At 38.3% G+C, this 288,358-nt stretch overlaps 8 protein-coding genes across 22 annotated transcripts in view; 5 read left to right on the plus strand and 3 right to left on the minus strand.

Moving 5' to 3' along the window:
• The window catches only part of LOC137297876 (speckle-type POZ protein-like), a 21,644-nt gene extending 13,259 nt beyond the window's left edge, over nt 1-8,385 (plus strand). The window contains exons 7-10 of the mRNA XM_067829849.1: nt 1-8; nt 1,613-1,735; nt 5,023-5,165; nt 8,154-8,385. The exon at nt 1-8 is cut by the window's left edge and continues 48 nt beyond it. Coding sequence (XP_067685950.1) covers nt 1-8; nt 1,613-1,735; nt 5,023-5,165; nt 8,154-8,298 — 419 coding nt within the window. The 3' untranslated portion in view covers nt 8,299-8,385. The remainder of the gene's footprint in view (nt 9-1,612; nt 1,736-5,022; nt 5,166-8,153) is intronic.
• Nucleotides 8,386-16,856: 8,471 nt separating this feature from the next.
• LOC137298398 (uridine phosphorylase 1-like) lies at nt 16,857-40,417 on the minus strand. 4 transcript variants are annotated; one of them, XR_010957744.1, is made up of 10 exons: nt 40,249-40,417; nt 27,315-27,420; nt 26,025-26,142; nt 24,892-25,053; nt 24,116-24,230; nt 22,470-22,540; nt 21,941-22,079; nt 21,125-21,271; nt 17,550-20,562; nt 16,857-17,447 (listed from the first exon to the last, which is right to left on the minus strand). XR_010957744.1 is itself a non-coding variant. In XM_067830657.1 (9 exons), the coding sequence occupies exons 2-9, from the start codon at nt 27,389-27,391 to the stop codon at nt 20,423-20,425; spliced, it is 969 nt and encodes a 322-aa protein (XP_067686758.1). In that variant the 5' UTR covers nt 27,392-27,420; nt 40,249-40,397; the 3' UTR covers nt 16,857-20,422. The 4 variants fall into 4 exon arrangements, 2 of the variants coding, with proteins under 2 accessions (XP_067686758.1, XP_067686757.1); XR_010957743.1 differs by lacking the exon at nt 40,249-40,417 and adding an exon at nt 35,577-35,955; XM_067830657.1 differs by having other exon boundaries at nt 16,857-20,562; nt 40,249-40,397.
• Nucleotides 40,418-50,079: 9,662 nt separating this feature from the next.
• On the minus strand, nt 50,080-65,712 carry LOC137298163 (nestin-like). Of its 2 annotated transcripts, XM_067830299.1 has the most exons (8): nt 65,381-65,690; nt 62,242-62,304; nt 59,513-59,641; nt 58,964-59,125; nt 58,486-58,616; nt 57,049-57,114; nt 52,237-52,279; nt 50,080-51,871 (listed from the first exon to the last, which is right to left on the minus strand). In XM_067830299.1, the coding sequence occupies exons 1-8, from the start codon at nt 65,474-65,476 to the stop codon at nt 50,456-50,458; spliced, it is 2,106 nt and encodes a 701-aa protein (XP_067686400.1). In that variant the 5' UTR covers nt 65,477-65,690; the 3' UTR covers nt 50,080-50,455. The 2 variants fall into 2 exon arrangements, with proteins under 2 accessions (XP_067686400.1, XP_067686401.1); XM_067830300.1 differs by lacking the exon at nt 57,049-57,114 and having other exon boundaries at nt 65,381-65,712.
• A 2,721-nt stretch (nt 65,713-68,433) lies between these two features.
• LOC137297943 (PTB domain-containing engulfment adapter protein 1-like) lies at nt 68,434-147,261 on the plus strand. 10 transcript variants are annotated; one of them, XM_067829942.1, is made up of 13 exons: nt 68,434-68,514; nt 126,157-126,311; nt 129,424-129,488; nt 130,167-130,238; nt 130,959-131,057; nt 134,975-135,112; nt 135,299-135,415; nt 135,788-135,892; nt 138,090-138,170; nt 141,231-141,378; nt 141,692-141,781; nt 142,357-142,499; nt 142,813-147,261. In XM_067829942.1, exons 2-13 carry the CDS (start codon nt 126,302-126,304, stop codon nt 142,891-142,893), a joined length of 1,149 nt encoding a protein of 382 aa, XP_067686043.1. In that variant the 5' UTR covers nt 68,434-68,514; nt 126,157-126,301; the 3' UTR covers nt 142,894-147,261. The 10 variants fall into 10 exon arrangements, with proteins under 10 accessions (XP_067686043.1, XP_067686045.1, XP_067686044.1 ...); XM_067829943.1 differs by lacking the exon at nt 68,434-68,514 and adding an exon at nt 78,221-78,333; XM_067829937.1 differs by lacking the exon at nt 68,434-68,514 and adding an exon at nt 87,486-87,552.
• Nucleotides 147,262-149,670: 2,409 nt separating this feature from the next.
• On the minus strand, nt 149,671-179,372 carry LOC137298431 (FAST kinase domain-containing protein 4-like). 2 transcript variants are annotated; one of them, XM_067830696.1, is made up of 7 exons: nt 179,176-179,372; nt 176,270-177,568; nt 175,170-175,297; nt 154,474-154,588; nt 152,899-152,974; nt 152,032-152,146; nt 149,671-151,252 (listed from the first exon to the last, which is right to left on the minus strand). In XM_067830696.1, exons 2-7 carry the CDS (start codon nt 177,564-177,566, stop codon nt 151,121-151,123), a joined length of 1,863 nt encoding a protein of 620 aa, XP_067686797.1. In that variant the 5' UTR covers nt 177,567-177,568; nt 179,176-179,372; the 3' UTR covers nt 149,671-151,120. The 2 variants fall into 2 exon arrangements, with proteins under 2 accessions (XP_067686797.1, XP_067686798.1); XM_067830697.1 differs by lacking the exon at nt 179,176-179,372 and adding an exon at nt 179,004-179,123 and having other exon boundaries at nt 149,673-151,252.
• An 11,245-nt stretch (nt 179,373-190,617) lies between these two features.
• Nucleotides 190,618-233,989, plus strand: LOC137298660 (myb-like protein X). Its single transcript, XM_067830943.1, has 6 exons — nt 190,618-190,631; nt 206,977-207,155; nt 224,750-224,945; nt 225,065-225,273; nt 229,545-229,672; nt 230,680-233,989. Exons 1-6 carry the CDS (start codon nt 190,628-190,630, stop codon nt 233,987-233,989), a joined length of 4,026 nt encoding a protein of 1,341 aa, XP_067687044.1. The 5' UTR covers nt 190,618-190,627.
• Nucleotides 233,990-256,724: 22,735 nt separating this feature from the next.
• Nucleotides 256,725-257,273, plus strand: LOC137298661 (S-antigen protein-like). Its single transcript, XM_067830944.1, has one exon. It carries the CDS (start codon nt 256,725-256,727, stop codon nt 257,271-257,273), a length of 549 nt encoding a protein of 182 aa, XP_067687045.1.
• Nucleotides 257,274-281,966: 24,693 nt separating this feature from the next.
• On the plus strand, nt 281,967-287,175 carry LOC137297697 (streptococcal hemagglutinin-like). The gene is made up of 4 exons (XM_067829621.1): nt 281,967-282,084; nt 283,332-283,529; nt 283,767-285,761; nt 286,314-287,175. Exons 1-4 carry the CDS (start codon nt 281,967-281,969, stop codon nt 286,487-286,489), a joined length of 2,487 nt encoding a protein of 828 aa, XP_067685722.1. The 3' UTR covers nt 286,490-287,175.
• The last annotated feature ends 1,183 nt before the right edge of the window (nt 287,176-288,358 follow it).

Consider the following 288,358-nt stretch of genomic DNA (forward strand, 5'->3'; position numbering starts at 1 on the left):
GAAAACAGGTAGTTATAAACATTATTTTTCTCCTTGTTGTTTGTTTTCATAGTTTTGGGTACATTTGACTTTCCAAGATGACCTGAGGTATGTTTCTGTGTTTGTTGATGTGTCATCTCATTGTTCAGCAATTAAAGTTTGAATTTTGGTCTTGCAAATATCCGAAATGCTGACCATCAGAACCCAGGTACTAACCATGCAGCATTTTTGCATATGGTTAGCTTCTGCATCCTTTGCATCCTTGTGCTGAAGTCTAGTCTAGGTTTTGACATTGCAGTCAGTGCTAACAGATATTGCTACTACTAATTTCAGGACACAGATGTGTAAGGCTCTGCAGTTCTCTGTGGATCTGGGTCTCTTGATCACTTCAGAATCAAGTGACTGTGTCAAATCCCAGTTCACCTAAGTTGTTTCAAGGTTTCTGAACTCCGAACAAGTTCATGTAGATTTAACCAAAGTGGTAAACATCTGAGAACTGCATCATTTCTCTCTATCGTCCAGTTTGCTGTGTCTGCCATTTACACAGAGTACATCTTGTTCACCTGTGTCCGTATTACTATGTATGAGGTCAAACTGACCTGATTCAAATATAAATTGTAAGGTTTCCTGATGAGTCAGGAAATTCTCCTTGGGGTTGAAATCCTCAAGGTACTTGTCTTTGAAATGACTTGTACACAATCTAGTATTCCAGACAATGGATGCTTGATAACTGTGGTGATAAAACAAGGAAGCAGTTACTGTGGGTCCCAACTGTGTCCCTTTCTATTTATCATAATTAGAAAGTGCGCATCTAGCTTTGGGTGTATGGGGAAAATACGTTAGAGGAATATTTCCTTGTATAAGTTGGTTCAGTATAGACAATATTTCATATGTCTGGTGAAATATGTGGTACTTTCATATCACTCAAAGACAGATTCAACATATTTCACAAGGCTCAGGAAATATTATATTTATTACATGTTTTCAGTTTTTGTTGAATTTAGACACCACTATCTCAAGAAAACTTGATTAATGCATTGAGATTCTCCCACCTGTAAGGTGATCTGCTATTCACTTCTTTATTGTGGCACACAGGTACAAGATGTAGTTTGATCTTTGAAATTGAGACAGATATTTGTATCAGTTGCTATCTTGGTATTGTCAGTGTATGTATAAAATCTGTAATTATATGAATATCTGTTAAACAAACTGCAAAACCAGGTGCTAGTACATGACCACTTGAGAGCCACAAACAAATGTGATACACTGAGAGAAACAGAACAGCATGAATGAGAAAAAATATCAACTGATTACAGTGTCAGTAAGCAGCAATACAGGCAGTGACTGTGGCAGTTGAGACAAAATGTTTCCACACTCTCCGTATTTACACTTGCATTGAGGGTGGTTGGGTAGCTGAAAGTGGTATCCTAGTGGTTAAAGTGTTTTCTCATCCTGCTGAAGACCCAGGAACGATTCCCCACATGGGTACAAAGTGTGAAGCCCTTTTCTTATGTCCCATGACACAGTATTTCTTGAATTACCATATTAAAAACCATACTTACTCATTTGCAATGAAACCCAAGAGCTCCTGTAACTGATGTAGTTGTCTCATACAAGGCCATTGTGTTTTCAGAACCGGGTAGACATAACTGATGTGGACCATGAAGTGATGAGAGAGATGCTGAGATTTATATACACAGGCAAAGCCCCGAATCTCGACAAAATGGCAGATGATCTTCTAGCAGCAGCTGACAAGGTCAGTGTAGTTAAAGAAAAAGGGTAGCATCAACTGTGAAAAAACAAACAAACCAGGCTTAAACATGATTGTTGCCTAAAAGTTTGGGCAGGCACCCAGTATCATCTAAATATAAAGCTTAGCAATCTATATGGGTTACAGGAAAAACAATTGACTTGCTGCGCTCCTGATGAATCTCAGCATTGTTACTCTACAACAGGGATAGGTCACTTGCTTGCTTTCTTTTCCTTCCATTTGTACTAATTAACATGTGCCTCGTCATGCTCCAACGCACACAGTGACTTGGCTCGTTCCCAGTGCAACTTCAGTTGTGTTTCACAGAACTTCAGCCAGTTTATTGTATCAGTCAGAATTTTACAATGAATGAATGAATTATAGTAAGAATGAAGAGCAAGAATTATTTGAATGAATGAAAGAAATAAAGAAAAAGAATGAAAGAAAGAAGTACATATGTGAATGAATGAAAGAATAAATGATACACAGCAGCCTTCCCTCCCAAAACATGTTAAAGAACGCAAAAGTATCGCGAGAACATGTGTTAACATCAGCTGTCTTTTCAAAAAATCTACTTTGAGACATTTTTGTTTACATTAATAATAAATTCAAATATGTTATTGCATGTGGGGAATGGAATGGACATTAACAAAATGTTAACTGACAATGTCACACTGCCCTCAAAATTAAAGTGTAAAACTGTCAAAAAGCATTCTAAAACACCTTTCCAGTTTTGTCAAATAATAAGATCAACAAGAAAGAAAGAAGTTACGGAACTATAACCCTCAAGCATCAATGGCAAATCAGATCAGATCGGCAATATGTCATTTTTCACACACCTCAAATACACCCTAACATTTTGTTTTAGGTTATGAAACTATCACTATTACTTGCAAACACATTTCACCTGATAGTATATTCCCCTCATAAGAATTAAAGGTGTATGTGAAAGATGTTTGTGAAGTAATAACTAGAAACACTGAAACAACGACGTTTAGTATTTCAATGGCAGATCAGAACAGATCGTCGATATGTCATATTTTTCACACACCTCAAATACACCCTAACATTCTTTTTTAGATTATGAAACTATCACTATTACTTGCAAACACATTTCACTCGATAGTATATTCCCTTCATATGAATTAAAGGTGTATGTGCAAGATGTTTTTGAGGAAGTAACTAGGAATACTCAAACAAAGGCGTATAGCATTTTAATGGTGGATTAGAACAGTTCGGCGATATGTCATATTTTTCACACACCTCAAATACACCAAACTTTCTTTCTTAGGTTATGAAGCGATCACTATTACTTGCAAACACATTTCACCTCTCCTGGATTCCACGGTTTCGGAACAAAATCGCTGAATTTACCTTTCCATGCAGAAAAATGTTTGGTCCGCTCAAGACGCATTTTCATGCAGAATCTGTGCAGAATTTGCTTATTTTAAAAACTGAATGAAAGCCAAAATGAAAAGTAGAGTTAATGTAGGATCGGTTACACATAAAACGAACTGACATATTTACTGTGACAACATTTTCAAAATAATCATGATTACAGATACTTTATTAGTAAAGCATGTTTTAGACATCTTCCAATTACTATTAGATAAATTTGACACTGCAATTACGTTCTCAATTATTGTTGTCTGCATAAAACTGGAAGTTGTTCGTTTGCATCAAGTTACTATTGAGAGGAGAGAAATAACTTTCAGCGATTGTTTAATTCTCAAACACAGCAGAAGGTGTAGGTGCTTTGTCAACAAACTTACTCATGATGTGATGTGTGCTGTTGACGTAACTTTATATCTGTGTTTTAGAATTAAACTATGAAGGTCTATGTAATGTTTTTGTTGTTTTTTCTATATATTTTAGCCACAGACTTTTTTGCAGAATATTGAAAAATAGGGTGCAGAATTTGCTTAATTTTGTTGTGGAATTCTTAATTATTTGCTGCAAAATCCAGGAGGGACTGTAGTATATTCCCCTCATATGAATTAAAGGTGTTTGTGAAAGATGTTTTTGAAGAAATAACTAGAAACACTCCGAAATGGCATATAGCATTTCAATGGCAGATCAGAACAGATCGATGATATGTCATTTTTCACATAAAACTGTCACTATTACTTGCAAATACTTTTAAACTTAAGGTATGTTTTCCTTCTAAAAATTAAACGAATGTGTGAAAGAAATTTTTATCGGCACAATTTAATCTATTTTCGCGGTGAATCAGGAATAGAAGCCAGTGAGCTATAACATACCAACTTGAAACTTTACTGCAAATCTATTGTCCTTATATGGACACTAATACCAATTATTTGACTTAAACTGAAGTGACAAAATAGTTAACTTATCTTCTACATGTAGGATTTCACTTGTGCACTCAACGAACTTAATCAGCTGTTGAAAATAAACCGCTCAATCTTAAATACTATGCTGCCACCATTTTGGTTACACTGGTTACGTAACAACCCGAGACATACATTCAGCAAGCTTTTCAGGGAGTTTCTTCTCCCCACCTATATAGACTCCCTTATCTCAGATAATGAATGGTTGCCAAGCTGTCTTTTTTCTGTCCTGATTGTTATTGCTCAGGGTATGAAATTCACTAAAAGTCAAACCAGGTCTGGTTAGATGTAAAACTTTTGAGCCCTGATCCAAACCTATCTGCCCACAAAGTATTTTCTTATACACAAGTCTAAATTTTAACCCCTCTGTCTGATAGGTGAATTTTTAGAAACTGGCAGTCTGTGTTGATAGTAACCTCCCCCTAGGGCTGTCGGGCAGGCAGGTATTTCAAAACCTGCATTAATTTTGATTCTTGGTTTGTCATTATTTCAGTTCTTGTGAGTTTCTGCAAAATGTTGGACATTGAGAAATATCTCCATGTTCTGCTAACTTCCCACAAGACACTTTCACATTGTAAATTTGTGATAAAACTAAATCGTAGATATTGCTGGAAAGTATTTGTAGTAGTACCATGATAATTGACATGATAACTGAATATTTGGAAAGTAACCACCTTAACTTCAAATCACCATTAAAGGATTTTGTTGAAATGGGGGGTCTGGGGGAGCCCCGTCATCGAGGGTGCATTACACAGTTGCCTTTACTAGGCACATCAGAAACCTATGTTCATGAGAATCCCAGTTACCTAAATTATGTTACAAGGAATGTCAGCAAATACCTCTGGAAATACAAATGTTGTTGTTTACATTAATGATTTAAGGATGTTACTCTGATATATTTCAGCGTGATAGTCTTGTATGTTTTTTTGTTTGTTTATTTTTCAGTATGCTCTAGAGAGGTTAAAAGTGATGTGTGAAGAGGCCCTGTGTTCAAACTTAACAATAGAAAATGTCTGTGAGATTCTGGTGTTAGCTGATCTGCATAGTGCAGACCAGCTGAAGACACATGCAATAGATTTTGTAAATAGGTAAGTCCACTTTCATTATCGGCTATATGTTTGTGAAAATGTTTTCTCCTTAATTGTATTTTGAACCATCATGGACTGTTCATAGGAGAGAGACATCTTCACAAAACAAAGCCAACCAATATCTCATTTTGCTTGATGATCGCTAATTTAAGATGTGTGGCTTATATACATCTGAACGTCTTCTTATTCATTTGATGTGTGAAAAATATTTGAATTATGGAAGTGAAGCACGTGTAGCTTGTTTCCAAGTTCAGTTATCAAATACCGTTAAGTAACATGTCTCATGCATCACAGTGTGAATAACATCTGAATCCCTTTCAAATGTGTAGTATATATTAATTGAATATTGGAATATTTTAACTATGAAAGAAAATGTGATATTGTAGCTTTTTCTAAACAGGTTTGATCATCAACCTTTAAAGCGGAAGTTGCATTATTTTTAATGGGAAGTTGTGTATTGCTGATGAATTATCTCCTTTCGTTAATGCCACCTCTTCATTTTTTTTAACTCATTGAACACTGTAAGCCAAAAAATCAGCCAAGATATCACCAGTCCCTGGACACCACAGGCCGAAAAATTGTCCTGGGAGTAGTTGCATCAAAATGATACATAATTTTAGGAACCTAACTAATCTATAATTCATTTATCAAATATATCACTCTTCATAATGCCTGTCAACACCTATTACATTTCAAATGGCCGTATATTATCGACAGGATTAAAATTATTAACTATTTTGGGCAATGTTATTGGAAAAAATTATTCTTGCTCATATGCTCAGCATGGGTCCACATCAGAGTTCTCAGCAAATTAACAATGTTTAGAGGATATAATTAAACAAATCAAATAAACTTAAGAATAAAATCAACTACAGTACTCATAAAGTTGTCAAACATTATAACTTACTATTTCCATCTTATTGTGTAATGTAATGCAAGTGACATATTGGCTTTTGTCGCTTCGAACTTCATGCTCGGACATGACGTTAGTGCTAAAATACATGCATAAAACTTTCTTGTTGTGGGTCATAACCTAGCACAATACATCCTCTGAGTTCCATAATATACGTATAGCTGGTGTTTTTTTATGTAACACGTTCAGAATAGCATGATTTTACCCCAAACTTCGTCTGAATCTACAGGTTTTTGTGTACAATACAAGGACAGTATCCATTGGCAGACTTGTCACATGTCTGATTTTAACCAATCACAATCCATACTGGAGACTGAGGCTTAAAAGCATCATTAGAAACCAATCTTTATCTAATAAAGTCACTTCATACAACTATGCAAATACTCTTGGAAAGGGTGCAGTGATATTGTGGATGTCATACAAAGCTTCGAAAATGGAGGTATTTCTCGCTGTTGTATTACGTTACCAAGTGGAATGCCACTGATATTGAGAAATACATGATCATACATATTATTTCAGAAATCTTTTTATTTCTGATTGTGTAAAACTAAAAGTAAATATATGAAAGAAGGGAAGGGGATATCATGACATGTTACAAATGGAAAAAACATGGTTCCAGTTTTTGTTTCCTTCATGGTTTATCTGGACATATAAATGTGTAAGTCTCTATTTTCTTTAAAAATTAACTTATTTAAGTTTTAGTCGTATTACGTGAGTAACATGATAAGAAATAACTTTCATATTTATAAACAGCAAGATTAGACCTTTCATATGTTGTATGATATGTAGTAGCAATAACGATTTATTAGCTGATGTGTTTCTTGATAAACAGGCTTCATCTATGACTTCAGAGTCCCTGGAAACTTGGTGTCGTGGCAGTACAGCTGTGCCCCATTTATCTGAACACTTGTGTTTTTATTGAAATTGTCCGGATAAGCGAATTTTTGGATATCTGAACCATGGGCCATATGTACAAAGAAACGTACAAAGAAACGAACATAGTAGGCATCAGACATAATCTCTATTGATTATACATAAACAAATATCAGTGCATACATAAAATGCCTCATACCCATGTCTTCTTGTGGGTCCTCATTTGATTGGATAATATCCACATGACAAAAGCAGTTAGCAATTGTCTTTTCACTCACAGCTGTCCAGGCTTGCTTGATCATCCAGATTAATTAATTATAGTGACCCACAAATTGACACACCTCTAAATTAACTCAGTGTCACCTTGCTACTCAGAGATAGTTAATGTTCTCACGCTTCAAAGACTGCCGACTTCTTTCATGTTAAACATACAGGTGCTCAGCCATCCGGATATGTGAGACAAAAAATGCACATAATTTAGTGTTTTGTTAGTGAAAATGACCGCACGGTTACGGAAACTGGATTTCCGGATAGGTGAGTAATTTTACAACGTTGTGAATTCGTTTTAAGGAATTTTTGTTCGGATGGCGAGTTTTCCGGATATCTGAGGTTCAGATACATGGGACACGACTGTATATGCCTCTAGTTGACAGGTGTTGAAAGAGTTAATGGCACAGTTTTGCAACTCTTTTGTTCACCAGATTATCATTCTGTGTTGTACACAACATTACATATTTTGAATATGACATAATTGAGTATTGAGAGACAAATGAGGGATATTTACCACACTTTTAGCAATGTCACAGCATGGGACACCAGAAATGAGCTTCACACCATTGTATCCATGTGGGGAATCAAACCCAGGTCTTCAGCATGACAAGCAACCACATCTGCTTTTCCACACCCCTAAAAACGTCAGTGAAGAGCAACCAGTGGCTATATAACCTAGGGCAGTTTTCCTACAATATGTTCTTTTTTATCGTTCCTGCTGTTGCATTTTCAATAGCGGTTGTTGGGTAGCCTAGGAGTTACGACGTTTGCTCGTCATGCACCCACATGGGTACAATATGTGAAGCCCATTTCCGATGACTGTTGCCCTGTCATTTTGCTTAAAATCAACTAAAAGTAGCATAGAACCATACTCACTCACTCACTCCACATTTTGCCCATGATTCTTACTTGAATATGTTATTTGTCTTCAGCCATGCAACTGATGTGATGGAAACTCAAGGATGGAAAGCCATGATCTCAACCCACCCACACTTAATTGCTGAAGCTTTCCGTGCTCTGGCAAGTCAGCAGAGCCCACCTCTGGGGCCACCTCGCAAACGAGTCAAACAGTCATAGGGTTTGGATGGCAGACATGTTCTCACGTCCATTATCACTCAGTCTCACTTTCATTTCAGATTGTTCATGTTATCCACAATTTCATTCATTTCTCATCCCCTCTTTGTCTGACAGTATCATTTTGGATGTGACAGAAGTTTTGAGATCATGCTATCAGATAACATCTGACAGTATCATTTTTGATGTGAAAAGTTTTAGGACAGTGCTGAACAGATAACATCTGACAGTATCATTTTGGATGTGAAAAGTTTTAGGACAGTGCTGAACAGATAACATCTGACAGTATCATTTTTTATGTGTGAAAAGTAAGAGACCATGCTGAACAGAGAACATCTGACAATTTGGATGTGAGAAAACTTTTTAGACAATTCTGAACAGATATAACAATGGTTAACGACCATGAACAATTTTTGCTGTTGCAAACTGTGCCTGGTGGGTATTTTATTGTAATTTGAATACAGTTTTGAAGAGTTCAGATAGGTACAAGAGAGAAATATGTTTTGATAAGCTGGAAACCTTTGCAGTCGCATGGCATGTAAATATACCCTTTTTGCAATCATTCATATTCTTCACAGCAAGTGAATGTTTTACAGTGGTAGATGCTGACGTTCAAACTTTGTCCATGTAATTTGTACTGTCCATTGGTTCATATTTGTGCCAATATTATGCCTGCATCTCTCAGCTGATGCAGTTTGTCAATCAAAAAGGCCTGTTGAGAAATAATGACACTTGTGGATGAATCAGTTTGCCATTTTCATAAATCTCATGAAATTTCAGGAAAAGACATACTCAGATGTAAAGACCGATGACACTATCCCTTACATTATATTTATGCACCGACAAGTGACTCTTGAACTGATTTGAAATGGACATTCATTCTTGAGACAGTCACATAGGACTTACCTCCCTTATGTAATGTCGCAGAACTTGTAATCTGTGGACTAGAGTAATTGTCAGTTTTGTCCATCCAGTGGAATCTGTTTGTAATCTTCTTGTAACCAAATCTTGTGTAAGGTTCCTTTGTGATCATCAGTAATAGCTCAAAGTAAGATATTTTTCTTGGCAGTAATTAAGATCCATACACATTATATAGATCTTGTTTAGCAGTTACTGTTAAGTTTAGCAAAACATTGTAGCACTTTGTCAGTCAAATAAGCCTTTTGACAATACATGTATTGGTAACAATTAGAATGAGAAACAGCTTATTAAGAAAATATATGAGGAAGTGTTATAATTAGATTTTGTTCATCTTTCCTCTGAAGGTAAATAGTTCCTTTTTGAAGTCCATAGACTACCTTTCAGGGAATGTTCTATGAATAATTTCAAGAGATTTTCTTGTAAGAAATGGATATGTGTTCCATATAGCAAGAATCCGAAATCATTGATGTGAAGTTTCTGCCTTTGTGCTCTGGTGTTAGGATTTGTGAAAGTGTTGAGAAATGCAGGCAGTTATCTCTTGGAAAATCCAAAGATTATCTCCCTTGTTTTTGTAAGAACAATTTCTGCCTCCCATCCCATTTGGGTAAGCCTTATGAAGGCTCTTGCCCTATATATCGCCCTGTTGAAAATATGTGTAATATTGTCTATTTATTTTCATTGTACATTGTAAGTGTTGGGTAATTTTCACACTCTGTAGAGGGTATCTTGTGCTGTTATCATATTAGGATGGATTTCAGCAATGAAATCAATGTAGAAATTTAAATACATATGACATTGCTTTGTGAATTCGCAAGACATGTTCCGTGGTTTGTACAGATTGGTAACTCTTTGATAGAGTTTAGAAGGGTGAGTTGGTAATGTGAAAGTGGATGGGGGTCTTCTTATGACATTTTATTGTATATGACATCACACATATTGCTGAAATAATCATCAATGAAAAGTCACATTATGTACAGAGAATTGTCAGTATCACTCCTTGTGGAGTCTTATTTCAGTATATTACTGAGGTTATTTTCTGTTTTGTAATTCAGCTGAGGGCAATGGTGTAACTGAGAGGCTCAAGTATTAGTCTTTCATACAGGGAGACCAGGTTTAATTCTCAGAATTGCTATAGTGTGAAGCCAAATTCTATAGGCCCTTGCAATGAAGTCACATAAAAGGAGACTCCTTACTTACATGTACAAAAGTCTCTGTGAAGCATTTGGTAATTATATTCATGTATCTTCATTATTATTTATTGCACACAACAACTGACCAGGACTGATTATTTATTAGGGACTAAATTTTTAATGAACCATCAGTGATTGTTCCCCCAACCAGGACTATATGTTTACTGGACTAAAGTGGAATAGACACTTGCCAGTTTTCTCTTTTCATTGATGTACATTATTACAGCAGTTTGTGAATCTTAGAGTGTCACGCAGCTAGTCTTCATGTGGACCATGCATATTTGTCAAGTGCAGTTGAGTACAGCCTAATTGGCCATGTTCCTGTTCTCAATGATCTTTGCCTGTTGGCAAGAAAAAAAGTGCTACTATACTGGTAACTCTTGGCAATACTCCACATCGCCAGTTTTTGTCAGACACTTGTATGCTAAGGTTAATTTTGAAGTTCATGAATTTAATGCTGATTACCTGTTCAGGAATGGATTGTATGTTCTGTGTGTTTGCAGTAATTGCAGGAAAGTAATGTGAAATGTTGTCAAGTCGTATTATTGTTGGATTTTAAATAAATTCACCATTATGAAATGCTTTGTGTACTTGCAGATGTTACCATGATGGAACTACCTTTTACACTCATGTGACTAATTATTGACACAACACACAATGAAAACCTTCAGTGTATAAGAAAACATAATTAAGCTTTACTGGTTGAGAAGAACTCTCATCACTTTTGCCTGATTTTGGCTCTCCACTTGTCTCAAGGTACAGAAAACAAATTTAACAATTAACAGATCACAAATGTTATGATTGTTCTCAGATAATGTTAACTTGCATGGCTGTTCTTACGCAAGTCCTCAAATCAGTCTGAAAATTTATTTTGTTCTGAAGAGGTAAGAAAAGGAGGGAGTTATATATATTTATCATTTTGTGATAGGGGGTTCAAAGTGCACACTGTTACATGCAGATGTTGTCATGAATACAGGCCTTGTAATCTTCAGGATAACGAATGCAAACATTCATTTGTACTCAGTTCAGCCTTGTAAGTGTAGAAGTGATGTATGTCAATGTAAAATATTTGCATATCTTGACTCGCAAACCTAGCATGATTTCACTTAGCTGTTTATAATAGGTAATTTTAGTTAAAATCCAGCTGTAGAAAGCTTGACTGTGATCATGTTAATTGCAATAGCCTTCATGGGATAATCTGGTTTCATTGTTTTTGAAATCAGTGGCTATGTTGAATGTTACCTCAGATTGAAAGTAATTCTCTTTACCTCAGACTTGTTAAGTGTAGTGTCAAGAGAATGTATAGATTACTTAGCAGTGCGAAAGAAACACATGTCACTTTGACAAACATGTATTTAGTTCTTTGAATGTGTATCTGTATAAGAGAACATGCATGATATTTTTGTAATTTGGGGTTATTTGGGGCATTGTGGTGATCATCCTCTGAATACTTTAAAATAGTTCTGTTAAAGGAGCTCCTCAGGATGCGGAACAATTGAACATATTCTGTTTCTGACCGAACTGTTATGAATATCCAGTGCTGTTGATATGATTTGTCAGGAAAGATGTTTGCTTAAGAACACTTTACCAAGGAAATGTAATACTGTATATAATAAGTGTTACATTTGACTACTTTCTGAATGGCATTGTGTATTCGTAGCTTGCTGCTGTGGGAGACGTACTGACATGCCAAATAACACTTGAGAGATTGTTACACAAAGTCTTTTATCTAAACCACCACGTCTCCGAACTGAAAGAACTAAATGGGTGGAAGGAAATCACCCCAGAACCTGATATGCAGGAACACTGAAGATCTTCGGCTTGATTTGATGTATAATTTTCATTGGACCTTTCTCATGAAAACGATTGGATGGTTCGAAAAAGAAAAGTATTGGGAAATCGATACTACACATAAATGGAAGACTGTTTGTGGATGGAGTTGGCCAGTTAGTTCAAGTGTTTGATTGTCAAGGTTAGGGCCTGGGTTCAATACCCCATATGAATATAATGTGTGAATTTCTTGTCACCCATGAACTCAGAAAGCCAAGTAGTGTTAGCATTTGATGGGGACCACTGACAATCTATGTGACGGAAACTGCAATTTGTTTCAATGATGATTAAAGTGATTGTAGTTCCTCATGTTGTGGATGAAACACACCTTCTCCGCAGTTGTGGTTCTGTAGTGTTCCATACAGTGTTAAAACGGCACATATCCCACTAGCCAAAAATGCACAAATTACAGTGATGACAAGTGTCATTATTCTTTGGGAACTCCTTTAGTAGTCTTGATAAGTGTATTTTTGTGTCAAAAGCAGTAAGCATGATCTGATGATTTTTGTCTTCATGAATTGTATGCTATAAGCAAACATATTCAGCCAATTTTACATATATTGGAAAAACTGATTCTCATTTGGTTACCATCATGTTGTTATTGATATGTTATGTATCAAGATTTTGTTTGCATTTTGTTCAGTTCATTATCATCTTTATTGGATGCATGTTCATGAAATTTCAAATTTGGAAAAGATTTTCCGCACTTCTGTCAACTGATTAATGAATTATATTTGATGACAAAATCTTGTGTAAATTACACCTTTTGGATGATTGCTGAACTAGGTAATGGCTGGTTATTTTCTTGTTTGCATTTTGATTCAAGAAAATTACTTTTGGCAGTGTTGTAATCTTGGACAGATTTATTTTGTGTAATTATGTTTTTTCTGGACGAAGAGTTGTTGATCATAGATGTTTATAAGTACCAAAGAAATTACATTGCATGATAAAGCATGTTGTGTATAAAAGTACAATCATCCTTCAACCGTCTCATGTTCTGTGATTTCAACTCGAATCCTGCTGTTGATGGTACGCTATGGTACACAGTTTTTGCTCATTGTTATTTCACCATCATCTACAGCCCAGATCTGTGAATGTTGAAAGTATAAAAGTAAGCCTTAATGTATACAACTTGAATCATTTCTTGCAAGAGTTTATTATTTACTTTACTACATACCTCAGCCCAACCCCTCACAAGGCACATACCCAGTAGTACTGTTGAGAAGCATCCATTATGCAGCTTTGAATATTCAAAGGGAACCAGACAATGCCCTGATTTCGTTTCATTTAAGTTGTTGCAATATGTTCAGGATACCAAAAAGGAATATTCTCTGGATGGAAAAAGATTCAGTTTTGATGGATATGGTAATTTTTAGCTGCACAAAAATGTTTTTGATGAAGATCCTTCCTTAAGGAAAAATAAATTTCTAATTTTTTACAGAACATTTTTTGATTGTTCCTACGTCCAAATTAAAACAGGGTACCTGACCAGTCTTTGAGTTCAAGGTGGGAAACAGATGTCCCAGTAAACTACCTGCAGCAATTTACAGTGCACATGTGCATCTCTTAGAGAGAACATGTTTTGTCCTGATTATGATCGTTAGTTTTCAAACACCATACCTGTGTTCATTCAATCAGAATATTAGACTTCATCATTTGGGACTTGAGTCATACATGGGGCTGGCACACTATGGCATAACCAAAATAATTTTCTAAAAGCATTAATAGCAGCTGACATTATTCCGATTTCATCTTGTCAAACTTGTACACAAGAAAATTGTTTAAAATGTTCGTCTGAAACCAGTCTGGATTGCAGAACTATATAAGCTGTAATTCATAGGTATATGCTGAAGGTAGGAAATAAGGGATCACTTTGTAGGATAAAGTGTCCATGTTCAGGAAAAATTGCATGATCAGTAGAATATGACTTTGTGATCTGGTGCTCACATGTGCTGTTGGGTAGAAGTGGTAATAGTCTCATACCAAATTTTTCCAGGCAGAGTATGGTTCCTTATTAGCACAAGGATACTCTGATTGTGATTCTGATTCATAATCATATCCTTTATCTTGGGCTTGTGACACCATAAGGAGGCTGTTTCAATGACAAGCCCAATTTTGACTTCCCTCCAAGTTGATGCTCTGTGAAATACTCTTCAAAGGAGCTCATTTTACTTTTTCTTTTATTTTCATCCATCCCATGTTTACTGCAAACAAATAAAAATCAAAAGCTGAACTAGGATTTTAACATGATATATAGAAAAGGACCACAGTGAATAAATTATAAGATTTCTATTGTCCAAACCTGCCTCTAAAGACTAACAGCCATATACAGCACTGTATCACCTTTTTCTGTAAAATGTCCTAATGGTCATTCCAGAATAGCTCAATTTTACTAGCAAAATAAAATGCCTTATTTCCTTTTAAAAAACAGGTTCGAAAAACTCTTGCCATTTAATCAGTATGGGACACAGGTGGATACCAAGCTTTATGTCTGTCTATATATATTTGTTAAGGACGAGTGGATCAAGCTATTTATTTCAACATCTGCGCCTCAGCATTGATCATGTGTATGGAATCCCATTGAATATATGTGCGTAAAGATGGGAGTGTATGTTTGAGCTGAAGCCAATGCACTGCTATTAGAACAGTGCACAATAGATCATTAGTTTCAATGTCTGTGAATATTCTTCTAGCCTAGCCGGGTGCTGGCGAAATGTGTGTGTAATATATTTTTCACAACTATGATGCTTGTGTATTTAATGTGCTATTCATTTAATATTGTATATGATTCTGGTAATTATAGTAAATGGTACGTTTTGGACATCCCTAAGTCTTGTACTTGTCTTCGTTTATAAGTCATTAGACATGAATCTTATTGCTTTGTTCTGCAGTACAAGGTCCACCATCCAAAAAAAGAGAATGTAATTTGCATTTTTGACCATAGAATTTAGAAATTTTCAATAAGTCATACATAAGTATTGCATTAATTAATAACTTATGACTGTGCATGTAGTAAAATATTCACTTAAATCTGTAGGAAAAGACAATTCTTGTGAAAAAAATGTCTCACTGAAGACAGGTATTACTTAAGATATTGAGATATTGCTAGTGTTAAATCTTGGAAAAATAACATGCACTCTCACACAAAAAAACCAAAACCAACAGCAAAATAAGCTATATCTACAATTTTCTTCATCCATGGTCAAAGGTTTGTGATGTTGCTAATTTATTGTGTTCACAATGTGTTGCTACATGGTGAAAGATCTTCATGCAACTCGGAATACAAGGCTGGAATGAAGCTGTTCCAAGTACATGTGTGACCACCATTATACAGAAAGCCAGGGTTATTTGGACTCGAGGTTGTTATACATATGGGGTCTCTGTAAGGGTCAGATCAATCTGGAGCAAGGTTATATATGGCCTTAACTGTTTGCACAGAATTTTGTGCACTAAAATTATTGTGCCATTAATAGATCACAAATCCAGGGCAGTAGTCATGATGATTGCTGTATTTATTGTGGGTTCTATGCCTTAACATGTCTTACAAAAATAAGAGCGTCAAGTCACATATATTTTTCTTACAGCCCTGTTCAGCCTGTTGATGGTGCATGTATGCAAAATGTGATGTGTTGAAAACTACAAGTATATAAGACTATACCTGTACAATCTAGCATGTTGATGTTTGAAACACATTGTTGGATACACCATATATTTCCAGCCAGTGTTGTACATGGAAGAATGACGTTACAAGTCCCAATGTACCTTATACACCAGTGGTGTTTATTGCTTGTTGGCTACAGATTTATTTCACATCAAGTATTGCAGACAGATGTTATGATTCACAGTGTAAAATATATCCAGTATGTCCCCACCCCCTTTCTGTATAGTAATGACAACCTGCACTGTATAGTTTTTACCTTGTTCATCAAGTTAGTATGGGTATTCAGTGACCTCTCTCATAAAACTGACCAGCACTTGATTGGTCCATTCATTTGTTAATATACAGCAAGTCTCTGAGCATTTGTCACATTTCTGGATTAAAGTTTGAAATACATTATGGTGTTATGATGTGTTTTTCTTCAAAGTTTGAAGACTTAGTTCCTGTGGTTTGCATTGTAAACATTGATTTCAGAACAGAGATGGTCAGAAGGGTTAAAGTGGTTAGAGTGTTTGCTTGTCATGCTGAAGACCCAGGTTTCAATGTTAGAACTGATCTTCAGTAACCCATAATTGTCGTAAACTGTCAACTAACAGGATTGGGTGACAGGCTCACTGACTAGGTTCACACACGTCATTGTACCTCAAATGCGTAGATTAATGTTCATGGTGTTGATCGCTTGATTGTCTGGTTCAAACTTGATTATTTACAGACCACTGCCATATAGCTGTGATGTTGCTGAGTGTAGTGTGAAACTGAACTCACTCACTGCTGTGCAAAGTTGTCCTTCTTGTGAATGTCAGGATTTTCAGGACAGCAGTTAAAAAAAAACATTCATCCATATTAAATTCTTGATCTGTTGATCATTCACATAGCATCCAGGACTGAAACCTCATGTCAAACTGACATACCTCTACATGTAATATGACATCACTGTCCAAAGCAACATAAATCCTGAAGAATTTTTAATTATTATCCACTTTATTTGAATGTTACCATTAATAGTATTATAAGCATAACATAGTGCAAGATTTCCATTGTGGAACAGGCAACACAAATCTCAGGCAGATCTAATAGAAAACAACAGTTTTATTACTTTATTGCTGAATATAACAGTAACAAGGAACAATACATTATGCAAGATCACAGAGAAGCAGTATGTGGATGGCTTATCACTCATTGTAACACCTGGTAGTTTCATCCGCATCAAGGTCAAGACATCTGTGATTGTGGTCCATTAATGCATATATGTAGGTGTTTATGACTGCATATCCTGTCCTGTGTAAGGTTTTGATTGCTTATTGTTAACAGTCACTCAGCCTAACAGCACCTTGGAAACAACCCTGGCTAGCTAGATATCTGACAAATGGTCTAAATTAACAGTTAGCCAGGCCAGTGTTCTAGTCAAAACTTTTGAAAACATGTTCTGGTAATATTGTTTTGATTGTCTGGTCTGGTTAAATCCATTTTGAGCTGGTAACATTTTGAAGCTACCAGCCCTTATGTCTGGCTGGGTATGGGCTAATTTCATAAACTGTCAACTGGTAGATTTTGTGTCAGAGTGATTCTTTCACCCCGGGTACAATGACTATCCCCCCAATATGATTGAGAAACGCAGCATATACAAGCCTGTGAATTACAGCTGAGTTTGTCATGAAACATAGCCAAGCCTTTCAACGTACACTGCAGTTTCTAAATGCTTGCCAGCTATTGTGATCATCCATTTAACATTTGAACATTTTAACAAGCATTAAAGATCAACGACATGTTCTACATATTAATGTACTCAGTGGCAACGTGATTGACCTTAGTTTTGTGCAGCACTCAGCAATATTTCAGCTATATGGCAACGGACTGTAAATAATCAAGTTTGGACCAGACAATCCAGTGATCAATAGCATGAGCATCAATCAATGCAATTAAGATACAATGATATGTCAACCAAGGCAGCGAGTCTGACCACTCAATGCCATTAGTTGCCTCTTACGATAAGCATGGGTTAAAGAGGATCAATTCTAACTTGGATCATACTGAAACTGCAACTTAACTGACAACAAAACTCTCTCATCTGATTTTGTGAAATTTATGTTGATGATGAAAAATATAGACATGTGTCCATATGTGATTATGATTCAGAGCTGAGCAAAGCATAACATTTGTAAAACCAAGATACAGAATGGTATTTCTGATCCAAATGTTATACACAATCCTGGACAAGGAAGGGTAAATGACCTTATTGGCCCTCTAAAAATGGAAAAACTGTTTTCATATCTCTCAATGTCAGGATGTTAAGATCTGATTGGTTATTGTGATCTACAAACCTATGAAGCCCCCAAAACTATATAAATGGTGGAATCCGATTGTCAATTCGAAGTAAAAAGAAGGGAGGTAACTCATAAAAGCCCTCAGTGGCACTACTATCACAGTTGTGGAAACTTGACCCATAAAGTCAGTTCACAACCTTATCTCTGTAAGATGAATCCAGCCCGGACACAGCACTATACCTACAGCACAACAAACTAGAATCACCATCTTGTGTCCAGGTTCTGGAGCAAATGACTAGAGTTTGTGTTTTTCAACTAAACATTTAAAAATGCAAGAATGGCAAACATTCCCTGAATAGTTGACGAATCACATACATACATACGTTTGTACATACATACATATGGACTTGAAGGCAAAAAGATACATTAGAATCTGTCCTTTACAAAGAAATAGTGCTGCGACGATTCAGTTTGATTCATCAAGAATCGAATCTGACATCTTTGTTTTGATTTTCAATAACCATTATCACTATTTAAATTTGGTGTTTGAATAACTATTTAAATTATTTCCACACAGCCGTGATTGGTTGATTCCGGGTTAATTGTCCAATGAGAAATCACCTAACTGACGATGGAATTTCACTCTAAAAAATATGACTCTGAGAGTGAATGAAATCTGATGTTTTTTGACTTGTATTAAGAATTGAATGGAAAATGGTCAAATTGAGGGTCCAATAATATAAACCTAAAGTGTGCTTCTCACTAAATATTAGGTCATCTCTTGTTTTCCCAGAATAACCACATTTGAGGTTTTTGTTTTGGTGGGACAGGTTTTACTTTTCGTTTGTAAGACCACTTCCCAGGGTTTACTTTTCCGAACTTTATATGATCATCAACATTCAAATGATACAACAGTGTTTGAAATCAACTGAAAAATACTGTTTGAGATTAAAGTCACAATACAAAGGTTTTCCAAAGCGGGATTGGAACGGAAATTCTCTCATTCGACGAAGGGGGAGGGGTTAAATTATCTACATATAGTTACTGTTAAGACTAACAGCTAGTCTCTGAAATGAACGTTCATAGTGAAAAAAAATAATAAAATGAAATGTAGCCCTAAGACTTCCTTCATTTTATGGAAATCTAGACTTGCCACATTTTCTAAACTTGTGTGGGCTTTCTTGGATATATATACTTCAGGGTCTGTACGACAGACTAAGTTACTGTCATTAAATTGATTTTACGCATGCTTCAGTTATAGTTATGTAGCTTCATTATATAATCATCTACATTGCAAATTATCCATCACTGACAGTATATATGAGAAAACACTTCTCCTTCATTTTGGTAGACAATGTAAAACCATGAGGGTCGAGAAATCCCTTTCCCCTGCGGTTTAACATTGTCTACCAAAACCTCGGAGGCGTGTTTTCTCCTGTACTTGAAAATCAAATCGAATCGAGGTCTGAGTCAAATGTAGCAGCTCAACTAAGAAAGTGTAATCCCAAATACATCATTTGTTACATATATTTAACAGTACATCCAGTATACAGCTCTGCTTATGCACTGGGCAATGTAAGATATAATGAATGCACTAGAAGTTAGGCAAGAAATCTGGAAATACTGGAATTGTCTAATAATAGCTGCTTTTGCAGAAATATTAAAAGCTTTCATAACAAATAACGATGTCTCACCAACTGATGACATGTTAATGGACTGCATTCATGATTTACCTGAGGTTTTAAAGAAAGTTACTTTAGGCTATATAAAAAACAGGCACATTTTCTTCAAAAGTGTCGAAGGCAGGACTTTTTCATAAATTTGTTATAGAAAAAGTGAAGGAGAAACACATTTTTATTTTTTTCTCTTAGAAATACAGCTTTAGCACATGTTAATGAGTTGCAGATTCAGTTACACTCATTCTTACAGACGCTCATTCTTATAGTGGACAAATTGATGATTGGGATGCGACCAAGTCATAATACTTTTTTAAATGGCAATAAAAAATTGTTACGTGCCCGAGAAACATTTCACATTCTTTATTTAGCCATATGTTGTATGTCAACCATTTTTATGCAAGACAAGCAAGAATTCCTCCTGGCCCTGTTCCACAAAGCGAATGTAGCCCTGTCACTGTTCTATGCATGAAGATGACTTCGGGCTAGGAATGCTTTTTGGATTGGGGCCCTTATCTGAAAAGTATGTATTCCTCTTCCATAAGAAGTGTGTCATCTAACACCATCTTGGTGTAGAACAGTAACTCATCACTCGATACCCAGTTTCTTCTTGATGAATCTGGCTACAACCAGTTGGGGCCGGTTGTGCCATTCTTCCATAATACTGTGGGGTGTAGTAATTTGGTCTCCATGAAGACGGTCTAACAGCGTCACACATATCACAGCACCTGGAATGTCACATCATACAGGTGAGCCAGTGAACCACAGGCAAACTGTATCAAAAATAGGGTAGCACAACAATGAGAAAATTACCAGTCTTTCTATATGTGACCAAAGCAAGCAAATATCACAACTGTCAAAGGGTTGAGCTTTCAGATTTCCAAGTTGATACTTATTAATTAATACAATATATTTAATTCAACATTTTAATAGCAACTCATGACATCAAATCGTTCTTCACCTCCATTACCCCTTCCAGCTTCATATCCTCACTCAGTAAATTGCACTTGTCAAACTGTCAGTTCATGTGTACAACAAATTTCATCCAGAAATGTTAAATAGTTCTTGACAATAAGCACTTCCTCCATATTCAAGTCCAAACTATCCATATGAAAACATACAAAAAGGAAGACTAAAATCCTAAATAAAAAAATCCCCAATAAACTGATAGGTAAGACATGAACTATCAAGAAATATTCGACAGTTTTGGAGTTCTGCTGTGGAAATGGAAATTGATAGACATGCTAGTCACTATCTCCCCATGTTTCAACGTGATAATACATAGTTCACCTCGGATGTTCGCCCTGTGGCAGTAGGCAGCAAAGCAGAGTGACTCCATCTCTATATTGCGGATACCCTTGTCATGGATGCGTCGGAGGAACGCCATCTTGTCTGCCTGCGTGTAGTCACAGAAAGCTCCGTCAAGGCGAGCTTGACCTGTGAAGGAAGGCGCTAGAGTTGCTCAAGATGAGAACATTTACATTGTGGATATCTCAGCATGCTGAACCAATGATATCTGCATACAATTTTAGTGTCTAGAACTTTGGTGAGTAAGTTGGTTTTACACCACTTTTAGCAATATTCCAGCATGGGGAGTCACCAGAAATGGGTTTCACACATTGTACCCTAGTGGGGAATTGAACCTGTGTCTTTGGCATGAAGAGCATATGCTGTAGACACTTGGCTACACATCTTGGGATTAGGTAGCATCAAGGTGTCATAAAGGGTATTGAACACAGTTATAGTTCATGATTAACTCATGTGAATTCGCAGGTTTGTATATACATATTTCAATCTGAGATTTGAACAACTGGGTGGGAACGCCACTGAGAGCCAATTACTTGGAAGTGGACTTTCAAAACGTTGACAGACACATGACTGAAACTGTGAAAATATCAACCACTTGTCAGGTCCATACGTGACTGTGTGCAGACTGTGACCATCCAACAACCATGGAAATAAAGTGGTAACTCATCACCTTTGACTCTGTATAACTCGTGATGTCCATCACTGGATTGTCTGGCCCAGATCCAATTCTGTACTTTGCTGATTGATACATTTAACAACACCCAAACAATCTGAACACATATCATCAGGCAGCCTTACCTTCGTAGAAGTCATGGGTACACATGGTTTTTCCCATGATGGTCTGGAAATGGTCGTCTGGTGAGGCCATTGCCAGAAGTTCTTGACACAATTCCTTATCCAGAAAGGAAGGAAGTTGCACCATCATGCCCATGATTGCCTGCAAGGTCAAGGCCAGATTTTGTCGATGTTGATGCTTTTCCATTCTTGTCGTCTATGACTTAGTTAAACATCATTGCATAGCAATCGGAGGCTACATGTCATATCACAAGCTCTGGTAAGCAGCCTAGAGTTACCTCCCCTGATACTACGGCAGTAAAGCTACAGTGGTCAAGAAGCTTTGTCATCTGTCTCCCCACTTACTGCATGACTCTATGTACATACTTTGAGCTACCTGATGTTAGCTCTCTAACAATTAGAGTAATTAGACCCAGTAAGTGCAAAAGCCTCCAATAAGCACAGGGTGTGGAACTTTCTTGAAAAAAATAAGCACCCTGGCACTTATTAGAGGAAATATGGTACATCACACCTTTCCACTTGAGATACTCACCACCTCCATGTATGGCCTAAGGATACCATCTACCGCCTCACTGGTGATCACAACAGACCCAGGGTCTAGTCCTGTGAACAAAACACAACTGCTTTAGAAAAAACAGTAACGATGCATCAAACTATCGATGAATAGCAACAGTGGAGTCTCTGAGAGCAATTAATCAATGATAGAACCGAAAAACTATCAGTGCATCAATAGTATATGTGATTATTGATAGTTTCGTAACTGCTTTCCGTTGATAAACGTGCAGCACAAAATACAGGGTGTTTGGGTGCAGATTTGTAGCTTCACTGAGTTTATGTTTTACCTGTTTACTTAATCTCAGTTCCAAATTTCTTGTCAGTTTGTAAAAGAGAGTGAAACTACTTCAACTTGTTTTTATTTAAATTAGACTTTACATTTAATGAGACGAGAGAAAAACAATTGCAATAGTGGCTCGCAATAGGCTACCGCTATCACAAAAGTTGTTTCCCCTCAATAGTCACCTAGGTATAAGTGCATTGATGTTTTTAGTGCCCTAGTCAACAATATTCATTTATACCACATCCAACTGTGAAATACAAAGACACACAAACCATAGACTGAAAACATGAGCACAGTCTCATGCATGCACTGTGTCACACCAACAGTCAAACACACAGGTCCTGACAACATGATACTAATTAAATCAAATTAAATCAAACCTGAGGACATGGGGTCAAAGAACCAAGCTAGGAATCTGACCAGAGAAGATTCCAGTCAGAAGTGGTCCTCTGCAACCACTATACCATTCCAATAGTAGGGAATATTGGATTTACAAGACTAATGCGAAAATGTAAATGTTGAAGCCAAGGAGGAACTGGATGATGAAGAGAAATTAAAGGATAATGTGACAATTTATTCCATTCCTTTGGAAAACCCTGTTGTAAATCTGTATGGATATATATATATATATATATACATATGGCATTACTTTTTCTCATATGCATTAGCATGGGCTAGCGGTATGCTAGTAAAATGAAATATCCCCTACTTTTTTTAATGGTATATGTTGTAAGAAGCCAATAAAAGTATCTGGTATTCAGCCTCACTGATGTGGTTACTGTCTTAAAATCCCAGTTGCTTTGATCAGTGATTACAATGTAAATAGCTAGATTGTGTGATCAACACTCAACAATCCACTCTGCTGTCACATAGCAAGAGTATTTAAGTCCATCTTTATCTAAGTTAGTCAGTTCGGGTGTATGTACAATTAAACGAGCGATCAAGCCCGTAATTGTCTGATTTGAACTGAGTTGGTGTGAGTGAGTATGGTTTTATGCTGCTTTTAACAATATTCCAGCAATATCACGGCGGGGGACACAAGAAATGGGCTTCACACATTGTGTCCAAGTGGGAAATTGAACCTGCGTCTTTGGTGTGATGTGCAAACGCTTTAATCACTGGGCTACTCCACTGAGTAGGAAAGTCAATAACAAAGATTGCAACATTACCGATAACAACTTCTAGTTTTTAGAAAGGAGTGATTTTACATCATTATTAAGCTAGACATCATTACACATATTACTGTAAGACAGTAATGGCTACTACAGCAGTGTGAGCTTCAGATACCTGGGTAGACCCTACAATCCTCTAAGTGGAAAACTTAAGGGTATTATACTGACCAAGTCCTCCACTGGTGCCGATCCGGAACAGCGTAACTCCGGAACACTCTGCATGTTGCAGCAGCTTCAGAATCTCATGCAGGATGATGGACAGCGATGGAATGCCCATACCATGCTGCCATGGCAACAAAAGGGTAAATATTTCACAAATGTATGACATATCCCACAGTTGCTGTGGGTAGATATAAACTTAAATTCTGACTTAGTTTAAATTCTACAAAACTTAAAAATACTGATTTTTGAGTAAAAGGCATCAGTGTTTTCAACATGTATTGCCTATCATACGAACCTATTCAGTTTTTTTTATCTTTTGTCATTGACACGTACAGTAAGTCTTGTAAATACACAATGCCATTTAGAAAGTGGTCAAATGTAATACATGCTATATTTGGAATTACACTTACTTTTCAGATGGGTACACAAACTACATGGTCTAGACTTACACTTTTGTTGAAGCTGTGGTGGCTAGATTACATGCCTGACTCTGAGAGTTAGGCGATTACATGCCTGACTCTGAGAGTTAGACGATTACATGCCTGACTCTGAGAGTTAAGCGATTACATGCCTTACTCTGAGAGTGTGGGTTCAAAGCCTACACAAGGCTTAACCCAACAAAAGAACCAGAGTGTGTATTTAACTGAGAGAATGTTATCCCAGACATAACGTGTGTTACATTTGACCGCTTCCTAAATGGCATTGTGTATTCATAGTTGTATCTTGTCTTACACAACACCCCTGACATGTTGTATACAACACAGGCTGGCATATATACTCACACTAACAGACAACACAGGTCCTGTCTTGTAGATGACATATCTGTCGGATCCGTTGGCGATGTTGTACAGTGTCATCCCTGCAGGTTCTTTGATATGAAGCTGCTCTTTCATAAACTCTGCAAACTTCAACATTCTGGTTGGGGAGCCTCCAAAGCACACAAACTAAAAAAAACCACCCAAAACAAGAGATCAAAGTGAATAGTCAATCGAAATGAATAAAAAACTTTTTACGAGATCAATGGAACACAGATCCTTACCATTTCTCTGTAACTATTACTGGATATTTACAATCCACAAACACAGCTATGAGACATGTATATCTCCACAAACCAAGCAAATCTGAACTAGTGCAGTATGCTTAAAATCTTTGAATGACATTTACAAGTGATACGTACATAAATTCTGAAATTATAGATGCTGACATCTGTGTTATGAGGAACAGAGTACATTCGTACTCCTTCATCATGTGAGATGCCAACTTCTTTATTAGGAGGAACCTAATACTTTGAAGCATACCATATTTTCTCTAATAAACAACTCAGCACTTACTTTCTCCACAGAGTTCAAGACCTGGCGCTTTTACACTTACTGGGTCTGATTGATTTGATTTAAACATATTTTATTCATTAAGAAAAGGATTGGGCACAAGTTATCCAACTTAGAAAAGCCCTCTCCCGATAATTACAAATTTACCTTACAACATACGCAAAAGACAGACTGAGGATAAGACATGTACAAGAGATGGTAACTGAGAAAGCGTTTTGTTTGAGAGATATAGATATGTACACATTTGAAAACATTCTGATTTTCAGTAATTGAGAGACCTACATTGCCATGTAAGATGAGATTACTATCAATCATTGTTACTGGGTCTAATTACCACAAGTGTTAGTGAGCTGCTTTATCCCAGGTACTTATTAGAGACCTGGCAATAACTGGACACCTGGTGCTTTATAGAGGAATATGGTGCTCTTGATGAAGGAGTATCTACATACTTCAAAACAATATGATGAAGGAGTAAGACTATACTCCGAAACATTGCCTTCCTCATAATATATATGGCTTGACATAACTTGACATGAATAAAGTTTCCCCCTTATCATATGTTCAGTTTGTAAAACCTGTGAACTGACCTTGACATCATTGAACATCTCCTTCAGGTCATGTGTTTTGTTGCCGAGGGCGATGTGGTAGAGATAGTCTTCCTCCATGGTGGCAATATGAGGATTCTGGATCTTTATTGGCCCTTCCCTGACGAAACAAGCACATAATGAAGGAAACACAAGTGAATTGTTTTTACAGCAATACTGGCCTAGCTTGAGTGCGTGAGTGAGTATGATTTTACACCGATTTTAGCAGTATTCCAACAATATCATGACGGGGCACCAGAACTGCCCATGTGGGAAATGAAACCCAGGCCTTTAGCGTGATGAGCAAATGCTTTACCCACTAGACTACCCCTCCGCAGCTCATCAACCAACATGACTGACATGAATACACACAGAAGAGTTAACAAAATTAGGCAGATGACTGATAAATGACTGATGACTTACCCACAGTCTGGCTGGGTAATTCAATACCATAATGGTTAAGTGGTAAAATGCTTTAACTACCAACTGCCCTATGACACTTGTACAGATGTGAGATTGTGCTGTCTGTCTGATTTCGAAAATGAAGCTAAAACAAACTGATGTTCTAAAAAAGATTGACAAAACTGTGTTTTGGCAGTGCTGTACACATGCGCTATGTTTATTGTTCAGAGTCTAAGTTGTGAATTAATTAATCAAATCATAACTTCATCGAAAAATGTGTTCTATTTTCATACTGATATGAATGGAATTTCGTTTCCACAGTGCCGATAGTAGTTTTAACCAAGGGAGGTTACTCTGCTATGTTAACATGTTCTCACTTGAACTTGACTCTGTCGCAGACTCAGATTTGAAATGTCATTCCTGCTCAATATAAAGATTTTTCGTTTGTTTTTTGAAAGGTAGGTAGGGAGCAAATTACTATGCGCGACAGTTTGCGCTCTGTTGTTGTTATTATGTTGTTTTTATGAGGGGCGATTTGATCATTAATAGTGCAAATCACGCATCCTAGAATAGACAATGCATTGGTACGATGTATGATGGCCAATTCTGGTGTCCCCCGCCATGATATTGAGGGAAATATTGCTCTCTTATTCACATACGCTGCACCCATAAAGTGGCAGCTTAGAACATCTTCACTAGCCCATGCTTATCGCAACAGGTGACAAATCAGGTGGTCAGCCATGTTTGCTGCATGTCATAATATCCATTTTTCTCTATATGCATAGATTCATGCTCATAAAGACGATCATTGGATTGTTTGATCCAGACTTGATTATTTACAAACCACGATTATATGGCAATAATACTTCAAAGTTAAACAACAAAACTCACTGTGGGTGGTAGTCCTCTTCTCTTGCAGAGTCAAGGTTGTTAAAACTACGAGTTGGACTGCTACCAGATATATCCATCCTTGCCAGCTGCAGTTGTACCTAGATATCTATAACACATGACATGAATATGATGAATGTAATAATATCAATGGGTAATAACTATCAAAACCACCACAGCATATTCATGACTGTTCATCCATACAAGACCTTCATCGCATGGCTTCAAAACATCAGCATTGATCAGAATGAAGTAGTGTTGGAAATTGGTTAAAACCTCATGATTGGTGACTGGTTCATCACAATCAGTCATCAAAAATAATTGGTTAGTGTTATTTATCAAATTTTCCTGTTTGGAAATACACAAAAAATACAGAAAAATATGTATCAGGGTGATGTTTTTGCCAACTGCACAAAATGCATTGGCAAATTTCACATCCTTGAAGGATGACTGGTAGGTTAAGAATAAATATCCTGGAGTCTTTAACATGAATTCAAACATGACTTAGAACCAGCTCATAGTGCTTATGAAATGTAAATTTAATGGCTTTGACCACTGGCCTAGCCCAACAGTGACAAATATTGAGAATGCACACAAATGATAAAAAATTGGTTATGAGAAAACATTATCAACTGCCTGGTCATTTTGTCACTGCAACCATTCTTTGATAATTTCAATTAATCGGACCATCAATAGCATGCATCAACAGAACTGCAATCAACTCCATAAAAGGTTTTTCTTATTACAAGTTTGTTTTTCTTGAGATACACATGGTGAGAACTTCAAAAATATCAACTAGCAGACAGGTTGGTATGCAATGGTGGTCAACTCCATAAAAACTGAACATTTTCCTTATTAAAACTTTGTTTTTCTTGAAATACACATGGTCAGAACTTTAAAATATCAACTAGCAGACATTTTGGTATGCAATGGTGGCATGTAAAATTACTAGGTTTGGGAATAAAAACAAGATTGTTACTACCCTTGACTAAATGACAAGATGCAGTGTTGAACAATGCCACAGTTAGACAAATTAATTATTGTGTCCTAAGTTTTATTTCGGAAAAATGTGAAAAACATGAAAAACACTTTTAGTTTTTCATACACTGAAGCTCCATCATCATGAATTTCAACTGAGAAAAATAGTCTGCTCATCATTATCATATTGCAAAAAGAGTAATGAAAGTACATTTTAATGTTGGTATCGAGGTAAATTACTCAACACCCACACTCAGTGGCCATGACCTAATTTGGGCTCATACATTTTTAAGCAGCATGACTTTATTTCAAAACAAATACGAAATCTGAAATAAACTTTCACTTCAGTTTTAGGTTAGTACTTGAATGTATAGATCATTGTGATTGTGCAAACCAGTCTTGAACTAAACCAGGTTTTTATGTTGCAGTCCATCAAATGTGTATTTGTGCTATGATTTATTACAAGGTGGTTGATCATTTACAACTGTCGAAACCATATTGTGGATAAATGTCACTTCAAAACCAGCAGCAGTTTGACGTGCCTTGTAATGACCCTCACTCTAAGTATCAGTAAACCTTGTAGCTAAACTGGCATATTATTGCTGGGTCATCATCACTGATCACTGATTGTTTCCTGAACAACAATTTACCTACTGATACTCAGTTTGTGCTGAAGATCTGTTCATCCAATTCCTGGAAGCATATTTCAGGGATCTGGATTTGCTGGCACCATACAGCACTTACTAAGTCACTATTCACATTTCACACCCATATTTATTTCTTTAGGTAATACATCTACGTATATTCAGTAATTCAGGCTACCTATGAAGGTTCAGGTTAGAACTGAACCCGTGAAGGTCACGGGATAAAACAGGCCTTCAGCAACCCATGCTTGCCATAAATGGCGACTATGCTTGTCGCAAGAGGTGACTAATGGAATCAGGTGGTCAGGCTCGCTGACTTGGTTGACTCATGTCATCGGTTCCCAATTGCGCAGATCGATGCTCATGTTGGTGATGACTGGATTGTCTGGTCCAGACTCGATTATTTACAGACCGCCGCCATATAGCTGGAATATAGCTGAGCTCACCATAAAACTAAACTCACTCACTCACTCACTCAGGTTAGAGTTGAACTTCAGTAACCCATGATTGTCATAACAGGTGACCCATGGCATCAGATGGTCAGGCTCACTGACTTGATTGATACATGGTTCCCAAATGGGCAGATCGAGGCTCATGCTATTGATCACTGGATTGTCTGGTCCATACTTGATTGTTTACAGACTGCTGTCATATAGCTGGAATATTGCTGAATGTGAGTGTGGCATAAACAAAACTCATTCACTCTTGCTCCACAATGACATATGTCAACCAAATCAGTGAGTCTGACCACCCGATCAGGTCAGTCACCTTTTACAACAAGCATGGTTAGTGAAGATCAATTCTAACCCAGATCTTCCAGGGTCAGAAGCTCTTGACATTTACCTGAACCAAGAAGAGACTCAATAGTCTTACATGGACTAACAGCTGTATGTAAACAAATATGGTTCTGGTGACATCTGAGTTCAAGTCATTGACCATGAGATCATGTTGTGGCTATAACTTTATCAACTTATCAACTAGGTCACCAGATGATGCAATCTCACAAACAATACTTTTACGCATAACAGTGAAGAGGTGAACTAGAAACAGCCCATGCTGATCTTAAAAGGTTATTATCAAATCAAGAGCTCAGGCATGTTGACTTGGTCAATGCATGTCATCATATCCAAATTGTGTAGATCAATGCTTTTGCTAATCATTAGATTGTCTGGTCAAGATATGATTCCCTTCAGACTATTGTCATTTGGTTGTAGTAGTGCTAAACGTAGCGTTAAACAACAAACAATGCATACTGAAAAACCTTGTCAACCATCAATAGACCAACAATGTTGTTACATATTTGGAATAAGTAAACAACATAATTACCATATTTCATGTAACAAATACTGTAACCATTTGGCTTCAAAGTAACTATGCTGTTTGTAGGGTTCAAAATAATCGAAGCTATTATCGATTTGAACATTTTAAAAAATCAAGTCATTGCTTAACTTAAAAGTCCTAATTGGGGACACCATTATCTTAGATATATTCGATCTGTTTCAGGTACCTATAAAATACTAGTCTTGTGATAGTGAGGGAGTTTGGTTTTATACCCCTTTTTTAACAGTCCTGCAATACCACAGTGGGAGACACCAGAAATGGGCTTCACACATTGTACCCGTGTGGGGAATTGAACTCGATTCTTTGACCTGACTAGCAAACATTTTAACCACTAGGCTACAGCCCATCTTGTAAGAACAGCTGTATTTAAGTAGTGTATTTTTATTGAGCATAACGCACACTTTTTCACAAATGCTGTGTAAGTAAGGTGCACATGATATATATACAATAATGAAATTTGATATTTATAATCAAAAAGCATGACCATCAGAAATCCCATGTCAACAAATCCAAAATAACATATACAATTTAATCATCCAATGTCATTTTCTGGTTATAAAAAGTATTCATTGTATATCTGGACTTACATTTAGAAGTATTCTACAGACACAATATTCACTGAGCGCTACCTGTGGTGATCTGTTGACCTGGTAACTTACATTGATAACCTAATTCAATGACTTCTCATTGAAAAACAAGAATATCAGATCAGGATTAGACACAGTAGGATGTTTGCCATACTATGCTGCAATAGAGAGATGGTTTTCTAGTAGGGCATACAGTATTTATTAATATGTTCTGATCTTCCCTTTAGGAGTTTGCCAACATGAAGAATAGTTTGGATCTATTGTTGAACCAATTAATGTCACTGTAATATGGCTGGAAACTTATGGCTTGTAATTTAATTGTTTTGCACTCATCACAATTACAGGGATATGATGGTGGTTTGTGAATATGCGGGTCTGGTCCAGAAAATCAAGTGATGGACATCATAAGCATCAATCTATGCAAACTTGGACTTTTGACATTCCACCTACCGAGCCAGCAAGTTTGACCACTCAATCCCATTATGCCTGGATTGCTATTCTTATTTTTATTATTATGCAAGCATACTTTTCCTGCAACCTGATTGGTCTAGAGGCAGCCATGTGACCATCGACAGAAAAGCACACTGACTCCAACTCAGGTTTGACTAAAACTCATATTGACTTGAGTTACTATGACAAATGCAGTGATGTCAAGCTACGACTTCATCATTCTGTTGTTTGCATATCACAGTATTGCTGACATAACGTTGTTTATGAAACTGATATTACTTTTCTTGACTAAATGGACATGATTTGTTTTTTTCATCCATCAGTCTGTGTAGTCATCACAGTCACTGCTCTAAACCAGTTCCTCATTATTTTGTTTCAAGCTAGAGTACAGAGCACCAGATAAGCTGCATATATATATATAACACTATAGAAAAGCTGAAATATGCCAGTGTAGGACAAAAACACAAAATATTTACATTATGTCAAAATAACAACGTGCATTTACCCAAAGTATATTAACCCAACAGCAAACAGAATTGTCACCAAGTTTCATTCTAAAAGTTCATTTCATAATAGATAATGCCATATAAAACGTTGGAAATCAAGACATTTGACATCTTATCAATTAGTATAAATACCCACTTGAAATTGGAAATACCCACTTAGTATCAAAAGTATGTGTATGACACTCACATGGCCTAAACCTTACCTGGAGCTCTGAGACTATGTTCTTTGAGCAGACAAATATTTATATGCACCAAATGCAACAGATATTAATGCATTCTGCAGTTTTGGGTTGTATCAGTGCTGGTTCTAAAAGCTTATACCAAGCTGTGCTGGGTCCAGTGCTCAAGATAACATTTAGCTCATGTGAGTATGGTACTCACTGTGTTTTCTTGGAGTGGGTATTATGAATTTTGGGTGGGTATTACATTTTCCATATTTCATTTTTCTGTCACTGCTTTCTCATGTGTGGGTATTCCAGTGATTTTACTCACTTAAGTACATATCACTGATTAAGTTTACTAAGCAGGTATGCACTGTGCCTTATGTCATACCTAGTCACTTCAAACCTAAATATAATCATGATTTCATGAGAAAAATCACTCATCTTATACTGACTGTACAACACTAGTCCTATACTAACAGTACAACACTATTCTCATACTAACAGTACAACACTAGTCCTATACTCACAGTACAACACTAGTCCTATACTAACAGTACAACACTAGTCCTATACTGACAGTACAACACTAGTCCTATACTCACAGTACAACACTAGTCCTACACTCACAGTACAACACTAGTCCTATACTGACAGTACAACACTAGTCCTACACTAACAGTACAACACTAGTCCTATACTCACAGTACAACACTAGTCCTACACTAACAGTACAATACTAGCCCTACACTAACAGTACAATACTAGTCCTACACTAACAGTACAATACTAGTCCTACACTAACAGTACAACACTAGTCCTATACTCACAGTACAACACTAGTCCTACACTAACAGTACAACACTAGTCCTATACTGACAGTACAACACTAGTCCTATACTGACAGTACAACACTAGTCCTACACTAACAGTACAACACTAGTCCTACACTAACAGTACAGCACTAGTCCTACACTAACAGTACAATACTAGTTCTACACTAACAGTACAACACTAGTCCTATACTGACAGTACAACACTAGTCCTACACTAACAGTACAACACTAGTCCTACACTAACAGTACAACACTAGTCCTATACTCACAGTACAACACTAGTCCTATACTCACAGTACAACACTAGTCCTATACTGACAGTACAACACTAGTCCTATACTAACAGTACAACACTAGTCCTACACTAACAGTACAACGCTAGTCCTATACTGACAGTACAACACTAGTCCTATACTAACAGTACAACACTAGTCCTACACTAACAGTACAACACTAGTCCTACACTAACAGTACAACACTAGTCCTACACTAACAGTACAACTTGATAGCAACTGATGTCTTTTTCATTACGCAAGCAATTTTTAAAACTTATTTTGTATGCAAATGTTTTAGATGTTTTGTGTATCTAACATTTTAAATGCATAATTGGATATTTTCTAAGAATATTTGACCTGGATACCTAGCTTATCTGGGTCACTGTGGGTCAGTGGCTGGCTGGAAACTTTGTATCATCTGTCTACTCTGTCTAAGAGATGAAATATTATCAGTTAAAATAACACGAGCATAAATCATTACCAATTTATGACATATTCACAATATTAGTGCAGTTGATTCAGGTCCAGGAATTTAATAGCCATTCTGAATGTGCATTTGGTGCAAATCAAGCAGACATTATTCAATATCATTGAGAAATGATACGTCAATTATCCCCTGACCTAAATGGGCTAAACTGAATCACAGGTAGATGTAACAAATTCTCAGACATACATGTAGTTGTGTAAGAGTAACACAACGCATATGGCTCAATATGAAAAGGGAAGAGAATTCTAACTATTAATCTTGTTTCCATGGAAATCTACTTTCCTGTCTGTCTCTCTGACATTTTATTAACTATATACTGTGACACTCCTATACCTGCTGCATGTACAACTAAACTCACTCACTCACTCACTCACTCACTCACTCACTCACTCACTCCAGCATTCAAGTTCTTAGTAAACTTTCAAAACACTTATGACAGACATGTAAGCTGTATTTAAATTTGATACACCATATGTACTCATGTTATTTCAGGTTAGTAACTGACTTGCCTGGCATGTGTTTATGACAGGTGACAACGATGTCGCAAAATGTTCACTAACTGATAATGACTCATAAACACGTACAAGTGACACAGTTTGTTTATCATTTAGGAAATGTTATTGGTGTATGTTCTTGCTCTAGAAACAATAACATAAATTAAGCATGTTAACTTGAGCCAAAGGTAACTTGAGAAAATTAACAGGCACAGTAACGTATCATTTTTATGCGCTGCATATTTATTAGGTTGGTTGGTTGTTGTTTAATGCTGCACTCAGCAACATTCCAGATATATGGCAGTCATCTGTCGGTAATCGAGTCTGGACCAGACAATCCTGTGATCAACAGCATGAGCATCGATCAACACTACTGGAATACAATGATGTGTGTGTCAAGTCAGCGAGCCTGTTCACCCAGTAATATCACTATTATCATTGTGACAATATTGTCATAAACAAAATTTAAATTATGACGAAAAAAGATTAAACATAAATTTGTGAGGAAGAGTAGAACTTAATTTTGGAGAATTGTATGAAAATAATATGGTCAGTTTAAGAGCTAAACAAACCAATAGTGATTTGAAATCTGAAGCTTTAAACCAGATATTAGATTCCTCTTTATTATTTTGGAACCAAGTGATTCAGCATAAATCCAATTTGAAAAAATACATGTTTTAGATTTGCTTGCAAAAGAACACACAGGATGGACTGATGATGTATTGTTTGAAAGTACTTCAACATAAACTATTCAACTCATTTGGGAGATTCATTGATTGATCAACACCCATTAAAACGCAAGGTTTAAAGAAAGATTTCACATCGCTATAGCAATATTCTAGCAATATCAAGGTCGGGGGACATCACAAATTGGTTCACCTAATCTATCCTTGTGGTGAATCAAACCTTACAGCATGATAAACAACACTTTAATCACTTAAAGTGGGTGTGTATTCACGTGTGAGTGATTTTAGAAAATATAGACAGACATGGGTATGAGTGCATTTATGTATAAGTATTTATATGCAAAAATATGAATGAACCAAAGGCTCATATCTTCATAATATTTGTGTAAATGTTGTAAATATGACAAGACTGAGAGACATCTATCTATCCCTCTATATATTAATGTCATCTGCACCCTATCATATGACATCCATGAATAATCTGTGCATTGACAACCTGACTGCAACATATTATGTGCATACTATTCCTTAAATCTTCACACCACCACAAACTGAGCAATACATAATGACTTTCTCTACTGACTAACAATGAATAAAACAATAAAACCACCACAAACTGAGCAATACATAATGACTTTCTCTACCGATTAACAATGAATAAAACAATAAAACCACCACAAACTGAGCAATACATAATGACTTTCTCTACCGACTAACAATGAATAAAACAATAAAAACTAAGTTGCAAGCGAGGTACGCCTTACAAGCAACCTAAAAATAGAATTTCAATTTTTTTCAATTTTTGAAAGGCTACACTTACCTTCAAAATGATCTTGAACAAACAAACAAAGTACTGCAATACTTCCACGCTGGGACGCTGTGGTCAGCAGACTGAAACGTGCGCCACTGAGTGCGTAATTAGTGCAACTGCGTACCCGGGAATCCGTTTGAGAAGACCGTTTACTACAATACGCACGTACGTTTTTCAGAAACCGACAGGTGCGTGTTCGACAGAGCTAGAACAGTACTGTGTAACCATGTCAACGCATTATCTTCGTGTGACAGTGAGACATCTGATGAATGCTGCAGAAATAACCCACGACTAATATCAGTATGAATGTTACTGCTATTTATCTAATATTCCTCGCCGCTGTCCGTTTCCTCATTCAAGGGCGAATTGACTGCAAGGTCACAGCCTTCAACTTTGACACTTAACTCAGGAACTGAGTGGACAACAATGTGCATGTTTCGACACAAATCAATACTATCTACCGTAACTCCGCGAATCGACGAGATCTTTTTAAAGACAGACCTCTTTCTGTCATATAAGGTGAACATTATTTCATTTGTATGAACGGGGAACGTGATATTTACAAAATAATTAAATGACAACTGGTAGCCCAGACCACTTCGATCGTACCTCGTACGTATACCCTGATGACAAGTGAAAGTAGTCACGGCTCCAAAGACCAAAGCTATGAGTACATTGTTCCTACACACGTAGAATTTGTGATTATACGTTCTCAGTATTTAGAAGTGCAGTTATTATGGTATATAATTTGCATGCCGGGGTAAATTCCCAAACTCCAGGAGTACGGCTCGAGCACTTAAAATTTCTGCATAAAGAATAGTCTGAGTTCCAGTAGTAAGTAATTAGCAAATAAAACTAACTCCCGATTGAAGTGAGTGAGTATGTTTTTACGCCGGCATATTCCAGCAATATACGGCGGGGAACACCATAAATGGACATCACGTACTACATCCATGTGGGAAATCGAACCCGGATCTTCAGCGTGACGAGCGGGCGCTTTAACCACTGAGCTACCCCACCGTCCCTCCTTCACACTGAAAACAAAAACGGCACACACACTCACTCAGAAAGTACTTAAATCCAGCAAACCCATGCATATTACGGCTATTTTCAGCCTGGCTTAAATGTTCATTTTTTATCTTGCTTTTTCGCATTTTTTGACAAAATATAATACGAACATGAAAGAGTATCGAGCGAGCCTTATTCAGGTAGCATTACTGTATTTACGGTACGAAAATACACTCGGATGATAATCATTTCATCTGAGAATGTCATACTAATTTTCTGCCGCTGAGCCAGTTATATAACATGCTGAATTTCTCTGCTGCAGCTGTGATAGTTATATAGTTAATGTGCATTCACTGTCAACACATTTTTTAATCAGCGATCAACCAGACACACGCTTTATTTTTATATCACGTACAAATTATAATTAGGAGCAGGATATTTTCATAAATTATTGTGTACCATTCGTGTGATGTGTGATCACGCACCTGAATGTATTATGGACCAGTGGCCTTTTTACAGATTAAACATGTCTGTCTGTATGTATGTCTGTCAAAATATGCTGTTTGAATTAATATTCGGCAACCGCGTTGCGTTTTCTGACTCGTTTGATACATGGCATCACATACAATGTATATGAAAAAATCGATTCTCATGATGCCTATCACTTGCATGTCCTGTCCGGAGGACGGTGGGGTAGCCTAGTGGTTAAAGTGTTCGCTCGTTACGCCAAAGACCCGCGTTCTGTTCCCTACTTGGGTGCAATGTGTGAAGCCCAGTTCTGGTGTTCCCCGCCGTGCTGAAATATTTCTACAGGTGACTTAAAAATCAACTCGCGCAAATCACTGATTCGTTCGGGCAAGTGAGTGTGTAGCGTTTTACATATCACGTCACTCTTTAATACAATTTTAATATGCAAGATTTTCATTATGAGGAAAATGTAACTAGTCACGCTTTTGTTGTAAACTGTAAGCTACAGGCCATTACACGACAAATTGCACAGATGACGTTTGACATCCCCAAGTGAATCAGTAATCAAACTATTGGTCGGTCTAAGCACCTACAATAACCAACGCTTTATATCATTACATATATTTGCATATTTTCCACTTGATAATCAAAACTACCATGGCAACAATATGTAACATGACGTTAATTCATGCAGTCTAAGCATCGATCTCGTGGATAGCGTGATATCACGTGACTTCAGACTAGTGCATGTTGAACCGTCATGTAGTCTTTGGTAGCCATTTTTTATTATGGATAGAATACATATGGTCACAGAATGACTTAATCGTGCATTGCGTGGAAATGTGAGGAACTAGTGATATATGGCTTATGGCTGGCTATTCAGGTATATATTACGCATTAATGACATGAGCTATAGTTTTTCTTTCTAACGGGGTGAAACTTCTAACAATATATCTCCCCAAAACATAGAGACACCGGGACAGAGTTTGTAGATCTGATCATTGGCGCTGGGCGACAATGGGGTGATGCTCAATGGTGGCACGGACAGTGTAACTTGAGTCAGGGCCCCGTATCTATCGTCGATGTCACGATGAGTCAAGATAGGACCTCTAGCATGTTTTCAGACAGCAAAGACCCAACCAAGTCTGTCTCAGTCCCGAAACAACTCTATTTGTTTGTTTACCGCCATATTCCAGCTATACGGCGGTGGTCTCTATAATCGACTCATGGTCGGACATTTCAGCGATGAACGTCATGAACACTGATCTACGCAAACGGGATACGATGACCTATGGGTCCACCAAGTTAGCAAGCCTGACCACCCAGTTGCGATAGTCGTCTCTTGGGACAAGCGGCATGGATTCCCGAAGACCACGTCCAGTCCCGATCTTCACAAGTTGATCAACATTAATTTCGCATCCGCTGAACTCTTTTTGTAATGCTAATGTCCTCAAAGAAGCAGGTGTAGATTTTCTCAGCTTCAGGAATCTCCCCCATCAATGGGACTCCTTTTCAGTTTAAAATGGAGTATTCTATCAAAATTATGTATATATTCCGAGACTAAGCTTTACTCTAGTATACGAAGTCCGTAGATGACGGTCGAGCTGTCACAAGAGTTTCTGGTCCTGGCTTCATTCTTCACCACCTTTTGGAATATTACCGAGCCAGAAATAGTGTTTGTCCGCACCCAGTCTTCAGTCGTGCGGGATGCGACAGTACATGAACACACGAATGAGTGAGTTAAGAGTTTAAGCCACATGGGCAATTTCAGCCATAAAGGTATGATAAATACATATAATTAATATTATTAGGAGAGCAGTATTTCTAGTTTACCTCATATACGTTCAAACTAGATCCAAGAAAACTGATGGCAAGAGATCACTAGCAACGGAAGTCAGATCACCATACAACGGACCGTGCAAGGGTCCTTAACTGAATTTATACCATCCCTTCAACTGCTAGGGATTGTAAGTAATCTTGGTCATGTATCTACATACTACAAACATCAAAACGATGATGGATAAGAATATTCCGATATGGAAGTGAGCTTACATACCGTATCGAGGGGAGTACACGTAACCTATATCAACTCTGTTTATCTGTGGATGGTGATGTTCAATACGCGCTACGGACACACCGCTTGGCAAGGCAAGGTGGTGACTGTCTTCTCTGGAACAGTCTAAGGGGGACACGAGCAGTTTGTTCTGGGGAAACAAAATGGCGATCAACCTTGTGCTAAGGGAAATTAAATGCGAGACGGTTTAGTTCTAGCGGGGGCGTAGCTACAATTATAAAAACAAGTATTGTCACTTAAATGGCATAATCCCCCGCTGCATATTATCAAATCTAACTTTAAGAGTGATGAAACTGACGGTCGTAATTTGAGATGAAGTCAAATGTCAACGAAAAACTTGACCAGTCAGTCGATCTTCATATCTTCCTTTGTAGGTGTTAAAACTCGCAAATATTGTCAAGATTCGCTTTGACCTTGACATGAATGTCTTCGTGTAGTCAATATGCAAAAGTAGTAATAAAGAAACTGCTAATTGAGAAACATTCAATGAACTGTTCTTGATATATCTCGCTGACAATGTTTACATGCAGTTTAACATGCTGAAATCTTCAAAGAGTCGCCATGACCTTGAAAATTATGTGAAGGTCGTCAAAATCAACGGGGCCCTGCACTTTCCCCAAACAAAGTATGGTGTTGAATATGAAAAAAAATTCCAGTGGACGGTTCTTCAGATATCCTACTGACAAACACCTGAACACTCTGAAATCGTCACAGGGTAGACATGACCTTGAAAATGAAACGAAGGTTACCAAAATCAACTGGGGTCTGCACCTTCCATATAGATAAAGCTTGGTGTTGAATGTGAAGAAAATCCCCAAAATGGTTCTTGAGATATCACGCTGACAAGGGTATTACGTTAAAGACCCCTTTAATTGTCACCGAAACAGACTTGAACCTTTCTTACACTGTCATGAACCTTGGCACCAAATATGAAGAATCTAGTTCTTAAGCTATTCCAATTCGTACGGACGGAGCCCAATACTACACCCCACGCTTTGCGCAACAAGGGGATAAAAAGCCCGGGCTTACATGTAGTTTTGTTTTTGTGAAAGTTGGGCAAGCCATCAATAATATCTAAATATAAAACTTGCAACCTATCGGGCTTGAAAGGAGAAATGACTTGCTACTCGCCTGTCTTGCTGTCCTGTAACCCTCGTAAATGACGCGAAATGACGTTCAAACTGACGAGCTGATTTCTATCAATACCATTCCTAAATTTTTAAACCAACGTCTGCGTTGGCAAACAGTCCACTCGGAGCTCACCAAAAGACTACTAGGCTGCTGATTTTGCTTGGGTCCTACATGAGAAAAGGATCAAGTCTCCAGTCCGATCGTGTTACGTTTGCGGACATCTGTTCCAAAATCAGCATGCTCTTGACTGCATGCTTAAGAATATTGACTATACATGTAGGAGGCACACATATCTGCCTCCAGCCGTCATATACATCATCACTACGACTCTCTTAAGCCTATGTTGAAGAATGGGAGTTACATTGCAGCGCTAAGATCGCTTTGTGCAAGTTAGCCCTGGCATGTCGTCATTGTGCGCTATTGGAACAGTAACCTCCATATACAATCCTGTTTAGAACTGGTCTTCAGTAAACCAGCCATATTGTAAAAAGTGTCTTATCTTAACAAGCAAAACCCAAACGTTTCAGAGGCAGAGAGATGAGTGATGGCCACGATTAGGCCATGTTAACTGTCATCAGATGGTCTGTTTCATCCAAGCCATACACCCCACGATGTCACCAAACGGAGGATAAATATAGTAAACTGGATTTAGCATTATATTGATCTCACACTTATCCTCCACTTTCCATCATCTTGACTGCAGATAACAGTTAAGTGAGATTTTCTGGACTAGCACAAACAGCCACACACATCCTTCTCTATAACTTGACCATGAACATGACTTGAAACCCATTTCTCATCGCAAACTGTAGCTTCTTCACTCTATACACTGAGAAGATTCTTGACATGAGGTAATGCTAATTCTGAACAGCAGTGTGACCTGTATTTGTGACCTTACCCACTAAATATAACATGTACCGTCTCCCTCCGAGTTAGCATACTGCCTCTTGGTGAGACATACAGGCAAACCAGTGTGTCTTCACATACAGGCAAACCGGTGTATCTTCACTCCATTCATCCAGGAGCTCCTTCACACAGGGTAATGTTTATTCAGAACATCAGTGTGACTTGTACAAGACTGCTGTGATATTGCTGGAATAATGCTAAAACTGACTGACTGAACTGTACTTGTTATTACCCTGCCACTGATAGGCATCAAAGGTATGAATCAAGAGCTAGCTCAGAGTTACCATACCGTCTCTGTGTGGGATATACTTGTCAACTTGAGCAGCTTCTCTCTATTCATCAAGGAGCTTCCTCACTTTGGGTACTGTTAATTCAGAACAGTAATGTGACCAGTACTTGTTACCCTGCCAACTGGTCCACTCCAAGTTACCATACCGTCTCCGAGTGCGAACAACAGGTAAACTGCTGCTCCTTCCCTCCATTCACCCAGCTTCTTTTTCACATGAGGTGATGTTAATTCAGAACAGCAGTGTGACCTGTGCTTTATCTCATGGCCTGGATTGAAAAACATCTCCACAAATAAACAAACACAGAATAATATTTAGATGTCTTTATGACAGTAATTGTGTTCAAAGTGTACAGAAATTATGTATTAAAACTGTTGCATCAGTCCCATCTCTAGTAAAACATACCCAGTTTCACGCCAAGAACAAAACACAATCACAGACAATCAGGTGGCACCTGACTAAGAGAGTATTCAGTGTAAGTTCAACCAGCATCGACTCTCTTCTGGAATAATGCCCTATGATAGTATCAATATCATGCTTACTCAAACCTCAGTTTTCCATTCACGGTTTACAGATAAAATATTTTGTAAAAGCAACATGAAACATTAAAACCATTAAAAATCATTAATCTGTCAAATGACACAAAATCAGTTGTAATATAAGTAATGTGAATCCCTTTTAAATTCGTAAAGTACAAAAGACAGAAATATTATGTGGTTTCAGGAGGAACAATTCTAAGATCTTGAGTACGAGATGAGTATCAACACACTATGAACTTACTGCAGAGATGCCAACCCAAAACTGATGCAATTAGGAATCTGACCTTAAGATTGAAAAATTTAGTAATTTTCTCAACAAATTAGGGATCCCTATAAACTGTTGCACCCTAGGAATGCAACTTTTCAGTACCATTACACACAGATCCTTATACAACTAAAACTGGTTTGTAGTACTCAGCAGCAGCAGTTTTTCTGAATGTTAAGTGAATAAGATAAACAGTGCATGGAATTTATCAAACAGCCTACTCAACTTCCAGATTACTTCCTAAGTGTAATAAATTTGAGAACTTCTGTAAGTAAAGTTTTGTATTTATTTAATCATCATTAATTATAGTCAAAGATGATCCTGGCCCCCAGTAAGACAGACTATCTACATATTTGCTATACTTTTAAAAAATTCAGCTTTGCTGGGAATCATTCATTTTCTGGGATGATTCCAGTAAATTCGGGATTGTTGGCATCTCTGCTATTCCCTGAAGCAAAAAGGTCTTTCTAAAACACTGATTCAGCAGCGCTAAAACAATCATTATAATATTGCAACAGCTGATGATCTGCCATAATGATGAGTCTGGAACCACAATATCTGCCACAAATCAAACACAAAAACAATCATGTCAGGAACACACATACAAAATTTATTAAACCTAAAATAAAATTGTTAACCATGAAGTTATTTTATATTTGCACATACTTTGAAGTTGTGTAATTTCATTTAGGAGATAAACATCATGTGTTGACCAATTTCCGGGTGTTATTGAGTATTTGAAGCACGGGAATGCATTTGGAACCGACGGCGTGAGCCGGAGGTTTCAAATGAAATATTCCCGTGCTACAAATACTCAATAACACCCGGAAATTGGTCAACACATGATGTTTATCGACATTGTAAACACAAAAGTAAACCAAATGGTTTTAGTGTCTGCACTCGTTTACATCGAATACCGATACAGCAGTGAAGTGTCATCAGCTGGCCGTTTCAGCTGGTTCCCATGGTAGCATCTGGAGCTGCTCATTTGTGACGTCATTCTAACTTTACGTCACAATATGATTTGAATGACGTCACCACTGTTGATGACACAACAAAACAATTGTTTACATGTCAATACGCGGTGAATAGTCTTTCAGTTTCCGGGAATCTAATACCATTTGATCATGTTTTTCAACCAATCAGATTACAGAACACAGTAACTTTTGGTTTACAATACCATTTATTACACTGGCAGTGATGTAGAACCTATGACGTACATAAGCTCCTGACAACAGTAAAATCTGAGGCAGATTCCTCCACTGTTAAAACTGATAGTGACCAAAGGGATTTAATATCTATAAACATGAACCTAGATGTATTTCATTATGTATAATATACAAACAGCAGCATAGAAGGATGCAACTGCCTTGTAACTATCATAGGAATATTTTTTTAGTTCCATCTATTTTAACTGTTAGGTCACTACATGAGTTACTGCAAACAATGTAACTCCCTAATGGGTCCAATGTGTCTCTTTAAAGATTTGCCCATGGGGCTATTGGTGAATGACATAAGTCGTCCATGATGTGTCAGTTCAGCACTGTCAGAATTTTGATTGGTCAGTATCCCTATTCAGTAACTAGTACCCTGAAAACAACACTGATGAATCTCCAGACCTGCAAAACATTTCCACTGTGTCAGATAAAGTACCCATTACACAGTTCCTGTGACATCAGGAAAATATGACACCTGTTTCTGCTAAAAAAAACCCAGGAAATATATTCTCCTGTAAATTACCCAGGTATTACTGCGGTGTTCAAATTAACCATAATATCCAAATTAACCAACATCAATCTAAATCAGTCGAGAGTATTGTCCGAATACAAATAAATGTTTTACACTAAAATGAATGTGGTTTCCTGTCTTTAAACAGACAAGCTCCCAGGATGAGTGGAATGAGATAAGCAATGCCTCAGTCAGCAGTGTCTTGTGCTGGCAAGCAGGTTATCAGGTAGACCTATGGCTCAGAATCTCTTCATCACATCCCAAATTCATCTAGCTCACCTTAAGACATTCTAATCTATCCACCACACTGCCGACAATCATTTTGACCTATAATAGCTTAGGATGAGGAAATCATTGTACTTAAATGTTTAGTAGATTGGTAGGTGTGAAAACATACAATGATTTGCTTACACATGAATATCTTATGCCTGTTCTGATACACAAAAATCTTGGATAAGACGACAGAAGTTACAGTCGGTAAAATGTACTGTCAACAGTGTCTCTATAAGGTCTGGTAACCATGGTAATAATACAATATGTTTCATTTTATGTTCAGTCTAGTCAGACGATGCAGATGACATTATGGCAGTGTCTCTAGGTTATCTTCAAAATATACACAGAAAACCTTGCTATTCATTTACACCATGGCATTTTCACAAGGATTACAAATTCATTTTTGTGGCAGTGAGTGATAAGTTTAGTTTTATGCCACTTTTAGCAATAATCTAGATGTATCATGGCAAGGTTACCCGAAGCGAGTTTCACTCTGGGTACCCATGTGGGAAACTGAACCGTCACTTGGCGCTTCTAGCGAATGCTTTGACCATATGCTTCCACACTGCCCTTTACTGCTGCATGAACAGGCTTGAACAGGGATCTTAACAAAATGTGAAATTTCCATGTATCTGACTCAACAATTTGTCAAAATGGTTCAAATAGCTTCGCACTCAAATAAGTGTACCTTGGATGCAAATAACTCCACTGAATACAGTAGGCAAAATAAATGTCCTGACTATAAACTGCAATTGTCAATATAGTATGCTAGATTTATAATGTTACAAAAAATTATGTGGATGAACTGATTACTTCATATAAATAAGTAATCATCTACTTCATCACATTGCTTACAATAGAGGACTGTATCACAAAACATGCTTTCACAGTCCTTGCTTTAGAATTAATACTGAAAACTTAAGTGACACACTATTTTCATGATGTTTAATTTAGAAAATGAGTCTAAAAAACATTTCAGTCATGATGACTCCCCGTTTCAAAGTTTTTGCAAACCACGAATACAACATCTTCATGAATTTTATGTAACCTGGCAAAATACATGCCTGCTTATCTGTCAAACATTATTATCACAGGCAAACACTCTTTATCCGGTTTCTCTTTTTCAACCACCTCATGACACACAAGCTCCTATCTGTAAGTTCAAGGCTTTTCACAGAATTTTGCCATACTTTAAAAAAACCCAAAATGTAAATTTGGGAACAACATGTTGACATTCCCATGAAACAGATAATTCCTGTTTTCTCCCCCCCATGTCTGCCGAGTCAATGCACTACCTCAGTATTGTAATACCAATCTGGGGAAACTAAGAACAAAAAACAATAATCATTACCTGCCTAATATTACAACAAAAACTTCAGGTGAATGTACAGCCCACTGTCTATCCAACATGACGTGGAATGTCAAGATCACTTAGTTTGCACCCTTGAGTCAGATCCAGGCAACTGTGAACATTCATCAGTAGTCATTGCACACCTGCAAATGACATCTTAGCATCTTAGTAGAGGTTTAGTCTACGCATCTATAAACTTTCTAGGAGTTTTGTAAATGTCAGAAGTCACATGTCACATCAAAAGCTCATAATGCTTGCATCACACTTTAATTATTTCTATTCAGTGTAACTGGAAAAACACATTCTACAAAAAAACCAAGTATTCCAATTTTGTTAGGTAAACAGCTTGAAATGGCTGCATTAATATCACATAAATGACAGTATAACCCTTTTCTTTAAACTCTTATATCATTACAAATTTAATCAAAAACTTCAGGTGATGTACATAAATTCATTTGAAAGCAATGAAATTCAAAATGTGCCCATGATTAACTGTCCAGTTATACATGAACTTTTCTGTTAAGTGTTGCCACAATGATTTTTGCACCCTTTACTGTCACTGTTTACTGGAAAACTCTTCCACCCACCATGCTCCATATAAAACCTTGTATTTGTTCACACTGCCAACCCGCCCCCCCACCCCCGCCAAAACCCAAAACAATAGCTTAGCAGTTTCTGAAAGAGAAATTAGTCTCTTCAGGTGTAACTGGCTTTTATTGTTGTGGTATCTTAAAGACTGAAGTTTACTTCACCCAAAGATATCACAATGTAAAGTGCCATGCACTTAGTGGAGGTTTTCAAGCAAAAGAAAGCGCACTTACATTGAACACATTAGAGCGTGCTTGTGTAGGTATGTTGATACTTGAATTAATGCAACATACAGATTTCAACAATTTGAATCAAAATTAACATGGTGTAGGACTCTGGAATATATCAAAGCAAAAGACCATTTCTTTTTGTAGATTGTTTAGAACATGAGGCAAACACTTCACAACATTTGAACTATTCAAATATTAAAACATATCACCAATAAAGAGAGTTGTGACGATCAAAAGTCACATGTGCCTGCAAAGGTATTCAATTATTTAAATTAAGTGAGGTCCTGAGAAAAGTGAAATATTCTGCTGTGAACCAGTCAAACAGGTAAAGCTAATGAAGTTGTACGGAACAAATCAATGCTAATGAGTTGGGTTTAATGTCACCTTGAAGTGGCACAAAAGCCTGAAGTGGATCAGGTCTCACATGCTAAACACTTTGGTGAACCCTGCTAACATGGGTAAGATGCTGGGAAACCTTGAAACATTGAAATATAAGGGCATTAAGTTTAATGAGGGCAACAGGAAGATGGCTCACATTTGTCAGATAAAACGCAATTCATGTCACGTATCACTGTAATAAATCAGTGTGTAGAAATAACACTTCATTTTCTTAAACTGTCGTTTAATACCCTGTACCTAGGTCACAAAACCATAGTGGATGACACAAAAATCTGTTTTAAATACTGGTGCTTTTAAACATTTCTATCAAACAGTGGCGGAAATATTAGCAAATGATTAACATTTCTGTGTGAATCTGATAAACACATGTTTTTATTTTAATGTGAAAAAGCAAAACTGAAGAATATCTTGACTGTCTAATAGGACCAGTCATCCAGTGTTGGAAACAAGGGACAATACTCTGTGTTTTTTGTTTGGCCATAAATTTGATAAACCCAATAAAAAATAATTGGACTAATCATAAGTACTGTTTTCCCCTCTTTTTCATAAGCAATCTGCAAGTACAACAAGGAAATACTGTAACCATAGCAGTGTCTGGTATAATATTTCTGTAAGTGGTCTTTGGCTAGTCGCAGAAAGTACAATTGAAACAAAATGAGGTCAGCAATTATGGCCATGGAATGCAAAATAACATTTTAGGTGTTATTCCTAGAATTTCACTGAGAACATTGCAGATTAACTGGGTCCCATCATACACAAAATAACTGAAGACATGGACCTAATGATGCAGGACTGCCTGTGTAAAGTCTTTAATGATTTAGATTAATTCAATGACTGAATTGTGATTTGTATGAATAGAGCATCATAAGTATTAGTGAGATGAGTGTGTGAGTTTATAGTTTTATGCCGCACTAAGCAATATTCCAGCTATATGGCAGCGGTCTGTAAATAATCAAGTCTGGACCAGACAATCCAGTGATCAACAGCATGAGCATCGATCTACCCAATTCAGCAAGTCTAACCATCCGATCCCGTTAGTCGCCTCTTACAACAAGCATTGGTTACTGAAGACTGCTTTTAACTCAGATCTTCACGGGTCAGATAAGTGAGATAATCCAAAACAACCTGAATGTGTGTCCCACTGCTGGGAAATTGTGTGCTCATTATGACAAACATGGTTAAAGATGAAATCAGATCTAGTGACTGCAATCATAAGTGCAAGTGAAAGATTCAGATCTGAATAACAAAACACATAGTGAAGTCAACATTGTGGAAAAAGTAAGAAAAGTTCCAAATTTCTTAACAAGATACTCCAATGTTCTAAATTACTTCATGTAAAAATGAAGATCCAGGGTTGTTTCCCCACACTAGGGTTCCCACCCATCATCATGATATTGCTGGAATATTGCTTAAATTGGCACAAAACAAGCCTCATTCATTCACCAAAGGAAAAGAGAATTTTGATGCTTTAAGTAACAGTAATTGCAAACAAATTGGGGTAAGGGGAATTCGAAAACACCAAAACTTATCACTTTCTGAACAGTACTTCCTGATATACAGTAATATGCTATTGTTGAGCTAATATGAACTGTTCTGTCTGGTGAAAAAATTGTTTGTGTTTGGACAATATGAAGGTTATGAAGGGTACTGCCTGTGTTTGTTGAACAGCTAATTTGTCTATGACTGACTTTACTCCTTCCAAAAACTGGGTGTCACAGATCCAAATGAGTAAACAATCTGTAAAGATCAAGGTATTTTCCACCGCAATACCACAGACTTTCCACTGCAATACCACAGACTTTCCACTGCAATACCACAGACTTTCCACCGCAATACCACAGACTTTCCACCACAATATCATAGACTACAAATATAATTGTTTATATTAAACTCTCAACATCATCCAACCAACTCAAAGATCTGCAGTAAAAATGTGTCTCATCCATGTCCTGGTTTGTTTGTTTGTCATTGTTCAACCTCCCACTCAGCAATATTCCAGCTGTATGATGTCAGATTGACTGACATGAAAACTGATCTACACAACTGTGATAAGATGACATGCATGTCAGTCCAGCCAAACAAGCCATGTTTTACAGAGGTTGATTACAGGTGGAATCCTCACCTGTTTCCAGGAGTAATAAATATGCCTACTTAGCTTATCTTGGCGCTTTGATGACACTATTACAGCTGCGATAAATCAGTACCCGTAGCTTGGCATTAGATATTTCGTTAAGAAAACTGGAATTTCCCTGCCACATCACTGGCAAATACCAACACATCAACATGGCCTGCTCAGATGTGTGGCCAGTCAAAGTTGACACATTGAAACACAACAAACAGAATATCAATAAATAACATATATGACATAGAGAAACATTCATGTGATCCTGTGCGATCATTTGCCTTGATAAGTTATGCGCCAGGATATGTATCAGCGTCAGAAATATGGTCCAATGTCCAAATTCCTGACCAAGGTTAATGAACAGATCTATCTAGGGACTGACAAAGTACACCGCTCAAGAAAGGAGGCACCTGGGATGTTTTCCAAGACAAATTATTCAGTTATAATCATAATCACATTCTGGATTCAAAATGCACATTCAGCATAACAAAAAATAACAAAATTAATAATGAATTGCATTATTATGATGTAGCAGAACATAAATCTTGAATAACAAAATTCATTACAAATCCCCGATCACATTTGACAATCTCTAACTGCTGGATTATATACTGCTCTGAAATTGTTAAAGAACAACTGATTCTTTCATATGACTACTATTACTTTGTCAAACCATAAGGTAATTAAAATTCATATGTAAAAATCTGGTGTTCTTTCCAAGTCTTTCAGAAGTACATATATTCAGGAATACCCCAGGCACTTCCACCTCCAGAAGGTACTATGTTCAGTCTGTTCAACTCTTGGGTTTGCCGTGAAAACAATTCTTTTCACCGTACAAAACTGTTGCACATTGCCACATCCTAAACTATCCTGAATCATGGAATACCTTCATGATTGAAATAAATACATTACTACACAGTTGGTTTATCACTTCAAGCTAAAAACTCAAAGAAACATTTAACATCAGCTCCAGAGCACTGAAATTCTCATCATGCCTGAGCATGCTCAAACAAATCAATGCATCATTATCATGAGTATTCTTCTCATTAACTTCTCATTAACTTCAATCAATTTTCAGGTATTCTTAAAAGTAAATTTCAATTTGGTAGGATTTCAGGTGCAAACAAATCTAAAGACAACTTATTTTTTTTCCTGTTTTGAATTTTCTTGGCATAATTGTTTAAAAAAGCACTTAGAAATCACCTTAACTATCACAATATGACATGATATGATGCACTGCTGACTGATTTGTTGAAAGAACCCTGTGTCCTGTCACCTACACATCTAATCCAAATCTATGTCTGTGCTGAGCATGTCTCTCTGTGCTTGAACACATCACTTCTACTGGCGACACAGCAGTAAAAACATTCCCAAAATTTCTACACAATCTCTTCAAGAGTTGTCATGAAATGGGCATACTCTAAGACTATTGATAAAACTACTCTAAAATTTTTTGAAGTGTGTAAAGAAACATAGCACTGTTCACACATGTCTGAAGCACTCTGAGTCGTCCCATTTGCTATACCTCCACTTTAGATGCCTCGGATTCAGTTTGCTCCAGAATCTGAGCTTCACTGGACACACTAGCTTTCTTGACATACCCTTCGAGGTAGCTCAGCCTTGGGGGGAGGCTCATCCGGTTCCACGACTGCCTGCGGAAGGTAGGAGGGTTGTCATCTTTCACAGTCTGGTTGGAGAAGTTCAGGCTGAGGAACTCTATCTGATCATCATCAATCATTGGACCAGCACTTGCAATACTTTCTGTGTCTGAGCTATCTTCATGGTATGAAGACATATCACTTGAAGAAGGTACTCTTAGAGCACGTTCACTACCAGGGGTTCCTAATTCTTTGGAATTTGGTACAACCCTAACCTGAGTTCCTTCAGATTGATGCCTGGAAGAGACTGATTTGGTCACCGGTTCTGCAGCAGGTTCAGAGACGTTGTCGGCAGGTGTATCTTGAGCGTTAGGGGGGTAATACTGAGGCGGTGTGCTACTTAAGGAGTTAGGCCGGGAGGAATAAACCCTCTGAAGGGGGTCCATAGAAGGGTCAATACGTAAAATGAGTCCTTGCAGCTTTGGTGATTTCCTAGATGTGGAAGGAGAACCACTTAATGGACTGTTGCCTCCTTCTGGTGTGCCATGGTCAGAGTGGTAGTTTTTACTGAGTGGGTGGTATGTCACCCCCTCAACTCGGGATCTTATCCCTGTGATAGCAATTGGTTGAGATCGACGTCTTTCAACCTGACCATCAGCATCATCACTTGGGGCCTCGTGTACCTCTTGAGATTCTTCTCCAAGGGCAGTAGATGATTGTGCGTCTTGGAATACCTCTTCGTTCTTCTCCTGTTTTACATGAGCTCTCTGAATTACAATCCTCCCTCTTGGAGAATGTGTGTTTGGGAGATTCATATACTCTTCATCAAGACTAGGTGTGTCAAAATTTTCATCGTAGTCTGCTGAACACATGCTGTCAGTTGAGGGACTCATCACCTGACTAGAGTCAATGGCTTGACGGTAACTCTCTGTTCTCGCCTTGTCAGCAGTGGGACGTATCACTGACGGAAAGAGAAAGTCTTTAGAAGAATCCTCCATCTGCAGCTCAACTTTTGATTGGCTAAAAGTGTTCATGCTCTGTGTCGCATCACTTGAGCTGACGGTTACTGTGGTGAGAGAGACATTGGAGCAACTGCTGGTGTGGGGGGTTACACTGCCGTCGATGTGAGGGGAACTGTTGTCCCATGATGGTGGCGGGGATGGGTCTTCAGCTCCCACACCTGCACTGCGCACGCCCAGCTGCTGTTGTTTTCGCCGTTCAAGCCGCTGGCGGTGGATTTCGTCACTGATTGCCTCCAGACTATGAAGAGCCTGGGAGTACAGGGCCTTAGCTGATGCAACATCCTCCTCCAGACGACTCACGTTTATCTTCTGTTCCTGAATCATAAAGGTCAACACATGGTCAAATTTATCAACAGACAGATCTCCACACGGGATTTTCATTTGGTGTTATCAAGTTAATCTTGAGTTGGTCGAGTACTAATAGATACACAATTCACAAAAGCTTAACAACAAAAAATCATGTTACACAACCATATGAATCAATACAATTTTCTCCCTTCAAATAGTCCATGTTAATCATTGTTATCTTGACAAATGGTATATTTCCATGGCAGTGCATTTATAAACATCTACTGGTAAAGACATTTAAATGTTACTGACACATTAAAACTGTTACCTTTTAAGAAATCTCCAAATTTGGTTTATTACATGGACTGTTACTAAAAGAGATGTCTACTTACTTCCATGATTTGATTAAACTTGATTTTCATCTCAAAATATGGTCTGAAACAGATAAGAGAGTGAGTTTAGTTTTACGCCGCTTTTTAGCAATATTCCAGTAATAAAACGGAGAGGGACTCCAGAAAATGGGCTTCCCACATTGTACCCCTGTGTGAAACAGATATGAATGACAAAATAATGATCTGCAGTATACATAAAAAAGTGTAGGGGAGGTGGGGTTGCCTAGTGGTTACAGCATTCACTTGTTACGCCAAAGATCTGGGTTCTATTCCCCACATGGTTGCATATGTGAAGCCCATTTCTGGTGTCTTCCATCATGACACTACATAAATGTTACTACAAGTGGTGTAAAAAGAAACTCACTCACTCAGTCATACAGACTATACAGGACATACAAACTGCCACTGACCCATCAACACCTCATTTTAAAATTAACCTACATTTTCTCACGTTTACTCATCTATTCCATTTGCCTTAAAATCATACATGGCAGGTAGATATCTCTGGTGTGCATTAACTCACTCCCAGGCAAACCCTCTAACAAAGCAGGAGAGTTGAAGACTAAGAATAACAAACACTGCAACCTGTGATAACATATATAACAGAGACAGCATCACAAGACACAAGGTATATCTGTCCACAAAAAAGGAACATGAGGGATGGAGTTTTCTTGACTGTACTTACACACAGACACATGACTTTCCCAAGAGCTAAAAGAAAAGTACCCTCACCAAAAGATACTGTCAAAAAATTGATTAACTCTTTCTTCTTATGTACATAAGAACATATACAAGAAATATGAATATAACATATTTGTTACCAAGGTTACAAGTAACAACATAGGTATGAGGATAATATACACCAGACTCCTCAACTAAAGAGTGACAAAGGGAAACCAGAATATCAGTGGGCAATACAGAGAAAGTACATCCAGGTTGGTGGAATAAATAAAAGACAACCAGTATTTCAAATTACTTGACTCCACAAAAGATGACACTATGACTATTTGGACTGTTGTGAAACTGAAAAGATCCCCTACACAGACTATAAATGTTCTCTGAACTTAGAAGAATTCACAGAACAATGAAAGTAATGAATGGGAGGGGTAACAAGGTTTAGTGTTATTTCACTTATATGGCAACATCTATGCATGTGTAGCTGCTTGCACCAGTATATCTTTAATCCATTTTTGCTGTTCCATGGATGGCTGTTACAATTCAAAACTCTTACCTTTCTCAAGATGCATAATACCCTGAGCCGGCCAATCCCTGTTTCATCCAAAATGCTAAGTATCCGACAGGATAATAAAAACTACCATTTTTAGTTTTAATGTCTTTTGGTGAAATCACTTTTGTTCTTCAGGCAGACACCCTATCAACTACACATCCCTGAACAATGCAAAGGAGATTTTCTCTATTGAAATTTTGTTTAACATGAGTATGATTTCTATTTATGTGATACAAAGTAACTACATATTTTGCATACAATCACAAAATGACCAACATTGACTGCTTGGATTAATACATAAAGACAAAACCTAAACCACAGCTCACCTTTAACCCACCAAGCAATGCAATCAGAACAATGCCATTTCTAGGTGCAAAACAGAGGAATGGAAATATGGGTCTGGCAGATTGAAGACACACATGCTGTAGGGATGATGCAGGGATGTGTTCAGGAATACAGGAATGATCCTGATTGTATTGTGTAGAGTCTGTGTGAACAGGCATGAATCTCTGTGTAAGGCTACACCTACATTGGCAAACTATTTACATTTATTCTGTTAAACACCATCTTTCAGCAATATTCCAGCTATAAGACATCATGTTAATAAAGGTCTGGACCAGAAAATACAGTGACAGATCACAAACATCTGTCTACACAGCTTGGGATATGATGATGGTTTCAGCGAAGTCAGAGAGCCTGACCAGTTGACGACACCAAGAATTGATGGCTGAAGATCAGTTCTTTAATAAATCTTCCAGATTCAACTTTTGTCAATGAATATCAATGAATGCCAACGCATGTCAATGAATTACACAACTGTCACAGCAGTAGCAACAGCGGCAGACTTTTCAGAAGCACATGCAGCACCTACTTCTGCCAAGTAAAGGAGGCAACTGCATGCACGAAATACTGGAAACATAATTTTGACACAAGGATGACAAAAATTTTAAGAAATCCATTTGCAACCAGAATTAGTTTTCTAATAACACTTAAAAGCTTTCAAAGACATTTGCTGCATTAATTTTGTGAAACACACCCTAGACATGACACATTAAAGTCAGCATGAAATATGTTTTGCTCCACACTAATACAAAGATGTGAATTATAGATAATGTGCAATTGATGTTTCCACACAAATGTCTTTGTAGGCCAAAGACAGGGGTAGAAACCCAATCTACATTCTCAATGTGTATAATGAGAGAGCTGGTGCAGGAAACTGCTGAGAGAGCTGGGGATGAATGTATTCTCCTATGTTCTACACCCCTTTCACACATTGCCTGGAGCCACTCAACATCAACATTAGACTGCTGTCAGACAGATTCAATTTTCTTTATAATTACAATTACTTCACATCTTTTTCCAAAAACAACCAACCTATGGTAACTTATTTTTCTAAGTAATGCAGTGAATGAGTTGATGTTGTCCTAATCAAAGCAGAATGTAAACAAATCAAGTTCAGAACAATTTGCAACATAACTTTAGTTTCTTCCCAAACAAGAACATTATGTACCAAAGTCTTTTGACTCTCCAAGACTAAACCTGTCTGCCTGACTCTAATGCCTAATATTTCACTTTAGTATCTTTGGTTACTGCAGCTGGGTTTGAAATACAACTGGAAGAAAATTTCATAAAACTCTGATTTTGGGGTACATACTCCTTTGTACAATCTTCTCCAAGGTGAAAGTAAGGGTACACACATGCCCTAAAAGGGATTAGGTCTGAAAAGTCAATCCCGTTGACTAAAAAGTTAGGGTAAATGAATTACTTCATTGTTTAAGAAACTCTGAGAGCAAAGGTTTATGCAAAATGTCCACTGTGATCGCAGGATTATCATATGGCTTATATTATAATAATTGAGTCAACATTTTTCCCAAAGTCACAGGACTGTATATTGAGTCCAAGACAATGGCAGAGCTCGGTTATGACATGTCATAGCTACAAATACTGCACAGATTTCCCAGGAAAGGACAAGTTTTCACTGGGCTTTTGACATATTTCATAATAGGTTTCACATTACTGGTGTTAATGTACTTATATCCTATTCTGCAACAGGAAAAAGGAACAATAATAAATGTGACAGCATAATGGTGAAGATCACCAATTATGAACTTGGCAGTTGTTTGTTTCCTGTTCTAATGTAAGTGCCCACTCAAATCTCCCTATTCCTACTTGCCACAAGCTAGTCTCAACATGTTTGATCGTCCTTCTGAAGAACCCACTTTTCCATACAACCTTAAAGGAACAGTGGATGGTGTAGTGGTAAAACCATTCATTTGTCACACTAAAGGCCAGGGTTCAATTCTCCACGTAGGTACAATCAGGGGAGCAGGTACCGTTACAAAAAAAGTCCAGGCTTACACATGACTGTTCCTAAACATACTGGCCATATCCTGCATACTATCTGAATGAAGGCTTTGCAACCCATCAGGATTACAGAAAATATTAACTTGCTATGCGCCTGACCACATGTGAAACCAGTTTCAGTTGTTCCTCACAATTATATTTTTGGACTGTTTTGTAATTGAAATTTAACCCAACTCGCTCACATCATCCCAAAAGGCATGAAGTGTCAGCATTATTACATTGCCTATACAATATAATGCACACATACAGTTGCTTCCACATCTAGCAGACACTTTACTTCATGCACCAAGCAACAAACTTACATACTTTTACAATATGCAGTACCAAACAAGTTTATTTATAACATTCTCACAATGAAAGTAAATTTATACTGCTCTGTGCAATCTAACCTACATACAAGTAACAGGTGGATTGACTGTGAAGAAAAACAGGTCAAAGGACAGTATATCTTTATCTCTTAAGTAAGTCATGATAAGTCTTTGTTTCAGGACACTGAGACCAATTCAGGGTATATTTTTTAACATACGTCTGCAAACAAGTGTTCATCTGGCATTTAGTAGTCTTGAATTTTATTCTGTTTCACTTGGATATTTCACTACAATTTCAGATGTCAAATGAGGATCGTTTTTATATACTTCTAATACTTCTAATTGTAGCATTCAGCATGAGAGGCAATTTGCAAGTCGGCAATGTTGGAATCTAAAGCCCAAAGTCCATATCACACCTATAGGCTACACAGAAAGATTTATACTGGATTCCAACGACCTTCACCCTGGCAGACAAGGGTATATACCCATCTGCTATTTCGTCTGTTTGGTGTTCCTGAATTTTCCAGCCAAATGATAGTGGTCTTTAAATAACTGACTCTCGACCAGATGATCAGTGTACATGTCTAATACAATATGTCTAGCTTTCATTGTAATGCCATGAACCAAATATATTCTCTGTACATGTGATCTCATTAAACAAGACGTTTGTTTTCTACTCCTAAAGGATTTGATTTTACCAAATAAAGAGACCTCAAGAAACGTGTTAGAAATACACTGCAGGCAAAAACATAAAAGACAGCTTGTTTTCACTCATAAACATAAACTGACTAGCTTTCCAGCAAAGCATTCCTGTTGAAATCCTTAGTATTCATGTGATAGTGTGTGAAAAGGGTATAGATATGTACCGACAACAAGCAAGAGAAACTACTTTCATGGATGGTATGTACTCACAACAGTGATAGCCAGTGCTGATTGGCTACGCTACTAAGTTGGAGGAAATGCCGGCGTGTAGCGAAACTATACAAGTAAAATAGTTGGAAAAAATTAAAGTACAATCTTGCACATACAAATAACAATCCATTACCAAAAAAGGGTTTTTGACCACAGACAATTACAGAAAACCATCTACCATCTCAAAAACATGTCCAGTCCATAAATAATTTCTTTCAAAGACAAAAACCTGCTCATAAATTTAACATGACCATGCAAAACACAATTAAGACAAAGCAACATTAATTACAGAAAATGGTGAACAAGAAAATAATTCAATAAGCAGTCTTATCAGAGTTATCTCCCTTCCAACTTCAAGATATGTGACAGAAGTCAAACCACTGTGTAACAATAAACAAGCACCATGCATATACCATCAGGTATCATCAGTGATAACAAAATATTTTGAACCGAAACCAGATGACTGGATTCAATGTTCCATCACCAGTAGCCATGTCAACATGTCATAAAACATATTCGGAACAAAATTTGGTTGTTGTGGAGAGCTGTGTATGTATTACAAAGGTACGATCATTGAATGATCTACACAATTTTCTGTTAGTGTCACTAACAATTTGAATCAATGATTATTAGCATAATATGTGCCATTACTTAATTGTAACTTATTTCACAAAACTATCATAGTGCTACAACTCTTGTACCTCCGACACTGTAACTAGACTTACGACAGTCTTAGCGCTATGATAGCTTTGTGAAACGGGAACATTGGCATGATGCACCAAGTGACCCTAGCACTGTCTTGATTGTAAGTTCAATATCCAACGATATTCCCCAGTCTGAACACTTAAATCAAATTGTGGCACTGGGCCTTGTTTCACAAAATGATCATAGTTCTATGACTGTTGTAAACTTGCACAGCCGTTTAACAAACAGATTTCATTTCCCCCAAAGCTGACATCCATCCCTTATCATTCTGTGCCATTTCTCCCTTCTGGGCCTACTTGCACAAAATGATCTTAGTGCTACAACTATCTGAAGCCTATGCTGGCGAATGGGAGTTCACAATCACTGTAGCACTAAGATCACTTTGTGCAATTGGGCCCTGTTCAGAAAAATAACTTGGATCCACCCAACACTGCTGTTCCAACAGTACTGTTCCACTGTAAGTCCAAATTGAAATAAGCCATGGTATAGCATCTGCTCACTCACATTACATCAAAGGAGAAGACAAATTCTGGTAAGCAAGCTAATCCTGATGAGCATGAAAGAGATGGTACTTCCCTGTCACCTGTGGAACATACATAGAGATGTGGAAGGATCCAAGGTACTTTTCATGTCAGAACAGAGAACAAATACTTGGGATAATGCGGGAAGGCGGATGTCAGAAAGCATGCCATCTAAACAACATATAGTGGCTAGAAGATGCAGATATCTCACTTTGATTTGGTAATTGCACGCTTCAGTTCCTTCTGCAGTAGCTGGACCCTTTCCTCAGAGTTCTTGAAGTTGATGGTCGTCCTTTCATGTTCACGCTCACTCTCATTACGCTCTTTCTCTGCCTCATTCACCTGACAATATACAAGATACTCAACCTCAGATTTTAGCAGAAATCATTCCCTGTTAGTAAGTGCTTTTGTCTGCTACACATGGATAAAAATATAGAACATGAAGGGAAGTATCTCGTTTTGCTACCCACCTGCTCAAAGAGCTTACATGGCTGTACAATGTTATAGGTGAGCCAAAAAACACAGTAGGCAAAGATATTATAAATGGTAACATTTGTTTCTTTAAGAAGGGCTTTCATAGAGCCCATGGGCTTTCATCCTTGCTATGGGCTTTCATAGAGTCACAAAAGCTTGCAAAATTCAAAGAAATGCAGTATTTCATCATTTCAGTTCTCTGTCAGCAAGATCACCTTCATTGTAGCATGGTTGAGCATCTCCTGCCAGGCGGGATCCGATGGCTGTTCCCGTCTCATGTAGCCCTGTTCAGCTAGCTGTACCATCTCCTTAGCTGCTTCGTGCATACTGCAAGCTCTCTCATACCTCAGCGCTGCCTTCTGGGTCTCAAGGTGGTCCTAGAGGCCATTATGAACATTGTTATCATCACTCTTGTGACATATGCCACACTTTCTCAGTAAAGTCCAGAATCTGGTTCATCCAGGTTTGAGTTCCCTCTACGATTTCAACTCATAGCCTCAAAGTGAAGCATCTTTAGTGAAACATGGTTCGATTTGGTTACAGAACAAAAGTGACCGAAATTCATGGTCACTATGAACAGAATTCCAATTTTTTTCATGGCATCATCATCTAGAGAAAAAAACACACACACACACACACACACACACACACACACACACACACAGAGAGAGAGAGAGAGAGAGAGAAAGAGAGAGAGAGAGAGAGAGAGAGAGAGAGAGCACAGCACAACTAAGCATAAAAAATATAAATATTTTCATCCTTACATCTTTGGCTTTAATCCGAGCATCATAGTAAGGTCGAGCTTTTTCCACACATGCTCCAAGTTTTTTGGCCAAAGCATTAAGTTTTTGTGTCGAATCAGATAAAGCTTGACGGAAGGAAGCTCTGGCATCCTGAAATATCAATAACAGAAACATGGGAGCAAATCATGAGAGAAAACAAAACTTGATATCTTTAAAAATTCAAAATGTAACTGTCAAAGGTTCGAATGATCACAGAATTTGTATCATAATGAAACATCTTACATGCTTACAGGGACGGCTCAACTACCTTATGATGACAACCACTACAGGTTACACATTTCAGTGGACTCTTGACAAAATTTTGATCGAGTTCAACACTGAAACCAATTAGACAATAATTTTTTTCACATTTATAGTCATTAACTTTTTATTTTCAAAATGCATACTGTTTGCATTGTATCCTATGTAGCACGTTCTTACTAAGGGTGTCTGTTAAATGGATGTTTAATGGATACAATAAAGTATACGGTTGGTTGTTTTTTTAATACGGCACTCAGCATTATTCTAGCTATATGGCAGCAGTCGATAAATAATCGAGTCTGGACCAGTCAATCCAGTGATCAACAGCATTTGCATTGATTTACACAAATGATAAAAAATGACGTGTGTCAACCAAGTCATCCTCGATATCTCCAGGGTATACGTTCTGATTAGTCTCCACTATACCCCGGACGCATGTACGGCTCTGCCAGATAAATTTATTACTTCCCTTGACTGTCTTTTGATCCAGTCAGGTGTCTACGCTGGGAAGTTGAGCGAACCAATCACAACTCACTTTCGTTTTTTTAATTATCTAACCGATTATACTTGGCAACAGAAACCATGCAGAGGTTCTCTGGAAGAGGTAGAAGGCGTTCTTGCATATGTTGTTTTAAAGTTTCAGACCTGTCAATTTGTTTGTATGATTTCCCTAAATAGTAAAATCTGGGACGCACTGCAAGCAAACCTTCGCAAGTGCGACCGCTACCTTTGTTGACACTGGCAAACGGTTAAAACAGCAGCCTAGCTGATTGGCTACTGTGAGAAGGCGGAGCCAGCAAAGGGAGGTAATAAATTTATCTGGTAGAGCCGCAGATGCGTCCAGGGTATAGTGGAGACTTATCGGAACGTATACCCTGGAGATATCGAGGATGCAACCAAGTCAGTGAGCCTCCCAATTGGTGCTTTGCTGGCCACTTTCTCTAAAGTTAATACTACTAATAAAAGTCACATGACATCCCACCAGGTACCATTTTTCTGCTCGGAGAACATTCAATTTAGTTTCAAATTTCGGAAGTACTTTAAATATTTCATGTATTCAAACTTTTAGTCAATGCACATGCAATAACTGAAATATGTGCATTAAAGCCTCGTCTTCCTCATTGATCCTCTCATCAGATCATCTTCACCAGGCCATCTCATCTGTTAGCATGAATTCTAAGATGCTTTGGTGAAAGATCAAAGGCCACAACAGTACTTAATCAGAAAGAAGTGTGCACTTTTTGCATTATGTCACAATATATTGGCGTCAGTGCGCCAATCTAGTCTGTCCCCTCGTAACTGAACACTGTCACAATACGTCACAATGTAACTGATGTCACAATGCATCTCAGGTGTCATTGCCTTGTACAGCCAACTACAGTAAACTACTCCGTTGCATTATTTCTGGAGCTGCAGGTGCTTCACCATCTGACATCACTAGTGGAAATATTACGTTTATGTTTTTCAATGGACGTCTCAATTCACATCAAAATTTTACAGTGACATGGTAATGTTCACAATGTTTATATTCCCACAATGCAATCACGGAATGTTGCTTGACTAGTAATTTGCATCTGGATGTACCGATCTGAATTGAAATTGGTCGTAGAAATGCAACATTCATATTGCCCCACATGGTTTACGAACTTTACGTTAAGCACAGATGTAATCAGGATGATTTAAAGAAGATATTCAAAAAGAAACGTAAGCTGGCATCAAACTGTTTATCACGTTTTTCTGGTAACATTTATCTTAATGTACATCAATAGAAAAGCACGTCAGTAAGCCTTGTGCAAGGATTCTCAATTTAGGTTACTGACACCAATATTTGTTTTCTGCCTTAGATTAATCGTAATTATCCTTAGAAAGTATTAAATTTGGCATCCCAGAAAAAAAAAGTACAGTTTGCCCTACCATCGTGTATAGTGTGATAAAGCACACTCTTGCCCTGACCTATTATTACGTTAAAGTGTCCTCATGCTTTAACTAGAATAGTTCAGGGCAAAAGTGTGCTTTGTCACGCGATACATGGTGGTAGAGCAAACTGTATTTTTAATTCATTTGCAATTCCATGTATATTAACCAATAAACATGAATTGGAAATTTTTCATTTTCATAATTATGGGACACTCCAATTTCTAGAGACATCAGTTGCAGGAATTAGTTCAAAATTCACCTCTAGTGAGGTCCATATAAATCCCAGAATTTATTTCTTATACCCACTGTGTTCTTTTCTTTCTATAACTTCACACAGAAACACTGACAAAACCTATCTGCAAAACCACTGGTTACTATGGAAACAGGAAATGATAATGAACACTTTCTATTCAACAGGAAGTGGAGAAATAGGATACTTTACTGATTAAAGGAAAAAGCATTCTTTCAAGAGTGTCGAGGAAGGAGGAAGGATAAGAAAACGAATGCTACAGTTCAAGAAGTAGAATACTCACGTCTAACTCTAGTTCCAGCTTGTTGATCTCTTCAGTTGCCTTGTTCAGCTTCTCAAGCTCTATCTGAAAGTGTGACAGGAACGTGTCCAAATTTACAAAGTTCCCATTGGCCTTCTTATTCATGCAAATAACAATAAATACCATGAACAAAATGGTTTCACATCACACTATAACTTTGATTTGATTATTCTAAAAGTTGGACAAACTCTTACTAGTTCTGAGCACCATTTTTCGCGTATTTAACTGCTTTGTTGAACATGAATAATACAGACATACAGTACTTATTGGAATTTCAGGGTAATAATATAAAAACATGAATATTGCTCCATCTTCATGATCTAACAAAGGATACTCAAATAAAGATGTCACATTTCATATAAAGCATGAGCATTTAAAGCAGTATGTTCAGTCCTTGCCTGGAATGCAAACACAGCCATGGAAAAGTACATGTTACATTTATCAACGATGACTAATGACAGCTTACCTGTTCAATGCACCATTGATTATGCATTGTCAGGTGTAGTTTGCTCATTCTCACCAATGTTACCAAAAGCTTACCATCGATGACTAAGCTTGTGATTGCCATTTCTCTGTAGGTCATTCAGCTGTGAACTTTAATGTTAACACAGTCTGTGACAGAAATGAGTTCACTACCACCAGCCTGAATGTAGGTCTATGCATCATTTTCATTACAGCACTGTGAATTATGTGGACTTTTGCAAGTAACATTTGTAGAGCTGACTAGACTGAACACATTCTTTCAACTCCAGATGAGCGACCAAAACTGCAGCGTAAACCCCTTTATTACCCATCCCTTGTAGATACTGCAGTGTAATATTTTTACGGCAATATTACACTAGTGTAATACCACTAGACATATGACGTCATAATGGTTCACAGGTATGATGTCACAATCCTAATGCCACTGTCAAAATGGTAGTAGACATTGCCTGACTCGCTGAAAGATGAGAATCATCAGTGTAGACAATTTTGTCGCAGTTTCTATCAATTTATGTTGACGAGTAACAAACAGAATACTAAACTCGCTTCCGTGAAATAGCATTTTTCTTGAACTTGTGAAAGATTTATCGTCAAACCCGCTTGATGCCAAATCATTTACTCGTTTGATGAAACTGGTATTACACAGAAGGTTATTTAGTATCTTCTGTGCAGCTTACAATGCAGAATTCCATACAAGCAAAATAAATCCAAAGGACTCAATTAATTTTGATTTAAAAACTTATGATATGTGTGACCAATTTCAAAACCTGAATGTGTAACAACAATTTGTCTTTATCCTAAAGTATCAATTTGAACTAGAGTGCCTATCCTATTCTACCGATATTTCATTGAATGGAGCCATCACACATACCTGGACTCTACTGCAGTTAATAATTCATTACAAGCTACATAGACTGCAATCGGCCAAATCTGGACTCTGTGTATTCTGTTTTCCCCCATAAACCAGACTACTCTCTGAGCCTGGCAAAATAGTTCTTACATCATCACTGAAGCTTGCTTTATAATCTGCACTCTCTCAGATAAGGTTCACAGACTAAAATAACAGTCCTGACTATCAAATTGCTATTACAATTTTGTTTTATAATACATACATAGCTGCCTAAAATAACAGTCCTGAAAATCCACTTGCTATGAGAACAAAGCTTTGTAACCAGTACTTAGATGAGTGAAAAAAACAATCAGAATGAATCAGATCAACTATCAGATGAAGAAACCTCTCTGTACTTCTGTTCACATGACTTCATTAATTAACTGATTAATCAATTCTATACACCATTAATTAACAAATTCAATAAACACACACTAATTAATCATTTGACTCATTTTAAAGTTTTGAAAATGAAGGACATTAGACATTTTGCTGGTTTCTATACTTCTATCAGTATCATGTCAATTTGGAAGACATAACTGAAAACACTGTGTTATGAGGAAGTTTACAGAAGCAGGAGCAAACCATGTTAACGGACCTTTTCCTGTCAAATCATACATATATTGGTTATAAATACCTTCTACAAATAAAACAGAAAAGATAACTCTTCCAGTTGCTGATTGAAAGGGAGGCAACTCATTGTGACAGTGTCCATGGTATCAGGCAAAGCTATCGAATTTGGACTAACGAGTACGTCACAGTCCAGTCCGTAATAGACAGGTCCCAATGTAACTTGATTATTACTGTATGTCAGTATTTTTGTACATTCCTTTATGGTCTTCCCTCTGTTGCCATTTACTCTCTCCCCATCTCTTGTCTTTCTCTTCCTATTTCCATGCTCCCCTTCCACTCCTCGTACTTATCGTCTATTTGCCCTAATGCATCAATTTATTGTGTAAAGCAAATGTACATTTCCCAGATGTTACTTTCACGTCCACGGATACTTTCCAGGGGAAGAAGCTTGTAGATGAATACAAAATGGCACATGGCAAACCAAAATGTAACATGCAAGATACCAAACTAGTGAAAAAAGATGTCATGTCTGTATAAACTAATGCCAGTGTAAGATCTGAAAATGAGTAGTCATCATGGTGAGGGTAAAATTTTTACTTGTTTATTTTGTGATGATACACATTTTATGTTCTTTAAAGATTAACCATTAGTATAGTTAAACCGAACACCCAACTCGATTCTAAATTCTTGAGACATCAACAGGTTTTGTCAAATAATATTACATGAATATTCATATCACTTCTAGTGAAGAACGGGTCCAAATACTACAGATACCTTGCTTAATGCTGCTATCATATCTTGGCTCTACAAACCAGTGGCTGATAACAAGAGCAACAATCCATACTGACACATCAAGTCACAGCATGGCCACCCTAACTATTGAGTCACCTCTATAATAAAGCACAGGTTAGTCATGAAGGTGGGACACGTAGAATTAGAACAAGGTGAATAAGATACCTAAAATGGAAGGTGCCATACTATCATACTAACTCACCAGGAACTAACTATTCGTAAATGATTGCTTATTTTGGTGATATACAAACAAAACTACACATGACTACTTATGAAATCACATCTATATTCATAGCCCATTATTCCCAGAGTAAATGACCTAGCCCACAATATTTCAGGGGTATATATAGTAACCGGAGTTAAATATTCAAAAATAACAGCCACCTGAATCCGTGGATCCAGCTTTTCATCATGGAACTCTTCGCTGTCAGTTGACAGTTGTCTTCGTATCTGATGCAGAGCCTCTTTTTGATCCGCCATTTTGAATCAAAGACTGAGGAAGATGTCAGAAATTTCTTTGGCTCAATAATGTCCTGTTCTTCACAACGTTATCCATTTTAACAACTCTCCTTTCTACGTAGCTGAAAATACAAGAGACGACAAATCACGACGGGGTTCCATGGTAGTCACAGCCCCGATAATGATTACCAAGCTGCCAAACAGTTCTTGTTGCTACCGGAAGTGGTTAAACGTCACCGGGGTTAACGCGGAAGAAACAGATATACCGGTGTAATACTTGATATGGACCCTGTGAAATATACAAACCGTATCCCTAATGTGAGAACATTTCTGCCTTCGAGTCTGTCTTATGTTTATTTTCACCATTTTCGATGGAAACTCCTATATTAGACCTTCTATATACGACGTTTATGGATTTTCTTCTAAACAGATAGTCCAGCGTTGTATGATCACCCTGTCTGTTATTTATTTAAAGTCACTGATGGCCTCAGAGAAGTATGCGCATTTTCCTGCAAATTAATTGCACTAGCATAAACAGTGTGCGAAATAGCCACTGGCCCGCTTGCCCGTGGCTAGGAAAAAGCCAGGCAGTCTAGTAAATCTCCACAGTCACTGTTGTTAAGGTACACTTTTAAATCATGCAAGATAATGGCCTGATATAAAATTATCATCATAATAGCAGCATAATGGTGAAACACGTGTCTGCATTGAAATGTCGGACTATTGAATTATTCTGTGGATTAGTAACTTTCAGACATAGCTGTCCCGACTGGCTTGCAAAATTTAGAAACTATTTCGCTCACTGAGCACAATATATTCTAATAGACCAAATGTACAAAATTCGACCTAAATATCAAAAAGAAATCATATTTCGTATGGAACAAGTATAATACCTGATAAAAAATAGCAATAAACATGAAATGAATGAAATATGAAGAACAATAATGGAAATGAACTCCCCTACGAACATTTTTAGGCCAGATATTTTACGAGCGCTTCCAATACAGCCGATTTTCCACGCAGGATTAAAATGAATCCAAAAGATACAAACAAATGCAGCATACATACAAATATATACATACCACAGAGCAAGTGATCATACCTTCTTGTGTCCAACACAGGCGAGAACTGCCATGTATATGTTTGACTGTATGGCCTGTTAATGAGCACTTGTTACGCCACACCTTGATAGCGAACATTGCCGATAGTTGACAGACAATTAACTGTCCTCGTTAGTAACCACAGTTATCTCCATTTGATAACGAACCGTGATTATATACACATGTAACATGGATACGGTGTAATGGGCTTATACACATTACAGTGTGGGGCTGATAAGTGGTTGAGGTGTTAGCCTCAGCGTTGAGATTACAAGAGACATCGCAAAGGAGTAAGGTTGCATAACTATATGCTACTGTAGGGCAGCATCGTTTGTAAATCATGCTGTCCCCAAGTGACTTGGTTAGCCTCGGAGTTGGTTGTCTTAGGCCCTAGCCATAGGCAAACTGTAGCGCAAACACGGTTGCGCATCAGAGATTACTGACCAATCTTGCTAGATTCCCGCGATGCTATATGTGGAAGACTATACCTTTTCTTTGTTGCGAGGATTCGGGATGTGCAACACAGAGAAAAGAAATATAGTCTTCCATATAGCGATGCAAGCCTCGTTGAAGACTGGTCAATATTCTCTGTTGCGCAACCCTATTTGCGCTACAGTTTGCCTGTGCTTCAGCTGAGTGTGGCGTGCTGGAAGCAGTACTCTGAAAAGACTGCATGTATGCGTTGTGTATTTGTACTTCTAGGAAGTCTCGCTCGCTTGTTGCTACCGTGCACGTGCTGGTTTTGTTCACAGATATCTCGCATTTCATTAACTCGATAACACTTCCGTGTATGTCAGGGAGTAATGAATGTTTCCTACAGTCGGTACTGAATGAATATATCCATATACAGACAATCCCTTGAGTGAGTGAGTGAGTGAGTCGAGCCTTAAAAAAATTTTTGGAGCTGTTGAAATCTAGACTTGTTGCAATTTATAGACTTGCGTGGGCTTTCGGGATATATTTGCTTCAGGGCCTGTATGACAGTTAGTCAAACACAACAGCACTTGAATGGTTCTTTGAAAACCAAATGATGTGAGGTGAGAAGAGGTTTAAAGTCGCGTTCAAGAATTGTTTCCTTCATCCTTCACGTATACCCGTGCTATGCCTGTTTTATGTAGACGGCCCACTTGGGCAGTTTGTTCCAGTTTTAACATAAATACACTACTCGTACATACTAGACTGCAGCCGAACCAACCAGTCCTGATTATACCCCGTGAATGCCTAACGGTAGGCAGGGTAATATCAAGTACCATCTCTCAATGGTATGACACAGCAAGGGATCGAACCCATGGTCTTGTATTCTACATCCATCCCATCTACTACAGTACATAGTCAATAAACTGAGGATCACAATTATGATCGAGTCTCCGATTCAGTGAGTAAGTATTCCTTCACAAAACTTTTAGCAATATTCCTGCAATATCACGGCTTGGGACACAAACTAGTGGACTTCACAACGTAGAGAATCGAGTCCTGTTCCTCAGCGTGACGAACGAACGCTTTAACCACTACTCTACCTCGCCGATTCAAAAGCACGGCCACCGGATCCTTTTGGGGCAAGGGAAACAATTTTGCACAGTTATTTGCGTACCTTTGGCAACCGGGCAGGTGTCCGTTAACAAAACTAGTGAAGACACTCAACGCTGCTGATGAACATAAGAATGTTTTGGCTTGATTGTTTGAGTTAATGAATTTATTTAAATCATCATGTTAAAATGTCAATAAAATGGAGACTGCCCAATACACTTACGTCATTTCCAGAACGCCCTGTCCCCCCTCCCCAACCTATGTCCATCAAAGCACACATTGATTCACTTCTGTCTGGGCACCTGTTACTGGACACGAAAATCACGGGAACCAAAATAATCAAACACCGGTAAAAGTGTCTCGAGCTGTCATTCTCCGTGAACAGCAAAGGAGGCGGTGTTTTGATTGTCGCAGGCGACACGAAGATAACGGGTAAGATTTCACAGTTAAGTTCCGCTGACGGTGAACTTATCTATGTTTATATACTCGGAGAAGCAGATTTATCCACTGTCACTTCTCCTTAGTCGCTTTGTTTATAAATAAACGTGAAATTGCACGAGAATGCACGTGTTATTTCACGACTTTGTTTGAAGACAAAAATAGCTTGCGTTGCTGTGTTTTTTAAGAGTACTGGTTTTGATATTCGGAATAATGTGCTCGAAAATGTAAAAATCTTTTAAGTGAACAAAGTAAAATAGACTTATATTACTGTTATTTAAAAAACAATCGACTTTCGTATTCTTTAAACTCTGCGTTCCAATATGATTATGTTGTAAGTGATGTATGCTTATGTAAAATCTATGTTATGTTTGTTAGTATATATCAGTGCAATATATTGTGCAATTGAAACATAAAGCAATTTGAAATTATACACAATCGTTCTTATCAGTTTCATGAAAGAGATGATATAATAAAACTGATTATTATGTACGTAACGCAAACTTCACTGACGGTAATACCAGTATTTTTTGTGTACTTTCTTTAAAATCTAGTTTCAAAATACTCAGTAAAAGATGATAATTTTGTATTCCATGTGGTTAGAACGAGGCATTGTTTTGTTATGCAATGTTTGTCATGGGTGTATTGTCAGCATTCCATCTTGAAATATTCTTCCCAGTATTTGGCTGCAAATTATCTTTTGTCACATATTTGATATAGTGCTCATGTTAATCAGTGTTTGATATACAATAAGATTTGATAGGTTCAGAAAATTGAAGTTGTTAGGGTCATCTAGTCTAGCCTTACTTCAAGGCTTTACTGAGTGATAAGCCCATGAATGACAGTGCTCTTTGCAGCAATCTGTTTGTAATATATATATATTAGAAATCATCATTTAAACTATTATTCATTACCTTATAGACTTGCTCAAGCCTATCTGTAAGCCAGATTAGTATAGGTCTTACTTAGGGGAAATGTTACAAAAATATATATTTTTACCTGAGATACCAAGGTACTGAGTTCACTAGGGATGCAAGAGACATCGGGTACAAGGTCCTACTGGTATGTGAAACCTATGTCTAACACATATATTTATGTACGGCATGTGTGTCAACTTGTGAATCAACATTCTGGTACAGCGATGTGTCAAAATTGGACAGGCCTACTGTTATCCCAGACAAGGGGTACAATTAGATGCTGAACCCTCTTGATCCCAAGTCTCATCTTCTTCACTGTGTTTATTTACCTAGCATATTGAGATGAGAAATGCTGTCCCTCTGTCCACAAAGTTTCCATGGCGTCTTTTCAGAGCAAGTTGGAAAAAATGAGAATGAGATTATTTTTTCTTAAATGTTGGTGATCATAGAAACCTGTTATTATCCTTTGTTAGTTGTAGATACTGCGTGCATGTGGAAATTCAGAAGTTTATATAAACCAAACTCAGAGGTTTATCTAAACTAACTCAGAGGCTTAAATCTGCAGCAAATGCATATGAGAATTCTAAAATAGAATTAATGCAAATATAAGAGGTAGTTTCTTTAATGGCTTTGAAGAAATAACTTGTAATTTCATTAATAACAAGGGAAGATGTAATGCTTATATTAGTACACTGGAAGCAATGTTAAAATGGACCTTCATTTGATTTTCATCTTCCCTGAAAACCAATTTGAACAAAATAATGAATGTTCCTAGTTAAGATACAGGAAGAATTTGGTCTGTAATCCTGGATAAATCCATGTATTATGAATAGACATAGCCCGATTAATTTATCATTTTAGGATATACTCTAAAGAAAATGAAATATCTGTCTGTCTGTCTTGGTTCAAAATTCAAATAACAATAGTCATTTCAGTGTCAGTGAATATATACGGGGTGGTGGGGTAGCCTCATGGTTAAGGTGTTTGCTCATCACGCTTAGGACCCAGTTTTGATTCCACATAAGTGCAATGAGTGAAGCCCATTTTTGGTGTTCCCTGACATTGTTATTGCTGGAATATTGTTAAAAGTGGAAGGGATATAGATTTATTACAGTTCTTGGTTCTGTTGTGCCTGAGCAATCTTCATGTAATGATTATATAATTGTTACACTGCATCATGCTTGGATCAAAGCATCAAAACTTGTGAGAAAACACCTGTTATAAGTGAGATGCATTTTGAAATATGAGTTAGAATATAGAATAGAAAGGCCACTGTCAAACATTGTGGTACACAAATCAAAGTATATGTGAGTGGACTATATCATGGATAGCAAATTCCGTAAATCCAACTATTGTATCATTTTGTTCATTAATTTAGCAAGAAATAATTTTGATGACTCTTTTAATCATAGTGTAAAATTCACCACTGTAATGAATGCATCTGGCATGTAATCTTTTTGGTTTAGCTTATGATTTGTTTGTCCTCTATTTCTTGTAGTACCGAAAATATTTCTTTAAAAACTGAAAAATAACTATGAATATGTTAGGTTATTCAGTTTCATGGCTCTTTAAATGGACAGCTGTAGATTGTCATGTAACCCAGTAATACCAATATTTAGATTAAAGGGCATCCAGTTCACAATGCGCCAAAAAGTGTTCAAATGTGTTAGTTCATGGTGGGAATTTGAAAAAAGATTTCCTAAAACTAATTAAAAAAATTAAAAGCTTAATGAGAAACATTATCTTTTCACAAGTAACTTCCAGAAAAATGAGAAATAATGGATCTGAAATTGTGAACTTGCACCTCAAATCGTATGACACAAATATTAACACAGCGAGAGTCTGTTTTCACAAGCTGGCTCTGCCATGAGCTTGTTGTAACAGCAAAGACTTGTGAGCAAGTGCTGTGTTGATAGGAGGCTGGTACCAAATGACGAAGGACATGGACAGGATCTCGTTCCTAATTAATTGCATCCTAAGTTTGTCTCAAAGGTTAGCTAGAGTTTATGACTTAGGTCATTTAGTACTTGAAGTACTGCATTTGAACAAAAGATGATTATGTCCCGAATGTTTTGTTTGTTAAAATTTTTTAATTGATTTTGTAATATTGTTTCAGCGAGAAAGATGCATCAAAGAAATTGTTATAAAATTCAAGACATTCGACCTTGGATTTTTAGTTATTTAGTGTTGAGTTGTTTCCCTTTTATGTATCAGAATCATGTAAATTTAACTTAGCTGGGGATTATGACATTGATACACAGACTGTTTAGAGGTTAAGAGTGAGTGAGTGAGGTTAGTTTTATGCTGCACTCAGGAACATTCCAGCTATATTGCGGCGGTCTGTAAATAATTGAACCTGGACTAGACAATACAGTGATCAACAACATGAGCATCGATCTGTGCAATTGCGAACCGATGACATGTGTCAAGCAAGTCAGCAAGTCTGACCACCCGATCCCATTAGTGGCTTCTTACGACAAGCATAGTCGCCTTTTATGGCAAGCATGGATTGCTGAAGTCCTATTCTACCCCGGGACCTTCATTTATCTTAGAGGCTAAGATTGTAAACGTGTATGGTAAAGTAGTTTGTTTGTTGATTAATGAAAAAAAAACCAAGCAGTATTTCTAACAATATTCCATAATATTCAAGTCTGGGTGATAGAGTAAGGTGATTTGACTGACGACTGATGAATCGATATACGTAGTTGAAAAACAGTGGCCTGCATTAACCAAGTCAGTGAGCCTCAGACCTCCTGATCTTCCTAATTCCCTCTTACGTCAAGCATGGTTTGCTGAAGACAAGTTCTAACTCTAATCTCCACAGTGTGGAAGATAAAATGTGTTATTGTACCTCAACAAACTATTACAGGGATGTTGGGATGGGATTAAAGCATTTGCTTGTCGCGCTACAGACCCAGGTTTGATTCCCCACATGAGTACCATGTGTGAAGCCCATCTCTGGCATCCCCACCATGATATTGCTGGAATATTGCAAAAAGCGCCATAAACCCATACTCACTCTCTATGACTTCAGTCTTCAGCAAGTGCCCTGAACACAGTCATTGCTGATACATTGGCCCTATAGGGGAGGGTAAGGCAGCTAAAGGGTTAAAGTAACAGACTGTCATTAAAAAAACCTTGTTCTTAATATTCTCTACAAGAGATGCATAGTGTGAAGCTCTGTTATTGCAGGAATATTGCTTTTAGTGGAATGTAAATAGTACTCAGTTACAAGATCACGTGTTAACATGCGTATGATGTGGTGCTGAAATGGTTGTAGGCCGTGGTTTTAGTATAGAAATTATTAACAGATGTGAAATTTATAAACACTAAAGAAGTGTCACGTGTCACATATGACAACTTCAAAGTCATTGTGAAATATACAGTCGGACATTGGGGCTGTCAGTGAATCTGCTGGATTTGTCACAGGGTCAGACACTATTCGTGAACACTGAGGTAGTGGGATTATGGTTGGGATTTGGTGCTGAAATGGCTGTAGGATGATTGTAGTACAGCTATGATTTGGTGCTGATGTAGTTAGTGCATGGATTAGGTGGTGATGTGATTATGGTTGTAGCATTGTTGGAATTTGGTGATGATATGGTTACATCTCACTGACTTGATAGAGAAATGGTCACATCTCTGTGAATTGATAGAAATAGAGTAGCATGGCTATTGGGTGTTACAATTCTGTATCATACAGTTTTAACACCAGTGTATAACATGGTTGTAATGTGATTGTAACATGCCTCTACATGGCTGTGCCGGGCAGTAAATGGTTGTGTAATGGCTTTGAAATTTGTTGAAACATTCTCAAATACTATGTATAATCACAAATCCTACACAAACATGACCACTTGAGACAAGTTCTATTCAGGGACACTGCCCTTTCGATTCTTTCAACCCCTTGTCTGCAAACAAAAAGTTACCCTAAGGCTCTGTTAATTCCCAGAAGGATCAGACATCAGGTTTAATTAAAGGTCAACATACATTATAACAGTACATACTACACTAGTAAGGGAGATAATACAGTGTCAGATTTCACCCTTTGTTCAGATATATCTTTGTTACAAGAAACTCTAGGTGTTGGTTTACATGATAATTGTGTTGTTGTTTTGTTTAAAGGATAAACAGAAGTTTAGTCAGTGTGGCCTTGATGTGATTTTTCTTAAGAATGACTGACTGACTGATTTTGTTCACATAAGAAATGTTATGTTTGATTAAAAAAGATCCAGACAATGAGAAGTGAAGTATACAACTTTATAGATGACAACTTCTATGTTTATTGCATAGACTGATTTTTTCAATGTAGATTTTTTCTCCGTTATCAAGCAAAAACAATTTCATATACTTGTATACATCATTTTTGACTCACAACTGGTAAAATACTGATCAAACAATAAAAGAAAGGAAAAGCGAAACTTAGATATTTTAGATACATAATTATGTATTGTTACGTTGTGGTTTGTCTTAAGAATATAAAATGTAATGATTCTGTTTGTTTGTTCGAGTTCAAAGTGTTTAGACAGCATCTAAACAAAAACCAGAGAGAAAGAAAATGGCAAAACATGAAACATGGTTCTTTGAGAAACAACATCACATTTCATTATGATTTGTCTTCAGAATACAAACAATACAAACAATATTTTTACTGTGTGTAATAATGACTGCCAGATGTATTTGAATATTATGTAATAGACATCACACACAACCAGTTTCATACTGTGAACCAGTTTCATGATAAATCTGAACCAGTTTTATACTCTGAACCAGTTTCATATATCTCAAGATATTATATCCAGAGAAGCAAAACATTATATTGTAGTCATATTGATATAATACCTTAAGGAAGTAAACTGCGTCTTCTCCCTACCATTGTTTTCCTTTGTCACAGAGGAAGTGATGTCACGCAGAGTTCCACAAAGTTTCACCCAAATCATGTGACTGGTATATATATAAACTTATATCATCCGGTAGTCTTTTACTGTATATAGTAGTTTGATGGATGCTTTTGTCTATACAGAAGGACATGGATACAGATACATTGTTAGGCTCAGGGTGAGTTAAATTTAATTTGTAGTCTGCGTGCTTTTGATTATAAGTAATTCCAAGGAATTCGATTTTAGGAGTTTATGTGGACTGTCCCTTATTTTCAGTAGTTAAACAATATCAAAGTACATATAATAATCTTACTGTTTTTATGCTAGCGGTATGGCATATTTTTACATATGTAAGTGATCGTCAGTTTGTCAACATTGTACCAAAAAAGCGGGATTTCTTTTGTACTTTTAAACTTTTGTTTCAAATGTAATGAGTAGAGATATTTGAAGTCCAAAACCTTCTGTTATTGACATCATTTTGTGTTTGAAATTAATGTTTAGTTTCATGGAGACCAGATGTTTGATGGACAATGGCTATGTCTAATATTGAACTGTTGGAACAGCCAGTAATTATTGTCTGCTGTCTAATGTTGGTTACAGACTGTCAGTCACATACAAGAATAATTAGTATGGTTAGGCAGACGGACATTTGACAAAATGCTGTTGAAAAACAACCCCCTCATTAAATCAGTTGAATAAATGTATATATGCACAACAGACCAACAGACTTTGAATAATGTCGATTACCAACATCAATATCAGAGTGTATGGTTCTGAACCATTTGACATTTGGAGGATGATCGTTTTCCAGTAAACGGCCTAATTAGCTACAACGCACTTGTGCTGCTCCTGGAATTCCTCCATAATGGTTGCAGTGTCTGTTCAGACAGTGTTTTCTATTGTGGAGGCTTCTATATCCTTGTGTTGATTACATAATCTCATTGTTACATTTGGAAATCTGAAACCTGAACATTAAAGATGACATGATAGCATCAGCAGTATGTGGGTTGGGGAAATACAGATGTTATCGGCCTGTCAAATCATTGTCAGATCATTGTCAGATGGTGCAGGGATGCAGGAAGGGAAGGAAATTACACACTTCCTGTGTGGAGAGCTTGCTGCGGTTCAATACTGCCTGTGTATTGTCACTGGGAATTTCATTGACATATTATTCTGCGAATATCGATCATTCTTGGTTGACCGTGAAGATCTGGGTAAGAACTGATCTTCAATAACCTACCGGTTCTAATGTTTGTCATGAGAGACAATGTAACAGGTTCGGAGATCCAGGTCACAGGCTATGTTGACACATTGTATCCCATTTGTGTAGGTTGATGCTCATTCTGTCAATCACAGAATTGCTTGGTCGATATTCGATTAGTTACAAACTACTGGAATACTGCAGTGTTAAACAACAAACCAACCAGGCAACACTCTAGGGAAGCTATATAAAAGTTTCTTACAACAATGACTCTTCATGTAATTAGAGTAATTAATGTTTCTTGATGTATTTGATCATATCTTGGCTGGATTCAGGGACTAGTGATGTGTAAATGTACGTTGATGCGAAAAATGTATCTGGTGTATTTGTGAATTTTGTCCTGACATAGGAAGGGCTGATCTACCTATGAGATTGGTTCTGATCTATTATTACTTGAATGAAATTGACAAGGAAGATTTCATATGCATTGTAAAATGTTTTTGGGAAGTGTGTGTTTTAGTCAGTGTTTCCGTTTTCCTGTATATGCTGGACTGACAGGTACAAAGTTAGAACGTCTCGTAATTTCAAAGTCTGTCCATCATCGTGTCTGGCAAGATTTAAAATAAATTTTCTATTTACCACTCTTAATTTTATTTACCCTTGCAAAAGATTACATTTTTACAATGGCATCGAGGTGTTGTCATATAAAAATAGCAGTTTGGAAAACCCCAGGCTCAAAATAGTGGCAGTGATGCATTGCGATACCCTCTGCATTTCTGATTGGTTGTTAGAGTTCAAGGCTTCGTGCACAGTGTGATCACTTGAACAGTAAAATTTACAAATGATCGATATTTGAAATGCAAGCTGGTCACAATGTCCTACTGAAAAATAAGCCAGCGGAAACATTGGTGTAATGGTATTCTTAGTTTTGGATCCGAAATGTGGGAAGCCCATATCTGGTATGCCCCACCTTGATATTGCTGGAATATTGCTAAAAGCCATGTTAAACTAAAGTCACTCACTCTTAGTATGGGGAAGGTTTTGAGAGGTACAGTTTTAAAGAAGTGAAATTATTGTCGCCACAAGCTCTCACAAGCTCTTACATTCTTACATTTTGTCTGTCATTCCGCGAAGGTACATAGCCCAATTAAGTCACATGAAACAATGTCGTTTCTTAAAATCATTTTCATTTAGAATAATCAGTAATTCTTAAAAGATTTTGTTTACATTCAGAATAATCATTTGTAGTCCATGTTTGACATGTTTGCCTTTGACTAGGTATAGATTTTGACAAATATGTGGATAAATAACTTGTCAGTAATGATGACTGAGATGGGATATTTGAGAATCATAGTTAAATCCATATTAACGTGATTAACAATACATACAAGTAAAAATGATTAAAACACTTTGTACATTGAACTGAGTCATACTTACATAGGACATTTGGTATGGTGTGTGTCAGCACAGGGACATCGAGTTCTTCTTCAAAGTCCCACTATGTTTTAAGACTTTAAACTAATACACAACCAAGTAGAAATTTAATTCTGACTATTGACAAGTGTTGTATTATGTTGGACAAGAATATTTGGGTGAGGTTGTCAGCAAAATTTGACACACCCAACACTAACACAGCTTTTGGATTGCACCTGATAAATAAGTCTGTTAATTATGATGTTTGGTGTTATCCGATTTATTGTTGCTTTAATCGTGTGGAGGATACACCCTGAGTGACACACAGTCAACAATGGTTGTTCTGCAGAGTCGGTCATGGGTCAAATGTTTTAGGCGATCAAGCGTAAAAAGGCAACACCCAGTTTGTTTACAAACAGGATCAGGTTGTCAGGTTCGTTGACTTCATTGATGCAAAGGCAGTGGGGTAGCCTGGTGGTTAAAGAGTTAGCTCATCACGCTGAAGTCCTGGGTATGATTCCCGACACGGGCACAATGTGCAGAGCCCATTTCTAGTGTCCCCAGTTGTGATGTGACAGGAATATTGTTAAAAGTGTCCGAAAACCCAACTCAATCTTTGATTTAAGTCATAGTATCTCAGTTGTGAAGATTAATGCTCCTGATGTCAATCACAGGATTTTCTGTTCAGACAGTATGATTTCGTTTCCCAGAAGGGAAGGAACATATCTATTCGGTGTTGATTTTCATGTGTTCATTTGAAAATTTCTGCATTGAGTTTAAAAAAATCCTGAGTTACTTTTAAAAAGCTGAAAGGTGTAACATGGTTTACTTCATTTATGACAGTATTTTTCAAACATGTAGAAAATAGTCTTTTCTTGGTAATGGGTCAAACCCTGGAGGAATATGAATACAAACCAATTACATGTTTCTGGGTACTTTTGTATGTAATATAGGGCCCTCCAGACAACAGAATAATAAGAACCTGAACACATTATATGGTTGTATGGATACTGTCAGTTTTGTGCATGTTACATTCTGTGCCTCTTCGCCACATATGACAACTATTGTATTGGGGCTGATGGAAAGCAGTGTAAATATATCTTTATATATATGGCCATGACAGGCAGGCCTGACAGCCTGCAGTTGTAAATGGCACCATTGCATCGAGGTCAAGAGCAGGCGTGAGACAGGGTTGCTGTCTTTCCTGTAATTTTTACAGGTCGTGGAACAAAAAGGTTTTTCGTGCCATCATTTGGGGATGATTATAGCCTGGGACTGGGACTGACCTTAGCATTTGTATGTCGGCTTGAGAGTATAGACATATCTGCCAACACTAGGATGGTCACAAACAAGGAGTAGTGGTTTCCTCATGCTTTCAACATCGTTTGCTCAACTTGTCCTGGTGAGTTTAACCCAAGTACATATTGGAGTTGTGTCTAAATATATTCAGGGCTTTATTGATGAGGAGTTGTGGACATTTTGTGAAAGTGAGTTCCATGAATCATAAATATATTTATTGTGTTGAAAATGTTTGATGTGACGACTGGGCTCAAGTGGTATGTGGAGTTTGTTTCTTATGGGAGTAGTTTCTCAAGAAATAATTACTTTTTGTGCAGACTTTATTTTTATTGTGTTAAATTGATTGTCAGTGCATCCAGATGCAACATTCATTGAACACTACTACTCATGTGCTAATCATTGAATGCTTTATACAGACAGTTTCACTGAGGTCATTTCGATTTAGAGTTTTGTCAGCATATTTGTGTTTTTCAGTGTTGAATATCAACTTGTTAAAAATAAAATATTTAGTTTGTAACATTACAGCCAGTGTTTCGTGGATGGAAAGGTACAGCCAACCAGCTTTTGTGGCAGAAACGTAAAAAGATGTCATTAGATTGTGACATCAAGGTAAATGATGATATAATTGTCTGCAAAGTGCTGTGATGCTAAACCCAGGAGATATCACCTCGTCTAACCTGACAGATATCTCCTAAGGAAGCATATGATAAAATGATGTAGGGTATATTACAGTTATAGCAAACTCAAAAGAACAACAAATTTCAGAACATTTGAACTTTAGTTCATATTTTGACTAAAACATACAGAAAGTGGTTAGGACCAAATTAACAGTTTCTTATGCCTGTCAGTTTGTTTTAAGTTTAAGTGAGTGAGTTTGGTTTTATGCTGCTCTCAGCAATATTCCAGGAGAATCAAGATGGAGACCACCAGAGATGGGTTTCACATTTTACACCCATGTGAGAAATTGAACCCAGGTCTTTGGTGTGATGAGCGAATGCTGTAACCACTGGGCTACCCCACAACCTTGTCATCAAATCAATCATGTTACTAAGCTTACTGTATGCAGAGTTACTGGTTAGGAACTGGTTCATGTCCTTGATTTTGTAATTGAAACATTTTTCAAGTAGAAGTAAAGTTTGAGGTTGGATTTGTTGAATATATGCTGACATCTTTTATAGAAGCTGTTGGAGATTGAAGAACAACGCAAGCTGTGATGAACATAATGACGTTGTGAAAAGATGAAATAACTGCATAATTGAGTACCGTTTCACTCCTATAGTGAAAGAATATATGAAAATATATATTTTATGTATGAATCAAGAACAAAGCACTAAATCACACTACAGTATAGCTCCTACTTTTTGTCCTGTCTTTACAATCAATGTAGAGTATGTTTGTTAACATTACTGTGCAGTATATTCACTAAGGAATAATTACAGGTGATGAATGGGTAAAGAACTGCCAGGTCTCTTTTTTACTGCAACAAAATATCGGGCAATTCATGGTTCTGTCTGCTCGTTTCAAGCAAATCCCTGCAATAAATGTTATATGATGACTATAGGGAATTAAATAATGACATAGTTAATCTGTATTCTAGAGAGTTAGTCCCAGAACTGTGTGTGCCGATTTGTAACAGAACTTTTCAGAATGTTTTAAAGAAAATTCTTTTCTTCTTGTTGTATAGTTTTTGCTGGAGAACAGATTATAGGCAATGATGGTCATAATTCTATTGAAGTAAAACATTTCATATGCTACTTTAGATATTGAGATGAAATCTTCCAGAATAATAATTCGTGTGGGATGGAGATGGGTAAGGTGAGGTGACAATAATAATTTCTATGTGGGATGATGATGTTTAATGTGAGATGAGAATATTAATTTTTTCGTGGGATTGAAATGTTTGAGGTGAGGTGAGGTGAGAATAATAATTATTTCTGTGGGATGAAGATGTTTGAGGTGAGATGAGAATAATAATTTCTACATGGGATGAATATGTTTGATTTGAGGTGAGGTGAGAATAATAATTTCTGTGGGATGAAGATGTTTGAGGTGAGATGAGAATAATAAATTCTACGTGGGATGGAAATGTTTGATGTGAGGTGAGGTGAGGTGAGGTGAGGTGAGGTGAGGTGAGGTGAGGTGAGGTGAGGTGAAAATAATTTCTTTGGAATGAAGATTAGAATAATTTCTACAGGGGATGGAAATGTTTGAGGTGAGGTCAGGTAAGAATAATAATTTCTGTGGGATGATGTTTGATGTGAGAATAATAATTTCTGTGGGGTGAAGATGTTTTAGGTGAGATGAGAATGATAATTTCTTGAGTTGGGTTCTGGTGGGTTGAGCTGGATTTGGATGGAGTGAAGGCTGAAGTTGAATAGAATGTGTTTGGGTGAGATAAGAAACAAGTTTTTACGCTGCATTCAAGATAACTGCACATATGTGGAAACATTACTATTTTCCAGCATCCTTTGAGTTTGAAAGAATGCAGGATCGGTTCTACCTTCATCTTCCTAGACAGACATGCTACCACTTCCTCCTGAAGGTGGTCTTCATATGCAATATTCCTAGCAATATTTATGATGGTTCCTATCAAGATTTCCAGATTAAAAGGTTTCATGTTAATAAAGTCGAGACAAATGAGGTTCTGATTAATACACCCCAAATGAGAGAGGCTACACTGCAGACGTGATTTAGTGATTGTGATACTCATACATTATAGCAGACATGTGATAGAGGCAAGAAGTATGATATGAAGTCTTTTGGTGTTTGTGTCTAGTTGCATGGATACTGTGATCAATTGTGTCCTAGGCCTCAAGTTCTCATTACTGCAGTTGCAGACGATGGATTGGTTCAGCTGCTGAAGAAAATGTTGGTTTCTAAATCAATTAATCATGCCCTTTTGAAAGGGAAAAGGTGTTTTTTCAGAGTTGTCTATTTTCTCTTGCAATGGATAACTTTGTTTGACGCGAGCCAACATGTATGTGGGTCAGTAGCATCTGCTTAGAAAACTAATGAAGAAGGGTCTGCCCCTGATTGGTTTCAGTGCATTTTGGACAGTAGTGAATGAATTGGGTATTGCATCGCTTTCTAAAAATATTCTAGTAATATTGTGGCTGGGGACACTTCCCATGCAGGGAATTCAACTGGGCCCTTGGCGAATGCTTTAACCATAAGGTTTCCCCATCGTCCCTTTGTACAGAGTAAGTAGATTTATCTCTGCTTTGAACAATTATATTCCTGCACTGGAGTATAAAGCTGCTTCGGAATTATGGTGAAACGAGTGAGCATTGGTATGGTGCTCACCACTCTGACAAAGTTAGAAAGTAGAATCTGAACGTGTAACCAAAGGTTTCTGGCTTTCCTAAAGGAGCCAACTCTGCATATTGAAATTCATCACCTAAGGCGACTTGGCTACATGTGTATGTTTTGTAATTGCATAATCCATACGCTAATATCACAGTTTAGGTGCAATTGTGATTGCGCTTGAGTTGTGTCCCTTAGCCTTGACAGCATCCGGTGTTCCTTAGTCTGAGTCCCAGCTTTGCCCTTGTTATGGTGGAAAGTTGGTCAACACCATTCATGCCAATGACCTGTGCCACTTTAGGCGTTCTGGGTCAGGCTGACTAGCAATCATATAACTGACATACTGCACTGAGAGGTGGCGACCTATGTTTGCTCACTTGAGAATAGATTTACTGTGTGGTTAGGAGACAAAATGGTGTTTTTTGTTGCTTTCAAGATTATTATGTATATTGGGCATTGTGTGTTTGCATGAGTGAGCTTTTTTAATATATGCATATTTCTATGTGTGTATTCATGTGTGTGTGTGTGTTTGTCTTCCCTGGAGTTGTTCATGTTCATAGTAACATCCTACTCAAATCACAGTTCGACATGGATCCAACAATATCCACTTACAATGGAAGCTGTCAAAACCAGCATCTGTCTAATCCAGTTTGTGGTTTTGGCTTGCCTGGAGTTGTTCATGTTCATAGTGACATCCTACTCAAATCACAGTTTGATATGGATCCAACAATATCCACTTACAATGGAAACTGTCAAATCCAGCATCTGTCTAATCCAGTTTGTGGTTTTGGCTTGCCTGGAGTTGTTCATGTTCATAGTGACATCCTACTCAAATCACAGTTTGATATGGATCCAACAATATCCACTTACAATGGAAGCTGTCAAAACCAGCATCTGTCTAATCCAGTTTGTGGTTTTGGCTTGCCTGGAGTTGTTCATGTTCATAGTGACATCCTACTAAAATCACAGTTTGATATGGATCCCACAATATCCACTTACAATGGAAGCTGTCAAAACCAGCATCTGTCTAGTCCAGCAAGTTAAAACGTCTTGATCATGGCTTGTACATTTATCATCAACTCTACAATCCAGCACAATGCATAAAACAGATTTCTTCAGTCCCAATGAGTGCCAGTTTTGAGAGCTTCCACTGTAGTAAGTAGATGCTTTATCCAAATTATACCTCTGTGGTGTTTCATTTAATTTTTTGAGGTTGTGAAACAATTTTTATAAGCCTTGTTTATGTTGAAATTGATTGGTGTTCCTTGGCATTACTTGGCTATAGGAGTTCTGATGTGTGCTAGATTGTTATCATGGAAGTTTTATTCAAAAGGGTCAGTGTCAAGTACTGATGCACTTTGTCTCAATATGATACATATTTCAACTGCAAGTTTGTATTTGTATTTTCTATATGTTGTCCTCCTTAGCTTGTCCAGCTGTTTGACTGCTGCCAGTAATAAACATCTCTTGACGAGATAATCAAGTGATTGACATCATGTGAGCATACAGTTGAGATACAATGACATGATAGTCTGTCTGACCATCGGATCATGACAAGCATATTTTGCTGAAGACTAATTCTAAGGTGTATCATCAAGGATGAATTTAGTTCCAGACATAAAGGTATCTTATAAAATATTAAATATCTACAAGAACAATAACAGTGGTGTGGAAGCTAAGTGATTTAAAACCCTGAGCCATGTATTCTGCCTAGTAATTTAGGCCAAGCTGGTGACATCTCCCATGTGTGACATACCTTGAGTAGGGAAGAATGTGACATTTGTCTCTAAGGGTCACCTTCCCCCTGTAATGTTCTGATTTGTCACAACTGACATGGTAATATTTGTATTACCATCTTGCCTGTCTTTTCCTTTGATTTGAATACCTGTGTTACCACCCTACACTGTCTTGTCCATTGTTTTGAATACCTGTGTTATGATCCTGCATTGTCCTGTCCATTGTTTTGAATACCTATGTTACTTTCCTGCACTGTCTTGTCCATTTTTTAGGATACCTGTTATCATCCTGTACCCTCTTGCTCATTGTTTTGAATACCTGCATTTCCATCCTGCCCTGTCCATTGTTTTGAAAACCTGTATTACCATCCTGCATTGTCCTGTCCATTGTTTTGAATACCTGTGTTACCATCCTGCACTGTCTTGTCCGTTGTTTTGAATACCTGCGTTACCATCCTGCTTTGTCTTGTCCATTGTTTTGAATACCTGTGTTACCATCCTGCATTGTCCTGTCCATTGTTTTGAATACCTATGTTACTTTCCTGCACTGTCTTGTCCATTTTTTAGGATACCTGTTATCATCCTGTACCCTCTTGCTCATTGTTTTGAATACCTGCATTTCCATCCTGCCCTGTCCATTGTTTTGAAAACCTGTATTACCATCCTGCATTGTCCTGTCCATTGTTTTGAATACCTGTGTTACCATCCTGCACTGTCTTGTCCGTTGTTTTGAATACCTGCGTTACCATCCTGCTTTGTCTTGTCCATTGTTTTGAATACCTGTGTTACCATCCTGCATTGTCCTGTCCATTGTTTTGAATACCTATGTTACTTTCCTGCACTGTCTTGTCCATTTTTTAGGATACCTGTTATCATCCTGTACCCTCTTGCTCATTGTTTTGAATACCTGCATTTCCATCCTGCCCTGTCCATTGTTTTGAAAACCTGTATTACCATCCTGCATTGTCCTGTCCATTGTTTTGAATACCTGTGTTACCATCCTGCACTGTCTTGTCCGTTGTTTTGAATACCTGCGTTACCATCCTGCTTTGTCTTGTCCATTGTTTTGAATACCTGTGTTACCATCCTGCTTTGTCTTGTCCATTGTTTTGAATACCTGTGTTATCATCCTGCATTGTCCTGTCCATTGTTTTGAATACCTGTGTTACCATCCTGCATTGTCCTGTCCATTGTTTTGAATACCTGTGTTACCATCCTGCATTGTCCTGTCCATTGTTTTGAATACCTGTGTTACCATCCTGCTTTGTCTTGTCCATTGTTTTGAATACCTGTGTTATCATCCTGCATTGGCCTGTCCATTGTTTTGAATACCTGTGTTACCATCCTGCATTGTCCTGTCCATTGTTTTGAATACCTGTGTTACCATCCTGCATTGTCCTGTCCATTGTTTTGAATACCTGTGTTACCATCCTGCATTGTCTTGTCCATTGTTTTGAATACCTGTGTTATCATCCTGCATTGTCCTGTCCATTGTTCAGAATGCCCATGTGCTGCTGGGTGCATTTCTGCTGATTGTTGTGTTGCTCAAAACTACATGAAATAATACCCACTTATTTTCTATTCCGAGTAGGTGGTGTAATCATTAGTGGCTGTTATGTTTGAGAAGAATATATAAATAAATTTTAAGTGTCAGGGATCAAATTTACTTGGACTGCTGTCAAACCGTTTCCTCTTACGATTTTCCTGTGTAGCATGCAGCTATAAGTCTTACTGTCTTGTAGCATGCAACTTTTATCGCCAGAAGTCTTGACTTGTATTGATTCAGAGTTGCATGCAACATGTTGCTTGAGGGTCGATGGGATTAGAACTTTCCTGGCTCCATGTGACAAAGTGCACGTATCATATCAACACTGGACTAACTTTTGGTTGTTTATGTCAGAGATTCAGCATACTTGTGAGCAGACAGATTTTGTGAGTTACTTGCATGTTTCAGGTGCTGTTACAAACTGCCTTTATAGATTTCATCCTATCCACTCAGAAGTTGCAGAACACCTGACACTAGATTTTCAAAGCTCCCTTGGCACTAAGATAGTCAGTCGTAAGTGCTATACATTAACATCAACATATGACTTTCTTAGCTCTAACAGAGCTTTCGAAAATCTATGTCCTGATTCTTTCATTCCACAATGTTACTCTATCATATGATGGTAGATAAACGATAGTCATATATAGATATCAGTGGTTTATAAATTTTTTGTGATAATATGACAGAACTAAAATTATATCTGGATAATATCGAAGATGTGTATGGATGGGTCGTTTGTTCAGAGGATGAAATTCAAATTAAGTTTTTAAAGTGTTTTATATGCTGGAAATATAAAATGACACTATTGTCAAGATTTTAACACAACTGATCTGAAATTCAAAGGAGCTTAACATGTTTTATATGGTGAAAATATACAATGATATTTTCTATATTTTGACACATTTGAGATAAAAACTTAAGAAATCGACCCAAAGAGTTTTTTTTTCTGGTGGCTTTTGATGAATATTATATATAGTGGCTTTTGATGAATATTATATACCAGTCTGTAAACTGTCATTATTCTGTGGAAGTGCGAAACTGTATTACTTGAACAAGAGCAACATGGAGTATGTGGTATGTCACTGCAATGTGTTTACTGTTTGGCCAGCAAGCTGTTATTCATGAATATGCTGTTTATAGATTTATCCGTGCATAAGCAAGTGGTGTATTGTTGTCGCTTGTGTGTAATGGTTTTTCGGGACATAAATGCCAAGGTTAAGAGGCCATTGCTGACATGAGGAAGTGACAGATTTTAAACATAAGATCTGACAAGGGAGTGAAACTTTAGCTTCTGATATTTGTGGCCAATGCTAAGCATTTAGGTGAGTGTTTAGAAGAGATGCAAACTTAAAAAACTGGGATGGAGATCTTGTGTTTTCATTGTTTGGTGTCATCCAAGATTTGTGACCTTTCAACTGTAAATAGCTTAGTTTTAGACTATTACTACGGAGACAGGTATATAATTCAATTTAAAGTTCTGAACACAAATTACGCTTTTGATATTTTTGTTGCAGTTATATTCTGATCTTATTTATGATTAATGCTGCAGGGTGGTAACTTTTAAATAGAAAGGAAACAATTATGACAAGTCACAATAGAAATTTTGGATAGGTCCATTATAATTAGGCAAACGATAGGGAATATGTTCACTACTATAATCAAGTCATTGTTGAGGTGAGTTTGTAAGTGAGTAAATATATTTACAGCACATCTTTAATTTATTGGTATTAACATCAAGTTTCATTTGGGGAGAATTAGTATAATGCCCTGAAATAATGGAATGGGGTGTTTAACGACCTGTGTTTGTTTGTGTCAAAGAAAGGTAGGGTCAGGAGAATGGTGACCCTGGTTGATTTGACTGGCGCTTGAGAGGGAGGGGGAGTGTCCCCCAGGTTAATTTGTTAGCCTGAGAAATGGGGGACAGCAGAGCCAGAGGTGAAGGAGACATTCAGCATTGCTGACATACTGACATGATGCAGTGGAAAAGCCATCAACTTTGACAGACTGCGTGATATTTCGTGCTACCTGCCTGTCAGGGATATATTTGGGGTTAGGCGTTTGTTCAAAAGCTGGACAAAGCCGTAATGGTCATTTGTTTCATGGTGTCAGGATTGTTGGCAAACTCTGCCTTTTGCTTTCGTCGTGGAGAGTTATGTGTCCTGTTTTAACTTGGTGCTTCAAAGACAAGCTGACATTGGTTGAGGATTATCTTCATCTTGGAATTATGCTTTTGTGATGAAAGAAGTCAAATTTGTAGATTCTTTTCTGTTTGTTCGTATGGAGATCTTGTGATTCCCTAAGAACTACCTGTATCATTCTGTTATTTTCAGAAGTGACTGGCATACTGAACAGCAAATATTAAAGTTGTTTTTTTCAATTTGAGGAGTTCAACTGATGTTTTAAAATTTGGTGTTTAACCAGCCTGTATTTAGAGGGAGGCAAAACACTGAGGATTTGTTAAGGAAGCTTGTGCATGAATTTCTTGCATATGACGAAAAGATTAATTTTTTTCAATAACTTTAATGTGCTCTGTGTGCATGTCATTGGCTTAAAGGCCTGTTGTGGAAACAATCCTTGAACTAATTCTAGCGTCAGTGTGACAGTAACACTATTGGCTGGCTTTCCAACTTTGAGCAATATAGTTGACAAAGTCAAGGAGTTTACGTCAAGATTTACGTAACGACAGTCAACTCAGACGTGAGCTTGAGAGAAGAAACATGCCTGGAAAGTCATACAAGTAAGTTTTGTTGAAATTAAAATGTTATTTTTGTATGATTTGATAACAACAGTGACAGGATCAAAGATACTTTGCTCTTTTGCATTGGATGTGAACATCTATTAGTCAAGTTTAAAATTTTGAACAACCTTGATTTAAATGTATGTGTGGGGATGTTTTACCACAAAATTACTGAATAAAACGTTTCTTGAATTTGGTCTATGAATTCTACTGACACTATGACATTACACAGCAAAACAAACATGAAAAGCAAAATTGTATTTTTCTTTGTGCACACTTATGTGTTGGGCTCAAATATATATCCCTAGCAATAGGTTAAACCTCACAGGACAGATGATAGGAGCTCAACAACTGTGTCACCATGTTCTGCAACATTTTAAAGAACAAAGCAATGAGAAAATTCACCTACCAACCAGGATGTTTCATGAAAAAAAGACACATGAAAATAAGAGCTTGAGAGCTAAAGTTATCTGTTGGTAGACCTCTTGAGGATCAGTATTTGTCAAATGAAAATCCTTTTATCATGTTAATGTTTCTTTAGAAAAGTCCAGGTTTGCTGGTGAAGTCTTGTGGATAGCATGTTTCCTTTTCCGAGGTTCCATTCTGACATTGATTAATTGAACGAAAACCTGTCTCAGGTTTGCATTGAAGGATGATATCAAACTCATAGTAGTTTTTTGAGGTGAACCAGACTGTTGTTAGACTGGTTAAAGGGCTTGTAGGGTGGAGTAATGGTTAAAGCATCCGCTTGTCATGCTGAAGACCCCAGGTTTGATTCCCTGCATTCTTTCAATGTGTTAAGACTATATATATTTTACCCTTTTTGTGGTGGGTCTTGATATTGCTAGAATTTTGCTTAAAGTACTTACTCCAAAAGGTTAAGGGTCATCATTCATGTTTATTTACTTAGTAAGAGTTCTAAGTATGACTGGTACCAGCAAACCCTGTGCCCTGTAAGAGGAAGGATCCTGTCATATGACCACTCAGCATATAGAGTCTGAGCGTGACCAGAGGATAATTATGTCAGTGAGTTGAATAGCTCAGCTGGTGGTAATATGGAGTAGATAGACTTGCACAGATCTCTAAGGGTGTTTACAAAATTATATCTGAATTTCCAGAGGTACTAAGTGTAAAAGACAAAGTGTCCATATGAAAGACTGGTGTCTCTATGCTATCATAAAGATAGAGTTGTTATACCAAAGACATAATTTCCTTTATCTTTGATTCCGTAGACTTGCTGCAAGTCTCTCGTGTCCAAGGATAGTTATTTTGTTTGTATTTATTTATTGTGTGTGTATGTGTGTTGTGCGTGTGCGCGCGTGCACATCCATGCGTGCATTAGTACTGCTCTCATAATTATGATAGGTATATGATTGTATCCTGTATGTATTGAATCTGGACCAGACAATCAAGTGATTGATATCGTAAACTGGCATCCTCACTGAAGCCAATGGAGTCTGATTAGCCAATCGTAGTTTATGACTGATATGTTCATAACGGTGATGAATATGCTCTGGAGTCCAAATCCCAGTGTCATATATTATTTTGTCGATGAAAAGATCAGCCATTTTATTAATTTTGATAAGAAATAATTGTTTCCTTTTCCCATTAAAACTGTCAAACTTTAAAAATCAAGGTGATTTCAAGGATTTCCTTGCTATAAAATCTTTTTGAGGATTAGGAATGTAGACAATTTGTTGAAATATGCTTGTTCATATTTGAGAAAACATTATCTGAGAAATGTAAAAAAGAAGAACATACTGCTTATTGTGGATGTGTGTGCTTTTCAATCATTTCTGTAGTTGCGTCCTCGGACCAAGATGTCTGTACTGCTCATGTTAAAGGTCCAGCTAGCATTCCTGCGTGACATTGTTGCTTCCAGAAGGTTGTTGCTGACAGTTTAAAACAAATGTGCAGGCACTGCCTTGTAGAACGTCAGAACAAACAAAATACTACATCATGTTGCTCACGATATATGGGGCCCACCTTTCTTTGCATAAATTCTTTAATACAGGTTCATAAGTCACACGTGTGTGACAGTGACGTAAGTCACGTGACCCCTGGTGTGAGGCCGGCGGGGATAGTCGTGAAGGGAAGTTGCATTGTCATGCAAATGTAGGCATTATGGCTTGGTGGGAAAAACAACTGAATATTATATGTCTTGAACTACAGATGAATTTTTAACGTAGAAAATTTTTTTTTTTTTTTTTTTTTCATGCTATCACTGTCTGTGAAGGTTGCAAATAAATCTGAACAGATCACCTAAATAAGTTAAATTTGCATTCATAGGCCAGACCAACTTTATTGCTTGTTTTACAGATCTGCCTGCTGTATTTTTTCAAGAATTAGAAAAAAAATAATAGGGAAGTTTCTTCGCTCAAAATTCAAATCGTAATGTTTTCAGTGGCCAAAAATGTAACTGACAAGTAAGTCTTTTTTTAGATTGTTTTTTGCCTCATATACACTTCATACGTTGTCAGAAGTGAAATACTTTGTGTACTTAGATGGAATAGTACTTTGCTTGGTGATCTTATTTTGGTTTTTTTCCCTCCTGCCATTGTGCTTTCTGAGGACAGAAATCCATAAAACAAGAAATAGAATTGGACTGGCCCTAAAAAAATTGTAAAAGATGTACATGGATAAAAAATGAATTTCTTGCTTTGCATTTGAGCACCCTTAAAAAAGCCCGAAAAGACATTGGCAGGGAAACATAAATACTAACGTATAAACTCACATTTGTATGATTTTGTCTATTTTTCAGTTTTAAGAGGTGGACAGGTTAAAAGGATATTGTGAGCATTTTTGTGTTATGTTCAATAGAATTCCACAAAAAATAATAAGACATTCAAGTCATCTGGTTTCACCTTTTGGGATACTGAAGACAGAATAAAAGGGTAACAATATCTGCACTTAAAAGAATTTTCTGAAAACTCATTTTGAATCCTCTCAAGGTACTCCTCTCTCTCCCTTTCATGTTGAAAGTGGCGGGCTTCCTTAAACTGTCACATAATGGATTTTGAGCTGGTGATACAAGTGTTCTTGAATACCGTCTGCTTTCAAATGTGGCTTAATATGCAATTGATCATGTGTTTTAGTGAAGCTTTGTTATCATAACAGTTGTTGCTGTTTCGTTGTGTTCAGATACTGTTGATGATTATTGTAAATGAAGTGAAGTGGGGTTTAATGTTGTGTTTATAATTGTTGAACACAGATAGCAATGTGCATGGATGTGTGCATGCTTATTAGTGTGACAGGGCTTATACCAGTTCGAAAAGGCTGAATTACCCGCTTGGATACCGTGATAACTCCACTTTATTCACACTTTTTTTACTGTGACTGTTGTCCTTGTTTTTTTTGGTTTTTTTCATGCTGGTAAAAGGTGACTGATGAGATCAGGTGGTCAGACTCACTGACTTGGTTTACACTTGCATTGTATACTAATTGCTTAGATCGATGCTCATGCTGTTGATGACTGGATTGTCGGCAGACTCAATTATTTACTGACTGCTGCCATACAGCTGGAATATTGCTGAGTGTGGAAAGTACTCACTCACTCCTTCATGTGGACTGTGAGCGAAACAAGGTAACAACAAGTACACAGCCGCAGTGAACCCTGACTTTCCGAGTTCGAGTCCGAGGACAGACATTCTTGTGCATTGGATAGCATTAATGTAACCGACCTGACACAGTAGCTGAAGAATGGAATAGGAAAAATCACAAAGATGGGAAACTAATATTCTTACTGATCTAGACTTAATCATGCATACGTCAGACATACCTTTGATATATTTAGGTCACCATGCCTGTCTACCTTATCCATAGATTAATCTTAGGAAGAGCCTGGGTCCTGAAGACCAGTTTTTACCTGAATCTTCATAGATGCAATATAGTCACGTGTGAGTTTAGATATTTTTGTTGTGTACCAGTCTGTTGGGTGATGTTCGTTAATGTTCCAGCTAAGTGAGTTATGCTCTAGTTACATTTTTATTTTGGCTTAGGATAAATGTATCAACATGGAAGGTTCATGAACCACTTCGATTCCAATAAACAACCTGCAGTTGTTATGAAACAGTGAAGACACGTGGATTGAAAAGAAAGTACATATAACAAGTGTACTTCAGAATTTTGCTAACTCGTTGGGCTAGCTGTGCCTGAAAGTTACTAGCCCATAAAATAGTTCACCCGCCTGAAATTTGAATCTAGAAACAAAGCATAATATTATATTTACAAAATCAGCTCTTTATTAGCCAGTCAGGGTGGTGTCTGTGGAGATTTTTAGGCCCAACTGGATTTTCACTACCCATGGACTAGCAGACCTTTGGCTGTTTCGCACGCTACAATTACAACCCACAATAATTTTGTGTGTTTCATGTTTCATGGACTAAAGGAGGGATGTGTTTTTCCTACTTTGACCTGATGTGAATGGTTGCTCATTCTGTTAACCACTGTTTTTGTCTAGTCAGAAGACTGCATCTTACTCAACCATCACAATGGGCACATTAATTCTGTAATGATAAATATATATAATTATGTCAAGAGTACCCAAGATGTACTTCTCTGTAAGACATGATAAGTATTACCCAAGGTTTATGACGTAATAAAGCTACTTGTTGCCATCAATCAGTGCTTTGTGGATATAATCAGGTGACATCACAGTAACTGAACACGAACTAAGTAGGTCAGTAGCCATGCAGTGCTATTACATTGAATCATTCTTGGAATTTACATGTTAGTGTAAGAAAAGTGTTTATATGATAATAGATGGGGGTTTCAAGCAGTTAAGGCAATCACTTGTCATAGTAATGACCACTGACCTATTTCACAAAGCTCTTGTGAGCCAAGATCTCATAACATTTGTTGTAGCATTCTTGCCTCCTATACTAAAACACTGACTTTCAAGTGTTAAGGTGCTATGACAAATTTGTGAAACATGGCCCTTAGGGTACTATTAGCACATGAGTAGAGTGTTTGAAGCCTGTTTCTGGTTTTGCCTGATAAGCAGCCTTATCCATGAAATCAAGTGGAATAGAAAACATAGGGTACCATGGAGATTTATTCTTGACTTGGCTAAAAGGAAATCATTCAATGGAACATGCATAAAATTTCCAATGAACAAAACATAACATAATGCAGAGTGTGCGTGAGTTTAATATCGTGTCACATTGGCTGTTTTTCATTTTTGTTTATTTGTTTAGATTGTAGCACCACACTCAGTACATTCTTAGGTATATCCCAGTGGCCTGTAATAGACATGGGCTTGACGGTCTAGTGATTAACATCATGAGCATCAATCAATGCAACTGGGATATGACTCCAATAATGTGTCAAGCATGTCAGTGATCCAAACTCTGTGAGAACATGGATTGTTGGAGACCAATTATTTTCCCAGATTGTCACGAATTTGACAGGTTTTTCAGATATATAGTCATGTGTTTAGTTTAATGTCGCTTTTAGCGATATTCCAGTGATATCATGGTGGGGGACACCAGAAATTGGCTTCATTCATTGTAACCATGTGGGGAATCGAACCAGGGAATTGGCAAACACTTTAAGTACAAGGCTGACCAAACACCCCTCTGTCTATAGAGATATTCTATAAGCATTGTATAAGAACAGGAATGCGTGTAATTCGTGACCATCATGTCACGTGCCAGTCACAGGTGATCTAGGTATTACCCATCAGGCTGCGTCAATCAACGGACCATGTCTCCATGTCGAGGATGTAGCTCACGGCAGCGCTGACATGTTCCTGGATAGCAGTTGGATTATTTATGTTGTATCTGTAGATTGTGCTGTTGTTCTCTCATCATGAAATAACTTTTTGACCTACTTTGTTAAACCTGATGATTGATACTTGTCAGATAAGTTTAAAAAAAAAATGTTTGAAAAGAAAGTACGATTAACTGAAGCAGAGGAATTGTAAAGCTTTGTACAAATGTAGCATGATTACACAGGAAGAGGAAATTTATTGATGTTAACAATACACATTTCAAGTGTCCCCCTCGATGATATTGCTGCAAAGTTGCTAAAAGAAGTGTTAAACCATACTTCCTTGCTTCCTCCCTAGTGGCCTTGTGGTTTAAGTATACAATGTGTAAATCTTCTCTTCTACTCACTCACTCACTCACTCACTCACTCACTCACTCACCCACCCACTCACTAATATGAGGAACACACAGTTTTTGGATTATATTCTTAACTGCTGCAGGCGTAAAAATATATTCTGAAGCATTTGTTCTTCATATTACATCATGAGATGACAATGAGGGAGGACAGCATGTTGTGAGTTATATAAGTCTGTCTCACAGTCCCTGTACCACATTATTTTGCCTAATGCTACTCCGTCTCTACAATGCTGAAGCTCTAAATGAAGCGAGTCTAAGTTCCCTCAGGTGCAATTTCCCATCTGACTGGGGCTCCTTTTTGATTTGAAAGGGTCTGTTTGTTACTATGAAAGTTACACATATTCAGAATTAAACAGTAGTCAAGGGAGGGATGCATGCACATTTTGATTAACAGACTGGTTCATCACAGTGGAATTTATACTACGATGTACACTGTCAGCTCCACCCATGCATAATCCTGTGGCTTGCAGGTCTTACTGAAAGTCAGTCCGTAATCAATAACACTGGGAAGTCAGATTAGTTCATCCGATTAGAAGTTAAATTGAATATCCTCTGATCTGTACGATCAACCCCACCTATAATGGGATTTATCATGACAGTTAACCCACTGTATACTTTCTGGCAAAGAAATGTGTATTTTGTATTGTAAGATCATGTGAATTTCAATATGGAAAATTCGAGTTGTGTATATTCCAACATAATCAATGTTAGAATTTTATAATTTAATTGTACCTACATGCATTTATTTGATATTGATACAACTTGTGGATAGTTTTATAAATAATACTAGAGATACATGCTGATGTCAGTAAATTGATATTTTCAAGGAGAGGCTATTGTAGGAGAGTCACTATCAGACAATCATAATCATTGTGCTGGATTATTAGAAATTAGACAGGGAATGTATCCTGCTCACAAGGCAAAGGAAACCATTTCACAAGGCTTTTGTAGCGTCATGACTGTTGTAAGTCTGTGTTGAAGTTCTGATCACTTTAATGCAATAATTGCTTGTGAAATGGCTGCCCTGGGGCCCGTTTCACAAAACACTCGTAAGCCTAAGATCTCAGAAGTTTTCTCGTAGCCATTGTACCTCATATATTGAAACACAGGAGCTATGGATGCTACGAAAAGTTATGAGATCTTTTGTGATTCCATTGGTAATCTGTCATAGCATAACTGATAATCTATACCAGTATGAAAGAACCGGACCTTAACTTCTTTTGTGTAGAATAGACAGTTTGATTAGATATGCCCACAGCACATAAAGGGTCACAATATTGCTCTTAATTATCTGACTGTAAGAAGAGGCTCAAAGCTTGCTGCTGTAGCCTCAAGCTTGTGATGAGTTGTCTGTGTGCAGCTGTGAGCTGATCAGAGATCCCATGTCACTGGTAGAGATTGTGAGTATTCTCGTTTCTTTGTCTACAAGGTTTAAGTAGCTTCACTGTGATATTTATCTTTGATTATGAGTTCAAGAATTCTTGTTGTTCTTTCTGATGAATATCTCGACAGATTTATTTGTGGAATTTGATGATTACATCACTGGAATTCCATCCAACCATTTTCTGTGTAACATGGAGCCCTTGTATTTGACTGGCATTCAGAAATAGTTCTCATGAAAGAGTAAGAAGGTTTTCAGAAATGTCTCCTTCGTCGTGTTAAAGTCAGTAAGCTTGTATTTACACCACTTCTAGCAATATTCCAGCAGTGTCACAGCACGAACACCACAAATGGACTTCACACATTACGAGTGAGTGCTCTAACCACTAGGCTACCCCTCCATGCATGGTCATATTGAAATCAGTCTCCCACTTAGTACCTTCATAGTTGCCCACCATTGCAGAATGGCAATCTGTGGGAATTAACTTAGTGAGAATTTCATTTTCTAGGGTTAGGGTTGGATTTGATGCTTTCTGAAAATATGATCCAACCCCTGGTTTGATGATTTGTGTTTTAGAAGGGTGTCTAATAGAGTAACTACGGTATGTGTTATGTATATTTGAAATACCTATTATGTTTACCAAATACATAGATTTGCATTAAAGCTGAAATGAATCCCTAGTGTTATTAAAACTCTGAGAAATGATATGTTATACATTACCCTTCATTTGGCATCAGTTAGCACTATATCATAAATGTTTGACATTTTCGGGACACATAATCAACAAACTTGTCGTCTGTATTTTTTTATGATCAATTTTGACTTGACTGTTTTCAAAGCAGGAATTTGCTAAGTTAAAAAGCCATTTTGTACAACAAATTAATGCAGTGTGTGTTTGGATGTAATTAAGAATACGTTTACACATTTATTTTTAGAAAACAGGATCCAAGGATGTCTTGTCACTTCCGGTAGCCAGTTGTCCATGTCCAATGAATGGCAATGGGTTGTTTTGATTCCATGCCTCTAGCAGGAATCTTAGAATGGTCTGGGTTTGATTCCCAGAGTTGCCCTCATAGAGTTTTCAGGGGCTCCTGTCACAAAGCAACCTTTCTTAAGGTCAACCTTAACTCCCATTCTTTAACATTGTATTAAGGTTACCTTAGTGATTTGTAATCATCTTAGTGCTTTGTGAAAGGAGGCACCAGTCTGTACCATTTACATGGGTTTCATTGAGTGAGTGAGTGAGTTTAGTCTTATGCTGCTTTTAGCAATATTCACAGCGGCGGACACCCGAAATAGGCTACACACATTATACTCATGTGGTGAGTCAAATCCGGGTCTTTGGTGTGATGAGTGAACACTTTAACCACGAGGCCACCCAACCTCCCACACATCCTAAGGTTTGTCCACAGTGTGTCAACTTTCCTGTCACATTTAGCAGACATGGATGACTTAGCCAGAATGCTGTTCAAAGCTCATTCACTCATTCATGATATTGGAGGTCAGTCCTGCTCTTTCATTTGACTTATTCTCATAATGTCAATCACTGGATTATCTGGTACAGACTTGTAGATATACAGGTTGCATGAATATCCTCAGTACAGCATGAAACGAAAACCAAAATTGCAAAGTTTACTCAAAAGCTGAGATTCTTGAGAGGCATGTAGAAGTTGGTGAATGTGTGTGGATGGCAACTTCTTTATTGTATAACATGACATTTCTGGGCTACTTCTTGCCCCTTCTTCAGGTGAAAAACCTACTCAAAAACTACAGATGTGTTATGTTTTGGTGTTTGTTTCATACCAGGTTGTTGTGGGAATGATTGTCCAAAGAGGGAGGAGGGGGGTGGTTGTGTGTAAGAATAGGGCTTGGGGTTGGGGTGGACTGGCGTAGTGGTTAAAGTGTTCACTCATCACGCCAATGACCCGAGTTTGATTCTCCACATAGGTATAGTATGTGAACCCTCATTACTGGTGTCCCCCTCAGTGATATTGCTAGAATTTGCTAAAAGCAGAACTCACATTTCTCATTAAGTGAAAACACAGTCATGATAAATCACTCAACATTTACCTGTTTCCCTTTATGAAGGGAGCATTATGTAAAATTAAGACATTTCAAACTTAGCTGTCATCACCACTATGATAAAATGTTGGGTTGTCGTGATCCTTCAAGACAGTCACTGTGCAACTTGTCTACATATCTGTATCTTAGATTCACAAGTGAATAACCATGACAACAGGCCTTTGCCCCAGGGGTAATGCGTTCAGGTTGTACAAGTACAGTCTCATCAATTACTGATGGCGAGACAGGACATTGCTGTGCTTGAATGTATTTGCCGGAAAACTGATAAAAGTTTGCTTGGCTTTGAAAGCATTTCAAATAAGTGTAGTTTACTCTTTGTTTGGTTCCTTGTCTTGCAAAGTCAAAGACTCAATACTTAAAATTGAGAAATTGCCTTTACTAAATTTTGAAAGATTAACAAATAAGGTCAAGAGAGGTTTTATTATTTTTGAGATGTTGAAATGTATTATTGAGAGGATTATATTTTATATGACAGTATGTCAGTTTGAGATTAGTCACAAACTGTTCTGCCCTGTTTAGATTGTTAGTTTAAATATTGGCAAATTTTGAAAAGAATTGCTTTAAATAGAAACAAACTGTGTTTTGTTGCAGTGCAACTTATAGCATAATTTAACATATGTATGTGTTATGGAGCTATGTCTGAGTTACATATGGGAGTGTGTTTAATAAATAAAAGACGTTTATATCCATTAACCCTTTGACTCATGTTCAACACATCTTTATGCCCTTCAAAGAACTGGGTGTATTTGTCATGTGTTGGACTAAAATAGTTCAGCCCCAAAATACTATATATATAAAAACTTCTAGATACAGGTATTGACAAACTAGTGATTGACCTCATGAACAGTGTCCATTGCTGTTGGCGTAACAATGGCACACAGTCAGCTAAGTCATAAACCAGACCATCCAAAACATGTACGGTAATCATCAGCTTGACAAATATTGGTCACTACTGCCCGTAATAAACATTGTGTTTTGTCTCACTGTAGGGAAGAGCACTGAGTTCACAGCTTGATGAACACATAACTTGATTTCAAATAGTAAATATTACTAATAGTAGTTTAATAGCATTGTTAACATATGACAATTTAGTGATTGTTTAGTAAACTATCTTCAGTAACGTTAGACTAATGATTTTAAGTAATGTACAGTATTAATTAAATTCTTTCCGATTATTTTGAACAAAATCAGCCCAACAATATTACTATTCCTTGTTAGTATTTTGTATACAAATATAAAATATTTAAAACCAACAAATCGTGTCATCAATAAGATGAATTTGTTATAATAAAATAGGTCATCATGTAAACTTTCAAAGTCAGCTGTAATTTAAGAGTTTATCAGTAAGTAGATTCAGGGAATATGGTAATAGGCCACACAATAGCGTATTGAATAATACAACCATCCAAGGTTCATGACCCTTTGTTGTGCTGCAGACAGTGGAAGTGTTAATTAGTCATAGATACATCAACACTGACCTGCTCCTCCGCCACTTGACGAAAAGTCTGGGTACATAGTTTATACTTCCTATGGTGACTGACTGCTCGCTGATTTCTGCTCCCGGCGATCTCGTTCAGATCATTTGGAATACTTTGGATAGTTAGTATATATGATTTCAAGATGGCGAAGATATTCAGGTAATTAATGGTTTTATTTGTGTGGATTGTTCAATTTTAGTTGTAGTAAAGCGGAAAATATTGCTTACCTTCGGTTTCCTTAAACAGGTTGATATATGCAGATGATGCATTGAAAACTTTGTTGTGGAAGTCTGAGATTTGATGTGAGGAAGAAATTGTTACTGTTCGTGTTGTGAGTTAATATTTTGTTTGTTTAACTATTCATTGTTCAACTATCAGGATGAATTTGTATTGGTACATAAGTTGTGACTGCCTGACTGGACATATTTTCCAAATTTTGAATGTTGTTTTATTTTGGAAATGAAATATTAATTCAATTTGATATTTTAGTTATTCAATTTGTTTTTCATATCTATCATTCTAACAATGTAAAAGGAACTTTATTCAAGCAAATGTATGACCTGCTTAGAGGAAGAGGGCTTTTAAAAAAGGGAAGTAACTCTGGCTACTCTTTAAAATTCTGATCTTTTACATAAAGTCTTATTGTGTGAAAGATTTGTTCATACAGACATGATGATTTATATTTATGTTCTGAATAAATGTTTTGATAATGTTATATATACAGTAAGAACATGACAAGAAGATATATTGGGCAAGGGAAAAATTTGTGAAAAGTTTTAATCGTATCTGAGTCATATTTCAGATCTACAGCACAGACAATTAACTTAATGATTTATAAATGCACTGTATATTTTATGTTTGTTGATTTCTTTTTGTCTGTCTATGTATGCTCTTGACATACTTAGAGTGTAGACTGTGACATACATTCAGAACTGACTGTGAAAGAGACAACCAAAGACTGAACTGTTTTGTATAGGTAAATAGCCTATATAGCATGACCTTTACATCTAGCATACAGACTTACATACATCGCTGTATGTATTATGAGGCTAGCTGTACATTTTGTTAGATAAGAGTCCCTTAAGACATATCATTGTGGTCAGGCCTAACATTGAACTGTGGCTTTTATAGTTCCTTGATAGGTGTTTGCAGATACTTGATGAATGAGTTCACCTTTCAACATGTTTATCTTTCTCGTGTAATGAAAAGTTATGTTTGTTTTGTCAAGAAAATGAAACCATCTCCTAAAGAATTTGTGTTCAGGTTTTCCTTACATTCAAAGGGTTGAGTTGATATGGCTTATAAGATATTCATAATGTCTGGTAAATTTTGTAAATATGATATAACACTGTTCAGCTGTTACTTTGCAAATTCCTGCTTTGAAAACAGTTGAAAATGATCATAACAACATACAGACGACAAGTTTGTTGATTATTCATTTCTGAAATGTCAAACATTTATGATATAGTGCTAACTGATACCGATTGAAGGGTAATGCATAACGTATCATATCTCAGAGTTTTCATAACTCTAGGGATTCATTTCAGCTTTAATGCAAATCTATATATTTGGTAAACATGATAGGTATTTCAAATATACATAACACATACCGTAGTTCCTCTATTAGACACCCTTCTTAAAAACAAATCATCAAACCAGGGGTTGGATCATATTTTCAGAAAGCATCAAACCCAACCCTAACCCTAGAAAATGAAATTGTCACTAAGTTAATTCCCACAGATTGCCATTCTGCAATGGAGGGCGACTATGAAGGAGATACTATGTAGGAGACTGATTTTATGTAAATTCTGTGAATCGTCTAAATCCTAGTCGATTTTAAAACCACAGAAACATTTCAACTGAAATTTGATTTTCCTGTTGCATCTCTGAGTTCAGGATATTTCTTTTTAATTACTCCAACTTCAACTCAGTATTGCCACACATTTTGGTTTTGTTGTCTTTCCAAATATTTACCAGTTCATTTTTATCACACACGTATTCGCCACACAGATTGGTTGATATTTAATGTAGTTTCTTTTTTCACCTTGTTTTGTGGATCTGTAGTCTGTCAGACAGCTTTTGAAAAATAAGGAAGTCGTTTCACTATATTATACTATTTTTCCTATGAACGTTATTTCTCTGTAAACTGTATTAATTTCAGAGTCTAATTGTTAGTCTGTAGACATTGGTGCCTACTTAATAGGTTCTTTGGTCTGTGAAATCACAGAAATTTGTTTAGGCTTGTAAGGATGGAGTTCAAGTTAGTGATGCATAGTCCAACATGGACAATAGAACGCAACAAAGTAGAGTGCTTCAAGGGGTCATTCATCGCTCCAAGCAGAGTGTGTGATTAATATTGTCCTGACATATGAAAGCCTGCTGAATGTGCTTTGTGACATGACCTATATGTTAAATAACATGATGATGTCATAGAGCACTGTTGACTGATTGTTTTTGTCTGTCTTCCCCAGAAAATTTTACAAGTGGAATCAAGTGTATCAGCTCTTGCTCTCAAAATGAAAATTGTTCTGAGCTGGATTTAAATTAAATCATATTAAATTTTAAGTGCAAAATATAAAATAAATTAAATCAGATTTACAGCTTCAAATGAGATAACTTCATTTCTGTGACTGTATGTGAGTTTGTGATTGTTTGCATGATTTCATATCCTGATCTAGTGGAAGGCGATATGACTTTGAACTTAGGCAGCTCAGTTACCTCCCTTACGTGCATGCAAATTCCTACACTTCCACACAACATCCCCAGGTATCACAATGTTTCTATAGGTTTGTTCAGGATGATCATTAAGTAGTCGTGCATGTAGTAACAGAATGTTGCTTTTACACCCTCTACTACCCATGAAGATTTGTGTTGGAACTGGCAACCCATGCTAAGTCACCGGATTGGGTAATCAGGTTTGTTAGCTTGATTGACTCATGTCATCATATCCTAATCATGTAGATTGATGTTCCAAAGATAGCTGGAATATTGCTGAGTGTGGCATTATTAAACAGCAAACCAACAACCAACCAACCAACATTCCCTAAAAGTAGACTTGGAGTGAACCATTTTCCTCCCCTGATGGTCTGTTACTTGTCGTGTTGTGTGTGAATGAGCTGAACCCTTTGTTTTTCTATATAGGTATACATGGAAAATAGGAAACTGGATTTAAAGTGCAATCACAAGAGGTATCGCAACAAACTCAATCTTGATATATTGCAATACAGTTTATTTGCCAGTATGCAACCCTGTTAAATAGAGGGGCGATGGGGTGGGCATTTGCTCGTCATGCAGAGGACTTGGGTTCAATTCCCACATGGGTTCAATGTGTGAAACCCAAATCTGTTGTACCCCTGTGATATTGATGGAATATTGCTAAAAGTGGCATAATACTGAACTCACTCGGTCACCCTAGTAAATATAGTATGAATGCTAGTAAAATTGGCATCAAGTGATATTTGGGACTAACACTAACCACTGGGTTGAAAGTCTGACAAATGGATGGAGACTAAGTACATATCATTTGTATTGACTCAATAAGGCCAGTACAGCTTGAATTTCCCTCATCCAACTAGCCTTGGATCCCACCAAACCCTTCCTTAATCTTACTTCACATGAGGTACACCTGAGCATACCTTTGACAGAGAGTTGTGTGGTCATAATCACATGTAGGCACGGCTGGCTTAAGAGATTGATAATAGAAAATATTGTTGATAGAATAAATCATTAATAATTAGGACCTTTCATAATTTATGGCAAGGAGGTGATGATGATTTTAAGGGGGGGGTTACCCATTTTGTTCTGGGGAGGTAGGGGACACATATGTACTTAGAGGGACAACAGTTGTGTACAGTTCTAAAATTCATCACTGCAAAAGCTTAAGAAGCAAGTGTACAGGTTCTGAATCATCAAGCTCTCTAATTGGTTCCTTTTTTATTTAAATGGAGTAATTCATCCTTTGAAAATTCTGTGTTTGTGGTGACGGAGCGTTGGTCTCCTTCAAGGTCACCTCCACAGTCCTGTATCATTTACAGCATACTTTGCGTACACATTAATGCTACAATCTACTTAAGTACCCCAGGCTGTTGTTGACAGTCCTTGTTGAATAGACACTGGGGTTGCTTATTTGGAGCACATTTTGTAACTTCCAAATGTCAGTGGAAAAAAATGTACTTTGGCTGAAATTTTCTACAGCAGTGTAATTATCACTTGCTTATAATGCTCAGGCTTATCAAATTTAAGATGACCACTGGTTGGTTGGTGAGCGCTGAACAGTATGCAGCTATGTAGCGGCGGTCTGTGATATAGCAGTCATACTGTAAAATGTACACAACACCTATTTTCATGTGACACCAATACAGTAATTTCATAGAAAACACATTCTCTATAACTTAGATCTAAGTGTACTCTGATATTATATAACCCCTTTCCTACAGCTGGTATATGCAACACACATACTACAAATGTACAGATGTGCTCCCATGTAGTAGTATACTGTAACTTTCAAATAATATGTCACACTTGACTTGTAAATTTGGGCCCACTTTCATAAAGCATCGACTCTTTTCCCATGGGTGATCACAGCTCCCATACTTTAACATAGGCTTAGGATCATTGGAGTGCTAACATCAAGTGGATCCTGTTTGGCTGCTTGCACCTTGTAGGGGTGATGATGTAGCCGAGTGGTTAAAGTGTACAGTGTTTATACTGAAGTGCCGGGTTTAATTACATATTGGTACTATGCGTGAAGCCTGTTTCTGGTGTCACCTACTGTGACATTGATGAAGTATTGCTAAAACTGGCGAAAACCATACTCACTCACATTCCACAACCACTGTATAACACACTGACATATTTATGAAACTTTTGAAGATCACCTTAGCCTGCTCCTGATGACTGGTTTGTTATATAAGTGATGACCTGTAATAGTCCAACAATGGTATTGATTAGTTTATTTGAAGGCTATGGTTCTCAACCAGTTCTGAAGGCTTAAATTTTGCTCCAGTCAGGAACTGAACAAAGCTGGCACACTTGGAAACATAGTCTCATTATATATTAGATATTATATATGAAATACTGAATTCATTGATATATATTTTTGTCTCATCTAAGCAGACCTAGCAACAAGCTCACATGACTAGTGAAAGAAGGTCTATACTAGCTTTCAAGACTAGTCTTAACAGAGTTTGGTTTCTTAGGTTGCGTGAATTTAATCCGGTACCTTTTCCCTTTAAATCAGCATCTCTCCAGACTCCTGCCTCAGTGATGAGGGAAAGGCTTTATCTTATTTGCCTGGCTATTACACACAATGAAATATAGCTGAAGAGCAAACATGTGGTTGATTTGCTTTCATTATTTGAACATCTGACTACTTAATGTGAAGTTATCTGAGGGGGATTCCTTAGGATTGGTCAGCTACTCTTGCTGGTTGAAAAAGATGGCTTGACAGGTGGGAAGGTGAGACTCAAAGACTTGGTTGATTATGCATCACCTTAACCTGACAGTGTTGATCTCTGCTGATGTCATTGTATCCTGACAGTGTGGATCTCTTCTGGCATTGTAACCTGACAGTGTGGATCTCTGCTGGCAACATCGTAACCTGACAGTGTGGATCTCTTCTAGCATTGTATCCTGACAGTGTGGATCTCTTCTGGCATCATCATATCCCGACAGTGTGGATCTCTTCTAGTGTCATCGTAACCTGACAATATGGATCTCTGCTGGCAACATTGTAACCTGACAGTGTGGATCTCTTCTAGCATTGTATCCTGACAGTGTGGATCTCTGCTGACGTCATCGTATCCTGACAGTGTGGATCTCTTCTAGCATTGTATCCTGACAGTGTGGATCTCTTCTGGCGTCATCATATCCTGACAGTGTGGATCTCTTCTAGTGTCATCGTAACCTGACAATATGGATCTCTGCTGGCAACATTGTAACCTGACAGTGTGGATCTCTTCTGGCATTGTATCCTGATCTCTTCTGGCGTCATCGTATCCTGACAGTGTGGATCTCTGCTGACGTCATCGTATCCTGACAGTGTGGATCTCTTCTGGCGTCATCGTATCCTGACAGTGTGGATCTCTTCTGGCAACATCGTATTCTGACAGTGTGGATCTCTTCTGGCATTGTATCCTGATCTCTTCTGGCGTCATCGTATCCTGACAGTGTGGATCTCTTCTGGCATCATCGTATCCTGACAGTGTGGATCTCTTCTGGCGTCATCGTATCCTGACAGTGTGGATCTCTTCTGGTGTCACCGTATCCTGACAGTGTGGATCTCTTCTGGCATCATTGTGACCTGAGAGTGTAGATCTCTGCTGTTGATATCAATCATGTGATTGCCTCGTCTGGACTTTAATATTTGCAGATTGTTATAGCATAGCTAGAATGATGCTGACTGTGACATGAGTATAAACAAACAATTTAGTATTTCATATCCAAGCATAGATACCCACGGTCCAATATATAATGATACAATGTCGCCAAGACAGACACACAGAACTCCATCACATAGATGTTGGGTGATGTAAATGGTCAGGGAATCGGAAATGTCAGGGATTGGTGTTCAGTTATTTGTGTAATTGTTTGAGAAAATATCACAGATAGAGATAGAAAGGTCACAGGTATGTCTGGCAGTCTGCAGTGGCAGGGCCTGGTTAGTCTCCCAGAATAACCCTGTGAAGTCCCTTACCAATTACATGTACTGGTTGGCGTTGAATAGCGGGAATAATTGGGTGGTTTGGTAATTCTGTTTGTTTTTTCACAGCTGAATCTACGGCTATTACTGATGTCTGGGATATCAAAAAACTATTGAACGTTTGGCTTAAAATTGAGGATTAAATGTAAGATTTATGTATTTTTGCATATTCAGTATAGCATGATAAATGTAATAGATTTGTTAAAGCAGGACATGAAACTGGATCATAGTTTTAAATGTCATCAGTTTTCCTGGTTTCCAAATTCTAGATATGTTAGTGTTTTCCTTCATGTCCATGGGAAGACACATTCAAATAGTGTACAAGACTGTACCTATTGAATTATTGTTTCTGATATAGGAGCTATTACTCATTGTTTTGATTCTAAGGCTTAAAATTTAAAATTAAGTTCAGCTCTTTCAGAATGACTTTATATGAATTTTGCTATGTCTTGGCAAACATGAAATCAGGGTCATCTGATCAGTTTTGTTAATTAATTATGGGAATACAAACGTAGCTTTAACATTGCATTTAAAGGTTACCTTAATTACCATGAGCCTTCACCCTACAGCCACGTAACGCAATACTGGATAAGAAACAGTGTATTGGTATAACACATCTTGGCATGTTGGCCCAAATTGTTGTGGTGAGTACAGACCAATCTGTTGTCTACAGTTCAAGTATTGGTTGCATTGTCTTCATCATTGAAACTGTTAAGGCTGCAACACTTTTATTCATCAGTGAACAGATGATGGTTGTTTAGAAGGTATTTCTAGCCAGACATGGTGGTTTCAAGACACCAATCAATACTATCTGTCTAACAAGGAGCCCAAATGTCTCCCATCCTCTGTTCCAGCAGGCCTTGTCTTCCAGATGATTCTTTTATTGTCGGTCTTAGATGAAATTTCTTTCCAATGTACAGGTTCTGAAGCTCCTTGGTGTGTGTGTGTGGAGAATATTGGACTAATTTGTTTTGTGACACATCTTGGAGATTGGATGGGGGATGAGCTGAGTTGGGCTTTAGGCATTCACTCACCTGTTAGCGTTCTCTGTGAGTGTGGGTGCTTAAAGATGCTGTGGTTCTTTTGTAGTTGAAAGCTGTATGATAGTAGTCAGGAAATACTTGCCTCTGGACCAAGCAATCCTGTGATTGTCATCATTGTCATTTATCCTTGCAGTTAGGACCCAATAAAATGGAAACAGGTTTTCAGTGCAATTTATTATGTTACCTGTTTGGTGAGTGAGTTTAGTTTTATCAGGGCTGTTTTTGCACTGAATTCCTTCTGCTTAGCACTGACATTTTGTTGGTTGTTTAACACTGCAATATTCCAGTTACATATGGAATCACGTCTGAACTGGACAATCCAGTGATCAACAGCATGAGCATCGGTCTACACAATAGGATAAGATAGGATAAGTGTCAAACAAGTTATCAAGCTTGATCACCCGATTCCATACGTCCTCTGTCAACAAGCATTGGTTGCTGAAGACCAATTCTAGTGTAGATCCTTTCTGATTTCTTCACGGGTATAATGCTGAAATATTTATGATGTGACAACATTGTGTAGCATGATTGATTGTATATGATCAGGGCATTGATTGTTATGCTATCAACCACTTGTTCATCTGATCATCAAGAAACTGTGTAGGTATTGATAAAATATTGTCAAATGTCCAGTGAAAAAAGGGTGATGGACATTGAAAGAAATAGACAACAATCATGTCAGGGTAAACATTAGGCAGTTCAGAAACAGCATTCCTATTGCAGAAAGATGATGGTCATTGAAAGAAATAGACAGCATTCGTGTCAGGTAAACATTAGGTTGCGTTCAGGAACTGAATTGCTTTTGTATGCAAGGAAAAATATTCAGCCCATATGAGACATGATTGGCAGTCATGTTCTGTTGCTGGCTTGGTGATAAATCTTGCTGAAGTCACATACTGATGTGCTGGTCCTAGTTAGTGGACATATTGACTCAGCCAATATGTAAACATGACAGACTTGCAGAACATCGTCAAGTGCTGATTCAAGCTCCAGAATGAGCAAGCAAGTGTAAAGATTGTTTGTGGAAATACAGAGAACATGGTAATAAATCTGAGTGAGTGAGTAGGTGAGTGAGTGAGTGAGTGAGTGAGATCTGTTTATTGTTCATGGAAGCCCATGTGACAGACATTTACTTCTTTAGTGAAATCAGTAAACATCCTAATAGCAAACAAGAATAATGTGTGTATCTGCAATTAGAATCTATTATTTGCAGATCTTGACATAGGTAAGGGAGGCAACTGTACATTGTTTTCCAAAACCCTGCTGACAGTATTTACATCAACCTGATCAGCTACCCTCTTTGAGCAACATATTCATTTGTAAGATTGTGATGCACAATATTCTGTTTGGTGTAAAGGATAACTTTATCTTTCCTGAAATTTGATAAATGGAGAAACGCATCAGTGCTGACCCATTGTAAACTTTGTCAAGCTACTTGGAGAGGTGATCATACTTTTAAATGAAAGCAATAAACATGAGAAAGTGTTCCACTACAAGTTCACTACTTCAGAATTCTTCCTTTGTTTTCATTTTTGTAGTATAAAGGAATCAAGTGGACCTAAGCATTTGTTTATAAGTATGTCTCTAGCATGTCGTCATGATAATAATTTGTTCTATGTGTCATGTTACATGACAAAATCATGACATCCCAGAAAATGAAAATATTTACATGTGTCCATATTAACAAGAAAAATGCTACTTAAAAGTGTTGTTATTTCACAGGTTAGAGAAAAAAAAGAAAAAAGGTAAAGTTCGCTGCAATATCAAGGTCCCTAGGAATTAATGTCTAGACTTTAGCAGAAGCTGGTATTGAGCAATATTGGCTACATGTCATTTCAAATCTTTTACAGTTGGTTTTAAAACTACCCAGTATGGATTTATGCTGATCCAATTATCACTGAACGTGCTGCGGATGTACAACAAACACTTGTTTGTACTCGTTCCTTTTGGGGAATTCAAATAAATACATCAATATACACTCTCTCTGTTTTTACCTCCATGCCCTCATGGATGGTTTTGTAATAATTTTCTTATTTAGGCCAGACCAATTTTATTTATTGTTCTACAGATCCGCCTGCTGTATTTTTTTCAAGAACTCCCCCTCACACACACACACACACACACACACACCCCACCCCCCAAAAAAGTGAATTTTCCCTGCTCAAAAAATAAAATCCTAATGTTTTCATTGACCAAAATTGTGAACTGACAAGAAAATCTTTTTTAGATTGTTTTTCGCCCCACATGCACTTCATACATTGTCAGAGGTAAAATACTTTGAGTACTAAGATGGAATATCACTTTGATTGGTGATTTTATTTTTATTCTTTGTCCCTCCTGCCTTTGGGTTTTCTGAGGAAAAAAATCTATAAAACAAGAAATAAAATTGGTCTAGCCTTATATCATTTTCCCCACTATTGTTGCAACTGACCAGAGCTATGACATCTCTAACTTAAGGGTGGTAAGGGAGCCTTTCTAAAATGATTCGATTTCCCATATCGGTACCATGTGTAAACTCATTCCTGGTGTTCCCTGATGTGATAGTGCTAGAATATTGCTGAAAGCTGCATAAAACTTTATTCCCTCTTTCATTTTTTACCGTGGCCATTGTTTATTGTTTATCATTTCCATGGGTTATTGTGACTTTGACAAACATGGCATCTTCTGTCTCTGTGGGAGCAGTTCTTCATACACTGAAGAAGCCTGCGAGTCTGAAAGATTGAGACTGTAATTGTCATTTTAAGTATCTAACTCTGTAAAGATAAAGGTTAAACAATTAAGGTCTCAGAAATACATACATTTCAACCTACAACATATTGCCATCTTGCACCTCATTGAAGGATAGCTGCTTTTGTTTTGATGAAAAAAGTATGGAATGAAGAAGGATGTTTAGCTTAATGTACGTCACAGATTTATGTTTTTAAATGACAATTTTATTTGTATGATTGCAGAAAACTGCATGTTAGTCTCCATGCAGGTCAGAGTTCCTGAGTAAACACTTGTCACGATATGGCTGAAACATTGCTGATGTAGCGTTAAATATTAACTTACTTACTCACTCTTGAGTAAACAACAGATCACTGAATATGATGCAATAAGACTGCGATTGGTTTGTCAGGGGTGAGGTGTAGCTTAATGGTTAAAGCGTCTGCTTGTCATGCCAAAGATCCAGATTCATTCCTCCACGTGGGTACATTATATGAAGCCCATTTCCAGTGTCCCCTGCTGTGATATTGGTTGAATATCGCTAAAAGTGGTGTAACACTCACTCCCTCACTCCCTCCCTCCCTCACTCACTCACTCCCTCACTCACTCACTCACTCACTCACTCACTCACTCACTCACTCACTCACTTGCAGTCCCAGAACAATGCTAAGCTGTTCCATGCAGTCTTTACCAGAATGCATGTTTAGCTTCTTAATCTCCCCCCTCACTTATTCTCCTTTCTAATTCAGATAAAGTTCCTTGTTTCTATGAATATTGCATATTTTCAGAGACAGTGTGTTAGTCAGTGGAGTGATATACTCATGTCTGTAGGAAATATACTTAGTAAACAACTGATACCCTGTATCCATTGTAGCATTACAGTGTGTATCTCCCCAGAGTATAATATGATATGTTTATATACCAGTAGGTAAACACCATGAAAGCCACTACAGCATGTCTTGGTGAGGGCATTGGCTGTAGGCTTCAGTGAGCCAGGCTATAATTAGAAGCGGTACGACTGTATTTGCAATAGGTTCAGAGACAACGTGGCTTGTACCCTGACACCGAGTCACAGAACTCACACATATTTTAGAATTAAGTGCGTCTGTTTTGGAATTAACAGCTAATTAAGCGGACTTGGAGCAGTGGAGAATATTGTGAATGGATGCTTGTCTTCCTGTGGAGGTATTTCATCTGCTGCATGTCCATGAAGGTCATAGGTTGTGTTACACTCGGCTGAGCTGAATAACCAGACGGGCTGAGGTGACAGGTCAGTTTTCAAACTGACCTGAGTTATCCAATGTTGATGGGCACTGACATGCCTTTAACAAGCTAGCTCGTTATGACCCCAGGTAGATGCTCATTGGGATGTGATTTATTGGTGCATTGGAGTCGGGTAAAAATAACACTGCTCATTAATGCTAGGAATCAGATCCAAGGACTTTCAAGCTTCTAACTCAACTTTGTGAAAGTTTGACAAGGACGCTAAAACAGACATGAGTGCAGTTATGGGAGATTAAAAGGATTGAAATCTTCAGTCAAGCGGAAACATCTCAGCTGATCTTTCCTGTCGCCATATGGTCCAAAGATCTGTTCTACTCAGGCACCAGTTCCAGGAGAGGATCGAGTCATTCCACTAAGGACGTTATGAATGTGCCAGTGTCACAGTACTGTGCGTTATTGATAACTGTGTTTATAGAAAATACAACCTACCTTGCACATCACAGCTGTTCCCGAGCCCCTTCTAGGATGACACACCTGTGAGGGTCAGAGACATTTGAAGATTCTGAGGAAAATACAGAGTTCATAACCTCATTGAATAATTCATTCAGGCTGCCAACTTTGATAGTCACAACAGCAGTGCATAAGAGTCAGTTTTCAGGTTGGGATTTAAGAATGCTAGTTTAGAAGTCAGGGCTTCAGTTGTGTTTAAGTATCTACAGTATTGGTATATTGGTTTAATAACCAACAGCGTTAATATTGGCGATTATATAGACTGATATTAAAATCTTATGATTGGCACATGTTATAAGAGGACGAACAGTTTGGTATAACTTCCGTTATATCCCATAGGTTATAAATCTAAGATTAATTTTCCTTCAAGGCTAGGGGATATTATTGTTCTGAAATTGCTTCATCTGATTTGTGATCAAATTGTTCACTTGGTGAAGGCTTATTAAGTGTCCTTCGGTGCAACTAGGCTAGTATGTTCTAGGTCTTCAACATTTTGACAGTATTTTCTCAACACAGTTATATCCACATGAGCGAGGTGCTGTTGATAGGATGATAAATATCCAAAATATGTAGAGAATGCTGTCTGCATATCTGATACTTACACAATAGGTACCGGTACTTGAGATTGGTCCTAATCAGTTAGTGTTGTCCTTGCCTCAGCATATTATAGTGGGTTGTGGAAGAAAAGCTTTTCATTGTGCAGTCAGTAACTTACATTCTGTGTAGTGGTATTTTCTGTGATAACACAAGTCATGCATGTGTGATAATTCACAAATTCAACATCCATCGATACTAACACTTCTGGATAATTTTTTTATGCTGTATAAATACATCTTGGCTGAAGTCTTTTTTTGAGCTCATCTGTGTAGAGTGAATTTGCATTAAGAAGTTTGTATTTTTTTAAAGGCATGTGCTTTGAATAGTGAGTCTTCAAAGAGGATGTACAGTAACCTTGTCAATAGTGGAATGAAAACATCAGTGCTGTGAAAGAAGAAACTTTTGAATACAGTCTTGAGAAGCTGGTGACTAGCCTGAGATTGCGTTACGTGTTGTTTTCCTAAAAACTAGTTGCATGAAATAACATTGTTACACACATCTGGCTATTGCAGAGGTAGAAATAAGTTGATGTCTAAAGTCAAAGGCATATTAACTGCAGGTGTGTAAAGTTTTGGTGTGTTTTCTAATCTAAATTGAGAAATAGACATAGTTTTTGTCACATGTGGTGTGACTGACCTTGGCTATTGAGTGACCAGACACAGTGTCCAGTCAACTGTTAAACTGTCAGGTGAACAAGCCTGTTGATGCAAGTAGATAGGACCAGTCTGTACCTTCCAGTCTGATAGGTGTTGTTGCACTTGACATCAAGAGACGACAAAGTGCTGCTGTAGAATCGGAAAAGACGACCTCCATACACAGCAGAGAAAACCTGTCAGAGTTTTTCTTCTTTTTCTAAAATGTCAGCCATCTTTGGATGGATTTATTAGGTGTTGGATTTTAATGTCAGCACTGTGGCCATTTATATGACTTCTTTACTGATGCCGAAAGATATATCTGACACATTGGTCACACAATCGATGAGTATATGTTTGAAGTTTTGAAAGGAAGAGGAAATTGAGTTGGTTAAATAATATTCACTGGGAGAGTTATGACACATTTGGAGTTTTCTGGTTCATCTCAACTTTGGTGGTATGAGCAGTAAGAGAAATATGTTTTAAAGGATTATTTTATATCTTAACAGAGGATGGATCAATAATATGTCATTGCCTGATAGTGTCTTCCTTAACCTCGGTGCAGACAGCCGGGAACTGAAGAAAAAGTGATGACGATCCTTAGCAGCTAGGACAAAGAAATGCTTTAAATTGTAGCGTTATTCATGGATTGTTTCTGATTGTACAAAGTTGTGATAGCTTTATTAGTTTTGACAGAGGCTTGCGGAAGATGCTGGAATGCATTGATTGCGAAGAGTTGAGAAAACAGTGCATCATTTGTGCAGGGTTTGTTTTATGCTGCGAGAGATTCAAGGAGTAACAGGAACTGGTTCACGTGTGGATTTTTGTGTTTTTCCCCCTCTCTACTGGATTGACTGACTTGTGATGAGATTGTCAAATTTATGGTGAATTTGTAGAATCTGCCTTAACAGAACTTTTGATTTGCTGAGAGAATATCTGTCTGAGGCAAGTAAACAGAATTGTTATGAAAAGGGGATTGAGTGCTTAAAAAACGAAGGAATTCAGAAGGAAAAACAACATTTTATTGGAAAAGGCGTCTGTTGAAATTCTGCCAGAAGAGGAACTGATCGTCAGGATCGAATTGCCAAGTGCTCAGAAGATTTGTTTTGTGCCATATGGAAGATTCTGGGCTTGCTGGATGTGAAAAAAAGTGAAATTCTGAAATTGGATGGAAATAATTTCTTGTTGATGCAGAGGAGAAGTGATGTGGAAATTAATTTGAGCCAAAATCCCAAGGAGATGGAGTGAAAATGAGAAATTCCTGTTTTTAAGGTATTATTAAGTCGGTATTATTAAGGGGGCTGTGAGTGTTCAGGCACCAAGACTAGGTCAAGGAAACTGAGATAGAATTCAAATTTTAAACTGAAATGAAAACAAATACACTATTGGGTAATAAAGAACTGTAAGATTTGTAAAGTTTGTAATACTTATTGAAAATTAAATAACTATTTTGCTTATGCCATTCTGTTTAAAGTTAATATTAAATTTTAGTATTAACTTAGTCGCTCATTCTGGCTAAAGGAATGGAGCTAGATAAAGTTGAGTAAAGATCAATATTTAATAACATTTTTATTGAAAATGTGAAGTTAAATGAACTTGCAAAGAATAACAGAATTATCACCTGTTTTCAGTCAAATTCATATTAAAAATATACGGATAAGAATTAAAATTATGATAATCATAATTTTACAGATTAAAATTTGTTTTGACAGTCGGTAGCTATATAATTTGTAAAACAAGAAGAAATGTTATTTAAGGCTAATCTTGTTAAAAATTTAAGAATAAATATAAATCAGAAAAGTATAATCAGCAACTACAACCATCACTTTACTTGTTACAGAGTAAGTGCATGACAATTGTTTAATGCAGCATCAGCAATATTGCAGCTATTGGCGACAGTGCCTGTTCTGCAGTAGAAAACTGTTGATGCTATGCACCAGATGATGTGGAATGACATGCTGGCACAGACAGCCAGGCTTAGTCATATTTGGTCAATATCTAGACTTTTTATACTCAACCAACAAACTTAAGGATCATAAATATATAAATATATTTTTAAGTAAAGACTAAGCACATAATTTAGAAATAATTATGTTCACTGTCTTATTCTGTTCAGTATACATCTAGATTACTGGTGGGCAGTGGTGTGGCCTAGTGGTTATGGTATTTGCTCATCACGCCGAAGACCTGGGTAACCCAATTCCCCACTTGGCACAATGTATGGGCCCATTTCTGGTATTCCTTGCAGTGATATTGCTGGGATATTGGTAAAAGTGGCATAAAAACTAAACTGACTGACTGACTCACTAAATTACTAGTAGGCTGTGGTCTGAGGTAATTACCTTGTTTGAGTAACAAATCTGCTATAGCATCCTAAAGTATATATATATATATATATATATATGTATATATATATGTTTTCTTGATTTGCCATGCTGATACCATCACGCAGTAACCACAGTTGTAAGATCTGCTTTCAATAGGTATGAGGCTCAGTGTATATCGGTTGAGGCTGGAACATACAAATGTTACTGTGTAAACACGATTTAATGGCACTGGAATGTTGTAAGCTTGTCATTATCAGAGTATTGATGTCTTTGATCCCTGTTACGTATCACACACCACTGCTTTGGTAAGATACTTATAGAAATAATCATAATGGGCCCGAGTGGCGCTGGCTCTGGCAAATATAATTGATGCCAATTCCTCGTGGCTAGGTTGGGTCAGCAATACTGCAATTATGGATCTGTATTTGAGCTGTGAAAGTTAATTACTATGATTACCCTATGCTGTGATCTTCGACCCACTTTGTCAGTTTCTACAAGTTAGTTAATGTTGTTAGCGTAAACACTGGGAGAGTTAATTGTTTACCGCCACATCCCTCGGTTCTGGAGCTGGTGGGAGGGAGACAGACCTCTTAACATTTACATACATCCATGAATTCTTCAGTGATGCTTCACAGGAAAGAGCGCCAAACTGGTGCCATTAGTTATTCTGGGAAATGTCCAAACCATGGCCTTCAAGGCTGGTTTCTCAATCTTTGAACCTTATAAGTAGATCAGAGATATGTGTGATCATGTCCTTTGTGATTTTCTTCTATAGTTGAGGAATTTGTGTGAATGTCATGTCAAGAAGGCAATTTTAGGAGTTGTCACAAAGTTATCTCCCTTGATATTGTCTTGCAGTGCATGTTTTAACAGTGTGATTTTTAAGATATTTTATAGAATATGGATGTAAGGAAAGCTTGGCTTCATTTTGTTTGAATTAAGTCATTGTTGGACTTTTGAATGGGGCTAATAATTAAGGATCAGTCAGGTCTTTATTTATTTCAAACATCCATGTTTTCACTCTGTCAGGTCAGATTGTGTTATTTTTCTTTTTGCGCTGAGTATATTTTGGTACATAAGATGGAAAGAGAAAAATTGGTAACTTATTTTTTTCATGTTTGTTAAAATGATATTTGTTCATTTTGATCCCCAGATCAAATTTAATGATCGTATGTTGTGAACCCTCTTTTTAAATGTCATAGTTTCAACAAAGTCCGTCACACTGTTTGATAATATGCCATATCAAATCATATGGTAGGTTACCTCGTCAATACCAGTCAAGTGATGTACTCTCCATCATCAATCTACTTTCAAAATGTGGATATTTCACCAAGCATTGTCGAAAACAAATATAACCAGATCTGAAGTGTATGGACACATCAGCACAATTACTCAGGGTGAGAGCACCACTTTCTTCTGATGGACAGACCCACAGACCCCATGGGATTGTTCATTTGTCTGAGGTCGTAATCAATATTCAATATGACTGGTGCTCAAGGGGAATATTTGTCATAGTACAGTTAGCATCTGTGGACGTGATGTTATCACCCATACTGCAATGCTAGCTCTCCGTGAAATGGGGAGACTTCAAGAGGTTGCCTCTTCCCCTTATTATGTAGCATGACAAAACCAGATTTAATGCATTGCTGGAAGTGCAGTCGGCACAAATATGGCCATAGGGGTGGTTGTTGATGGTCTTATGTCTTTCTTCATGTTGAAATTTATCGTTGAAAATCATGATTTTTCTTCAAATTTTATGAATATTTGAAATTAAAGATTTAAGTTTGAAATCAGTTGATCAAAGTGAAGTATTGATTATGTTTGTGATACTTGTCTTTTGAAGGAAGGTTCTCATGACTGACCGTCTTTTTCTGTGTGAAAAAATTTAGCGTTAATTGTAACAATGGCTGTTCGATGTATTTTGAATTATCTTACCTTGACTTCATTGCAATCTGGGTACTCAGACCAGTGTGAGTGAGTGAGTGAGTTTGGTTTTATTCTGCTTTTAGCAATATTGCAGCGATATCACGGCAGGGACACCAGAAAATGGGCCTCACACATTGTACCCACGTGGGGAATTTAACCCGTGTCTTCGGCGTGTCAAGTGAACACTTTAACCACTAGGCTACCCCACCACCCCTGAATGAGAGTGGGAGTTGTGGTGATGATGTGTGTGAACCATACAAGAAATCATCAGTGATTTAAAATGAACATTATATGGAGTATCTTTCATCTAGGTCTAAGCGTGTTCAAAGTCAAAGTTTCATTGATAAAGCAAAAGCATGAGTGAGTGAGTGAGTGAGTGAGTGAGTGAGTGAGTGAGTGAGTGAGTGAGTGAGTGAGTGAGTGAGTGAGTGAGTGATCTTCATCAGCACATGCTTTTTGTATGAAGCAACTATCTAGATCAGGTGGTCAGGCTTGCTGACTTGGTTGATATGTCATCGTATCCCATTTGTGCAGATTGATGTTCATGATGTTAATCACTGGATTGTCTGGTCCTGACTTGATTATTAAATAAAGCTGGAATATTGCTGACTGCTGTGTTAAACAACAAACCAACCCAAACAAACCATTTTGATAGGGTAACTGTTCACAGAAATTCTGCACTGCAATTTTCTTTTTATTTGTTACTGCTTACATGAAAAGTCCTGTTCTATGTACAGAGAGGTTAAAGTCTGTTGTGTTCAGGCTACCTTCAAGTTTGTACTTACAAATGATCCTGTATGAATGACTGGTGAAATGTTTCCATATGATAACATTAGTAAATGGCTAATACACGCTGCACTTCTTGTTTAAGGTACAGAAATAGCTTCACATACCTGGGATGTTTCAGTTCCTGCTATCAGGTGTCAAATACAAGCATACATGTCAATCGCTCAGTATACAGATCCAGCAGACAAACATTTCTCAAATTTGAAATTAAATATCCATATTTTGTCTAAATATGTCTGTAAGTATTATTAGCAATTTAAAATTTTCAATGAGCGTCAACATTTGAAACAATGTAGTCCTTTAAGTGTTATTTTCTATATTTTTTTTATTATCCAATCTTGCAGCAAATCTATTGTCGGGTTTTAGAAAGTAGTGACAGTCAAACTGACATAGTTGCTAACCAAACAGGTTTTTCAGGGTTATTTTCAGATTTTACTCATGTCCTATTGTCCTTTAGAAAAGATTCGTTGAAGTGACCATTAGGTCTGAAACGAATATGCTATGAGGCTTACATGATACATGATATGAATAAAGGGTATTGAATACAAATACCTGTTCATGATTACAATATCAAGTCAGGCAGTGGGCTAGTCTAGTGGTTACAGTATGTGCTTGTCACACCGAGAGCTTGGGCAACATGGGGACAATGTTACATGTGTCATATTTGGGATTTCACTGTCTTAGTAAAGTACAAACTCTAGTACTTTTTTGGTTGAGTCCCATCCGGGATTTGAACCCGCAACCTCAGAGTCAGGCACCTAATCGTTAATACACAAAGTCAGTCAAGTGGAAGTCGCGGTGGCTGAGGAGGCTAGGTGGCTGACTTTGTGTGCTGGCGATTAGGTGAATGACTCTGAGGGTGCAGGTTCGAATCCCGGATGGGACTCAACCAAAAAAGTACTAGAATTTGTACTTTACTAAGACAGTGAAATCCCAAATATGACATATGTTGCATTTGATCACTTTCTAAATGGCACTGTGTAATCATTGGGACAATGTTTGAAGTCCATTTCTGGTGTCGCTCACTGCTTTGATATGTCCCTAACATGACATTCTCAATATGAGCAAAGTATTTCAAATAGAACCCTAATTACTCAGTCTGGATGTGGCCGTATATTTTAGTGCTTTTTTGATACTTTTGATCTTCCTTATGTGGCATTTAGAAGGGGGACTTTGATGAAGGGGGACACTTTGTATGGATATACAACTTCTTTCTTTCGTTATCATTTGCTTGATAATGGTTTTAGGATCTACACCTAAACATCGCATCCACTACAAGAAAGCAGTGATAAAAAGTATTCTTCCCCACCTTCTCTGATACACCCTATCATTCATGAGTCTTGAGGCATGTAGTAATCTAGCAGCCATCCAAGCTCAAAATGGAGTTCTTTTAAAGGAGGGTTAGTGTTTTTTTCTTTTGTTTGAGTAGAAATCTCTGAATCTTGTCTGTGAAGAAGTGACACTAAATCGCATTTGAAAGTGGATGCATGATTATCTTAAAGACCTACTCTTCCCATGAAGTTTGCTCAGGGCTCACCTGCCATGACCTTTAAAAGCGTATCTTTAGATCTTGTGGATTGGTATCTCAGAAGAATAAATGATCTAATTTTAATGAGACTGCTTCAGGCCAAAGAGAGTCTTGTGCATCAGGCTTGTTTTCAACCCCACAGCAAGGGCAGGTCACTCAGATTTCATCCCTGGTTAAGCTAAAGAGGAATCATTGCTTTGATTTTCTTAACATTCCTTTGTGGTTGAGTTATGTTAACAAACTTATTCCATGTTTCATTGTAAAATCCATATTTTGTTCCCAATCCATTTTATTTTCTCGATCTGTACTGACTGATTGTATAATCATCAAGAGAGAAAGGTTTAAATTAGGAATAATGATTATGTAACACCAATCAATAAAATTTGTTGTCTTTAAATTCTTTTAAATCAAATATTTCATCCACCATTTTGCCCAAGTTGGATTGTTCTACACAGAGTCTCATTTGGAATAATTGGGCAAGAGGAAGATATTGATTTTGCATTTAATACATCATACATCATTTTCATCGGCTCCAGTCCAGGGTTGTAAACCCGAAAACATTAATTGAAGGTCGAGAACGGACGACGTTGTTGTTAATCAGAAGTTTGTGGAACTATTGACAAGCGAAGGGGAAATTTATGAGCATTGAATCTTGGGATTTCCGGACTATTTCCTTTGAGGAAACAAGCCATGACTGTCGTGGAGACATTCCTTGATCAGGCCGTTAGCTTGGCTGGACCTTTTATGTGATGAAGCGGTCGTAGCATTGATTGAGTTAATTTTGTTTTGCAGTAGGGAATGGCTTTTTCTTGTTCACGGCACTATGGAGGGATAAATGGTGTAGTTTTTAATGATTTTGGGGGTTGAGTTTTAATTCAGGGACTTTTGTATTGCTGGGATGATGTTTCATTTATATGTGGTTAATTTACTGGGTGACTCAATCTCATTAAAAGTTGATAATGCTTACCTTTCTAAGATGTAAAAAAAAGTAGTAACAAGAATGCAAGTTTAAGGTTCTCGAAAATAGTATCAGATAAGCGAATGACTTTTATATATACCAGTCATATGGCAGTGTTCTGTCAACAATCAAGTCTGGACCAGACGTTAGAATGATTGACATCACAGGGTATAGTATAGGGATACAAAGACATGCAATCCACCAAATCAGCAAGACTGATCATCTAATCATTTTATTTATTTCTTATGACAAGGATGGGTTTCTGAAGGGCAAATGTGGCCTTGCGATAGGATAGGATAGGATAGGATAGGATAGGATACAGCACATATCCACAGAAATAGTACATGCTCCAGGTGCTTAAATGTTCCCTTGATCAGCACATGTTTTTTTCTAGCATTCTTTTAACCAAATCTACTCCCTGTGGAGTATACGACTCATGCAGCCTGTTTGATGCAATGAGTTATCACCCAGCCTCATCATCACATGTCCATTTGTAGCTGGGTGAACTGGGACAGATAGCCACAGTATTTTATACATCAACACTACACATTACTAGAGTCTAGGTGGGGGTTCGTGTATCGCTATCTGGTTACCTATCATCAGATGAGAGGGTCCATAGGCATGTGAATTGCTTACTAGGGGTACTGACAATTCTGAAGGAGTCTGCAAGTAATGTTATCTCCAAAGTTTTTACAACCGGTCACAAGTGGGCATCAGTCCAGGCACCTTTTACCTGCCTGAAAGCCTTAGCTTGCTCACCGTCTTCATGGGACCTTAGCATTCTGACTATCGAAAGTGTGTGTCAGAGTTATATATATAGTTATAATAGTTATATTCATCTCAGCACTAAGATAGCTTATGCATTTTGGCCCAACCTTTGTTCCTCAATGTGATCTTGGGTTCAGATTTTTGTCAAAGTTAGATAGTTGTAGCAGTATGATAATGCATGAAAAGAGGCATTATCAAAGCACTTCTGTATAAGTTGCGCGCAGGTATCAGTCCTTTGAAATGGGTAACAGTTAGGAATCTAGATTCAAACTATGTATCAATGTTCAGTGAAAGCTGGTTAGTGTGTATTTGCCTTTAGAAGTTAGAGGAGAATGATTGTGTTGGATACTGATCTTTGAAGATCTCCAGGTCCATGTTTTGTAAATTGTGATGATTTCAAAAGCTGATCTGCAGTGGAGGGATTATATTCTGAATGAGTGAGTGAGTGAGCCTTACCCACTGGGCTATCCCTTAACCACTGAATCTCCCTTTTCTTAGATTAAGGTAACATGATCATTTATTTGGATGTGTGTTTTGGAGCTCCAAACATTTGGATGTTGAAACTTTTCCCAAAACACAGTAAGTTGAAAAGTATGTGACAGCATCATATAATAATTCTGATGTGAGCACTTGTCAATGTTTGGATCATTTTTTACTTCTGGACATGTGCCATGTAGCATATGTGATTCATCAATGGCAGGTGCAGTAAACATTGCTAGTAGATAGTAGGGTAGCCAAGTGGTTTAAGGTATTTTCTGATCATGCCACAGACCCAGGTTGAATTCCCCACATGGGTACAATATGTGTAGCCCATTTCTGGTACCTCCTGTCATGATATTGCTGGAATATTGCCAAAATGGCCTAATACCAAACTCACTTACTCACTAGACCCTGTTTAGCCGTATCTTGGACATTAGCCAAGAAATCCCTGGGACTTGAAGCCTAGCCAACAGGGCAAGTGAATTTGTAATATTATATATCCTTATGCTGATACACAATCTAATATTTTATCTCTAAATCTTTAAGAAGAGGGGTCAGATTGTCTCCTGATGAAGAGTCTTCATTTTGGATGTCAAACATAACGAATGCTTGGACTAATGAGATTTTCATGAGTATTGATCTGTCTGACGAGAGACAGTTTAGTTATAGACCCTACAGTAATGTGCCCTTATAAAGACTCTCAGGTTTAGGAGCATTTATTCCCTAAAGGATAACAGTAGCCTTATCTAATACTGTGCAATACTACACACTTGGCTGGTCACTGATTCACTGTAGAATAAGTTTGATAACACCTATCTCTGACTGGGATGATAAACAGTCATTTTGTGGATTCACTGAGCTTATCAAAATACATTTCCCAAAACTCAAAGGTAAATCCAAAATCCAATTTGGACTTGTCTTAAACTGTTGTCTTATTGGTTGTTGGATTAAAGTGTGTCGTTACGTATGGTAATAAAAGCTTGTGGAATCCAAAGGACAAATGCATCTTCTCTTCCATGAATGATGAGCTTTTTCTCATTAAGGTATGATTTAAGTTGGTAAAACATGTGATCCAAGAGGTTGTGGAATTTGGCTAGCCATTTTGGGAATGAGAGATTAAATAGCACTATATTGAGTATCTGAAATGATTCTTGATTCACATGTCAGCAGGCTAGAAACTCATAGATGTAATGAACCCATCTTTTAAGTTGGAAGCCAGTATTTGAATCACATGTTGGAGTATTTCTTTTTCTCTCACTGAGGCGTGTCATAATTGTTATCTTACCATTTCTATTCTTCCTTCTGTTCTTGGTGTGTATACTTTAAAGATCATTAGATTTTGTGAAAAAAAACCTTGTTACCATTTTTGTGTTCGAATTAATCAGTGGTAACCACTACCAGAGGCATTATGAGTTCCAATAACAGCAGGTCTTAGCCTGGCAATGATAGCACATGACAGAAGAAATTCAGTTGGGATTTGCAGTAAACAGAACATCTTTTTGGACAATAAATCTACAGACGGAAAATATATACAGTAATACGTCCACCAGTTTCACGGGGTGGTGATCAGACAGCTTTTTCACTCATTAACAATACTGTTTACAGATTATCATAGTCAGTGCACCAGCTAACACACAAAGTAATCTAAATTCCAAACAGGTAATATGATCATATAGAATTATTATATGGATGATGAAATTATTGTTATGACTTTTGGTGTTTAAGAGGATGAAAACAGTGGGAATTCCAATGCTAGTACGCCCCCAGGAGTGAATCAAATAGTTTGATGCAGTGGCTCAATTGATAGCATGTCTGTTTGCCCCAAGTGGTCTTACCTCAGGCAAGTGAGTTTTTCAAGATTGCCTCTGGTCACACAACAGAAAATGGGTAAACGGTGAGATAAGTCATGCGACAATAACCTTCTAGTGCCTTGCAGTTAGCTTATGTTATCAATGGTAATACAATCAGAATCTGATTACACTGACCAACAAGTCAGATGGACGTTGTATAAATAAGTCATTATTACTGTCATAAGAGTATAGTATAAGACACTGGTGGCGTTACAAAACACTGGTTTTCTGGTACAGACTTGATTATTCATAATCTGCCCTGATTTACCACTAACAATGTTAGATGTGATATTACTATCATCTCATAGTCACTTCTTGCCTTTGTTTACAGGCTCTTTTGATGCTGGAACTAGACTCAGCCATTTCCTAGTCAGTGTAGTACAAATCGTTCAAACATGACTTGTAAATCCAAATTCTACATCAGTCCAGCCATCAGTGGCAATCTAATAATACAGATTGAAAGTCCAGAACAAGAAAATGGATGCTGTACAGACCTGCTCCTATGTCAGAGACGATAGAATCCCAAATTAAGTAATACATCAGTTCTGGTTCAGATTCATATTTAGGTATATTCTGTGGAGTTAATCTGCTGATGTTGTAGATGTAGGCTGTATTTCACTAACAGATCCAGAAAGTCTTGAATGTCATATTTTTCATTATTGCTTCTAATGCTATGTTAAAGTTAATCTACAAAGTCTTTGGCACATTGTACTTCTTGATCAGTGCTTGGACACTCATCTGGTGAGGCAGGACTCATAAAAACGAGATGTGTCACAAGCATCAGGATGGAGCATCTTTGAGACTGTTCTCAGTGATGGTTATAATGGGATTAACTAATGAGCAGCGTGGAGTGATCATGGTTGATCTTTCTGTAGGGATGGATGAATTGTATTTCCGAGTTTGTGTTGCACCTTCTTAATAAAAACTATTCCAGATGCTTCCAAGGTCCATCAACTGTAAAGATGCAGGTTAGAATTGATTTTCCATAACTCATGCCTGTTGTAAGAGGCAACTAACAGGATCGGGTGGTCAGACTCTGTGACTTGTTTGATACCTGTAATTTTATCCCAGTTGTGTAGATCGATGCTCATGCTGTTGATCCCTGGATTGTATGGTCCAGACTGCTACCATATAGCTGAAATATTGCTGAGTGTGGTGTGAAGCTAAACTCACTCACTCACTTCTAGCGTCAGCAATATCCACCAAGGTTTGGGTGCCATGACCAAATATATATGAATCCCTTTGCAACATGCAACCTTTTCATGGACTTTGGATTCTGTGAACAAGAAGGCCCATCGTAAGCTGAGATTTAATTCTTGAACATGAAGAAATTGATGTCTGACAAAAATACCACCAGTGGATGGATGGGCGTTCATACTGTAGGACAAGTGATTTTAAACAGTGAGTGAGTTTGGTTTTATGCCACTTTTAGCAATATTCCAACAATATTATGGTGAGGGACACCAAAAATGGGCTTCACCCATTGCACCCATGTGGGGAATCGAACCCAGGTCTTCAGTGGGATGAGCAAACGCTGTAAGCACTAGACTACCCCATTTTCAACAGAATCGCTGGTACAGTGAATACCATCAGTTTTAATATTCAACCTCCCTATGTCAGTTATTCTACAGGACAAAATTTTAGGCTAACTGTAGGCACTGATTATGTAAATAATCATGTACATGTTTCATATACACATGTCTCATCTTGTTGAACATAGAACTATTTTGTTGGGGAAAAAACATTTAAACATTTCATTATATGAATGAGGCACTATTGCATAAAACGTCAAACAAACATTTTCTTTAATACTCACTGTTAAGAAAATTACTAATTTATTTGTATTCATTTAAAGACAAGTAAACGTTATTTTCTTAAATAGTATAAAAAAATCGTAACAAAATGTCTATATATAACATATAACAACAACCAAATGTCATTTTCTTAAATGCTCAATATCAAAACGAAAATCATAATTTTTTTATTTATTTGTGTTCATATAATGAGAAACATTTTCCTTAAATATTCAGGATGAATAAGTGTACAAAATATCTACTTGCATCATGTAACAACAAACTTTTTCAATGCTAAAAATTAGGAAAATCATGCAAATAATTAATCGTTTGTGTTCATTTAATGAGAAACAAACATTATTTTTTCAAAAGTAGCACATTTATTTATATAAAATAACAAACAGTCTCCTTTAATGACCAGTGTTATGAAAATCATATCAATGATTATCGATTTTAGCCCGCAAAAAAAACCCCAAAACATATTTCATTAACCAATTTTGTTTTAAAAACAAGTAAGGATAATTATTTTCCTGTATATAATACTATGATTGAAATGTATGCCAAGCTCTCTGTGAGATGAGTTCAACTTTTGTGAATATGTGCACAGCAGCAAATGTACTTGGTCTGCATTGTAATTAGAGAGCTTGGCCTATTGTGAGGTCACATTACCTCACTTGATAGTGAAGGGCTAACCTGGGAGATATGGACATATATACACTGTGTTACCTACCTGTTATCAGGAAGATAGGCTGCCTATCAGCCAGGCTTTAAGTTTCCATTTGCTGTCGTTTCAGAGCTGATTCATGTGGAAGGCCTTGCATGTTTTGGGACAGTGATTGGCATATTTTGTGGACTCTTGTCAATTGTTTTAGACTGTGGATAGATTTGACTGTGATGTGGATTTAGACAATTTGTACCATTTGAACACAGATCACCTGTGAGTGAGGACCTTATGGGACAGATTGTCTGTCCTAGTATTTTGTTTCTCCTGATACCGACAGCTGCCTTGTAGACAATATAGGCATTTGGATCGAGGATCTTGATGGACTGATTTTTTCTTCAAGTATTCTGTCTTCCCTGATACAGATATTAGCTTGACAGAAAATTATAGACAAGTGGATATTTTTTCTGTGTCTGTGCAAAGAATTGTATTATCTATGTCAGCTTTGACAGGTCAGAAAGTGTAGCTTGACAAATGTGACTGTAGACTAGCAGATATGGGAGTTTTTCTGTAACAGTTATTAAAAGTTTGAGAGAGATTATCCTTCCACCATTTTTAGGGAAAGTAAGATTACAGTGCTGTTATGTTGCAATTTGACAGACATAAACATTCATGATCTTGTATATGTGAACAATTCTTGCATAACCTTTATGACTGTATACATTGAATACCATTACTAATAATTGTGGACAAGTAATTAGCTGTCACCTGTCTTGGATGTTTTATTTACCTCTTGATGGTCATGTGATACCTGTGAATCGTGACTTAGATACAGTATTTATCAGTGATACAAGAAGTGACTGTCAGCAGAGAAGACAAAGTTCAGTTATCCAGCATTTCGCAGGAGGATACATGATTGGCTAATGATATTGCAAAACAAACTGTTGATAATATTTTTTTCCGTGTTGAAATAATTTCAAGATGGATGCTATCAAAGTTGCACGTGATTACTTTGTCAGTAGTCAGAGTAGTCTGCTTATTGAAAACAGGGAGTTTGGACACAGGAAGTTCATCCATCTTGGAAACCAGAAGCCACGGCAACAGAGTAGTTCCAAGCTGTCGTCACCATCCACGGAGAAAAGTTCTCCATTAAAAGACAAGGAGTTTTCAATATTGACACCGCAGACAAAGGGCATGAGGTCAGGTAGGTGGCGCTACTGTATGACGTATTATGAGACATGGACAGACGGAGAAAGGGTAGGCTCCGGTTGTTGTTGTTTATTTTCCATTACTTCATGGTATATGTTACGGAAAATATAAAAGATTCTTGGACTAAGTCTGTTCTTGGTAGCTCAATCTGTGACAACAATTTAACCTGTGTGTTGCTTACTCTTTGTAAGTTTTCTGAGCACCCAGTACTTTTAATGGCAAAAATTTCTTACCAGTATTCTAAATTATGATTTTAAGAACAGTGATACACATAAGGGAGATAATCTCTCATAATGTCATTCTTTTAACTCACGAAGTTTGTGGCATATTTTCATTCTCTGTAGTGAGTATTAGTTGGTTAGTACAGTGTATAAATGAACTGGCCAATTCAATATTTTTGCCAGTCATTATTGTGAATGTTTGGCAATGGAGTATCAAGCTGATGTCATAGACATTATGTGCCAAAATTTGTGGGGCTACTACTCATAACACTGTTAGCTCTCTGCATCACTTTGAGTTAAATTTACTGTTAAGTGGGAAAAAAACTTCAAAACTTACTAGACATAATTCTATTAGATTATAGAACATAATTCTATTAGATTTTGGTTATAATATATGAGGTTATTGTCACAATAATTCCTCTCTATTGACCTCATTTGCATAATTATCGGATGGTGATAACTAGTTTACATGATTTGTCAATTGCATTCATAACTGTTAATATAGTGGTAGTGATAAACTTGGTATCAATATCTGATAAATACGTAAATTTGGTCATGCAGAACTGCTTGTAAATGACATATGTTTGTTTACTCATTGCACTACTGGCAAACAAGGATAAGTTAAGCACTGACCTGAAATTTGACCCGTATTAGCATGTATGAGTGCTGCACACTGGCGCTTGCCATTGTGAGCGAAAGGGCCCCAGGTTGTCCACAATCAACTGTAGTGTATTGCCGACTTGCTACACCGACTACGTGAGAGTTTTATGCAAGGAATCAGTTTCATCATCATGCACTGCATGGGCACTAACCCACATCTGGTGTCCCTATTACAGACCTAAAGGGTTTGCTCAATGATATTCACTGCCTCCTTCTCTTTGATACGTTCTCTTCCCCTGTCCAATCTATCCTTCTTTGCCAGTAGTAACAAGTTCAGGTTGATTTTCCAAGATATCTCAGAGTTTCTCCATTCAAATGTGCCTGGAAATAATGTAGCACTTTTTGATGAGCTGACTTTCATGTAGGTTGATAGTTGTTTGCTGAATAATTAAAGATCGATTCTTGATAAGTATCAGAGAAGTAATCCTGATCCAATTAAATAAAAGACGTCACTTTTGCGTAGCGATAGATTTATGATGTATTCCTAACAAAAACGATTGTCAGCTTTAAAAGCAGCTCATGAATACTGATGTACCTTGTGTAGTGATGATGTAAATCATGACTGTATTTTATCACAAAGATGGATATGAGATATTATCGATAATACAATTTTATTATTGGTAATCATTAATACATCATCCTGTTGGTGTTATTTCCATTTATCATTCTTTTAAGACAGCATTCATTTTTGACAAATGGGGTTGCTCACTCAAACATTGTATTTTTTCTTAATTTAATTGTTGCTTCATTAAGAAAAATTACAACTTTGAAATATATTTTATTTTTTTTATTGTTTTATAAGGAGATCATTATTACCTTTATGTATTTCTGGATCATATTTTAACATCACATAATAGGAATAAATATCCTGCCAAAATCCTGCTTGATACAACTTGTATTCTTAATGATGCATAATGTTGAGATGAAGGCACTGAGTTGGCCAAATATTTGTTATACCATATATTACCATAGATAAGCCAGTCTCACTGATAAGCCAACCCCCTAATATATCCCTCCAAATCAGTGTCAAAATGGTACGTTTCATGCATATGCCGACCTCATGTGATGGGGTCCTAATCCTAGCCAACTCAGACTACAGACAACTGGCAGTTACTGTCTTGAATGTTAAATGTAAATATGGCTTGCCGATGGTAATATATGATACATCTGTATGATATTTATGATACGGAAGTCAACTTGGTGACCTGTTTCCATGTTTTAACGATATGTGACATCAAATCAAGGCTGACATTAAATTGAGGATTTTCAAAAAGAAAATTTCAATACCAGGTATTATAGATTAGTGTGTTTGTTAATTGAATGTTGTTTCTGGTTTCATGGGGCCAGACCAATGTTCAATTCAAGATTTCATTTTACAGACTTGATTAGACATGGCTTATGGCTGTAATATTGTGATCCATTTTCTGTTTTCACTCTGCCACAAACGCAATTACATGTGTCCTTGGCCAAACCTCATGAATACCTCAAGCACATTATCTGCTAAGATGTGTATGGTTTACTTGTCTGCACCAAACTTCTCCCTGTTTCCTGGTCTAAGCTTTGTTAGGGCATACCATATGTCTTTTGCTAGATGCTTCTATTATTCTCAAGCAGATTATTGACAAACCTTGCAACAAAGATAGTGTCTAATCTGTTAAATACTTTCGCAGTGACAACTCACCAAATCCCAAATTCTACAGTCATACAATTCTCATGAAGATTTGGGTTAGAGTTGGTCTTTAGCAACCCATGCTTCTCGGAAAAGGTGGCTAACGGGATGGGGCGGCCAGGCTTTCTGACAAACAAACAAACAAACAAACAAACAAGCAAACAAACAATCAATAAGTCTTATAAAGAATGCATATGCAGGGAATAGTTAATATATAATGAAGTGAGTAATCATACATGCCGTAAATTGGTGTGATAGGGCATTATCGATTTCTATAAATTCTAGATCCAAGGTCAAAGAGAGGTCTGGTTCTGGTTTCACAAAGTGGTCGTGGCTCATTCTTAAGCAGAGATGAACCCTAAATTAGTATTTGTTATCATGCTGTGAGTGCTATTTGAATCAGGACATTGGCATAAAATACAGCCCAGACTTCTATTTGTTGGACAGCATTTATATCAGAGGAAATACGGTAGTTCTACCTGCAGCAATGTGACAGTTAAAAGTTTGTTCTGACTAGTGTAAAAATTGTGTTAATTTATTGTTTGTGTATTGAACAGGTAACAAACAGTGGATGCACCCATCGGATGCCCTCTTGAAGGGCCACATCCTGTACAATGTCAAGGTGAGTGTAGTTGTAATGTGCAGGGATCATGGGTATGTCTTTAATTGTGTGTCATGGTTCATGGAAGCTTGCCGTTGACGTTAGAGGTAAAACAGTACATGGTTGTACCGTAAATTGGTGGTATGATGCATGCTGTATGCTTTTGTAACTATACATGACAGTACTACACATGATGTGGTTGGAACTGATCTTCATCAACCCATGCTTTCTGTAAGAGGTGACTAATGGGATCAGGTGGTCAGGTTCACTGACTTGGTTGACACATGTCATGATATCCCAGTATTGTTGTATGTAGTAGTAGTAGTAGTATGCTGCTGAGACCCGAGAAGACCCGGGGTAGAATAGTAACCCATGCTCGCCACAAAAGGCGACTATGCTTGTTGTAAGAGGCGACTATAGGGAATTGGTGGTCAGTCTTGACGACTTGGTGGATACATGTCATCATATCCCAGTTGCGCAGACCGACGATCATGCTGTTGATCATTTGATTGTCTGGTCCAGACTTTACTATTTACAGACCGATGCCATATAGCTGGAATACTGCAGTTTGACATAAAACTGAACTCACACACTCACTCTAGTGTTGCAAGTGTACTCTGTGGTACTTCATTGTTGTATTGTACATAAGTGGTCCCTTATAATGATCATGAATTGTATGGCACGGTCCCAATGTTTCAGTTCCTGGGAGAGTGTATGGTGGATAATCCCAAAGGGACAGAGGTGGTCAAGGAAGCTATCAGAAAAATGAAAGTAAGTAATGTGGACAGTTGTGAGTGTGTGGAAACTAGGGCTGTAATGATGCATCAGACTTTTGGTGGATTGCAATTGTTGAGCCTCTGAGAGCAACTAATCCATAGTGGTAACAAAAACTATTGATGCATTAATAGAAGTGTGACTATCTATAGTTTAGTAAATTCCTTCTGTTTAACTGTTTACTTGATCTTTTCATTAGTTTCTTGTCTGTTGTTGAACTTGCTCATATAAACTATGCATTCATTTGGGAAATGATTTCAGGGAGGAAAATCTATTGCAATAGTACTGCAATAGTTGGTCGCAATATACAAATAACCTGGAGATTGAGACAAGTTGGGTAAAACAAAGAAATAATTAGTGTATCCTAAGTACATGCATATTACCATCGGAACGTTTTTGAGTACTGCTGCCACTGAAATGTGTATTCTGTTTAGTTGTCTGAAGAGTGGGGTTCTACTACAGCCATATGGCTGGAATATTGCTGAGTGCGGCTTAAAACTCTCTCATGCACACACTCTTTGTTTCACTCATTGAATGAAATTCATTGTACACAGTTGTCTCCCTTGGCACCTCATGGATTCAAATCCTGGTTTGTTTCTAGGTTTCTTCTTACCATACTCATGAGGTTCACACAGTGTAAATGTGTTTCTGTTGACATCATTTTAAAGAGTTACCAATCTGTGTATATTAACATTGGAACATTTCCTCATCTTCCAGTTCAACAAGCATATTAAAAGGGCAGAGGGCCAGAAACCTCCCAAGGTGGAGCTGACAATATCAGCTGATGGGGTGACGATTCAAGACCCTCGAACCAAGGTAAGGGTGGAAGAAATGAAATGTTTATCAGTGTTATCTTTTGTTTACAAGAGACAACCAAATTAGTCGAGTGGTCATACTCTGTGATTTGCAATTGGTGTGTCATCATACCCCTAAAGCATGGATTGTTGATCACAACACACTGTGCAAAATTTACACTGGTCCTGTGGTCCTTGGCTAGTAAAAATTCATCAGGACCACTAAATGATAAGTTTGCAGTGGTCCAGAGGGCCGGTGAATTTTGTATTGATAGTTAAGTAAGTCAAGGAATGAGATTTTGGACCAGTGAAGTACAGACAAGACCACTAAAGTAATCTCAGAAATAGAAAAAAAACTGTATTGTTTTACGCATTTATGTCTACACTTTATGTAGTTAGTATGTGAAATATCTGTTAAATTAAGTTTGGCCTAGCTACAGTCTGAGTGGTAGGGAGATAAGGGATGTAGAAAAACGCCTTTACTGAGGAGAGATTAGTGCAGAAATGAGCAGTGCGTTTTTATTAAGTCCTAAATGATTCATCTGGAATAGTACATGACTGTATGCAAATTAGTGTGCAATGATATTGTATTGCAAATGACACTTTTTAAATGCCCATTCTAAAATTAAACTTATCTTCATTATAAATGATAATTGGCACAAAGAATAATATCTTCGATACTGAAACTATAAAGAATGTAGCTATTTAGCTACTGAGGAGTATCACTATCACTATAAAAGGAAACAGGTAGGAGGGGTTGTCTCAAACAATATGTCAGGATGGGGTGCCATAGACGGTGGTTGGGGTCCGGCAGGGGGATATAGATATCAACTCAGATAAGATGATTCTTTAGGGAATTAAAGTGGGGAAGCAAACGGCACATCATAACAATTTACATGTAATATCCAGTTCTGCTGATCATGGGGTTGTCATGCCACCAGTATATTTTGAGACATTTAATAAGATGGCTGAATTAAGCTTGTCTATAGGCATTGTACACTTTTACGCATCCAAACATAAACTTTATGAAAAAAGGTATGTAAGATGTTAATCAACAGAAGAGACATATTCAAACACACAGAAAGGCATAAAATATCTTTGAGATGGACCCTTGTGTCTGTAGGCAACATGTGTATTTCATGCAAGTTGAGTCGATGGTCTGTCGTCATGCCTGACTGGGAGATACTATAGCCACCTATAGCCTGATCTGTTGTTTGCAGCAGCTATTTGTATTTTAACTATGTTTTGCCTGATTTTATGAGTGAGAATGCTTTTTTGGATATCCTATTACCCATCCCACGGAATGCCCATTTAGGCCGATATGGGCCACTTCGACATATGCTATTTGCAGTTGTGTAAATTTTAGGATCGATACAGAGCAGCAGCCAATAAACAGCATTTTTTTTATTTCTGTACTTTAGTTATTGTCCACTCACTGGTCCTGTGGTCAAGTGAGAAATTTTTAAGGTTTCTTTCCCTGCAACTATTTACTATATTGTGTGGTCCAGAATTGATTTATCACAGGCTCTTGTCTTTTGGCTGGAATATTGCTGATGTGGCATTAAATAGGAACATGTAAGCACATATTGCAGGAATATTGGTAACAACCATGTTATAACACTAATACCTCCCCACATGACACTGTCTCCATGGTCTGCAGTGCAGATGTGATTACAAGTGTGCTACAGGATTACAGGACGTAATTAATAACTCAGCAGTCATATTTTCTTTCATCATGACAGATAACTCTTATGGCAAAATTTGCAGATGACCTCTTTCTTGTGAATGAAAGTGGTCAGAGATAAGTCCTTGTAGATTATATGTTGTTGTTATTGTTGTTGTTTGCTGCTAATATTATGATGTTGGTGAATATGAGTAAACAGGGCTTACTGCTACATAAACAACATCCATCCATCCATCCATCCATCCATCCATCCATCCATCCATCCATCCATGACACAATTGGTGGTGGGATAGCCAAATGGTGAATGTATGCCAAAGACACGGGTTCAAATCCCCACATGAGTACTAGTCCCAGCGGTGATGTGCCCAGTGATTAAGGTGTTCGCTTGTCATGCTGAAGACCAGGTTCTATTCCCCACATGGGCACAATCTGTGAAGTCCATTTCTGATCTCCCCTGCCATGATATTGCTGGAATATTGCTGAAAGGGGCCTAAAACCATATTCACTCTCTCTACACATGTCAAGTTTACTGTTACTGATGGCAAATTTCATACAGTCGTGACAGTAAACTGAGTATTAGACTTATATAGAGACATCTAGGTCAGGCCCGTCTGATGTCACTGACCAACGCTATCACAAGAATCTGGTTCAACAGGCAAAGTCACAGGAGATGCTCCTTCAGTCCACTTGACGTAATCTTAAATATTTCTGGAGCAGTGATTGGGGTTTGAAAAACAATGATGTGCCAAATCAAGGTCATGTGAGATCCTAACCAATTGATAACAACTTTAGATTTTAAAGCTTAAGTCTTGATGTGATGTGATGTGATGTGATGTGATGTGATGTGATGTGATGTGATGTGATATGATGTGATGACAGACTGACTGTTGTAATAGCCAAGAATTAGGTGCCAGTGTCTTGAATGTGTGTTGAGTAGTATAAATTGTATTTGCATGTAAGTTCTAGAATACATTAATTTACTTGCTGCATGGAAAGGTTATTATTTTAATGATAAGTTACTGACTTGGGTTTAGCATTTTTTGAACATCTTTAAACCGTGTTTTAGTAAAATCGTGATATGCTGTCTACGTTAATAGGACATGCATGAGTATGGTGTTATCAGTCCATGAATTCTTATCTTAGCTGATCTCAGATTTGAAGATCGTGGTATGAGTAAGGGGAGCAACTATGCATAGCAACATTTTGTTCGTCTGTGATGTCTAGTTTCTATGGGATGGGGTACCCTAGCTGTTAAGGTGTTTGCTCATCACACCAAAGATCTGGGTTTGATTTCCCACATGGGAACAATGTTTGATGCCCATTACTGGTGCCCCTCTGCCGTGCTATTGCTGGAATATTGCTAAAAGCGACATAAAACAAAACTCACACACTCACTCTAATCTCTAATCATTACTAGACATTATTTCCGTAACATGTTTCTCAGTCTCAGATGTGTAAAACAACACCCAGTGAAATGGTCTGGAGATAATTATCTGTTGTTGTTGCGACTTTGATTTATTTATGGCTTGTGTTTAAACCCACTTGTAATTGAATACAAGAAAAGGGCTTCCTATCTTATCTCCAACACAGAGAGACAGATGGTGTACAACAAACTGCAACTGCAACTTGATCTGTTTCTGAACCTTTGCTTTCAGCTTTTTTTTTTAACTGTTCTTCTTAATATTCACTTCGAGACATCCTATCCTGTCAACTTAAGTATTTTTAAGAATACTCCCAAAAGGACTACTTTCTACTGGCCATTTGGGTAGAATTTGAGTTTTATACATACAAACTAGGCGTGGACTTATAGTATTTATGTATCATCCCAGAGTCTCATGTCAAGGCATGTAATAACCTAGTAGGTCAGGTGTTTGCTTGTCATGACCAAGGTTTGATTCTTAAATGTGTCCAAAGAATAATACAACTGAAACACTGCTTTTGGCACCATTGCCAGCATGAGTATGTAAGTGAGCTTGGCTTCATGACACATGCAATATCACAGCTGGGGACACCAGAAATGGGCTTCAAATATTATACCCATGTGGGGAATCGAACCCAGATCTTTGATAGGATGAGCTAATGCTTAACCACGAAGCTAACCCAACATACTTGCACAGCATGAAGACTCTGACATGCATCCCTGCTGTTTCTCTGCAACATAGATATTGGGTAATAAATGAATAGCCTATCAGGTATTACATATGATCTGTAATGGACAATTAATGAAATAGGGAATATTGATGTCTGTCTTGCAGATGATCATGCATCAGTATCCTCTCCATCGGATATCCTACTGTGCTGATGACAAATCGGACAAAAGGATGTTTACTTTTATTGCCAAGTCACCAAATACTAGTCAACATTTCTGCTACGTCTTCGACAGTGATAAGTGTGTAAGTATACAAAATATTTAATCATCATATTCTGTCTGAAGGTGCATCACAGCCATCATACTGATAGTAGTTAATATATACTGTGGAACATGTGGTATTTATAAATATTCAGTCTAATGTAAATTTTTGTGATTAATGGAAAAATTAGGGCAAAGGGATAATCACAAGGTCCATGGTTTCTTTCAGGCGGAGGAGATCACTCTGACGGTGGGACAGGCGTTTGACCTGGCTTACAAGCGCTTCCTCGAGTCATCCAGCAAAGACATGGACATCAAGAAACAGTTTTTGCTTCTGCAGAAAAAGGTATACCTGATACTAGTAGAACAGCCAGGTGGGAGAGTTGCACATGTGAAATTGAAATTTCATCACACATTCTTGGTGATTGTTACAAAATAGAACAGCAACAACAACCCCAAAAATTAATGATTGTTTGTTGATAAACGTTTTTGTTCAGGTGTGCAAAATTAAGACACAATTAATCAGAGTTGAACAGTCTATTGCATGTGATTGGCAAAATTGGTTTTTGTTGCAATTGTTAGATTTTGTTTTAGCAAGCAATTCATCAGTCTCAACTGAAATAAAATGGATTGAAATACTGTATCTAGACATCATATTATGACTAATAATGAGGCAATGTAATTTTGTGAAGTCATCATTGTAATATTCTGTTTCCAGGTTCAGACACTGACATTTGAAAATCAGGAGTTGAAAAAAAGGATTTCAGAGCTGGAATCAATCAAAGACCGATCGGATGTCCAGGATTACATGAAAAGTAACCAGGTAGGTTACTGTCACATGTCACCTTGTGTCGCTGGACAGTCATGTGACCTTGACATTGTGTCACTTCATGTCATTGGACAATCATATGACCTTTCACTTTGTTTCATTGGAAAATCATATAACTTACCACTCCATGTCATTATTTAGTCTAGTGTTCTGTCATCTTGTTACACTGGAAAGTAATGCCAGGGTTTGAAATCTTTCAACATTTTCCAGTGGACAACAGGAAGAGTGAGTGCACAATACTGGTCTTGTCTGTACCTCATTGGTCCAAAATAACATTTGTAGATTTACTTAACTATCAATACAAAATTAACTGACCACCAGGTCTACTGCAAACTGATCATTTAGTGGTCCTGATGAATTTTTAATAGTCAGGGACCATAGGACCAGTGTGGAAATTAAGCACACTGTGATGCAACCAGTGTCCTTGTGTCACCTTGAGTCACATGGCCTCTCACCTTGTGTGCGTTATGTGAACAGTTATGTGATCTATGACTTTGTCACACGATGCTCCTGTATTACACCACAATAGTAAAATTACACCACAACAAAACACTTTTTGCTAAGTATACGTATCTGATTGGATAGTAACATATACGCTCACCAGCCAATCACTTCCATTCTTTTGTACCTCACCTTGCAGCAATTTTCTCCTGTTGTGCATTTCTCATTGTTGACCTACTGATAGAACTTCTTGACTTGTCTTTCTGCATTAGTAAAAGGTTATATTTCTGTTTAGCATGCGCATGATGCTGAAATAGTTTCTACTGTTGTATTTATGTTTGCCATATATACTGATGGAAACAAGTAAGGGAACGGTTGTGTTGACACCAAATTTATATGACCTTAGAGGAAACAGCTATTGTTTGGAAAAGTAAACATTTGTTTTCAGAACACTTCATTGATATGAAATTCATGAATGAAAGCAGTGGACAGTATTTAGCAGTACTCTTTATTGTTGTGTATTTTAGATATTTCATGATTAACAAATCAGTCAATGCATACTGAATTTTCACTGATTGATATGATACTCCGTGAGTATAAGCATTTTTTAATTAATGTTTTTATTCAATATCAATATATTCAATATAGTAACTTAACAAGTATAAATTATTTAGTCATGTAAGTATAACACAGATAGTGATCTCACGACCTAATGTTGTTTGGATAACATGATATTTGGGAGTTTCAAATGAAAGTAGAACAAATGAAGTATTTTGGTATAAGATACTCAGAAATAAAATAAGAATGTTGAAAATACCTTATTCTATGACATTACAATAGTTTCATGACAAAAGTAACATTGCCATGGTGACATTAGATTTTAACTCATGTGTTGTACTGTTGATTTCCTGATGAGGCTAATGTGTTCCTTTACTTTTTCCCATCAGTTTATTCTGTTTGTGTATGAGAGTCAGCTCTCTCTTGTAGTTTATTAAATTGTGAAGTTTTGTCTCTATTTGTCATGCTGCATGAAGTTATCTTATATTCTTATGAATGTAACTGAAGTCGTTTTCTTATGAAGTTAAAGGTTAGGCAAAGTTAATCATCAATTATTTTTGGTTTCAGTTTAACATTTTTCTGGTCTTTATGTGCACTGCAGTTACGACCCTTGAACAGGCATGGCTGGATTTATTTTTTGATATTATATCATTTTGATGTCATATTTTATAACTGTCTTGTTATGGAAATGTTTATACTTTTTCTAAAATGAAATGTATGTATTTGTGTGTCAATGTTATGTTTAAAACTCCATTATGGCAGACCAGTTTTATTTCTTGTTATACAGATCAGCCTGTCATAATTTTTCAAGAATAAGAACAAAAAAATGAATTAATTGTCTCAGTTCAAAAAATATATTTCTAATGGCTTTTGACCAAAAAAATGAAACTTATGACAAAAGTATTTTTTAGGTTGTTTTTGCCCCAAATACACTTCATAAAATACTTTTAGTATTTAAGAGCAATATTACTTTGACTTGTGTCTGCATTTAGGTTTTCTGAAGACAAATATCCTTAGCTCAAGAAATATAACTGGTCTTTCTTTGTAAACTGAAACAAAATCATTTGCAAAATAGAAACCCAAAAAGTAAAACTAGCCATACCTCTGCATTTGTTATGCAAAACTCCATCACACGTGATCCAATGCTTATGACATTCCGCATGACCTTTGCACCTGTGTGACCTCTCTGCAGATATCAGACCTTTCAACTGTGACCTATAATCTCCAGGAAAGTTCAACAGATGATGATTTTTCTTCCACATCTGAACAAGAGGTAGATTGAGAACTAAACTGTCTGCATGTTTTTATAATGTCTGGTGTTCTTATAAGATGAGACTGGTTACATGGGATTTTTGACAGGGAGAACCAGTTACCAAAAATTGATTCTGATTCAACCACAAGATTAGCAAAAGGACTAATCCAAATGTCCTTTCCTTGAAAAGATTCCTTAAAGTAAATCACAAGAAAGATGGGTCTGCCTCAGTAGTCAACTTGACGGAGCCTCTCTCTAGTGGTTAAAGACCTGGGTTCAGTTGGGTACAATGTGTTAAGCTCACCTCTGTTCCCGAATATGATATTGCAGGAATATTGCTAATTGTTGCACAAACTCACTCATTCTAATTAGGAAAATTTAGTTGTTCTGTCCATTCTGACTACTGTTAAAAATTGGTGCTTGGGGCCCGACATTGATAACATTGATCAAGGAAATATTGGTTTGCAGTCAGCATGGTTTGCAGTCAATAAACATGTCTGTGTTGAGTATATGCTTGTCACAAGAGGCGATTAATGGGATTAGGTGGTCAGACTCACTGGCTTTGTTGACACATGTCATTGTATCCCAGTTGTGTAGATTGATGCCCATGATGTTGATCACTGGATTGTCCAGTCCAAATCAGTTATTTATAGACTGCCACCATAACATAAAACTGTGTGATACTGCAACATAGTGGTATTGGTGCTAGATAGTATCTAGCATTGAACGACTGGCATCAGTATTCTCATGTCTGTCATGTCTGCTCAAAACTGGACCAGACACTAGATTTCACAGACTTTGTGTGCATAGATATCATGACAGAACTGACAGCTTTGGTCAGAATTAGGATACATATTACAATAAATAAGAAGTAAAGCTTGACATAAATCATCTCCCACATTAAGCTGTCACATCTGGATGTGACAGGAATGCGAGCATTGTTTACAGAATAGTCGTGTGACCATTGACACATGGTTCAGCATGTGTAGTTATTGTAACCATGGTAAATGTGTATTGCCAAATTAATTCTAAACTTCTTTAATGGTCATTTAGTAACTGGTATGGTGAGTGAAGAGGAAAAGATTTTGTGGATTGTCAAATTCTGTATTGCAATAAATGTGACATTTTGGTGGAGATAAATGCTAACACATCACTTGCTTGATAACAGTGTTAGCATTGTAGAAAGGTCGTATTCATTGCAATGAAGAAGTTGTCAATCCATAACATTGGATCCTTTTCAAAATAAATTTTGACTTGATATTTCTGCTCAAAATGTAACTTAAGTTCTTTCAAAATGCATATGTGTTTCTGCAGCATCTCTGACTAATGCTGAACTTTGGCATAAGGTTTTCTCCTTAAAATGACATATGTTTTTGGAAATGGAAATTTATTGCGTTTATATGAAACAAAACAACTATATTTTATTACAGAATGCTACACCTAATTCACCCTAGAAGGTATAGAAAGCCCCCAATACACTTTGTTTCAAGTAAATTAACTGTTTTGTAATGCAGTGCTGTTCCTGGATTGCAAACATATATTTCTAACGGATTTTTGCAAATGCTGCCAGAACGTAGTTCAGGGCTCGATTTACAGGATGTTAAATGTCTTGTACTAGGTGCAACCTAAAATTAAAACCTATTTGTAGCAACCAAATTCCTGTTGCACTGCTTTTGCTACATTATGAAATGAAAGAATATGCTATTGAATTTTAAATGTTTATTTACCCAATCAAATATTAATAACTTGGTTGCATTTTGTAAATTGGGTTGCACCAGTGCAAGTAACAAAGCACTAAATGTAGACTTGTAGTTACAGGTGTCACATTTGGTAGAACTCTTGGTCTCAGTGTTTATGCAGGAAGCATGTCAGTAGTGGCATAGTTTTTTCTTAAGTACTACTGTCTTGTTAAATTTTGATACTGATCACTACAGATGAAGGTGAGCTGCAGTGCCTGGCAGTTTTTGTAAAGCTGTTTTCTGACTATGAAAACTCTGCTGTACATATCCTAGCTGACTGGGATGACTGATTGAGTATTGTATGCTGTTTAAAGTAATGGGAAAACACTACTCAATAAATTGAGAAGTTCAGCTGTCATTCCATGGTTGTTGTAAGAGGTGACTAACGGGATTGGCAGATCAGGCTTGTTGCCTTGGTTGACAAATGCCATTGTATTTCAGTTGTGAAGATCGACACTTATGCTTGTGATCTCTGGATTGTTTGGTCTAGGACAGGATTAACAAAAAAAAATTCTTTATGTGACAAGACACTTTGATTATATTTATATTTAACACAATTCATATTATTGGCAGTGTTAAGAGTTCTTTCCGGCATGTGAAAGTATGGAATACACCATCAGTGTAGCACATCTCTAAGTGTTTGTCTTCGATCAGAAGGCTGATGTGAGTGAGTGTGTATGGTTTTACACCACTTTTAGCAATATTCCAGCAATATCACATCGGGGACACCAGAAATAGGCTTCACACATTGTACCTACATGGGGAATCAAACTCAGCTTTTTGGCATGACAAGCCAGCCCTTTAACCACCAGGCTAACCCAGAAAAAGCTGGACATGACACAGACTTTGTATTTATCATATGATAATTCTCACATGTTTGTGTGGAATAGGTACTTTTAACATTTTAAGCATTACAAATGAAACTGTTATAGGCACTTGAAAAAAGACTCCCCTTCTAAGACAAATGCTACAATGAAACAAAGATTTGTCAGTTTTGTATTTAGAAGAATGGTATATGGAATACAACATAACAGTTTTTTGGTGAAGTTTATTTTCCACAAAATGACTTTGTAAAGAGTCAATTAGAAATTGGTAAAAATACTAATTGGTGTTGTTAGTATTGATTAATAAATCAAATAAATAGTCCATTTGTAATGCACATTTCTTTACATATGATGCATGCTCAAAGCACCCCAAAATTCAAAGTCACACAGGGCAGGATTAAAATAAGTTTTCCAGCATGCATTATGTGTTGAGAAATTCACATTACAAATGGACTATTTATTTATTTTATTTAGTCCAGTTAGTCCATTTTTATCAAACTGTTGTTTGTCGTTGGCAGTCTCAGTCAGCAGTAGGCAGACGTCTGGAGAATCTTGTGTTTGATGACTTCCCTCCATCATCACAGACAAACGGCACTAATGGAACCAATGGCAACACCACACCAGGTGGCGCCCAACGACAGAACTCTGCTCAACCTACTCCCCTATGTATGTTGTCAGGTTTTATTTTTAAAATAACACAAAAAACATTACGTGTGGCCTACGTTGATCCCAGATGAATATAGGCTCAGTTGTTTCCAGCTGATGCTGTGGCTTGTTTTTGTAATAACAGAAATTTCATGTGACATGTGTAATGTGTATAAAAATAATATCTTAAAATATTTAGTTTGATTCATTTCGTGGAAATGCATCATGGAAAGTGGCTCTGTTGATTTTAAGTATCTTTTATTTCAATCATTCTGTTTTACCTGTCTCCATTCCTCTATTTATTGTCAACACCAAGGTGATATGTATGTTTTAGTGTCACCCCCGCCCCCGTCGACAAGGACGCGAAGTCACACCCAGCCTGCAGCTCAGGGTGTGGCGGCTGCAGCCTCACAGAAACAGAAAGGTTTGTATAATACTGCTATGTTGCTAAAATCAGTGTCTTTTCCCAGTTCTTTGAACGCTTGTTCAGTTTGCCATTTGTCACACGTCATAAATTCAGGCTTTATTACTATTCTATGTCTTGTTGCACAATTTGATCGTAGTGCAAGTTTGATCATAACTTGTGTTCCTAAAACTTCAGTCTCTCAGATATTCGTGACCTTGAATTCTTGAACACTGACAAAAGAGAGTTAGGGAGGCTAGGATCACTTTGTGCAGTGAGGTCCAGAGTTTGTCAGGATAGATGGTTTCAGAGGGGAGTAGGGTGGGTAGGGGCACACGCCACCCCCCACACTCCCCTTTTGTCTTGAAAGTTTATTAAATGACCATTGAAACTTGTGAAAATGGAGTGTGCACCCCCTTTCTCAATAGTATGTAACCTGTTTTTGTAAAAGCTGTATGCGCCCCCGTATCAGTATCATACCCATGCTTGTGTATTTCTAGGAAGGAATGCCCCTCTTCCTGTGAGCCTTAATCCTATCCTCACATTAAGCTAAAATATTGCTGATAGAGCTATAAAACTCACGTGTTTCCTTGCAGGATTTAGCGGTAACCCATTCTCCCCGACCTCCATGGGAGCCGCCTCGTCATCAGATCCGTTTGGCATGGGAGCGTTCAATCCATCGACTTCAGAGCTGGACCGAGCTATCCAGAATGTTGACCAGGAACTGTTAGATTTACAGGTATGCTAGTGGAATTTTTAGCCAATACAGAATACTTTCCGCAGTTGGTCGTACCATGCAGATATTTTCTATAAAAGACCATTTCTTTCAAGAAATCTCTTTGTTGTTTGTTTATTTTTTTCAGTTTATGCATTCTGTGATAAACACATGTTTAAAGTTGCTGTTCCCTATCCACTGGGATGACAGAAAGATTGTAATAGCTATAGTTTTTTTTTCAGCTTTAATGTTTTGTAAAACTATCAACTACTATTATTAGCAAATAGGAATACATGTACGGGAAAATAGTATTGTAATGTTGACTCATGTGTTTCAGACTGGCTTCAGTCGAGGGCTTTCAATAGGAACAGATGATTTCTCCTTAGATGACCTTGACCCCTTAAACCAGAGGTCATGAAGTGAAGGCCACTGTGTCAAGTTGAAGGATATGTGATGATTGAAAAAATACTCCTATGGGAGACAAGAGAGTCTCATGCTATTTTGTTTACAGATACTTTGTACATACACCCACATGATGTCTGTATTTTAAGCATGAAATACATGCACTCCTTGTCATTCTTCTGCCGTAAAGATATTTTTTGCCGTTAATTTGTACATTATGATTGACACTGATTGAATCACTTAGTTACTGATGGTTGAGGACTAAACAAGAAGCATGTATAGACAGAGCCCAGTTTCCAAATGGTTTTCCACATGCAGAAACTAGTTGTGAAGATGCACATTCACAAGGAATGCAATGACCTTTTACTGACCTTTCCTTGTGTTTTACCAGAGCGCTGATTGCTCTGCCCGTAACAAGATCTTTTATTGTCCTGTGCGATGCAACGAACATGTTTTACCAAAAAGCTAGATATTGATCAGAATATCTTTTTTATATATATAACACAACAAATACTAGATTTAGAGAATTATATAATAGAGAAACTCAGTGATGAAGAGGCAATCTGATTTTTCTTTTATTAAATATGCATGTAGTTTAAAAAATTGTAAGAAATATGCAAATGTTGTTGAAGCTTTAGGAATACATCGTAACACCTGTGGGAGAAAACCACAGCTTAATGACCATCCCATGGTTGGTGACTGGAAAGATTTATTTTTACACTTTCTATATTTGTATTTTATAATTAGTTAGTGAAATTGACATGTTTTTCACCAGATCATATAGTAAAGTTAATAGCAGGAGCAGAGAAAGATGAAGCTTTTTGACACTTTTTCATGTTTTATACTGCGTACTGTTTATGTGATGTGTTTATTTGTGGAGCATATCCTGTTGTCAAGTTGTTTTATGTTGACCAGTACACCTTCATTCCAACAAAAAATATGTCAGTGATTCAGGTTGCCAGGGTTGTTGTTGACTAGTTAATTCTATATAACTTGTATTTGTAAGAAATATGACATCCTACCCTTGCATTTGCAATATAGGGCCAATTGTTGAGGGATAACAATAACAGTCTGCATATTTTTACTACAATTTCCATAACTGAACGTAATGCTCAGAGCAGTGCACCAAGAGGGGCGGTGGGGTAGCCTAATGGTTGTAGCATTAGCCTGTCACTCCAAAGACCAGAGTTTGCTTCCCCTCATGGGTTCAATGTGTGAAGCCCATTTTTGGTGTCCCCAACCATGATATTGCCTGAATATTGCCAAAAGAGGCTTAAACCTAAACTCACTCAATACTCTGTGAATCCAGTTAGGATAGTATGCGCTTATGTGTCATTCTCAACTCCTTGAGGAGTATGCAAAATGGTAATATCTATTTTTGAAATAAATGAAACTCAAGATGCAAATGAAGCGTGTTGGAGGATATATTCAATGTTGTTTTATGTTAAATCATAATATGTACACTCAAAGTGCAAATATATCTATATGATGGTTTGGTTTGTAAGGATTCAAGTTTGCCTGAGGCTGTCTTTTTTAACAGTTTATTGCTATGCATTATATGATATACTCCATCATTCCACTAGGACTAATAGTAGGGGTGTTTAAACTGAACTATTCCTTCTCCTGGTGAATCATATTGAGACGCAGTGTTGTCATGGTAACATTCCTCTGTTTTCTTTGTAATGTGTGGATTGATTTATCTGATTATGCAACAAGCTTTGATAAAAATATTTATTCACATTTGTTATACATAATGAAATAGTGCTGTAACGATTCAAAACATTCATGAATCACTGTCTTCAGTCAAGGGGAGGTAACTCATCTAAGACGACATTGTAAACTGATTGTAAACTTCCCCAATAGTGATGCTGATTATTCTGGATGAAGGTAGTATGTCAGAGGGGAGTAACTCTTAGTCCAAGCAGGTATATGTTTTACATAGTTATGACCCTTAGCTATGGCAAGTATGTTGATCACAAGACCATCATGTATGGTCCAAAAATGTTTGTTTACAGAGTGTCATCATGAAGCTGGAATATTGCTGAGAGTGGAATTAAACAAACAAGCAAGCAAACAAAAAAACAAACAAACAAGCAAACAAACAAACATGCTGCATATCATATTGAGTGTTCAACAGCAGCTGTTTAGGTCATTAGAATCTAGTAAAGTTCATAGAGCTGTGGAGAAGGGTGTAGACTCTGGTTGAATGAAGTCAAGTCAGCTTCCCATAACTTTATCCATGCCTTAATTTAGTAAGATTTGTTTGTGATATATGCTAAGTTTGTGCTTCGTTGTATTGAGCACCGAAAACCTGACACTTGAAGTCTAGTGATTAAAGTGAATTACTACATCAAATCATTCTGAAGGTTTAAGCTACTGAGTATGAATGACTTTACTGCAGTAGAGAGGCCATAGGCCCATTATACAGTGCATTGCACAGCAAGATACAAATACTGTTGGAGTGCCACAGGTGATGTCTGACATTGTCTGATGTTAATAGTAGATATAGCTTATGTTCTGATGGAAAGTGCTAATGATATCTTGGTAATAATGATATCGAATAATAAGGCTTAAGACAAAAGGCTAGAAAATACCTAATAACCATGTTAAGTTTGGAATTAAAAGATTCAACACGAATGGAATTTGGCTCTGACACATGTCATTCTTCTGAATGGTATGTTTGGGTATACCAGTGGGTAGTGTGTTCACTCATACCATGCCACCCTGTCCACCACATGGTGGTGATTTGTTAAGGCCATTTTTTGTATCCCCTGCTGAGATATTCCTGGATAATGGCTAAAAGACATACTCACTCCCTCATTTACTAGTCCACTGTAAGTACGATAGTACCGGTATCCATGGGCAAGTGGAATATATTTAGGATTTAGGATCAACTGCGATCACTTTGGGGGATAGTATACATTTCTCATTAATTTACATCACTGATACAGTGATTATCAACAGATCAAGCAGATTTCCTGTCCGTATTTTTATGCAAATTTAATGTGTCTCTTTAATACTCAGATTTTTTTTACTTTAGAAAGTTTGGGGTATGATAGGCCTTCAGCAGCCCATACTTGCAGAAAGGCCCAGATTGTGAAGATCAACATTCATGTAAAGAGTGCTGTTCTCCAGTCTAGATTGTGGCAAATGTCCAAGAGTGACTTCATGATTTCATGTTATCAGCATTACTGCAGCCACATTACAACTTCATTATAATAATTAGAAATCATTTGTCCAGTGCTACAGCTACATTCAGCCTTATAAGTTTGTCTTTTTTCACTGACTGGATTGGATTGCAATAGATTGTTACATTTCGGCACATAGCAAATGAGCTATCTTGGGCTAGTGGACTAGCATGAATATCAAAGGCTGTACAGTGATGTTTATATTTGATGTATTGTTGTATATACCTGCTATTATGTATCTCATTTTGCACGGTCATCAGACAAAATTTTATGTAGACATTATTTAGTTGGTTGATAAATAAACAGCATAATCATGAGGTGTGTTTTGCGGATTTTCATGCAAGACCTCGATATAGTTCACACACAGACCCTGAAACTAATATGCGGTAAACTACATTTATTTCAAAGTCAAGAGGACCACTTAGATCAAGTTTGATACACTCATGCTTTGTTCAACACATCTGGACAAAACACTGTGTAGTGAACTCAGACAACAGTTGGTAATATCCATCAGTGAGTAATATATGCAAGGACAGGAATTCTTTTGTATGTCTTTAAAAATTTATTGATATTTATTGATTTCTCTTTATATTTTCTGATGATGGAAAACCAAGCTATTTCATACTAGATGAATTGCTTTATAGTTCAAAATTTTCATGCTTCTCAAAGTATCATATATTATCTTTTTGGTGAAAGTTTTTCATTCTTTAACAAAGTAGACAATATAGCTTCATTCTAGATCTAATCAAATACATGTACTTTTATAGGGAGTATGTTTTTGTTTCTAATAAATAAGTTTCTAGAAATGGAATGTGTGATCTGAATTTTGACATTTTCAGAGAAAGGATATTGATTTATAATTTCTTGCATGAAGGTATGTGAGCTGTTTCTCCATGGCTTGTATCCTCTCTGGTTTTCTAATGGAATTATATGTGCACGCATTATTTTGCTTTTGTCTGATTAAAACCAAAATATTTGTATTAACATAAGGTGACATGTCTTTTTTCTCTTATGCTGATGGTGTCAAGACCAGCGCTGCATGAGAACATGGACTATTGTGTGTTACATGTACCACCAAAGTATTTTAGCATGCTGTGTACAGATATGTGTATTTTATAGTACCATGTATTTCAAGTTACTGATTGCTACAGTAATTGTCTGAGTCACAAACATTGTGATTAAACTGTATTAAGCTATCTCCGCCTTTGTCCTATTTTTCACTGCTTGCTTGAACTTAGCTCCCATGGCATTGTGTATTTCATACCTTTCAGACACAAAGTCAGTGGTCTAAACCTTTAGTTGACCGACTTCATCTGTGTGGAAGCCATGGTAACTGTGAGTGCTATTTTAGATGGATGACCGACTCAGTGGGTGTGGGTTTAAATCGCAGATGGGACTCATCCCAACAAAGTGAGTGAATTTAGTTTTACGCTCTACTCAACAATATTCCAGCCTTAATAATAATAATAATATGTGCATTTATAATGTGCCAAACTCCACTCACGAGGTGAATGCTCACAGCGCTAACAGTCAAAGGAAGCATATTATTACCCCGGATATCGTAACAGTCTGTAAATAATCGCATCTGAGCCAAACAATCTGTTGATCAACAACATGAGCATTGATCTACACAACTGGGAATCAATGCCATGTGTCAACCAAGTCAGCGAGCCTTACCACCTGATCTCGTTGGTCATCTCTTATGACAAGCATGGTCACCTCAACCCAACAGTAATACTACTCTGTACTGTACGGATAAGACGTAATCACAAATATAATGTTACATTTGACCACTTCCCAAATGGCACTGTGCATTTTCATCAAAGTAGTTTCGGAATAAGAATGCAGTCCTGCACCAATGGCTCAACACAGTCTGATTGGGCAAGATAAGGTGTTACAATGTGTAGTGCAGAGTTGTCCCCCTTTGGCTTTTGTATAACGCATCTACATGTATTTGCTTGTAGTCTCTATGGACAACTAAAATGTGGCAGATCTCTGAAATGAGTGAGTAAATGTTCTTTCACACTTGGTTCAATAATCAAAGTGACCAGACACTGCTTAATGCAGGGATGGGAATGGGTATGAGTGAAAAAAAAAAAGAGGAAAATGAGCTCGGTTTTTTCTCCTCGGACTTAGATGATTGACAGGAGTGAACCCAGTGCAAGAAATTCTGCAGATCTGTGGAAAATTCTCATCCCTGTTGAAAGCATCTCAAACAGTCATGTATTGCCTGAAAATATTTTCACAATGGCAACTTATTTGTGTGTACAACACATTCACATTGAACCAACTGCCAACTTGCACATCTTCAGTTTTACTTCATACAACTTCATAATGGCAAGGCATTTATAACAATTTGTTTATGAGAAAGATTTTACTCATTCCACTTACTGACAACCAATTACTACATAAAGTGTTCACTGGTCAGGAGGGGGACATACAGTAATATTCGTTTATAACGAACTCAAAGGGACTGTTGTTTTCAGTTTGTTGTAAGCGAAGTTCATTCTAAGCGATTCGGGAATGTTTGTGAATATTCGGAAATTACCAAGAATCGTCACCACGCCAGTGGTTTGAGACAAGATCATGTTCACAGAGAAAATAAAATATTTTGTGTCAAGCTTTACCGTTTACGTTTACGTGACAAGTCCTTCCATGCTGACTTGAAAGAAAGACTTCCCAGATCACTATTTATGCCTTGACAATGTCAACAAGATTCACAAGATTAAATAAATGATAACATTTCACAGGTAAGTTTATTTTATTATTCCCTTGATCCTCTGTGAGGAAGCCTGTTTGTTTTCACAAGCTAATTGGTGACACGTGAGATGACACGACACGCGAGTGGATTCGGATCAGCTGTTCGTTATAAACACGTCAATTAACGCGTGAAATAGCACAGAGGGCTCATCAATTTGTTCGTTGTAACAGATAATTCGTACTATCAGTGTTCGGTGTATACGGTAGTTAATTCATAACAACATATAGGAAAGCAGTCGGGACTTCTGAATTTGTTCGTTGTAACCGGCAATTCGTTGTAAGCGTGTACGTTATAAGTGAACTTTACTGTAGGTTGATGTACTCTTGATGATCAAAGGGCTCAAAGGCCTCAGGGTACATAAACAAACATCGGGTACACCAGCCAATGGGCCCCGAGGGACCAGTGAACAACGTATTTATCTTACTGAACACCTCAATGTTAATGTTGAACTGTTTGAAGCATGGGTATCGGATCTTACATTTCAGTCAACCTGTGTGAATCGTGAATCATGCATCTTGCTGTTTGGACAGCAGGTAATATAAAAAATGCTGTAGTTTAATTCCCCTTCTTAATATTCACAGTGACTGCACTTGAAAGTTTTGTCAAAAATCTATTTACATGTATTGGAAAGCGAGAGAAAGCTGTTTGTAGCCATCACTAGATTTTGCAGATGACACAAGATAAACAAATTTAGAGTTATCTCCCTTCAGTCGATTTACATTTGCAAAACATCGGTAATATAATAATATATGCAGTGGACTGTTATACTCTTCAGCAGATGATGCATCTAGTGTCACTTTGATTCTACAACTTTCTTCAAATCAACAACACAAGCAAATAAATATGAACAGTTCATAAATATTCTTTAATGCATATACATTCACCAAACACAAAGGTGGTAATGGGGCAATAACAATGCACTAGTGTGTGTTTCCAGGTGCAAACCCACATTTCTCATCAAAGCATGACCTACTGAGCCACTCACCAGTGACTGAATGACAATTTCCATAACTGACACACACCATCATTTATATGGGTCACTTGATGGACTTTCCTGTACTGTTAAAGGGGCACTCTGCCAGGCAAAGTGGCAGGCCCAGTTAGTATGATGTAAGTCCTAATTGCTGTATTGTTAACAACAAGTTGAGTCAAGTTCTACTTGAAAGGCTCAAAGTGTTAACCATGTTTGAAGTTTCCATCGGTTTTATTTAGTTTCTGATTTGCAGCAAAACCAAAGCACTGAAAACTAATTCAGAATAAAAACTCTAAAATGCTGTAAGCCAACAAGAAACTACATCTTTTGATATTTGCCTGTTCTCAGTGCAGGTCTTGGGTTAGCATGAATTTCAAGGACTGACAAGTACATGGTCATCAAACTGCCAAAATATGGTAGCCATATTTCTCTTTGATCTCAACTCGAAATGGACACCAGAGCACTGTTTCGCAAAGCTATCGTAGTGCTAAACTGTCCTAACTCCTCTACTGTAACATGGACTTATGACAATCGTGGTGCTATGATAGCTTTGAGAAACAGGGCCAAGATCATTTAGAGTAAATGAGAAACAAAACAAGTTGATCTCAAGTGGACTTACAGCACACAGTGGAGCAGTGATCTTCCCCTCAATAATAAATTACCAGCCTCTTATATACAATATATTCTTGCAAATTGTGGCAAATATTCCAACTCACTTTGAAACATGGGGCACAGAGTTCAAAGTTCAATGTTCAGTGGTGTAGTATATGCTACATACTCTCACTGAACCATGAATATTAACAACAGAAGAAGTGCCATAGGCAGTCACCTGAGTAGGCAGTGAACAATTAAAAATGTTTCACACAAAATAATTGCTGTCCTCACTGCTATTCACAAGTTTCAGCATGATTTCTGATTAGTGACATACAAATTGAACAAAACATGGGTATCAAAGGGAGAACCATGCCAAAATACTGAGTTAGTTAGTGTCGAGGAAATTTACACTAAGAATAGTTTTAGCTTCACTGGACAAGCGGTTTCTAAAGAATGTTTATGAGAGACAAACAGGTCACAACAAAGGCTTACTATTCTTTCAGTTGGGTGACATTCTGTCACTGACGGGTTTTCAACATTACATAGAGTGGATGCTTTTAATATAAAATGAGGACCCCTTTAACTTTGTGGCTTGGTACCTCATTCCAGTAATCTTTTGTTACAAGCCTGTGGCGAGACAAAAAATTTTAAAACTGCCCATGGCTTGGACTCTTCCACTATAACAAAGCAAGTCCATGTCATATTCCTTCAGCGTGACATCAACAACTTATATTGACTGACGCTGTCCATCCCCCAGTGTGTATCGCTGTGATGCGCCAACTGCCTCCTTGAGTCGCGACTGCAGGTACTGTACCGTCTTCACAACTGTGTTCTTGTCTGCTAGGTCAGTGTAGGACACCTGCAGTCACATTCAATAACAAGTTTTGTAATACATGCAGTAAAACCACTTGTGTGTATTTTGTGATATCCTTGTTTTACTATTTCTGTGTTGTATTCATGGTTTTGAGAATGGGTGAGTGAGTGAATGACAGTATTACTCGTTTGTAGCCATATTCCAGCAACATTATGCTGGGGAGCATCAGAAACGGGCCTCACACATTGTACCCACACAGGGAATGGAACCTGGTCGTTTGGCATGATGAGCAAATGCTTCAATCATGAGGCTAGACCACTGCCCTTTTTGAGAAGTGAAGTCTCAAACCTCAAGAACGTCTCAACAGACAAATATGTTTTCATAGACTGAAAAAGAGTAAAAGCTTGTGGGTCAGTAATACAATTCAGCAATACCTAACCAACATGATGGGATGAGTGAGCAAGTGCATTGGGTTCATGCGGCTTTCTGCAATATTCCAGCAACACCATGGCAGGGGACACCAGATATGAGCTTCACACTTTGTATCCATGTGGAGAATCGAATCCTGGTCTTCGGTATGAAGAGCAAATGCTTTAACTTGGCAACCCCACCACCCCTACCAACGTGATGGAGAACAGAAGACTGGACTAAGCAATTCATGATGAATTTTGTGACCAACAAACCACACCCTCAGGGTTAGATGACATGCAGTCATCTAGGTCACCATGCTGAACTGACCCATTCAGTCGCCTCATGCAATCAGTACAAGTTACTGGGGACCAGATCTAACCTGGTATCCCCACAGGTGACCCCCATGGACATACCTGCACCACCTTGTAGCCGAGGAGAGACAGGTGCCGTGCCTTCATAGCCTGGAGCCCCGTGGGGGCGATGTCATGAAGTGTCATGTCTAGGTAGTCCTGTACTAGGATACACACCCTGCAAACATATAAACTCATGCAGTACTCCACCTAAACAAATCTGATTTGAAACTCTTGAACAAATCGGATTTACCACATCTTAGACAAATTCAGGTGTCTAGTTTGCTTGTCAAATGGAACACTCAGCAATATGGCAGAGGTAAGTAAATAATCAAGTCTGGACCAAACAATCCAGTGATCAACATCATGAGCATCTATCTATGCAACTGGAAAATAGTGACATGTGTCAACCAAGTCGGCGAGACTGACCACCTGATGCCATCAGTGAGTGAGTATGGTTTTAGGCCGCTTTTAGCAATATTCATGCAATCCCAGTCAACTCTTACGACAACCACTGGTTGATTAAGACCAGTACTAATTCAAACTCATTCACCATATTAATTCCATGGAGATTATACCCACTATCCTTTCATCAAAAGTTTTCATCCAAACTACATCCCATTTTGGTGTGTAGTGTCATAAGACAGGGTGTATATCTCTAAAATATCAACTGCTGATCATCCGTTCACACTGAATAAACGTGTACGTCACAGCGGTGCATGTAAAGCATCATCCTTGCATCAACAGTGCAACAGATTGACAAGGGCTGTAACTTTGTACAACATAATTTTATAAAGGTTTTTAAACTTGTTCAACATATTTATCACTTAAAGAACAAAAGTGATGTCAACATTCTGTCAATCATATTTTCTGACAGACGGAGCATGCCCAAACCTGTTGTCCTGTATCACACTAATAGGATAACATTACCTATGAAGTTCTGGGTCATCAACTGATGTGTCATATGGTTTTGGCATTCCACTTTTGTCAACAAACAATTCGGCATCTGAAAATTAGGCAATCATATACAGAACTGTGTTGTGAATGATTCAAAATACATAATATATATTCATGGTATTATGCAGCCTTTATCAGAATTTGATGAGAAAATTCCATTTTTTTGTAATAAACACAATTTATACCAGTCTAAGTAAACTTAGTCTCAGTGTATTTCGTTACACTACACCACTGAGTATAACAAAACCTAGTAGGTCGCGTCAGGTAACCTTTGAGCAACCAATGACAGTCCAATCAAATGCAAGACGGTTAGTTAGATTTAACCAATCAGACAATGGTTACTATTTATGGATCAGAGGGATTTTCGAAATATTCAGGTCACCGACACAGATCTCTCCACAAACAAAAATCTGCATATAAGACAGTTATTTGACCTGCAGTATATACGCTTTGGGGTTTCTGTTGACATGGTTATCATTAGCTAATATTTCCGCAAGATAACATCCTTGAATATTGTCAAAAACACTATTTTCAGCGACTGTTTACCCATCATTGTCATGGCAGTATGTACGCCGTGTGCATCACCCGGAAGCGATCGTACGCTAAATAGCATTCGGAATCGTTCGTGTACGAACCTTTTCGAAATAAAAAGTTCATAAGGGATGTGCGAATGTGCACTTTTGCGATGTGGTAAGCTGTGTTCTGATTGGTCAATCTCAAAGGTTACCTGACGCAACCTCCCATAAGGTTTTGTTAGACTCAGTGGTGGAGTGTAACGAAAAGTACTGAGGATAAGTTTACTTAGACTGAATTGATACAAGTTAAGCTGGATGCTAGGGCTATTAAAGCGCAGCTCACATGATAGCACCTGGACTGTAATACAAACACAATAGCTGGGCTTGGATACTGATTGGCTTTGACTGGACAGAGTGGACAATCAGGTGACTACAGGCAGTGGCCACGAGAGGATGTGTCATGTGAGTGAGTAAATATATAGCTGAATTTACTTAATATTATAATAATAATAAACCTTTGTACATGTATGTTTAACCTTTAACTGTGTAGTATTTATGTTTATAATGTACATCATTGTTGTAAATCTTAATATTACTATTGTGTTTTAATACTGTCAGTGCAATATTTTTATGAACGTTACATGCTCAAGAGTTCTTTTGAATGTAAACCAAATTTCCTATGTGGATAATAAAGTCTTATCTTATCTTATCATATCTTACTGTGACAACAGATGGCTAAGCACTGTCACATTGCAAGGTAACTGCTTGTTAATTTGATAATTTTGGAAACAGAAAGGGAATTCAGCTACAATTCTTTCTATTATGGACTTTATCATGTATTATACAATGTCAAACCGTGATTGGGTAGTCCTGATTGTTCAAGACTCCTAATTCAGCTTCCTTCCTCCAGGAGTTGTCTTGGTAACGCTTCCAGTGTTGCTAACAGAATCTGATAGTCAAATTGATCAAAATGGATATTTTTTTATCAATGGTGTGCAATAGGAAATGTTAATCAAATGGGCAACATACACACCTATGTGATATCCTGAGCTGCTGAAAGTATTGGACTTGACATATTTCTCCAAAGGAACCATTGTTGAAAGTGCCTTGTCAATTAGCTTGGCACTTGATCTGTTTTTCTTCATAAACTGTAACAAACAAGACAAATATTTATACCACCATGAACACAAATGCATATTCGTCAATTTTAATTGAAAATGTATCAACAACTTTAGAACGCTATTGCCGGTATACCGGTACAGTCACTCCGTGTTAATCCCCACACTTCTGTTTTTCATAAAAAATGTTTGGATAGTGAAAGGTATGGACTACTGAAACAAACTTTTATGAACACCACTACAGTAGAGTTACTTCCCTTTGACATAGGAATACAAAAACATACGAACATATTCAAGTTTCAAAAGACTTTATTGCAGTTTGTAGACATAACAACTTGAATATTCATATAACAACCAATCAATGCATACAATCATGTCTGGATAGATTATACATACACATAACAAAACTCACTTGTGAAAGAAATCTCCAACGACAGTCTGCTTAGCGAGCGGCTGGAAAGACGCGCATTCTCTCTAAGTTTTTATCATCTCCAATACACTTGAAATAATTTATCATAGAGTCCATATAAGCTCTTATTTGGCTGACAGTAGGGGGAGGTGTTGGTTCTGGCTCATTGTCAGAACCGTCTGGGTTGCTGTTGTCAGCACTTGTAACCATAGACCTAATCTCATTTGATGACAGCGAAGGACTGGTTTCTGCTTCACTGTTGATGTCAATGAAATCATCTGCATTTTTAACATCTCCATTTTCATCGGGGAAGCGTTGGAGAATCTGGCGTAGTCCCAACAAGACCATGTCATCTTCACCAATGACGGCGTCAGAGGGAGTGGGGATAATGTCAGCATGACAGTAACAGTTCTGAATGGTGGAGCTTTTTACGAGGGTTGGCTGAAAAGTTCTCAGCCTGAGTGTTTTTTTCCCACCAGGTAGAGACAGGTGTTAGCCACCAATGAGGACAATCATTTAGTGAATCATAGACACAAGAACTACAAATGTACTAATAGTTTTATCTCATCTACAGCTCTTTTGGTAAACCTACCCTCCGAAATCATCAGAAATGGACAAAACTGAATACAGGGCAGTCATCAAGTACTTGCAAAAGAAAGGGATGTCCCCAACACAGATACATGCTGACATGGTCTCCACTCTAGGGGATGATGCTCCTTCATTTTCCACAGTAAAGAAGTGGGCTGCAGAATTTAAGCGTGGCAGACAAAGCCTTGATGATGACCCACGCTCAGGAAGGCCTTCAACAGCAACCACTCCAGAAAACATCACGCGAGTGCTCGATATGTTGATGGATGATCGACGATTGACTACTCGACATATTGCTAGTGTAGTGGGCATCTCTCATGAGAGGGTTGAGCATATTATCACCAACGAATTAGGAATGACTAAAGCTTCTGCAAGATGGGTGCCAAAGCTCTTGACAGCAGAACAGAAACGTGTCAGGTTCCAGACGTCCCTTGACAATTTGCGTCGTTTTGAAGCAGATCCCGATGATTTTGTGGCACGATTTGTAACCATGGATGAGACCTGGATACATCTCTTTCAACCAGAAACAAAACTACAGTCAAAACAGTGGAAGCATCCTGATTCACCAGCTCCGAAGAAAGCCAAGTCTGTTCCTTCAGCTGGAAAGGTGATGGCATCAGTCTTTTGGGATTCCAGGGGTATTCTGCTCATTGATTATCTTGAAAAAGGTCAAACTATCAACGGCAGATACTATGCTGATCTACTGAACCAGTTGCGAGAAGCAATCAAAGCCAAACGACGAGGGATGATCGCTAAAGGTGTCCTCTTCCACCAAGACAAAGCGCCTGTTCACAAATCGGTGGTGGCCATGTCAACAATCCGCGATTGTGGCTTTAAACTCATTGACCATCCTCCTTATTCACCTGATTTGGCTCCATCTGACTTCCACCTGTTCCCCAAAATGAAAAAGGAACTCGCCGGTCGCCATATTGCAAGTAATGACGACATCATTTACGCTGTGACTGATTTTTTTAGGGTAGCTGAAGAAAATTTCTTCCTGACCGGGATTCGGGCCTTGCAGCATTGCTAGCAAAAGTGTGTGAACTTGGAAGTGGACTATGTCGAAAAATAAATTACAAACGTGGACTTTGTAACTTTTTTCACAGTGAGGCTTAGAACTTTTCAGCCAACCCTCGTACTTCCGACCAGGTAGTTTTCACAAATCGAAGCACTACTCGGAGCGTTTGTGAAATGCTGTATATTGCAATATGCAAATGATACGTAGTGCAATATTTCTTTTGAGAACCGGTATATTAGGTATAGAACATATGTGATGTTTTTGACACTTACTTTTGTTCAAAACAAATGTTTCACTTCTTCATTCAATGTTTACTGAGGTTCTATAGATTGTATACATAGGAAAAAAGAATCTGACTATGCAAGCCTAATTTTGAGATCGTTGTTATCAGAACGATAACATACATGTTTAGGACTTATAATGTGATTGATTGATTGATTGATTGATTGATTGATTGATTGATTGATTGATTGAGTTTTACGCTGCACTCAGCAATAGTCCAGCTATATAGCGGCAGTCTGTAAATAATCGAGTCTGGACCAGACAATCCAGTGCATCAATCCAGCATCAGTCGGAGCAATTGGGAACCGATGACATGTGTCAACTAACTCAGCGAGCTTAACCACCCGATCCCGTTAGTCGCCTCTTACGACAAGCATAGTCGCCTTTCATGACAAGCATGGGTTGCTGAAGGCCTATTTCATGCCGGGACCTTTATCGCTTGGACCTATAACGTAGAAAATGGGATTGACACGTACAATTAGTTTCACTCACTGTCAAACACTTAAGTTCCTAATATATCGCAATACGTATCACAACAGGGGTGGCAGAATACCAATATATTCCAATACAATTATTTGTTTTAGTAGTATAGGGAATGATAGTTCTGGCTCACTTTCAAGAAATGTCTCTACAAAGCCTTATTTACTAAATAAGGCTTTGGTTGGGCCCTTAGCTCTTGCTACTATTACCCCTACTACAAAAAAGTTGGCGGTAATTACTGTGCCTTGGTAGGAGGTAACACTGTGCCGTACGGTACGATCAATAATTCTTCTCTTACAAACCCCCTACCCGGCCCATCCCTCAAGTAGTACAAGTTAGGTTCGTCGGCTTTCATATCCACTTTATCTATGTTGTAAGTTTTGACTGACCATATAGGATCGGTGGCTCGCTTACGGCTATCGCCCTCGTGTTCCCCTATGTCATGTTTATATCGATGAAACAGTTTAACGTGAACCGCCTACGATCTCTTTGGTGTTCATAATAAAGGCTTGCTGGGCTTTTTGTATCCCCTGTTCTATGTACTTTTTTTTCTCGTCCTCGCTGATAGCAGACTTACGAGACTTGGACCGAATATCTTGTTTCATTCCGTTATATTTTTTGAGTTCAGATAGGATTGAACGAAACTCCTCTTCTGAGATCTTACTGTCAGAGAGTGCCGTGGAAATTCGCTCACTCACTGTGTTCAGCTTTGCTTCGGCCAGGACCCTGATCTCGTCGTGTTTCAATGCCTTACGATTAAGTCTGCGTGATACTAACTTAAGCGCCAACCCTACCAACCCTGTCACCCCAGCCGTTATTTCAATACCTAGCACTATAGGTGCAGCCACGATGGTAGCCAACAACCCAACACCTGCCGCCCCTAGTCCCATGCTGGTTGCCATAAGGGTAGTGTCAGCCCTGTCCACGATATTGAAAGCTCTATTGTACTTTTTACATAGTGCTTTCCGCGTGTCACGGTCTTGTTCTAGTTGACGTTTCACATCACATAACTGCCTCAAGCGGAACCCATCTACGGTTTCCAGCGTCTTCGCTACTTCCTCTACGACTGGGTACAGACCCATCCTATAATATATATTACGAAAGATATTTTAATTGGGTTTCAGTTAATACTCTATCAATGTATTTGAAGCTTACAAGGTCTATACCCCTAGTCAGGGTAATAGGTGAGAGTCTAATAGACTTTTCTGTTGTAATAAAAAACCCATGGAGGCTTATTAAGCGGTTTATAGGACCCGTGGAGGTATCCTGTTGTATAACAATACGACAATATTTGTTTGCGTGTTCTTTAGCCCAGTGTATTGCCACCCCGGGTAAAATTGGGATTGCTCTCGTGATGTTTTCCGGGTCCCCCCATCTTATAAAAAAGACTTCTATGATGATTGTGGAAGGGAAGTGTGGTATCTCAATATTCCTCACCCCGGGAAATATATTAGTGACAAATGTTAATTTACTGTTTAACCCAAAAGCTCTTAACCCAATTTCTTCGTTACCAAACCATATCATGACTACTACATCACCCTCCGGAATGAAATCCCCGACCCAGATACCGCTGTTCCTAATCTTAGAGATAAACCAATTTCCGCTAAATGTGATATAAGGTGAGGCGATTGTTAAGTTGATTAGCCATTTGGGCTCTTTAAAATCTGGTAATGACACCCGTCTGTATACGTTGTCTTTGAAGTGTAGGATATAAAATTCCTCTTCCTCACCAGGCTGATCGAATCCCTCCGTGTCTCCTAAGTCGTTAAGTGTAGTGTTGGGATGATGACTGGCCATTATTATACTATTACGATATAATTTCCAACTGGTTTTCTGATAATAATTCAGGGGTTAACTTCATACCCATGAAGTGTATGTTGTCAGGCAGGAAGATATTGATTAGTGATATCTTGTTTTCCACGATCACGTTGACCCCCTGCAGACTGGTCTTGGAGTCGACACCCACCCGCACGTAAACGTTGCAAACTTGATACTGGTGTCGTTTCACCCACCCGAGTTTGATCCCCTTCACGATCTCGACATCATTCACCGATGGTTCCCCTAGGTAGACTTTGATGATCAGTGTTGAGTTTGCCGGTAGACTCTCTAGTATCTTGACCACGCCTTCGAATTCAGACACCAACTGCAATTTCACGTTTTGTATGGCTGGTTTACTCGATAGCATGTGGGCTGCTATAGTGTTGACTGGGCTGACGACTATGCTACGTCTCTGAGTTGGGACGTAAGCCACGAGCAGGGTTCCATTGTTCACGACTTTGTTTAGGTGGTTGTCTTTGTTATCAGTGAACACGTAGGGGGAGACGAGTTTAATATTGATAAACCAGTTGTTATCGGGTAACAACACCCACTTGTCATCTTCGGTGAAGACGAGCATATATGGCTTGTTTCGGGCGACGGTAGTGCTCTCAACATCGTCTAAGTCGAACAGTTTACCTCCGAACGATGGGTATATTACCCAATTATTATCACCGGTGTTGACAAGGGTGTACTTAGTGTTGACTGTTGCTCTTGTGGTATCTACTATATCACTTAGGGTTCCACCGGAGGGGATTTCAACGCGTTTGTAAATGTTGTTTTTCAGTTGCAAGGCGTACGATTTACCATCTACTCCGGGAGCGTCGAAACCGCGCGTGTCTCCGAGGTCGGAGATCCCGATATTGACGCATTTTTTCACTCCGGGCCCTTGTGCGCTGGTCATTTTACATGAAGCGTTAAGCTGAGGTATCCTATATTTACAGGATTATGATTTATATCTAACACCGATATTGTCAATTCAGGTATGTTGCCCTGGGTTAATCTCTTATACTGCCGTGGTGAAAACGACTCGGTTCTACCGTCGTTGAATTTCTCAGTTTTCACCGGCACTGCTCTCAGTATAGTGGAAGGGTGACCTCCTTGAATGTTGTACGTTGTGCTCACCTGATCGAGATGAATGTATAGCTCTTGGTATGGTACTAGGTCGGGTAACTTCGTGCCTGTGACGGTTGTTGTTGGTTTTATCTCGTCAGGAGACATACCGAGTATCCTCGCTAATGGTCGGCCGAGCCTCAAGGAGGTTCTTCCGTTGTTGATTAACACCACTGTGCCGTTTGAGTCGTTCATCTTGAGTTCGGCTCCCAGGGGTTTGAAGACCTCGTCGTTTAGAGAGCACACACTGTAGTAGCCGTCAGTTATCTGACTGCGAGTTCCACTGACGAACAGCTTATTGTTGCTGATATTAATGTTAGTCCATTGCGGTAGGTAGGTGATATCGCAGAGTGCGACTTCGAGTTGACCTGACGTGTTATCGATCGCGTGCGTCAGCTGAACGGCCTCACCGCTCGTTATTCCTGGAAGTGTTATGTACATGTTAGAGTATATATGCTCATTATATAATAGTTTTAAAATGTATTCCCCTGGTGTGTTTTACCCTAAACTGGATGTAGATTTCTCCCCCATGAAGATCGTGGTTGCTCCTGAGTTGTATTTCAATGCCCAGCTTTTAGATGTGTTCGATAAGTATAAGCTTTCGGTGACTAACATTGAGGCAGTCCACGCTTGGTTCAACAACCCTATGCAGTTCTGGCAGAATCAATTCAACTTTGCCGTGTGGTGCGCTACAACGGGGTGTGGTGTGACATTGGCCGACACTAGGCGTGGACCGCTGAGTCAGTCTGTGTTCAAGTTCCACGTGTACTACCAGGTCAGACGTATCCTTAAAGAGATCAGCGCCCCCCTCCCACAGGACAAAGCGTGGGACGCAACAAACAACCCGTACGATAGACGGGTCTACGAACGTATTTGCAATGAATTTGAAATAAACCCGAAGACGGATTGGCGTTTGCCGGGGTCGAACCACGGGTTGGGTATTCCTTATGATGGCGCGCGACCAGTGAAAGAAGTCAGTGATGATTTACTGAAACGAGATATACTACGCCAGGACTTTGCTTTGTCGAGTAATGAATGGAGGGATGATCGTATGAACTTTAAAGGTGGTGTTGCTTTCACAGTCCAGAAAGTGGAGCAGTCAACCGCAGACGGGTGGAAAATGTTCATGCTGGACACGTCGAAAGGATTCACTCGTGCCGGGGTAGTCAGGTTGAACGACTCGATTCGAACGTACGTGTGGGCGCTGTTGGGTGCGCAGTCGCAAACGCGTTCCAACATCATCGGTAAGGGAACTGCTTACGACGCTCAGAAACAGTTCGTTGCCAACGTTGAGGATGCTATTAATTCTCCAGTTGATCTCCCGCGGGCCATCGAACGCTACCAAAACGTGTTAGAATACGCCAGATCGAAAGTCAACTACGTGTTCGGCGTGGGGCTGTACATGTCTCCGAGTGATATGCAACTGAGAATAAAAAAAGTGGTGGGTTATAACAACAAAATAGTCATAGCCACGGCGGACCAAAAGTTGGGTATCAACCCCGATATTAACACCCCCTATATCCCACACATCCCACCACGTGAAAAGGGTATAGTGGCGCCACCTCCGGAGCCTAAAGTTCATGTGGGGGTACCCCCCACACACCCCCATATTCAGGCCTCCAATCACATCGATAATAAAACGGCCCTGGTGGTTGGTGGGGTAACTTTGGGACTTATTTGGTTAAAGATTTCTTAGCCGCTACGTACACCAGACCCGCCACGGCGACAATGGCTGCCCACAGGTTTTGACTGAGCCACATGGCAGTTTTAGACAGAGCGCTCAACAACCACGAGACGATGCTACCCAGGATGCCGGGAAGGGCTTCGGCGGCTTTACCAGCCAGTTTAGCTAGGCCTTCCCCGAGTTTTTTTATCCAGTCTTTAACACCACCGCCTGGGGGTGTGGGGGTAACTCCCCCCACAGGGGTTCCCCCTGTCAGTGACACCACCAGGGTTGATATGATGAAACCCAATGCAGTTAGAATGCTGGCGATGGTGATCCCTTGCTCCCGGAACAATATCCGAATCCTGTTGGCTAAAGTTGTATCCTCATTCAGTATTCTATCGATTGTTTCCCGAATACGACTGATCTGGGATCGAAGCTGTTCACGATTCGAGGAAGCGGCTTCCAATCGTGTACGTCTCTCGTCTTCTAAATCACGTAGTCGTTCATTGATACGACGCTTCATATCATCGTTTTCAGTTTCGTTGAGTTTGGTTTTTTCCCTAGCGATGTGCTCGTCGATTTCGTTCAGTTTCCCCATGTTGTTCACGAGTTCTCCACGCACGCGTTTCACGGCTTCGTCTAAGCCGCGCAGTTCCCTTACCGGGAAGTCAAACCCCGGTAACGGTTTGTCCCAGTAGGTGCTCAACAGTTTTTCTATGCTGTCCGAGGCTTCTGTAGCACGCTGTGGTGTCATTTCATCTCTAGTGGTGAGGTGGGATCTGGTAGCTTGCAGATCTTCTTTAACGACCTTAGGTATTGCACCACCGTAATCATTCATGTTTAGATTTTTACGGATAAATTCGACACCACGGCGGCTGGCTAGAGTTGACAAGGCCAGTGGTTTTTTATTGCTCTTGTTAAAGAGGTCAACCCCTGGGTCAGACTTAAGGCGTAGAACACCCTTTGTATCAATAAAAAAATTCTTATGGTATCGACCCTGTGGTTCAACGTAGTTTTTATCTCTTCTTAAACTTTCGTAATAATCATTTACCGTTGTTTCCAAGAGTTCTTGGTTCAATGGTGAACTAGTAAATGAGGTCTCCTGCACATCGGATGCCTGGGCACTAGCGCCCGGCATCTCCGTCATATCTATGTCTTCATCCATTAGTATTAAAAATATATTTCTTTTATATAACAATGTACGGCAGAAAATTAGATCCTTTCAGAAGATTGAGAGAGCCATTAGGAGCCAGAGCCGTGCGCCAGTCGGTGACCATCACCAACAATCCCAGCAAGATAGACCAGAACCAAACTCTGCTGGTTAGATTTCCAAACCTTGGTGAGAATGACCTCATTGTACCAGGCACTGTTCGACTGGTGTTCAATATCACGTTGACCTCCGACAACGACAAACGCAAGCTAGTGCGGAACGTGGGGCGAGCTATCATCAAGAAAACGACCGTCAAGATCAGCGGTAACGAGGTGTTGAGTATCGACGACAGCGACGTGTTTCACTGCTACAAGGATCTCTGGAAAAGCGAGAGAGAACGAGTCAATGATGTGTACCAGGGCATCAGCAAATCAACCCGGGCGCGCATAGGGTATGTCTTCACGACAGACCAGCAAGACAAGCTATCGGACGGTGAAAAGGCCATCGCTCTAGCATACGGGAATCGATTCTGCGTGCCGCTCGACTTCGAGTTGCTCACGGGACACGCGCCGTTTTACCAGGCCACGCTGGGTGATAGGCTCGAATACGAGCTCACGTTTAACGACTATAGCAAAGTAGTGTGTACGCCGAACGGTGATGAGGCTAGTTATACCATAGACAACATCTCTCTGGAGTTCGACATGGTCACTAGCCCTGAGCTGGCTAGGCAGGTTCGAAGTCAGTACTCTGGGAAGATGGCTATCCTGTACGATCGCGTACTGAGGCATAGATCAGTCGTGCGAGATAAGAGCGACACTGTGTGGAATATCAACCTGAACGTGCCGGCGCGATCGATGAAAGGTATCCTGGTCGTCCCCGTGGAGGATTACGATCCATTCCGGAGGGACAGCGAGAAGTTTTTCAACCCCGAGATTGAAAAGGTGGAAGTTACCATCGAGGGCGTGCCCAACCAGCTGTTCAGTCATGGTATGAGACCACACCAGCAGTGGGATGAGATAAAAAAGCTACCAGTGGGGGATTACATAACAAAGGACCTGGACCTCGGCTCCGTGCAGATCGGTGAATACCTGACCACCAAGTACGCCCTATGGTTGGATATGCGATCCACAGATGATGATAAACTGCACGGTAGCGGGCGCCGTATAGATAACGGCAGCGAAGGGATAACCATCCAGATTACTAAGAAGGCTCAAACCGCTGGTAAGTTGAAATTATATCTGTACGTTATTATGGACGCGCAACTTAATATAGACAATGGGAGATTCGTGCAAGCCATCTACTAGTGGGGGAGACCCCCACACCCCCCGGGGGTACCCACAACTACCCACTGACCCACACTGCGCCATAGTGTGCGGGCAGACTGGCTGTGGGAAGACCGTTTTCGTGTTGGATATGTTGGAGAGTTACTACAAGGATGTGTTCGATAACATCGTTATCATGTGCCCTACTCTGAGCATGAATAAAACGTACGCGCGACCTTGGGTGATGACGGACCCGGACGTACACAAAATCGACCCTGGGACACGCCTGCAGGACTGGTTGAAAGCTCTTCACGAGAAATTTAAAGGGGAACCGACGCTGTTCATACTGGACGACTGCAGCGCTAATCGCGAGATAACAAAAAAGAGAGACATGCTATCGTACCTGGCCTTCTCCGGCCGGCATGCAAATCACAGCGTCTGGGTGCTAACGCAGAAGTTCAACTCGGTGTTGAAAGACCTCAGGGAGCAGACGCGATGGGTGGCCTTATTTCACTGCAAGGACAGGGATTCGTTCGAGGAGTGTTTGAGAGAGAACGATGTGATGAGTAAATTAGAACGGGAACGTGTGAAGAAACAGCTCGCTGAAACTAAACACGCTAAGCTCGTGCTAAAGACCGACCAACCAGTAGCATATATAGTGTGCTAAGCAAAGCTAAGCAAAGCTAAGCAAAGCTAAGCTAAAGCTAAGCAAAGCTAAGCATATAGCTATGATATTCGAAGTGTTTGTCGTGTGCAACTTAACCTTCATTTCTCTGTGTTTTGCCTGTATCGGGTATTATATAGTTAAAACTAAATCTTACTTGTTGTATTATAAGATGGAGTGTGAGGAATTGCTCGAACAGTTGGGGGGTACCCCCAGTGGGGGTGTGGGGGATTCCCCCAAGCGAGAGAAACTGGTGGCGTTGGCTGTTGGCGGCAAAGCCAAACATTACTTTGGAGACTACACCCCGGATAAAATTCACAAAATGTCAGCCGAAGAAATCGATAAGCTGTACGCTAGATACGAGTGCCGGCTCGGAGCAGAAATGACAAAGACAATAGGATCGGCTATGACCCAGATATACACCGGTATTGTATCACACTTCCTTCCCATTCCACCAGAGCGCCGACTTTACCTGTGGGAGGACCTCGAGAAAGACCCTTTTATCGAACACGCCGTGAGCTCTATCAGCTGCGGGCTGTACCACAAATATGGTATGTTGTTGGCTCCAGTGACGGCGGCGATTATCACGGCAAAACATTGTCAATTTGAGAGAAAGAATAATAATAATAGTATAGATGGATGCTGCACAGGAAACCCCAGTGGGGGAACTGAGGGAAACCCCTCCCGAGGTGACGGTGGAGACCCCTTCACAGGAACCAGTGACCCCAGTGGGGGTACCCCCAACAGTAACCAGACAGAAGAATCCTAAGAGAGTAGCTGCCGGTAAAAAACGGTGGTGTAACCAACATAAAGTGACCAACCCCCGACTGTTGTTGGCTGTAGGTGTAACTGCTGCCTTGGCTATCTCGTGGTTATATACACGTGAGGGAAACCCTCACCATGAGGTGGTAACCCCCACTGTTGGGGGTGTGGGGGTATCCCCCACTATTGACCCGCATATCATGTTATAATTTTAATATTTTATATCATATACATAATGTCTGAGGGGAAAACGTTCGTCAACGACGCATACCACGCCACAGTGGTAGCCAGTCTAGCCGTAGGGTACGCTCGGTTGACTAAAATGGTGCTTAAACAACCAACTATCAAGCTAGATTTCAACCTGCAGGATATGGGTATGCTCATAATGAACCTTGGTATGGCGATGGCCACAAAAGACATCCTAGTAAAACAAGGAATAATACCTGATAATATAATGAAATAAATATAGGGATGGCCACGATAGCTATGATGGTCGGTGGGGCGTTAGTGAATGCCCTGGCATTTTCCGGGAGTAATTTCCTCTTCTCGAAACTACGAGATGATCACGCGGCTGAAATACAGGAAGAAAGGAAGCGGCACGATCTCGCTACTGAGAAATTACAAAGGGCACAGGCTGAGTACGCTAAAAAACGCCTCCAGAGGATCGATTTTATTAACGAACAACTCCAGCGTGAAAACCATGCCGTTCAAACATTCAACGATGTCGATGAAGCAATGAAAGAATACTACCTACTAACTGGTAAACAATTGGAACCGCTCAATAAACCCACACTCGCTCAATACTACACACCATCCAAGGGACAAATGAATCGTGAACTGGGCTTCATAGTGTTGGGTATAGCAGCTACTGCGTTGGTTGCGAAGCAATTAAATTAAAATACCTATATAAGTAAACATGAGACCCGCTCCATACCGATGCGAATACATACTTATGGGGAAGACCGAGGCCTGTGGTAGGAAATGCAGGAATCAGGGGTTCTGTTGTTTCCATATGGGAAGTCCTAACTACACGTGTTCTGTGTGTGGTATCGGGGTTAAAGGACATTACTGTCTATGTAAAGCTCACGGAGCGAACGTAGTCAGACATCAACTCATCTACGAGAATAAAAAAGGCTACATAAAAGAACGTAGGCGACTGCTCAAGATAGCCACTTAAGCGTTACCTCCCCTTACTGTGAACCAATTAGACATTGGTTCTCTTAGGTGTAAACACGATGTCTACTGTAAGCGAGCTCAAGCGGGTCGCAAAACAGAGAGGTGTCATCGGGTATTCTCGAATGCGGAAGTCAGCATTGTTGAGATTACTAGGTTTAGAAGCCCCTCCTACGGTAAAACAATTAAAAGCTCAAGCAAAACAGCTTGGACACACGGGTTATTCAAACCTGGGGAGAGCCGGGTTAACCGCATTGTTATCACATGCCCCCGTAGCACGCCCCACTGTAAAACAACTGAAAGCCGAGGCACACGATTTGGGTTTAGGCGGGTATTCCCGTATGAGAAAACCACAGCTTGTAGAATTATTACGACAGAATAGAGCTATTGACCTACAGTTCGTGCGCACTGAGCACGCCGTAGGCAATTATTTGAGAGGTTGGCGCATGCGCGTTGATAGAAACATAGACATTACAGATATCAAGCCTCTGATAGCTGATAAGGTCAACCAGGAACTAAATAACTTAGGAAGTATCAAGTTTCAGATCACAGTGAAAATGTCGCTCGATAAGCAGGTTGGGAGTACCACTGAGTATGTTCAGCCTTACTTCCGAGGTAAACAAGAGGTCGTCACACATGCAGAGACCATTGACGCATCAATCGATACAAGTTTTCAGCAGATACGAGAATATCTAGAACGCTACACACACTTGGGGTCCGGGTGGGTTGTAGATAAAATCGATAATGTCTATCTAGACATAGCTAACTACGTGCCGTTCAGAGGCGGGTCATACCTAGCCTTGCCTCCCTACTATAGGAACAAACATGCCATAGTAAACGTTAAGAATAGAGGAAACGATTGCCTGAGGTTAGCTATCAGGTCAGCCTTATTTCCAGCTGGCAAGAATTCAGATAGGCTTTCTAGCTATCCCCAAGATGATGGGCTTAATTGGGATGGTATAGATGAACCCACCCCAATATCCCAGATCACTAAAGTAGAAAAACAGAATAATCTGGCTATAAATGTCTTTGGGCACGAAGGTAACACAACAATAGTACACAGGGTCAGCCCGGTGAAGGATCGCCAAGTTATCAATATATTCATGATCCAGCGAGGTGAAAAGTATCACTACACGTGGATAAAACATCTCAGCCGGTTGTTGCACGACCAGTCGAAACACGTTGGGGAAAAACACTTTTGTGTACGATGCCTACACGGTTTCAGTCGAGCTGATTTATTAGAATCCCACCGGGATGATTGCCAAGGTGTGGGGCAGACGGCCATACGAGTCGACATGCCTAAGGAAGGTGAAAATATCCTAAAATTCAGTAACCACAAGAACCAAATGTCTGTACCTTATATTATATACGCCGACTTCGAAGCCTTAGTGGCTGCCGCCGGCGAGGCTCCCAGTGGTAGCTTCACCCACAAGACACAAGAGCATAAAGCCTGTTCGTTTGGATACATTGTCGTCTGTTGTGACGGGGAAACGAAAGCTCCGGTAGTGTATAGGGGCCCTGACGCGGCTGAAAGGTTTCTAAAGTGTTTGCAGGAGGAAGAAAAAATTATTAGGAATGCATTGTATAGAATCGCTCCCATGCGTATGACCCGAGCTGACAGGCTAGCTCACGCTAGTAGCACTAACTGTCACGTGTGCGACTCACCACTTAACGGTGATTCGGTGAGAGATCACTGCCACATAACTGGTAAGTATAGAGGCGCCGCTCACAACGCGTGCAACCTCAAGCTTAAAATCAACCCTAAGACAATAAACATCCCCGTTGTCTTTCACAACTTGAGAGGGTACGACTCACACTTGATCATGTAGGCCATCGCGAAAATCGATGGTAATATAACGTGCATCCCCAACAACATGGAGAGATACATCTCCTTCAGCTTAAACGGACTTAGGTTCATTGACTCGTTTCAGTTCCTCCTGTCGTCACTCGACAGTCTGGTCAAGGCCAACAATACCTTCCCTATCACCGATCGATACACAGACGCCGAGACTAGACCCCTGCTTATGAGGAAGGGTGTGTACCCCTATGAGTACATGGATAGTTGGGCCAAGTTCACCGAGACCAGACTACCCCCTATTGACTGCTTTTATAGCAAGCTGAATGAGGCGTCCGTCTCACGAGATGATTACTCGCACGCGACTAACGTATGGAATAAACTGGGTTGTAAGAACCTGGGTGATTATCACGACCTGTACTTGAGGACAGATGTACTGCTGTTAGCCGACGTGTTTGAAACGTTTCGGCAGACATGTTTAAAGCAGTATAAACTCGACCCCGCATGGTATTACACCAGCCCAGGTCTGTCGTGGGACGCCTTGCTTAAAAAGACCGGAGTTAATTTGGAATTGCTCACAGATTACGACATGCACCTATTCATTGAGAAAGGCTTGCGAGGTGGGATTTCCATGGCATCCAAACGATACGCGAAAGCAAATAATCAATACGTGAAAGGTTACGATCCTAACAAACCAACCAATCACATTCTATACCTCGACGCAAACAACCTGTACGGCTGGGCCATGAGCCAGTATCTACCTACAGGGGGATTCGAATGGGTACCCCACGTTGATGTTATGGGGGTCGCACCAGATTCGAACAAAGGGTATATCCTCGAAGTTGACTTAGAGTATCCCAAGGAATTACACACATCGCACAACAGCTACCCCCTGGCCCCCGAACGTATGAGGGTTAACACAGACTGGATGTCTGAGTACCAACATAACTTGTCAGGTGGGCGTGTGACAGACGTTGAAAAACTCGTGCCTAACTTAATGAATAAGACCAAGTACATCGTTCACTATCGCAACCTACAGCTGTACCTGTCGTTGGGTATGAGGCTGACCAAAATACACAGGGTGCTCATGTTCGACCAGAGCCCATGGATGGAGCCCTACATCAGAATGAACACAGACCTACGAAAAAAAGCCACCAGTGATTTTGAGAAAAATCTCTACAAGCTCATGAATAACTCGGTGTTTGGTAAGACTATGGAAAACCTGAGGAAACGCGTAACCGTGAAGCTGGTTAGATCTAGTGAGGAAGACAAGCTCAGGAGATTGATAGCCAGTCCGGCATTCAACCGTAATAAAATATTTACAGACAACCTGGTTGCCATACACATGAAGAAAAGCCACATAAAATTCAACCAGCCTGTTTACGTGGGGATGAGCATCCTCGATTTATCCAAACACCTGATGTACGACTTTTACTACAACGAGCTCAAGAAACAGTACGGCGACAGGTGTGAAGTGCTGTACACTGACACGGATTCCCTGCTGATGGAGATTCGAACCGAGGACGTGTACGAGGACATGAAAAAACACCTCGATTTATACGACACCAGCGACTACCCTAAGACCCATGCCATACACAGTACGGTAAATAAAAAGGTCTTAGGTAAGATGAAGGACGAGTGTGCTGGCACGCCCATAGCCGAGTACATAGGTTTGAGACCTAAGATGTACTCCATACTGAAAGCCGACAATAGTGAGATCCGGAAGGCTAAGGGGGTTAAGAAGTATGTGGTGAAACAACACATCAAACACGCCAGATTCAAGGAAGCCCTGTTCAAGACCCGTACCTTTAGGCATAAAATGAACACACTTAGAAGTGATGGGCATAAGATATACGGACTGACTATAAACAAGACGTCCCTGTCGCCTATGGACACGAAACGTTGGATAGCTATTGATGGGATAAACACATATGCATATGGACATGAAAAAATTTGAGGCTATTTACTACAGCCCGCGTGGGTACTGGAAAGGAGCTAGCGCAGTAGATAAGCTAGCTAAAATAGCGCGAGTACCCCCGGAGGAAGCCAAAGCGTGGCTTGAAAAACAAGCCCTGTGGCAGATCTATTTGCCGGCACCACGCTACGTGCCTAGAAGGAGGTTCGGTATTAACATACCTAATAGCGTTCACCAGGCAGACCTACTGTTCCTACCCCACGACAAGAGGTACAAGTATGCCTTAACCGTAGTGGACGTAGCCAGTCGTTACAAGGAAGCCGAACCCTTGACCACTAAAGATTCGGCCCAGGTAGCCAGAGGATTCGAACGCATATACAAACGCAGCCCGCTGACGTGGCCAACAGAGCTGCAAGTTGACCCCGGACGGGAGTTCATGGGTGCCGTGTCACAACTGCTAGCCAAACACGATACAAAGGTCAGGCGTGGCACGGCCGGAGCCCATCGCAGCCAAGCCATAGTTGAGAGATTTAATAGGACTTTGGCTGAGCGCTTGTTCGGCCATCAGTATGCTAGGGAGATGGTCACCCCTGGAAAACGATCGACTGAATGGGTCACGAGGTTACCCAAGGTGGTGTCGGCAATCAACCATGAAGTCACCCGTCTCACCGGTAAGAAACCGGCAGACGCTATCAAATTAAAATCAATAGTTGCAGAGTCGGCCGCTCCATTGCGTGGGAAGGAGAAACAGATACCAGATAGGGCCCTAGTGAGGTATCTATACCAGCCGGGGGAACACGAGGGCGATAGCCGTAAGCGAGCCACCGATCCTATATGGTCAGTCAAAACTTACAACATAGATAAAGTGGATATGAAAGCCGACGAACCTAACTTGTACTACTTGAGGGATGGGCCGGGTAGGGGGTTTGTAAGAGAAGAATTATTGATCGTACCGTACGGCACAGTGTTACCTCCTACCAAGGCACAGTAATTACCGCCAACTTTTTTGTAGTAGGGGTAATAGTAGCAAGAGCTAAGGGCCCAACCAAAGCCTTATTTAGTAAATAAGGCTTTGTAGAGACATTTCTTGAAAGTGAGCCAGAACTATCATTCCCTATACTACTGTTTTTGTTTTGCTTTGTGGAGACAATGATTACCCAATCAAATACCATGGAGTTGCATGTACTTTGCTTTCATTTCTTTGAATGTCGTGAAAGACTGTATGGTGTTGATGAAAGCTAAAGGTGAATCCTAGTTTGGATGGATATTGGACTTGAACCTGAGGATAACAATGATAGAATCCTGGCATGACTTATTGGACCTACAACACCATAGAAAAACCAGGAATGTATATATATCACAACACCTGAGAAGATCCAGGCTACAACTGATCTTCAGTATTCAATACTTGATGTAAGAGATGACCACGGGGATCTAGAGGTCAGACTAGCTGACCCGCTTGACACATGTCATCGTGTCAAAGCTGTGGAGATCAATGCTCATGCTTTTCATCACTGGACTGTCTGCTCCAGACTTTATTACATACAGATTGCCGCCACATAGCTAGAATACTGCTGAGTACGGCGTAAAACTCAATAATAACAGCAACATAAAGCATCTTATGGACAGAATTTGCATTAATTATGATAACCTTCACTTTATTCGGACATCATGATGCCATACAGATCTCATCACAATGACATCATTTATGGTATCAACCATTTAAATTTTTTCAACTTTGTTGCTTCAAAAAAGTAACTTTCAACCTTATCTGGCTGAATCTGTGCCAACAAGCTGATAACATTTTATGTTTTGTACATAATTCATAAAGAATGCTTGTGAAAGATCATTACACTGGCAATCTGTATAATACCGTGAAGCTCCTGTTTTCAGATGACAGTTTGAAAAGAAATGTCGGAAAGGTGAGGTGAGATGTTGCAGTTAAGAATATTTTGCTTACATAATAACATGCATGTGTGTGAATGTGTGGCTGTTTGTACTAGCCCAGACTTAAGCTGGGTTCATAGTGCTGGCTCACTGAGATGCCATGCCGTAGTTATACCATACTCAGACACATTATACCGACCAGTCCGAGTTGTAATCCATTAATGTTGAGCGCCTGGCAGGTACCAACAAATACCATATTTGTACGTCTTTTGGGGATGAAATGTCATAGAGGACTCACTACAAGTTACATCATTTTAAAAGCACACTGAGCATTAAGTGAAACAATTAACATAATAAACACACACATGACTAAACGATCAGCTCAACTATATAGTTTGTGAATAACATTTTGTTTTGAATGTGACACTGAGCGAGTGACTATGATTTTACACTTAAGCAATATTCTAGCAACATCAGTGGGGCACAACAGAAATGAGCTTCACACATTGTACCCATGAGGGAGATCAAACATGATCTCTGGCGTGACAAAGGAATGCTATAAATAGTATACCCCATTGCCCCAGGTGATAATGGACCAGTACATGGTCAGACTGCTTCCTGCAACCAGTGGACACTTCACTTGAGGATTGCTGATTTGGGAATTTAGGGGTTTGTGGTTTTGCTAGTTATATGTAAATTGTAATATTTCATGTCACCATGAAACTTATTGTTTGGTGGCATGAGGTGAAACATTTGCACGAGTGAATGTTCTAAATTCATGAGGACCTCATCATGCTAAAAACCTGGGTTTCCATACATGGGTACAACATCTAAAGCTCAATTCTGGTGTTCCCAGCCATGATATTGCTGGAACATTGCTGAAAATGTTTCTGACAAATGCTTCTCTGGGTGTCTTTCCGTGTAAGGTGAAACAACGACCTCCGTGTTCCTTGAGATGCCATTGGGGCAGTGGGGTAGCCTTAGTGATAAAAGAGTCCGCTCGACACGCTGGGCCAATTTCCAACAAGGGTACAATGTGAGAAGCTCAATTCTGGTGTTCCCAGCCATGATATTGCTGGGAAATTGCTAAAAACAGCGTAAAACTAAATTAAATGAAACCAACTCACTAACTTAGATTCATTACACAATGTTTGCCACTTGGTACATGGTTTCATGGCAACCATTTGACACTGAAAGATGAAGTCAGAAAAAATGGTTTAATCAATAACGCAAGCCTTGACTTATCAATCCTTATGGGACAATGTAGATGTCTCCTGACACTCAAGAACTATCAAGACCTGTACCAAACATGAGTGAGAGTGCATGAATGTCATTACAGCTGCACCATGACGAACATTCCGACTAATCACAGAGACATTAAACAAAAGCCAGACAAGCTAGAGACTGAAAACATAGGCACTGATACCTTAACATGTATGGGATGTCCACCGAGTCTCACCATCCAATCCTCTTGTAATAAACATAGAATACTGAGAACCTGTTAGGGAGGTTCCCTAAGTGTATGGGATGTCCCCCAAGTCTCACCATCCAATCCTCTTGTAATAAACATAGAATACTGAGAACCTGTTAGGGAGGTTCCCTAAGTGTATGGGATGTCCCCCAAGTCTCACTATCCAATCCTCTAGTAATAAACATAGAATACTGAGAACCTGTTAGGGAGGTTCCCTAACTCTCAAGAAGTCAGCAGTATGAGTATTATAATATTAGTATTCATGATGATGATTATCATAATATTAGTATTCATGATATTTGGAGACAAACGATGACGATGATGATGACAATGATGATGATGATGATGATGGTGTTGGTGGTGGTGTTTGTTGATAGTGATGATGATCATGCAGGAGGTGCAGGGGGTGAGGTGGTTAAAGCGCCAGGCTACTGATCAAGGGTGGTTGAGGTGTCGGGATCAAGCCCACCTGTGACTGGGTGCAAAAACCTTAGCTAGAGTCACCTTTGTGTGAAGACTCTTTCATTTTTGTCACAATCCCTACTGTAAAGTACATAGATATGTGGACTTAAATAACCCACGAATCTGTTGGTATATGACCAGATGGTGCCCACATGAAAACATGCAAACACCTAGTTGCAGGTACAGCAACGTGAAGTAAACCTGGACAAAGAACTGTGACTAAGTGTCCCAGTCCACCTAGCTATAAATTGGGTATCTCATTAGAATGAGAGAGCCAAAATAAACTCAAAGCACCCAGTCAGGCAAGAGTTGTATACTCCCCAGGGAACTGAGATTGCTAATATGATGTGATGCTGATATTGACCTGCAATGATCGAGGGAAACAAATACCAGCACCTTGAGCAAGCACTAGTTGCATGGATATGGGCACTATAAAGACCCTAAAATAATAATAATTAGATGATGATGATGATGATGATGATGATGATGACGACGACGATGATGATGATGATGATCTTTCCATGGAAGTTAACCAGACCAAATGGTATGTGATTTTATTTATCCCAGTGGTGTGGAGCACTGCTCATTAAATCGATCACTTGACAATATATGGTCCAGACCTAATACAGATACAGCAGGAATAATGCCTAGTGTGGTGTTAGGCAGACAAATAGCTGGCAGAATATTCTCAAAATGTACCTCTGTTGTCTTGGGCTGATCTTGAGCAGGCAGCAGAGGACCATCATAACCAGGCAACTCAAGCTGAGCTGTCGTGTTGATGTTCATCAGTTTCATGTCAGTCCACCACTTGCGGTATGTGTCTTCCACTGCAACCAGAATCAGGACAGGAGTCATGAAATAATCATTTCACACTTCAGAATACCTTTTAAAGAAAAGAATATGATGAGCCAAATAGTTCGTTCTGCTTGCATAGATACAGAAGCTGTTCATCCACATTTTGTTATCCTTCCTTTATGCTTCTAAAAGAAACTTGTAGGTTTGCTAGCATTGGTTGTTTAAGGTCACTTCTATCATAGAATCAATATGGGATAGATGTATATCTTACTCTTTATCCCAATAACCAAATATCATGTCTCAAACAGCATCTTGAAAAACAGATTAAAACTTAGTGTCTGAAAAGCTATAATTTACATTAAAAAATACAAAGAAGCCCTGGTGAAATGGGCAATTCAGAAACTGAGGAAGATCTACACTTGCTTTATATAGGGGTCTTGCATTTGAGACAGAGATGGGCGAGGGGGAAAAAATTACTGCTCTGGGGCTGTGAGACAGACTGATTAGAAGTGCTATCAACTTTTGATAGTCAGATTATATTGGTAGTCAGATTGATAGAAAGAATCAAAGACCGAATAGAAAGAATCAAAGACTAGTCGCAGTGACAGACTGACCAAGCATTCGATCATGTTTCCTCATAATTAAACACAAACAACTTGGGAACTCTTGTTAGAATCAACAATAGCTCTTAAAAGGTCAGTTTTGCCTGTAACATTTCTAGAGAACTCGTTCCTAGTCATGATTAAATTTATTTTAAAGACTCCAGGAAACTTATGGTCCTAACATACTAGTCTATATAAAATTTGCAAATGTATTTTATGCAATTTCCAAAACAAAACCAAAAGTGCTACATGTTTTTTTCTAGATTTATTGTGATTTAATAAACACAATTAGGAAGACTTGAAAAATGATGCCAACCAATTTTTTCGATGACTGAGCGGTTGTAATGAAACAGTCATCAATTATGAGATTTAAAACAATTCTCAACACTACGATCAACCCACCTGGAAAATTCTCCATGAAGCTTGGGTCAAGGACTGTAACAATCATGGCACTATCAGCCTTCTTGAGGATCGCTAGAGACCAGACAAGGTCAAGCCACTGAGTGGGATCTTCATCTCGAACAGACATAAGGTCAGATGACAAGATGACCTTCACCAGTCTATCTGTCTGTGGACTGACATAATTCAGTCTGGCCATAGATATGACTACCTTCGCTTTGTCCATTGCTGACAGTCCCTCCAGCCCTTTCTCCAAGAGAGCAGTGAGTCCTTCTAAGAGGGTCTCATCTTTCCACTGCAGCTCGGACAGTGAACGCAAGATTGACAACAGAGTTAGAGGGTCTGGCTCTAGATTACTGGTAGTGCTGGCAGTAATACTCCTTAGCAACACAGTGTCATACACATTCAGCCTGCTACAAGCATAGAAAAGTTTGGCAAAGTCTTTAAAACTCAATGTATTCATGTCTTGTACCTGTTTATTCAAATGTTTCACCACAGCTCGAATCAAGGGCTCATTTCGGCGTTGTTTCTTTGCCAAAACAAAGAGGACCCGACTAAGGTGTTTTGCACTCATGTTTTGCACAAGTGTTAGAGCCAGTTCATCTGTTGCCTTGATGGAGTACCCGGCATACATCAATGACAGGAGGAGAGACGGCTTTGTAATGTCTTCCCACTGTTCGCCAAGTCTGGTTGAGGCGTGCTGGATGATCTTCATGCGGAGCGAGGTCTCCTGATGATTCTGAAGATGTGACACAAGCTTGACGAGAGAAGAGAGTGGACATATCTGTATACTCTCAAGGACCTTCCGTCCAAGTGCTTCTATCACAGCAGTATCAGTCTCATACATGTCTATGAGAGGAAGAAGACAGTTGACAGTGTCGGGAATACTTAAATACGGAATCCCATTTAGGAGTCGATCTTCAAACAGACTAAAGTTTCCAGAGCCCAGAGATTCCACTTGAACACAGCCTTGTCTTCTGAGTTCGTTGAGTCGAGCTAAAACTTGCGGCATTTCATGAGAGAACAATACTTTGGTGAACATTAGCTCTAGGTCTTCAATTGTACTGTCCTTGATATGAGGTGTCAGATCCCATGATGAATTCCTTGCTGTTATGCCGAGGTTGGCTCCCTTGGTTTGGAAATCGCCTAACAATTTATCTGGACACTTGCTGTCATGAGAAGTAGTGTCTGTGGTTGTAGAGACCATACACTGGGATGATGTAAGTATGGCTGCTGCTCTGTGAATTCTGTGTAGACATAGTTGCCGCCACAGAGGCATAAAGATCTGTTTAGAATACATTCCTGTACAAAAAAGAATGACAAGGGTTATCTTTAGTTTTTAAATAGACATATTAATTTCATCAAACTGGAAGCCTCTGAAGTGTTGATTCAGGTGTCAAAAATGATTTCACATGAATAAAAACTGGGTTCTTACTGAACTTTAAGACCTAAATTTAAGGCTTTTTCAAGGCTTTTCTGGGCAAACATTAAGGCTACTCAGACAAGCAATTACATATGTAATCCTAATGAAAATAATAACACAACTTCTGAGCACCATTATAATCTGTTTGCCTAGAGAGTGTCCCAAAGAATTGCTAACCACATCAGTTTAGAAAGGCACTTATTAAATACCAGAAGACAGGATGTTCTTGAATAATCTATACACCTTGGTTCTCGGCTAACGTTAGTTTGGTTCCTAAAATTATACATCATTTTGATGTGACTACTGTCTGGCCGGTTTACTAGTCTACAGTGTCTGGGAACTAGTGACGTCTTAGTTGGAAAACCGGCCTTTAGTGTTGAATGGGTTAGCAGACACAGACTTCCCTGACTTCAAACTTTAAGTTGAAATTCAAGGCTTTTAAGTCCTTTCCCAGGCTTTCTAAGGCAAAAGTAGATTTTCCAGGCTTTTTAAGGCTAAGTGCCCAAAGTCCACACTTTTTCAAGATTGTACAAACATTGAAAAAAACTTCAGATTTTCCAGCTGGTATTTGTTGTACATGTCTGTTTCTCTGTTTAGTGAACTGGTTGTATAATGTGATCTCACATGACCAGAAATCCTGGACAAGTTAGGGAAGTTGTACACTCATCTGACCGATTGTGTTGTAATGATATATGACAATGCCTTGGTCTCACACATTACACCAACTGTAATATGAACACTGGGAGACAAAATTTTTGCAACAAACTGAAACTAGATGTACATAAGAATGACTAGTTGTAAATGTAGTAGAATAAAACTTGACGATTTTCAATAGTAACTCTTACTTCAAGCAGGACTAACTATTCTGGATATTTTTAAAAAAAAAAATTTTTAAGGCATTAAACTCTACTTCCACAAGGCAACTTCACTAAATAACTTTTTATGACTTGAGTTAAATAAATTCATAACTCGAAATGGAATTGGGTTGGTTGAGATTCCTAGCCGTTGTTATCCTTTCAGAATTTAGCATGAATAGGTCTTAATATGGCATTCATGATTGGTTCCAAATTCATTTTAGCTCTGATAAATCCATAGTTAACCTAGTTCTACAATGAAAAGACAGTAAGTCTAAATGTATGGTTGATTTTGAAAATAATTGGGGATGTCCACTGGCAGGTCCCAGAACAAGAGTTACCTCCCTTTGAACAGATGTTGCCCCTCCAGTTTCAACGGCCAGCCAGGCAAATGTTTTCTTAGGTTATGCTCTCAGGGTAACATGGGCGGGATATAGTTTATAAAGCAGTTGTTTCTTACCGCATTAACTATTAAATTACTTTTACTGTTTCATGTTCATGGCACACGCAGCCAAATTCGACGAACTTTGAGACACTGACACTGACACAAGATGCCCTTGGCCTTGGTGAGAGAAAGCATAATGGACGAACAGTTCATAGACTAGAAGGTTCAAATGTACACAGACACTTACTGACGTATAATGGAGCACAGTTTAATCACACGCTTCGCTCGCGGGCACTGCTCCCAAATTTTGTCCCTACAAATGGCACAGCCTCTGGTCCTGTACGGTAAACATGCTGGTAGAAACTCTAGACAGCGACGTCGGCATCTTTGTCAATACTTGATGGTAGTTGCAACATGTAGCAGACGCTGCTACGAGCCAGATATGTACGCCGCACCGGTAAAGGGAGGTAAGTATGATTAATCGAGTGAGTGAGTGAAAACGATAATGAGATCAGTGCTGTGACTCGTAACCTGTACACTCAATAACCAGTCTGTTGTAGTATGGCAAACTCATTAAGGCCTTTTATGAAGTGCATGCGCAAATCAGTAAGACATATGTTAAGCATGATATTTTTCGCGAAATATGTACAAAGATGTTGTAAAACAGGGGTGAAATGCCAAATACAAACTTCATACCCTCAAAATTATCAATAAGATAGATTTGTGCTTTTTGCGATGAAACATGTTGGACAGTGTGCTGCTTTATAAAAAAGCACATACCAGTTATACTCATTTACATGCATGAATGTATATTAATATATTTAGGAGACATAACATAAACTTCGCTGACTTGTAAGTGAAATTTTAAAAGAGTTTCGTTTTACGCTACACTCGCTAATATTCCAGCTATATGAGATAGCGGTCTATAAATAATCGAGTCTGGTCTAGACAATCCAGTGATCAGATGATTTTTTTTACTGAATTTTTGTTCATCAAAGTATTGATATTACACTCTTTTGAGTGTGATATACCCTCACCAGAGATGTCTTGCATAAACGGATATGTGTAAATGTATTTATACAGATTTGTTCAAAACATTATGTACAGATGCTACAATTTAAACAAAGAAACTTTATTTTAGAAAAAAAAAATTTGCTCAAACGAAGCAGGAAGAAATATTATTTTATACATAATTGGAGATAAATGGAGTCATTTTACCTTAAAAAATTGCATCTGGAGACATCGGAATTTTTTTAAAAAGTCTACGGAACCCCTAGGTCCTGGTCAGCTTTATTGTCTCGAACGTGGATAGTGCCACTCATATTAAGAAAACGTAACCACGACCCAGATTTTGACATACTCGGACAATGCAGTTAGCTGAGACAGGATCACCTTTGACGTGAATCGCCTTTTTAACGCACCTAAAATTTACATTACATTTATGCCTAACAACAGACATGTCATGATCCCGAATTTGCACATTACCTTTAAATCTGTTATAACTCATATAGTACATCAACTACTAATGGCCGTATGTATCCTTTCAATTACTGACGCAGATCATGCATTATTAAACAATCACTTCGTTCTAATAGTTCTGACGGCGTGATCAGTGAAGATTCGGGTTAGGACTGATCTTCAGTCACTCGTAGCCATTTTACAGCTTGGTGTCCTGAGACAATATGGGTCTTGTCCAAGGATACTACGCAGATGTGCACACCTTGGGACTCATGAAGATCCAGGCTAGAATTGATCTTCAGTAACGCATGCTCGTAACGGGCGACTAACGGTATCGGGTGGGCAGACTCGCTGACTTGGTTGATACATGCTGTCGTATCCCAACTGCGTAGATCAATTCTCTTGATCACGGGATTATCTGGTCCAGACTGAATTGTTTACAGACCGCCGTCATATAGCTGGAATGTTGCCGAGTACGGCGTAAAACTAAGGTCACTCACTCACAGTCTGACGATGATCATAACAGCCACTCTACCGACATCTTCAGTTTATAGCCAATTTGAGTTTGATTTAAAAAAACCCGAAACAAACAAACAAAAACAAAATAAAACAGAAAACAACCAAACCAAACAAACAAACAAACAAACAAACAGACAGACAGGCACCGACTTTCGGTTCGTTAATAGGAAATAATCATGCTCACATTCCAAGCCATAGGAAATAATCCTGTTCACTTTCCAACCCATGGTCAAACGTCTATAATGTTGCAAGGAAAACCGATTTACAAGTATTTATGACTTTTGATAAGAGCGTGATTTCGCGGAATATGTCAAGGATACCACCGACATGGGTACAATGTGTGAAACCCATTTCTGGTGTCCTCCGCCGTGATGTTACTGGAACATTGCTAGAAGCGGCGTAAAATGGCACTCACTCACAGCTAGCATGCGCTTTACCATAGCACTAGTCTTTTTAGGCCAGACTCGTTTTGTACAACCAGTTTTCATAAAACTTTAATAGTGATGAGTGTGGCTTTACATACATAGATCAATCAAACAAACAAACGAATGTAAATCTGGAGAATCTTCCCTTTTTATTCCCTATCGACAGAATAAGAAATTGTAACAGAAGCATACTGTCGTAATGTAAAATGTTATAAGGTATTTACTTACATCTTGTAAAATTGTAACGTGCAAAGAGATGAGCCATATCTTGTCGTCAGAATTCATCAGTTTATGAATTATTTCCAGATGCCAAGTTGAATTATCGATTTCTCGGTATTTGTTTTCCTGCCCTTTGCAGAAATATACTAACAACAATTTGGCCTCTCTTAATATTAACGTTTGAAAGTTTCCATCGACGAGGAACTCGTGAACGGTTTGTCTATGGTACATTGCCACACGCACGCACGCCGCACGCACGCCGCACGCACGAACGCACGCAATGCATTGGAAGCTGTGTTATGATTTACAATGCACAATTGTACCATTGTCAAATTACATGTTAGCCAAATTAGACAGTCTCGTCATATCAACTGACGCATAACCAAACAAAAAAAACAAAACAAAACAAAACAAAAAAAAAACCCAAAAAAACAAACAAAAAAAACAAACAAACAAAAAAAAACGCAAAAAACCCCAAAATAAATAAACAAACAATAGAAAACATTGTGAAAAGCGTTTTGATTATGACATACAATTCACAAACAGCCCGTGCGTGTTGCCCCAAACAGCATACTTTTTAGGTATCTTACAAACTTTTGGGGCATGTCTAACTCGTCAACATCGACGATGAACGTGAGGGGCATGCGACACTGCAAGTGTGTGAGCAAATTTTAAGCCGCTTTTAGCAATATTCCAGCAATGTCAGTGCGGGGACACCAGACATGGGCTTCACATATTATATCCATGTGGGGAATCGAACCCGGGTCATGAGCGTCACGAGCGGGCGCTTTAATCTTTAAGACTACCCCTACGTGTATATGGCGTGTCAAAGAACACGGAGATCGTTGTTTCACCCGGCACTGAAATACGCCCTGTGAAACAGTTTTGAGTACGTTTACAGATACCGACTATCATCATGAAAGGCACACAGGCACATGGTTTTCGCGCGGTTCGATTCCCTAGACCATTATCGTCAACCGCCAGATGAGGTCATTTGAAAGCCGCTGTTACTCCTCCCATCACACAGTCAAGTTGACCAGTCAGACAGATTCAGTCTGCTGAGTCTGTAGAACAGCCACGTTGTACCAGTCATGGATTGGCTTGCTTTTACCGCCAGACTGACCAATATTCCAGCTAAATGTACATGATCGAGTCTGGACCAGACAATTCATCGTTTGATATGATGAACATGATCTACGCAATTGGGATAGAATGGCATGAGACACGCAAGTCCACGAACCTGACCGTCCGATCCTGTTAGTTGCCTTTAACGACAAGTATATGTAGTTGAATTAATTCTACACAGCTCTTGATGGATGGACGACCATTGCAGGGTACGCCCAAGCCTTCTTGTGCTGCAAGAGTACAATGCAGAATATGGCGAAGGAATGATAAGAAGACTGACTTGACCATTGTCGTTGCTTCGAATGAAGGTCAGGTTTGTTGTTTGGCTGCTGACATACGGTCATCCGACTTTCAGGATGGACTCTATGAAAGCGCCTTGACGCCAATTGTTTATCCCCGCAACCAGGACGACCATCATTACTAAAAGAACTGAACATCTTTTGTCAGATAAGACCTGCTAACTGTGCAGTTGTGTATTTGTTCTGACGCCGTTTGATCATGCAAATTGACAAAGTTCACATTTTCGCAAACAATTAAATGAGTGAAGGAGATCAGTTTTACTCCACACTCGCCAATATATCAGCTATATGGCGGCGGTCTGTATATAACCGAGTCTGGACCAGACAATCCAGTGATCAACAACATGAGCTTCGATCTACGTTATACGATGACGTGTAATCGCAAATACACAACATATATTTTTAGCATCGACATAAACGTACACTTCACGTAATACGTCTCTCCATCCAGCCAAGATATGATCACATGCATCATCAAAAACATTTGATCACATGAGTGAGTGAGTAGGTGAGTTTTTGGTTTTACGCCACTTTTAGCAATATTCCAGGAACATAACGGCGTGGGACACCAGAAAATGGGCCTCACCCATTATACCCATGTGGGGACTCGAACCCGGGTCTTCGGCGTGACGAGCGAACGCTTTACCCACTAGGCTACCCCACCGCCCCTTGATCACATGAAGAGTACTGTTGTAAGAAACTATATTGCAGTGATTTGTAATTAATTACAGTGATCAACAGCATAAGCATCGATCTATACAGTTTGGATACGATGACATGTGTGAACGAAGTCAGCGAGCCTGACCACCCGACCCCGTTAGTCGCCTGTTACGAGCATGCGTTACTGAAGATCAGTTCTAGCCTGGATCTTTAGTCCCAACGTGTGCACATCTGTAGTATCCTCTGACAAGATCCGTATTGTCTCAGTACACCAGGCTGTAAAATGGGTATTCATGAAGTTATACTGGCAATGTGAGTGTATATTTCATTGCGCCTAACAGGCACCACAGGTGCATGATCTCCAGGGAGTATAGGAAAGTACAATAATGTCCTATGACCAGGGTGATGTACGTAGCGCCGTGGGCAGGAAATGTGTGTGGCTATGAGCACCCCTCTTCGATATCTCCAGGGTATACGTTCCGATAAGTGTGGAACGTATCGGAACGTATCGGAACGTATACCCTGGAGATATCGAGGATGATGAGCGCCATACAAGACTATTACGATTAGTCTGTTTCTATATGGTTCCTAATAGAAACAGATTCACAGATGTAAGCCAAAGATATAAATCGGAACCTGAAGCACAAAACACTTGAAATGAATGTAGTCCTTATATCTCAAACCGAACTTGACCCCTAGCAATGGAGGAATTAAAACACAGCCTGACATTAACTTAAAACAGACAAGGGGACACGGTGAACTCAGCTATAATCCTCCCATTCAGATACATTCATCCATGTTCTAAGAACGTTGCGCCGTGAAGACGGCCATGATATTAAACTTTCATTAAATATATAATCAATCAACTAAAACTCGAGCAGGTACAATCCCATATTCCAATATAACCTTAATCGCCAGTGGACCGAAGGAATTCCATCGACTAGACTGATCACAACGGTGTGTCCAGCTCCTATAGAACTCTCAACAAGATACAGGGATTCATTAGGGGTAGCATCTGTCTGAATCAATACCAACAATTAGGACAGTCAGCCATCTGTATTCTTTTACAACTTTGAATGCACAATATCAAGTCAGTTCTGTTTTATTGAAGTTTGGCCATCGGCCCATAACTAGATAACAAAAATAAGACAAAATTAATAAATTAATAAATATTCAACAAATGAAAAGAACCTTGAAGAACTGATAAATGTCATCGAGTTAGGACAGGTGGTGGTTGCGGGACGGTGAGGTAGGCTAGTGGTTAATGCGTTTGCTATTCACACCAAATACACGGGTTCGATTCTAGACACGGGTACAATGTCTTTGATCACAGACACACACACACACAACACACATACCCATTACAGAAGATGATATTTGATTATACATAAACAACTAAACAAAAGAAAGGCACAGATAGTATTTCCCAATGTAACTTTTCGAGTCTGAATCATTGAGGTCTATGTAATCAGTATATCTATGGTGAAAAACTGTCTGCACACATTTCCGAGGTTGAATCCATTGTCATTGAGGACAACTCGCCAAAACTCAAATCGGTTTTCATTAATAAATGCAATAAATTGTGAACGGGAAGAAATTCATACATTTCCTTTAGCACGCACATTTAGAGCCGTTAAACCCCGCACACATTATTTCCAATAAAAGTCGGGTGTGTGGTGTGCATGCGTGTGTGTGTGCTTGCGTTCGTGCGCGCGTGTGCGTGTGCGTGTTTCAATGCTCTTGCGACAGTTGACCATCCTAAATTTGGTGTTAAAGTCATGCCTAGACTTACTGCGGCTCAGCGCAACAATGTGATTGGTCATTTGGAGGCTGGGGAGTCTCAGTCTGCATGGCAACTTAATCTGTCACAGAGTATCATAGCAAGAATTTGGCATCAGAAGCAAGGGTCAACAAGTCAGGTCAGATCGACCCCGTGTAACCACGCCCGCTCAGGACAGGTTTATTCGGCTTAGACATTTGCGGAACAGGTTCACCGCAGCATCCTCCTCCACAACATCGGTAGTGCCAGGACTCAGAACAATTTCTGATCAGACTGTGAGGAACCGCTTACGTGAGGCTGGTATTCCCTCCAGAGGACCTTTGCAAGGACCTGTCCTTACACGTCAACATCGGCAACAACGCAGACAGCGGTGTCGCCAACATCTCCCATGGCCATTGCAAAGGTGGAGAACTGTTATCTTCAGTGATGAGTGACGTTACATGTTGCGACGTCCCGACGGAAGAGCATGTGTATATCGCCGTCGTAACGAACGCTGCGCTGCAAACTGTGTACAGGAAGTGGACAGATTTTGTGGTGATAGTGTCATGGTTTGGGCTAGCGTCTCATACTGTGGCAGGGCAGATCTCATTCAGGTCTAGGGCAATCTGAAATCATCAGGCCCCCTTTCCTTCCTTTCATGAACCGCCAGACCGTCATTTTTCAGCATGATAACACTCGGTCGCATACAGCAAGAATAATTAGGGATTTCCTTGCCCAAAACAACGTTCAAGTTCTTGACTGGCCCTCACGATCACCAGATCGTGTGTGTGTGTGTGTGTGTGTGTGTGTGTGTGTGTGTGTTTGTCTGTCTGTCTGTCTATGTGTGTCTGTGTCTGTGTGTCTGTGTCTGTGTCTTTCACACTCTCTCTGTATAATCAAATATCATACATACATACATACATACATATGTACATACATACATGCATACATACATACATACGTGTGTATGTATATTATACATTAGTACAACGTGGTGGGCGGTCAATCTTGTTGTTTTTACTGATATTGCTCTTTGATCATAGTGTATAAATCATTGCTGTTACAATCGAACATAATTACCACGACACCCTCTTCAGTATGTCTCAATGATACAAAATGCCATACCTCGGTAAAGGAAAGGAAATCAATTCTGAACCCGATGTATACCCTTCCTACCATTATCACAAGGAATGTTATGCACTTAGGCTGTTCCGTTCGCTGTAATATTTATGTCAACAACAGTCGTGCGATAAATTATTCACTATTTTCTTTGAACTCGAGGCCGGTTCCCACGATTGCTAAATGTTTGTGAAAGGTATAGATGTGGAAACAATATCTGAGGTTCAATTATATTTAACACAATTTCTTTCAGTTCACAAGTATACACGGAAGAAGACTAATATGTTGATGAAGAGGGCATTTGTGATTTTCTGAATTATTCATCATTAAGTTTTTTCACTCAGTTAAATCAAAACCAGATTTGGAAAATCCGATATCGGCTTTCCTAAATAAATATTTAATTCTAAAAGCACACATTACCTTGTACATGTCATACTTAAACAAACGGATACATACACACATGGAATTGTCGAGTCTCCACTCTCTTAACTAAATTCAGTGATATATACACATAGTGATCGAATAATGAACAGATATGCAGGATGTACTTTAGGAAATTCTACAAAACAAATTGCTTGTCCGTACAGTCATTAGTGGATAGGTCAATTGAATTTGTCTTGTGGTTAAAGGATTCGCCCATCACGCTGAATACCCGGGTTCGATTCCGCATTTGGTTAGAAGCCTGGTGTCCCGTCCTGATATCTTCCAGTTTTCGTTAAAGCGCACATTAGTAAACTTGTCGTCCTTAAACTAACGAAGCATTTTGTTTGCAATTTTCGAAGCTATGTTTGTATTTATCTCATAATTGTGTATTATTTGAATTGTATTTTTTTATGTATTTTTCTGGTATTTATTTATTACTAGAGTCAAATTACATGAGCTGGTCAGAATGTCATGCAAAGCATCTCAGTGTAAATAAATGCATTCGAAACAGTGGTATTTTGTGTGACAATCGTTTCCATATCGTAACTGGTGTGCGTCAAGGATGTATGCTGAACCATATTGCATTCATAATCTGCATCTGTATGATATAAATTTACTATGCATTATAAGGAGAAACGCGTAGATGGTATCTATCTATCTCTCTTTCCGTCCAAAATATAAAATACAAAAATAAATAAAATAAAATAAAATAAAAAATCCCTAAAATATTAATTATTAGCATTTTTATTCTGTATGTATGTATGTCTGTATGTATGTATGTATGTATGTCTGTATGTATGTCTGTATGTATGTCTGTATGTATGTATGTATGTATGTGTGTGTGTGTGTGTGTGTGTTTGTGTTGTTGTTTGTGTGTGTGTGTGTGTGTGTGTGTGTGTGTGTGTGTGTGTGTGTGTGTGTGTAGCGCAACTTCGCAACTATGACTATGCATACATGTGACAAATTCAGTGCGTATCGAATCCATATCAGCAATACTGGAGACGTTAAAAGATAAATACTTTAGAAGCAGACGGCAGAAGTTAAGCTATTCTTATTGCCAGTGTTTGTCCAATATTTGTACTGAAAGTTGCCACAAAAAACTGAAAACAAAACACAACGTCTTTGAGTGGCATTCAGAAGCTGGTATGGTGAACAGGAACTGTTGTTTTGAAAGAACAACTTCTTATCATCACTTGCTTGTTTGCAATGTTAGCATCTACACAGGAACGACGCATCCATTGCAACATATAAGTTGTCTATCCATAAAAATCGTTCCCATAAATTTCCCAGTACAATAGAGTGGGTTATTTAATGGAAAACTATCGCATTTTTCTGAGAGCTCATCTAGATAGCATTTTGCCATGCCACCCTTTTATCAAAATAAAATTAACTATGTCATTTATCATTTTCATCTACCATTCCTTTATACCACCTCATCCATGAATCAGTCATGTATATCATCTCACCATCTACCATTCCTTAATACTACCTCATCCATGAATCATTCATGAATTATCATCTCACCATCTACCATTCCTTAATACCACCTCATCCATGCAGTCATGTATATCATCTCACCATCTACCATTCCTTTATACCACCTCATACATGTATCAGTCATGTATATCATCTCACCATCTACCATTCCTTTATACCACCTCATCCATGCATCAGTCATGTATATCATCTCACCATCTACCATTCCTTTATACCACCTCATACATGAATCAGTCATGTATATCATCTCACCATCTACCATTCCTTAATACCACCTCATACATGCATCATTCATGTATATCATCTCACCATCTACCATTCCTTAATACCACCTCATCCATGAATCAGTCATGTATAACATCTCACCATCTACCATTCCTTTATACTACCTCATCCATGCATCAGTCATGTATATCATCTCACCATCTACCATTCCTTCATACCACCTCATCCATGAATCAGTCATGTATAACATCTCACCATCTACCATTCCTTCATACCACCTCATCCATGAATCATTCATGTATATCATCTCACCATCTACCATTCCTTTATACTACCTCATCCATGCATCAGTCATGTATATCATCTCACCATCTACCATTCCTTAAAACCACCTCATCCATGAATCAGTCATGTATAACATCTCACCATCTACCATTCCTTTATACTACCTCATCCATGCATCAGTCATGTATATCATCTCACCATCTACCATTCCTTCATACCACCTCATCCATGAATCAGTCATGTATAACATCTCACCATCTACCATTCCTTCATACCACCTCATCCATGAATCATTCATGTATATCATCTCACCATCTACCATTCCTTCATACCACCTCATCCATGAATCATTCATGTATATCATCTCACCATCTACCATTCCTTTATACTACCTCATCCATGAATCAGTCATGTATATCATCTCACCATCTACCATTCCTTTATACCACCTCATCCATGAATCAGTCATGTATATCATCTCACCGTCTACCATTCCTTCATACCACCTCATTCATGAATCAGTCATGTATAACATCTCACCGTCTGCGGTTCTTGTATATTATCTTTCCCAAGTATCCACCCTTCCCCCCCACCCCCGCCTATGTATTGTCTCTCATACGCATCACGCCTTATATTATCTCTCCCATGTATCACACCTGTCTATCGTCTCACCCACTCACTACTCCTGTATATTATCTCACCCACCCACCACTCTTGTATATTATCTCATCCACTCATCACTGCTGTATATTATTTGACCAATGTATTACTCCTGTATATTATTTCACCCACTTATCACTCCTGTATATTATCTCACTCACTTATCACTCCTGTATATTATCTCACTCACTTATCACTCCTGTATATTATCTCACTCACTTATCACTCCTGTATATTATCTCACTCACTTATCACTCCTGTATATTATCTCACCTACTTATCACTCCTGTGTGTTATCTCACCCATTTATCACTCCTGTATATTATCTCACCTATGTTTTATAACATGCCACCGATGTATCACTTCTGTATATTATTTCACCTCTGTACATAGTGCTCCTGTAAACAACAAACCTGTACTTTATTTCGTTTGTGACTATTATCTCAATCATTTATGGTACATTATCGTACCATCTATCCTTAATGCATGTCATCCCACCGTCTCTCACTCCTGTATATTATCTCACCCCACCTGCCACTCCTGTACATAATCTCGTCCACTTCTCAGCCCTGCGTAGTAGTTCACCTCATGGTGCTATCTCACCACCCTGGTCCTACATCGCCCACCCCACCTCACCCAAACTCCACACCCATGGAGAGGGTGCTACACCATCAGCAAGCGTGCTACACCATCACCTGGCAGCATAAAGCCAAATAGATCTTGGTAAGCCGTGACTACACAACCCATATACCCGCCCATGCAGGACTCGTACACACGTCCCGCTGTCACACTGAATCTATACCTGAATGGTGCAGCAGACTGAAGCGGCACTAGCGACGTGGCCGCTGTGAGGGCAAACGTCAACATAGCAATACCTGGAACGTGCGGAGGACCAAACAGTATAACAGTGAACCATGACATCAATTGGACACGGATACCACGGCGGAGATGGGATTGAGCGGATATAAGAGATAGTACGTTTTCATTAACTGTATTGGACACAGGCGGGATGTATGGACTTGTCATATGGGTGAGTGGATTGTACCAACTTGTAATGCAATTCTTTGTTACCACTGTAAAAATCGTTATTTGCTTTTATAGATCTGCCAATGCGTATTTATTGGACACAATATCATATCACACCATCAAAGACACAAGTATAGGGGGTCATCTGTATCAAGCCAGATTACCCGTGTCAGTTTGCTTTTTAGGGTTGTGAAAAGTAGTTACGGCGAGGTTACGGACTTTTAACTTGGTTAGTTGGATTTAGTTTAGTTAGTTGGATACTCATTAGTCAAGGAGTCTGGTCGGTACGAGGACCAGGAGAGTGGGGATGTGTAGTGGGGTGACGACAGTGAGAGGCTTCTACGACATGTCTGTCTCATTGGTCCAGTGGTTCAACAACTCAGTTAACTCAGCAGTGTTGTTACACACTAGCCGAGCAAGGGTGGTGTGTTTCCTATTCCACAATGAACATACCACCACAACTGTTCAAAGTGATTGTGTTCTTATGAAGCTTCTAGCAATAGATTCCATCATTATCACAGCGGAGGACATCCGAGTGGGTCTCACACATTGTACCCATGATGGGAATCAAACCAGGACCTTGGGCATGACGAGCGACGCTTTATCCTCAACGCTACCCCGCCGCCCCGCAACTGTTTACGGGCAATAATATGGACTGGTAGGTGGGATGATAGCGCTAACCTGGCTTCAAGGAACTGGTTCTGGGTTCGAATCCACTCTCTCCATGAATATGTTCCTCTGTCCATCAAATCATTCATAAGCTGTTCTATTGTTTCTCAATGGATGTAAATGTCGAAAAGCGGTATTTCGCCTTTTTCGCCAAGTGACTCACTAAGATATCAGTAAAATACTTTTCAAATAAACTCATTCACTCCCAGAAGAGTGGAGCTTTGTTGTGACGGTTGCTGGAATCAGTATATGACGTCATATCAAGAATGCTGTGTGTCATCGAGATAAGAAACAATTCCGTTCGGAATCTGTAGTCATAACAACAGCAACAACAAACAACAACAAACAAATAGATCCTAAATCAAAAATAGTATACCAATTCAACTAATAAGCAAGCACAAACAAGTAAACAAACAAACTAAAATTGTTTCTCCGGTTAAGCTTGCAAAATTTTTATGCACTCAGATGCCTTTTCTGGAGTTATTGTTTCGTGACAGTTTTAAATCATATTACCACGCTCCTCGTATTCAATAAAATTTGAGATTTAAAATTTCACGTCGGAAATATTTGTATGATTCTTTTTTCATGATTCTTTTCATATTCAAATATGATATCAAATCTCTATGCGATAACACAACAATCGATATTATTAAATTAATATGACTATATAAATAGTTATTACGTCGATTTACAGGGAGATAAGAACGTATTGATACAGATTGCGATATTATTGGAGGTCATTGACAATCTGAACCAGTAAATATAATAAATAATGTTTATACATATTTGGCAAACGTGAGGTCGTTTCTCTTTCCGAAGAAGATAATCGGTGATTATACCTTTAACACTGGTGATGTCAGAAGTTGTTTTGCTGTTGGTTATCACGTATTCCCTGTGAACATGTTCCATAATAAGGCCACGGTAGTCATTATGGAAAGCTTAGTTCATGGTACTGTGTGACCTCAGTTTTATGTTCTTTCGTTTAGTACAAATACCCTTCATTCTGAATGTCTGTATATACAGTAAACGTGGGTTGTAACGAACACGTTAATGACGAACTGAGTGACTGTTTTTGGACCTGCCCATTGTTTGCCTCGTGGGATCATAAAATAAAACAAAAAACAAAGTAACAGCAACAACAACAACAAAGAAAACCCAAACAAACAACAAAAACACATGTAAAAGAAAATGAAAAAAAGCAGGGAAAATAACCCCAAATTCAAAACACAACTAAAACCCACGCATAAAAAACAAAACAAAGCAACGGTTTGGTCTACTAATGCCTAGTGGTACAAATAGCTACAGGAAATAATAGCTACAAAAGATGTTGTGACAGCGATACGCTTACCTGTACACACGTGGACTGCACCGGTTAGTGTACACTAATGCCTACAATGGGATTAGGGGAGTAGGGGACAAAGCGCAGTTAGCGGAGGCTATACTCCACCTCACAGGGTCGAAGGGTAAAAAAACATGTTGAGGGATAACACAAAGTGAGAAGGAAATGTTCAATTAATTGAGAGAGATTTTTCTTATTGAGATGGAAATGCATTACTTTAAAATGCTTGTAACCAAAACCTTCTTTGCTAACCATGGCAAACCCAAAGAAAGTCGAATACTTCACATCACAGAAAGGAGGACAGCAGATACTAGTAGATGGCTACAGATACAGAGTCAACAACCGACGACAGACCTGTGTACACTGGAAGTGTGTTCATGGAAGATCTTCATGTTCACTGAAGATTGCCAGTGCTCTACGGCGACGGGCACAGACTACAAAAGTCGATGGACGAACAATAATCTCCAGGGTTGGCATTCCCACCTCAACACGACTGTGCAAAGGGCTCACCCTAATATTTTCGCTTTTGTAAAGTGCTGCAAAAGTTGGAGAAAACTGAGAGAAACAAGCTGGTGTCCCACGGTGCCCGTCCCCCACCCGTAAGAGAATCTATGTAGAGATTGACAGGAGACTAACAAGACTGAAGGGCCAACTGGCAACTGGACTCACACCAGCCCATGGAGTTCCTCTCAGCTACAGGACACTTGATTACGTTGGCATCAATGGCACAAACAGATTGAATGGCTTTACAGATGTACATTTGTATATTTGTACATATGTAAATAATTCACGTTGATACTTCTTCATATAAGACTTAGAATATTACGTCATGTAATCACAATTAATAATTCAATAATATGTAATGTAATGTAATTTTGTGAGAAGAAATGAAAGTGATATGATTAAACCTTATACATTGTCGTTTAAAGTCTGTCTTTTGTATTCCCCGTAGGCGTTATTGCACAATGAAGTGGGACCTACCGCTTCAGTGAAAGGGTAGAGAAGTGAAAGAAAGTAAAAATGATAAAATGTGTTTGTTTTATGTACGTATGTATTATGTGCAGGATGCATAGATAGTTACAGAGTGAGTTTAGTTTTTCACTGCCTTCAACAATGTTCCAGGAATATTATGGCTGAGGACCAGAAATGGGCCATGTACCTATGATGGGAATCGACCCCTCTAGACGAGCGGACGCTTTACCCTTTAGACTACACCTCTGTCCCTTATGGTTATTGATTCCTGAACCCGAATTCACAGTCGACATATCCCGACCACTTGCTGTACAATTTAACCGAGATGCCCACACCGAGCTGCAGTTACAACAAACTAAAACATTAGATACCTTTGAGCATTATAACACAAGTTTTCTGTATTCAGTCATAACCTTGGCCTTATAGCCTTGTTTTAGGGTATATATTTGGTCTTGGATGATTAGACCTTCTAGAATATGTTGTCTTGGAACTGCAACATCTTAAAATAACCAAGCGAAGCATTTATTACTGACCAGTCAATATACGGCGCATTTCTTGAGTGGAATACCTCGAATAAAGGGCGTTATTTATACTAGCCATGGTCTTCGAGTTCCACGGTCACTTTAAACAATACTTGCATCTACTGTTAATACACACTGCTGCCTATCTGAATATTAAGATTACCTTTGCTTTGAAAGACTTGAGAATGTAGAAATGATCAGAATCTCGAACCGTTTTCCCAGAGAGCGTGTCATTACTTAGTAGTGCTTACGTCTCCCTCCGGGCATATAGTTTTCACGATTAGTACATAAAACTTAACAAGTAACCTGGCAGTCAAGACGAGAGTATACTGTTACTGACAGATTATAGACTTGGGGCCGACCATGAAAATAATCTTAAAGTTTAACACAAAAATGAACACTAACCAAGACAGTCTTTAGCATTCTCGTTATTGAGTAAAATAAACCAAATGTGCTGTTCAAGCACATGTTATACATGCGGTTTCACCTTAGGCAAGTGAGTTTGATCAAAACCGACTCTGTTTGCCCAGCACAAAATGGGTACCCGGCAGAAAAGTCATGCGACTGTAACCTTCTTACAGGCAGTTTGGGTTATCCGGAGTAATAATGTGCTTTGCTAAATATTGGTTATTAGCATACTTGGTGTTCATTTTGGCGCTGTATAAATGGACACTTTATTATTTCAATTATATTTTATAAAGTCACATTTATTTATATGTATATGAGATTGAGGAAAATATGACGTATTTAGAATTATGATAATAGAATATGATATTTCTCAGTTAACGGAATGGGAACGCAACAGTTAAAAAAGAAGCTCGAAACAGACTATTAAATAGGCGAATGACCTAACAAGAACAATATACAATCAGTTAATTAGCCTGAACGACACAGCTGACTGCAACAAAGACACAGCTGACTGCAGCAAAGAGTTACATGCCCTGTTGCAAGTGCATCACACAATATACAATGGCTATATTTACAGGGTGTCCGTGTAGGTGTCGTGAGTACATGAAACACGTTGGTCTTTATACCTTGTATAGACATGTATCCCTACCTCTCTTGTCGTTTAATGCACAAGCCCAAGGGCTCGTTTCTCAAATCAGGGAGAACCGAATTTACTCTAAGAACATATTTAACCACCCCTGTATTTTTGCAGTGATAGGTTTTCAACACGTTCACAAAACTTCGCGGGTTGACCATGAGAAGTATTGTTTTACCTGTATGATGCTTTGACATCTATGTTGATTTTTTGATAATAATTGTTCATTAAAACAGCAACACTGGTGTTCATACAAAAGCATGTGTGTATAGGTACAGCCCTGGAATGGTTAGTGTTGACTAGGTGATTCAAGGTCAGTATCAAGTGTAACCTCGTGACTGTATGAAATCCAGCACTCTCCTCCTCATACCCCCAGTCTGCTTCCTGATCCTCTGAAGCGATAGTCGAGGTTAAGCCATTCCTCCTGTAAAGCAGCTTTCACTTGGGTCAGATTCTGTACAGGAGGATCCCATTTTTCCACATGAAGACCAGTCATGTACCTCATATGCTCCAAATGGTTAAGATCGGGGCTTATTCAATCGTGAGATATGTCAGGGGGCGCTTAAGTAAGTTATTTGTGAATATAATTCTACATAGATCAGTGTGTGTGTATGTGTGTGTGTGTGTGTGTGTGTGTGTGTGTGTGTGTGTGTGTGTGTGTGTGTGTGTGTGTCTTCATCTATCAATAATTATAAGTCGATATTTTGTAATACTGGGAAAGCCATAAGTACAAGGTGCATGTATATCATACCAGGCTATATCACGAGCATACGTTGCCTAGCAACAATGATTCAGGGTGTGCTCAGCAGTGATAAATTATCAGTTAAGACCACTGCAGAACATGACACTGAATAAGGTATGGTCCTTGTTACTGGTGTCGATAAGCTTCCCATCACGGACTGTTTTCCTTTATCCAATTTTTACTAATGCTCCTTTAAACACCTCACGGGGCCACGACAATCATCAATAATAGATGCCAGGTCAGGAAAGTCATGCGATGCAGATTTGGTATATCCCGTGATATCAAATATCGCTTTCGTTATCGTGACATATACAATGGTGAAAGTTTAATGTTAATGGCCATACGTATGTCCGACCAACTCAGTCTTAGCATGACATTTTGAACTTTCTGATATATAATGTGTGCATTTTATATTTTCACAGCAGACGTTGCGATAGAACGTTGTTTTAAGGAAATTGACATCCTTAATAGGTTTCCACAGCAGTGCACATACGTTTTTTCCAAAATGAAATGAAATAAACAAAACAAAATGAAAAAAACAAACAAAATAAAATACAATAAACAAAATAAACTTAATTAATAAGTAAAATTGAAAAGATAAAACTGTTAAAACAATATCAATTTGTTTATTCGTTTCAGGCAAATGAATCCCCCATATGACGATGGTATTCTTATTGCATTGTTTATTGGTATGAATCATTGTCGTAAATGTTCTTTTCCCTTGAGTACTGGATAGTCTAGTTATCTATCCGGCGTTGTCACAACGGTGGGGCGGCGGGGGTGGCCTGGTGGTTAAAGCGTTCGCTCGTCACGCCACAGACCCGGGTTCGATTCCCCACATGGGTACAATGTGTTAGGCCCATTTTCTGGTGTCCTCCGCCGTGATATCGCTGGATTATTGCTAAAAGCGGCGTAAAAACAAACTCACTCACTCACTTGTCACAACGCGGTGCTTTCGTTGCTACAACGTTATAATGTTTATTCCCACTTACGTTGTCATAGCGTTGTTACCTGACGTTCTGGGACGTTATGTTTACGTCGCCACAAGGTAAAATATATTTGATGCTAACGTTTTTCACGTTATCTTAACGTTCTATTTAACATTAATAGGAACTGTTGAATAACTTTCCCAGCTGTGATCAGTACAAAAAACCCAGAAATTCACTTAGTGAAGACAGAATCTCAATATGAAGAGTTTTATAAATAAACTCGTTATGAGAAACGTTGTGTCGCTGTGGGGAGCCGATGAGTTCATACTCTGAACCCATGATGGGAATCGAACCCGGGTCTCCAGCATGACGAGCAGACCCTTTATCTGTGAGACCACAGGTTCATGAAAACCATCATGATCATGAAATATATCATGAAATATCATAAATAATATCATCAATACATGTGTTCTAGATACATAGCAGCTGATGTGAAAACATGTTCAACATGTACAGGTTATGTGAGTTAGTGACTTTCGTTTTACGCCGCTTTTAGCGATATTCCAGTGGTATGCCCATGTGGGGAATTGAACCCGAACTCGGGTCTTCAGCGTGACGAGCGAACGCTTTAATCACCAACTTAACCACCCCACTGCCCTTTAAGTTATGACTATTTGATGGCCTTAGAGTGTAATAATCAAATTAAACAGAAATTTTGATCTCAGCTGTATAACACAAATGCAAGAGAGAGAGAGAGAGAGAGAGAGAGAGAGAGAGAGAGAGAATGATCATTCATAATTGATCTCGCTAGTTTATTCAAAACTCAATTTTAAACTGACAAATACCAACCTAAGAGAAAAGCATGAACGACAAAACCCGTCAACGGACATATGAAATTACAAGAATATTAGGAATCGGAATGTATCCTGAACACGGGACACCAGGTGTTCGCAAAGGAGTCTTTTAGTTACTGGAGTTTTATTACAATTACAGAAATTGTTTTGTCTCTTTTTAAAATGTGATCCATTCTAGAGTATGTTTTAGATTCATGCTTGGCAAGCTTGTTAAAATAAGAAAAAAAGCAACTTACAACATACAATATAACTGAACCCCTTAGGGACATTGCAGATATTCACTGTCAATAATCTTCTTCTCGAAAATATGTCTCCTAACAATGTGTCTTCAAGATGCCATCTATGCCATCATATACACGATACACGGTGCAAAACCTTTCACGCGATTGACTTCTTTAATTAGAATAGAAGTGAGTGAACATTTTAGTTTTAAAACAAATTAAATAGACGTTGTGTTTCGTGCAAAAAAGCCGCGGTGACTTATTTTGTTATTAAATCACCAAAGTATAACGACGATGTGAGTGGACACCTTGCTGCAGCGAACGAGCCTGTAAAACCTTGTCAGCTGATGGCAAACTAAGAAGACACTATACTGGATGGATGTGAGTGAGTATGGTTTTACGCCGCTTTTATCAATATTCTAGCAATATCAAGGCGGAGGACACCAGAAATGGGCTCCACACAATGTACCCATGTGGGGAACAAACCCGGGACTTCGGCGTGACGAGCGGATGCTTTTACCATTAGGCTACCCCACAATCCCTTGAAGGATGAGAATGATTACAAATTCACCGAATCGCTATATTTTCACACATTGATGAAAGCCGGAGTTTATGCAGGTCCTAGATGTTTGCGTGGGTGAAATCTACGATGGGAAGACAGACAAACAGAGGTCGACCGACAGACCGTCGTTTTATTCACTAAAAGGCCTTTGTCACAGAAAACATCCATAAATATACATTTTGCATGAGTTTTACAGAAAACATCAGACGTTTATATTTTTTCCTGACATTATGTAGAAGTAATAAATAAATTATTTTGAGCATTGGTTGACAACGGAAGACAAATGGTTTTCGTTAGAAGAATTAAGTGAAAGTTTACTTCACCTACAATAGAAGTGGCAGTGTTTTTAGTACCAATATAGATTTAAATTAGCTAGTTACCTCACACGAATGAGTTATGGCGTATGTTGTATTGAAAAATACCCTTGATTGTCACGTAGAAGCATGACATGAGGATCTGTGACACTGGCAGATTTCCTGTCATGCTCGACTGAAGTTTTACTAACCATCACGTGATCACAAATCGTATTGTAGCAAGAACATTCTTGAACAAATTGAACATATACTTCCACGATACCTGGCAGACTTTCCATAACTGACCTCACAGCTGACGCGATAACCATTCAAGTGCTACTGGCAACTTGGGTTGCCAAGAGATGTCAGTGCTTACTCGTTAATGCTTGAGGCATATATATAGTCCCCGTCTATGATATTGCTACAATCTTGTTTAAAGCAGGATAAGCCTATACTCACTCCAATCACGCGCTCACTCGATCACTCAAACATCCACCCACTTTCTCACTCACTTACTCGATCACTCACTCACTCACCCATCCACCCACCCACTCACTGAAACACTCACTCACTCACTCACTCACTCACTCACTCAATCACTCACTCAATCACTCACTCAATCACTCACTCAATCACTCACTCACTCAATCACTCACAACATAAGAAACTGTACACTGTATAATATATGAGGTTTATACCGGTACAAGCTAGTGATGGGAATTGGTTGAAATATCTGAACTGATGATTGCTTCATTACCAATGAACAATTATCGAAAAATATTGGTTAGCGTCATTTTTCGGACTTTCCAATTCAGGTTGTTATTGCATATATAGCATGATGCATTGTGCTACTTTAAAGTGATGATTAATAACTATACTAATATATCATGAATAAAAACGTCCTGAAGTGTTAAAGAAATACTTAGTGATGACTTACTGAAGTGAGTTTCCTAAGAATTAAATTTAAGTTTTTCTCACACCCTGACACCTTGGAAGTGTTTCAAGGATTAAAATAGTAGTTACAAAATCGTTTGTGTTCGATTATGAGCAAATGTGATTTCTTGGTCGTTTGATCACTACGACCAATATTCGATTATTTCAATGAACTGGAACCCCACTAGTACCAGCCAATCTCACCAAACTGTTGCGGCACCATTATCCTTAGACCTATCACCATTAAGGTGAGGTTAGGTGAGGTTAGGTGAGGTTAGGTGAGGTTAGGTGAGGTTAGGTGAGGTGAAATGGTGCTTAACGTCGTACTTTAGAATAGTTTGCTCCTACGACGACGGGCATGTGAGTGTGTGGCTACTTGTACTAGCCCAGATTTAAACTGGTTTATAGTGCAAGCTCACTGAGCATGCTTGCTAGGTATGAATACCCCACTCAGACACATTATACTGACTGAGTAGACCAGTCCTTGTTGTACCCGTTAATGCCGAGCGGCAGGCAGGGACAAACAAGTACCATATTTTAACGTCTTTAGGTATGACGTAGCCTGTTAACCATTGAGATAGTGATCCGTATAGCACTAACCTCGCTACTCCGTATAGCACTAACCTCGCTACTCCGTATAGCACTAACCTCGTCACTCCGTATAGCACTAACCTCGCTACTCCGTATAGCACTAACCTTGCTACTCCGTATAGCACTAACCTCGCTACTCCGTATAGCACTAACCTTGCTACTCCGTATAGCACTAACCTCGCTACTCACACGGGTACAAGGAAACACAATCCGATGCCTAGTAAAATAATAGCAGTGACTTTGTATCTGTACAACAAATTACATTAATTTTAGCTGTCCGGCGCAAATTGGCAAACACTGTATGCCCACTTAAGTGAGTAAGTTTAGCTTTACGACACCTTTAGCAATATTCCAGCAATATCACGGCTGGGGACACCAGAAGTGGGCTTCACGAATAATACCCGTATGGAGAATCGAGCCCGAGTTTCGGCGTGACTGGCAAACGCTTTAATCATAAGGCTACCCCACCGCCCCTCTCAACTGAGACTTTAATATAACCAAAATGAACCAAACAAACAGTATAATATTTGTGATTATTTGATATTTGGGTTACATTTTGATACAGGCAAAACACACCATTGTTGAAAGAAGTTTGACAGGTCTTCGTTCTAACCTAGACGGACAACAAGTGTATCTGAGTAGACTATAGATAAATCTTCCTTGTCTCCCTTTAATGAACTCTTCAAATGTCATCCGATATCGGAGAATTTCGCGACCACGTGACTTCACTTGATACCAAAGGAAGGTAGTTTTAAATCAATAATGGATTCATGTCAGCAAAATGAAGAAACGGTGGATTATCATGGCGGTTCTAGACAATCTGGTTATAATGTAAGTACTGACGTTTCGCAAATGCACATGCAATCGTCCACTTGCAGTTCTGTCTTTACACAATATCTCAACAATGTGTCTGTTAGTGTCCTTGTGTCCCAGCGGGTGGTTCCAACCAAATGGAGGCCATTTTGAAAAGAATAGGTATGGCGCACACGAACATGTTTTTGCATACATTTTGATGTCAGTTATTCAATTGATGTGTTGTATATGTTCATGGGTTGCTACACAACCAGTAAAGTTACAATATGTCAAAGATGAAAAATGTGAAAGAATCTTTGCTGAGGAAGAAATATAGGGGGGTGGAGGTTTGCTTCCATGCAACGGGGCAGAGAAATGGAGGCGAAATAGATCAAAAGACGTGAGTGAGTTCATAGGTCACAAAACTAAGAAACAGAAGAATTATGCCTTTCAGTATATTTTTTGTGTCTGAGTGAGTGGGTGAGCGAGTATGGTTATACGCCGCTTTTAGCAATATTCCAGCGATTTCACGGCGGGGGACACCAGAAATGGGTTTCACACATTGCACCCATGTGGGGAATCAAACCCGTGTCTTCGGCGTGACGATATTGTGCCTGATGTTCAATAATATCTTTTAGTGATATTATGTATTCGACAGCTGAGTGCCTGACTTTAGTTTACGCCGCATTTTGTCAATGTTCCAGAAATATCGCGGCGGGAGGCACCAGAAATGGGCTTCACACATTGTACCCATGTGGGGAATCGAACCTAGGCCTTCGGTGTGACGGGTGAACACTTTAACCACCATGCTATCCCACCACCTATTCAACAACTGCGCTGAACAAGTACTCAAATAATACTTTACGCAAATGTAATTTCATTTGAATACTTAATTATTTTCACATATTCACATCTTGATGTCTTAACTGAATACATGTATATGGCCCTTCTCCTCTCTAGACATTGTGGGCAAAACTTCTGAAAATTACACTTTGCGACAGAAGAACAAAACAAAGTTAGCTGATTGAAACCGGACATTGATAGTGTCTGAATTGGCGATTTACGGAACTCTGAAGAATGACTGAGATGAACTCCTTACACGCTGCTGGTGTAGGGAGATCACAAACTTCGGAGTTCAACCGGCCCTGTGTCCTGGATTTCACCTTCCATTTCGCTGTAATGAGATATGTTTTTTATGATCCATTCACATACCTTTTACCGCTCTTTATGCCAAAAGAAATATGTTGGCATTTGATTGACACTGTTTATGTAATGTTTTATGTTTTGCGCAAATGCCTTGTGTACTATGTATGGGCTTGTTCGTCTAGCTATATGAATGAAATAATGGTCTTAAATGTTATGAAAACTTTAACTCGCTACAACTATCCAAGAAAATGACGAAATCGTCAAGGCTTCAGAAGTTCTAAATACTAGTTATAAGTGTAAATGTGCATGTCAGCTGTCTTAAAACACTTGTCCATAGTAATGTGATTTGTCAAACTCGACCTCTTTTAACAATGTTGTTTTAGAAATGCTCTTCAGTAACCCATGCTTGTCGTAAGAGGAGACAAACGGGATCGGGTGATCAGGTGCAAGGCTCGCTGACTTGGCTGACACATGTCATCTGTACCCAACTGCGCAGATCGATGCTCATGTTGTTGATCACTGGATTGTCTGGTCCCGACTCGATTATTTACAGATCCCCCCACATAACTGGAATATCCCTGAATGCAGGGTAAAACTAAAGTCACTCCTTCTAAAGGTGCTCATTCTGACGTTTATCAGACCCAGAGAACGTGAATGTCATGTGTCGTAAACTCTTTAAATTTTCATCCCACCGGGTACCCATTTTATATATCTTTTGCCTGTGTCAGTACCACAATTATAATCTCCACTCTCCATATGATGTACACTTTGATAAGATGTATTTTGACATGAAGATAACCTGATCTGATCAAGTATGATGCTGATCACCTTTTGTCTATATCCGTGATAATGTTTTATTGATGTAAATGGCCAGGTGCAGTGAATGGTCCTAAATGTCAAATAAGTCTCAGGGCATCGAAGTTACCTTGTGGTTCTGTCGTTGTAATTTGAACTCGAATACTGACTCGATAATGTTTATTTCTTCTATGATATGAAGATTATAAGTATTTAAAGTTTGACTGGTACAAAGTATGCAAAAGCTTGACTGTAATTTCACAAGCTGTTCATTTAACCCGCGGAGGGGGTGCGAACTGATCTTCAGCAACCAATGCTTGTAGCAACAGGCGACTAAGGGGATCAGATGGTCGGGTTTGCTGACGTGGTTGACACGTGTCATCGTATCCCAGTTGCGTAGATCGATGCTCAAGATGTCAATCACGAGATTGTCTGGTTGAGACTCGATTATTTACAGGCCTCTGCCACAGAGCAGGAAAACTCTGAGCAGGGAGCCTATAGAGATGTTGTAGATTATCCCTGCTGTGAGTAAGGCGTTAAACATTCTAATTAATGTAAATCTGATGAGACACCATTTGCATAGGACGAACTATGTGTCATTATCAATGAAGAATAATGTATTATTAGAACCACAGTGTATTGTTTTAAGTGATTGATTGGAGTGAAGTGAAGTCTTATTTCCGTCGGTGAAAAGACCATCCGAAAAATAGTAACGAGATATTGGAGAGGGTGCTTATGTATTAAAGTATCTGTCTTTCAGTCTATTTGCCTGTTTCTCTTTCTAAAGATTCATCTATTTCATTCTGGGGAAAGGTCTAGTAACTGGCGGGATTTCATCGCGACACCAGCTAAACTTCTCACTGAAAGACTCATATGAACATCCTCACTTATATCCGCACTTGACTTAATGTACTCTCTCTCTCTCTTTTTCTCTCTCTCTGTGTGCATAGTTACATACATCTGGGGCAGATACCTCGGTACTGAATATTTAAGTTTGGTGTGGATCGGTAAATGATGCACTGGGAATAATCCTGGCCTGGGGTGGTTACTTATAAGATAAGTATGACAGGATGCACTCATCATCTCGTATTTGATAGTGATTCATGAACACATACTCTGTTCACGTTTCTCGATGTCAGTCACTCGATTGTCTGGTCCAGACTCGATTGTGTACAGACATCCGATTTACACCTGTCATATTGTTGAGTGTGGTGTAAGCCAACCAACCAACCAATCAACCAATCGCATTTCTTTAGATCCATGAAGGTCCCGGGGTAGAATAGGCCTTCAGCAACTCATGCTTGCCATAAAATTCGACTATACTTGTCGTAAGAGGATCGGGTGGTCAGGCTTGCTGACTTGAATGACACATGTCATCGGTTCCCATTGCGCAGATCGATGTTCATGTTGTTGGTCACTCGATTGTCTGGTCCAGACTCGTTTATTCACAGACCGCCCCCATATAGCTGGAATATTGCCGAATGCGGCGTAAAACTAAACTCACTCACTCACTCACTCGCATTTCTTTAGGACATGCTATTTAAGAAGGTCAAAGTTGCCTTAAAGTTGCTTTTTTCCGGGGATGACATGCCATTGTTTTTGACTTGCGCCAGAAGTATAATAGTCACACGACATATCCCATTTTCTGTTGGTGAACAAATTTGAACAAATTGACGTGTCTGAGATGAGATCACATGTATCACATATGCTCCGTTGTGGGGCAAGACTGACGTCCTAGAAACTCTCATTAGTCAAGCTCCCAAACACGGTCAGGCACTGAAGGAATCGTCGGACACAACGTTTCACCTGATTTGTGACCTGAACTCACCATCGTTTGGTATGTTGTTCTGTACTGTATTCGGTAGTTTAAAGCCGTTGAATAGTTATGGCCAGTTAAATTTTTAACACTTAAGCATCTCCCAAATTTGTACGCTGAGTGGAGGTCAAGCTTTCTCGAGCCTGTTATTCAGAGGTCAGACACCCTTACGACTATTCGTCACTCGGAGGTCAGACTCTCAGATCTATCCGTCACTCGGAGGTCAATCTCTCTCACATCTATCCGTCACTCGGAGGTCAATCTCTCTCAGATCTATCCGTCACTCGGAGGTCAGACTCTCACCATCTATCCGTCACTCGGAGGTCAGACTCTCACATCTATTCGTCACTCGGAGGTCAGACTCTCTCACATCTATCCGTCACTCGGAGGTCAATCTCTCTCAGATCTATCCGTACTCGCCATTCAGATGCCAGACGCACTCTCGGCTATCCGTTACTCGTTGGGGCTGTGGGAGTCACGCCGAGGACCCGAGTTCAGTGGCGAGTTTCTATATGAAATGTCGTTCATACTTATCTAACCTAGCTAATTTCTGAACACTCTGAATACCGTCTTTATTCTATATTTAACCCACTGCGATGTTTCTGCAGGTGGACTGAAACCCCTGAGATGCATCATAACCTCAGTAGCATATTTAATCATAGACTAACAGCTAATCTCTGAATTTTTTACATTAAGATTATAAATACAATAAACATCTTTCTTCATTCATGAAACTGCGGTAATCTAGCCTCGCCACACATCCTAGACGTGCACGGGTTGCACTGGGTATATCTGCTTCAGGGTCTGTATGGCAGGCTAATTTAGTTATGCTGACACAGATAAAAATGTTTGGTCTGAGGCATAAAACTGACCGTAATGACCCTGCAACAAACCAAATTCCTTAACGTTCTTTCTTTACGTGTACGTCTTAGAACCTCAGCACTTCTGCACATGAGTGAAAATTTAAAAAGATCAATTTGGATTTTCGTTTCATAGATAATATTTTGTCTGATTTATTCAAAAACTGCGGCGGCAGATAAAAATACTAACATTTTAGGCAAATTCTCTGAGTGACGAATGTTACCCGTGGACTGGATGTTCTTGCTCTTTTCACGAACACCTGGTGTCATCATCGAGTTTCATTGATCTATTCATATACTTGTAACAGCTATTTTCCTCACTGCATCAAAACCGAATGACGCTCTATATTTACCACGCCTTAGCCAGTTAAAGCATCCCAATACATTTTGATGTATTAATACTGTATTCCGTACGACTACTTATATCTACGGAGAAAACGAACCCGGTTTGGAGAACGACAGTTTGATGATATTTAACGTTTGTAATTTATTTAAAAGTTGAAAGCCATACTATTTTCGCAAACCAATACATCTACAATACATAAAAAATACGCTATACTGCCTGTTCATTTTCTCAGGTTACCTTCGGCTCAACTTGACATGCATACATTTTTTATGTTATTGATTCTAGAGCAAAGAAATACACCAACACCCATGCGTTATATGATAAGCAAACTATGCTGGCAAATATAATCCTCTGTAAGATCCCTAATATGTCACGTGCAAGTGTTCAGTAGTGAATATCCTGCCCCATCGGTGCCACTTGTCATAAAGACATGCTAGGCAAGTCAATTTCTAACTTGAAATAACATTTGAGTATATGGTGCATCAAATGTGACCACCGCCTGTTCATGTGTGTCAAAAACTCTTTGTCATTAAAGATCACTGAGGACTTGAGTATAGGAGTGAGTGAGTGAGATAAGTCATACGCCGCAATCTGCAATATTCCAGCTGTATAGCGGCGGTCTGGAAGTATTCCAGTCTCGACCAGACAATCCGTGGTTTATGAGCATCGATCTTCGCAACTGGGGACCGATGCCATGAGTCTACCAAACCAGCGAACCTGACCACCCGATCTCGCTAGTCGCCTCTCACGACAAGCATGGGTTACTGAAGATCAATTCTTACCCGGATCTTCATGGGTTTGAAAGTAGGGACATTGATACACCCATTTGAAGAAGAACCCTATGACGTTCTCTACGCAGTTTCAGAACATTTTCCACACAATCATTCCAGGTACATGAATATTATCTGGATAGCTTTTGTTTCCAGGTGACTTCTCCATGATGGCGGGGAGTCGAAATAAGGTGTTTCCCGCAATGAGCATTAAAAGACAACTCCCCCACATCACCGACGCTAGTCGGCGGCGTGCCACTATAACCCGGAAGTGGGACAGCCTGGAGAAAGAACTCAGATCCAACGAACATGCCACTATTCGTATGGAGGCCAAGGTGAGTCTCAGTCATAGGAAGGTGCAAGTTCATAATCAAATCATACCGTCATACAATCAGATATATTTATCATGTTCCATATTTGTAACAGATATGTTTCTAACGTTACGATGCGTCTCTTCTCAATGCATTTTAACATGCATCCAAGATTTTATCTCCACGATTTGAGGTGTAACCCATGTTGTATGTGAAAAATGACACTTTTGCATGTTTGTTCTTCTGTTAAAGATTTGTACGATGTTTATTTGTTTGTTACAAGTCTTGAAAGTTTGAAAGTTTAAATTCGCGTATAATCTGCAGAACTAAGGCGATATCCGTCACCACTTGTGATCAGTCCCCAACGTTATGAAAACAAAGATCACTACATATGGTTCTGGCATTTCTGTCTGGCATCATTGCCTGCATCTGTTCATCCTGTATGTGCCTGTATGGCATCATTGCCTGCATCTGTTGATCCTGTATGTTTCTGTCTGGCATCACTGCCTGCATCTGTTGATCCTGTATGTGTCTGTCTGGCAGCAATACCTGCATCTGTTCATCCTGTATGTGTCTGTCTGGCAGCAATACCTGCATCTGTTCATCCTTTATGTGTCTGTCTGTCAGCACTACCTGCATCTGTTGATCCTGTATGTGTCTGTCTGGCAGCACTACATGCATTTGTTGATCCTTTATGTGTCTGTCTGGCAGCACTACCTGCATCTGTTCATCCTGTATGTGTTTGTCTGGCAGCACTACATGCATTTGTTGATCCTTTATGTGTCTGTCTGGCAGCACTACCTGCATCTGTTCATCCTTTATGTGTCTGTGTGGCAGCACTACCTGCATCTGTTCATCCTGTATGTGTCTGTCTGGCAGCACTACATGCATTTGTTGATCCTTTATGTGTCTGTCTGGCAGCACTACCTGCATCTGTTCATCCTGTATGTGTCTGTTTGGCAGCACTACATGCATTTGTTGATCCTGTATTTCTGTCTGTCAACACTACCTGCATCTGTTAATTCTGTATGTGTCTGTCTGGCAGCACTACCTGCATCTGTTCATCCTGTATGCGTCTATCTGGCAGCACTACCTGCATCTGTTCATCCTGTATGTGTCTGTCTGGCAGCACTACCTGCATCTGTTCATCCTTTATGTGTCTGTCTGGCAGCACTACCTGCATCGTTTAATTCTGTATGTGTCTGTTTTGCAGCACTACCTGCGTTTGTTGACCCTGTATTTCTGTCTGTCAGCACTACCTGCATCTGTTAATTCTGTATGTGTCTGTCTGGCAGCACTACCTGCATCTGTTCATCCTTTATGTGTCTGTCTGGCAGCACTACATGCACCTGTAAACTCTGTATGTGTCTGTCTGGCAGCACTACTTGCATTTGTTGATCCTGTATTTCTGTCTGGCAGCACTACCTGCATCTGTTAATTCTGTATGTGTCTGTCTGTCAGCACTACCTGCATCTGTTCATCCTTTATGTGTATGTCTGGCAGCACTACATGCATTTGTAAACTCTGTACGTGTCTGTTTGGCAGCACTACTTGCATTTGTTGACCCTGTATTTCTGTCTGTCAACATTCCAGCATCTTTTGTGTGTGTCTCCATGACAGCACTCACTACCTTTACGTGCTGATCTGGCGACGTGATCCCATTCATTCTAAAGTTTCAAAATGAACAATGTGAACCTACCACCAAAACGACATATCATCCTTTATTCTATGGTACTAATTGTTATCGATAACGTAACAAATGTACATGTAGGACAGCAATAAATGATTTACGTGTATGTGAACTTTGAAACGGAGATATAGCCCAACATTGTTAAAGCTATTGGGGATTCTCTTTAATGTAATAATGTAATAATTCCCAGAGGTAAGGCCTTGCTATGCGTCATTTAATTACACAAGCACTGGTTATCAGTTTACTATTTGTTAATTATACGAAATCGCGTTTATTGATTGCGTCTGCTATACACCTGTGTTAACCCGAGGGGTGTGTGTGCTCACCTGTGATGTACTGTTTACCCAACGAATAATATATAATCGATATTGATTAACTTGTCGACCTTATTTTTTATCCTCCCGTTTTACTGACATGGGAGTTACCATATAAAACATATTTTGAAGTAATTCTTTAATATTTAATGTTGGTTCTACACTGTTCATGAATAACATGCGATCCAAACTCCAAGCTCTCGCTTTCGTTGTTTGCGTCAGCATATACAGAAGTCAGTTGTACCAGACAAACGTGCTTTTTGTGTGACGCACGGGCGCCGCGCCGAAAAGTGTGCTGACAATGTCTGTTTGGGTGTTTTGGCAGTTTTTGATCAGTACAGTTCAGTACGGGTATTTTTCCTGGCAGTGAATTTTGTTTACCTGTATTGAACGTGCCGTTCGTTGCAAGTATGCGAATGTATGTGGGGTGTGCGGCGTGGGTAGAACGTGTAGCCAGCCATATTGGAGGCTATTGCGTACGTTCTTTGTCTACTTCTTTTTTCATGTCCTTTGCGTATCTGTATAGTCGAGTTAGTTACTAAGGATCCCAGCAAAACCAAGATACCCGGATACATTCCCCACGTGGGTACAGTGTTTAAAAGTCGATTATGACGTTCTCCCACTTGACACTGCTGGAATATAGCTAGTTAAAACTAAAACTCACTCCACATTATTCATGCAAATGTATTTGCGCGTGAAATATTTGCATTGGAGTTAGGACGTATGGTCTAGCTTAAAATTTCCAGTAGATGCGTATCGGTATTATTTAAAATTCCTCGGGTTTACAATTTTATTCTTGATGAGTGTGAAGAGAAGCAATGTCAATATTAAATACATAATGGTAAGATCCCACAACTGCTGAAAACAATTCGTGTGTGTGTGTGTGTGTGTGTGTGTGTGTGTGTGTGTGTGTTATTTCTATATGGAACGCCGTCACGATATGGCTGAAATATTGCCGATGTGACGTTAAATATTAACTCACTTACTCACTATATGGAACATTTTTCATCATCATCTAATGCCCCCATCAATTATTTAAAACGACATCTGATGCGACATAAAATAACTCTCACTCACTGAATCTGCAAGTGTTTCAGTGCCAACTACAGTTATTCCTTGCCCTCCACAGACCACTTTAAATGCGATGACGTCTAGTTAATTAGTTTCAACAGAGAAAAAAGTAATAAAAACACACAAAATACGTTAGACTAGTCCCCAATAAATGTAACGGGTGCATTTTTCGCAGTGTTGGCAAAATGCACTGAAGACAAATGAAGATGGAACCTACAGAACAATGACTTTCACGTATGAGAAATGAAACAATGGATTTAATGCATTGACGTCACAGTCAAACTGCACAAATAAATACTAGTGTGAGAAGAGTAACTGAACTCAGGTAAAATCTCTGGGGATTTGATCAAAAACTTTGCGCGCATAACTAATAACGCTAATTACAGTGCATAATCGACTGCAGCTAGTGAAATGAGGGACCAAGAGAGGCAAAAACACTACACACATGGGAGTTGTTTTCATCTCTGATTCTGTAAGTACTTAAGTCAGTTTATTACATCTGTATAAAGAATTCGCTTTCTTAGTTACAGCTGGTGTATATAATGTACTGTAGTCATACTGGTAACGACGTGGCGTACAATTGCTGTTCATCTTGACTTTATTCGTGACTTGTTGGAACATGTTGTTGTGTAGACCTGCTGTTTTCAGAGTCGATGACGATCAGAAATATTACGGTTGTCAGACGGCTGTCTGTAAGTAATCGAGTTCGGACCAGATTATCCAGTGATTGGCACCATGAGATACTGTGTCATGTATGTGTTAATGAATAACTTATCAAGATACGAGGTGTTCGCGGACAGGTTAGCGGATCTTGCCTCACGTGTATTATTCACCCATGATAGACATATGCAAATTCTAATCAAGTGCTCACTTGAGAAAAATGAAATATTTAGTCAGTTTTGGTTACCGATGCATCACATTTTGAAATGTCCTCCTCCTCCTCATATATATTTTTGAAAGTTGACGTGTAGGATATGAAGAAACTTTTGACATGCTAAGTGTTCTGATTTGTTTCTAATGACTGTACAAATTTTAGTCCCTTAACCGTGACAGGATTCCTGACAGATATCCAGCATTCCAAACAATCAAATAAATGTAAGAGATGGAGGAGACTGTGACATATCCAAACGATGTTCATGACATCAACCCCTGGTTTGTCCGGTCCACGTATATTTACTGATTCGTTGCACAAAGCGACCGTACCGCTAAGGTGATAGTAATGCCCATACCTTAACACAAGCGTAGATTTAAGATTGATGTATACAACAGCGTTTAATCCGTCAAAATTGTCCAGTCGTAAAACAACATTCATTCAGTTGGAATATGAGTGAATACGGTTTTACGGCCTCTATAGTAATACTCCAGCAGTTCCACATTTCACGCATATGGGAATTGAAACCCAGAGACCCACTGCCTAACCCAAAGCCTATTTAGTTTTTATTTTCTTGCCATCATCAAACTCGGCGTATTTTGTTCTAACAATCGATGCCAATGCTCTCTATATATTTATGAAGGTCTCTACTGTGCTAACTGTTATTGTAGAAATTATTGTCAAAGGAAATGTAAAACACTATAAAATCAAATAACTAAAGCCATATAAAAAGCTCTTACTACATAGCTCGTTATTAAACGTCGTTAAAATGATGTTCTAGGTAATCTGATTATCTGTATTGGGCTGGAATATCATTCGAGCCCCCAAACTCTGTTGCACAATAAAACTCACAAAAACATTTCACACCGACATGATATCAACGTGCTTATGTACCAGACTGATACTAGTCGATAAATCAGCACGGTATTTACTCCATCAATAAAACACTATTTTTCCTATTTTGAAGAATCTGCTTATCGATTGTGACTCAAAATCAAATCACAAGCAGAACGTACAATGATTTTTTTCACCACAAAGTGATTTCTTCCTTTACAGTGACGATACAACTGACTGGTTTATGTAACAATGATAGTGATTTATTGTATACTATACTATTCGAAAGAAGTTAAAGGTTATCCGGTTGTTTTCTGTTGATATCGTAAATCAGTGATTCTCTGCGTTTTTTTTAAAAAAAGGTTTAACAAGGTGGAGGCATAAGATGGGTTTTCTTTCAACCATGACAACAACATGTACCAGGCACATAAAGAAACTGTGCATACAAAAATTAAAAATCTAAATTCATCAAACGTGTGTAGACACATAAGGATTTAAACTCAGAGATTAGTGACATGTATCCAACATGCACGCACGAATCACGTTCCGTGACATCAGTGGTTACGTCCTTGAGACGTAAAGAGCAAATGAATGCCACACAGCACTATCACTTTGGAAAGCCCGACCCCTGCCCGTACGATCGTTCAAAAAATTAAACGACTATTGAAACGCATAACATGCCAAGGCTAACGTCTGCACAACGTCATGAGGCCATTGGGATGGCCCGTGGGCGAATGTCTCAATGACAAGTGGCTGCTCATTTCCACTGCCACCGGAACACCATTTCTGCACTGGTGAGACGCTACCAGAACACAAATGACGTCATGGATCGGCCACGTTCTTATACGTCTACGTGTAACAACATCAAGACCGGACAGATGGATAGGTGTGACCCATAAGGGTCGCAGATGCACTGCTGTTCGCAATGCCGATGGTGGACATACCCGTTATTGAGCTTGTGACATGGTCGTTTGACCCCTGTCCCGCTTGTGGACTCTTGACGTCATTGTCATTGAGATTTCAATTGAAATTCTCCCGACTTATTATGGTCCATGATCCCCCCATCAAAGTTTATATTTAAAGTTTGACCGAGTTCTGAATCCTCTGCAACTTGAAGATTACGTCACAGTCTGTGGTATTTCAGCTTGAACAGTCATGATTCTTGTAGACAATACGATCGGACACAGGGATCCAGTGCAAGACTTTGACAACTGGTGTTCTATAGGGATCTCAGATATTCACCTTGCTGCTGAGCTCTGAATCCTCTCCAGACAATCTAGCGTTGATATCATGAGCACCAACCCTCTCAGTCACATTAAAGTAACATCAAGAGTGATGACCTTATATGATTCATCGCAATCTGCTGGACCAAGGAATGAACGGGATTGTTGGGCATTGACATTCGTAGAAGTACAATCAGGAAGTGAGTATTTTGGACAGCAAAGTCGGAAACAATTCATGAAATTCATTTCCCAAGCGTTTTCATTTTACTCGTAAGCAAGAGACCCTTTGTTCTTCGTAAATTAAACCTATATATAATTGGATGTTCCGGTCCATTACTTGATTGGTGTGTTTATAGGCTGTTGTTGCATGGCTGGAAGACTGTCATGCAAGGCCAGACAGCAGTATAAATGTGAAGAATGACGAGTGCTGCCTGTGGGCTGGACATGCGTTCTCTTTTCGCTAACGGCATTCTTGTAATGACGAGGGGTCTCTGCACAATTCAGCACTGGAATTACTCCTACGTTTATGGCATTAAGTTGCCCATAATAAACTTACAATTGGTCTTCAGCAAACTATTCTTGTAAGAGGGATGTAACAGAATCGAATGGTCAGGCTCGCTTATTTGGTTGACACGTGCCATCCTATCCCTGTTACTTAGATCGATACTTATGATGCCAGTCACTGGATTTTCTGATCCATACTCATCACTTACAGACCGATTCATATGTAAGGTGTGTTAAAACACAAAGCGTAAAAAGGAAATTCCAATGGTAAAGCAACTTCAACGGGATGGGCAATTCTGAGACATCTGCAGAATCTGTACCTTTTTAATGCAGTACAGTAGGGTTGCTGTACGAACTTGGCCGATGGGACAGTGACAGACTGTTAAAGTGAGTGAGTATGGCTTTTGCACAGCTTATAGCAATATTCCAGCAACATCACGGCTAGGGACACCAGAAATGGGCCTCACACTTTGTCCCCATGTGGGGAATGGAACCTAGATCTAAAGCGACCTCTTTAACCAATAAACTGCCTCACCACCCAATACTAGAAGAATATCTTCACAAAAGCAATACTATATGTCAGTGACAGTTCCTTTTGGCTAGACCTGTGGATTTCCGGGGTAGAATAGGACTTCAGCAACCCATGCTTGCCATAAAAGACAACTATGCTTGTGGTAAGTGGCGACTAACGGGATCGGGTAGTCAGGCTCGCTGCCTTCGTTGACACATGCCAATTGCGCAGATCGATGCTCATGTTGTTAGTCATTGGATTGTCTGGTCCAGACTCGACTATTTACACACCGCCGAAATATTGCTGAGTGCGGCGTAAAACAAAATTCATTTACTCACTCCTTTTGGCTAAGAACTATTGTTAATAGTATCGCGTTACTGATATTTCCATAGTATGTCATTCTAATAACATCACAATGGTCCTTAGTCCAGCTCAAAAGCCAATAATCAATAGTTTTCAGACTATATACGCTTCTGTATAAATATCTGTCAGGTAGTTAGGACACCAAGTGTTCGTGAAAACCATACCCATAGCTACAACCGTTCTTGCATTTATGACTGTGGTATTCTTTTTTAAAATATTTACTATTAATACTAAATATTAATACTATTAACACGACCACAACTACCTATCTGAAAGCGTACGTCCCGCCCACACAATACGAAAACTAACGGGGAAGCTAAATGAAAAATTAACGAGCCCTGTTCACATTGCAGTTAACATGTTGTTTCATTTTGTGTTATCCTTGACACGTTATTATTTAACGAAACATTTAAAATGCGACGTTGTCAGCTGCCATATTGGCTTCATCAAGGAATGCCATTTGTTTAGATTGTTTTCACCTTTGCGCTGCTGTTTAATGTATGACGTGTCTGAGTAAATGTACTTTAAAGACAGCACCCTACAACAAATAAAAATCATTCTCTTGAAATTGCTCTCTAGATTACAAACCGGAACAGGGCATATACTGAACAGCAAGAGAAACGAAACCCTGGCTTCTTGCCAAGTTTCTACAGAGAAGACATAAACATAAACGCTTACTTTATGAAATTTTCAGTTTTTCAAAAATTGCGTTTCGTATACTGTTCAGTAGAGGTGTATGTTTACACTGGCTGACACTTCTTAGAATAGTTTTCCAGACCTGGAACAGAATCTTTCAAACGGAAAAAGTTTATACTTTTTAAAAACGATTTTACTTTTTGTGGAGACAATCTTAGATAACCTTTGTGAGAACTGTTCTAAATGTCTAACAAAGATGATATGCCGGTATTTTGTCATCTAAATATGATCAGGAAGAAGTGATGAAATATTTAACTGTAATCGTCTCTTCACAAACGATGTTTTCCAAATTTTCTTTATGCATTTTTTAAATGATCATTACACCTCAGTTAACTAAATCATGCTGGAAATATTACAGAATAATATTTTTACAGTTACGGATATTATGTATGTCAACAAGTGTTGAGAATATCACTACACTGTCAAGGTTCCAGACTGTAGTTTAAGAGCTTAGAAATAATTTGTTGCAATTAGTACCTAGTTTATTAGGCTTACAAACAAGGTGAACTGATGCATTAGCGGAACTTTTTAACATGAAAACGTCATGTATCTGAGTACAACAACTATTTTGATGAAAATAAAACTCCATAGCCTAAATGTTATGTTTTTGCGTTATATCTGGATATAAAATGACCAGTCTCTATAATCAACGGAAACAGGTTTCACTGGCCAAAAAGGCAATATACCCTTGTAAACGCCATGAAAGGATAACTGAAACTCTTTTGGTAAACACTGCAGCATCGTTTCATTTCCATCAGTGCTCATTATTAAAACGTCCTGTGAAATCTAACCATTCCCCACGAAAGGACCCCAGAACGTGCCCATCGTTTCATCAAATCGTAGATTGTGTTAATATTCAGATGACAGAACAATACACTCTATGTTTACCATTGGTCAACAACAGCTGGTCAAACGTGCGGAAAACAATACCCGGAAGTCATGCATTAGTGTCCATTCAGCGTGTTTATTATGCATGACTGGTATGAGTATATGTACAAGAAACAACTGGAGCTTGGTCGGCATTTATGTACTTGATATCTCTCGTTCCAAATCAATTTACCTCTTTGGGTTTGACAGGGAAAATGTCAGACAATGACAATCTAGAAAGCTAAGAGAGTGTTTCTTTTTAGGCTCTGTATTAATCATCAAACTACTTGAACTATTGTAGGTTCTGTAGGTTGCAGTGTGTTTAGATGTGAACATGCCCTTTCACGCTAACTGTGTGTTATCCCATAATACACCGTTGCTAAGCATTTATTAGTTTTGGTCGAAAGTGGTTGTTTTACGCTTTGTGATAAATTGTGTAAAGATCAATCTTTCTTATCCACGAGTTTCTCTTTTAAAGTTTGTTTGGTCAATTTACTTTCATGCTTTGATAAAACATATACGTTTATTAGGCCAAAGAGGCACAATTTACTTTCATACTTTAGTAAATCATATGCGCATGTTTTGCAAAAATGTCGAGTCTTACTTTCATAATTTAACCAAAGATAAGCGTTTGTTTGGCAAAAAGGCATAAATTACTTTCATACTTGAATCAAGCATATGCGCATATTTTGCAAAAATGACGAATCTTACTTTCATAATTTAACCAAAGTAGCGTTTGTTTGGCAAAAAGTCATAACTTACTTTCATACTTGAATCAAGCACATGCGTTTACTAGACACAGCTGCAGAAGTAATTTTCATATTTAATCAAAGACTTGTTTTGACAAAAAGACTAAACTCTACTTTCATACTTAAAGGAAACACATGCGTTTATTTGTCAAAAAGGCATATTCGTGTTTGAGAAATGATAGGAATCGAATAGAAAATTTATGTTCTTCAGAATATATATTAATCAGAAATGTTGCATATATGTTATATTTGGGATAACACTTCCTCAGAATGGTAAAGATTCCAGTACTTTGGGGGGTCGTCTCCAAACCGGATTTCGAACCTACCAGTTGTCAAATTTCCATTTTAAGAAGTCACGGTGACAGGATGGGTTAGATTACCCCAGCAAGGTTTCAGATCGACGTTTTGCCCCGCCATCAGTGTAAACATATACGACTTCAGTTGTATCTGTGCTTGATGATAAATTATGTTTACGTTAATATATTGTTATTTTTGAGCATGAAACCTACCTTGTGAACACATACCTTGTATTTACACACACACACGCACGCACACTTTAACTCCATAATCACCCGAATAGGGTAAGAAACAGTTCTGTTATTTCGTTAGAAGAATGACACTTTGAAAATATGATCAACTGTGTCATTCACTCCGAACTATGCACTGACTGATCGGCATATTTCGGTATTTGTTTAGTGTAGTTGATCCATCCACCCGAAATATTGACTGGCGATGCATAATGAATGAACCTATTACATTGAATGTTTGTTCCACGTACTCTGATGATGTCTCATTCCAATCACACTTAAAGCATTCAGACGTTTATCAAAAGACTTTAACAAACTAATTAGCATTACACTTTAATCAGCAATTTCATTACCGGCGTCTTTTGCTGCCTTGTACCAGTTTACAAAATAAGACTGGAAACATAATCCGATAACTAATAATCTAAAACGCAGTCCATTATAACTAGAAAACGAGAAAGGTGATATTGATTTAAAGTGTCGTTATGGTTACTATATTAGTGGATTCAGATTAATATACGATTCCTACACAGTGACGGCGGACGTGTAACCTAGTGGTTAAAGCGTTCGCTCGTCACGTCGAAGATCCGGGTTCGATTCCCACATGGAGGCAAAGTGTGATGTCCATTTCTGATGTCCCCCGCCAGTTCACTGCTGGGCTAGTGCTAACAGCGGCGTAAAGCAATACTCCGTCACTCTTACACAGTGCCCCCTCCCCCCGCCTCCTGCCAATCTGAAAACTATATCATATGTAACCTGATGGAGGAGAGATAAGCAAGTAATGAACTTAAAAGAAGTTAGTGACGATTACTTTTGCCGTAACTTATAAAGTTCTTGTATAAATTGACTTGCAAATATCTCCACAGTACAATTACTTCACAGTATGAAAATCCACAGTGAATGCGCATGCATATGTGTTACCTGCCAATTACCTGTGTATCTATAATATTGGAAACAGAAATAATAAAAAAAAGAGAAACCACCTAGATGGAAAAAGTGAATAGTCCTTTTTCGATCACTTTGCAAGATACCATCATGTATTGTGTTATCTGACACAACAGTACATCTATTATGAATTACTAGTTACTAAATGGGCCTTCACCAATTATATGCCTATCTATCTATCTATCTATCTATCTATCTATCTATCTATCTATCTGTCTATCTATCTATCTGCCTGCCTGCCTGCCTGCCTGCCTGTCTCTCTGTCCAGCCGTCTGCGTGTACATATAGATTAACCCAAACTGACCCGTTTCTAATATACAAATGATGCATATATATGTTTTATCAACAAACATCTCTACATACCACTGAGAGGCATGTGTGTACGCATGTGTATGCGGATTAACCAAGGCCACTCTCTTATATGCATATCATGTACATAAATTTACCTATTTGATAATCATATATGGGGGAATGGCGCTGATATTCCATTACACTGGCTTTCTACAGCCTTCCATAATCCGTAGGTTCAACTTCATGAAACGTCCTGATTCCTAAATTTGGAGCACCAAACCTGGGCTCTTTGGTCCCGCCAGAATGGTAAATTCATACGACATACGCCACATCGCGTCTTCCCCTATCAAACTGACACGATATCACAATATAACTGTTCAGTTTTAAACCCATCTCATTCAAAAAGTATCCATGTGTAAATCTCATTATGTGATGTTCCCACCATGAAGGGTATTGCTTATTGCATGAAAACATTCATTCAGTTATCTATCTAGCGCTACCAACCATCCCCTGTTCACACATTCTGTTTCCGATTGAAAGTGTACGAATGCTAACCTCACAGAAATGTTTTAAAGTCTGATTGATTTCTATGCAACAAGGAGAATGGAACCATGTGCTGTGAAGTGTTTCGGTTGAGTGTCAATCATTAAAGTGCTTCATCGTGATATCACGAGGTATTGATTGACGTTAAAGAAAGTCTTGGGGAGTAATGGTGTAGAATTCGTAGTAATATATTTAGCAAAGATTGTCTTGTTCATTTCTTGAATTAATTCACCGGTAACAGATCGATTGAATGGATTATAGTACTGAAGGTGTATCGATGATAAACCCCTTGGGGTAGTTATATCAGCGACACATTTCATGGTACATGTAATTAAACCTCATCTCCACATGGCAAGTCAAAATCCACTTTCAAGAGTTCTTGACACTTTGTATCCTGTAATCCAGATTAGATTAATATTGCAATGATGCATATTCATAACACGACAAACAGAATGATTTAAAACAACATTCATGTTGCTTTATGATAATGGACCGACAGTGACCCTGGCGCAGTTGCGATCTATAGAGGAAGGGAGGCCCTTGCAATCTGAGCCGTTGCAATAGAAACAACAATGAACAATCACTTCGGCAACTATTGTTTTTATTCACGTTATGTAGAAGTCCTCCATGGCAGCGTTGAGGAGGGTGCGCTCATGTCAGGACACATTGCGTTGTAGTTGTTGTTCCATATTAACAAAGAAATTATGGATTATATAAAAGTGCAATCAATAAAAAGGCGATGAATGTGTCGAAAGGATTTTATTTGCATCTTAAAGGTAAGTGTTTAGCGGCATAAGTGACACAAAATACTGAATTATTCAGAGAAGGTTACATAAATACATTGACTCATTCCCGTTTCACTACTATCGGTGATCTGATTATGAATTCCATATATTGATAGCAAGTGCACGTTACGACTTATGAAATATGTTTTCAGTTATTGTCTTATAAATTCAGATGAATAACCTCTGCATTTGTTTATAACGGGTGACACCTGTGGCGCAGGTTCACTCACCTTTTTGTGGACACGTGGTATCACTACTATTTCATAGTGATTCATATTAAACACATGTTCGGCATTTTGCAATCAGTTGTTTTTAGTAGTGAGTACTTGTAAATATGAGAGGACTGTGTCGCTTATGTCTATTATCAGTACATGTAATTCACTATCTTTTCCGATGAGGATTAAGGTGTTTTTGACGATGACTGCATAAATATATGCATATGTGTAAAACTACATGTAAAACTACATGTAAAACTACATGTAAAACTACATTGTGCATTGTCATTGTATTTGGATTCATTTTAGTGACATGGTGTTGTATGAGTGTTATTAAGCAGAAAGGACAACGGTAATATACTGAAGGGTGTAATTTGGAAATGTCTTAAAATAGTCGTTACGAATGCATTGATGTATGTGTCTTACTAAACAAAGATATTTGCTCCTGTCGTTAAGTTAAATTGACTTAAGAAGTAAGTAGTTAGGAATTAATTTCATTTACTCAGCATCTGCTGTTGTTCAAGGCCTTGATTTTCGTAAGAGTCATACATTAACATTAACTGAACTGAACATCCTCCATTCTCATGGCCCCACGTATCGGGCTCCGTTCCCGAAGGCGATCCTAGCGCTACGAGAGCCATAAGTCTATGTTGAAGTATGGGAGTTGAGACTGACGTAGAGCTACGATCTGCGATCTCTTTGAGGAATAGGGCCCTATACCTGAACTGTTCTGTTATAAATACTTGAAAATTATTCTGTTGTAAATGCTTTTTTCAATTAAAATATTTGAACTATTTCTTGTGACGGCATCTATTGTTGATGTTTATCCATAAATTGTCGTCATGAAAATATTATCTTGACCTTTGACGATCCGGGTTATGAATGGTCTTCGGTAACCTGTACTCTTGTTGAAAGAAGGAGCTCACCGAAACGAGTGGTCAGTCTCATTCATGGACATCGGTGCATTCCAATTGCGTAGATCGATGTTCATAATGTCAACCACTGGATATTCGGTCAAAACAAGAAACTGTTTAACAATCAAACAAAAACAAAAACAAATTTCCCCAAGCCCTGTAAAGTATCTTGTTGGCAGAAGCGGCACAGACGGTCATCTGTCCTGACAACGTCTGGTTAGTTATGTGCGTGTGTGCTAGTTATTAGGTTGAAACAAATCCTTTTCATAAAAAATGGATGATATTAGTTTGTTCTCAGATTTCTTTGAACAACGTCTGATGTGCGACCGTATGAATATGTAAGGTCAAACAATCGCATGACTGTGGAGCATAATTATCATAAAGAACTTTACTCATAAACTGATTATTTAATTATATATGTGTGGGTATTGATAAGTCACAAATGACAGCCCTGAACTTTAACTGTCGTTTAATATTTAATCGTAAATACAGAATCATAAGAGGCGGCGGGGTACCTCACAGATTCAAACGTTCAACAGTCACGCCGAAGTCCACGTCCAAGAGATTGCTAGAGTATTGAAACTAACAACTTACTCGAATCATGAATTGATATTATCGGTATCCCGAAATAACTAAATACATAAATTTAGCCCCCTACCCCAATGTCCGCGCAGACACCTCCAAATACATTGATGAATATGAATCCTGTACAGTATTAGAGGGACACAGTTGAATTACAAGTAAAATATATTCGCACATATATATTCGTCTTAAAATCTCAGACTGATATGTATGTGCATATACATTATCTCTGTGGTCTGTCGACCGTTCTCCACGGCATTGTATTGTGTAGCCTAAATCTTATTTTGACTCAAACCAGGGGTGGTGGGGTAGTTCAGCGGTTAAAGCAGTCGCTCGTCACGTGGAAGACCCGGGTTCGACTCCCACCTAGGCACAATGTGTGAAGCCCATTTGTGGTATCGTCATCCGCCATGTTTCTATGTATTCCAGTATGGTAACATAGCGTTAAGAGATGCATCCAAGGCATGCTACTCGTTAACTATTGATGTTATGAATAGTTTGAGGGGCGTAGATTGTGATATCAAAGTCGCCGTCGTTGTCTGATATCATAATTTGCATAAGTATGCAGACAGACGCCGCGAGAATTCATGAAATTAATGAAATATTCATCTTATCAATAGCCTCGACGACATTTTCGGAGTTTTCGGTGATAGTTTTGAGGTGAAGGCTCGTCTTGAGGATGCATATACCAGTAGGAGATGTGTACAGCTTGATGTTGTACACATTGTATTCCGATATAGTATTAAATGATGTTGCAACTGATGAGAAACTGATGAGAAATGTGCTGATTTTTCCGATGCCCTTTAATGTACACACTCAAAGTTGATATAGACTGTATGTCTTGAGGGCAGAGTGATCGATTCAGCTTCACAAAATGTCACAGTGCGACATATTCATTTTCAGGATTTATGTCTTGTATTATAAATTAATAGTTTTTAATTGAGGTACAGACGTTTTAACAGTGGATCCGTTAATAGCGGGAAGCAATGGAACATCTTATGTATATATTACGTAGTTCCGAATCCCCATCGGTTCAGCGGGTACTGTTAAATTCTCCATATATTATAATGTTGTCCATGTACAATTCGTGCCGTTTAATTCCATCTGTGTCAATCACAAACCCTTTTCGGTGAAATGAATGAGTGAGTTGAGTTTTAAGCCGCACTCAACAATATTCCAGCTTTATGGCGGCGGTCTGTAAATAATCGAGTCTGGACCAGACAATCCAGTGATAAACAGTAAGAGCATCGATCTGCGCAATTGGGATCCAATGACATGTGCCAACTAAGTCAGCGAGCCTTCACGGGTCCTTTTTGGTGAATGTATCTGCAGATGTATCCTGCTCGCATTAACGATTATGCCAAAGTCAATATTTTCATTACGCGAGACGGAAGACGCTCTCATTCTGTGTTTGTTCCGTTTTGTGGTCATCTTTGGAATGCCATGTCAAGAAACAGCTTTATTACTTCATACCCATATTACGGTTTCATCACACTAAAGGTTTCCATACAGCATGACACTGTTAACATACATTGTACCTGATCTGGGAAACCGATGAAACCACCCAAAATGTATGCAGCAAAATACACTGAAGGCGGGGTAGCCTAGCAGATAAGACGTTCGCATGACGCCCCGAAGACCCGGGTTCAATTCTCGAAATGGGAACAATGCGTGAAACCAATTTCTGGTGTCCTGCCGTCATATTGCTGGAATATTGCTAGACATTGTGTCAAACTAGACCCATACACTCACGCATTACAAGCAAACACACCCTCCTCTTCCGAAAGAATCTGTCCTACATGCGCTCACCCGCTGGCAACATCCGTAATTGACCCATCAACCAGTAAACGAGGATTAATGTAATACCGGTGTATATGTCAAAAGGGATATATGGCAAATCAATATCACCTTTTGTGTCGGTGTAATACACCACCGGCCCGTATGGGCATGTTTAACTTTCAAACAGTCCTTATCACTCTTCCGACCATCACCCGATGACAATGAATGGCACTATTTGCAGTGTTTGTGCAACCAACTATATGCGTCAGAACACATTATTGATCAGTCGAAGAGTGCCTTTTTCATCTCAGTCACGGACACACGGATCTCGTGTCTGCATTAATGTGGTTCACAAGTAGATAGCATGAACATTTAAGGCAAGAGGATAATGAAAATATAAAGGATTAACCTGCATAATTGTCTTCTCAACCCCCATTCCTTTCAAACTACACGTCATGCATAAACTCAGACTTGGAGCAACTACTATACCATTAACGGGGATATTCAATTTTGCGAGCATACCACTAGCCAATGCCAATGCATATGAAAAAAATGTACTATATACCTATACAGATATAACATTTCCAAAGGAATGGAATAAATTGTCACATTTTCCCTTAATTTCTCTTCCTCATCTGTTTCCTCCTTGGCTTCATCTTTTGCATTTTATCAGTCTTGTAAATCCAATCCGGTATCCCCTAATTTATTGAATAGTATATATTTACGATATGGGAAAGGATTCCTTTTAAAAGGTACACCGTGTTTCATTACAACTGTCAGCGTATCTTGCTGATTCAGGATTTACCCATAGGAGGTAACGCTGGTCGCTTAGCATTCTCCATGTCCTAAAATCATAAGTCTTGTGAATCCCCAAAGGAATTTGTGGCAGTGACCGAGAGCACTCTCTGTGACGTAGCCGAATGAAAAGCATTTTTAAAGTGATAGACTCGTCTGGTCACTGACTACGCACACTGAATATATTTGCTCGACCACCAATCATACACATCTAAGGAGCCCGTCTGAGTTGCAAGCGCACGCCAGTTAATATGGATTAAGGTTATCGTATGCAGACCCGGATAGGCCTTTGCGTACCGTCAGAGACTGGTCAACTTGTTAAATGGGTTCTCGTGGTATAATACCATTCTATCTTGAATGCCAGTTCATATGCATATTTCATTTGTGTATGTTGAAATGTACATATACGGGTAAATGAATCTGCATGATGGACGATCCAAACGTGGATGTCTAATATGTATTTTTTTGTTTTAAATATATGAACAGCACGTGACAGGCAAATAGAATAGATTTCTTCTCCTCTTTCGTGAAACAGTTTCTTTTTATCAACAGCGGCAACAATCTGAGACAATGAGCACGTCGACATTTGACGACGTCTCCTCAACGTCATCGTCGTACCAAACAACACCATCGCCTATGAATGTCTACCACAGGGGTAACCGGTCAGAAAGGAGGAACGCCAGAAATAAGAAGAAAAAACAGGAACCCAAACAGAAGGAAAAAGAAAAGGATGCAACAACCGTATTAGGTAACAATCCAAAGTAGTGAACAGACCTACGCTTCTTTTAAAAATCTATTTAGGAACTAATGTTCATTAAGACATATTTGCTAAAGCATGTTTTGCTGCAAACAATATTATTGTTTCAGTGGACAAACTCCATTCATCTCTCGACAATCTTGACCGTTTCCTTCAAACGAATCTCCAGGATGAAATATTTCTAGCCCGTAAGGACATGATGCCAAAACACTTTGAGAAAAGTGAGAAGTTGAGGAGCCGTTGGAAGAAACTGGAGCAAGATCTAGTCTACGAGGAACTTCTCGTCACCATCAATGATGCCAAGGATAGGAAGAAAAGTGTATGTATCAAATACCCTGTCATCCTTCATTTGGATGGGGTTAAATTAAGGTTGAAAACACCCAATGTCTTGAATGTTTTCCGTTGGTAGTGGGTCTTTTTTGTCCAATTGAGGATGTCTCTGCTTCTCATCTTTTACAAGACATTTCATTGTTCACATTATACTCTTCAATAGGATTTGTATGTTGTTGGTCCAAAGACGTTCCACATACGTGTATCGGTATCGGACGTAGACTAGTATATATCATAGACACTATTTATATCACCCTTTTCTCATTAATTATCTGTCAATCGTTTACGTGGCATCTGTCGTTTAGACGAGCCATATTCCTATTATTCAGAGGTACATTTACATTGCGTGAGTGAGTGAGTATAGTTTTGCGCCGCACTCAGCAATATGCCAGCTATATGGCGGCGGTCTGTAAATAATCGAGTCTGGACCAGACAATCCAGTGACCAACAACATGAGCACCCATTTGCGCAATTGGGAACCGATGACATGTGTCAACCAAGTCAGCAAGCCTGACCACCCGATCCCGTTAGTCGCCTCTAACGGCAAGCATGGGCTGCTGAAGACCTATCTACCCCGGGACCTTCACTGGTCACATTTACATTGCATCCTTATAATGAACTGAAATGGTTGAGAAACATCAAGTCTAACTATGTATTATATTCCAACTTTGTAATATTGAATGAACTTCAAGGATGTTCCATGATTATTTGTTTGATTTACACACCCAGTCAGAATATTTGTTCAGGCGTGAAAATAACTAGGTGTTCTTCGTTGATGAAAATGGACAAATCACGTCACCACGAATCTCTGCTATAACTGGTGAACTTGAATAGTCATACATGTGGAGATGGTGTTAAATGTAGGGGATGTGCCTCTCATTACCACGGTTAGATGCGGACGGCGGAGTACAATCCTGGAAGAGGGAGAACTTCGAAGATGATCCAAGATCAGGACAACCTCCAGCTGCCACCTCTTGTTGAAATGTTGATGATACGCATGCAATGATTACGAATAGAGCAAGTGAACTTTATTCAAGGGAACGGATTGAGACAAAGGTTCAGCAGTTTTGATTCAAAGACGTCTGATTAAAAACTGACTAAAAACGATCTTTGTCCTGTATCTCACGTGAAGCAGCGCAGATGACTTAGTTGAGTGACTAATAACCGTCGATGATATAACAGTCGAGTTCTATTAACAGGAAATAAAACAGCACGCAAAGCAGTGAAAATTCGCCTTCAATCTATGCAAAAGCTGTTTCATCAGCTGGTGGCGGTTTAGATTTAGAGGAAGTTTAAACAAGTCGTACTGGACATTATTATGGGTATCATGTTTTTGCAAATGGCGGAGAATAGCAAGGATAATGCTTAAGAAAGAGCTGCCCTGCAAATTTGATAGCAATCATAATGGTGAAGTAAGAGTTGCCTTGAAAATCTGGTAGCAAGGACAATGTTGAAGGAATAATGCTGAAGAAAGATTTTCCCTGTAAAATATGATAGGAATCATAATGGTGAAGAAAGAGTTGCCTTGCAAATCTGGTACCAAGGACAATGTTGAAGGAATAATGCTGAAGAAAGATTTTCCCTGTAAAATATGATAGGAATCATAATGGTGAAGTAAGAGTTGCCTTGAAAATCTGGTAGCAAGGACAATGTTGAAGGAATAATGCTGAAGAAAGATTTTCCCTGTAAAATATGATAGGAATCATAATGGTGAAGTAAGAGTTGCTTTGAAAATCTGGTACCAAGGACAATGTTGAAGGAATAATGCTGAAGAAAGATTTTCCCTGTAAAATATGATAGGAATCATAATGGTGAAGTAAGAGTTGCCTTGAAAATCTGGTACCAAGGACAATGTTGAAGGAATAATGCTGAAGAAAGATTTTCCCTGTAAAATATGATAGGAATCATAATGGTGAAGAAAGAGTTGCCTTGCAAATCTGGTACCAAGGACAATGTTGAAGGAATAATGCTGAAGAAAGATTTTCCCTGTAAAATATGATAGGAATCATAATGGTGAAGTAAGAGTTGCCTTGAAAATCTGGTACCAAGGACAATGTTGAAGGAATAATGCTGAAGAAAGATTTTCCCTGTAAAATATGATAGGAATCATAATGGTGAAGAAAGAGTTGCCTTGCAAATCTGGTAGCAAGGACAATGTTGAAGGAAGAGCTGCCCTTAAGGCAAATTTGATGGCAAGAATAATGCTGAAGAAAGATTTTCCCTGTAAAATGTGATAGGAATCATAATGGTGAAGAAAGAGTTGCCTTGCAAATCTGGTAGCAAGGACAATGTTGAAGGAAGAGCTGACTTGCAAATTTGATAGCAAGGATAATGCTGAAGAAAGAACTACCCTGTAAATTTGATAACAAGGATACCTTTGAAGAAAGAACTGAGCAGTAAATTTGACAGCAAGGATATGAAGTTGAAGAAGGAGATGCCCTGCTAATGTGATGCACCTAATTATGACGCCATACCTGCTTTTGAGCACATTTCACAAAGAATCAGGGCATTGTCGCATTGATGACACATTTGTTGTTAAATGATTATGAACCATTTTCATCAACGAAATCTGTGATAATTAGGCTCAGAACACATAAACAATCCCACGCATACCCCATTTTCTCTTTTCTCAAAGATTATGCCAGTTTTGTTCGTATCTAATAATGTACTATTTTAGTTTCCTTAGTGTAGATATAATGTTTATAATACTACAAACTGGTAGGTATTTTATCATTTTTCGTATCGTTACAGATTATAAACTTACTGTGTGTCTTTATTTATGTTTGTGCTTATTCTACACATCGTCACTACCCCAAATACGTTCACCTTGTTTCACTTCCACAAAATGCGTTCACGTATTTCACCCTCACAGATATATTCTCGTGTTTCACTGCCACAGGCATATTCACGTCTTTCACTGTCACAGATAAAATTTACGTTTTTCATTGTCACAAACACATTCACGTTTTTCACTGTTAAAGGGACATTCACTTTTGTTACTAGAGTCACAATCTTTCATCACCAAAAACACATTCACTTTTTTCTTCACCGAACAGTAATGTGCAAGTAATAATTGGAAAGGCATTAAAGAAAACAAGCAAAGCAAATCTTCCATTTTAACCTTCCATTCTACTTGCATTGAAACATATACAGTATATTTCAGTCTTAACAACAGCAATTTTTAAAAAAATTAATGAGGGATCGAACGCTTTGATACGAAGTGACATTTAACACGACAAAGGGATGTTAATGTGAGTTCATGGTCCTGACATTAAACACCCACGGCTTGGATTAATGTTATGGATTAACAAATCATTAAACATAGCATAAAAGAATTGTTGGGGGCTTAATGAACTATTGAATCTATATATCTGATTTCATGAAAATTTATAATAGTTAATCATATAGAATGTGTCATTGTAAATAATGTATTTTTTTGTTTTCAAAGCACAATAATTGTAGATACTACTTTCATGGTTACACATTACGAGTATGTGTTTAGGACTTACGTATAGGAACAGATAATTAGTTTTCCCGTTGTCATCGTGTCATTGCTGGGATGATTGAGACAGTTATATTTACTTCTTCCAAATAAACTTCTGGCTACTCCGTATTTGATCATAAGGTATTTTCATGCTACGTTTCAAGCACGATGGAAGAGGCAAATTTTCCATGTTTAGATATTGGTCGTAATACAATAATCCTTCCTTCATTATACCAATAAATCAGAGCGCTGTACGTCAAATGATATTGCATTTACCAAAGTTAAATTATCTACGAATTTATATGGTATAACTATGAGCACCAATCTAAGATATCGAACAACACTGAATAAATTATCTGAATTATGTTAAATGTCACGCTACCAGAAAATGGGCCTCACACATTGTACCCATGTGGGGAATCGAACCCGGGTCTAACCGGGCTACCCCACCGCCCCTCTAAAACCGAAACAAGGTAACTCAACAAGTGATGTTAGATAATACTGGGTTATTTTAGCTAGTTGTTGTTTCTAAAAACAAATAACCCTTTGGCTTTCTTTAAACTTCACTGGCGTCTTTACCTCAGCATATCTTTCCTCTTCGGGCATAGTTTCATGCAAATCATGCAAATATAATTTAAGAATTAACACGAAACATTACACGTTAAACCACCCAACTGTACATTGCTGTTCTCACTTTCACCGTCACGGTCACAGGGCACTTGTTGTTTCAGCGCACCAAAGAGGCATTTAAACGTGAAATTTATTGTCTCTTAAAGACTGGAAGTAATCCTTTGACTCCAATTGGAGAGGAACCTGAGGATAAGGGACCAAAGTCAGCGACATCTGACAGTCATCGACTCAGTCCGGAAGGAGCCAGTTCCCATGACAACGACGTGGAACACGAGTATGCGTCATTTACATTATCATTCAGTAGGAATAATGTTTACATGGTAATCAGAACAGAACACTCCCATGGGTCAGGGGCAGGCGTTTTCGTAATAAACAGAATGTTATTTTCGACCACTACTTCAAAACATAAAGTATTTCTCTCCTTCATGTGGACCCAAGACAAACCTAAAGACCAGACAATAATATTTTTCAAAAGTCGTGGCAGTATTGCATTCCCCCAGGAATCAACTTAAATGTCAGCCTCTAAAACGAAGTCTGCTCTCTCTGACTCACGAAAATCTTCAAATTGTATAGGTTTATTGTGTTTTTAAATCAGCCACTCGCTCTTCACGTCAACGATCATTTCTCAATGTAATATATAGAGTTATGTAACATAATAGTGGATATATCATATCAATGTGAAGACGTTCAGTTTAGAAAATGGCTTTGGAAAGTCTCCACTTCGTCAATAACAAACACATATCCTCTCAAAGACCAGCTTGATCGTACATATTGACATGTTACAAATGACAATAGCTTCTTGTTTATGGCCTGAATTATATTGAGCATAGGCTTAATTATTTCTTTATGTCAGTAACAAATACCCGGTATTCGTAGAGAACCTTTCCTTCATCTGTCGCTTAGATTAGGGCATATAAGACAAAAATGTTTTGCTTATAATACTTAGATTAAATTAAAGGTTTCACTTTACCTCCCCAGTTATCAGTCTTAAGGGTAGATGTATAATGTGTATGAAATGTAAAATCTCTTTCAAAATAACGCAATCTTCTCATTATTTTGAAGAGATTTAGTGGCAAGGAATTAAACCTACTGTACAGATTGGCTAGTCACAAAGCGTAGAATAACTACGTATTGCATAGTGAGTAAAGCCTATCAAAATGTAATGAATTTTGTAAACAACACATATGGCACAGATAATATCCTGTGATTTGATAATTCACTTGTTCGAGTAAAAATAGTTTCGGACTGTTTCTTACTAATATTTTATATATATTTTCTCAGAAAATCTGGCTCTACAAAAGGTAAAGGTTCATCTAAAGGCAAACCTAAAGGAAGGAAAGAAAGTATTCGTAGTAATGGACATGAAGTTGAAAAATATCACGTCAAAGCTGATATTCACAATGTCCCAGAGCAACGAATTACAAACACAAAATTGTCAAGAAATACCGATGTGGACGTACCATTGGGTGATGTGCCTTCAGAGGAAAAATATCGGTCACCGGAACACCGGTCGTGTAAGAAAATATCAACTCAAAGTGATATATCTTTGAAAAGAAACCAAACCTTTGACAGTTTCAATGACAGTTTTGAGAAAAGAGTTTCAACAGTGTCAAATCATAGCAGAAAGACGTCAGTTCTGAGTAAACATTCGAATAGTAACAGTACACCTCTAAGTAAACAATCTACAATTGTGTCCACTCAGTCAACTACCATTGGAGATGAACTGGCAGAAGACGAAGAGGATGAGGACCTTGGCGAGGAAGATGGTGATGAAAATAACGAGGAAGATGATGAGGAGATAGAAGAGAATGAAGATGAAACAGTGGAGGAGGATGAGGAAGAAGAAGAAGAGGACGAGGACGAAGAAGACGATGAGGAAGATGAAGATGGGGAAGTAGATGAAGATGATGAGGAAGAGCAAGTTTTAGAACCTGTGATAGAGACAGAAAAGAATATCAGAGATGATTCTCAGATTAAATCTGTGGTAGAGGCTGATGCTGAAAATGATGATAATATTTCTGAAAATGAGCAGCTAAAAGAAGCTGAGATAGCTCAGGAGGCTGTTTCAGAAAGAGATTCCGTAAGTCAGTGTAGCCCTGGAAGAAAAGACAGCACAGAGGAAGAGGAAGAACATGAGAATGATGAAGACAATGATGAAACTGAAACCGATGATGATGAAGAAGAGGAGATGGGGGTAGGAGAAGAGACAGAAGAGGAGGATCAAGAAGAAGAAGGAGAAGACGTAGAAGTAAGTGAAAGTAGATCAGAGATTGACAGACATCCAGTGTCCAAGGCCCATGTTCTTGCACGACAAGAAAACGTACAAGAAGATGACCTTTTACTTGATAAAGAGACAACCAATATTGCAACCAGTGATGTGGAAAAAGAAAATGACTTGGACGAAGACGATTCAAATAGTGATGAAGATGATAATGATGATGATAATGACGAAGAGGAGGAGAATGATGTGGAAGAAGATGATGAAGGGGACAACGAATATGATAAGATCGAGGAAAATATAGACGATGTTGATGAAAAAGTAGACGAAAACGAAGAAAAGACTGAAAATGCGGCAAACAAGAAAGAAGTCAAGATGTCACATGAAACGTCCAAAGAATCTCCTGAAAATAAACTGTACGAAAATGATCACAACATTAATCCCAGCATTGAGGAAATAAACATGTTAGATGTTCAAATAAAGCCTAAACAATCAACATGTAGTATAAAAAAGAATAGCTTTTCAAAGAAAGAGACAAAATCGGACCAATTAGTGTTTTCAAATGTGAGAAGTGTTGTAGATTGTGTGTTAAGTGACAAGAAGACATCAGCAGTGAACTGTGACTGTCAGAATAAATTCGCAGTCGATAATAACCAAAGTAGTATTGAAAAGCAAAATCAAAAGAAAAGATCAACAACGCCCGAGACGTTGATGGGTGATGGAGGGGTATACATTCATCGACCAAAGAAGCAGAGAAAGAAGGAACGTCCACCCTCTACACCTCATAGTCGACATGGAAAACGTAAAGGCAAATATGAGGAGAATCCCTATATTGCCACTGCTAATGAAATCAGAAGAAAAATACACCCTACGAGAGCAGAGAAGAACGTTACAGATACGAAAACGAAAGACCACAAAGCTCATTCTAGAAGAGGAAACGTTCCAAAGATGCTAAGTGTAGTAAACGAATTAAGTTCATCGAGAGTTCACATGAACACATCACCTTCAGCACGTAGTGATATCCATGTGTCACAAAGAAGCAGACTAGGGAGTCATTCTGAAATCGATAAAAGAAAAAGAAATAAAAGGCCTAGTAAATCCAGATCTCCAGCTTCAAAGTCAACATCGTCCAGGGACAGGAGTAGGAAAAGGAATGTTCCAGAAACATCAAAAGCACCTGCACTCCTCTCTGTAAGTACAGAAATGATGGCACTCCATAAAGAAAAGATGCATGCTAATCCCAAGGATGGATCATCCATCCATACACACAATAAGAATTCAAAAACTGAGACTATCAAGAATGGTCAATTGAAAAAAGAAACAGATCAGTGTCCAGAAAATCAAGAAGTTTCATTTCCACCGAGTAAACCAAGCACACGTGTACGAAAACAAGGTCAAATAAATCTCAAACAACCAACTAGTAAAATAGACAAAGACGAAAGTGAGGTTCAAATGAAACATAAAGAATTGTACGAAGGTGATGACAGTGCGATTCCCCAACCAGAGATACTTAACACCTGTAAAGGAGGTAACTCAGGGTCCATACATAAGCAAAATGAGGTGGATTTAGTTAGAACTAAATGTGATGATGATTCAAAGAAACCTTATAAGACCTCAAAAGATGAAGATCATAGTAAGAGTGTAATTTGCAGAAAAGAAACAGTTTCTTCATACAGGAAGGAAAGTAAGATTTCTAAGCAGGAAAGTGTGGCTAATGCCTCAGAAGGTCAACAGGAAAGGAGAGTTAAAAAAAGTAAGAAATCGAAAGACCAAGTCGTGCAAAAACAAAAGGTCTCATCCACCAGAGAAGAAGGGATGGATGTGATGAATTATGTGCCCAAACCACGTATCGTCTGTGATGGTGTACACGTGAAGACCAAAAATAGTAACGATACAGTGAAACTGAAAACTTCCCGCGTAAGACGTGCCAAGAAAGCAGTTGTTAGAGCAGAAGGTGTTAACAGTGACACACTGACAAGTGTTTATGACCACAAGGTAGAAGTGAGGACGTCAGGCGTGAAGCATAAAAAGAAGGTAAAAGATAAAACTAAAAAAAGTGCGCAAAAGTCAAATAGTTATGTAGATCTAGAATCTCAGGCAACATCAGAAGGATCTGAATCATCCAAGCATAGACTAGAGTCACAGCCAGAGACATCGAAACTATCGAAAGAAATGATGGAGCGTGCTCGAGAAGCGAAAGAAGTGTACACTCCACCGCGTCCTTCTCTTGGAGAGAAGAGGGCAGAAAGAGTCAAGGCTTTAGAAGAGATCAGAGCTGAGGAGAAGAGGCAAGAGGAAAGGATTAGGAGGAAGAAGAAGCATGATGCAGAGAAAAGGAAATCAAAATCAAAGAAATCAATTGATTTTCATTAATGTATTTTCTTTCAGTTCACTTCGACATATCTACTGGTATAACTAATTCCTTGTCTAAATCAGTTGTTAATTTATTGACAGAGATGCCTTATTAATATGGAAAAGGTTTTGTGGATGTCCATTATTGAGATAACTTGGTTCTCAACTCAAAAAAGGTTTTGAGATGATGGTTCGTCAATGTTAGGCAGCAAAGTAGCACGTTGCTCTAGTCGAATGTAAGACAACGATATACTCATGTGAGATATAGACACCACAGTGTCCTCTTAACCGCTTAAGACCCTTCCGTTCATTTGGAATTGCATTTAACACCGACACTAACAGTATTGTAGTGACATCCAGTCAATGTTGTGCAATACAGGTATATATTTGTAATCTTTATTGTGTTTGACAATCATAAATATATTGTCAAGTGTGCCTCATATGGCAACGGGGATACGTACAATTGCTGAATGGACTTAAAAGTGTACCTGAAATGCATTCAGGTGTGCATCTCAAAGAATTGAAATGCATAAGTACGTGGGAGTTTGTAGTTATCAAAATTAGTCTTTGGTTGCTCATCATAGGGATGATATTGATATGGTGAGTAAAAACAGAGAGGTAATTTATACGTGTATTTATGTATGTCTTTTATATCTTTTGTGATAAGACATGTGTATTTTGTATGTTTTCTATTTACCAAAATTTGTATGTACACATATTTTTCTGCATACTTGCGTATGCTTTTCTCTGTAAGGGTTAACCAAGATCTTATCACAATTTGTGAAGCCCATTTCTGGTGTCCACGCATTAATACTGGTGGAATATTGCTAATTAAAGCGGCGCGAAACAATACTCATGTTCAAAATTGCCTCTCTTCACCAGAAAATGAGTACCCGGTGGGATAAGTAATGTGACCGTAAACAAATGTTTTTGCTGAGTGTATAATAATAATGCTTCATTGTCGACAATGTCATAATATTAGTTGCGCGTTGTTTTGAAAGGGTGCACAGCGTTAGACCCTTGTAAATTTGGCTACTCCTCCGGATATAAGGAATTTACAAGGGTCTTACAGTCACGTATACCCTTTCAAAATACCGTGTGACGAATTTATTACCCTTAAGATCGTTTAATTTAGGTTATCTTTAAACCATCGCCACAATGAAACGCAATACATTTTGCCAGGATATTTCCTCAACGGTCACAAAGTGAGATAACTCCGGATGGCTAACAAAATTTGAGGTTTTGTTAAACGACGAGCGAAATACAGAAACATTTTATTTCTTAGATGCATTTATTGACACAAACAAATAAGAACTCATGGCAGCAATTCTATACTCTTTTTACACTCATAATTGTATGTGTCAACTCTTAAAATTTCGAAGCGATTACCCGTTTGGCAGCCACATTCCATCTAAGGTCAAAGTCATTCGTACGACCCTTGTAGTGAGCCACGTGACAGAATTGACAGGGTGTACGATTCAGGACTCGTGACTCGTATAATATGATGGCATTAACAAAATATGATGATGTCATGTAACATTCCAAAATAATGCTGTAAATTACGATAGAGATTTCAGGAAATATGGTGATATCGAGAAAATTGAGATATCATGATTAAGTCAATTTCAGGTGACAAAGTCACATTATGCAACATGGATGGATCGTGATATATGCCAGTTTCGGAAAACATGGTGATATCTTAAACCATGTCGATATGTTACTATATGTCACAGTCAAGCAATGTAGCAAAATCATAAACGAGAGGAAATCACATCTGCCAATATCATCGCACCATCAAACTCAGCAATATTCCAGCTATATGGAGGCGGTGTGTAAATAATCGAGTTTGGACCAGATAATCCAGTAATCAACAGCATGAGCACTGATCTGCGCAATTGGGAACCGACGGCATATGTCAACGCAGTCACCGATTCTAACCATCCAATTCCGATAGTCGCCTCTTACGACAAGTATAATCGCCTTTTCTGGCAAACATTGGTTGCTGAAGGCAGGTTGGTGGTCAGACTAATCCAGGGTATCATGCTAATCCAACATCACAGGATCATCTGACACAGACTCTGGAATGCACTTGGAATATTGGAGAATTGGAGTTGGAGACATGTAAACATGATGATGACAAGAACACTATTTGTACATGTGTAACGTAACATGGTACTTTGAAGTTTGGAGATTGATGGAGAGGACACAAAGCGATCATAAATGGTGACTGACTGTTGTTTCATAATTGACATCCACCCTTTAGCCTTCATCAAACCTGGTAAGAAGGTGACTGAAGATTGTTACCTGTTTATCGATCCGGTATCCCGCAAATACTTGGTAAGAAGGTGACTGAAGATTGTTACCTGTTTATCGATCCGGTATCCCGCAAATACTTGGTAAGAAGGTGACTGAAGATTGTTACCTGTTTATCGATCCGGTATCCCGCAAATACTTGGTAAGAAGGTGACTGAAGATTGTTACCTGTTTATCGATCCGGTATCCCGCAAATACTTGGTAAGAAGGTGATTGAATATTGATTCGCACTTTGACATCCACCCGTACTCTGCAAAAACCTGGTAAAAAGATGACTGAATATTGTTACTTGTTATCCAGCCAGTACCCAGACAAAATACTGGTACGAAAGTGACTGAATACTGCTACTTATTATCCACACCGTACCCTGTCTGCAAAAACCGATGAGAAGGTGACTGAATATTTTTACTTGTTATCCATCCTCAAATATATGTTGTTAGAAGATGACTAAGTAGTGATTCACTCTTGACATTCACCCTCAACCCAATACCAAACCAAGTAAGAAGGTGACTAACGACCCATCGACACTTGACCCATCCCGCTTCCTATGTAACCTTGGTTCTTCTTAAACGGTATATTCATGTCTTATTTATACAAACGACTCAGCCATTATATTTTCATTGCCACTGAGTACTTACATGCTCTCAAAACCTTTTCATGCATACGAACAGTTTTGTCAGTTCCGCGTCATAGATGTACATACAGACAACATAACATTTCAATTTCGTTAGATTATGCTGTGAGACTGATCATGTGACCATGCCGGTAATGGTGAAAGGTATACCGTGAACTAAGTGTGTGGTACATTATATATTAGTGTAAGTAGAAGCACTGTCGATGCTGACATTTACAGGCAGTTATCAGAGAAGTATCTTTACATTTGAATGTACTGCATACCGTGGACTTGTAACAATTGTATCAGGTCATTTATGGCCATGTGTTATTCATTTTCTTCCTTCTCAACGGTTTTAAGCTAACGAAGCTGACTGCACTCTCTCCAGCAAATACGGTTATTGATTGGAGTTGAAACTCCAGTATCCGTTGAATGAAGGGATGTAACTCTGTACGGACTGTTTTGAAATAACGAAAGTCATGTGGTAGGTGTATAGAGTGCTTGTCCATTCTATGGGTATAAACATGGTTCGTCTTGATGGATTCAGCATGCCCAAAACAGCTCTGGGTGATCATTAAAAAGCAATACTGGTGGTGTGGATTATGCAAACATGTACAAGCCCACTTCATATTTGTAGCAAAACGAAGGAACTATATATTTAGTAATGTATTTTGGGTGGAACTATTTCAAGGTCTGAACCAGACAGTCTTCACCATAATGACCGGCGTCAAACACATATGGCGATAACGCACATAATGTAGATACCCTTATACCTATGTGGTGCCAAAACTGTATTTTATGTTCTGTATTTAAATATGAATAGATTTTTCACTGAATACTGTATAATGGAAAATGGAAATACAAGATGGCGTTCATGTTTTTAAAACAACGATGTTTTGCATTTGTTACGCTCGAAAGGTTTCCTGTGGATGTGGAAAGGGTTTTGTTGCTTCTATATGTAAAATAGTAACATGTATGTTGTGACTGCTGATTGATTTGAATCCCCTAAAAAAGTAAGATTTCCTTTTAAACAAACTCATACAGAATTAACGCATTCCTGCAAATGGCGTGTATCTTATTATGCAACATTTATTTGACGGTGTATTACCTTTTGTATTCATATTGTCAATAGAAATACTTAATTTCAGTGGGTAGTATTACATAATACACAAACCTTTGAAACATTAAAGCTTGTATTTAAATAAAGACAGAGGTGAACATTATAGAAAATATGTTGCAGGTATATTTTTGCAAATTAATGATTTGTGATTGTTTTTAATCACGCAGGTTTGTATATACGTTAACAAACATTTTGTCAGTGTCCCATCTCACCAGGGTTCAGATATGCTTCAAACACTTTATTGTTACTTGGTACTTATATTGCATAGATATTTGCACCTGGGTCTTTTCTTGAATAAAATATTTCTGATGTATGTATGTATGTACATACGTACGTATGTCTGTGTGTGTATGTGTGTGTGTGTATGTGTGTGTGTGTATGTGTATGTGTGTAATTTTTCTATTACATTTGTCAATTTGTCATACTGTGTATGTGTATATGTATGTATGTATGTATGTATGTATGTATGTGTGTGTGTGTGTGTGTGTGTGTATAAAATATGTAATCTGTGTGTTTATTGTGTGTTTGTTGTGTATGTTTATGAATGTATGACTACATACAGTAGATGTATTTAATATTTCAGGGAACAGAATAACTTGTGATGTACATTGAAACCTCACGCTGAGCTTTCGGTTACAAACCGAATATACAATGTTGGCGTTAAAAGTTTTTGCAAATGGTCAGATGGGCCAGTTGTGTAGAGTTGCGCCCCTTGTGTCCGTAGCGTCTAGTTTCCCGGTCATTTCAGTGACAGGAATTTAGTCCAAGGTCCTAACTTCTTTAATATGATATGAGCGACGTCGTGAAAACATCCTCCATCAACTCTGAACATCAACCCTGAACATCAATCCTTACTGGACAAAGCTTTACACACACACGCTCACGCACGCACACACAGAGATATAACCTAGCCTTCAGTATTGCATATCACTTGCTCGACAGCCGTGTTAGACGTTACACCGAAACGCCCCTCATATCATATAACAGAAGCTGTATATCCATATAACTCTTCTTGTTCATCACACCAAATGTCACTCAAAGACGTTGTCTAAGGTGTTTTTGAAAACGGTTGAACACCCCATCTATTCACCTAACAAGAATTTCTGGTATTGAAGAACATACACATTCCATACATGTCTACTCCATTCTCAAATCAATTTCAAAGTAAGCATAGGGTGCATATTGTGTATATATGCCTAGGGTGGGTATTGTAACATCTATATTGTGTATTCCACCAGTGTATAGCCTCTATGTCGTACGTGCCTAAGTGGAACACCCGGTGTCATCACTGATTTTCAGTGATCGATTCATGAAATTTTAACAGCTGTTTTGGTTTCTAAACCAAACGGAATTTGCTGCTGAGGATAGTCAAGACTTTGGTTCTTTTACAATAGGTACAAGGTATGAAGCCTCGCCGTGATATTGCTGGAATATTGAATAAACCATACTCACACACACTGTGACATCATGGCGTGCGATGTATCCCTTATGTATACATGCTTTATATCGATGAGGCGTATGTTGTAGTCCACTATAGTGTCATACAGTAACACATAGGGCGTGTGCTGTGTGTCATTAGTATGTATACTGTACTTCGGGGAGAAGTGTAGTCCTCTGGGGTATGACACGGCAGGACGAAATGCATTGTGTTGTAATCCATTGGTGTAATCCTATTTAGCATTGGATGTGATTGGTGCAATTGCAAACAGCTTTGGGTATGTCCTATGGTGTAATCCCATATAGTATTCTGCTGGTATTTATTTCTGTGTATTTGTTGGATTGTGTACTCACTCCACTAATTCCATATACTCTATATCGTAAATATGGGTATATAAATACATGTCTAATATCCCCAAAGACATTTTGCACATAATGTATGATAACCAAGATATATTTTAATATATGTACATAACAATTATAAATATATATTGATATTTTTATGTAATGTTGATATATTGTTGACGTACTCTGGAAATAAAGCTTATTTATTCTTGAATGTATAGCTCGTGCATCAAACAACTGAAAATATTTACTGTATAATGGAAAATGTGAAACAAATTTACTATTAAGTGTAAATTTATGTTTGTGACGACTGCAGTGGCGTCTACTGTGGACTACTGTGGTTAAAAGGGTAAATCTGAGGTCCCGGTACTTGGGCACAATTGAAATCGTATAGTACCCACATGAATAATATATGAATTCTCAAATACTCTGAGAGTTATCTCCCTTTTTCGTTATAATTGTCTTCCTTTCTTAGCCACTAAGGCGGTCAGTCTGAGCTCAGCAATTCTTCTAACAGTCAGAGGACAGAATTAAAACAAACTTCCTCACAATATTTAGATAGTGGTTATGTTCTCTATGATCAGGTACGTGAAACATGGGCGCATGTTTAAAGACACGATATGTTTTTCACTATCTGGGCATTTTCTAAATATGTCGAATTATAAACCTTTTCGAAAAAGAAAGATACAGACCATCAATGATATGTATTATATCCCAAGAAAAAGGCTTTTCAATAACCGTCTTTTTACGTTGACGTGTCTACATATAACAGAATAGCTATGTATCATTCAATCAGAATTACCTGTATCAAATTATTTGTATAGAAACTCATCGAAGGGTTTCGTGTATTTTGTTGCAAAAAGGAAAACTGTTTGGAGTCGTCTTTAAATATGTAAAAATAATTTAAAAGTTCTCTGAATTTGACCTTCAGGTAAATATCAATGTTTGAAGTCTATATTTTTCAGTTAAATCTCTTAAAACCCAGATATGAAACATCCCTGCCTAAACCTGATTTCAAACATAAGGAAGTCTTCCGTCTATTTTGTTGTTTGCCAGGAATCTGATCTGCGAATACTACATAGATACAACCATATTTGCACAATCTATAGCGTGTAGCATCTATCGTAATGGGTTCTTTGTTCGCCCTTCAGCTACAATTCACTTGCCTCATCCTCGAGGATTTCTCGTCTTAGGATTCTTGAAAAAGATTCAGATTGCGTTTTTTAACAAAGATCGTACCTGGCGTTGTATATTTACCTACAGCTAAGGTGCCTGATCGTCCCTGCCAATAAGGCTAAACTTCTCAGATATCAAAGTCCATGCGTGATGCTAAAAACAAAACAACCCGTGACCTTCACCAGCTGAGGGCTTCTAGAGGATAAGGATAATCTCCCTTTGTTTTGCTTTACGCTAACAAGTTAATCTTGTCCTCGAGTGTTGGCTATTCTGATTTGAAGTATGTTTGCTGAAAGAATTGACGTCTTGGATTGGTTGGATTCTTTCACACGATGCTTAAGCTGTCGTCAACACTGAACAAAGCCCGAAATGAAAGCAGACATATGACATTAAGTAATATTGTACATACTTGACGATTCATATTTCAATGCCTATTTTGTTATAATGGCTTTGTAACGTTTACGCACTGCTAGCGCATATTAGGTCAGGTTTAAATCTTTATCGTACTAACCTTGATGGTGACTTAATGGTTCTAAATATGGAATATGATTTATATTTGAAGCACCAATGTCAGTAGAAGTTGAGAAACGCAATATCTAGTTTGTGAAAATATCATTTTGAAACGCCCACTTGTTGAACTAGGCTTTCCACCACCATTAATCTAATCATTTGACCACCTAGCATATCTTTATTCACAGTGTATGACTTTCATTGGTTGTATACATACGAGATCTCTTTCACTGTTTTCAGGCACCATGCATCACATATTCAAATCTGAACATCCTTGAAAACTATTGGTTATACCGCTTTCTCTCGTGATGAATTTCAATACACTTTTCAGTGCCCTTTCTTCAAATGAAAACGTGTGTACCCCAGACCAGACCATAAAAAAGCCAACATATAGGAATTAAAAGAATTGCTTAACTGTAAATAGATAAATATTTAAAAAAAACTGTGCACAATGCGTGATACCATCATGAAAACGATAATCTTCCATGTAAACTATCCCACCATTCTATGTGTTTCTATTGTATGTGAGTACCTCTTATGTCGAGTATTCTGACCAGAGCGTATGTTGTAAAATGACAATGTTTCTATCGTCATGTCATATAAAATACGACGAAACTCACTCACAAACAAGTAAATTTACTTTACTTAATTAATTTGTTCCTAAAATTCGCTTAGTGGTGACGTGTTGTGGCGTTAAAGCTACGATGATAATGACACTATGTCAGACTACAGAGACTATACAGCTAAATAACCGGTATCGCGATTTTATTACGAGACTAAATTCCTCACATTCTTTAATCCCCCAAGAAATCCTATAAACCAATGACGCGCAACATGTTTGCCACAAGATTGGCGAATAAACAGTACTAATACAGATCACATGAAATATTTAGACTTAAGAATATGTTTCCGCAAATCTAAAAATGGAACATAGCATTAAAGTGAAATATTAGCAATGAAATGAGTCCTGTTTAACTCTGCATTGTGACGGAACATAAAATATCTTGGCTATTATTTAAACTATCTTATTCCACATAAAACTTCTATTTATGGTTCTGACCACTGGTCATATACAAAGCGTCCACTGAAGACGGTCTTAACACTTTGATGAAACGTGATTATTGCGATGGTCTGCAAACGCAAAGGAATGGAGGGAAAATTCCTCGACAGCAATACCATTGTTTCACTTTGGTTTCATCACAGAAGACAACGGACAAGAAGTTGACAGTCAACGGTAAGGTCTGCAGAAATGGCTCGGGCGTTTGTGTTGTAAATAGTACAACAAGTAGGACATGAACATGCCAGTTCTTTTCAGTAATGTATTGACCTCTTGTGTACAGTGAAATCTGTTTGGTTTCAAGACTTATTATTGATGCGTGGACGTTTGGTGTTATAAAGACATGTTTAATAAAACAATGCATGATGTACTGGTAATGTGAGGGATTGGTTCATTGCGCATAATATGCAGCATGATTGTATGTTCCCCAGGAAAAAGTATTGGATAGTATGATGGTGTCCCATGACCGGGGATAGTAATGTACGTAATGCTGTGAGCAGGTAATGAGCGTCATATAAGCGGAGTATTACTTTTAATATTATTTATTACTATGTTTAGTCAAACATGATATCCTTGGCAATACAAAATTGGCGTGTGGCTTGTATTTATTTAACCTCTCTGCTTAGACTTAGTCACAAGTCTTTGTAAAGTCCCTTGACAAAACTGTTTGCCTGCATATCGTGGTAACATTTGCGTGTATTGAAAGGGTGACACTACCTCTTCATTGTGCCTTCCATTTGTCACAGTTAGCGGTACACAAACTCGGGAAATGTAACAGTAAAAGTTGCGAAATACCATAAACAATCAGATAAACATACAATATGAAAAGTCGAAAAGCATATTAAACATGAAGATGAGAACAAAACGTTGACAGAAGTAATAAGGCACTAAAAGGTGAGATCAGTGGATATGTGAAATGATAAACAAATGAGACTATAGAAAGGGAAATCAGTTATTACATCACGTAGACTTTGCAATAACTCTGATGAATCTGTAAGTCTAATCTAACTTACACACCGTGACTGTCTGTATAACACATCACATATTGAACAAGAAACTGTTCTGAAAAAATGTTCTGAACAGTGTTTTTCTTTGACAATTAGTTACCGTCACATTAAAAGGTATATGTACGCAAGAACGTCATATCATTGATGGCGTTTAAACCAACAACAAATGGATGTTTTTGCGGATGTGTTATGCCATTTATGTTGTTAAACTCAACAACAAACGACTGTTTTTACGGATGTCGTAGCCTGTATGTAGACAAACTGCATATTGTTTGCATAATCTACACGAGGTAACTAGGAACATGAGAACATATTTGTTTTGCGAATATTTGAGGAGGAAAACCAAGTTGACGTTTGCTCCTATAAACAGTCGTAACACGTTCAGAACGAGTTCCACCTAGGTGATAATTGCAGGAGTTTGCCATTTGTCCAAATGGAGTTCTGGACACATCTGAAGCAGGGCGCTTTATGCACAAACACACCTGACGTGAGGCGTATTATGTGTTTTTTAAAATCCGAGTTGACCAAAATCATTTTAAACGTAAATGTCAAGTTTAGATTATGAGTCCAAGGATTAGAAGAGCTGACTGCGTGGATATGCTACAACAAGGAAGAATGCTAAGGACTGTCAATGTATCCACATGGAATAACTCTTTGGGAAAATTATATTTCCGACACCCATGTGAGATGCTGATACTGGAAAGGAACAAATCAATCATTTGATCGACATGATAGTCATTTGAATATCCTTTTACTACTTCGTTTGGTTCCTTTTTGCCGCAGGACAAGCGACCAACTGAGAAATTCGTTCTTGTTGCAACGGTTCAACGTTGTGTGTGTGTGTGTGTGTGTGTGTGTGTGTGTGAGAGAGAGAGAGAGAGAGAGAGAGAGTCTGTATGTGTGTGTGTGTGTGTGTCTGTGTGTCTGTGTGTGTGTCTGTGTGTCTGTGTATGTGCGCTCTTCATAGGGTGAACATGAAGCTCGGAAACGTTACAGACATGCATCTGAAAGGAGGTCATTATATCGATTATTGGTTTGTATTGCACAGGACTGATTCTATAGAGACTGGAGTTCAGATAAGTGTGATTTTAAATAAATAAACAAACAAATTTAAGTAAATGGTTTTACATTGAGGTTTTAAAGTATCCTTATTAGTAGGTATGATACATAGCATTACAAACAGACTGGTATGAAAGAACAATATGCAACATTTTAATTTCTTGGATAGCATCACGTCACCACCGTTCTCAATAACCATGCTTAGTTTTCACCACGACGTTCATGCGACTATTATCTATGAAACTATCCTTCTTCATGAACTTCGAAATGCTACTCAGCTTGTGCTTGGATGCACGTACAACATATTTGTCTTTAGCATGTGGAAATTCGCCATCCCACTGAAAGAAGAAAAAACTCATTACTTAGGAATTATACTCGCAGTTCATTCAAGAGTTCGTTATGAATAGAGCAATCAGCCTTGACTGCTGTTTTATTAAAGATTTCTGATCAAGATATTGATCTTTATGGAAATGATTTTGATTTCAAAGTATTTATTTAACCGCAAAAGCATCTCATATTTTCAGACTTACCTATATTCTATTTCGACAATTCCTACACCTTATACACATGTGTCATGTGCTTGTAAGCATGCACTGTGCCCAAAGGTGATTGGAATTATTGATATGTGTATGTATACGTTAACACGACAGAAAAGGATCAGATACAAATAGAGGTGTAAAAGGCGTTTGGAGACATTCATAACTGTCCTGTATCACCCACGTGACAGATCACATGCACCCTCAACCACGAAGTTTTTCTGTAGTAATGCTGGATTTCCTGAAAGAAGTATGCCTTTTGGGTGTCAAATGAGCGAAGGATTGTTTTGAAGCAGGGACGATACATACAATCCCATCCCCTGGACTATACATTACAAATGATTGTAACATGTATGACATACCTTCTTCCGTTCAAATTTATATTCTTTCAGATTAAGATCACTAAGCATACTTAAAGAATAAACATTGCGACACTTGTTACAAACCTTAACACTTCAATTTGTGTAGTTGAAACGCCTTGCAATGGCTTTGAACATCGTTTAAATATACTGAGAGAACACAAATACGGAGTTTGTGTGCTATAAGAACCTGCAAGCTGTGACAAGAATCAGCCATTTTGACAAGAAACGTTACTTCAAGGACCTGGTTCCCGAAAACATACACAAGCATCCCTTAAATGCACAATATAACTTGTAGAGAATGCACCAAGATCAACAGGCAACCTCTACACACCTGAAGTCGTGATTTGAGGTGTCAAGTCTCACTTGGTTGCAACGCTGCCTTCATTCCTCACCTGGTAGCATTGCTGTTGCAACTTTCACATGAACCCGGCCATATGCAAGTTTGTTAGCAGTGTTTGCAAGTGAGTTAGCATCAAAATGTTATGCTGCTCTCTCTGCAGTTTACAGCAAAAGAGTGTTTGAGTGGTGATTAGCACCCTTGTGACGATGTATGAGACAGCAAAACGAATGATTTTTAAACCGATACTCCCGAACGTTTAAATATGCAGTATTTGTCATAGGAAAAACTGGTTTACTTACTTTCTTATTGTTAATTTGCATTTTCGGGCCCAGGTAAGTTTCGTTGGAGGTCTTTTGTCTTGCCAAGACTTTAAGTAAATAGATGAAAAAAAATACTTGCTCAGAATGATTTAGTCAGGATTCAAGAGACTCGATGACAATGAATTCCTTGAAAGTAGAGAAGCCACATTTATTTACGCGATTTGCGAGGATAAGGAACGTAATAGAGAAACCAGCACGTAAGTACTTACAACAAGCTTACTAACGCCCTGAGTTAAAATACTGATATGTGCGTATATCTCAGTAAGCCAGACATGTTTACCCATCCTGCGAACAACTGATTTCATGGCATTTATGGAAAACTATTCTAAAAGGCTCATTCCCTGGTTTGCTCTATGGAATCCTTCGGGCAGGAAATGTACCTGTTTTCCCCCCGGCGCCATCGTTTTACATTGACAGTTGAATATGATATGCACATCGAACTTGTAGAATTTGTGGTTCATTTCATACCACTTAATCAACGTCTATTTTCAGTATTAAAGTATTCATAACCGTACCCTGTCTAATGCTTAGGATGGTTGGTGGGCAGAGGGAAGGCGTAGCTATACAACAAGTATGTGAGCATCTGCATGGACAGCGATCCGAGAACATATGCACCTTCGATGTTCGTATAGCACCCAGGTGTCAGTGCTTCCGCCCAGACCCCAAACAGCCCATTCATCCACACGTGTATGTAACATTGTCATCGATGTAAATAATGGAAGATCAAAAGGATCATGGGCACTGACATATTTGATGAATCACTATCTCTTGATCAATATGCTCAATCTCAGCAAATAGGAAATGCATTACCCGTTGCAGACTTCTTCCTCGGAGGTACAAAAAGATGTGTTTTCAGATTACATTACGTATGGTGGAAAGTAGACATGGTGGGTTAAGGCAGGGTGGTGTTTTGCGTTCAGTATGATTTCTTGGTCGATTTCTCCTTTAAGAATTGGAAATAAGTCTCACTTCCTCTTTCTGTATGTTAGACGAATATACTGTTGAATAGTGATCAAAATGTGTGTATTGATTAATTCGTACTTGTCATGAAGAGACGGTGAGTGAAGATAGTTTGAAGTTGCGTTTCAGTAATATCACAAATTAGGTTTCACATTGAACTCATTTGGGCAATCGAAACGGGATCTTTAATTTTGACCCTTTGACTCCTGGAATACATCCTGACTGATTTAGCAACCTCTTCCCCGGTATCCTGTATCGAAGAATGAATGAATGAATGAATGAATTTTACATGCAGTGCGCATCATATTTACTAAGATTACTTTGAGGGTATAATCTTCTCCTATAGTTGACTTTTATAGCCGTTTTATTCATGTCAATATTGTTTTGGTTTTCTGTAAGAATTATGTTACTATCAAACCTTATCATGCTACACTTAACATGGGAATAATGAGTCTTGTAACAAAGCTTGACGTGTTATGAATATATGCAGTAATAAATAATATTTGGGCATCTTTTGGGTCTTAACATAACAGATTGGCAACGGAGAATGAGAATAATGAACCTGGGTATAAAACTTCCACAGTCATCAATACATACAGTGACAAATAATATTTTGGCGTCTCTGGAGTCTTTACATGGCAGATTAGCTAAGGATATAAACGCTGCAATTCGTTCCACAGAAAGCAAATTATCCATTCGTACCTTAAACATTAATGCAAAAAAACGACAGGAAGAGTTCTAAAAGTTCAAACTACCCAAACATTTTGGTTAACCAAAAAAGTTAAAGATTCACCTAAAACTAACAAATTCTATCTCCATCTGTCTACTGCGCCCAGTTTAAAAAAATAGCTCGGGTTATAAAGTGAAAACTAGAGAAAATCGAAATCACAGAGACAAAATGTTCATTCTATTGGGGAGGGGGTGGGGGAGAAGTCAAACGAGAGGCAGACAAAATGGAGACGAATGGTAAGAACATCGTTTCGTTTCGACCCGATGAAAAACATCAAACTGTGGATGTTAGAGGACAAGGTAGCAAGGGCTATTTTTAACAAAGGAACCTTTCGAGTTTTGTGTTTTCGCGGTGACAGTGATACAGTTAGTTGAAGGTCGTTACACAATGAATCTTTAGTGTTACTCTGAAGAAAATACTCCTCCTTAAGTAATTTTGTAACCATAACAAGGCTGCGTGTACATAAATGCAAACGTTTCTTACATGCAATCTTTGCAAATTTGTTACAATGCGTGAATTTTCTTTGGCGCCACTCTTTGGAGGAATCCCATGAAAGGGGCAAGTACAACTGCGTAAAACACAATGGGAACACACACAACACACAAACACACACACACACACACACACACACACACACACACACACACACACATACGCAATATTTGAAGTGAAGATTGACACGGGCATATTTACGCATTGTGATTCCAAATTTTATTTCTCACATTCGAAGACATACGCGAGTAGTTATTAGTTCATGAAGTGCCATTCCTAAACAAAGTCTAATTTTTTAAAAACACATACCCTATTAACCAAAGTATAATTACAGACCCCGTAGAAATACACTGCACTCAGGCACGTACACAAACTCATAAAAATACATAAATACAATTAAAAAAGTATTCGCTGACCCTGAGGACAATTCCTCGCACCTCATCACCTGTCAGGTTCGTCTGAAACTACTAACAACAGCCAATTCTCTCGCCAACATCGTTTCAACAGTGGTTTGGTTTTGTAGGATCCCTTGTCTCTTAAGTATTTGCAAATGTATATATATTTATATACATATATCATCTCTCTATAAAAAGCCATCTGTACAAACATAGCCACATTAAGGTAATGAGCAGTTTGTCCATGAAAGTATTACTTAAACGACTTTTCTTCCGTCAAAAATGAAATTCGTTGAACACTTATATGAGAAATCGTGGGTATATTTGCTGATATTTGCAAACACGTGATTACTTTTTGATGGTGATTATTAAACCCGTTCTCTTGATAAGGCGGGAGTAGCTTGGTGTGAAACAGTAGATAGGTTTGAGGCTATTCGTAAACATGTGGTATGATTTCTATGTAACAGTGATTAATAATCCCGTGCTCTTGATAAGGTTGCTGTTGATACGGTTTGAGTAGTTGCGTGTGTAATAGAGGATACGCGTTATATGAATACAGTATGTAAATGTATTATGATTTATTTGATAGTGATTAATAAACCCGTGCTCTTGATATAGCTCGAGTTGTACAATGAACTCTGTTTTCAGAGTAGAGATTTTGGATAATTAGATTTTTGTTGTCGCTTTTATTTACAAAGAAATCGTGTTTCCCCGTGTTTAGCGTTGACGTTAAGTGTACATGTTTGCTCGGAGACAAGACGTCCTTGAAACGAGACCATCTCTCCGCTCTCGTCCTTTCGTCTCTGATATGCACATGGGCCCTTCCTGTGTTTGTGGCATGGCACATCTCAACGACGCTGGTCTAATGACAGCTCTTACCTAATGTGATAGGTAATCAATCTGACGGCTTGTAATTAACATTGTGGGCGAAGTCGTTTCAAATGGAGGCAAACGGCTTAACAAGGACTGTCACGTTAATTGATCGTGGAGGTTGGTGCTGCCCTTTGTCAATGAAGAGTCCCTCAAAATCCACACTAGATTTCCTTCTACTGCGGATTTCACACCTTTTTGTAATGGACTCAAAAGCTTTTCTGAAAGACGACGTAATATAATAAACCCGCACTTAAGGAATGCTGTTGACTTAAGTGCATCTGAATCGGCTGTGCTGTCATCGAGCGTTGTCGTCCAGGAAGACGGGAAGTGTGTCCAGGTTTATTGAAGAATCCTGACTGGACAACAATAACACAACGATTAAACCAGTCTGTCGCAGCATTACACACACAAGTCATTTGTTTGATATTTCAGCAAATTCAAATAATATACAGCCGCCGGTCCCAGCAACTTTGTTGACTTCAACCTTCGTACAGAAAGTTCCGAGTTTTTAAAACACATAACTGACATTACGGTATATCCACTTTTTACTTCATTTATCTTTATCCATTCAATCAATCTTTTTATTTTTGCACTCAAAATGAATAATGACCAATTATGAATTCCATAATTGGGAATTAATACTAGTGTTTGTATATGTATTTTTCTTCTTACATATTGATATTTATCTGTGCAGAATGGAATAGTAGTCTTGTAGGTCCGCCCGTTGCACTGAAAGCCGGCTTTTGTTGCCCACATAGTGCTTGTATGTAAAGTCCATTTTTGGTGATCTTGGAAAGCTACACAAGACTGCATTCACTGAAACATGACTGTTATGAAGAGTTATTACTTCCTATGGAAGTATGACGGAAACAATAACATTGAATAAGGAGTTCCATGTACAGAAGGACGTGGAAGGTCCCTTCTTCAAAAGATTTCAGGTAAATGTATTATTAAAGTGAGTCTCACCATTGCAATACGGTGACAGAGCATGTGTAGTGTTAAGCGTTCACGAAAACATGAGTGCATTTTGTTCTACAAACGGCAACCCGTCGGAAACAAATACTGAGGCAACATCAGAAAGTTCTTACCAACCTCCCCTTCGCAAACATCCAAAACAAGCATTGATTGCCTGTATATTCTTGACACAAATACTCCCCTTGATTTTTTGTGTGTTATTTAAGTATTAAAGTCTAATTAATGCATCATGTTACCATTCTTTTTCAGCAGTTATAGTACGACCATGTAAGTAAAATATAGGAAATCTACAATCATGTATAACTTCAAGCAAATTAAATTCTCACGCACGGTAAGCACAATAAGAACGAAACAAGAAGTCTGATACTAAAAAGCCAAGCGACACTCGAACTAGAATTCGCGGATGGCTCGATATCAAGGGAATTCCGAACACGGTGCACGGTGTCATTCGGTACCGTTCTCCGAATGTCTGTGACCAAGCGGCTCAACAGGTGTAATAATTCGAGCTGGTATTTAATAACTTCGTGCTTGTTTAACAGCGTTAACGTCATATGTTAAAAAAACGTCTATCGAACCCAATATTCCCACAAACATATTTGATGAAATTTAATGAACACGTTATTCAGTCATCCAAAATATTAACGCAATGTGTTCATATATATTTGTAAACTGCAAAATGACAACAGAGAAATGACATAATGACGAATATTCTAATCTTTACATGTCGGATACATTTTTAAAAGCACCAGGACTAATGTTTGTATCTAATTTTGCATGCTCGATATCTTTAACACACGAAGCTTCATGCAATACATCAGTCTCAAAATGAAATGTTCTCCAAATATACTGTTTGTATATTTGTTGTGTGACTCCGCTGTCAACAATGTCCAACAATTTTTCGGCGATACACTAAGTATAAATGTAAATTGTCTAATTGTCTGCGTATGCTTGAGTATTTTTCTACATAAACACCTACATCATAGTTCGCATCCTAAACGTCACCAGTATTTGCCGAAAGGCCTTGAACTTTAGTACGGTGGAATCGTTACAGTTAAAAAGATAACGTATGGCCGATTGTGCAAATATACTCGTGTTGACTCTCCGCAGTACCAGAAAAGAAATGAAAAGATTTTTACGCAGAAATGACATGTGTCGAATCTGTGTAACTCTTCTTATGTGCTCTGGTGTACTTCTTACGAGGCAAAGAATCTGAACAAGGGAACCTATATCTAATATGCAGTGACGTGAATAGCTTACCGTTGAATGTACACAACAGAACAAAAAGGAAAATAGAAGTCACATACGTTGACCAAATTTCGACGGAATTCCCCCATTTAAAAATTAATATAAACTATTCAAGAAATAAAAGGAACATTGAAGAAAAACAATGTATTTATAATTATGAATTATAATACAGTTTGCTTTGAAATCTGTTCATGGCATTTAAACGAAATGTTTTAAATGTAATATTGACACAGATAAGCTATCTTTTTGTCATCATATATTTTCAAAGGCGAATCAATATCGCCTTAGTATTTCTATTTGCATTTTTTTCAGTTTCCTGAATGGCAAAGGATTTTCAACACATTTGTTTGGTCTACAAGAACAAACGTTATGAAATATAGTAGATGTACTGACTCACTGCCTCAGACGGAAATCACAACGCACTGAGCTTATTTAAACTGAAACAATTAAACATATTGTGTACAAGTATGTAATATATATCCTTTAAGCCTTAAATAACATACATACGAGTGACCCTATATCTCAGTAAGCATGCTATCAAGTACAGGATATATGCGTAAGTTTTTTCCCATTTGTATATTGTCATCACGAAGAACCTTGACTTTTAACACGACCTGGTGCAAATACCTGTCTCAGGTGACAAACACACATACACAGGCAATTTGTGTAAACTCCAGAAAATCCATGGCAAGCATGGTGTGTGAATGTTCGCTGCTGCTTCTTCAAATGCAATGTCAGTTATGGAATGATAAGCTTCTGTTGACTTGTCCTGTTAATGCGGTCAGAAGACTGACCAACTCACGGAGAAGGCTCTGGAACGTTGGAGATTCTTGGACACATGCTAGCGATGTCGTCGGAATTGTACAGTGGATATTTCTTTTGTTCATGGAAAGAGTTTTGTCGCTTTTATTGATATATTTTATATGACTGTGGCTGTTTAAAGCTTACTCAGGTGTCATGAATGTAATGACAACGAAATAAATATGAAATCTCTGTTTGTAAAATTCCTTTGTCCAGACTGGATTGTTTACAGACCACGTCGTGCACTTGTAATACTACTGAACGTGGCGTCCAACAAACACATACTCACGATATAGTGAGAATTGTACAATCGCCTGTGGCTTATAACAGAACCTTCTTATGGATGTGGTTTTGTCGTTTCCATTTGAAACAAGTGTAGAGGGCTCAGAACTACACCCCTCAACCATACATACCCCGGGGAAGTTATAGTACAGGTCAGTTCATCCTCACGCCAGGCCAGCCTGCAACCCGTCCTCACCACCTCTTTCGCGCGTTGAAGTGAGGAAGGCACGACCCAGGCCAGATCTTCACGTGGCTTGACTAAATTGACAAATATTTTAAAACTATGTTGCTAGTAGGTCTTGCATGTGATTCTGATGATGTTCCTCTAATTTCTGTTTGTATATTTTCCATGTACAATTCAACTCGGGTTTAACGGAACTGAAAATAAAAAGGTGTAAGAGGAGAAATATACTATATTTATGTTACTGTAACAATAATACCGCTGATTAGTATTTTCAAATAATTTCAAACATTCCAATCAGTGCCGTTTTCTCAGTTGCAAATGCACCATTCCTACAGTCTACAGAGGTTGCTATAGATAGATAGTTAGATAATGGTACAGTGAGGTAACCTAGTTACGCTCAATGTATGGGTTTGATTCATTGGTACTTTGTGTAAAGTCCATTCATGACATCTCCTGCCCAGATGAAGCTGCACTATTACCCAAATCATCGTAAAATGCCAAGAAACCCCCTCATTACTATTTCTAAATTAATAAATTGTTTCTATTAGGATATTTCTTATGGATGTGAAGACTGCTTTGAAAAGTGTCACGTCAAGCCCCGGAAAAGGTAATACGGATCAATCTTAAAATTAAACACTGTGGGATTATTTACCGTTTCACTAAGTATCATCTCTGCTAACAAGACTCAGTATGTTCAATATTCCAAATATTTATATGAAAGACTTTCCGTTTCGTAAAGTAGACGAAGGTGTGTAAACATACGTTTTGTGATTGAAATCAGCTGAAGTTTTTATTCAACAATTACGATGAGTTACTTCAAAATGTAACATTGTAACAAATATAACAAGTTGTATTTGTGGAAAACAATTATTTGTTTAAAACATTGATTCTATGTTCATTATGGCCACAGCAAAGAGAAACACTTCATTAAGAAACATAGTATTAGATGAGAGTCGAGGAGACAATCAGAAAATAATGAAATTGATGAAAAATTCATCAAAAGAGCTCACTGACTGAATTAATTTGAATTGTGGTATTTAGTTTGTATGTTCAATAACGAATTATATATCCTCAAACACTCGTAGTCGGTAATGATGGAGAGAAAATGGTTACCACGGAGGAATACTTCACGGCATGCTGATGCCCATACGTGTAAGTACCATACGTGTAAGTACCATACGTGTAAGTACCATACGTGTAGTACCATACGTGTAGTACCATACGTGTAGTGCCATACGTGTAGTACCATACGTGTAGTACCATACGTGTAAGTACCATACGTGTAAGTACCATACGTGTAAGTACCATACGTGTAGTACCATACGTGTAGTACCATACGTGTAGTACCATACGTGTAAGTACCATACGTACCATTTATAAAATCGTTTGATAGTTTGAACCACGTACATTTACCTCCCACTGCAGCCGAGGTAGTACCATGCTTAGAGCACTTGAAAAATATACCCCAAACGGAAGTTTCTTTTGCCAAAATCAGATACGTCTTTATCACCGTACATATGTATTTCACCTAACTCTATCAATACTAGGACAATTCCTCACACAGCGGAGGCTATCAATAGAAGTAGAAATAAAGGCATGCACGGTCGTGATTTCATATGTTACATCCCGTATCTCCATATAAGGTATGAAAGTGAAACAGAAGGCCAAAGTCATGAGCAAATTAGCTCTCTCGAGATATAACCCCACTTTTTCTAGTTGCACCCACATCCAACCTGGTATACATCCTGAGAAGCCATTTTCATTCATTTTATCTGATGCAAACTATCTTCCGGTTCGTCGTTTAAGAAATGAACTTCCGTATCTGAAAAGCCCATCCTCATTTTGTGCTTGATTGGCGGAAAGAGTTTTGACGTAAATCAGGAATGCTGACAAGAAACCCCAGGAAATGTTCTGTCTCTATATTTCCAGTGTGTGTTGTGATTTAATAAAAACAAAATCATTCTTGTTTTCCCCAACCATTATTTCATGTTTCAGCTAATGAAAGAATGTCTAGAAGGAAATATGAATACAGTTTTTCAAGCGAACAGGAAATATAGGTTTGTTTAATAAATGACTAGACTATATGCACACAGCGTGAAAATCAAAGACAGTTCTTCTGCACCAACGCAAATCTGCGTTGTTGGACATTTAGAGTTTTAAAATATCTCAAATAGTAAATTTACCTAATGACAATACAGATGATAAAAAGCCAGATTTCACGGCCGTGTTTGGGGAGAAATGTTTTCACTGGAAGTGTGTGTTTTGTGTTTTGCGGCAGTTTGTTTTCACCTGTCATGATCCGAATGCCATGCAAACATATTTTTGAGCGCAAAACGTCCTCAAAATTTGTTTTGAAAGGTAAATGAAAACAAAATGAGTGCAATGCTTTCTCTGGTACTCAACCCTTCTTTCTATAGTGAAGTATTTTAAAGTAATAATTAAAGTAAATTACAGATCTACACTAGTGAAGTATCAGTCATGATAAAATACACTCCCCCCCTCCTTGTCATCAATACAGAAAGGAAACTTGTCCTTGCACCTTTGTTGTTCAAAGGATTCCACTTTGCTGCATACTATGTCTCTGCCCACAGTAGTAGTATACAAACCACTGATTAACATACAAACCACTGGATAACATACAAACCACTGGACTGTAAGATCGTCAAGGTCAGTTTCACAAAAGACAGTCATTGTCAGTGACACCATAACTAGCCAAAGGAAGGATTAAAGGGTGAAAACCATGTACAAACAGATTAACTCGCTTTAGTAGAAAATGTTTAACATTGGTTTAACACTTCCTCAAGTATATATCCAGATTGTTTCACGAATATATTATGTCAGTAGTGACACGGTCGCTTGAGCAATAATCCTCGGTAGGTAAAGAAAATGCATTAGTACCAACATTAAAAAAATATTACATGAAATTAAAGTGAGTTAAATAACAGAAGTAGAACCAATGTATGTTTGGAGCTTGAACCGAGTTTCCATCGATTGTATAATTGTGACCATGAGCATGTATTTCTTTCAGCACTATTACAGCTATGTGTTGTTGTTTGTTAACAAATCGGGTCTGGATGTCAAAATATAGACTTACTAAACCGTCAACGATTTGTACGAAAAAGTACCAGATGAACCATGTGTGGATGGTGATGTTTCCCAATGATTTGATTTTACTCATTAAATTTGATTATAGGTGTCATTTTAGTCACCAATTCGTATAATTTTCACATCTGACCCGTGAAGGCCCGGAGTAGAACAGGCCTTCAGCAACCCCTGCGTGCCATAAAAGGCGACTATGCTTGTCGTAAGAGGTGACTGTCGGGATCGGGTGGTCAGACTCGCTGATTTGGTTGACGCATGTTATCGGTTCCCACTTGCGCAGATCGATGCTCACGCTGTTGGTCACTGGAGTGTCTGGTTCAAACTCGATCATTTACAGACGGCCGCCATATAGTTGGAATACTGTTGAGTGTGGCGTAAAACTAAAGTCTGTCGTTATTTTTCACATTTGTTTTTCCCTATACGCCAACAAGAATTTGTTAGATTATTCAAGTTAAAAATGGTTGGTCTTTAGCTTTGACGAGTTGAATGACATGTGGAATGACAAATGGAGTGACAAGTGAAATGGCAGATGGAGTGACAAGTGACATGATCCCTGAAAAGACCAATGGGATGACGGATGGAATGACAAGTGGAATGACAAATGAAGTAAAAAATGGAGTGACGACCGGAATGAAAAATGGCATGACAAGGAGAATGACAGTTGGAGTGATAGGTGGAATGACATGTGAAATGACTGATGGAATGACAAATGAAATGATGACTGAAATGTCCAGTAGAATTACAAATGGAGTAAAAAGTGGGGTGACAACTGGAATGACAAATGGAACGATAAGTGGAATGACAGATGAAATGATAAGCGCAATAGTAAGTGGAGTGACAAGTGGAATGACAACTGGAATGACAACTGGAATGACAGATGGAGTGACAAGTGGAATAATAAGTGGCGTGACAAGTGGAACGACAGATGTAGTGACAAGTGGAATGACAAGTGGAGTGGCAGATGGAGTGACAGGTGGAATGACAAGTGGAGTGCCGACTGAAACGACAAGTGAAATGACAAGTAGAATGACATGTGAAATGACAAGTGGAAACACGAAAACTCAAGTTTGAAAACTCAAGTGCAGATCAGAATATTAATTGACTGAAAAATATGTACTGTTTTCCAAATGTCATTATAAGAAGGTACAATGTGAAAACTTTGGGTAGAGATTACAAAAGTAATGTTTATTAACCAGAAACATGCAATCTATACAGATCACAACATCCTGATAAAGGTTTCAAATTTTAGAAATGAAAACTTCATCACATGTTAACATAATGGTAGTGCTGGACCTTGAACTATTTGGATAATACGTTTTGTTATAAGGCTTCCGTTACAAACTCTACGTTGTGTAAATATTAGCATATGATTGGATTCAGCATAAAGCACCAGACACTACAGTTTCATTGTATCCTCATTGTGTTAAGAGGCAAGCCTAAGGACATAATGCTTTCTTAAAGCAACCATCAAGGAATTCAGACTATCTATTGTTCAAATCAAGTGACACGTTTAGCATGAATATCAGTTTGAAGAACCAACGCAAAGCCACCGTTGTTAACCAACAGTGCTTCTTGTTCAATTTCAAGAGTGAATGTTATAGAAAGCACTTGGTGAATAAAAATTATTTCGATTTACCAGATGCATCACAAGTATGCACATATTTACAAGCGAAATAGAAACTAAATAATCTCCAAGGTCACTTTCTTTTCTTTGCAGGTGATAGAAATGAACGTTCTTTCTTCTTAAATACTTTAATGTTAATTTGTGGTCATGTTGTACATAGGAGTCAGACTAACAGTGTTAAAACAACACACGTCAATGTTGGTTGTATCTAGACCTATCATAGACCTAACATTTTGCAATTTTACAAAAGGTAGAGTTCATAAGAGGATCATGTAATAATATCATGAGAGACAACATATATGATAAATGAAAAGGACTAAGCACGACATACCTCATTAACATATAACACAAGTATGATATTAACATATTAATCAACGCATCACATGACAAGAAGAGGGTATTTAATATGACTACCTAACCAATATTTTGGTAACCCATTGTATCAAACATGCTGGAAAAGATACAGCAAATGTACTGCCTTTACGGTTATTCTATGACTTCTTTGGTAACAGGAAAATTAATTGCTGTGTTTACAAATCAGTTTGCTAATGCTAGTGTTGAAAACTATCAAGAACGATATTTGGCTTAGAAACTATCATTGTGTTCGCTGATATGCCTACCAGTTCTTTCAGGCACATTTTAACAAATGGGATGCGTCAGGCAATATTTGTTTATCGTGGCAGAATTGATTTAATTAAGCGTATGTGAGAAATATCCGCCGCCAAAAGAATATATTCTTGCTTTGGTTAGTCTGGTTGTCATGCTGGGATTGTGGACTATTGGCTCCTGTTTGTATTACAAATATGGTGTGGAATATTTATTTCGCTGGTTCCTATTGTGTGCTATATTGAGTGACAGGGTCACAATGAGAAAATAACACGGTTTCACGAAAAATGCCGTAAGTCAAAACGTTAATGTTTTTGGAAGTTTTTGAGTTTGCTTTTCACGGTTTATTTTGACGTTTTGAAATTGGACACAAATGTATGAATAGGTTGAGCTCAAGGTCACATAAGCGGAATATTACAGATGTTAAAATATAACAGACTGTTTTACTTCTGTATGAATTTGAAAGATATTCATGATGGGATTTATTTTGTTTAAACTCCACCACTCCACGAATGTATTTGTCTTTTGGATTATCTGGTAATATTATCTAATGTTTTAACTTTTACTTTAAACTTAGACAATTGTTTAATGATTAATCTTCTATATACATAAAATTTAATTAACACCGATGTCGAATAAACCACTTATGGCAGAAGTTGATACATTGTTTTTGAAAATTTAACATTTTGTACTCTTAGGTGGTTTCAGTGCTTTTTTAATTTTCTCATAAAACTGTGAAGTGACGCGCAACTTTAACGTTAAAGAAAGGTCACGTTGAGAGCGACCAGGGTGACGTTTCTGACGTTCCAAAGACTGCTGGATATTTAACTTGTAGTTGAGCAGACACTTCCAAGGGGGCTTAGACAATAAGGTGTTGTTCTCTCTTTGCGATAATGACCAGAGGAGCTATTTCACCTTGACACTTACAACTGTGCACGTGTTGGCGAACCCCAGATTTAACACCGGAGACGTTTGAATAGCGGATGTTATATTGACGAACAAGTAGAAACATTCCTGTTGTAGTTTGAATGTTTCATCCGAAATGTTCTTATAACCAACACTTTGCCAATTTTAGATAAAGTATTTGAATTATTCTGAAGGTGGAAAAATGTATTCTGAGAAAATTGTTTGTTATCTCAAGTATTCAGGCTGTATGATGCTTTTATTTTGATTCACCTAAGACCTGGAACCGTTATGTAGTGCACACATAAAAAAATTGTATAGGTGCCTGTTTTCCATAGCAGAGGGAAAATCAACATGTTTTTAGACACGCCATGGATATCGGGCCATCATGTTCTTGGTGTCTACACATGGTCCTGTGGATACCCTCATTTTACGGTCACTATTTTAATGAACTCTCTTCCGAATCAATGGAAAGGTTTATATACATTCTATATTGCTACGCATCATATAAACATTGAGTGGGCAAATATGATTCTGTTAAGATCGATCGATTTATAATCGAAAACAACGTACAAATTCTTTCTACTCACCTTTAACAAGCATTTGGTGTTTAGTACCTGTCGGGTGTTACTTGTAGATATTTAGTCGGTCATTGTTCAGATGTACCTCATTCAAACAGAATTTAGTAAGTTAGTGAGTGTGGCTTCAACCATGCTTAGAACAACACTTTAGTTATACTTTGACCTACTGCAAAAGATAGACTGATGTAGGTCTTGATAATTACGACTTTGGTGAAATCATAGAACACGGGTTTGTTGCGTGGAGACATCATTGGAGTTTGGGACTACTCATTCATTCCTAGCTTTCCCACACCACTGTTTCTGCAAATTACGACTTCATCGAGAATTTAATTTCCCATCCTCCCATTTATAAGAATAGAATGGCGAGAACATACGTGTGCGAAGTATAGAACAACGAACATGCGAAGAAGCATGATTCGGTTGCATTACGCACACACTAAAGAAGGAAAGAGATGGTGCGACCTAGCGTGGTCATAGTTATGTGTCGTGTTGAACACTGCTAACTCACACCGCCAACGCAAGGGAACAGTCTCGATGATCTCATACAGAAACCATTGAGCGCAAAAGGCAAACGAGGCGTGAAATTGTTTCATAGGATCACAAAGATGCATTTTCGACACCTATTTTCCTGAAGGACCGGCAGCACTCGTCACAAATTTTCATTTTAAGAAATTGTTTCATAATTTTCAGGGAGGTGTTTGTTAAAGCGCACCATATCTGCTAGTACTCTTTTACCTTCGTTCTACAAGTACAACTAGTGTATAGTGAAGTGTAATGCATTCAGTTTATAGGCCTTGAACATGAACATTATTGAACATTTCTCTTCACAATAATTTCTATTTACTGTTTAATCCAATCCTATATGCATAAATGCCCACTGACATAGCGAAGACAGTAACCTGTGTATGTGCACGTGTCAATTACGTGAAGTTTCACTGGCTGTTTGAAACTACAAACATGCGTTACTTTGTTGTAATCCTGCTCAAATCTTAGATATGTTGTTCGATCAAGCCATGCTGGTTTGAAAAAGACTTGAACTTAACAATCTTTTTCAAACGCATATTTGTTTTCTCGATAGCGTGATGCATAAATGTACCATAAATGTTGTATTTGTAGTAGATTAAGTAGGATTTTAGCCAGCTTTTAGCAATTTTCCAGCAATGCATGGGGTATTCTAGCGGGTTACACCCAAAAGAGCCTTCACACATCCTACCCATGTGGGAATCGAACCCTCGTCTTCAATACATGTACTACTGGGTTATCCCAAAGCCCCGGTATTTATAGGAATGTGTAGATGGGCCATCACGAATATGTCGTGGAATTAACGTTTGGGATATATTTATTCCTCCGCATCATGTTTAGCTTGCACAAATATGGAAACGTCTCTGTTGAAGAGGTTTGTTAGAATGGAATAGAACGCTTGGACACGTATGCATATGGGTTTGTTTACAGAAAGTCAATCTGGAACAAGTATCCAACGCCTGAAGTGATGATCACTTCCACCTGTTTTGTTTGTGAGTCACATAAACAATCTGAAAAGAAATAACATCACAGCTGAATTTACACGAAGGTAACGATTATGTCAAAGGCTTTAAACAATACGTGCAGAAAATATTACCACTGCCGAAACCGCCAGTTGATTCTAAATTCGTTTTTAAATATAACCTTGTGCCAAAGAACAAAATCAATCGTCATTTGACAATTATTTACGAAAATACCAAGTGTTTGGACTAATCCATGTGGCAATCGTTCAGAATCTCTTTCTCGCTTCTGGAGGCCTCTTTTATGTACTTTTGCTATAGTCTCATAACTGGTCAGTAAATAATGAAATACAATGGGTCAGTCAGTCTTTCAGAGCATGCCTCGTCTTGAAGGTCACGGTGGAGGTCAGTAAGAGAGTCCATGAACTTCATGTCGTCAGATTCACAATCAGTTTTTAGACGAATAGTGAGACGGGGATTAATGTATAAATAGTACATTACAGGCGGCTTGGGGACATTATGAATTATTAGAATGCCATACTATGTTATTGAGTTTTGGTTAATACACTGTATATACATCGCCCGATGTTTGACTTAGATTGCTAGTAACTGAAGACTGAAGTGAGATTATCTTTTGTCTTCAAAGTTTGAAAGGTCCCAAAGTAGGTACATCGTCAGCATTTGCTACTTATCGGATTGTAAATAAGCTGTTGGGCACTTATGTGTGATGCTGGCTGTGTATGTATGTATGTATGTATGTATGTATGTATGTATGTATGTATGTATGTATGTATGTATGTATGTATGTATGTATGTATGTATGTATGTATGTATGTAGGTAGGTAGGTAGGTAGGTAGGTAGGTAGGTAGGTAGGTAGGTAGGTAGGTAGGTAGGTACGCACGCACGCACGCGGTATTACTCCAGTATTAGGCAAGTATACCATATATTCGTCATCACTAGTGTATAATATGTAATCATTCAGGGACATACGCGAGTAGTTATAATAAAATGTCTTTCCTTTCCTTTTTTCCAGTGTAATTTAAGCCTTGACTATATCGACATATTTAGACATTTCGAAATATGTATTCATGGACACATAAAGTACAAGAGTTTCTTTATTGGTTTCCGGTTTCTCCACAAGGTATGTGGGTGGAAATCTGGAAACGAATATTAAACACTTATACTTTCATGTGTTCCCTTATCCATTTCCATGAGTATGTTGAATCAGAGACCCTGATGCCGGGCACCCAGAAGTTCCCTGTAACAGTGGCCGTATGTACACCATGTGTGTTCGCGGGAGTGGGAAGGGTATTCACTGACAAACGGTTTTTACGGTTCTTTTAGGAACATTCCACTTTCGAGCCAGGTCATAACGAACGACATCAGAAATGGACTTCACACATTGTACCCATGTGGGGAATCGAAACTGGGTCGTGGTGACGAACAATTTAATCACTAAGCTACGCATCTGCCTTTTAACGTTGTAATTAACAAAACAAAACAAACCTTATTAATATGACAAATTAAATAAACTCCTAGGAAAGATGACAATCCATCCATGTCTGATGGTGGTTGAGAATGAAACAAACGAGACGATTGATAGGTGGTAATGTGTTTGATACGATTTCAGTTGATATGTGTTGGGCATAACGTGTTTACTGTCACGATACAATCTAGTAATATTTTGATCACAATGTAATTTTAGAGGTCAGATCCAATTTTCATACGTATCCTTTCTTTAGTTAATACCATCCACGTTGTATATTTGAGTAACACCTCTGAACATACAATGTAAATACTCATCTATAATGTCATTGGTTCTGCTTTTCGGGTATGAACATATTCCAAATTTTGCCATTCCTTTCAATTATCACGATAATAATATTTAATAACCCTTTGCCTAGATGTATTAGGGACGTGAGGAACTGGTTTAAACGAAGACGAATGTTCCAATAACAAAATCAATCTTGAAATTACAGAAGGGAGGAAAACATCATGCATTATTTGTTTCAATTTCTATCACAGCAGTGCTAAATTTGAATAAGTCTTAACTCCCAAATCAGCAAACTTTAATAATTCATCTCCCTTCGTAACTTAAATAGTTTTCTTATTGTTGGTTTGAACGTTACGCGAGACACGGTCGCATTCTTAGTATTCTTTATTATAACTGGGATCATTGCGATCTTATCGTTGCCAACGTTGCTGCACATCCATGCCTTTATGGGCGTCGGTGACCCAGAAGAAAGTTACTTCAACGAGAAATTCGGGGTGATCTTTCTAAGAATGCGTTGCATCTTCTAATCCATCACGTCATCGGTGACTTGATCTGCCTTGGGTAAATACCGTGCCTGAAGGTACCAAGGCAAAATGACGTACTCCCTTCGTATTGATACGGGTGTGTTTTTGAGTCTACAGAAAATGCAACTTCCTGAAAGAGTCAATACAAAGCCCCTTGTCCCTATTTAAACACCATGATGGATAATTAATATTGATGAAGAACCGGAACAAAAAGCGGATTAAACAAATGAGGAATTTGACGTTGTTTAAGAAATTATTTTTGATTGAACTTTTTAGAAGCAAATAACAAAATCTAGGCAATATTTATTTCTTGGTTTATTTATTTTGGCGGAGGGTCAGTTTGCACTGATGATTCGTCAATACATTCCTTACTTTTGTTAAATATTTGTCAATTAAGATGGAATTAAATCTTTTTGACGACTCAATGTCACCGTACGCCTCAGATATTTGCAGCAGTTGGCACGTCATGTTGACTCAGTGGGGAGCCATGTTACCAAAATATAACGTTACGCTATGCACGTTACGTAATTATCTTCAGTTTCAACAAATAGTTCATCCGTTGAATAACCAATGGACAGTAGTGAGTGAGTTAAGTTTTACGTCGCACTCACTCAACAATATCCTTGCTATATGACGGCGCTCTGTAAATTATCGAGTCTGGATAAGACAACCCAGTGATCAACAGCATGAGCATCGATATACGCAGTTGGGATGGCATCATTCGATGACGTGTCAACCAAGTCAGCGAACCTGACCACCCGATTCCCGTTAGTCGCCTCTTACGACAAGCATGAGTTGCTGAATTTCAATTCTAATTCGGATCTTTACAGGTAGCAAGTAACGTTCATTGAAATAAATAACGTTAAATGTTCCAGACAGCTGTCTGTCTAAGTACTCGTAAAGATCCGAGTTAGAAAATATCTTCAACAACCCATGCTTGCCATTAGACACGTCTAATGGAATCGGGTGGTCAAGCTCGCTGACTCAGAATACTCATAATAGCGCATGAACATGGATATTGGTTTTGTAGATATTATTGGATCCGCATTCAAGCAAGCTATGTAATTCATGTGCTAATTTCACGAATTCCTGTGGTTTTTTGTGGTTCTTTTTTATATAAAAGGAACATTTAGGAAAAACACAAAATAATAATAAGGGTTACTTTAAAAACAAGTTTTAAGATCACCCGATCTCGTTATCCCTCACTAACGACAAGCTAGTCATCCTTGTTATTTACATAGTTGTCTGTTGTCTAAGTTGATAACTTCCCGTAGCTTTGTCAGGCCAATCAATTAAAAATTGTCGGTTTAAAATTTCTGTTCCTTTTGCGTTGCCTTTGCCAACTATTTTTACAATTTACAACTTTCATGGTCATTTGCCAGAGAAGGGTGTGTTCATGTTCTCCCTATAGCTAGTTTGATGCCAAGTAGCTTGGTATTTAAAGCAGGTGCCGTTATGTCATGGTCGGTCGGCGTATTCCGGACATATCCGGATTTTTCTAGTATCTGTCATAATCTTTCTTGTCTGAAGCACTCGTGCATCTGTGATATTTGATACAGAAAATAGGCTTACGGCGCCTATCTACCTTCATCAGATGGTTGACACAATGATGTCAGAGCAAACGAACAAACAATATGTTCTCATGTCCAATAAAATCACGGTTGAAACAAATGCAGGGTTGTGACAAGATGAGATGATGAATGTCAGCCATTTTAGCCGTCTTTGATCACATTTGATCAGATTGATTGCTTCTTCAAATATCATTTTTAACAGACAATGTCAGTAGTCAGTATAAGTAAACCGAGTCTTTCAAGGTTTACTTATAACCGTTCATTTTGAATATACTTCACTTCAGACACACACAACTTCCTTTCCGAATATTTTTCAGACAAATAAGGCGATCCGAAAATTTGGAAGTCGTTCAGAATGTCGAGTGCCAAGTTTCTGTCCGAAAACGCGATGGCTGTATACGAAAAACAGACGTGATAAAAAGTCTGGAATTAGGTTCACAGCAAGCTCACATTGGTAAACATTTGATATACCTCTTAGCTGGAGAAGAAAATGTGTCACTACAGAGTAGTGTCATATTGAACTTTTTAGAACGTAACGAATTTCTTATGTGTGAGTGAGTGAATTAAAATTTAACGTTACCTAGGCAATATTTCAGCCATTTAGTGACGAGAAAAATTTACACACAATAAATATTGATTGTTAAATAATCTGTCATCGAAGGACTGTAAAATATCTAGAGTATCACAGACGGTGTTTAAAACTATCTATTAAATGTAAACATTTTATATTTACGAAGATATATAATACGATATAAAAACTGACTATAGGTCGCAAACAACTGAAGGCTGATCACCAAACTAGGGACACTTACAGTGCCTTTGCTACCTGCATGGACCCAAATTGGATTTGAATTATCCCCTGCCGCTAGTGATTGCAAGAAATATGGAGCCAAAATTTAAAAGAACAAAAATACTACGTTTCAAAAATCGAGTGAGTTTAAATTTAACTTGCAAAGTTTTGGGACACGAATTTCCAAGAATATTTAAGTCATAACCTATCATTTTGAAAGGTCCATTTGTTATTTCACAATGTTAAAAGTGCATGCGCTGCACCCACAGCATGTATTGGGTGTTTGAGTGCTTTCGGGGGATATATGACGTGAGGTGATGCAGATCTTGGTCCACCATTCAAAGAAATTACACTGGACAAAAAGGAAAGGAAAGACATGATAACTACTCGCGCATGTCCCTGAATAATTACATATCATACAAAAATGATAGCGAATATATCATGTACATGCACGCACGCACGCACGCACGCACATACACGCAAGTGTTCAGTCACACAAATAGCCCATGTGAAGATTGAGAACGTTTGCTCCAAACTAAACTATTTGACAGAGGCCTAGACTACAATGTCATACATTTACTGAAACGTCATAGGGTACAGTTTCTACAACACAATAAAACAAAAAACCTATAAAACAAAGTAGATATTCATTTATGTCCAAACAAATCACGACGTCATCAAAGAAAGTGAGTATCTACGCACTAGTGGTGTTGACCTGTCTTAGCAATCTCTTTAACAAGGAAGGAAGGGTGTTTGTCTGTATTTACCTCCACTGGGCGGTTGCGGTCCCCCGTATCAAGTTTATTGCTAAATGTCGTGATTTTGTGTGATGGATCAATGAGCAAAGACGGACGGATACACACAGTCGCAATAACACACATTTCTCAGGACAGGACACGGCTGATATGATAGTGTCACCGTGTTCCAACACATTGATAGAATTTTTTTCTAGGATTGGATTGAGATTTTAACACCCCGCTAATATACCATGTTGCGACGAGAAAAAAGGTTTTGACCGGAGAAAAAAGGGTATGACACAACACCGTTAGTTGAGTGGATGTTTTGATTGTGGACATTGGACATTCACTAAGAAACGCTTTGGTTTGTTAGTCTCTTATCACATTAACTGAGTTTGACTTTAGAGGTAGCTTAATCCTTTTACAGAGGATAGTCACGAGAGGCAAACATAAAAAACAGAATTTAAAAACAAAAACAAAACCCAACAAGGTGTCCTCTTGGATCTGACGTTACCAGTTACGTCAAAAGAGGACAGCACGAAGAACGATTGTTTTGAGGGTTAGAATATTACATATGATAATAAGCCATATCTGTTTTGTAGTGTTTGAAGGTCTCAATAAGATGGGTTTTGGATGTCTATTGCTTGGCCTCAAATCCGCGTATTTGTCATTATTATGCTCAGAATGCTTTTTGGTGCTGTGGTTAACCAAATAATGGTGCTGATGTAATAAGTAATAATTTTATTTCAAAGTATTCACGCACACGCACACGCACAAGCACACGCGCACACACATACTCGCCTTTCGTGATGACACTATGACGTGTTATCATTATGATAACGTCATGAATGACAATGGTATCAATAGTTTTCTTGTGATAGGGTCTTTCAGAACACTCTAACGGCGAGCAAAACGAATAATTAATAGATAATATATTTCTTGTCCTACCGTTTGTGAAACCTGAAAAGCAAACAATGTATTTGTATTTATCTGGAGAAATTATTTGGATAGATCTGTTTAACATACTTCAAATATCAATCTACCCATAGTCCCTTTTCGCCCCCAAATTGTTAACCTTTGTCCACAACACATCCGTTCTAAGAAAACTGGTCAATACCTCACACGTCCCTAACAAACGTTGCCCAGCCTGTTAATTAATCCACACTTTTTACCGTGTAATAAATTTAACAAAATGTTCACGGAACGATAACACAAGCACGCCTACAAAGCTAATTACTCTGATTACACCGAAAATAGAGCCGCAGTGTGTTGGTAATCATTGTTTTGCAAGGAGGGGTCTGAAACTCGGGCCCGGCGAGTGACCGCTAACACGGAAGTGGACCTCTGGTGGTCATCTTTGGACAAGTCTGGTGGGTCAACACAGAGTATTTGAGGTTGGAGTTGTGGTCAGTGAAACCACATTGGACTGCTTTGGCAAGCAGGTACATTACAGTGATCAAATAACGAATCGCTGCTTCATACCTATGTATTGGTTCGCCCTATTAAGCTGAAACAAACGTTAACGATATTTCTTTGGCCAGCTTTAGTTCAGGTTGCATCCGGTCTCACAGCCACTTGTATCTCGAACTGTATCTGTTCGAATCATATGGGGACTACCTACTAGTTGTAAGATTAATCACATTTATACTGTTTTCTAAACAGCCTGCAATAGCATAATTTTGCATCCAATCTATGTATATTTTGCTTGATTACGATCGCAGAGGCGCATTAATACATAACGTAACAATCGTGAGTGGCATCATCCGGCGTACTACTCACATATAATGTGAAGCTGTACACAAAACGGTGATAACAATTCGACGGTGATAATACAACCTGAAATAATTCACGAACATTTGCTAAAGACCCAAAGAGCTGAAAGGTGTCATAGAAACGTGGCTGGATACAAGACACTCATGAGTAGATTACGATCAGGAAAGAAGTCCTTCAGTATTTGACCTTAGGTCATCACCATGGCGGAACCTAAAACAGCTGGACGTAGTGACAGAACAAAGTGTCTGCTTCTGAAAACTCCCTGTTATGATACGTAGTTACCAGAGTCGCAACAGCTCTAAAGTTTAAAATTCATCACATTTGTGTAATATGGAAATTTGCACTCTTTGCCAATAGCAGTGCCCCCCACCCCACCCCCAAACGCAACCCCCCAAACCAAAAAACAAAAACAAACAAAAAACAAAACAAAAAACAAACAAACAAAAAAACAAAAAAACAAACAAAAAAAACAAAAAACGGACTTGCCTCCTTGCTGATGACAACACATGACAAATGTACTTTCGTGTTTTAACTTCGTTGTAAATAATTTAATTCATATCTTAATTTAGAAATGATTTTACCCAGTTGATTGCGAATACCTCAGTCACGGTTATATCTGTATAAAAGTTTATGTGGCACTCAAAATATTAATTCCTAAATCATTAATGTTAATTTATAAAATTTCTCTTTATTTCAACAGACGTTAAATAGAAATAGAGAGAGTGATTTACTTCAGAATGGTAGAAGCAAACCCTAGGTATGATATAAAAAACCGTATACATTCGTATCACGATCTGCATGATGGCAATTTGAAAATAGATTTCTATTTACAGAAGTATGAAAAAGTTACTATTGATCCCAATATCACGATATATGCACACACCAAAGATGATATCCCCACAGATAAAAACATAATCAGTATATAAAGCTGGAGAAAATAGACACAGTTTAACAAACATTTTATGACATTATTGAGTATTAGAAACATTACAGACAAAATGATCATTTTCACTATCTGAAGCTTACTAAGGGTCACATTAATAACGGGTATCGGGCATAATCCAAGACCTGTATCTAACAGGGTCAAGGATCAATGCGTTATATGTTTATACCCCATGCTCAGATGTATACATTCGAGGCATACTTGCAGCTAGTCATCCATTAGACACAACGAACTAAATGATGTAATCCATAATAGTTCATGATAACAACCTCATAACAGAGACGATTTACAGTCGCACATCAGTCGATGGCTGGCTCATAAAATTGTTTATTCACTCAGGTCTTGTGTTGTGTGGGTTGATGTTTGTACTTCTTGCCAAGCTAGCTGACTCCTAGTATACTTGCCGTTTAGTATGTATATACAAAGAAACTCTCTTTATTTCAATCGTATGATCATTAGCATATATAAGAACAATTGTCCGTTTATATGTTTACCGTCGCCTCATCTATCTTTATCTTTGGTATTTCTTTATTTCTTGTCTCCTGCAGGACAAACTTAAAGCGACATTTATGACAGACTGACCTTTTACACCTTGACATCTGAAACAGTAATTAGTGAAGGTGCAGGTGAGTTGATATGTGATTGTAGTTTTAGACCGTTCCTAGTAATATCAAAGCAATATCACCACGGAGGACACCAGAAATGGGCTTCACACATTGTGCCCCTGTGGGGAATCGAACCTCGGTTTTCAGCGTGACAAGCACACGCTTGAATCAGTATGCTATCCTATCACCCCATTACATTACAATTAACAATGCGACACCCAATTAAATCTGTCACGTTTAAGTAAAACTGCTACCTCTTAATCAATGTGCTCAATTCACAATTTACCATAACTTTAACTATTTTTCTCAGTCCTGTAGTAAATATACTTCTCGAAGTTGTATAAGTGCCAGTATATATAGATATATTTTAACTTTGTTTACATTTTGGTTCATTTTGTGCAAACAGGAAGGTGTTAAAGTGTCAGTTTGTTGAAAGGTACCTTCCTGTAATGATAGTTTAAACAATCAAACGCTCAAAGACCAAAGAACTCTTGGCCAGTGCTGAAGCACTCAAATTAATCTGGCCCTAATCCAGTCCAAACACGTCCTTTATCAGCTCATACGTTGAAATGTAGAAACTATTCATTTCATAACTCATAGTGTAAATACTCACACGAAGATAAAGAGGGGGTTGGGGCCAAGACTTCAGAAAACTGCAGCAGGTCAGAGCGACTTCCGGAAGTAAACATTTGAGCTTCCGCGTGTGTGCTGGTGACCACAAGTGTGGGATTACTTTCGTTTACAAATGCTTACAGTCGTACAGCTCAATGTCGCCACATGTGTACTGTATGACAGAATAGGAGAATATGTGGACATTAAACGAACCAGGTGTGATATTGTAATATAACTGATGACAAACTTTAATTCTTTTGCTTCTTTGCTTATGCCCATTGATGTAAATAAATACTACAGGGCACAAGTTTATGATAACACATTTGATTGTGGAAAAGATGATCTAAGAGGTATTTTTTTATTTAAGGATTTTTGGTGGAACGGTGTAGGACAATAGTTGTTTTTGAAGAAGGATCTGCTAAAAATCTATTGCTATAGATTTGTTGCAGAAAAAATCGTTATGAGGAAGTCCAAATGTATGTGCGGGCGATTCCCTTTAAAATTTTAAAGACGTAGGAAACTCCTATTTCATATACGGAAGAAGAAAAAATATTTTGAAAACCATGAAAAAATTCATTTAAAAATTTCATGGTGTTTTCTGTGATGCAGCTTAATACTTTTTTATGGATATAAAAATGCGCGTTTAAACAGATTTCTTCAGTGCTTTACCTGTTGTCTGATAAAAGGGCGGCATCCAACAGTTTGCTGATAATTTGATGGAAATATTTTATGTGTCTGTTATTGTTTCAGTATAATGCAGGTTTGTTCCTCTTGAAACAAGCAGGAAGCTAGAGACACATGGAAAATTGACAAAAGATCTAAGTCTTTCCCTTTGGAAAGAAACGGGCGTATTTTGAGGTTGTGAAGTATCAGATTAAGGCGCCTTGTAGCTTTTAAAAAAGAAGAATAAACATAAAACAAAAGAAAATTGTCTAAACAGAATAAATAGAAAATCATGTACAACTGGATGAGTTGATAGTAGAATTCGTTCCCCATGCACACACAACAGATAAAATGCATATAATTAAGCACACAGTCATGCAACGATATGATTTTAGTGATATGAAAGAGCGGAGGGAAATTATATATTTGAAGATGTCTTCCCAAGAGAATAATCAATTTTGAGTATGTGGGGAAATAGATTCACATGGTGAAAGATATATGCGTGTAGAAGCCACTCACCTTTTTGATAATCATAGTGAGTGAGTGAGTGAGTTTAGTTTTACGCCGCACTCAGCAATATTACAGCTATATGACGGCGGTCTGTAAATAATCGAGTCTGGACCAGACAATCCAGTGATCAACAACATAAGCATCGATCTTCGCAATTGGGAACCGATGACATGCGTCAACCAAGTCAGCGAGCCTGACCACCCGATCCCGTTAGTCGCCTCTTACGACAAGCATAGTCGCCTTTTATGGCAAGCATGGGTTGCTGAAGGCCTATTCTACCCCGGGACCTTCACGGGTCTTGATAATCATAAAGGTTTGAAAGATATATGCGTGTAAAAGCGACACACCTTTTTGATAATCATACATGTTTGAAAGATATATGCGTGTGAAAGTGACAAACCTTTTTGATAATCATAAAGGTTTGAAAGATATATGCGTGTGAAAGTGACAAACCTTTTTGATAATCATAAAGGTTTGAAAGATATATGCGTGTAAAAGTGACAAACCTTTTTGATAATCATAAAGGTTTGAAAGATATATGTGTGTAAAAGCGACAAACCTTTTTGATAACGACCATTACTTGCGTTTCTAAGAACTTGTTTGTTGCAAAGGGAAATGAAATGGTTAATGCTACTCATGGTATGTTTGGGGCACCTCCCTGCCCCTTGCCCCTTGGGTCTACCAATATACCTATAGTCACAGGAGGAATGCTTGCATTGATTGCATAGGGTTTGCAGCGGAAGGGGTCAGTCTGCTCGCATGGCCTCTTGTGACACGAACCAAACACGTCACAGCTCAACTAATAATGTTTTTTGTACACCATTTGAAAAGTGGATTTGGCTTGTACACAGAGAGGAAGGACGCTTTTTTTCCCTAGTGGCTTGGGGATACTTCAGGTATCAAGAGTACGTTTTTTGATGCCCATTACCGTTTTCACAAACAATTAGCAAATATGTTTTCGAAAAAGAAATCCGGTGTTATCTTAAGAAGGGTGTTGGGTTCTAGTCTAACAGACACTTTATCATAATAGACTAGACGTCATGAATGAACCGCACCGTACTTCCCGGCTGTTTTTTTCGTGGCTATTTTAATGGCTACATGCACATGTGTAAATACAATATAATTTGGAATTATATGGAGAAAATTAATACAAGTCTGAAACACGCCAGAAAGTCACAGTTATCTCAATCATAGAAAACGTCTGAAGGCAGTGTGCATTTACATCTTATCTGATTTGAAAAGACTTGTAACAGGTTTTGTGTGCATAGATACATTTAATGTTTTTATTCAGAGTATTTAAATACCAATTACTACAGAATCCCTACGGTTCCTTGGCCCAAGGTAAATATTGAACGTCATCACCAGGAAATAAGTTTGTTACAATTATTCACCGCGACCATCCTTTCCTCCAGTGGGACGGGAAACGCTGCCTTTTTCTTATTCCTACGTGATAGTGATTCATATACACATACAGATGGCCTGTCGGAATCTACAATCTGTTTTGCTTTTAGCACATATTTCTTATGGATGTCTGAGGGTTTTATTTTATTTTTCGGTTTTATTATGTGTCGTCGTATGATGCGATATTCATTTAACTGAAGAAGCAGTGGTCAAACGAATACCTTTTTAACATCATTGAGATAAAAATCACTAACAACGTTTATACGGATGTCTGGGTCTTTTTTAAATACAAGTCGGCAGAACATCTTTAGGGGCGTAAACGGAAGCAAGTATGGACCTCTTGCCAAATTATCCCGAATTCTAGTTAATCGGCGAGTCTTTGGTATGCTTGCGTAACGCATAACCCAAGCGGTTGCTTTTCGCTCTTTCAAATCTTGCATCAGAAAAAAGAACGTGCAGGTCTGGGAAAGGGAAATTGTGTTTTGAAATGATTACCGAAGAAAATCAATTAAGTTAACGTGTTTCCTGTAAAAGTTGAGCGATTTACCATCCATATCGGTCAGCGCAGTTTAACCAATGGTACACATGAACCTTCTATGTAATAAGTAAACAGGATGTCAAATCGGACCTAACCTGACTTGATGTCTGGTAGTAGCTATACATCATAACTATTTTGACGATTGTGTTATAATACTGAGCTAACAACCGATTCAAGATAATAATCCTTGATATATATTTATTCTTCTATTCTTCTACTGTTACTATTCGTTCTCCTAAGGGAGGGAGTCAACAGTTTGACAGTGATACTTCCTTCACATGTATTTGAAATGGCAGAGAATCAAGAATACCTACAATTGTGTTGACAAGCGCATTAAAGCGAACCACAGTCGGTGTGCGATGCTGGGTGCTCTTGTTGTTGTCTCTTAATGCTTGTCTGGGTTTGTGGTCAGTCTTTGTGACCCAAATATATAGACGTATTCAGACGTAGACCCTATAATAAATAGAACTATGATCTTTATCTTGTAAACTTACATATTTGGGAATTAAATGTTCGTACATGCTGTTTTCTTTGTAATTGATGTAACTGAAAAAAATATATTTCTTCCGATTTGAAGAGTTTGTTCCTTTTAATCGTAACATTGTATCCGACTATAATATACGCATACTTTTAAAACATATGTTTTACTTATTTCCTCCTGTCCTGAAATTATGCGAGGAGTTGTGCCTGAAGATGAGTCCATTACTTATTTTTACAATATTGATACTGTAATTTCAACACAACTGCCCCGCCTCATGCATCACGCTCTATGTAATGAAAGAACCCGACACAGACAGAACACCTATCATCTTGAATAATTGTAAAATAAAAATCAAAAGCACCCGATATCTGAATATGTCTTAGATGTTCTATGTGACACACTTCCGCATGTAATGATATACCGAATTAACGAAGTTCAGTGGAAATGTTCCTTTAGTTCCTCTGACTAATCCTGAAAAGTGAATTCAATGTTTCCAAAGTGACAGTTATTGATTGAACTAAGTAGCTGCTTTACTGAAGCATGGCATAAGCTACTTATGACATGCGACTTACATTACGATGATTATGTCATAAGAATTGTTTTCAACGCTGTGCACTTTGGGAAACGTTTTCACCGGGAGTTGTCCGTTAGTTATCACGAAGAGATACGACGTTTTTAAGGTGACATTTGTTTTGGAATTGGTTTTAATTGGTTTTATATTATGAAACAACGTTGTTGTATATTATGAAACAACGTTGCAATACAGTGGTCTCGGGACAAGAGTTTGCAGTGAGCTTATGCGTTATATATATCTTTCAAAAGGTAGAGTTTCCTGAAATAAACAGAGAAACCATCGAATGTTGTCAGTCGCGGGCGCAGCAAGATGCGCTCCATGCACTTTTACAATTTGGTGTGAATTTTCTATGTTTGTCCATATGATGCAGCTGTCACTTCCATGGGTACACTGTCAGTCGGTCGGCTAACATGGAAGTGCACACAACTTTTCTTTAAGAACTACTTTAGAGGATTACAACACGCGATAAAAATGTCAGAAGGTAAAAAAATGTCTTTGGGGAAGGCAACTTTGAAACGCACCAATGTTTCATGCGGTATCTGCTTCCAGATATAAAAAAAGATGTACAAAAGATGCAACAACTACTCGCTAAAGAAAATATGTTATGAGAAATATCATCTATTAATTATCAGTAAATAAATGTATTTACAATGAACAGGACGACAGTGACTTTAATTCTACGCTGAACATTTTATTCGTTATTGATATGGAAATATGATTTTTTTAATATTTTGTATTAGTCTATTTAATTATTCCTAAGCATGAAGCCACCGGATCAAATGTTTGTAGGTTATGTGTTAAATAAATGTCGAATTTGGTCAAAACAAATACAAATTACAAAATACAAATTAAAATATAGTAATAATGTTTTAATAACACTCCCCGAGGCGCAATACGAATACCCAGAATTTACAAATGCTATGAAACTGATAACCAAATGCATTATCATATTCTTCAGATGTCTCATACAAGCTTATGGTTGCGATACAATACCTGTTGTCAGTGGGACAGTGCACCAAAACACCACCAGCTCCATTGATATGAACCTGATCTGACCACAAGCCTGTCCCTGTGGCTTACAACAAATCTCAATAATAAACAAAATAAATCCATAAGCCCACAGTGTTTACTCAGATGATTGGCGAGAGGGAGTGGTTCAACAATCATGGTTCCCAAATTTACATTATTCATGACCGGTTGTCATAAATTTTCATCCACTCTCTTGACCAACGTGCTCCAACGAGCTTCGGGCAATAGGAGGAATAAACGAAGGATTAAAAAGCTTTGTCTGCGATTTTGGATAAATGTGAATAGAGCAATTGAATCAAAGGGTCGGCTGGGTGCAGCATGGTTGTATGGGACCACTTCCTTCATGAAATATGAAGAAAATGCTTTGCTGTGAACAGCGAGTTTGTGTTGTTGTAGTATCATGAAGGATTCGCGACAGAAATCTAATCTCTCAGTTTTTAATATATGAAAAAAACAGTTGGCTCACTTTAAACTGACTAGGAAGGGCGGATTTCTGGATTTTAAAAAAATCTTGAAAAATATCAAGCTGGAGATAAACATTTTTGGCAGCGCCCATGTCATCAGCTAGCCGAGACACATTCCAGAATAACAATATGTACTATATATTAACTTGAAAAGTAATGACCATAGCCAATGGCGCATATGGCCAGTGTGCTAAACATACATAATCTATATACATCTAAAAACTTATTCATATACATCTGAACATTTAGTTTGGCTATTGAAATATGCAATAATGCCATACGCGGAAGTAATTTGTAAGACTTAAAATCATATTACAAGGTATCAATCATTGCCACGTTAAGGCTCAAATAAAACGTAACTTTTATTATGTTATATTTGGTCATATTAATCAAGATTAGTCCGAGGGTCGGAGTGTTTTCAAGTGAAATATGTTTTAGCTTTAACTGTTTCTGTGTGTTCGACAGATACACTGAACATGGACATGATTGTATGTCACCAAGAGTTGTCCATGTAATGATGAAAGATTTGCTGAAAGGATCAGGCAGCATGGACATCAAACAGATCTCACTCATGAACACAAATGTCTATCACTGATAATTACAAAGAGGCACATTTATGCATGAAATGTCAGGACCACACATCCAGCAAATCGTTTGAATATGTACAATTCAACAATTGTATGTCGACTTGTAGAACTTGTACTGGATTTGGCACACTCCGACCTGGTTCAGAATACTATGCCCATTCATCTTCAAGGTCGCCTGTTATGGTCAAACTGTTTTCCTCTGTGTCATCAATATTATGAAAATAGGATATGAATTTCCAAAATCTCCCATTCGATGTCAATATTTGTAAATATTCCCAACACGGCTGATGATTTTCTTCCAATTTGCGTTTTACATATTGATATTTCTGACCCTGTGTTATGCGAACCTAACATACCGGTTCCTCCACTGCATTATAATCATTGTCATTGTTGTTGTCAAACAATTAAAACTAACAGAAAAATAACAAGCACCTGACTGGCGTCCAGGTATTCGGTTGATGTTTTTATTTGATGAATGTTATGTGTAAATAAGAGGAAATATTTTGGACATTAATTTCTATTTTTAAGAAACAATGAAGTGTGATGCACAGCTTGGGTCATTGATCTGTCATTGTATTATTAATTTTTACGTTTGTGCATGTTTTGAATTGATTTAGTTGTATGTACATTTCTGCATGCACTGTAGATGAGACTCAAACACAATAAAATATTGTTGCATTATTTTCAAGCTAAAACATTAATTATTCAAATTCTCAAGCCACAAAAGAGTGAGTGAGTAAGTTAATAAGTAACGTCACATGGACAATATCTCAGCCATATCGTGACGAAAACAATTTACACATTAAAAAACGAAACTGATAATTTATGCAATAAAAAGTGAAACAACCCCACAAAGGAACAACATAACACATACATGTAAGCCTACTTTTAAAGATGCATTTCTATATTGTGCAATATAAAACGACTTACCGTTAAAATAATTTGATGTTTAAATGCATGGTGGAATTATGACTATTTGAAATTTGAAATTTGAATATTCCAGTGTGACTTTGTGTTGGGACACGACGCTGACTCCTAAATGGAAGGAGTAAGAAATGCAGCCTTGATGTTCCTGCACTGTCGGTGTATTGTTTCCTTAAAACATTACTTAAACATTAATTTTTCAAATTGTTATATTCGTAATAATTGTGTAACGGCTTTAATACTCATCACCTCTAAAATAAAACACTGCAATTTTGAAATCGAAGTTAACAAACATGATTGTATAATGAAATCGCTGACACATAATATTGTCCTTACCTGCATCCTGTAACCATAAAGAGCTGCATATTGAAATTTAAACAAATGTGCATTCCGAGGAAATCACAACTTAAGTTAAATTCCTAATTGTAATTAGCATACAGCGTTACATCCGAGTTTGGATGAAGTGATAATTCATCTCACCCGAAGGTTAAGACACAAATAAATATATGAATACAAGGAAATGAAAACACTCTTCCTTTCTGATCATACTATCGTCATCATGGAATATGTGATCAGGAGGTTCTACAATCTCTGCTAGACCCGCCTGTTGATTAATTACACACAAAACATTGACATGCAGTGCTTAAACTTCCAGGGATACTTTAAAAGAATTCAAATCGTCGAAAATGCACCCTATGTCAACAAATATTACATAAAAATGCACACAGATAACTTTTTCTTATAACATAAATTTACAAAGATTTTATGATTGTATGAACTATATCATGAAATCAAGGTCGTACTCTGGCTCAAAGATGAAGCAGCAGGGCATACCTCATGCCGACTTGAAACAAAGCACGGCTCACAAGGCGTTGTTTACATAGACCTGTTTAGTCAGATGAAGAAACAAATAGAGGCTCAAACATTGGCTTCTAACGGACAGAGAACCGTCGGTTTTTTATGGGGATAGTGTAATTACCCGCGAGAGCCAGATATAAAAGGGCCACAAGTCCAGTGGAAGTTACAATTCACAGTGAGATCTTGGGATAGAGACATAAAGAGCTCTGAGAACTCACTTGACTCGAGGCTTTGGAAATATGGTATATCCTACGACTACTAAGGTAGGACACTGGCCTGGCCATTTTAGGTTTTGAGTGGTTTTCTCGAAATGATTTGGCTGTTGCATCACCGTTTGAAGTGGTATACATTGCTAATGGTTAAGCATATTGCTTGGTAATATTGTCTTAAATAAGATGGCAGATAATATAGAATAATATGTTTTTGTTATAGTGTCCTTATTTCACGGAATCTTTCATATGGCAGCATATTGTTTGCATAGTCAGACTGTAGTCTGATTTTCATTATCATTTTCATTACTACCCTTATGCACGACTAGACTTTTGTTGGGTTGCCAGCTCAGGATTATATTTTGTAAGGGTATTACGCTGTATTCCATTGTATTACAAGATTCTAAATGTCTTCATTAGGATTATTACTTAAGAAAATGCATTCAGTCTTAGGTTTCTGATAAGAATATTCCGATCATTTCCAAATGTATGTTCGTGTTTATTATATTATATTCATCTACATATGTGGAGAGGTGTACATTGAATAGAGACTGCAGATAGTTAACTTGACTGCCATGCATTCTTCTCAAACTGCATGAATGATCTCAGTATTTCGTAATATATCGTCTTAAAAGATAACTAACATGGTTTGATAAATATGCAATATTAATAAATAGTGTTGTACTTATGGTTTACTGTAATTCGTCTATTATAAGGCCCATTATCAAACAGTACTCTAAACAATATATTTGCATGGTATGTGCATAAGTAGATAATATAGCGGTTTGATGATGTTTTAGGTCAGTTGGAAACCTTTGCATTGTTTAACAATACATTGTGCGACAGTAAATATATGTAAAAATTCTCAAATTGTTTATTCAGTACTGTACATTCCAAGCGTCATATGTACAATGTATGAGTAAATTTGTACAACGACAGTCATAATTATTGACTATATATTCATTCTTCGTTACTGATAATAAGCTTTCTGTTAGCAGTATGTAAAACATATAAAACCCATGAACATTTAGGAGTAAATAATGCTTTGAAGGACTATGGAGACGATGTAGGTGAGTAGGGCACACTTGCCGTCTTCGATGGCCATCTTCGAGATTGAAGTAGTGAGATCGAAAGAAATACAGTCAGGAAAGTAGACCTGTATGTGAGTGAGTGAGTGAGTGAGTTTTACGCCGTATTCAGCAACATTCCAGCTAAATGGCGGTGGTCTGTAAATAATCGAGTCTGGACCAGACAATCCTGTAATCAACAGCATGAGCATTGAACTGCTCAAATGTGAACCGATGATACAGCGAGCCTGACCACCCGATCCCGTTAGTCGCCTCTTACCACAAGCATAGTCGCCTTTGATGGCAAGCATGGGCTGCTGAAGGCCTATTCTACCCCGGGACCTTCACCTGTCAGATCTGTGTCTACGGGTGGAACATTTCTCGTGCGAATGAAAGAAACTAAATTGAGTTCTGTCTATATTAATCGAAAGTTAAAATACTGGAACAAATCATGAGTGATCCATTTACAAAAGAACAAACTTACAGCTGCTGATTAAGGGTTTGAAAACCTCAGGTGTATCATATTGCATATGGACAAAATGGACCATATTTTCAAAATTTACAAAATTTGAGATCATGGTAGGAAAAGACCTCTTGAATGTGTACACGGCAATCTTTGAAATATCAAGACACATTGAATTACAAGAAGAACTAGAAACATGTAGGACAACATATCAGTGATCAAATCTCAGGATCTTGTCGAATACCACAGGTATCTCAGTCAGCGGGCTGGATTGCATGACAACTCAACGCAGATTAAAAAGCAGTCAGTGAGTCAGAGTTTACTCCGTTCTGTCATAAGAAACGTGTGTAGGAATCTGTATTACTCACTTAAAGGTTCAAAGTATTTATCGGAGGTGTTTTTTTTCCAAACTTGACATTCAGACACATAAAACATATGTCGAGTAACCACACTACGACTCGAACTATTTTTCTTTTCTTGTATGTTGACAGGTCTAAAAACAATGACAAAATTCAACAGGGGATATTTTTTAAAAGTTAAATGAGGCTGTCTTTTTACGGCATTTACACGTATTCTCATCTTTGTATTTTCGAATGTGTTGTCATATTTTCAAAGGAATTGACATGAATAACCAATAACATATGTACTAACAATAACTGATGTTCTGTCTTGCGATAAGGTGCAAAATTCTTGACATCGTGTTTAAAGTTAACATATTTGCATCAGAAGAATCAACCCTATTGTAGGTATTTACGTACCTTTTAACCGTCTACATATTTAACTGTTTAAAAGGGGATACGCCAGTCAACATGACGCAATGTACGTTAAACTTGGGATCTAGTGTTTGTGAATGTAGGACTACTTATTTTTGTCTTTAAGATATTTATTTCAAACTCCTCAACAACCAGTCAAAGTATGCAAACTATTCTGAAATTTAAAACCTATACCCAAAGACAGACACGTCCATTGTCGAGAAGTTCTCTTTTAATATGTCATGTGTAAGATGGTAATCCTATTGCTTTTCGAAAACCCATGTAATCCTTTGGTTTTAAACAGCCATTGAGAGATGAGTGTAAGCCTAGAAAATACAGGTTGAAATACGTTACTGCACTTTTATGTACCCTAGCTTTAACTATACCCAGGACAGGGAAAACCCTGAAGTAAATATTAACGCTTGTAAACTTGTTTACTAATTAATTAAAACCTGATAGCACAACAAGGCCGAGGGCGGGGAGCAATATTTCAACAACCAATGTGGCTGACATCGCATGGCGTGTCAATAACGCGCCAAACAAGTTGTGTTTGACTAATATTTGACAGCCGTAGCAGGAAAGTATTGCCGGTCTGGTCTCGTAGGCACTTGCAAGCCAATACGAGGCTTGCAAGAAATCAATGTTTGTTTAGCCAGGCAAACTTTTACTTCCTTGAAACGTTTTCAACTCATTTCGTCTTTCACTGTCTTGCTTTGAAGATGATGCTGGGTACGCTGATCATGGTGCTCTTGGCACATCATGTCGCCTCTAAACCCCTTGATGTGTCAGCGAGAATTACTACCCTGCTGAACGAGAACATTCCTAATTCTTTGAAAGGTAAGACTCAAATCGGATTAAGAGAGATATCTACATTTCATTATGAGGAACACAAGCTTTGAGAGGAAATGTCCACTCATTTTTGGATCATGGGAATAGTAAGCGAGTAAGCACATGCTCCAACATCTTGTGTTCTTCATAACAGAAAAGGTTGATTATCAGTTATTCCACGTTCTGACTATTTTGATTTGTTGCATCATTCAGCTCATATATTTATGACTTATACTGTGTATGTGGCGGATAAGGTGTTCATGTGATCACATGTGGAAATAACTGTCCCTGGTTCTGACTGATGTAGAAGTATCGTAAATCATATTTTTTCCTTCTTTCTAATGGTGACTAAAGGTATAGTTTTGGTGTAATGTCACCCTCCAAAAATATAACGTTGCTGGGGTGAATTTCTGCATATGGTCCTATCGTTGCTTTACTTATGCGTGCCAGAATTTTGTGATCTTGGATTCCAGTTCCAGATTCGCCATGTGTACGTACGATTTGACAGTACTTTCTTCCTTATTTCCACCGAATATGCTAAACATTCCATATCCGCATCAGATCAAGTTGTACACAACGTAAAGCTGACACGATGTTACTTGATTGAAATGCTGTTTAAAGCAGAGTTAAATCTATCGTTCTCGACTTGATCACTTTTAAAAAAAATCAGCTGGGGAATAAAGTTTTCAGAATATACTTGTCAACTCGCGCAAGTTACCGTTATTAAACGGTTTTTATTCGTTGAACCCTTCAGACTGCATCCATAGTATGACGTGAGTGGATTTGAGTTGCCATGGCTACGTTGTTTCCCGACTGTTGCATTACAGTTGGAATATTGGTGACTGCCATTATTACCCAACCATTCCATGACTTTGAACTGTATTCAGTAAATTCGTAATTTTACTAACCCCCAGTCTCTCTCAATGTCCATGACCCGTGAAGGTCCCGGGGTAGAATAGGCCTTCAGCAACCCATGCTTGCCATAAAAGGTGACTATGCTTGTCGTAAGAGGCGACTAACGGGATCGGGTGGTCAGGCTCGCTGCCTTGGTTGACACATGTCATCGGTTCCCCATTGAGCAGATCGATGCTCATGTTGTTGATCACTGGATTGTCTGGTCCAGACTCGATTATTTACAGACCGTCGCCATATAGCTGGAATATTGCTAAGTGCGACGTAAAACTAAACTCACTCACTCACTCACTCACTCAATGTCCATCTTTATAACCATTGATCGATATGATTTTTTTTTTCAGAAAAAGCAGAGGCTATCGACACTATCCTGAAACTCCTTGCCGAAATTGATCTCCCAGCTATCTGTGAAGCCGTCATGGGGGACAGAAATGGTGAAGTTACCCAGATGGACAACATTATTGCTCAAGCCGCAAAGGAAGAAGGCTTTCCTCGCATGATGACCACAAAACTACGAAAAGCTCCTGCCATTCCCTTCCCTGGTAATTACATGAACCGATAAGGCCAATTATATAAGATTCTGATTATGGTCATTCATATATGTGTGCCATGTTCTCTCTCTCTTAGTTATCAAACATATTTTCTGTCAGTATTGTGTCTACCGTATTGAATATTTTCAAACGAAAATGACAGGACGTGTCCTTTTGCTCCATCTAACTGAGCATGTTACTGAAAAACTGAAAAGCATCAGGTCAAATTATGTTGGTTATGTTTTTCAGTTGATTTCCCCATGAAGTCGGATGACATTCTCCCTGCTGACTTTCCTCTCAAGACAAAGGATATCCCACGGCCTGTAAAAGAAGAACAAACTGCTTCAATTGCCCTCACCGAAATCACCTCAACAGAATCCCCATCTGTATCTACAGACCCATCAAACAATGTGATCATCGACAGCGTACAATCCTTGAAACCTAATGTCTCCCTTTCTGCAGAGGCACGACGAATGAACAGCCAGGAGATTAAAAGGCTCGAAAGACCAGAACTTGTTGGATTCAAGCTTGCCCCATCTGAGCATTACATGAGGGAAATGGAAGGCGAAACAGAAAAAACTGAAGGAAACGTCTCGAGTACGAAGGAAACTGTACAGTCGATTGTTGAAGGATCAACATACATGACCATGGCAGATGAAGCTCCTACTACTGAACCAACTTCAGCTGACATTGACATGAACACTACTGAGGCCACTGAAATGAATGTCACATCTACCATGTGGGCTTCCCCAACACCATCTTCTTCATCATCATCATCATCTTCTTTTTCTTCTTCATCAACAACAGAGGCACCGACTCCAGCTGAAACTTCAACCGATTCTGATGTTTCATCTTCAACCGTCTTTTCCACTTTCTCTACTGTTGAGGTAGAAACCACAACATCCAACGAGATTATTGAAGACGTAGTGAATGACACCATTTCGAATATTTCATCAGTCGAGACAGCAGCTGCATCAAAGAACGCATCACTATCGGAGATAAACCGCAAGGATGTCGACATTGAAACCCTTATCCTGAACGGTACAACCACAACTGTATTTAACAGCACCGATGACCTGGAAACAACCTCGGACAACATTACTGTATCGCAGGAAGTAAATGCCACAACAACTTATGAAATACTTTCAGGCAATTCTTCATCTGTAAACGAATCTGCTTCCGCATATGAACAGACAACCGAGAATAGCCCTGTTACTACTATGGCGGTAAATACAACTGACGAAGATATAGAGGAACAGCAGACAACGAGTACAGTCCAAACTGAGACCACATCAAACGTGGCCGAAAGCAATGAAACCAACGCCACTACGACCACACCAACGACTGAAGCTACAACTATTGTAATGAACAGTACTAATGAAAATGTTAATGCAAGCAATGTCCTCTCAGGGATAGACAACATGACAGAAACTGATACCAATGCCCAGACGACTCTAGTAGAACTGCCAAATACAGAGGCAACCAGCACCATGGACTATTTCTGGACTCCAGGAAAGACCATTCCCATGACTGACAGCTTGTATGAATATGATGACTCCACTAATGCTGCCTCTTCATTCCACGTGAGCACATCCCCAGATTATATTCCAGAAGAAGCAAGCTCTTCTGACAATACCAACTCCACCGTGAACAAGACCAACGACACCACTGCTGAAGCAACACTAGATGTCTCAACTGAATCCTCGTCAGCGACACCATCAGAATATGATTACGTTTACAACCTTGAAGGTCTGACTGGTACCGACAAACACGATTCTACGTATACCAGGTATGATGACACTGCTCAGTACGGTGCATATGATGCCATCGACGCAGATTACGCTACTGGGGACATGACCGACTACGGCATGGATTCTCTGAAAACAAACCCAAGATTTCTTGCCGGGGATCATTTCAACGACGTAAACAAACACCAGGGTCATAACATGTTGGCTAGTGCTCAAAGTCCAGCCAACACCGCCGCTTCACAAGACTTTATGCTGTCAGCCCAGCCAGGATATTACAACTCACTAGCTGACCAGACGTCATGGTCAGATCACAAGCTTCAACGCAATTCTGTAGATACTAAAGGCGTTGACAAGAGTTTCACTGCTGCTGATAAGAAAGCAGATGCCATTCCAAGATTTACTGATGGTCCCAATAGTCTGGCTGCATCCGTCGGTGTTAGACAGAAGATTGTATGGTCCGAGCCTACTCTTCCACAGATATTCTACCAACCAGATGGTAAGCTGAGATCATTTCGCTCTATATCAGTCTGCTTTGGTGTTTCTGCACTAACAGTTAAAATGTTTTTGTGTCAAAGAAAGAATAAAATGTATGAAATCATCACTCAGAACCCAAATGTACTCGAGGCGTAAGATTATGATTGCTATGGTTACATATTTAAGTTTCAATCAAATAGCAATAAAGAATAGTCACTATCTTTGATCCTTGACAACATGAGAGCATCTAGATGCTTTGCTATGCTAAGTAATTGTTTTATTTGAATGTAGACATATATGGAGGTAAGTGGGCTGTGTACATAGTATTATGATGCAGTTATACCAGCAGTAAAATGTATTCAAACCTGAAAATACCAATTTTTTTTTTGAGTTTTGAACGCTGTGCTAAATGAATCTTTACTTAAACTTAACTGCTCGATTTTTATATCCTCATCCACTGTAATGACAACTAAATGATAACATTATGATCAAACTTGAAGATAACACATTAACACATCGGAAGTTTGTGAAAATAGGAACCGGAAATGACATCATACTTGATATATTGTTGCAGGATACGCATGCCCCGGATTGTTTGGGTACTATGCAGATGCAGAGGACTGTCGAGCGTTCTTCATCTGCAGTTGGGGGGTACCCTACAGGTTCCTCTGTCCAAAAGCCACTCTTTGGAACTCTATCGAGAGTGTCTGTGATTGGAGCGATAATGTCAACTGCAGCAAAAAGAAATAAGCAGTGCAACAGATATAGATATTGACAACTTCCATTGTTAACCAAGTATTATATCGAAAAGACGATGACTCAGGACGAAGAGTTGTGTCCCCTTCTTTCCCGTCGGACCGGGAACTTTCAAGCCGATGAAGAAATAATGCTGTCCCACTTTAAGAGAGACCTACGTGGGACTGATTGATCCTATGTGCGAAACCAAGAGCATGCACTTAGTTCTGAGACAGTAATGGTAACATAATGAGATGATATTACCCCCAGTAATTACGTAACCTAAAGCATGAGAGTTTAAAACACTTTTGTGTTTCGACATAAGCATCAAATATAGTCTCGATAAGTGCTGTTTATACAGTTCTGTTATGTAATATTGGTTATTTATGTCTGAGACAACCCTTTGCTCACGTGATAGTATAAGTTTATAAGTTTAAATATATCAGGTTCATTTGTAGATCCCTCGCTGAAAGACCCATTTAACAAGATTGTTGCCCCGGATGTAATTCCATATCAGTATCGGCGTTGTTTTATGTTTGTGTGTTATATGTTCATTACAACTGAAAATATTTATGTACATAGAGAGATTATTATGAAAGTGTACATAGCTCTCGTTTTATACATTTATAAATATTTTTATACCGATTTGAATACTCTTACATTGCTTTGTATATTGCATATCTTGCTCAAATAAATGGAAATGTGAATTAAATCTTGTCGTGTTTGACTTGAAACCAAACAACTGGGAAAATAACTCATGAAAATACATTCTTACAAGCGTTTCATTGCAACACATTCATGTTCACACACGACGTCATGTTAAATGTTGTGACGTCACATTCAGATACAGCGTCATGAAACAATGGATAGTTTCATCTTATCTGGTAAATTAATCAAGCTTCGTATTTCATGACGTCAAACTGTCATTTCATAAGAGCAAATGAAGGGGGTACTGCATCATACTGAAACAAAAGCACAAACACCTGCATAACGCACAGTTATGATGATCGTGCCATGATAACATGTACATATATCTCCCACATGACACATGGTATACATGCTGTAATAATATCGCCATATCTCCCACATGACACATGGTAACAATATCGTCAGCTCCCAAGGACGTAAACGTGGCTGAATCGTGGTTACAGCGTTTGCTCACCAAGCCACCGGGTTCTATTCGTCACATGAGTACAATGTGTGAAGCCCATATCCTGTGTCTTCCGCCGTGGTATTGCTGAAGTATTGATATAAAGCGGTGTAGACTCATATTCACTCCCTCACTCATAGACTGGTTACAACAACATGTGCACATGTGCATTGCTTGACTATTTTCACATGAAACACACAACATCCCCCATAACAGTGACCCAGCGAGAAGTTATATCGATATAGAAAAAACGAGAAGGTTCTGGGAGTTTCTGCTTTACTTTCACAACCCTTACTGCCTCTTTGGATGAAGCATCTCTTAATGAGAATCATCCTTCATCAATGACACAAACTTGTTACAGTTTCTGTGCAGTAAAACACATGCAGCATTCACTGTCCTGAGTGTAAGCAGATGGACGTGCATGGTATAACAGATCTTCCCGTATTTAGTATAAGTAGTGGCACGTAACTCCTTGAACATTATCGTCAATAAATATGTACCCGACTCCGTCAGGTATTTCAGTGCTTCAGTATTTGAAAGAACAATCTTCTTGTTTTGACCTGAACTATGTGTTTTGATCTACCAAATCATATGTGAGCTCATTTGATCTATCGTAAATGATATTATTTGATATGAGATATCCTTTGTATTTATATACCTCGTTGTCGTTTTTATACTAGTTGTTTCCCATAGCAAATAAACCTAGAAGACATAAAACATAATTTGAATGTGAA

Source organism: Haliotis asinina, chromosome 10 (genome assembly GCF_037392515.1).
Source record: "Haliotis asinina isolate JCU_RB_2024 chromosome 10, JCU_Hal_asi_v2, whole genome shotgun sequence".
Taxonomy (NCBI): Eukaryota; Metazoa; Mollusca; class Gastropoda; order Lepetellida; family Haliotidae; genus Haliotis; species Haliotis asinina.

Bases quoted from the DNA above. Each gene is read 5' to 3' on its own strand.
- LOC137298398 (XM_067830657.1), bottom strand. From the start codon at position 27,391: ATGGATATATCTGGTAGCAGTCCAACTCGTAGTTTTAACAACCTTGAC. The intron at 25,054-26,024 runs GTCAGTTCACAG...GGTTTTTTTTAG, and splicing joins AGATGTTCAATGATGTCAAG to TTTGTGTGCTTTGGAGGCTC. The intron at 22,541-24,115 runs GTCAGTATAATA...TTTTGTTCACAG, and splicing joins CGGCACCAGTGGAGGACTTG to GACTAGACCCTGGGTCTGTT.
- LOC137297697 (XM_067829621.1), top strand. From the start codon at position 281,967: ATGATGCTGGGTACGCTGATCATGGTGCTCTTGGCACATCATGTCGCC. The intron at 283,530-283,766 runs GTAATTACATGA...TATGTTTTTCAG, and splicing joins TCCTGCCATTCCCTTCCCTG to TTGATTTCCCCATGAAGTCG. The intron at 285,762-286,313 runs GTAAGCTGAGAT...ATATTGTTGCAG, and splicing joins GATATTCTACCAACCAGATG to GATACGCATGCCCCGGATTG.
- LOC137297943 (XM_067829935.1), top strand. From the start codon at position 126,089: ATGGATGCTATCAAAGTTGCACGTGATTACTTTGTCAGTAGTCAGAGT. The intron at 129,489-130,166 runs GTGAGTGTAGTT...CCAATGTTTCAG, and splicing joins ACATCCTGTACAATGTCAAG to TTCCTGGGAGAGTGTATGGT. The intron at 138,171-141,230 runs GTAGATTGAGAA...TGTCGTTGGCAG, and splicing joins CTTCCACATCTGAACAAGAG to TCTCAGTCAGCAGTAGGCAG.
- LOC137298660 (XM_067830943.1), top strand. The intron at 224,946-225,064 runs GTAACAATCCAA...TTATTGTTTCAG, and splicing joins GGATGCAACAACCGTATTAG to TGGACAAACTCCATTCATCT. The intron at 225,274-229,544 runs GTATGTATCAAA...TGTCTCTTAAAG, and splicing joins CCAAGGATAGGAAGAAAAGT to ACTGGAAGTAATCCTTTGAC.
- LOC137298661 (XM_067830944.1), top strand. From the start codon at position 256,725: ATGGCAGATGGAGTGACAAGTGACATGATCCCTGAAAAGACCAATGGG.
- LOC137298431 (XM_067830696.1), bottom strand. From the start codon at position 177,566: ATGTATTCTAAACAGATCTTTATGCCTCTGTGGCGGCAACTATGTCTA. The intron at 154,589-175,169 runs GTACATTTTGAG...TGTTTGTTACAG, and splicing joins ATCAGCCCAAGACAACAGAG to TTTATGAAGAAAAACAGATC. The intron at 151,253-152,031 runs GTATGTCCATGG...ATGTGACTGCAG, and splicing joins TCGGCTACAAGGTGGTGCAG to GTGTCCTACACTGACCTAGC.
- LOC137298163 (XM_067830299.1), bottom strand. From the start codon at position 65,476: ATGGCGGATCAAAAAGAGGCTCTGCATCAGATACGAAGACAACTGTCA. The intron at 62,305-65,380 runs GTGGCTGTTATT...TCACACTTTCAG, and splicing joins AGCTGGATCCACGGATTCAG to ATAGAGCTTGAGAAGCTGAA. The intron at 59,126-59,512 runs GTAAGGATGAAA...AATGGCCTCTAG, and splicing joins CTCGGATTAAAGCCAAAGAT to GACCACCTTGAGACCCAGAA.